Source organism: Callorhinchus milii, unplaced genomic scaffold (genome assembly GCF_018977255.1).
Source record: "Callorhinchus milii isolate IMCB2004 unplaced genomic scaffold, IMCB_Cmil_1.0 Scaffold5, whole genome shotgun sequence".
Lineage (NCBI taxonomy): Eukaryota > Metazoa > Chordata > Chondrichthyes > Chimaeriformes > Callorhinchidae > Callorhinchus > Callorhinchus milii.
In genome coordinates, this window is record NW_024704746.1 from 44,330,691 (window position 1) to 44,619,048 (window position 288,358).

General features: G+C 40.3%; 3 protein-coding genes across 4 annotated transcripts in view; 1 reads left to right on the forward strand and 2 right to left on the reverse strand.

The window, feature by feature from the left end:
* Positions 1–6,516, reverse strand: part of zcrb1 (zinc finger CCHC-type and RNA binding motif 1) — an 8,425-nt gene extending 1,909 nt beyond the window's left edge. The window contains exons 1-7 of one of the 2 annotated variants that reach the window (XM_007894640.2): positions 6,314–6,516; positions 3,826–3,943; positions 3,135–3,163; positions 2,644–2,755; positions 2,421–2,528; positions 1,479–1,588; positions 1,314–1,392 (exon numbers count right to left, since the gene is read on the reverse strand). In XM_007894640.2, the coding sequence (XP_007892831.2) occupies positions 1,314–1,392; positions 1,479–1,588; positions 2,421–2,528; positions 2,644–2,755; positions 3,135–3,163; positions 3,826–3,909 (522 nt within the window). In that variant the 5' untranslated portion in view covers positions 3,910–3,943; positions 6,314–6,516. Of the gene's footprint in view, positions 1–1,313; positions 1,393–1,478; positions 1,589–2,420; positions 2,529–2,643; positions 2,756–3,134; positions 3,164–3,825; positions 3,944–6,308 lie in introns of both variants that reach the window. The other variant, XM_007894639.2, reaches the window with a different exon arrangement.
* Positions 6,517–7,665: 1,149 nt separating this feature from the next.
* pphln1 (periphilin 1) lies at positions 7,666–70,355 on the forward strand. Its single transcript, XM_007894638.2, has 9 exons — positions 7,666–7,719; positions 9,869–9,954; positions 11,283–11,498; positions 18,104–18,165; positions 32,529–32,731; positions 52,831–52,907; positions 55,699–55,818; positions 56,096–56,233; positions 66,990–70,355. The coding sequence occupies exons 2-9, from the start codon at positions 9,877–9,879 to the stop codon at positions 67,182–67,184; spliced, it is 1,089 nt and encodes a 362-aa protein (XP_007892829.1). The 5' UTR covers positions 7,666–7,719; positions 9,869–9,876; the 3' UTR covers positions 67,185–70,355.
* Positions 70,356–82,689: 12,334 nt separating this feature from the next.
* On the reverse strand, positions 82,690–176,794 carry prickle1b (prickle homolog 1b). The gene is given in 10 exon segments (XM_007894642.2): positions 82,690–83,383; positions 83,386–83,961; positions 87,297–88,157; positions 88,945–89,131; positions 91,251–91,454; positions 93,182–93,319; positions 94,948–95,061; positions 99,801–99,985; positions 163,667–163,831; positions 176,438–176,794. Coding segments are annotated over 8 exon segments (2,496 nt in total). The 5' UTR covers positions 99,933–99,985; positions 163,667–163,831; positions 176,438–176,794; the 3' UTR covers positions 82,690–83,099.
* Positions 176,795–288,358: the final 111,564 nt, after the last annotated feature.

The window sequence follows — 288,358 nt, forward strand, 5'->3', positions numbered from 1 at the left end:
AATTATTGTTTTTGGTTTTTTTTTTGGAGGGATTATTATTAGGCGTGTGGAGTAAGGAAACTTGCCCAAGGTTTCGCCCTCTGCCTGGAATTGAACTCAGGTCTCTCACTTGCAAAGCGAGTGCTCTAACCACTGAGCTACAGGACTCCACAACATGATAAGGTGTTGTATGAAATGTAAGGATTATTATTATATTATTAAGTGACTTCACATTATTCAACCATGAGGGTGATGTAAATCATGCACAGATTCTTTTCTCTCCAAAGAAAACATTTTTATCATACATTGTTATGAAAGTAAAATGCAAAATACTGCAGATGCTGGAAATCTGAAAACAAAAACAAGTTGCTGGGAACACCTCAGCAGGTCAAGCAGCATCTATGGAGAAAGGAAAGTGAGTCAATGTTTCGGGTCCACAATCCTTCGTCAGAACTTGGGGAGCTTCCTCCCACAGCATCCAACTTCATAGCCCCACCTGCCATGCACAGCCCGCCTCTACCTCCTCCCCAAGATCCATAAACAGGACTGTTATGAAAGTTATGGATTAGTATTTTGATGAGGCTTTTAACAAAATAAAATGTAATCTTCAGGGAAGATCCAAAGCTGCTCAACCCCATGAAATCACAGTGCAATCTGGTTATTCCTTCACATTTAACCGTGCTTTTCTGGTTTTGGATCAACTCCAAGCCTTGGAGTTGATTCACTCCACTGTAGTGAAGGCTACAGCCTCCCACAGTTGGCTATGGAACAGAACATTGCAGCAAAGGAGGTTCTTAAGCTATGAAGATTTCTGTTAGTACAGTCACTTCGCGTAACAGTTATTACAGTGAAATGCTTTGAGACATTTCAACATAATAAGGTACTGTACCAAATGCAAAGATTTTTTTTTAGGTATTTCAAACAAAAAGTAAGTTCTTTGTGAGGCAATTCAGAATTTTGTTTCTTTTATGAATTTCTGCAGCGAATTTGAAGAAAAGCAAATACAGTGAAGAAAGTGGTTAATATCCCCATCATGTTTCCAAAGTATCTTGTAATGTATTCTCAAGCAAGGCTATAAAGTAGAAACCAATCAACCAATAAAGTATTTTGAACCATCAATCAAACAAGTACCGCCAAATAGCGAGACAAAATGTAGAACATTTGCAATATTTTTTTCAAAGCTACAGGGAAATAAAATATAAAGGTTATGCACTGCGGACTTGTACATCAATATACTGTACAGAAACCAAGATAAAGTGAAATTATAGAACAGTTGCTGTGATTTGTTTACTGCACTATAATTGAAGCTAGAGTATTTTGTTGAAATTATATACCTGGAAAGCAATAGCTTGGCTCAGGCTATCAAGGGCAGGGTCTTCTCCTTCATCTTCACTTTCCTCTTCCTCCTCTTCACTGAAAATACATAAGCATTGTTTCAGAACATTAATCAAAATGAAAACCTGGTCTGAGAACATCTGTTCACATTATGATGTACGAACATTTCCTCTGGTTCGGTCGTTTTCTTCTTTCTCTTTTTCTCTTTCTTTTTGGGAGGCTCTCGTTCTCCAAGCATGTTTTTTGGGCAAGCGTAACTTAAGTGTCCAGAATCCTATTGAGAAAAATAAAACACCTTCATCAAAATTAAAAAGACAAGGAAATCTGCCTTTTGTCATCTTTCAAAGAGTTAGGGTTGATTCATACAACTGAATGTTGAGTGAATGTTAAATTGGGAGAGCATAAATCGCCTTTTTATAAATATCATGATATATTGAACTGGCAGCAGATCCATCTTTTGTTACTCTACACATAGTGTATTGTTATCCAGCGCCTTGGGACGTCCTCCTGACGTGAAAGGCGCTTTATAAATGGAATCTTGTTGTTGTTGCTGAAATAAATTAGGTACATATGACATTCTTTCACTTGCAAAGCATCAAGGAAATATTAGCTAGATTCTCAACTATGGATCCAGCACAATAAAACAAAATTTCAAATTACAACCCATTGCCATGCATTTATAAGATATTATTGTGTGTCCAATTTTACAGATACTGCACCACTGATGTGCACCACCATGGAACGTTTGGACAATTGTATATCCAAAAAGATAACTAATAATTATGCATCTCATCCATGGTTCTGATCATTAAGACTGTTGACAGGTAATAATAGATATAACAGTTGCAATAGGGCACTTTTGATGGTTAAGTTTTAAAAAGGTATAGATTTTCTGCTATCAGTTACAGAATTGTCTTACAAAAAGCTAAATTGTATCAAGTTGTGGAATGACAATGTATCATCTGACATCTTAAAATTAAATTCAACATACACTACTGCATGAGACTACATAATCTTATAAAAAGTGTTATTCGGACTTGGTGAGAATTATTAAGTTTTCTGTGCAGTTAATGGCTGGTTTGACAAATTCATGGTTTGATACTCACTCCACATTCATAACATCTGGATTTGTCAGTGTAATTCTTTCTTCTAATAAACTCAGAAGCTCTTCCGTTGTCAACTGCAATGCTTGCCTTCACCATTCTGCCAAACAGCTGCATTTAAATTGAAATACATTACATGACAATGTTTGTTACAAAGGATCCCAAATTGTTATCTGGTTGTAAAATCTGATAAAACTAGAATTCTGATTTTGTTTTCTAAACCCACTTGCTTGTTGTTAAGTGCTCTTGTGCAGTTGTATGCTGACTCTCTGTCCAGGAAAAGTACAAATGCCACACCTTTACTTTTTCTAGTTTCCTTGTCCCTCAGCACTGTTACTCTGCAAAAAAAGACATGATCTCAGCAACTATGAGACACTCTTTAAGTCAATTTAAAGCTTCAAATCTGGTTTATTAACCGTGTTGTTTGAAACAAAAGACTAAATTGTGGAGCTTCAAAATCTCATAATGGTGCATCACATCACCAAACCAACACATGACCGATTGTATTTCAGCCATTGCCAGATTTACAAGTCAGCACTAATTTCTCCAACACAAAATGTCAGGAAATGTGCAGGGCAACCAGTTACAATAATAATTCTTGCATTTGATATTGGGCCTAAACACTAGTCGAAATGTCTCATTTTTTGTAATTCCTCCAAAAATGAAAGTCAGCTGCTCAAGAAATATAAAATTAAAAACACAAGATATTTTACTTACTTAACAACTGTGCCATACTTGGTAAAAATCTGAAATGAAAGTATTTTGCCACAAATTAATTTAAAATAAAAAATGTACAAATATTAGTTCCCAGTGTGTAATTTGGTCACTTGCTCCAATGTTCATTCATTAATGAAGATTTTCAGAAACTGGGCATTGTATAAATCAAACACCAATTGTTCTTGAAAGTGGGTGCATGTAAGGTCACTTGCCAAAGGTCACTGCACATTCATTGTGTTATTATGTTGTTCACCAGGCTGGGGAAGGGCCTTTAATGTGAACTCAACATGACAAGGATCATTTGGAGCTGAAACTGGTCACAATTTATAAAAGATCACAATAGGGAATTCTTACGAGTTTAGCACGATACATTAACTCCCTTGTGGATTGTCATTCCAGTTTAATGTCTTGTTTAACTCGAGAAATATGACAACAGACTTTTAGGCATTTTAAGACCATTCTGTAAATTTCTGAAATAGTCAGTCCCATCCCAATTCTTTGTGTGAAACTCACCTAAGTTCGAAATTTTAGTGAGAAAATCTACCCATTTGTTTGAAGCCTCAAATCCGGGAAGGTAGAAAACAAATATCTGTCACAAACCCACTGCACAAACCCAATGATTTGCCATGTTTCCTTGCTAAATCACAATGCTCCACCCTGCTTATACAATTGTTAAAAGGGATAGTTTTACCTTGTGCAGGTCACTGTTAGTTAGTGAAAATGGCAAATTGGAAACATATACTGTGCTTTTGCTTGGTGCTAATCCACCACTCATTTTTCTTCCTTATTTGATTTTTCTTCACAAGCAACTACAAAGAGAGAAAAAAATCGTAAAACAAACCTTTATCACTGTAAGAGAAACAAAGGCAAAATTCAGTTCATTTTTAATCTGATACCTATAACTACACAACCAGAGGAAAATAAAATATTATGGATATGTGTCTGAGCAAAAGTATACTGTAAAGATAGTTTGAGGCAAGGTTAATTAAGTTTTCGACAGACCTTTGGGTCAAAAGCACTTTGTGGATTGAAAATGGAAAATTGGGAGAGATAACAGCTTTCATGGCAACATCTCAATATAACAGATTAAACTCTTTATTGTTCATGAATTGTTCAAATTAGATCTGCCATCTTTCCAGATTTGCTGAACTTTGAACTGAAATAATGCTACAGAAACAAAGCAAAACAAATTAGGTGTACATAACTTAGATCACAGCACATCACTGGCAGGTTTTTCCAGAGTGTCACCTGACTGAACCCAACCTGCTGGCAATAATAAGGGACTAGTTGGTGTACACACAAGATTTAATTGGGAAGGATAATGTAAATCTCCATTTCTACAGCAAAATATTTGAAAAAGAAAAAAATAAGAGAGTGGGAGGAAATGGATAGCTATTTCAGAGAGCAGCATGGTGGCTGTTTAAATAAATTGAGCTTCTGATGGAGATTGAGCAACTCACTTCCATGCAGCGCACCATCTTGAAGTACAGTAACACTTCAGATTGCAAATCAACTGCAGGGTTCACTGGACCTGTTGCACTGCCTTTTTGGGGTGAAGGGGGGAAATTAAGTCAAGGTACTATTATTTTATTCACATCTATAATGCAAGGATTATTATTCTATAAAGGTCTGTTTTTTGATCTGTACAAAACTGATATTCTATAAAACAATTTATATTACAGCATGTTTATCAAAATAAGGACTGAAAGCTTCATAATTCTACCTATTTTCTATGGAAGCACACTAGAACATTTAATATAATAATCCTTGCATTTGATATAGCACCTTATATACGTCTTTGAGACATTTCAAAACACTTCACAGAATATACTGTAAAGTGAATAGACTGTATATTTTGTGGGTAAAACATGGCAGCCAATTGCCCAGGGCAGTGTCCCACAAACAGTCATGGATTGAGTGACCAAATTATTATTATTTATATTTATTTTTTGGAAGGAGGGATTATTATCCCCAGAAAAGCGATCCGCAAATAAACTACTTATTGCTAGGTAAACAGAGGTGTGTGGAATAAGAAAACTTGCCCAACCTTTCACCCTGCCTGTGAATTGAACCCAGGTCCTCTCACTTGTGAGGGGAGTGCTCGAACCATTAAGCTACAGGATTACACTGCAGTATACTGTTGTATACAGAGAGGTAAGAAGCCCTGCACCTCCAACTGGTGGAACTATTGCTCAATGGGTAGGGATGCGTGTCTGAACTGTGGGAAGGAAGATGGTGGCAATGGTATCAAAGCCCACCAGGAAGCTCAGAGAATTCCTAGTACCTAATGAGGGCTCAAACCTGTGCTTGTTGATTGTCAAATGAACAATCAGAGACAATTCTTTGAGGGCAAGGGGAGGTAAATGGTGTCTCCTTGAAGTTGAACTGGCTCCAAGGGAGTTATGTTTGGCATCGACACGTTGCAATCAAGTCAACCTTCTGTGATGGCCTTGGTGGTCCAGTTCTTGAGCAAGGTGGGGACATGGTAATTCTGTTGACAAACCAGCCAGCCAAGGCGTTGGACAATTTCGGAACCGAGCTGGGGGTCAGGGAGGGCGGGGGAAGCAGGGAGTTCGAAGGCACGCTCGAAGAGGAGGATCTTGAGATGCCTCTTGAAGGTGGCAAGGGAGGGGCAAGGCAGAGCGACTGCAGGATGGAATTCCAGAGGGTGGGGGCAGAGTGGCAGAAGGCCCGCCCGCCAATAGTGGGGCAAGCGAGGCGAGGGACGTGAAGCAGGCCGGAGCCCACTGAGCAGAGTGATTGAGCAGGATCGTAAGGGTTTAGGAGGTTGCAGAGATAGGGGGGAGCAAGACCATGGAGAGCTTTGAAGGTGAGGACCAGGATCTTGAACTGTATCCTCTGTGTGATGGGACAAGCGGTGAGAAGGCTTGCCAGACGGTGCTCTCAATGGCAAGCTATGTGGTTTTAGCTGGTCAGACTCCGGGAGTACCCCAACACACACTCTGGGGGTACCCAAGCCTTTGGCGCCTAATATTCTGCAGCATTAGGTAAGCAGGAAAGTGCGCATTAACCTCCCTCCTTCAACACACACAAGATGAGGCTACCACTTACTCACACCACCACAACAACAACCACCACCACCACCATCACAAAATGACATTTATAGAGCGCCTTTCAAGTCGGGAGGACGTCCCAAGGCGCCGAAACACTCACTTCACCTGTGTGGTTTTTTTTTTACATAAATCACAATTATTTCTCAGGGCTTTTTTTTTTTTTGTTCTTCGTTTTCGAGAAGCGGCTTTTATTCCACAGTCAGAAGCGGTGACTGGAGGAAGCTGCTCTGGCTGCGGCCGCCATCTTGCCCGCGGCGTCCTTCCCTCCGATCTCGTCTTCCTCCGTCTACCTCGCGCGAGATCTGCCCGCGCGGTGACGTCACGGCGCCCGACGGTCCGGGGGGAGGAGGGAGGGGGGAGCGAGGAGCTGCCGTCGGTGAGAATTCGCTCCGAGGCCTATTTCGAGCGGCCGAGTCCCACGTTCATGTGGGGTTTTTTTTTACTGTTATTATATTAAACCAAACGGTTAGTTTTAATGGTCGATATAAGAGTGGCGCCGGGCAGAGAGAGAGAGAGTGTGTGGTGAAGGTGGTGCTGCTGCTGCTCTTCCTGCGTTGTTCCAGGCTCTGGGGAGGCGGCGAGTGTCTCGCGGAGGGAGAGCGGTTGGGATTTAAAGCCACGCGGGGCGGGGGTGGAGCGCGCCGCACCAGGTGTTCGGCTGCCGCCACACAAATTCTTCTCAAAGCAGACGAGACTGTCCCTGTGTCTGTATCTGTGTGTCTGCCAGGCTGCCCCTCTTCCGTCTGTCTGTCTGTGTGTCTGCCAGGCTGCCCCTCTTCCGTCTGTCTGTCTGTGTGTCTGCCAGGCTGCCCCTCTTGTGTCTGTCTGCCAGGCTGCCCCTTTTCTGTCTGTCTGTGTGTCTGCCAGGCTGCCCCTCTTGTGTCTGTCTGTCTGTCTGTCTGTGTGTCTGCCAGGCTGCCCCTCTTGTGTCTGTCTGTCTGTGTGTCTGCCAGGCTGCCCCTCTTGTGTCTGTCTGTGTGTCTGTCTGCCAGGCTGCCCCTCTTGTGTCTGTCTGTGTGTCTGCCAGGCTGCCCCTCTTGTGTCTGTCTGTCTGTGTGTCTGCCAGGCTGCCCCTCTGTTTGCTGGTCAGACAGCCCTGGTTTGGGGCTTTTTGTTGCACTCCTTTGCTTGTCACATGTCTGGAGTGTTGAAACCGGGAATTTTCGGTTGCTTGTCTGGTGTGTTGTTGTCGGATGTCCTCCTGATGTGAAATTCGCTACATTATTTATATATTATATAGCAAGTTGTTGTTGATGTTTGGAGCTCACTGGCAATAAACAACGGCACTGACTAGTTAGACTGAATGACTTGTTTCTGTCGTGTCCAATCAATGTAAATCTAAATTAAATGAGCATATCTGTAAGTAATGCAATAGAATTTGCATTTATACAGCACCTTTCGAGTCCAGAGGATTTCTCAAAGCGCTTGGCACCGTTGACCTGGTAACCGAGGTGGGGGTCGGAGCCGAAGGGCTGGGAAGGGGGAAAATGAACAGAAGCACGGTCAAAGCGGTAGGTCTTAAAATGGACCTTTAAAAAGGGGGGGGAGGAACGAGTCAGGGGGAGTTCCAGAGAGTGAGGGCAGCATGTCTGAAAGCTTGACTGCTGATACTGGGGAGGATAAGGTGGAGGACATGGAGAAGGCCAGTGTTTGCTAAGCAAAGAGAGCAGCTCGGTTGGTTACGTTGTAGGAGGCTGCAAGCGTAGGGTAGCACCTTCCTGGGATATCCTCCCAACGTGAAAGACGCTTTACAAATGCGTTGTTGTTGTTGTTGTAGGTTAGGGTGAGCTGTGTGGGAATTTTATGGTGGAAATGAGCATTGGTGGTATTGAATTTGATCCAATGACCCGAGGGCTTGGGCTCGAGTCCTGATCGGATGTTTCTGTCTGCAGGTTTGAACTCTATTTTGGTTAACACTTCAGTTCAATACTGGGGAATGCTGTGTTGTTGGAGGTCATTCCTTCACATGAGACTTCAAATCATGATCTGATTTAAATCATGATCTAATTTACAGGTGGAGTCCTGTAGCTCAGTGATAGAGTACTTGCCTCGCAAGCGGGATACCTAAGTTCGATTCCCAGGAGTACGAAATGTTGGCCATTCTCACGTCTCAAAGCACTTCACAGAATATACTGTAAAGTGAATTGTTGTGTATTTTGTGGTTGGAACGCGTCAGCCAATTGCGTACAACAGTGTCCCACAAACAGTTGTGGATTGAAAGGACCAATTCATTATAATTTTTTTGAAGGGATTATTATCCCCAACAAGTGATCCACCAATCAACTAACAACCAGGTTCTTTTTTAACTGTAAGGGAAACAGGCGTGTGAAGTAAGGAAACTTGCCTAAAGTTTTGCCCTGCCCGGGAATCGAATCTGGGTCATCTCGCTTGCAAAGCAAGTGCTCTAACCAATCCAGCACTATTGCACACAGTAATGTACCTCAAACAGCCATAAAATGAAAGATCAATTGCATTTGGGGGATATTTTGTCAGGATTCCAGAAGAAACTCCTTTGTCTCTTCAAATAGTGCAATGGGATCTTTAACACCCCTGAACAGGCAGATGGAGCCTTGATTTAAAGTCTCATCTGAAGGACAGCATTGCAGCAAATCCCCAGCACAAAATTGGAGTGTCAGTTTAGACTGGGTTAAAGTCCCGATGTGGGACTTGAATCCACAATTTTATGACTTCGATGTGAGAGTGCTATCACTGAGCCAAGCTGATGCTCACAATTAAGTCGATTCAGATATTGTATTTTCAGTGTTGTCTGTCAGCCTAGTCAATCAATGCTCCACTCTCACTGTAATTGACCACTTGGTCAAGGCTTAATGCTCTTGACATGATTTCAACTATGCACCATTTGGTACTGGAAGTGAAGGTTCAGATTTGGGATGATTTAACTTGAAGATTTCTTGCTACTATCCAGTGTCTAACTCGGAGACTTACCAGTCTTAAGTGCTGCTCAAGGTCCTAGATCCTCGACCTATTGGAATTGTTTCAGGTTACACATGTCTCCATAGAATTAGCATGTCATCTGAGGCTGACTTATTCCACAAGATTACCATGCCATTTGTGGTTGTTCATGTACAATTTATTTTACAGGATGTTTTAAAAGGCTGAGGTGCTTTGATTAGAAGTCTTAGTTTGCTAGTTTGGTTTTGTACTTCAATATTGTTGGTATGAGTGCAATAGAAATTCATAATTTGCTTTGACTCCTCGTGATACAAGAAACTGTATATGTTTATTCAATATTTTGATGCACATTTGCAAAACGTTCAGTTTATTTCTCATAATGAATTCATAATGCATCAGAAGATAATGGGTTCCAGCCAATGCCAGGACGAGTAGTCAGCTGCATTGACACAGATTGGATGAATTTTTTAACCAGATCACATCTGCGTGACTTCATTTGCATGCTAAAAATCCCATGACACTATTTAAAGAGAAGGGGTTTTCTTTTGAGGTTCCTGCCTCCTAATCTTCTAAATCATATGTTTCTTGGATGCTGTTGGTCCTTACCGTGAGTAAAATGGCTGTCATATTTGCCGCCAGAAAGGCAAATTTCTTTCTTTCTCTCAATCTTCAAAGTGTTTATTAAATGGCTCTGCAAAGTTCCAGGACAAGCACTAATTATGATCTTTTTCACTTTGTATCATACAGAAGAGAGAATGTGGTCGGAGTCGCGATCACAGTTTGGAGAAATAAATCCACGGGGCCGTTTCCACCCAGGGAGAGGAAAACCTGTGGTAAATTTGACTGGTTTAATTTTTTTTTACAAAGAGACTCTTTTCTCTCCCACTCCCCCTGCCCCCCCCCCCCATCCCTTTTGTTGCAGTCTCTGTATAAGTAAATATTTTCACAAGTCAAATTTTCGCACTATATTTAAATATATAATCTTCATCTGGACAAATTTGCACTGTGGCCCACATTAAAAGAAATTAAAATGGGTCAAAATTGAGGACACATAAAAAAAACTCTTGTGAGAGTGGGAAGTGACTGAGCTGTATGCGCACATGCTTACAGAAATACTTACTTATACAGTATATTATACGTAGAACATGATCCAGAAGAAGTTCTTCAAATTAGTTGTTAAATTCAATATTATAGTGTGGATGTTGAGTGTTGTTGACATGAAATTCATGGGAATCCATGTTAATACCATATTGATGAAATTAAGCAGCTACAAACATTTGCATTTTCTTTAGTTATAGCAATATTTTATGAGATTTTTCAAGAGTTTCATTTTGTAGAAAAGTTTAATTAAATAAAATATTGCCTGGGGAATTGTGGCCATTTCCTGGATACAGTGTGGTCATTTTGTTTTTTATGAAAATGAATCAAATAATTTTAACTGACACAAAAAATCAAATAGCTGTAACATGTTGATCACAATTCCCACAAACCGAATCTTGAACCTTTTAGCGTCCTTTATGTAGGAGAACGACTAATAAATAGCAAAATACTTTTGAGATGCAATGGAACCACAAGCGGGTTGGGAGATGAGGGGAGAGGTGGCCAGTCCCTCTCCCGCCCCCTCCCTCTCTCTCCCCCACCCCCCTCTCTCTCTCTCTCCCCCCCCACCCCCTACTTACCCCCCCTCTCCCTCTCTTCTGCCCCGTCCCTCCCTCCCCCCTCCTCTACAGGAGCCAAGATACTGAATCTTGGTTCTCTCCCCCAACCCCCACACAACATTGAAAAAGATGATACTAAGAATTTAGTCCCTCACTCTACGACTGTTTGTAGGACAATGTTGTGCGCAATTGGTTGCTATGTTTCGCCCACATAATACACAATCACTGCACGGTATATGCTGTGAAATGCTTTGAAACGTCTTGAAGAAGTGATAAAACATTATATCAAATTCAAGGTTTATCATCATATTTTAAGACTTGTAATGGTATCACAACTTTTTGGTGCCCCTATATTTTCTATTTTTAAATCATTATGGTTGCTTGTTACACTTGTTGACTGCAAATATCGTTTAGTTTTCCATATTGTGTTTATTAAAAATTTTAAATGTTTATCTTTCACTGGGTTAACTGTTAACTCACAAACCTTTTGCCTACTTTCCTAGGGAAATGCAGAATATGAAAGACCAATTACTGTAATTCAGAGGAGACATGTTTATGACCGTGGAGGTGGTAGGGGTACCAATTGCGACTATAATTATTACCATTCAGAGGAGTACAACCATTCAGTGGACTACCAAGATTATTCTGGTTATTCTGGTGAGAACCGTGGGTCAACATATGGACGACTGAGGGGCCCACCTCCCAAAACTGGATCATGGGTAAAGAGATTTTCTGCTCTCCTTATGTTAGTGAATTTCTGCTTCTGAAAAACAGCAATGCGTGTGTAATCTCCATATTTAAATTGTTTTCTCACAGTGGGATATATAATTTTGCTTGGGCAAACTGTGTACTTCCTTGAGGAAGATTGAAGCCAAAGAGTTTCTGTTGACTTGTGTTCTTATGACTCAAATCACTGAATTCAATTATATGAATTTATAATTCATTTATTTTGAATTGAAATTCAAATGAAAAATTTGATCACAATGGACCAATTATTAAGGTGGAGTCCTGTAGCTCAGTGGTTAGAGCACTCGCTTTGCAAGCGAGAGACCTGAGTTCAATTCCAGGCAGGTCAGGGCGAAACCTTGGGCAAGTTTCCTTACTCCACACGCCTAATAATAATAATCCCTCCAAGACCAAAAACAATAATAAATTGGTCATTTTCAATCTACGACTGTTTGTGGGACATTGCTGTGCGCAATTGGCTGCCGCGTTCGCCCACAAATATACAGTCAATTCACTTTACAGTGTGTTCTGTGAAGCGCTTTGGGTCGTCCTCCCGACGTGAAAAGCGCTATATCAAATGCAAGGATTATTATTATTATTATGTATTTTTGGACACAGATAATCAAGCTCACAGAGCCAGGATATTTTGTTTAGAAACCTCTATGTAGCAATTTACATGATACAGAAAGGTATATAATATTATCTGAAGGATTTTTGGAGACCAATGGATGGTTATCTTCTAAGTTGCAAATGTTGTCATTTTATCTATGACATGAAGTGTGTAATATATATGATCTACAGTGGAAGCTGCTTTAACTCAGCCCCGATTTATTTGTATTCTTACCCATTTTAAATATGCCGGTCAATTCGTAGTACAATCCAGTAAATTTGGAAAAAGTGCCCCGCTGATCGCCACTGAATGTATTCACTCATCCCTTCTCTGTTTTGAGTGGATCCAGGATGGAGATGGGAGGAGTCAAATTGCGATTGATTGACAGCAGACTCCAGCCATTCACGAGTGGCTGGAATTGGGCTATCATACAATGAGGGGGCAGAAAAAAGGGGAAGAAACAAGGGAGGGAATGGGAGGAGTCAAATTGCGATTGATTGACATCTGGAGCCACTTGTGATTGGCTGGAGTGCCCATCCTTTCACAAGCGGCTCCAAGTCTGTCAATCACCTTGGAGCCACCGCTAATTGGTCCCCATCCTGTCCACAGCATTGGGAGGTAGGAACCACCACCGTCACTCCTCTGCTGAGTGGGAAGAGATAATGGTGTTTTGGTTAACCTCGGACGCTGCTTAAGACGGATTATTATTATTATTATAAAATGGTCACCCCCGATGTGTCTACCTTAACTGGCTTCTAGTGTGTGTGTGTGTGTGTATATGTGTCTATATATTATATATATATAGAGTTATATGCTATACAGTGGAAGCCGCTTTAACTGGGTGCCGGGTAAATTTACACCCACAAAATATATTATCACTCCACTTTGCAGTGTATTCTGCATAATTCTTTAAGACATCTTGAAGACGTGATAGGGCGCTATATCAAATGCAAGGATTATTATGTGTGTGTGTGTATGCATGTGTGTATATATATGCTTGTGCAACCAAAGGATCCAATATGGAATGTAGATTTCAGTGAAACCACTCACAAACCATTTAACATGCCATAAAGACTGTGTGTACATCTTAAGCAAAACTGTCATGCATGTGTGATGAGCTTGTTTATTTAGGTCATAGCTCATCAACGATAGGAGCCCCCCCCCACAAAAAAGAATAAATATGCCCATAACATTCCACCACGCAAGACCTTTCCGATGAGGTATCAATTGATGAGGTATAAGTGAAGTATATAACGTTAATTGTGTTATTGCGGTGTGTGAGCTGTGCTGGGATCTCTCTTGGCTTCTGGTGCGTAGTCAGTCTGAGCAGGCCTCAAGCTTCACTTTAACTCTCTCTCTCCCCTCCCTCAACTCACAGACGCACACAAGCTCATATCATCTTTCCCACTCCCTCCTCCAAAAAACCCTCTTTCACCTCCTCATTCATACCCTCGAGAGATTATGGGACTCATCATTTTTTTTGGGGGGGGGAAGAAATTTAATTTTAAAAGTGTAGCATTTAATTTTTTTCACCACTCTCTTCTCTGCTTCCCTCTCTCTCTGTCCCTTTCCTGATGTATCTCTCTAGAAGGGTGTGTGATTTCCTCTGTTGCTACTTTGTTGCAGAATACCATGCATACCTCATATTTTGGAGCTTAATTAAAGCATTTATTAATGTAGCTCATCAACGATAGGAGATTCCTGAACAAAATATGTACATGATACTTCCCCCATGCAAGACCTTTCCGATGAGGTATAAATCATTTCTCTACATCAATCGGTTATTGCATTCTTAGCAGACAGACAGACACACACACACACAGATAGACATTCCGTCTTTATTAGTATAAACAAAAGTAATAATTCTTGCATTTGATATAGTGCCTTATCGTATCTTCGAGCTGTCTCAATATAAACAGTGGATCCTGGTTAATCATGGACATCAGGTAAATCGGACAAAATGTCTGACCCCGATTCATTTATGTTTTTACCTGTTTAAATATGCCTGCTATTTCGGCCAAAAATCCGATTGCTTCTGGCAAAATGCCGATCTGGTCGCCGCTCAATGTACTCACCCGGATCTTCAGTGGTGTTGAGCTCCTCCATTCAACCACGAGTGGCTCCTGGAAGTGGATGGAAGGAGTCCAGTTGTGATTGACAGTGGACTCCAGTCATTCACAATTTGTTGGGAGATGGGCTGTCAATCAGTGAGGGGGCGGAGGAACCCCAGAACAAAGGAGGGAAATCACGATCGATTGACAGGTGAGCCCCCATCCATTCACAAGAGGCTGCAGGCTATCAATCACATCAATGTTACTGCTAATTGGTCCTCTTCATGTCCAATGGGAACAGCAATGCGAGGGAGGAAGCCCTGCCTCTCTAGGAAAATGCTGAAATATAGCCAAACAAAGGTAAATAATGTTACTGAATTCTGTGAGAGTATTTTAACTTTATCTGGTTAATTAAAATTGCTTCAAGTGAAACAACAAATTACTCTTGTATAGCGCCCTTCACATCAGAAAGATGTCCCAGGGCGCTGGACAGTCCGGGGTTTTTGGACCTGAGCTGGGAGTTGGGGTCAGGAGGGTTGGATGGTGGGAGGGTGGCCGAAGGCACAGCGTTTTCAGGATGAGTGGAACAGAGCCCAAGGAGAGACACTTGTTGATCAGCAGCTGGGTGGGGAGGGGTTTGAGGCAGCAGGTGGTAAACTTCATCCGGGTGATTATGGTTGAGAGGGAGGAGGGAGAAATGGGGGCAAAGGAGTGTAAGGAGTGGCAGGAGCCGTAGCAGAGGGAGAAGGTGGTGTGGATGGTCCAGTTCAGATGGAAGGGGACATGGTGGTGAGGACAATGCAGCCAAGTGGATGTTTTCAATCTTTGAGGCAAAGAAGTCTAGGACCTCTTCGCACTTGGCATTTGATGTGAGGATAGAGAGGTTTGAGGGGCGGCACGGAGAAGATGATGGACGGTGGCAAACAGTGTCTTTGGATTGTTGTTTGTCTCCAGGATGACTTAGGAGTAAAAGTCAGTTTTATTACATGCATATTATTATACATTACATAAGAACAATATTACATATTATTACACAGGATCGGTGGCGTTCCTTTGCTGGGCAGGAATGATACTTTGGCTAAACTCGCACACCCTTGAGCCGTCAAAATGTCCGTCCCTGATCTATGTCCCTTATCCGGCTTCCACTATGTGTGTGTATTATATATAGATTATATAGATTATATATAGATTATTATTATCACTAAGCTGGAGGAGTCCTATTGCTGAGTGGTTAGAGCACTCACCTTGCAAGCCAGAAGACCTGATTTCGATTCCTGGGAAGGGCGAATGTTGGGCAAGTTTCCTTACTCCACACACCTCTGTTTTCTTAGCAGTAAGTAGGAACCCAGTTTTTAGTTGATTGTTGGATCACTTTTCTGGGGGTAATAATCCCTTCAAAATAAATAACAATAATAATTTAGTCATTTAATCCACGACTCCACAAAATATGCAGCCCATTCACTTTATTGTATATTCTGTGAAGCGCTTTGAGATGTCTCGAAGATGTGATAAGGAGCTATATTAAATGCAAGTGTATATCTATATAAAGACACAGACACACATAGTGGAATCTGGATACCCCGGTCCCGGGTAAATCAGACAAAACGACCGGCCTCGATTCATTTGTGTTCTCAGCAATTTTAAATATGTCGGTTAATCTGTTGTCCAGATTAATGCAACGCTGGACTTTGCTGCTTCAACTCGTTCAGCCACAAGCGGCTCTGGGATGGAGATGGGAGGAGTCAAATTGTGATTGATTGACAGCAGACTCCAGTCATTCACAAGCGGCTTATGGCTGTGGCTCAGTGAGTGGGAGAGAGGAATGGGAAAGGAACAAGGGAGGGAATGGGAGGAATTAAATCGGATTGATTGACAAGCCTGGAGACGCTTGTGATTGGGTGGAGTGCCCATCCATTCACAACTGCCATCAGACTGTCAATCACTTTGGAGCCGCCGCTTCTCCTGTTGGGCAGGAAGAACTTTGGTTAACCTTGGATGCCGCATAAACCGGACAATACAACGTGCACCAATGATGTGTACACCTTAAGCGTATTTCACTGTGTGTGTGTGTGACATCATCAAAAAATCCTTACCGGAGCCCATCCCTACTCTCCAGCTACTGCCCCATCTCCAACCTCCCCATCCCCTCCAAGACCCAGGAACGAGTTGTCGGGTACCAGCTTCGCTCTTTCCTCTCCTGCCATTCCAAATATGAATCCCTCCAATTGGGTTTCCATGCTACTCACAGCACAGAAACAACCCTGGTCAAAGTCACCAATGACGTTCTGTCCAACCCTGATCCACGCATTCATCACATCCAGGCTCAACAACCCAAACTCTCTGCTTTTGGCCTCCCTGACTCCTCCATCCGCAGGCTGTAGATCATCCATAACTCGACAGCCCATATCATCTCACGCACCAGGCTCCACAATCTTATCACCCCCATCTTCGCCCGATTCCACTGGCTTCCCATCACTCAGAAGATACAGTTCAAGATCCTGGTCCTCACTTTCAAAGCCCTCCATGGCCTTGCTCCTCACTATCTCTGTGACCTCTTAACTCCCTTGCAATTTATCCTCTCCCTCTGTTCAGCGGGCTACGGCCTGCTACACATCCCCACCTAACCCACTCCCCACTCCACTATTGGTGAGTGGGCCTTCAGCCTCTCTGGCCATCCTCTGGAACTCCATCCCGCAGTCCCCTGCCCACTCCTTTGCCTCCTTCAAGACCCATCTCAAGACCCTCCTCTTCTACTGTGCCTTCGATCACCCTCCTTCCCGCCCTCCATCCCTCCTGATCCCAACCACCGGCTTGGGTGTGGATCCCTGACTGTCCAGCACCTTGAGATGTTCTTCTGACGTGAAAGGCGCAAAACAAATATAATTTGTCTTTGTATTGAATATTTGAGAAGTATAGTTAAAATTAGATGGGAGTTTGAATGACGAGAGAAACACGGGATGGTGAAAATAATACAGGAGTGAACTTTTTTTCCTTTCACTATATGTGTTGGAGAAAGCATGGGGATGTATCAGAAGAAGCAGGCGACATAAGCTGTAATTAATGAACAAACATGTCAACTTAATTCAGCCTCGTTGGCAGGGTCTCCTTAGAGGTTAACTACTCCAAGGTGACGTGCTTGGCAACAGAATATTGAAAGCAATCCTCTGTTGTGGTCTTGTAGTCTGTATTTTGAACCGTGGGGTTCGCAGGAATCCAAGACATGGCTGATGGCAGACTCAGAGCAGCGATTTTTCTAACTTTGCTTTTATTAACCCTGCCAGGCAAAGCCCAGACAATTTCGAGGAACAAGTTAAACAAGCAACGAGAAGCTGCCAAACTCCTTTCAATGGCAAGCTATGTGATTTTACTTGGTTAACCTCCAGCAGTACTCCCACTACATACTCTGGGATCGTCAAGGCTTGGCTCTTGCTAGACTGTGCCCTCATATACTCTCATAATCTCCAGAATTGGATAAGCAGGCAGCGTCCTGCTGGGTGGAGACTGCACCCTCCAATTCCAGGGATTGGAATTTCCACAAGCACAGGTTTGAATTGCACTTGGGTAGATTGCATGTACCAGCAACTCCGTTTAAGCTTCCTGGTGAAAAGTATTGCTCATCATGAATTGCGAGAGCATTGCCACTATCATCCTAACACAGCTTGGACATGCATCCTTCCTGTTGAACAATGGTTCCACGAGTCTCCTCATTGGCTATTCGACAGTGGCCTCAGTGTGGTAAGAGGCTTTCCAATTGTTGGTAGTCTGGATGATTCTTTTTAAGAGGGCAACTCTTCTAGACCACTGGAGGGTGATGTTGTGCAGGTTGGATCACCAAATCTCAGGATTTAAAATGTTAAAATGTATATCACTTGCTTGAGGTTTAAGTCCTGACATTGCCTTAATGCTGAAAGTCTGTATTTTCTTTTTATGAATCTAGGATGATGAAAATGGCAGATGGTTCAGGGAAGAGCATTCAGGAAATAGACCTTTGGATTACAGGTTTGTCGTGCTTAAATGAACAAAAGTGAAAGTGACAAGGGTGAAACATTGTATTCTGCACTTTAATTTGGTTGATTTGGGTTTGGCGACGTACAATATTGTCCAAAGCAGGGGTGCTCAATTCACATATGAAGACGTAACAATAGAGACCCAATTATTAATTTATTTTGGTTAGCTGGGTATCTGAAACATGGGGGAACCCATCGCCATCCTTAAGAGTATCCAAACCAAACAGAATTTGATGCACCCCACCTACACATGGAAATTCCAGAGATTAATTTCCATGTGTTGGAATGGAATGCACACTCTCCTTCTGGAGGGATGTATCCTGCTTACCTAATTCTGGAAAGTATTAGACACAGGTTGGCAAGAGTCAAGGCTTGGGGACCCCAAAATGTGCATTGGAGTCTTAACGAGTTAAAACCGCATAGTTTGCCATTGATATCACTGTCTGGCAAGCTTTCCCACTGCTTGTCCAGCTAGGACCACCCTACCCATTAGGGCTTTGTTTGTAGGATTAACGGAAGCTGAGTGGGATAACTCCCTGCCCCCAGTGACTAGTCTGCCCTTCCAGGTGAGATGGGTCTTGATGAGCTTAGTGCTGTCATCAGTAGTGCCCTGGAATACCGCGAACCCTCCTGGTTCAGGAACCGGGCTACCGAGACTGCCGCATAGGGCTAATCCAATTCCAACACTCCGTTGCCAAGCATGTCACCTTGGAGCTAATTCAGCTCCAAAGAGACCCTGCTTATCCCCCGAAGGAGGGTATCCACAGTGATTGGGACCAGCCTCATTGGCAAGTAGAAAACGATATGGATAATTGGGCGTCAAATGAAATACAAACCCTTCCTCTGCTCAACTGATATCCCACTTCTGGTTCTGTTTGCCGTCATGTGTTTGGTTACTCTGAGTTGTTACAGGCTAGGTTTGAATGAAACCATTTGGTACAATTTTCAATTGAAGTTGAAGAATTTTAAATAAAAGGTCAACAAGAATTCATGTTATTTAAACCGTCTTTTTGGATACGTTCTATTTCTGAAGTGTGAACTCAATTCGTGATGAGGCTTAAATACCCAAACTGTCACTTTATTACAAATGTTACACTGGTTATATTACAAGCATTAGTTACACTTTAGTTGAGTGGAATAAGAAGCTAGAAATAAAACCATTTTTACAATCTAAAAAATCAAATGAATGGCATAGGTCAGCATTGTTCAACAGGCAGCCTAGCGGCCCAGCGAGTGATTTTATGCCAAACCATTTCTGACTTCAGTTTTATCTTCCGGCTGCGCCTCTCTTGTGGTTGGTCTGCACGCTGCGACAGCATGAGGCAGTGCCCAGAGTGACAAGGAGACAGGTGGAGCTCCCGGAGGACTCCTCCACCTCTGCGCCCTCAGTCTGAATCTGCTACTCTTACCTGGGGAGTTGCAGAGAGAATTTAAGTCCAGCAGGTCTGTAAGTCTCTAAAGAAAACAGAAGTTGGAAGTGGAAAATAGAGGATTTGAGTGTAAATGGCAAATTGATTATAATAATATTTGTATTTGTATAGTGCCTTTCACATTAGGAGGATTTCCAAAGACCTGGACAATCAGTGTTTCAGACCTGAGCTGGGGGTTGGGATCGGGGAGGGTGGATGGCTGGGGGTGGGGGGAAGGAGGATGACCAAAGGCACGGTCCAAGAGGAGGATCTTGAGATGGGTCTTGAAGGAGGCAAGGAAGGGGGCAAGCTGAGGAACTGCGGAATGGAGTTCCAGAGGGTGGGAGCGGAGTGGCAGAATGCCCACCCGCCAATAGTGGGGCAGGCAAGGCGGGGGATGTGAAACAGGCCAGAGCCCGCTGAGCAGAGGGAGCGTGCAGGTTGGTAGGCGATTAGGAGGTCACAGAGGTAGGGGGGAGCAAGGACATGGAGGGTCTTGAAAGTGAGGACCAAGGTCTTGTATCCTCTGTGACGGGAAGCCAGTCGAGGGTGGGGGTGATAGGGTCATGGGGTCTGGTGCAGGAGAGGACAGGGGCTGCAGACTCCTGGATGATCTGCAGCCTATGGAGGGAGGAGTTGAGGCTGACAAGCAGGGAGTTTGCGTAATCATGCCTGTATGTTTTGAATGTGTATGTGAGGATCTCAGCAGCCTGTGGCATGAGATAGTGGCGGAGCCGAGCAATGTTGCAGAGGTGGGGAAAGGCCAAGTGGGTCATGGCACGGATGTGGGGCATGATGGACAGTTGAGGGTTGAACAGGATGCTGAGGTTCCGTATTGATTCCGTGAGATGTGCATCCATGGAGGGAGATGCTGTCAGCGCCCGAGGTATGGATGTGTTGACGGGAGCCAAGCAGGAGGACCATGGTCTTGTCTCAAAGCACTTCACATAATATACTGTAAACTGAATTGACTGTATATTTTTGTGGGCTAAACAGGGCAGCCAATTGCGTACAGCAGTATCCCAAAAACAGTCATGGATTCAGTGACCAAATAATTATTAGTAGTCTTTTGTGATGTAGCACTCACAGGACATTGACTTTGTCTGTTTGTTTGGAGGGAGGAAGCAATAATGGAAAATAATAATGGCATATTAATATGAATAATAATGGAGAACCTCCGTGTCTTGTTTGCTTGCAAGTAATAATTGTGTTGGAGGACTTCAACATCAGAAAACACTACAACACCTGACAAAATAGAACAAATATACTGGCTTGTGTAAAAATGGCTGATAATTTTGAAAGCTGGGAGGCAACAGCTCTCTTTTGAAAGTGTAGCACTGTCTCACCAAACTGTGGCAAGGAGAATAAGTAACGTGAACGAACACATGCATACAAAGGGGTTGGATATTTACAAGGTTCTTACTTCACCTGACAATACAATGGATTTCAGAAATGTTTCTGCAATGTGAGAGATGGTGCAAAATCAATGACCAGCTGTAAAAATAGTTTGTTAGGTTTGCTGAAACAAAATGGAATTTAATGTACTACTGTCCACTGCATCATATACCAGGAGTCCCTTTGCGGAAAACCAGTGAAAATGAGTAATGTGATGACTAGTATCGCCAAAATGATCAATGCTATCCGCAGAGGAAATCGAGCGCAGTCACAGAAAGTTCATAAACTTCCTTGAAGAAATAGATGCAGAATATCGTAATTTACCTCTTTATTCCAAAGTGCATTGGCTGAGTGTGTGCCACTGTCTTGTGCAGTTATTTGCACTTAGGAAGGAGGTACTTTCATTTCTCAAGGAACATGTAAAGAGCAATACTGTGCAGTTTGAAGAGGAATTAGAAGATCCAACTACAGGTAGAAATCATAAGGATTCTGGTTTCTACCTTGCAGTTAAAAATTGAAAATGTTGAGATGGCTTGTTGTGGCTATTAAGAAAGCCAATGAACATAGATAAGTTGGATCTTCATGTGCTGAGTTGGTATCTTGTACTTTGACTTTAATACATTAACACAATACAAAATTACATTTGTATAGCGTCTTTCATGTCGAGAGGACACCCCAAGACAGTCCGTCAGGGATTTGGACCTGAGCTGGGGATTGGGGCGGGTAGGAGGGTGACTGAAGACTCAGTCGAAAAGGTGGGTTTTGAGATGCACCTTGAAGGAGGGAGTGAGACAAAGGGAATGTGGGACAGAATTCATAGGGAGGGGGCAGAAAGTCTGAAGGCCTGACCGCCGATGGTGAGGAGGGCAGGGAACATGGAGTAGGCCATCGCCTGATGAGCAGAGGGAGCGGACAGGTTGATATGGGGTCAACAGGTTGCAGAGGTAGGGAGGGGCAAGGCCATGGAGGGCCTTGAAGGCAAGGGTGAGGATTTTGAACTCTATCCTCTGGGGGATGGGAAGCCAATGGAGCTGAACAAGGGTGAGGGTAATGGGGTCACGGAACCTGGTGCGGACAGGACACAAGCTGCAGAGTTCTGGATGATCTGCAGCTTGTGGAGGGAAGAGTTGGGAAGGCCGACAAGCAGGGAGTTGGCATAGTCGAGCTTAGATGTGATCAGTGCAAGGATGAGAGCTTTTGGCGGTGTGAGGGGTGGAAATAAAACATTTGTTGCATTTATTCTCATTTGAGATGATCATTATTAAGTAATACAGTCACACAATTTAAAACATATGATTTCTGTATGATTCTTTATGTTTCTGGAAGGGAAAAACAAAAGCATTGCTAATGCGGCCCGCGGACGTCTCTCACATGTGAAATCGGCCCCGATACCAAAAAGGTTGGATCACACTGGCATAGGTGATAGGTGGGTATTGTTTCCATGTTGAAAGAAACTCAAATTAATTTCCCTTTCGAAAATATTATTGAAACTTCCCTTGATTATGTGTCAATTTCAATAAATCATAGAGATGATCATCTCCTTTACAGTGGACTAGCTACGCTTGCAACCAAAGGATCCAATATGGAATGTAGATTTCAGTGAAACCACTCACAAACCATTTAACATGCCATAAAGACTGTGTGTACACCTTAAGCAAAACTGCCATACATGTGTGTTGAACTTGTTAAGGTCATAACTCATCAACAATAGGAGATGCCCCCACACAAAATATGCCCATGACACTTGCCCCATGCAAGACCTTTCCGATGAGGTATAAATCATGTCTATACATCCATCGGTTATTGCGGTATTGACGGACAGACACACAGACAGACATCTTGTCTTTATTTGTGTGTGATATATATAAATAAGATCAAGGTATAATTCTATGTTTCCCTTTCCCCACCCCCCCAATGAATGAATTGGTGAACTCGTGCAGGATCTGCATGCGCCAGTAGAGGGTGTATAGACCCTGTTAAGTTGACCTTGTGCATGATTACAGTACAAAGCAAGCTGTTCCAAATTTATTAATGTGAAAACTTGATTACCATAGGAAACTTGGGTTTGAATAATAGCAGAATCCAACATATTTGCAATATTAGATGATTTGCCTTATTTTAGTTTCTTGCATTTCAGAGTGCTGTGAAACTATGAATAAGAGAAGGATCCTTAAAGTTTTGATCCAGTTTGTTGGACCACATTGTCAATGAAAACGATTGGGTCAATGGAAATAATTTTGTGTTTTAAACTTTGTTTTCTCTGCTTAATCTTTGGGCTTTCTGTGCATCATACCTGTCCTGGTTGGGTGGGGGGGGTGGAGAGTGGCATTCTACTTGCTCTGCGTCTGATGCCTTTTCAGAGGTGTTCAAAAGTATGTCATAAAAGACAAAATTAAGAATATTTAAAGACTATCCATCATTCGTAAGTACCTATATATTTCCCTTTGGAGCAATTAAATTGATGACTGATGGTCAAAGAGGAAGGTCTGTGTTTGGATCTTGAAGGAGGCAAGAGAAAGAACAAGCCAAAGGGTGGAGTTTCAGAGAATGGCTGAGAGCCTAACTGCTGATGGTGGGGTGAGCATGGTGTAGTATGTGAAGCAGGCCAGTGCCTGCCGAATAGAGGGAAAGGGCAGATTAGTAGGGTTTTAGTAGGTCACTGAGGTAGTGCGGGGCAAGACCGTGGAGGGATTTAAAACTGAGGATGAAGATCCATTATATTGTTATTTTCCATTATATTGTACATTATTTTACTTTTATCTGTTTTTAAGAAACAAGATTTTTCTAAGCGCATTGTGAATGTTTAGTAAATAATAACCAATGATAATTATATTGTACTTATTGTCGATACACCTCAAAGAGTTAAGAGGATGTTAGGTATTGTGACTGTATTCAATATCAATTTAAAATTTTGGGTCTGTTGAATATAATTGGCTATTTTTAGCTTCTGTAAAAATATCTTTATTTGGATGAGGGAGTTTCTCTCAATGTCCTGGTCAGGAATCCCCCAAATAGAATTGGTCACTCATTCCATGACTGTTTGTGGGATATTTGTGCAAACTGCCTGACAAAGTACAGTCCATCTACTTCACAGTATATCCTGTGAAGTGCTATGAGATGTCTCAACAACATGATAAGGCACTATACCAAATTCAAGGATTATTATCTCAGAATGTGACAAATCTTTGTTTAAAATTAATCTTGTAACACCTGAAACTTGGAAAGATCTTATACTCATTCAAAGATTTAATTTCTGTTTTCATATCTTGGTCAAAATCTGCTTTTCTCACCTTTGTTTAGTTTTTAGCAACAGATTCTAGAAAATATTTCAGCACATATACTATTTCATACGTATGATTATACATTTCTCGTTTTGGATTTGGAACTCTTGACTGTTTGATTCATGCTGTTTTTAAATGTATCTCACAGGACGACAGTCAAAGAGGCTTTGTATTGAAGTGTGATCAGGAGGTAGATGGCCAGTCGGCTTGTGAAATTCTGCATAAGTGGAACTCCCAGGAGTGAAGCATGATTATGTTGAAAGGATTCTTGGGCATCTACGGGACGATAACTATAGACACTAAACAAGCAGTAAAAGCTTCTTGAAATGAGCTCCTGGAGCCAGTTGACTGCTGAGGGCTTTGTCTGATCATGTACAGTTTGTAACTCTATGTCATCAGGAGCCACTGAGGCAATTTATCCTGTGGGAATTGTGGGCTTTCATTTTATTTATGCCAATTTGACTTCCAAAACCACCTTAAGTTAAAATTTCATTTTTCTTTTGGAGCTAAGGTTTGAAGGTAAATACTGAAAAAGTTAATGCTAACTTTCTAGCCAATACAGTATTTAGCCTGGGCCAATAGAAAAGCGCAGCTGCAATTTTTCTGTGGAATCCACTAGAAATGGTGTCCTCCACTATAAAACCGCTAAAAGAAATTAAGTTTCTGGTGACCGGGCCTTTGTGCTGCTGCTGGCTGTTGATCTGATGCTACTGTGGGTGGAGCGGCTCCAGACTCACATGTGCGATGCAGCGGGAAATGGGCCTTGCTCCCTCGGAGGCCCCCGCTGTTGAAATTGTCTGTGTGCCTTTTATTTTCTGTTTGTGAGTGTCTCTATGTGAGTGTCTGTGAGGACACTATTTTCAGCTATCCAGCTACCGGCCCATTTCAAACCTCCCTTTCCTATCCAAGGCCCTTGAGAGAGCCGTTGCCTCCCAGCTTCACTCTTTCCTCTTCTCCCTCCATGAAACCCTCCAATCGGGTTTCCGTACAGCATGGAAACTGCTCTGGTCAAGGTCACAAACGACATCCTGACCAAGGCTCCTTCTGTCTTCTCGTCCTCCTCGATCTCTCTGCTTCCTTTGACACCGTGGACCACTCAATCCTCCTCCACCGCCTCTCCTCCCACCTCAACCTTCAAGATTCTGACCTTGACTGATTCAGGTCCTACCATTCACACTGCTTCCACTTCGTCACAGCAAACGGCTTCTCCACCATCTCGTGTGGTGTTCTTCAGGGCTCTGTTCTCAGTCCCCTCCTCTTCACCCTCTACATGCTCCCCCTTGGTGACATCATCCGCAGACATGGGGTAAATTTCCACATGTATGCGGATGACACCCAACTATATCTCTCTGCCTCCACCCTCAACTCCAGGACTACTGGCGTCCTGACAGACATCCAGTCCTGGACTAGGGACAATTTTCTCCAACTGAACATCAGCAAGACCGAGGCCCTTCTGATTGGCTCGCACCAGTGCCTCTGCACGTCGGGCGCTGGCAGCATCAGCCTCCACGGCTGCATATTCAACCTCACTAAGCCAGTCAGGAACTTGGGTGTCTTGTTTGACCCTGAACTGTCCTTTCTCCCCCACATCCGCGCCATGACCGGGACCGCCTACCACCACCTCTGCAACATTGACAGACTCCGCCACTGCCTCATCCCTCAGACTGCCGAAACCATCACTCACGCATTTGTCACATCAAGGCTCGATTATGGAAACTCCCTCCTCATCGGCCTTCCCAACTGTTCCCTTCACAAGCTGCAGATCATCCAAAACTCTGCAGCTCGTGTACTCTCGCGCACCAGGCTCTGTGACCGCATCACTCCCACCCTCGCCTGACACCACTGGCTCCCCATCCCCGAGAGGATCAAGTTTAAGATCCTCTTCCTCCCTTTCAAGGCCATCCATGGCCTTGCCCCCTCCTACCTCTCCGATCTTCTGACTCCCTACCAACCTGCCTGCCCCCTCCGTTCAGCTGGCTCCGGTATGCTCCATGTCTCCCACCCGACCCACCCTTCCATCGGTGGCCGGGCTTTCAGCATCTCTGCCTCCACGCTCTGGAACTCAGTGCCACGGTCCCTTCGCCTCGCTTCCTCCCTTGCCTCCTTCAAGACCGGACTTAAGACCCTTCTCCACGATTGTGCCTTTGGTCATCCTCCCACCTTTCTGCCTTCCCTCATCCTTACACCCCCTCTCCCCATGCTCGGGCCCCAACACCTGACTGTTCAGCACTTTGGAACGTCCTCCCAACGTGAAAGGCCCTCTATAAATGTCATTTTGGTGTTGTTGTGTGAGTGTATGTCTGTTTGCCTCTTTCTCTCTGTGTGTTTGTGAAAGTCTGTGTGTGTGTGTGTGTGTGTCTCTCTCTGAGAATTTGTGTCTCTGTTTCTGTGAGTGTGTGTACCTCTCTCTTTGTGTGAGTGTTTGTGTGTGTCTCTTTCTCTCTGTCTGTGAGTGTGTGTCTCTCTGGGTCTCTGACTGTGCGGGGCCGGGCCCTGAGAGGCAAGAAGTGGTGAGCTCCTGTAACCTCGCAGTCAGGGCACTGAGTGTCTGTTTCTTGGTGGATCTGCGCTAATGGCCCCCAATCCCCATCATTCAAATGGGCCACCCAGTTTCGTTAAAGAACATTTTTTTTTGCAGCATTCTCGTAAGTGTTATTTCTTCATGTTTAATTTTTATCAATAAAGTGAAAAAATATAGGTTGGCAGTAAAATGTACCTCAATAGCACCAATGAACTTCCCACAAAATTTGCCAAATTGGCAAATATTTCCGCACTTTTCTATTGGCCCAGGTTATAGCTAATACATTGGGGAAGAGAGTACAAAAGGAAAGCAATACAGTAAACAGCTGACTTACACGGACTCCAGGTATCCTGAATTTAACCTAACCACTCAAAGCCCGAGACCAAAACGAAATTCTGCAGGCCCATGCACATATAGACTCTCGCTTGCTCACCTCTTGCGGACCAGAATATCAACAATGACTCCGATTGTTTGAATCCCGCGAGCATAAGATATCTTGTTCGGTATCTTCTGCTCGCGGGTTTCAAATAAGTACAATTCTGGTACCAGCATTGTAATCACATTTTGCCGGAAATTGTACAAATCATTGATTCGGCTGCAACTGGAGTTCTATGTTCAGTTTTGGACACCTCACTTCAGGAAGGATCTTGAGATTACAAGAGTTGAAACCAGGGATGAAGTCATCAGGAGAGTTTTGACAAGTAGGTTGAGAGGGGTCCTGATCGAGGTGTACAAAAGTATGATTCGTTTTGACAGGGTGAATAGGGAGAAGCTATTTCCTGTGTTGGTGATTGGAGGATATAGATATAACCACAAGAGTGAATGAAAGGAGAGCTTTGGGGATTTTTTTTTTTTCAGAGTTGTGAGCATGTGGAATGCCTTGCCAAGTCATCTGGTTGGGGCAGCGTACATGTTGAGTTTCAACAGGGAATTAGGTGGAAAATGAAGGATAGAAACATTAAGGGTAATGGAGATAGCCCCATTTACCTCTGCGATCTGCTAAAACCTTACCAACCCGCCACTTGGTAGCCATTGGCCTGATTCACATCCCCTGCCCTGCCTGCCGCACAATTGGTGGTTGGGCCTTCAGTCTTTCTACCCCCACTCCATAATAATAGTAATAATAATAATCCTTGCATTTCCTTTCATCCCGGAGTCCCTTCACTTCATCTCTTCCTTTGCCTCCTTCAAGGTCTACGTCAAGACCTTTTTGACTGTGCCTTCAGTCATCTTTCCATCCCTTTGACCCTACCCCGCTTGAATCTAGCCCTCAGCTCGGGTGCAAACTCTCGGCTGTCAGGCACCCTAGGACGTCTTCCCAATGGGAAAGACGCAATATTAATACAATCTGTTCTGGTTGAGATAAGGGAGGGCAGTGGGATTGAAAGAAGAGTGCTCTGAGAACTGGTGCAGATGCAAAGAGCTAAACGGCCTCCTGCGTTGTTAAAAAAAAAAGTTGTTATAAATATGAAAGGTTAAATCCATAGGTTAAAACTTGAGTTGCATTTTTCACTTGCAAAAAGCCAGATGTTACTTAAACTTTTAGAGCTCTGAAAGATCTTACTAACATAATGTTATTTTCATACCTTGTGCAATTTCTTTAATTTTAAATCTTCCACGATTTTTAAAGCAATTTCACAATCGCAATAAGAGTGTAGTGAAAGCACACTCTATCAATCAAGTGCCCTTATTCGTAAATCTATTTTTAGTGACTTAAGTTTGTGTTGACCATCAGCTTCAAATGAAGACAGAAGCTTTGAAGGAGTGGTCTTGTAGGAAGTTGCCCTTAGTGATGAGGTTTCCAAATGGTTCAATTGTTCACAAAACCTAACCTTGCTGTGTTTTTATATTGATGTAGAGATAATCTATCTGTACTCCTTAGGTCATCAATCAACCATGTACAAACCACCTTTGATGATTTGATTTGCAGTGAGAAATTAGGTACAAGAAACAACACCAAGATTACATTTGTATAGCACCTTTCACATTGGGAGAACGTCCCAAGGCACTGGACAATGTACAGCATTTCAGACCCGAGCTGGGGTCAGGGAGGGAGCATGATAAAATTGAGATTTAGTAACAGTAGCAGGCTTCTGAGAACAGCTGTGAATGTTTGAAATTGATCTGTTGCCAGGTTGACTGATCAAATGAACATCTTGAGTGAATGGAAAGCTATACATTATTGTATTTTAAAAACGTCTTGTGATTTGAGGGATTCTCCAAAGGTTTGTGGTGGTGTCTATGATTTTTATGGAGGCTTTTAAGTACCAAAGATATGGTAACATCTGTCCTTAAAATAGTTTATTTGCAGGAGGAACAGATTTAATATTTATACTATCATGCTTGCAGATGCCAAAATTCAATAGAATAAGTCTCACTTAAGATGTTAAGTTATCCCCCACTGAGGAATGTCTCTCAAGGGTATGTTTATTATATTCCTTTTCTGCAGATTTTTGTAGAGATCATTGGCAAGTTACGCATCTTGCAGAACAAAACATGTATATGTTCCATTCTACATTCTTTTGCCTGGTAAAATGCATGAATATGTAAATTGAAATGTCAGGAGATATAAATTGCAAATGTGTGACCTCAGTCACGTACATTTAATGAATCTTGCTGTTATCTTGCCAGGCATGGTGAGATGTACAGTTTTTATACCACCCATGACTTGTTGCCGGGTATAACCGATTTTACTGAGTAATTATCAAGCTCTTAACACAATTTGTGAATAGGAATCAGTATTGAATAAGGAATGTGCTAAAATAACGTCCTTGGCTAATGAACTGCAAATGCTTTGGGGAAAATGATTCAAATTCCACATGTGCTTGTCTTCAGAAGTGTTTTTCACTGTGGTTTCAATGTATTGATTTTCTGATGTAGAAGGCTGTATCCTTTCTACATCTGAAAAATACTAGACCATTTTGTCCAGTTTAACTTCCGTATGGTGAGTGCTAGGTTGACTTCAATATGGCAGCCCTCCTAGCGCATGTGTTTAAGAATGACTGGGGTCCAATTCTGCAGTCTTGTCTGTTCGGGGAAAAGCTGCTTCTGCATTTTAAACTGGTTATTTCTTAAAAGGTGGTTGTGGTGAGCTTTCCCTTTAAACCTATGGTTCCTGCAAGATTAACAAGTTGAAGTGCATCGATATACCCCTCAATAGCAAAGGTTTTAGTTACTTAATAATTGATTAGTCGCTTCAATCCACGACTGCTTGTGGGAAACTGCTGTGCGCAATTGGCTACCGCTTTTCTCCCACAAAATATACAGTCAATTCACTTTACAGTATATTCTGTGAAGCGCTTTGAGACGTCTTGAAGACGCGATAAAGCGCTATATCAAACGCAAGTATTATTATTATCCTCCTGGCGGTGGAAGAATTTCCATGTGTAGGTGGGATGCGTTGAAATCTCAGTTTGGTTTGGGTACTCTTAAGCATGGTGATGGGTTTCCGCATGTGTCAGACCCCTGGATGACCAAGAAAAATCTTAGCTGAATTAATTAAATGCATTTTGTGATGATATATCTGGATTAATGTGCCCTATAAATCAATCCAATTGTACTTTTCTTCAGATCCAAGAAACTCAATAAGTCTGGAGTTAAGGTGGTGAGCTTTGCTACATTTTTCAAAACCTTTTGAGAATAGAAATCGAGATTGAATAGGAAATGTGTTAAATAATTGCATCAAAAAAGGATACATTTTAAATCTGAATTCATTTTTGTGATTATCACAATTTGTGGATTTAAAAGACAAAGAACAGCTTGACCAGTTATTCTCACCTGTCAGAAGTTGTTTTTCATCACCGTACTTCAGGAAAAAGGGAGCTACAGCACTGATATAAATTCCACCCAAACTGATTGAGAGTGAAAAGCTACTAAGGGGAAGGGGAAAGTTAAGCATTCTGTGTTTCTTAAAAATAGCCTAAACTAATTGTTATAAATGACACAGCTGATTTAAACAGGCAAAATAACCTGATTAGGATATTCATTTTAGCTGTAATATTTTGAGGAATGCATTTTTATTTTGTTGTGATTAAAGTTAATGTCTCTTTGCCTATTTAGTCTCAACATTTACAGGATATCATCCAAGATTCAAAGAGAATTTGCTGACATGGCATATAAAATCCAGTATGCAGAATAATTGATGATCTTTTGGATATCCAATTGGCATTGGCTTATGAGCCTGAAGACAGATTACAAGATCGCAGGGGATAGGGATTTTACTTGTAGGAGCCGTTGCTTTCCTCTTAAAACTGATGACAGCAATGGGGAAAAAAATGCAAATTATAAGGGTGGTTAACTCTAACTTTGAAGCCAATTATTTTTTTTGTATTGTGTACAAGTGATAAGTCATAGATTTTTTTTACATCTATTAACTTATTCGAGAAAAATGAGCACTACATTCTCCACAGCATTCAAACTAACTCAAATCCAAGATTGCTGAATAACTTGCTGGTATCCATTTATTTTTTAAAGTTTGCTTTCCAGTTTTCTGCTGATCTGTGCCTAAAATCACAAGGATTCATGATTGCTTATGAATCTTGGTCAGACATGTGGAACAAGTTACAAGAGTTGACAACACTGCATCATATTAGAAAGTGCAGAATTTGCTGTTGCTTGAATAAATTCTGAGCAGCTCAGTCTAACAAATGAACGGAAATAAATGTACAAACAAGTTAAAAGAACGATTCTGCACAATGTGGTACAACTGAGAATTGGTGCCGTGAATGGGAGGTGCATTTTCCATCCAAACCTTTGCTCAGTTACTGATCTGACAAAAGCAATTTTTGTATAAAGAGTAAATATCAGACAGGGTGGTTCTGCATGGGCAGTCCTCTGTGCTGCTTTGAGATCAGCTGAGGAGAGAGAAGGGTTGCGGCCATTTTCAGAGGTCAGGGACCAGTTTACATTTGCTACCTTAGTCCTGTAGCGTAGTGGTTAGAACACTTACTTTGCAAGAGAGAGGACCCGGGTTCAATTCCTGGGCTGGGCGAAACCTTAGGCAAGTTTCCTTATTCCACATACCTCTGTACCCAGCAGTAAGGAGGAACCCGATTGTCGATTGGCGGATCGCTTTCTGGGGGTAATAATTCCTTCAAATAATTAAATAATTTGGTCATGACTGTTTGTGGGACACTGTTGTGCCTATTTGGCTGCTGTGTTTCACCCACAAAAATATACAGTCAGTTCAGTTTACAGTATATTCTATGAAGTGCTTTGAGACAAGACCATAGTCCTGCTTGGCTCCCATCAACGATTATTATTAGCAGCAAAGGGAAGCATGTAGCACAGGTGAACTGGAAAACCATGTAATTTAATTTGTTGAACTATGAATAAAAATGAAGTTAAGAAAATGTTTAATGATTTAGCCACAGCTGTTCTCTTACAACTGCCAACTTCCAGCATTTACTTGTCTTATACTTGGTTATGGTTCATGTATTGGTGTTCCTCTGAATTGTGGCCTATTTATTTGTCAAACTCATTGGCTTTTTAACAAATTGACACACTTAATCCTCGCATACTTACTGTTGAAATCAAAACTTATCGCCTTGAAGTACCCACTACAATTTCATTTTTTTGTTCTGTCACCTTTGTGCCATAGACTATGGGTTTACCAAGATTGTGACAGTGTATCAATTTATTTGAAAAAATGTTTAAACTTTGGAAATAAATTCTGTAAACAGTATACTAAAATTAGAGGAGAGAAGCTTCGCTGCAAGTATTTTGAAGGCTATCTTTGATCTTCCAACAGGGATAACTTCAAAAGGAATCACTACCATCTCTCTCAGCACGTGAGAGATCGTTCTCATAAACGAGAAAGTCCTTATTACAGGGTATGTGTAGCATCCAGGAAAGAATCTCCTCATAGTCGGTCTGGATCAAGCATCAGCAGCAGAAGTTACTCCCCAGAGAAAAGTAAAGCACCACCTTCCCATCATTCCCAGTACAGCAAAAGTAGGTACAATATTTGGCAGGAAGTAATGCTTCATATTTGTGAAGTTTTTTTTTAGGAGGCCCATATTTTGCAATCTAAGGTAAGTGCCACATATGAAATTTATCTTTGTTAATATTTGATATTTTTATTTTCTCAAATACTTTTGTCTGATCTGGTAAATCAAAAGCAATTGTTTGGGATTATGACCCGTCACCTTCATTCCTACACGGGTCCTGCCTACCCAGGAGCAGCTTTTTAACCCTCCCCCCAAGTTAGCTTGCATCACCCTAGATTCCAGGCTACAATGCTGTCAGACTTGATGTTCTGGATGACCTTTTAAGTTTTACCAGCTGAATGTTGATGAACCCAAGTCTATCTTTGGGTCCTGTTGGTGCCTCATCATCACTGTTCCAACATCCTGGTCACTTGCCTCTGAATCTACACCCGCGACTTGATTCACGTCATCCAAATGAAGGCTGTTGAATATATTTGAGTTGCAGGATGTCCATAATAATAATAGTCCTTGCATTTGATATGGCCCTTATCACATCTTCAAAATGTCTCAAAACGTTTCATAGAATATACTGTGAAGTGTAGTGACTGTACATTTTGTGGGCGAAACACAGCAACCAATTGCGTCCAGCAGTGTTTGACAAACAGTTGTGGGTTGAGTGATAAGTTTATTATTTTTTTTGAAGGAATTATTACCCCCAGAAAAGCGATCCGCCAATTGACTAACAACCGGGTTCCTACTTACTGCTAGGTAAACAGAGGCGTGTGGAGTAAGGAAACTTGCCTAATGTTTCGCCCTGCCGGGAATCGAACCAAGGTCTCTTGCTTGCGAGGCGAGTGCTCTAACCACTGAGCTTTAGGACTCCGCTACCGTTACATTTACAGGGTATGTAAATATGAAATTAAAGAATTGCATAAAAGAATTGTCTTAATAGACATGTTATTGACAGTATCCTGAACCAGAATGAAATAAAATGTTTTTAATAAAAACTCAAAGTACATGGAATTTGTAGCTGAAGTTGTGTCCCTAACTGGCCTGAAATTGTTTTTTTTATCCTCCGGTTCATTTTGATGCCATATTAGAAATCTTTTGTTATCATGTGCAGGCTGATTGAATGAAGATTTTTCTTTTGTGTAGATGGCTAATTTTATTTACCTATCCTTCCACTCCCCACCCTCTCAACTTTAAAATGTTACATTTAGAAGAATTCTCCACTACATACAACCTAATCCATCTATTATTTGGAGCAGTTTAACAATTACATCTGTGTTTTGCTATGTGTTCTAAAACTATGAATTGATAAATCAATGCACTCTGTTTCAAAAGAAAATCCAGACAAAAGGCTGAACCGTCCACGAAAGTGTAAATTAATTTTGATCACTGCCCGTATTTCTGACTTCCTCTCATACACATGTTAAAGTGCCTTCTATTATTCTTGGACCAACACATGCCAAGATACTGATGTCAGATATTTTGCCAAGATATTTCCTATGTTTTTCAGTTCGTGTTGCACAGTATTGCAGAACACTTTGCGTTGTACTAAATGAAAAATATGCTGGTTCCGAGTTTATTGCAGGCCATAAGGATTTTTGTTTGTGTATATCGCTCACATTCATCACACTGTAATGTCTGAACCAAAGGGCTAATAAGTTCATAGAATTAATATTAGTGTCAGTCTGATTCTGATGGTAGCACTCTCTCCTTTCGGTCGTAAGGTTGTGGGTTCAAGTCCTAAATTGGAATTATCATCTCATGATATTGACAATCCATTGCAGTCTTGGAGAACTGTGTTGTTCAGTCGAAGTCTCATCTGTGGATGTGACGCTATTCAATTAGAGAAGATATTTTCTCCAGGAAGCAACAGTCCCCCAGATATATAATTGGGTATTCACTCAATTCATAGCAGTTTGTGGTACAATGCTGTATTCATTGCATTGAAGAATCAAGAAACGATCACAACACTTCACGGAGAATTCTGAGATGCTTTGCGCATTTCATCCTGATAAGGCATCATATCAAATACAAGAGTTATTGTCAAATGGAACCATCATAATTTGTTATCTCTGCAAGCTAAATTTGGTCCACTTCTTTCCTATAAATATATTCATTGTTGAGCAAACACCGACAAAAACTAACCAACTTGTCATCCTCTTGCAAGTAACACTAAATAATAATAATAATCCTTGCATTTGCAAAAATGCCTTATCACGTCTTCAAGACATCTCAAATTGCTTCATAGAATATACTGTAAAATGGAGTGTGTATTTTGTAGGTGAAACGCAGCAGCCAATTGTGCACAGTAATATCCCACAAACAGTCATAGTATATAATAATAATAATGCTTACATTTCATATAGTGCTTTTCACGTCTTCTAGATGTCTCAAAGTGCTTCACAGAATATACTGTAAAGTGAATTGACTGTATATTTGTGGGTGAAATGTGGCAGCCAAGACTGTTTGTGTCCCACAAACAGTCATGGATTGATTGACCAAATAATTTTTTTGTTCGAGGGTTTATTATCCCCGAAAAAGCGATCCGCCAATCGAATGACCTACTTACTGCTAGGTAAACAAAGGCATGTGGAGTAAGGAAACTTGCCCAACATTTTGCTGTGCCGGGAATCGAACCCTGGTTAGAGCACTCTAACCACTGACCTACAGGACTCCACGTGTACAGGACATGTTGCACATATGTGCAAGAAAGTGCCTATAACTACACTTTCTGCTATCTGCAATAACAACTGTTGACTTCAATGTTTGAATATCAGCCTGCCTTTAAGGTATTTGTAGGCTTGGGGCTGATTAAGTAATGTGACACCAGGCTGCTATTTGGCTATGTGTTTGTGTTGCACAATTCCTTATTTCATTACTCTGGAATCTTTTTATAGTCTCAGCCTTGCTTTTTTGTGGGTGTTCCTGACAAATATATTTTCTCAATCTGAATAAAAATAAATTTCTATACAGCATTAGATAAATCCATTACAGTTATGCAATTAAATGCTGCAACATGATCTTAAGATTATATTTCATCAACATGGTTGATTCAATTTTGTTGCATCTTCTAACATCCCTCATGAATGCTTTTTAATGTGGAGGTTCTCACTGAGCTACAACATTTGGTTTAAAGAGTACTTCTTGTAAATGTATCAGTCACCCGGTATATAGTTTCACTATGGATCAGACAAGAAACAAATATGGTAATAACTGTAAAGGCAGCATTGGCTTTGGCTGAACAGAGGCAAGGAAGATTGCTATTGCTGGTGAAAACCTAATATACAATGCTTCTGATCCAAAAAGATGTCACGTTAAACTGGGCCATGGATTAAAAAATATAGCTGCCAATTTCATTTCAGGGTTTTGAGTTAATTGCTGATATCACTTCTAGTTTCTGTCGAGGGTTGGCCAGAAAATAGGCTGGTTAGCCAACCTCTCTTATGAGAGCTTTTTTTGCACCACAGTGCCCATCTCTTGTTCTCCATAGCGCAGTTTAACATGGTTTGTTTTCGATTTTTGGCATGCTGGTAGATAAGTCTGAAATTGCATGATTGACACTAATCCACAGCTGATCAATCAGCTTTCTCCACGCTGGGTATGTACACTGAAAAGCAGCCTTCCAAGTCAGAAGTGTACCATTGGTACCAGGAGATTCACGTAAAAAGGAATTTATACTCTTTTGAGGAGCTTAATTATGGGTTGCTCTAAATGATGCCTTAACATTTTGTAATCACTGTGCTTCCATCCACTGTACATTATAGAAAGATCTCAAACACTTTTGGGGAAGAGTTTCAAGTCACATGGTCAAGAGGTTCAATTGGTTGCTTACTTTATTCAAGTTAAAATAAATGATAAAAACTTTTTGTTTTTTATACAATATTTTATGATGATTATGTAAAAGATGCATGGGAATAAAAGAACTGAACTGTATACAGTTTTGCATTCATAAAGCGCCTTCACGTCAGGAGGATATCCCAAGGTGCTATATAATGTGCAGTATATATCTGCATGGGCTTACAGTGGAATTCTGAAATATTTGAGATAAATAAAAATTGGCTCCAAATATGTTGAGCAGTAAAACGGTCCCGAGAAGTTGAGGATGGGGTGTGGAGGAGGGTTATCTCATCTGCAACTGGACAATGTCCATCGCTTGTGCTCCCATATCATAGTTTACTTCAACATGGTTTGTTTCAAAACTTTTGCATGCCAGAAGATGGGACTGAAACTTCACTGTTGGCACCAATCCACAGTTTTTTGTCTGTGTTTGATTCAGTTTAGCTTCAGGCTGTTTCTTGAAGTACTGTTGTGCACATTATGTACTAACAATGTGATTGTCGTGTGATAGTCTGCAAAAAGGGTAAATGACGTAAAAGCTCATAAATGTAGTTGCTAGTTTGTAGACCACATCTGGCCTCTTGCAGTTCCTGGAGTATTTTATACCAATTTTGTTTTCAATTTCTGTTAGCATCTGTTAAATATTAAATGTTAATGAGATTTTGTGTTGAACTCTGTTCTGCTATATTCATGATTTACAAATGGACCCTTAGAAAGTGCATCAGGTGATAACTAAAACAGTAAGTCAGAGAGCATAACCATAACTTAAACCAGAATGGTTTTATGGAGTATTCATGCAAGTGTTGAAGAATGAATAATATTGGACCTCACACGACCTCAGATATGAAGTTAGAAAAAATGACTGGTTGGTCGTGGTGTGCAGTTTTCTCCCTGCAAAATGCATCACTGATTATTTATTTCCACTCCTCCATAATATAAAATGCTGCCTAGACAAGACCATAACTAATAATGCAATGAGACAAATCCCAGCTGGTGATTCTTTTTTCAACTTCATTGCACAGCATTAGAAGCACAATGTAGGGTAGAAACGTTAGCACACTTTGTAAGAAAGCATCTGGTTGCATCTATATAAGGCATTTATTTACTGAGGAAGTTGTTTTGTTGGAACATGTTAATTATTCCCATTCTGTCTAGAACACAAAGGATTCTTGATTTATGTGGGTGATTTTGAAACGAGTCGTGACCTTGCTATTCATTGGAACAGCGTGAAGCATAAACCTGCAGATGTCCACGGAAAGATCAAAGTGTTAAACTCTAGTTGTTTTATCGAGGAAGGGCCAGAATTAGAAGCTTGCATAGTGATAACAAAAGTTCATGAACTTTCATGTCTGTAAATTAATGTACATTTGCAAGTCTTTTCATTTAGCTCAATACAGATACATTTTAAAAATAAGAAATTGCTGCAAAGGTTGGTTTTAAAAATCTTGTATACTTGTGTCTGTATACAGGCATATTGATCGAGTAGCAAATGTGTTCAGGTTGTGTCTTATCGCTTCTCCAACATTAATTTGGCCTGGATAGCTAGGATTTTTTTTCTTGAGCAGACCCTTGAGTCTGTGGTGTGGTCCATCTATTTTGTGGGGCAGAATTTATAGCATTAGTGGTGATGCTCCCCAAAACTGCGTTGTGCATTTGCTTAAGTTCGGAAACTTAAGTATTAAGACTTATTGTGGAGTCCTGTAGCATATTGGTAAGAGCAGTTGCCTCGCAAGTGAGAGGATCTGGGTTTGATTCTCAGACAGGGTGAAATGTTAGGCAAGTTTCCTTACTCCACATGCCTCTGTTTACCTAGCAGTAAGTAGGAAACCGGTTGTTGGTCGATTGGTTCTGTTCAAATTTTTTTAAAAAATAGTGATTTGCTCACTCAACCCACAGTTGTTTGTGGGACATTGCTGTGCACAATTGGGTGCCGGATTTCACTCACAAAATATACAGTCCATTCACTTTATAGTATAATAGTATAGTATAATAATCCCTCCAAAACCAAAAACAATAATAAATTGGTCATTTTCAATCTACGACTGTTTGTGGGACATTGCTGTGCGCAATTGGCTGCTGCGTTTGCCCACAAATATACAGTCAATTCACTTTACAGTGTGTTCTGTAAAGCTCTTTGGGACATCCTCCCAACGTGAAAAGCGCTATATTAAATGCAAGGATTATTATTATTATTATTATATTCTCTGAAGTGCTTTGAGACGTCTCGAAGATGTGATAAAGGCGCTATATCGAATGCAAGGATTATTATTATTAAGACTTCATCTTCTGTCTGCGGGTTCTTTATTGCTGTTCAAGGACAGTTTATGTGGAACTGTGATACTAGTGGCTGCCTCCTTCCCTGATGTTCCCCATCACTCACTCGATATGTTATTGCCCCCACCTTAAACTCCTTTGACCCCATTTCTCCCTCCCTCTCAACCTTCATCACCCTTATGAAGCCTAAAATCTGCTGCCTCAGCCCCCTCCCTACCCAGCTGCTGGTCACCCAACTGCTGCTTTTTTGACCCCTGTTGGCAGACACAGATAACCTCCCACTCTCCTCAGGCTCCATCCCACTCCTCAGAACCGCTGTCATCACTCCCCTCCTTATAAAACCCACCCTTGAGCCTTCTAATTTTGCAAATTCCCAGACATTTGAAACCTGGCATTTCTGAAATCCTGAAACTTGTTGTCAATTTCACTTACATTTCTCGCTGCTCACCCCTCCAGTTCGGTTTCCTCCCTGCCCACAGCACTGAGACTGTGCTCATCTAAGTCACAAATGATGTCCTCTCTCGATACATCTCTTTGTCCCCTTGGACCTCTTTGCTACCTTCGAGACAGTCGATCATGCCATCCTCTTTGACTGCCTCTTCCCCCCTCATCCACCTGAGTAGGACTGCACTCTACTGGTTCGAGTCCTACTTGACCCACCGCCATCACAAGGTCTCTACAAATGTTTTTTTCCTCCCATCCCTGCCTGGTCACCTGTGGCGTACCCCAAGACTCCATCCTTGGCCCCCCACTCTGTAATGGAGTTCATGAGAGTGGGGGCAGAAAAGCTGATGGTGGGATGGGCAGGGTAGGTGAAGCAGGCGGGTGCCAACCGAGTGGAGGGACTGGACGGATTGGTAGGGTTTCAGAAAGTCAGCTTCAATCCCCAGCTGCCCTTGCTTCCCTGAGTCCCTGCTCAGGACCGTATTCCTTCTTCCTCCACCACATTGCCCACCTTTGACCGTAACTCACAACCTACACAGCTGAAGCACTTATCCATTCATTTGTCACCTCCCACTTAAATTATTCCAATGCCCCCCTTTCCATTCTGTCCAACGCCACCAACCATAGGTCATCTACTTACCTCCTTACAGCTGGAAACTCATGGTGGGCAAGGTAATAGTACTCAAATTCAAAATTGTACTAAAAAAAATTTACTCACACAGTTGAGTGCAAAGAAAAACACTGCTTCCATGGAATAATCAATATTTCTTCACTTATAGATGTACACTTTGGGAATGGTTTTAATCAACATTTTTGCATGCTCAAACGCTGGACAAAATATACTATTCAGTTGTCACAGCCATCTTTCTAAATGTGGGATGGCCAATCATTAGTTCACTTTGCAATGGTGCTTTATTGTATTTGTTGCATCATTTTGTCAGTTCTTAATGAGGTCACTAGATGGAGTGGTCCTCAAGTGGAATATTCCACTGGGGGATGTAGCATTGCTCAACTGAACTTTAGTTTCCCCCGATGGTTACAAAGAGTTACACGGAGTGATGGCTCAGAAAGAAGCCATTTGGCCTAACCAGTTGGTACTCGTGTTTGCGCTCCAATACTTCCTCTCCCCATACGCTTCAATTCCATTCCCCTAATACGTGCAGAAAGTTTTCTCTGACATTTTTTGATGCCCTTTGCTTCAACCACAGCATCTGGCACATTCTCATCACTCTCTGAGTTTGTGAATCAGTTAACAAAAGGCTTGGTGCAGGACATATTCCAGGGCATTAAAATGCTGATTGGAGGAGATGAAATCATGTTAATTCACTGAGTGAGTGCACAACAGAATGACGAGAATATAAAATCCAACCAGCCATGAATAATATTTGAGAGTAAAGGGCATTTCTCTGCACTCAGGTAGTGGATGTATAAAATAGAATCTCAGCAGAGCAGTTTTGTATTGTTGCCCACTTGAAAAATAGAGCTGGATACAGATGGAGGTGATCAAATGTTCTGTGAAAGAAAATGATTTATGGATGGGGTCCTCGGATTGTGTAACTGTTGTATTAAGGAAATGCTGAATGACGGATGGTACTCCATTCGTATTGACCTTTGCATGAATGTAGCAGGGAGAGTGAGAGAAGCTGCAGTACATTCCTTAGCAAGATGAAATGGGTTAGACACAATTCATAATTGTGAATAGAACAACCTTGTTTGGCCTTTTTATGATTAATGTTTGGTTGTATTTCAGTTCTTGCCATTTTGTAGAGAAGGGGAGAAGTTCAAGCTCCCATTTCAAACAATGCTTTAAGGTGAAAAGAACTAAAATCCTTTTAAACAGTTTTTTTGATTGTATCATAACTGGGAAGTTTAAAACTTAAAACTTTAAATGCCTTTAGATTTACATTGGTCTATCAATGAAATGCAGTTTTGCAAAGTGAGCAACTGAAATAACTTTTGCTTCAGCCTAAGATGTGGTGTTTTTTTCGTTGGCCCCTGCTCTCACAGAGCTTAATACTCTGCTGACTTCTCAGTGTAATCAAGTACAGTATATTGCATACAGTAAAGCTGTTTCTTGACTCATAAACTGTTTGACTCATAAACCTTAAATCACAAAGAGCAATAGCACAAAACATCTTGATGAACTTGAACCATTTTATGTTCCTGACTATTATTCTTGAACATGTTAAATTGATGTGGCTTGAATTAAATATGTGCAGCAATTGACAGTTAGCCAGTGTTTGTTTTTTAAAAAAAGTGTGGCAGTATTAAGTTGTTGCTCCCAAATGCGTTTCCAGGGACTGTTCAACTTGGGAAGCACAACTGGTTAATGCCCAGCAAAATGCAAAAACTTGGTGTCCAGACAAGGATTGGTAAAAATTTGATCTGAACTCTGGTATGCACATATGCTTTCATTCATGAAAATTACAGGAATGGCAAGGGTCACATAATTATCAAATAACCTAAAGGCATTGGGTGCTGAAGAGAAACAGGAAACCAAGCAAAACAACACTGCTTCACCAACCGATGAGCAAAATGCTACACTTTCAAATTTACCCCATGGTTTCAACCGCAAGCACAATTTTTTCCAGCAGTATTAATGCCTCCTTGTTTCTGCATCTCAGTGCTCAATCCACCCGTGTTGATTTTGTTTATCTTTTGTCTTTTCCAATGTTTTAATCAGTGCTGAAAGTGCACCTAATTCTGTCTGTTTTCTTCGCTGTGACCCACATGGACTTATGCAAGTTGTAGCACTCAACTGTTGCCCTGGCTGAGAAACAAACATTTTCTTTCCTGTGAATATTGTAGCTGCTAAGTAAGATTTTCTTTCCAATAAGGTCTAAAAGCGTCCTTTGCAACTTATTTTAGTTTTAAATATGCTTGTGGTAATTTTTTGTAGCCAGACTTATAACCCATTTATTGGCACTGACAGATGGTCAGGATGAAATCAATCATTTTTCTTTGGAAAAAACTTATGGTTTTTGTTTCTAAATACAGTACTGTGTGGTAAACTCATATTCAAGTGTATGAAATGTGCTGAACTGCAAAATGTAATTAGATCATTTGTAACATTGTACATTCAGTGTGGAAAATATTTCATTTGACAGTTTATTGGTCTTTATAAATCTGTTGCAGGGTCTGTTGCAGGCGTCAGCCTGACTCAGTTTGAAGCACCCCACCTATGAGGAACAAGGTTATTGGTTCAAACCCACGTCAAGTTTGAAATCACGGTTCAAGCTGACACTCCAGTGTTGAACTGGAGGTAGGGGTGGTGGTGGTGGTGGGGGGGTTGCATTGCTTGAAGTGCCATCCTTCAGCTGAGATGTTACATTGAGGTCCCGTCTGCCTGTTCAGATGACGTTTAAGATCCCATGGAACTATTCAAAAATAGAAGGGAGTTTCTCCCAGTGTCCTGGCTAATGGTTCCCAGATAAAATTAGTAATTTCATGGCTGTTGGTGGGACGTTGCTGTGTGCAAAATTGACTCTCTTGTTTCCTAACAAACAGTCACTACATTTCACAGTACAAAAACTTGTGAAGCACTTTGAGACATCTCGACAATCTGATAAGATGCCAAAGCAAATGCAACAATTATCAGATTATTATAATCAAATTGAATAAAGATGTAGAAATTAGTTCACATTTTGTGTTTTAATTTGTTAAAAAGTCAAGCAAAAAAAATGCAAGGGCATTTTGCACAAATCTGGGACGACCTTTAATTTGTAATTTAAAATTTCACCCATTGAATTGGTGGGTTTAAGAATTCTAAAATGTTGATGTGCAATGCTGATTTATCAAATGCAGGGAAAACTGTGCCAAATAAAATTATATTCTACAATAAGATATGTAGAATACAGGAATGGACTAGATCTTGTGTCCCAGAAATCAAACAGATTGGCTGAATACTGGCATCTGTGAAGGGTGTGACGAGGGAAGTAGGCCGAGTTGCAAAGTCCACTCAAGTATTTTAAATAATATAAATAATCCTTGCATTTGATATAGCGCCTTATCACATCTTCGAGACGTCTCAAAGCGCTTCACGGAATATACTGTAAAGTGAATTGACTGTTTATTTTGTGAGCAATTTTGTTTGTGAGCATTATCCTTTTTGCTTACGTGCTCCACCCTGAGAATGGGAATGTTCATGATTGTTCATCACAGTTGCAGACTTATGGAGCAGGACTACAGCGCATTTTTCCATTCCGATATTTGTGGAATTGCTTACTTTTGTCGTAATAATTTCCATGTCAAAAATCACTGAAGCCATGATGCTTTTGGAGTAGTAATGCAGCCTCAGTCCGGTTCCAAAATAGTGTGTATAACATTTTGTTCTGGTGGAATTCAGTGATATCCTCCAGCATTTGTTATTGACAGGGCAGTATTTGTTCTTGCTGATTTTGTGGCTCATCAGTGGTCTAACACAGCGGTAGTATTCTTCTGGGAGAAATAAATGCAATTGACTGTTGGGGTTTTATTTTTTGGCAAGTGTGACTTCCCCCATTTTCAACAAAATATTAACTCTTTCACAAATCATATTCTTGTCTGCCAAGACTAAATATATTCATTTTATTATATTAGTAATGATAAACAGACGTCTAGTTCATTAACAAATTCATTTTCAGTGGTCTTAACTCTTGTCTCAAATCGATTCACAGAATTTCCTATAAAGTGTACTGACTTTTAATATTTACAAGTTCCCACTCAGTGATATCATATGCAGACATGGAATTAGTTTCCACCTGTATGAGGATGATGCCCAACACTATCTGTTTGCCTCTACCCACCATTCTACTGCTGTCCTCACAGAGTGTCTGTCAGACACCAAGTCCTGGATGAGAACCAATTTTCTCCAGTTGAATGTCGACAAGACTGAGGCCCTTCTGCTTTGCTCCTTATCAGCGCCTCTTTGCTTCAGACGCTGACAGTATCACTATTCAAGGCTGCTTTCTCCACCTCATTGAGCCAGGAAGGAACTTTAGTGTCTTGTTCAATGCTCAATGTCTTTTAAACCCCACATCCCCACATTTGGGGAGGATAGGTTTGCAGGGCTATGGGGAGAGAGCAGGGAATGGGATTGATTTGGATAACTCTTTTCAAAGAGCCGGCACAGATACGATGGGCCGAATGGCCTCCTTGGTGCTGTATAATTCTATGATTCTATGATCCATCCATGACCCATTCTGCTTTCTTCCATCTCTGCAACATTGCCTGTCTCTACCACTACTTCTTCCCTCAGGCTCCCGAGACACTCATCCATGCTTTGATTTCATCCTGTCTTGACTATGCTAACTCCCTGCTCACTGGACTTCCCGACTCTTTCCTCCACAAGTTGCAGATTATTCAGAACTCTGCAGCTCGTGTCCTCTCCCGCACTAAGCTACATGTGCCAACCACTCCCATCCTCGCCTGACTTCACTGGCTCCCTGTTCCCCAGAGGATCAAGTTCAAGATCCTCATCCTCACCTTTAAAGCCATCCACATTCTTGCTCCTCCCTACCTCTGCGATCTGCTAAAACTTTACCAACCTCTCCACTCAGCGGGTACTGGCCTGCTCAATTTCCCCACCCTGCCAGCTCCACCATCGGCGGTTGTGCCTTTACCCGTTCTGCCTCTAGCCCCTGGAAGTTCATCCTGGGGCCCCTCCATCTTGCCCCGTCCTTTTCCTCTTTCAAGGTCCATCTCAAGACCTTCCTCTTCGAATGTGACTTTGGTCATCTTCCCACCTCCACCTCTCTTGACTCAAACCCCCAGCAGGCATTGTTGTTACAATACACTTGCATTGGCTGGTGTATCTGGGCCCTGAAGTGTTACTGACCTATGCTTTCACATTGTTGCCCTCAGATCATCTTTCCAACTGGTGCAAACTAAGCAACGCGTTACCAAAATCTTCTTGGTGTAGAATATTTTTATTGTGCAGTTAAGCTTTAACAGGAAAACAAGCAATAATTTGGAATGCAATTATTGAGCATAAGACTGAGAGAATTCCATTGAGTCAGTTCCTCTTTTATTTATAAGGTCTTGAATTCCTGGTCTCTGGTGATCCACATTTAACTTCTCAGCCTGGACTTGGCATAATTACAACCAAACATCTCGTACTAAATTAACCTTTTCCATCTTAAGATTAAAAGCTTTCTCTCGAGTATTGAAACAAACTTGATGTATTTTTTTCTGTCTACAGCTACTGAGATTGAAAGCAGTGACTGCAGATTTCCAAACACAATAAGAATCCGAATATTGTTGTCTGTAAAATATGAATAGTTTGCTAAATGGTCTCTGTGGATTTGTAAGGAAATGCCTTCTGATTTTGACTGCTGAAAAATTATTCAAAAAGTCAATTTCAAATGAGAGTTAAAGGTGTTTATTCTTTTATTTCAAAACATTACCTAAGATGATTGCTTAAGAGGCTAACAGAATCCTGCACTAAATGTAAGTTTCCATATTTTTTCCAAGAACTACCTCTTTGTTAAAGATCATTTTTGTTTCTGCGTGTTGCTTAAAATGTGCTAACTGATGGTTCAAGAAAATAAGATTTGTGTTACTTAAGGTTACAGTTTGTCCCAGTTGGCTAAGTTTTGGATTTGAGCTACCATCAATCATATGACAGCACATTAAAACAGTAATCGCTTCATCCATTGAAGCATTTTCAGATTTCAGTTTCTGAAAAGTTGTCCATTAGCCAGCTGCCTACCTGACATGTCTGCTGTGACAGTGCAATCAAACGGGTGCCACAAGGATATACAACAACAACAACCTGCTTTTACATAGTGCCCTCCACACAGGGTAGTGTCTCGGAGTTAGGACAGATCAATTAGTCAGCAGTCTGTGATTTAAAGCGCATCACATATTTATTCATACATCAATTCTTATCAATCAGTAAGATTACTAACTAAAAGAAAATGTTTTTAATGGACCAAAACAATGTTCTGTTTAATTCATAAGCTGTCTTCTGCTTACCCTGGAGAGGGCAAGCTGCTTGAATGTATTTATTCCTGAGTTGGAAATCTTTTCAGTTTTGATTTTCACAAGAAAGGCATTTACCTAATGTAAAGGTCCAAATGTAGTTTTCTTTGACTTTAATTTTAAATGATCCCATATTCAGTTTCTTTTACAAGGAGAAAGTATTTTGTTTTCCATTTGTAATGTTGGCTTTTTGTGAGTTTTCTGTGAAAGTGATTGGGAGCAGCAAATATAAAACAAGGAAACTCTATTTTCCATTCAATTCCAGAATCAGTCAACTGCTTGTAGCAATGTGACATTACTTTCAGCAGTCTAAACCAGGCACAAGAGAAACTTAAAGTGAATCCAAATTTTGCAACAACAGTTAACGACTGCAAATGTTAGCAATGAAATTTTGCTGTAAATGATTTGGGTATTATGGCTAAGTACCCTTTTGTAAGTGACCGTTACTAAATGCAATAAATTGAGTAATGTAGCCCCAATGCCTTCCTTCATCTGCAAGAATATTTAAACTTGTGATTCATAACTTTCTTCATGTAAAGTATGTTGTGAGTGTTTTGGTTTGATGCATAATATATTGTACTTGCTCCAGGCAACCAAAGAAATTCATGAAGGATCATATAATGAACTTTGAAGTCAGTGACATGGGTGCTGTATATTGTGTTCATTTCTTGTCTAAGATCTTCACTCTCGCATACAAATCCTTTCACGTCTGAGCATTTATCATTGAAGTCTCAGCTGAGGAGATCTCTCTAATATCTGCCTGGCCCCCACCTCTAAGTGAACTGCTGTGTGTCCCGCACTACCATCTGTGGCCAAACCTTCAGTTATTATGCGCCAACTTCTGAAACTCTCCTCTATCCCTCCACCTTGCCCTCTCTCAGTCAATCTTGAAATTCCATCTTAAAACCCGCCTCTTTGTTCATGCCTATTGCCATCTCCCCATTCTTCCTTGCTCAGAGTTCAACCCTACCACAGGTTGCGATACAAGATTAGATGTCAGCATGGTAGTAGTCTTGTCTCGTAAGTCAGAAGGTTTTTGAGTTTTCTACATCAGAACTTTTGAATTCATATTGTCTAGGCTCACACTCTAATGCACTGCTAGAGGTGTGCTGCATTGTTTCTCTACCATGTCGTGACTAACAATAATATAATGTGACCAAAAAGTTGCCATACCATTACAATATCTAACAAGTCTTAAAGAAATTATGATTTTTTGGGGGGATAATAGAGAAGATATCACAACTTTTTGGTCACCCTGTATAATACTCTTACATTTGATATGACATTGCCGCATTGTCGATGTCTCAGAAGCACTTCACAGGATATATTGTAAAGTGGTTTGTCTGTGTATTTTATGGGTGAAACACAGCAGCCATTTGCACATAGCAATGTCCCACAAACAGCTGTGGAGTGAGTGATTAATTTTATTTGGAAAATTGTTGGCCAGGACACCCGGAGAAACTCCCTTCTTTTTGAATAGTGCTGTGGGATCTGAACAGGCAGACAAGAACTCAGTTTAAGTCTCACCACACTTCCAACAATGCAGTACGTCTCCGGGACTACATTGGAGTATCAGCTTATATTGATTATTGACTTTAAACCACAACCTTCTGACCTGATGAGAGTGTTACCACTGAACAATCCTGCAGCTAAAAAAAAGGAAATTCACTTCACTTTATGATTTTTATGGGCCATTGCTGTGTGTAAATTGGCTACCACATTTGTCTGCAAAATACTCATGCATTCCACTTAACAGGACAATCCGTGAAGCGCTTTGAGATGTTCTCCTCCTGTATCAAATGCAATTATCATAATTAGCAATGTACAAATTCAGTGTCTAAAGAATGGTCCTTTGCCACACAGTTGAACTACTCTGGGAAGACAAGTTATGAAGTGAAGAGACACCTAAACTACAGAGGTATGGGAAACGGACAGATAAATGGGACTCTTAAAATACCCAGCACATATAAAATAATCCTTGCATTTGATACAGCGCTTTTCACGTCAGGAGGACATCCCAAAGCGCTTCACAGAACACACTGAAAAGTGAATTGATTGTATATTTGTGGGCGAATGCGGCAGCCAATTGTGCACAGCAATGTCCCACAAACAGTCGTAGATTGAAAATGACCAATTTTTTATTGTTTTGGGTTTTTGGAGGGATTATTATTAGGCGTGTGGAGTAAGGAAACTTGCCCAAGCTTTTGCCCTGCCTGGAATTGAACTCCGGTCTTTCGCTTGCAAAGCGAGTGCTCTAACCACTGAGCTACAGGACTCCACAGGAGTGGTGCACTGGTTGATTCAGTGAGTTTGAAAGAGGTCTTGAAGGCTGAGAATATCGTACGATGGTCCAAATGGCCTTTCTGTGCTGTTAATTTTTCTGTTTCCTTCCTAAGCAGTTCCTGATGAAGGAATGGAAAGAAAAGGGGATGCACCCAAGGTAGCTGAGCCAAGAGGATGGATAGAGGATTGAGGCAGGAGATGATTGTTGAAACAAGCAAATGCCATGGATTGTTTCATTGAGACTGAGGACCTTGAAGTTGATATGATGGGAGACAGTGAAGCCTGGCAAAAACTGCGGTTATGGGACGTCCTTTGGGTTGTCCTCCCGACATGAAGGGCGCTCTATAAATGTAATTTTGTTGTAATTTATGGCTGTGCAGTTTGGTGCAGGTGAGGATGTGAGCAGTGGAATTTTGAATGAGTTGCAGCTTGTAAATGCTGGAACTAGGGAGAAAAGTGAGGAATGTGTTCGAAAAATCTAATTGGGTTGTTACAAAGGCATGCATGAGTATTTTGGCAGGATTTAGTGTGAGATAGTGGCAGAGGTGGGTGATGTGTTAGACGTGAAGAAAAGCAATTTTGGCCAGGGTCTGAATGTGGGGGGAAAAAAAACAAAGTATCAAAGCAGATGTCAGAGTGGTGCACTGGTTGATTCAGTGAGTTTGAAAGAGGTCTTGAAGGCTGAGAATATCGTACGCGGAAGAGAGGAGATGTTAATGGGAGCCGAGGAGAATGGCTTCTGTCGTGCATATTGAATTGGACGATTTGGTACATCCCTTCCTTGATGTCTGACCAGGTAGTGGACAGTGCATCAGCGGACCTGGAATCGGACACATTTGTGGTACAGTTGATTCGTGTTTCATCATTCATACAGTAGAAGTAAACGCCATGTCTGCTGATGACATTGGCAAGAGGGAGCAGGCAGAAGAGGAAAACGAGGGGGACAGAGGGTGGACCCGAGAGGTACTTTGCAGGTATGAGGGTGGGAGGAGAAGAAGTCGGAGGAGACAAAGTGGAGGCAGTGAGTCAGGTAGAATTGAAAAGAGCACAGTGGTCCTGCAGAGGTGGATGAGTGAAGAGAGGTAATTGAAGAGGATGAAATGATCAAACATGGCTGAGATTAAGGAGTCAGGATTAGCCCTAATTGCACAGTGTGCATATATTTGGTCACTTTTGACGAGGGCTGTCTCAGTGTCATGGGCAAGAGAAATGGGGATTATGGCACAGAGTTCTTTAATGAATATTTCAATGAATCGTGCTCTAATTCCATACCAAAGTTTTACAACCATTTATGTTTGTGCTTTTCAACCTGGGAGAGGATAGGAAGAAATTTAAGGTTTAAGACACTCTATGTCAGGTCCACAAAAATAGGAATGGTCTTCCAGTGAAGTTTCAAATGCAGTTTGCTCATAGAATTCATGTTGATGAAAGCTGTGTGTTGTGAAAGTAATGTGAATGGCTCGCGGGTAATTCTGCAGTTAAACACAAGTCCTGTGTGGATTGTGCAAGTGTTCCTGGGGAGCAGTAGGGTGTGGAGAGGTCCTCTTTACTGCTTTCCTCTTTTGGAATTTTAAAAAATAACTGAACAACACAGAATCACTGCTTAGGTGAAATGCATAAGTTTCCCCCCCCGCTACAATACATCGAAAACAGTCTTTATATTTAAATCTGTTTTAAATGCCATCGTGTTTCAAATGCCTTTATATCAAAATAGTACCACCCTGGCACAGTTGGTCACACTGGTGCCCTGAGGTCAGGAGGCCGGGTATTCAAGTTTTGTATTGTGGCTTCTGAGAACATGGTCTGACTCCATTGTTGGAAGTACTATCTTTTGTATAAGACATTAAACTGAAGTCTCATCTGGCCCTTCAGGTGAATGTTGCAGAAACCATGACACAATTTGTAAAGAAAAGGGAGTTTCTCCTTGTGTCCTAGCCAACAATTCTCTAATTAAATTTGTTGTTTGCCTTCTGGCTGCTCGCGGAACACTGATGTGTCCAAATGTGCAAATTGGCTTCTACATTTGCTTATAAATAGTCTCTACACTTAACAGTAATCACTGCAAAGTGCTTGAGATTTAGAATGTGATAAGGTGCTCAATCTAATGCAAGAATGATTGTTTTAAGCTTTCCAGCAGCTCACCACCAGATGGCAATTGCAACAAGTGGAGCTAGCCCAATGTGCTGCCAGTATTTAATGAATTTTTGTTGTTGGACTAAAATGTTTTCCCCTTTCCCCCCTGGAGTTTGTTCATTGCATGACTTTTGATAATCAGCCATGCAATAAAAATAAGTCTTTGGATTTGTGGACTTTTTCTAAGCAGCAGTTAATTATGGCAAGGTGTATTGGTGCATGAGCAGCATGAGCTGGTATTAATAATTATTTCTGACCAATTAAGTTTTCCACTTAAACAAAGAAATAATTGAACATGAAAGTGAGCATTGCAGTTAATATGATGAAGAGAAAAACTATCGTGTTTGTTGAGGCAAAAGAACAAAAAGTCTCCCTGTTTGCAAAAGCTACCTTTTTGGAATGTCTTTATAAAAAACATTTTTTCAGATTAGTGCGTCCAATTAATTTTCTGATTTCTCGCCTCCCCTCCAGCTCTGTTTCTTGTTCCAAGCCTCCATGTTGTTTCATGCTGGGGTGCAGTTCCACAGGTGTTTGTTACCGTATGCTTCCTTGCCCAAATAGCCATTTTTCATGTGTGAGCTTTGCCTCGGCAGTCAGCTCCACGCTGCAGCATCACTACGAAATGTCTCCAAGAGTTTCATAGTATTTACTGTGAATAGCATTTATTCAGTTGCTCATTTAGTAGTCATTTGCAGGAGCTGTTTAGTACACTGCAAAGTCTCAGTGAGGTGAACGATCAATTTTTATAATCCCAAGCCTCCATCTTCAAATCTATGCTCCACTTGTTTCTGATCTGTAAAACCAAACATTGCATTAAAACAAACCCAATTTGCCAGCGCAAACACGATGGGCCAAATGGCCACCTCCTGTACTGTAAATTTCTATGGTTCTGTTATCTGGGACATTATTGGCCAGGGCACCAGGAGAAACTTTTTTTTCACATTGTGCCATGGAGTCTTTAATGTCTGTCCACAGTAGAAGGGACCACAGTTTAACGTCTCATCTGAAGGATTGTAACAGCAACAATGCAGCACTCCATCAGCAGTGCTTTGGAGTGATAGACCAGACTGTGATTTCAAAGTCCAAACTTGAGGCATGGCTCACAACATTCTGACTCATAGACGAGAGTACTACCAACTGAGCTAGACTGCCAATTCTATTATGTGTCAATGAAAAGTTTCTGATACATTAGTAAAGGGAGATGCAGATGTTTCCTACCAACCTCTCACAAAATCCTATTATCTTGTCCAATTTTCAGGGAGAAAAATCTACAAATACTTGCTTTTGGCTCCTATGTGGTTGCTCAGTTTCACATTCATCAAAATATACCCGAATATTTGAAAAGAAAATGGAGTTTCTCCTGGTCAACACATATTCCAGAAAAGAATAGTCATAAATATCATGACTGGGATATTGTCGCCATGTTTGCCTGCAAAATACATCGTCAGTACCCGTGTCAATAAACGAAACGCAAAATACTGCAGGTGCTGGAAATCTGAAACAAAAACAGAAGTCGCTGGGAACAATCAGTGGATCAGGCAGCATCTATGGAGAAAGGAAAATGGGTCAACGTTTTGGGTCCATGACCCTTGTCAGAACCCTTTGTCGTGTTCTGACAAAGGGTCGTGGACCCAAAACGTTGACTCACTTTCCTTTCTCCATAGATGCTGCCTGACCTGCTCAGTGTTCTCAATGACTTCTGTTTTTGTTTCCCATGTCAGTAAATCCTGTTTGAGACTTTCCATTGACATAAGATACTACTTCAAATGCAAGGATTATTATTCATCATTAATAATATAATTTAACGTAAAGATGGACGGTTCATGGAATACAATGAACACAAAAAAATATTTTTGTTGACAGAACAGTAAAAGCTTTGCTATAAGTTCAGCACCATTTTAAAAGACCAAAGATTTCCAAAGTGGGCATATGATTAATGATCAAACCTTGCTGTGCTCAAATGGCCTGCCACATTGCCTACAAATGCACCGTTGGTACACTTGACTGCAATTGTCATTGAAGTGATCTGAAAAGTTTACAGAAGTCTGTATATTATTATTATTGTAAGTTGATCCAGCAAAAAAAATGCTAGATTTCTGGGTTCTCTGCTGTATTTTTTAATAAAAGTTGATGCCTTGCTTTTCTTACAAATATGGATTTCTGATCATTTGGCTTTGTTCATAGATAAGGAAAGATCTTCTGTTTCCTCCTTGACCCCCTCTAGAGATGAGTCTCCATCTAGTTCTACGGTTGCTTCAAAGGCAAGTTATCTAAATATATTTTGTGTTTCTGGCATATTTTAATATTGTTTTGCTTCTTTGCCTTATCACTCTGGTTGATAAATTTACTTGCCAAGCCACAGAAAAATCTACCTATGTCTTTCTCCAAAACGCTTTGGTTGTTTTCAAGCATTTTTTACCTAAATGAGGTAGAGTCAAACTGACATGCTGCAATTGTTTTCCTCTCTCTATTTATCTGAGCTCTCTACTTCAGTTTGTGACTGCTTTGTGCCAGGCTGACTTATTTGGAAGCACCCTCGCCTCTGAGTCAGAAGATTACCTCTCCAGGATGTGGGCAGCAGAGATTTTTTTAAGCAGTTGGAATTTGTAAAATGGTGAGCTGGGGAGATGGATGTGGAATCAATTGAAGAAGTGGGGCAGGAGATGACAAAAGTGTGGATGAGGGTTTCAGCAGCTTTTGGTGTGAGACATTATTGGAGGCAGGCGACGTGAAGGAGAACAGTGGTCAGGGACTGGAGATGCAGTAGGAAGGACAGCTGGAGCTCAAACCTTAGATTCACTAAACCTAGGTTTGAGCTCCAGCTGTCCTTCCTACTGCACCTCCAGTCCCTGACCACTGCCCTCTACCTCCTTCGCATCCAACAATGTCTCACACCAAAAGCTGCTGAAACCCTCATCCACACTTTCGTCATCTCCTGCTCCACTTCTTCAATTGACTCCACATCCATCTTCCCAGCTCCACCATTTTACAAATTCCAACTGCTTAAAAAAACTCTGCTGCCGCATCCTCACCTGCACCCCCATTACCTCAGTCTTGCCAGTATCCATTGACTCCCTATCACAGAACGGAGCAATTTTCAAGATCCACACACTTGTCTTCAAATGATTTAATTCCCTATCATTTCCCTATCCCTCCAACCTGCTCACACCTATGCTCTTCAACCTACCCACATTATTTCGCCTGCTCAGGCTTTATGTGCGCCCCCCACTTCTCTGGTGCACGATCATTGGCCGTGCCTTCAGCCACTATGCCCCGAACCTATGGAACTCCCTGCCTCAATCTCTCCACCTTGTCCCTCTTCACCTGTGTTCAAAGCACGCTTGAAGACCTTCCTTTTCAACTACGCCTGCGGTCACCTTCCCTTTCTCCCCAACTAAATGTAAAATTTGACCATTGTTCAGCTTACCAAGCCACTATCCCGCATGAAGGGCTTTATATCAATGCAAGTTGTTGTAAATTTAACATCCACGTCAGGACTTAAGCTCGTTGTCTAGGTTGACATTCCGCAGTGCTGTCAGTTTGATGCGATTAGGCACTATATCAAATGCGAGGATTATTGTTTGTAAATGCATCAGTGGTTTGTGGTTTTATTAATGAACATCAGCTATATGCCAATTTGTTGCAAAATCTTTCACTGGAAACAATTTGCAGCACTACGCTAACCTCCAGAATTACTGTTTGTTTTATATACCAATTACTTTGCCTTTGTGACCTGTTTGTCATAATGCCAATGAAACTGTCTACCTTGTGCTCATTGGAGGTACAGCACTGCTCTGTGCTCTGATCTGCTCATCTTTTCCCAACCTCAAACATTGCCTATCTCTGCCACAATACAATACACATTTACATTTATTTTGCGCCTAATTTCAGGAGGAAATTCCAAGGCATAGCCTCTCGGACACACCGAGACTCTTAATTACACATTTATTATGTCCGGGTTTGACTACATCAACTTTCTGCTCACCAGACTCCCACCTCTTACTTACATAAGCTGCAGACTCTACTGCCAGTGTCCTTTCCCACACCAAGCTCTGCAGGCCTGTTATCTCCATCTATGTTTTGTTCCATTGTCCCAATCTCCCAGCGGATTGAGTTGAAGATTCTCATTTTAACCTTTAAATTCCTCCAAGTCTTGTCCCATACAAGTTCTGTGATCTCCACAAACCAATAACAGCCCAGCGTTCTTCAGGTACTTCACCCTTCCTACCCCACAGTCGGCGGGAGAGCTTTTCTGTCCTTACTCTCTGGATCTCCATCCTGAGTCCCACCAATTCACTTGCTCCCCTGCCTCATTCAAGGTCCATCTTAAGGCCAAGTTCTTAGACAGGGCTTTCGGTCATCTTTCCCCTCCCCATACCCTCGGCTGCCAACACCCTATTTGGTTGCCCAGTCAGTACTGTTAAACACTGCCGCACAGTGGGCAAAATATACTCCAAATAGAACACAATTTGTTTTACTGTAGAGAAGCTAGATCCTTTCGTGACAAAGGTAGACTTTCTACCCTTTTCTTCTTTTTCCCATCCCCTTCATTCAAAGGAATTCTGAGTTCCTACAATGGATGATTCCCATGTACATTTCTCACAGTCCCAGTTATTTCTTAGTACAATTCTGAACCAGAAAAATTAGTTCTGCGCCTGCCAGCATCAAAAGAGCTAAGTGCTATGGGTGCATTTTTGAATGAAGCATCACGTAGGTCCTGGGAAGAAAGCAAACTTGATAAAGAATTGGGAGGAAATTAGATATGAAGCATGGACTTGGTTTCCAACAACCCCTTTTCTGGCAAAGCAAGATAAAAATTGTCACACGGTTCAAAACTTGCAATTTCTAAATTCTTCTGCTTACCTGGAGATTATGGAACTTAATTTCATTCATAATTGGTGGAGGCAGGAGATAGATATACTTTTTCTTGTATTCTTCATTGTTTTGGGGTAAGTGAACTTATAACTTGCTAAAGGAGATTCTTTTTACAATTGGTTATACTTAACCTGACTTGGGAGACTGCCAAGTAACGTGCCCATTTATTTATTTTAGAGTGCAAGCTTTGAAAAGGCCAGCAAGAGTTCTGACAACCTGAATAAAGAAATTGTAAATGACTGGTCTGAAAAGCAGCAGATTCCAGAGTTGGAAATATCTGAGCATAGTGAAAGCTTTGTAAGTATGATGATTTATGGTGGGTTACTATTTCAGATGAAAATAGTATCTCCTTCAAATTTGTATTTTTAATATATATTTACTTTCCATGTTGGCAGTCACAATTCAATGTAGAAGACACTTTTATACAAGTGGAGGTAGCTTATTGGAGATGCTGTCAAACCTTTCTGTTTCTCAGCTATTAAGAGACATTTTAGAGCTCATAAAATAGAGATGCACGAAGCAATTCAAGAAACAATTTTAATAAAACTTAATTTTCTATTTTCTTTGGTTGCAGGATGGTGTTCAAATGCAGAATTCAGAGAAGTTGGATGGTCTGGAGACGAATGCTCGGAGCAGCATTGATCTTATTGACCTAACTCAAGCTGACAACCGCACCAGAGCAATAGCTGAAAAAACCAAGGAGATTGAAGAGGTCAGCATCTTTAATTTTTTTCTCCAATTAAGTTGAGCTTGAAACAGATTCAGACATTGACTGTGATATTACCAATTCAGAACTTTTGTACATGCTAATTTTCTTTGCAACTAGTCAGGAAATGTATGCAGTAACTACAAGTGCTATTTAAACACAGCATTGCAGAAAAACCATAAATCTGTCAGCTGTAAACAGGACTTACAGTGATTTGAAAAACATTGTTTCCCCGCTTTTGAGGAGCCTCTTTATAATACTAAGTTAAACTGGAAAACTTCACTGGGTTACATTTCATCCGAGCAACTCGCCCTATTCCTATAGCTGTTCAAAGTTGGTTTGTTTTTCCAGCATATTTTTTTTACCATCTCAAACTATAATGAAAGATATCAAATTGTTTGTTAATCACAACATAATCAGCAAATTAAATTGTTATGTATTCCTCCATAGCTTTGTTAAAGACGAAATTTAACCCAATTCAGTTCTTGGAAGAGAGTTTTATTTTTATGTATAAAATGATAAAAGGAAAAATAATTAACTAAGAAGTTGGCTTTATATCCTAAAAGCATCGGGTAAATGCTTGACTTTCATCATGGGGTTGTCAGCATGAATGGATACAGCATAAGCCTTCATTATACATTTCCTTTATACCAAGGGCTGGATAAGTAATTAATTAAAATTAATGAGATGCAGCATGGAAGGACATTAGTTTTGTTCTCCAGTCTTCTGTTTTCCCCAGTCTAAGCTGCAGACTGGATGTGGAGATCGGTTGTCAGATGTCTCCTGGTCGTCAACCAACAGCAACACCGTATAGTTGCTGAGGAAAATGCTGTTCTTTTCTTTTCCTGAGATACGAAGAAGCAAAGAATAGCAAAGGAGAAGAGAGAATTTTATAAACCCTCTAATCAATAGAGTGTGCACGGAGCAGAACTTGGGCAGCAATGATGATGGAACTCTGATAATCCAGATCTTGGAAGAGAGTTTTATTTTTATGCAACTCTGTTTCGCCCACAAATTTACAGTCAATTCACTTTGCAGTATATTCTGTGAAGCGCTTTGAGTTGTCTGGAAGACGTGAAAAGCTCTATATCAAATCCAAGGATTATTGGGAAGGTTTCTTGCTTCCGACTGCTATACAGTTGCTGGCTTATGTGTGGTTACACTGGATCAGATTACACTGTCTTGCAAAAGACTTCTTCTCAGTTGAATCATCTGGCAATGGTAAGATCCTAATAAATGGCCACTTGAGTGAATAACTAGCAGTCTGCCCATAACCCAACCCGGCAAGTCACTGTTTTAGGAGAGATGTGAAGAAAGCAAAACTTAGTTTTTCTAAAATACAAGTATTGTTTCAAATACAGTGGAATCCGCTTTCGCTGGACAACAGTTAAATCAAACAAAACTCCCAGCCCAATTTCATTTGTATTCTTAGCTGGTATTTCAGCCAACCTCGGACACCTCTTAAGCTGGACAAAATGTCTGTCCCTAATGCGTCTGGCTAATCGGCTTCCACTGTAGATGTGGAAAGATTCCAGAATCATGTAAACAATATGGTTGAAAAGAGATGACCAAACTTTGGCCTTCGGCTTTTTGAGAACTCTTAATTTCATCTCTTGATAAACATTTGAAGCAACATTGTTCCTGAGCACTATTTCTTGTAGAGAACTATTTAAAACTGTTTACTTTGTAATTACTCCATCCTCTAAGTGCTTTGCTAATGCCATTGCTAGACTGGAGGCACACCATGATTTCAGTTGGGCATGTACAGTGTTTTTTTCTTGGATGTGAAGGATTTTGTTTTTCCTAAAATGCTTGGATCACAGTTCCATATTGTGCAAAAGTAAGACATGAAAAAAATACATGTGCCCCTTTTTAACTCATATTTGAAGAAGATGAAATGCTCAAGATTGAAATCCTTTCATCAGGCACAGAACAGGAATAGTTTTTATTCTGTAGGATGAAGCAATACAATAACATTTGTATTGAGCCTTTCACTTGGGGAGGATGTCTTAAAGCACTTGACAGCGTTGGCCTGGCACTTGAGGTTTGGGTTGGAGTCGAGGAAGGGTGGAGAGGGCAAAGATGATCGAAATCGCGGTCAAATGTGTTTTGAAGCAGACATTGAACAGAAGGGGTAGGGAACGAGTTCAAGGACTCTCCGGTGGAATTCTGGAGATAAACAGCAGAATACAAAAAAGCCCATCCGCTGATGGTGGGGCAGATATGGCAGGATACAAAGAGGGCAATGTTAGCTGAGTGAAGGGAGCGGCCAGGCCAGGAATGTTGAAGCAGCTCGCAAAAGTAGGGTAGGGCAAGAGCGTGGAGGGATTTGAATCTCATCTCTGCTAACGCATCAACCCACTTATCCCTGGTGTAAACTTAGTAAATCTCCAATTTACCCTTTCTGTGACCCTGACATCTTTATTTATTTTAACTGTGGTCTAACTAACGATTTACACAAGCATCACCCATTTGGTTTTATGCTTTATGTCCACTAATTTCCAGTTGTAGTGGTGAAATTTACCATTTTAATGCAAAAAGCCCTCTCGCCCTCCGCCTTCCCCCCCCCCCCCCCTCCTCCCCAGTGCTTTAAGGGCGCCCTCGCTATGTGCAGTTGCTTTTTTTGCCACAAATTCACCTCACTGCTTGGTTCTGGACTTCCCAAATGGGCCGAAGGAAGCCTGTCTGTTGCATACCTTGGAGCTCTGATCCATGAAAGAGAACTGTAAGCAATATCCCACAATCAGCCATGAAGTGAGTGAGCAAATTTTATCTGGAGGAATATTGACTAGGACACAGAGAGGTGCTCACTATTCTTTTTCAATAGTGTCATGGAATCTTAAACGTCCACCTAAACAGGTAGACGGGACCTCATTTCAAAACATCTTATTGTTTTTAAACAAAATAACAGAAACCTTTTTTTATATACTCAGCAAACTGATGCACTGGTGTCAGAGCAGAACATTATTTATCCCAGTGTGTGAGGAGTTATTCTTGGAAAATGCTGTGCATGATTTGTTTTTCTGGTATCAGCCCACGTTAAGAGTACTAAGTCAGGAAGAAACTCGGTGACCTGTAGATTACAGGAAAAACAATGCTAAAGTCTGCCCAAAGCTGAGAATGACAATTCTCCAGGCTGGTTAGTCATCCAAAGTAGCAAATTCTCTTTCAGGTACACAGCAGAATTCCAGTGACTTGTCCACTCACCTGTGTTTTTTCATACATAAAAGCCATTATAGTTTTGAAAATTGATCTTCTATTCTGTGTGCAGCAAGCTGTCATAATAACTAAACATATTTCACATATTTCTGTTAATCCCCGAATTTTGTCGGTTCTTGGAGTAATGGTAAATGAGGATCTGGCATGGATTTGATTGCCAGTTCTTTTGAACGAACACATGCTCATGATGTTATTTTTCTCCAAAAAATATGGTCGCTCCACAGTGTATTTGTAGGTAAACACAGCAGTCCAATTGTACACAGCAGTATCCCACAAGCAGCCATGACATGAATGATCAATTTTATTTTGGAGGTGTATTGGCCAATACACTGAGAGAAACTTTTTTTTTTCTTTTCAAGTAGCAGTGTTGAATTTTGACCGTCCTCCTGAGCAGGCAGATAGGACATTGGTTTAATATCTCATCTGAAGGACTGGACCTACAACAATGCATGCATTGGAGTATCAGCCTAGACAATGCAAAATCATGTCCCAACGTAGGGTTTGTTTCCACATCTTTCTGATTCAGAGGCAAGAGTACTACCAACTAAGCCAGGCTGACACACTGATAATGTGAAGCATGTGATATGTTACTGGATAATATCTTTCAGCCAATTACAGGGTTATTGGTGGTCTGGTAGCAACAACCCCTGCCCAAGAAGGCATTGAGCTCAGAGAATTAAAAAAAATCAAGGTAAAATATATGAAAATGTTAAGCTTATTGGAATTTTTTTTAAAAATTGCAAAATTATCTGTTGAAATCATTGAGTTGGATGTTCATTTATGTAGAGTTGTGACAAGATTTAGGGTTTCTGCTATTTTTGCCATTTTATCAATAAATTAATCCGGGGATGAATTCTTCAACGCAAAATAACTTCACTTTTTAATTCTAGAAACGTATGGGTTAACATTTGCAGTCAATTCGAGTGTTGTTCTTGTCATTTTCATTTGATCTTTCAAACCTTTGGCAACATAGTAATTCTGTTGGAAATTTAATAAATGAAGTAACATTATCCTCTTCTCCCTTTTTTAGAGGCCACACACAAGTTAAACAGTACCTCAGGGTCTGTACAATGGTGTTGGAATACTTCAATAATGTGGGTTGATCATTATCTCAAAATAAGCTTGGACAGTATGATTTATCCTACTTTTAACAGTATCCTCAAGCAATGTGGTTTCAACCAAAATGTATGCTAAATATATCCTTTATGTAAATGAACCATAAATGCATATCAGCCTGGCTCAGTTGGTCGCACTCTCGTCTCTGAGTCAGAAGGTTGTGCAGTGCTGGGGTGTGTTATATTGTTGGTTGAGAAGTTAAACGGAGATCCTGTCTGCCTGTTCAGGTGGACTTTAAAGATCCCATGGCAGGTCTCCAGAGGAGTTCTCCTGGTGACCTGGCCAGTCATCCTACAAAATAAAATTGGGCATTTGTTGCATTGCTGTTTGTATACAATTGGGATATCACATTTGCCAACAAATACACTGCCATTTCACTTGAAGAAAATGCTGTGAAACGTCCTCCCGGTGTGAATGGTCTTTTCCTAAACTCCGTGATTTTTATATGAAACATTTTAATTAAGTAGAAACTTCACTGGAAGTATTCATCAAACTAAGCTATTTATTAATGATATAAAGTGATTCCCACTGTTTCTTTTAAAATTGTAATCCAACAAAAAAGCCTGGAGACGCATCTAAGGAATCATTAAAATTGTTTTTTAATACCAAAATAAACCTGTATTTTCCCTGAGGTCTATTATTTGACACAAAATTGAGTATGTGTGGGGTGGGGAAGTGTAATTTGATGCAAAAAAAAATGCAAGCCATTTCAGTAAAATTGATAAATGTTTGTTTTACTGTCCATATGAAAACTAGTCTCAGAAAATCACAAATGGTTTTGCAGCACAACTCCAACTAGCTCCGTAACTTTCACATTGCTAACAACAAATCTGAATTATTCTGGTACCAGGTAATGGTCCTGAAACAGCTTGCATACGTGCAATGATCAACCACGGTGGAATTTTGTGGGGTTCCGAGCCCACTTCTGAGCGTGTAATTTGTATGTCAATTGGCAGCACTGTGAGGGGGAAAAGCTGGGGGCTAGAATTTTTATACCAGTCAACTCACCAAATATCTGGATGCTTGGGTTGAAAAAAGGATTTTAAAAAAGATGACTGAAGATTCCTGGATGCATCGCTTGACTGTTGATAGCCTCTCATACTTGACTGAAATAAATTCTCTGTCTTCCTCCTTTTTTTCTGGGACAATGAATAAATTGTTAAATTTAAAATAGTGTATCACCCTCTCTGTTCTGTATCCAAATTTATCAAACAATTCCCTTTTAAAAATAAATTTTCTTGCCTTTTTTTAAAAAAAACATTAAATGCAGTTCTTCAAATATTGGAAAGCAGCTAAATATTTTAGAGATGTCGAGCCAAATGTAGCAGCTACATTTCTGAAAACACTTTTATGGCTAAACCAGTAAATGTTGGGATTGAACAAACTAAAATAATTAAAGCCATTTTTTGTGCTCACAAAAGTGAACTTGCCTCTTTTAACCGTAGGTCAGTTGTACTTTTTCTTCCTAGCATATTGGCACGCATGTGGAAATATAGCTCTGGTCTGAAACCACCAATCTGAACACAAATTTAAAAGCTCCCAGGTGTCACCCTGACTTTTATGTTTTATCATTGGCAAGGAGTTCACATGACACTGTCCTTGTGAAGGTGCTTGTGGGATGTAAATGGCCACAAACTTGCCAGAAACTAATGAATTATGGATGAAGTTTGGTTATTGCGCACATGATCAATAAGAACATTTGTTTGTGGATGAAATTAACTCAAGGAGTATTGGTGACTTGTATTCTGACAGTGTTGGTTTCTTTCATTTCCGTTTACAGTTCCTAATAAGAGCAACTTTGAAATCAGAATGATCACAGTCTAGCAAAAATTTCAGAAATAGACTTAACTGCTAAAAACTAAAATCGACTTCTAGTTGTTGGGGTTATCCTCTTTCCAAACTCTTAATGGCTTTGGAGCACGAGAATCACATAGGAACTGTGCAATGCAGTTGTCGTACTCATGAGGACAGGCTCAATATTGATCATATATTCCAGGTAACAGAGAGCAACATCCGCAAGGGCACTCATTAATGATTACAAATCCAGATCATTGTTCATAGACTCATTGAATTCAGACAAAATTAGACTCAGCTGTGCTCTGTCAATCCTGCCACCTTCCCCTGTTATTCATGTACTGTCTATTTGGATGAGATATCAGCAGTTGCCTGTTGAGCTTTATTTCATTGGGAGGAAGGAGAGCACTACCTTCAGGAGGGAAGGAGACTAAAGTGGCAGAGAAAAATATTAGAATGCAGCTTTTCCTTGTACAAATGAATTAAAATATTCATCAGTGTTTTTTAAGTTGTGGTTTTATTTGGAAAAAATTAAAATGCCAAACTGGATGTTGGCTAAACTTGCAGTTGGACCAGTAGTAAAAGTGAACAAATAGTATAATAATAATACTTGCATTTGATATAGCGCCTTATCACGTCTTCGAGACGCCTCAAAGCGCTTCACGGATTTTACTGTAAAGTGAATTGACTGTATATTTTGTGTGCGAAACATGGCAGCCAATTGCGCACAGAGAGATAATTTGTAGAAATTTGAACTGCAATAGTATCCATAAAGTATGGGTGAACTGTTCACACTATAAACATTGATGCGGTATAATATACTGTATGTTGGCTGCACTGGTGGTCTAATGTTCCTGAAGCTGTTAGTAAAATATTCCCAGTGCTCCTGAAACTGGTTGAGTCAAATTGATTTCCTGTAAACATGTTAATGAAGAAGAAACACAACATCAAAATTGCATTGTGTATTTTCTTTTCAGAGCAAATGATCGTCTTATGTGCTGTAATTAATTGATAAGTGTGCAATGATTCAGGCTTAACAAAATTATCCATTTCCTGAATTGGTGTAATGGGAGAGAATTGCAGTATTTTTATCTTGTGAAAGTAGTATAATTTTTATTTCTAAAAGTACTTTAGACTTGCTCATTCAATCAAGTTAATGCCAGGAATTAATTCAACCATTTACTCTCCCATAGTTAAACCAGTCATGACATCTTTTCAAGATGGGTGGTCATTGGTGAAGACTTTCTTGTTAATGTATGTGTTTGTGCACAAAACTAAAATGCAGTACGTTTTCGCTGGCCCTGAATTTAACCAGTAAAAAATAAGGTGCAGTTTGTTTCAGAAGGAATGTCCTTTTGGCATATATTAATGTTCACTTGAATACGAATGAATTCCTCTTGATCAGACTAAATTTGCTATGTTTATGTCAAACTGCAATTTTAATCTATATCAACTGTCATGTAACAAATGCTAATTTTTTCACCACTTCTAGCATCAATATTAGCAGTTAATGAAGTTGGTGAAATCTGACACTGCAGAAGGTCACAGTTTCTATAAGTAACTCTCAATTTGTATGTGGATTCATCATACTTAATCTTAACCTAAAATGCCTTTCTCAATATAGTCTCAACTGTGACATTGACTTGCAGCATAACAAAGTGCTTTCATAACAAAATGAAGCCTGTTCAGATTAAATATTTAGAGGTATTGATGTGAAATCATGAAAATATCTGCAACATCACCAAAATCATTAATCCACAAACTTCATCAAATGGAATAAGGCATTATTTTGCTGAACCACAAATAGACATGAATAGTTTACAGTAATCTCACCAAGACCTTGAATGTCATCTACAATCTGAAATGCTCTCTGAGATAACTGCATTGTAATCATTGTTTGAAATCTATTCTCTTTATTCTCTTGCTGTTGGCATCTTTCAGCATTGTCTCGGACTTGCGTGATTAATTATTTTAAGAATCGAATTTTCTTTGCAGTGTTCAGAATATGAACACTTTCTCCAGTTGGGATTTAGTGACATTTTCTTTACATTTACAAATAATTATTTCTATGCCCTAATTTATACGGAAAATAAATGTGAAATAAAAACAAATCTTATGGAAACTTGTTCTTTAACACACTGTACTATATGAAAAATTAAATGGCTTAAAAATGCTGCATCTTGCAACTAGATGGTGCCTGTCTTGGGCTGTATATGAGTGGTACTGTATATGAGCTGCATCTGCTGTCCGCAATTGGCTACCGCAGTTTGCCCACAAAATATGCAGTCAATTCACTTTACATTGTATTCTGTGAACACTTTGAGACGTCTCAAAGACGTGATAAGGCGCTATATGAAATGCGAGGATATTATTATTACAGTATTGTCTGGATTTCTCAGCAATAGGAGGAGCCCAGTTTTTTTCTTTCCAAATTAAAGAATCCATTTAACCAATGTCTCCAAAGTGTTTACTTTTTGACAGTTGAGCCTTATACTGTGTTGTTTAAACAGTGTGATTGATTGGTTACCACAGATAGAAAAATTTGACTCGCCAGACCTGACTATAAATAGCATTCTGCTAAGTATAGGATTAACCCAAGTGCTGCTACAAAATGAGATTCTGAAGATTACAGAAACAAATACCTGTAACATCAAATCTTTGCACTTGAATCATCATTCAGGTTAAGTCCCTGTTAAGAGGGTCATTTGTTACACAATGATTGCAAGTAAATTCCAGGTCACCATTCTCACTGTACTGAAAAAACCTCCAATATAATTAAACAGGTGTACTTTCCATTCATCTTATGGAAAAGTAATACTGCCATAGCAGAGTGGGACAGACCATGTACCAAGGCTTATTGAGACATTTAGCAGCACCAGCCTGAAAGGCACTTTATATTCTTCAAATTTGTGGCTAGACAGTTCAATTGGCCTCACCAGATTGTTATTGTGCTGTGTGTTTGTTTTTATTTCAATAGTTATTTTGTATTCAAAAGCTTTTCTACAAGAAAAAATGCATTTTTGTGTCTTAATAAATAATCTGTATTCACAATATGGTGGCCAATAAGTGTCCCAGTGCTCTTGGCCATCAAATTACTCATCCTACCAATCAGTGGGATATGTCTTGGGACTTGAAACTCAGGAGCATTTTAATGGCAGCTTATTACGCAAGAAACACTGGTGAAAAATTGGTCCCCAAAACACTTGAGTTTCAGAGCCACTGCGCTTTGTTAATCTGGATTTGGAACAAAATTGCTGATCATTTTTCCTATTTTTGAGAAAGAACGAAACATTAGTGATGAATTCCAGCTATAAAGAAAATCATCATAAAAAAGGTTTCAAATACTCATTATGATACTAGGTACTTTCCTTTTATGTTAGTGTGCCACTGACAATAAGCAAATAAGGAAACAAGCAGATCTTTTCTCTATTTTTGGTGCTGGGAGCTGTATTTGTTCAGGAAGCAATTGACACATGAAGGGAAAATAGTGCACTATTTAAAGTGACATTAGCAATGGTAGTCTGACATGGACCACACAGCATTTCTTGCTTGGTTCACTGGGGAAAATTAAAATTAAGAGAGTTGTTTTAAAGTCAAAGAGTTTATAATTTTCAATTATACAATACGTGTGGTCTGTGATAAAGTGGATGGTTTGCCATTGTTTGTTTTGCAATCCATACATAATGTTGTGTGACCTCAAGGTTAATTGCCTTCACCAGCATTATTAATGGAAAAACTGTGTTTTGTTGATCCACCCAAATGTCTGCTGTACATGTAACTGCTGGCTTGGGAAGAATACCGAAAACAAATTGCCCTTTTGACAACAGGAATTGTGTCAGCCTCTAGTTCTTTGGGCTCACAAGTTACACATTGGAGATGTTACTTTGAACTTCTCTTACATTTCATAATTTGCCACTGACAGGTCATAGTCAAGTTATAGTTTGCTGGTGATAGTGGTTTACAGGTCTTAATTATTACATGGAAAACTAATAAGTAATTGGTTTCTGTCGATTAATTCTGAGATAATATGTATATTTATATTTAAAAAAGTTATAAAGTGCTTCTGAATCTTGTTTTGTAGCTTGGAAGGCAGGGGATGAAATTAAATGTTTTTGTGGTGGATTTAACTTACAAATATTAATTACCCAGATGTTTGGGAAATTTATTTGCCTGATATCTTGAACGTTGGAGAAAAATTGGGGGTGGGGGGAATTCCCACTGCTAAGTTCAATGATGTTGGCAGTGTGCACTTGTAGGATTTTCTCATTTTAAGTATCAAAATCTCTGCACTTGGCACCAACTTCTCGCCATTTTGTTTTTGCCACAAGATTCTACTGTCGTCTTCTGCATGACTGGAATGAAAAATGCAGCACAGATTTGTACACAAGATATTTGCAAAAGAGAAAGTAGGTTTTATAAATAAAATAAATAAAAAACACAAAGTTAATTTTTATTTTGTTAGGCAGTGTAAAAAAAACATTGGCCAGAAGAAAATTGAGCAAGATTGTATCTCACACAAGCTGCCTAACCTAAAAGTTGTTCAGTTAAATTACTATTTCACTGAACAGAAGTTGTACGACTAAAAATTGTAATCAATCTTAAAAGACTAACAATATTGTATTTTGCTTTTCAGGTGTACAGGCAAGATTGTGAAACCTTTGGTTTGGTTGTTCAGATGCTCATTGACAAAGATCCAACACTGGAAAAGACTATGCAGTTTGCATTGAGGGAGAATCTACGTGAGATTGGTGAACGCTGCATTGAAGAACTGAGAACATTCATCACCCACTATGATATTGTTCCTGGAGAGCACACAGACAACCTATAACTATTTGCCTGCATGTTCAATGCTCAATTTAACAACTGAAGACATGTCAGGGTCACGTGAACCTGCTTGCTGTTTTGATATATTAAAAACCTAGAGAATGTAAGTTAGTTAGCAATACAATTTTGATATGTTTGCAAAACCAAGACATTGGGTACGAAAAGTGCAAAGGCAAAAGGGAGAATCTGTCACCTTTATGAACAACAATATTAACTCAAAATGTATATAACTAGATAATTTCTAAAAACGTATATTGTGATTTGTGGCCTGAGGTGACTTTGGGTTTTGTTATGGTGACAGTCATGATACTGTTGGTAGGTTTAACATAATAAATAGATAAGGATTCCTGTCCTGATCATTACTGTGCCCCTTCCTGAAGTGCATATGTGGAGACTGGACTCTTTGATGCCCTGTGGATGATCCATCAGAAGATGATTGGAGAAAATCTAGGGGTTGGGGAAGTGCAGTGTGATGATATACTATTGTGTCTTCCTACAGAATGGTAGAGCATGGGCTTATGCTGCATATTTTCCATATTCTGAATTCTGTTCGGCTTGAGCATCATAGGGAGGGAAGATATTTTCGCAGAAGTAAGGAAAAAATATCAATGGTGAGTCAACTTATGGTTAGTTATAAAGAAGATGAGATCTAAGTGTGTCAATTGTTACCCTCCCTCATCTGCCCACAGCTCAAAATAAATACAAGGCTTTTGAGTACCCATATAATCAAATCAATGAACAGAACTGCTGTCTGACCCTGCACAAGACTCCATTTCTCTTTCAAGCCAGGATATGCAGTTTGCTGCCAGGCATTTGCCATTGTTGCCACTGCCAGAATGTGCACCATAGGTGAATTGACACATGAATTTTAACATTTTTTGCTTGACTCTTATAATTTGGTCCCCAGTCACACAATTTAGCAACAGGCAGAATATCACTTCAAATATTCCTCCCCTCACTGTGATGAGAAGCTAGTTGCCCCTGTTCCTCTGGCTAGTGGAACTGGTGAAATGAGGAATTGTGTGTGAAATCATTTACCCCAAACCATACTTTGTCCTCAATGGCATAGACTTTGGAGAAATGTTAGTATGTGTGCAAATGAGGAGTACTCAAATGGTGGTTGTGTGAGTTTGTTTGCTGCTTATTTTTGTGTACAACAATAGGAATTTGTTTCACTAACATCTGTTTTACCATGTGGTTTGGTAATATCTGTTGGTTGTTACCCTGGCTCAGATGTTCACACTCGTCTCTGAGTCGGAAGATTGTTGGTCAACTCCTCTTTTGGCTGCAAATACTCCACTCCAATTTACACTAAATCCTTGGAAGCACTTTGAGAGGTTTCAACAAAATGATAAGGTGTATCAGATGCAAATATTAATATTATTATTAATGGATCAGAAAGGCAATCTATTTTTCAGAAGTTGCGAGTGATTATTTAGACCTGTCTATTTTCCATATCAAAGGTATTGGAAGATACAACTGCCTGGTATTAATGGACCTCAGGCTTTCAACTTTAATGCACCATCTGTTCTCATATAATAATCTCGACTACTTGACTCTACCAGCACCTCTGGAGGCAACATATAAGTGTCTCTTTGAGCAATACCAAAACTTTTTTTAAATTCCAGTACGACAAATCTATCATTTTGAATCATTTAACTGTGGGTAAGCGTTGGGACAAGACAATACAAACCTTGTTGTATTGTCCAGTGATATTAGAGTTTCGAATTTGGGTTTTATTGACAGGGATAGATCAATTTTTTTTATTTTGAATAACGGAATGCAGGAAAGTAACTTAAATTACCAGCATCAATGTTATATTGCTGTTCATCTGCAGCAGCGAACACCAGGTCATCTCAAGTTGTAGTACTTGGGGCAGCAAATCCTCGTGGGCTTGTAGTCCCTTCTTTATCCATAATTTGAGCTGCTCGCTCTAATTTTTAAAGCGAGTAGCTTTACAATATAATACAGATTATTTTTGAAATATGAAGGTTACAAAGCAGGCCTGAGGTGTGAATGAGTATTACACTGCAGAATTCTAGTAATGTCCTAAATGCAATAGTCCAACCTGTCTATGAACATGCTGGATCTTCTTAGTATTCATGTTTATTGAATGTGAAGTTTTTTTAAGCCCGGAATTGAAAGACAACTTTGTTCTTTCATGTTTCTTAACATAATTGATTGAATTGTAATCGGAAATGAATTTCTATAGTTGGGAAATATAGCTCCTTATAGAGGTAGGTCTGCTTCATCCCTGTTACCCTATTTGTACTCAAGATTTTGAAGTTGACCAGACAAAAAAGAATTGTTGGATCAAACACATAATCTGTAGTTAATTAATGATTATTTCGTCCTCCTACAGAAGGCAAAATAACTCAGGGATCTCTGTGGGCTCAGAAAAATCTAACCTCTATAACAAACCATGTGAACAAATTATCCCTTAATTGTAAGTTTTGGCAGATTTAATTATTATGCAAAAATTTTTAAATTCTAACTAGAAATGTACCAAAATATTTTGGGCGGGATTTATGGTCTTGATCACACAAATTCTTCCGACGTGTTATTCCATTTTGTCCTAACAAGTGAGTGAACTGAGATCGGTTAGTATACAATGAAATAAGTATTCAGAAAAATATTCTTTAAAATGTTTATTTTGATGTAAAATGTATGCACAATAAAAAGTAATAGGAATGCAATACAAAGATAATTCGGAACTAAGAAAAAAGTATTTTAGATATGTGTTTGACATATGCCAGCCATGAACATTTCTGCATTGGCATTGATATCTTTCTTTTTTTTAACAATTTAATGTCTGTAGTGTATGATACATTTTCTCCAGAAAAGAGTCCTAATCTTAAACTTACCTTATTTGAAGTCATAACTTTTGTCATGTAAAATAACAAGATTAGAAACTGATGTTACATTGTGCCATATAAAATATTAAGCTTATACATTACCCTAGAGTTTATAGAATAATATCAATGCATGATGAAGTTGTCTTCTAATTCCATTTTATATGATTTCAAAGATGTTTTTACATTTGTCTTGCAAAGCGATTGTGATTGTTTATTGACTAAGAACATATTTTCTAAACACGGTTTACTTTTGTTTGCTAGCTTTATTTTAATGTTACATGTTTGAATTAAACTGCAAATAAAACCGTTTACTTCATTTACATTCCAAATACTGCTTGCAATGTAATTAACAGAAACATAGGAACAGGAGTAGGCCATTCAGCTCTTCGAGCCTGTTCCACCATTTAATTAGATCATGGCTGATCTGTACCTCAAGTAATCCTTTCAATTCCAACCTCCCGCTTTCTCCCCATATTCCTTAATACCCTGACCTACCAAAAATCTATCAGCCTCACTCTTGAAGGTGTGGATGGATCTTTTGGGGGAGAGAATTCCAGATTTCTATCACCCTTTGAATGAAAAAATGCTTCCTGATCTCACTCTTAAATGGCTTGGTTCTAATTTTAAGACTACGCCTCCTTGTTTTGGATTTCCCCACCAGTGTAAATAGTATCTCTGTATCTATCCTGTCCTTGACTGGTTCAGCTCCTACCTTTCACACCTCCTCCACTTCGTCTCTGAAAATGGATTCTCCTCCATCCCACGCACCGTCTTGTGTGGTGTTCCTCAGGGCTGTGTCCTGAGTCCCTCCTCTTCACCCTCTACATGCTCCCATTGGTGACATGATCCGCAGACATGGGGTAAATTTCCACATGTATGCGGATGACACCCAACTCTATCTCTCTGCATCCACCCTCAACTCCAGGACTAATGGCGTCCTGACACCGACTGCCTGTTCGACATCAAGTCCTGGATGAGGGGCAACTTTCTCCAACTGAACGTTAGCAAGACCGAGGCCCTTCTGATTGGCTCGCGCCAGTGCCTCTGCACGTCGGGCGCTGGCAGCATCAGCCTCCACGGCTGCACACTCAACCTCACTAAGCCAGTCAGGAACCTGGGTGTCTTGTTTGACCCTGAACTGTCCTTCCTCCCCCACATCCGCGCCATCACCAGCAGTGCCTACCACCACCTCTGCAATATTGCCAGACTCCGCCACTGCCTCACCCCTCAGGCTGTCGAAACGCTCACCCACGCATTCGTCACATCAAGGCTCGATTATGGAAACTCCCTCCTCATTGGCCTTCCCAACTCTTTCCTTCTCTGCAGATCATCCAAAATTGTGCAGCTCGTGTACTCTCGCGCACCAGGCTCTGTGACCCCATCGCATCTTCGCCCGACTCCACTGGCTCCCCATCCCTCAGGATCGAATTCAAGATCCTCGTCCTCACTTTCAAGTCCATCCATGGCTTTGCCCCCTCCTACCTCTCTGACCTGCTGACTCCCTACCAACCTGCCCGCTCCTTCCATTCAGTGGGTTCCAGCCTGCTCCATGTCTCCCGCCCGACCCGCCCTACCATCGGTGGCCGGGATTTCAGCCTCTCTGCCCCCACACTCTGGAACTCCATCCCACAGTCCCTTCGCCTCGCTTCCTCCCTTGCCTCCTTCAAGGCCGGTCTCAAGACTCTCCTCTTCAATCGTACTTTCAGTCGCCCTCCCACCTCTCTGCCTTCCCTCACCCCTATCCCGCCCCTCCCCCATGCTTGGGTCCTGACCCCTGACTGTCCAGCGCCTTGGGACATCCTCCCAAGTTGGAAGGCACTCTATAAATGTAATTTTGTTGTTGTTGTACCCTATCGAATTGCTTTATCATCTTAAATACCTCAATCAAATCACACCTCGACCTACTAAACTCAAGGGAATACAATACTCACCACAAGTGCTCCAGATGGGGGTCTGACTAACGCTCTGTACAGCTGAAGCATCATTTCTTCCCCTTTGTATTCCAGGCCCCTTAACAACAACAAAATTACATAGATAAAGGCCAACATTCCATCGCCTTTTGATTACTTTTTGCACCTGGGAATTATTTTTTAGTGTTTTGTGGATATCTCTTTGCTCCTCCACAGTTCTTAATTTCTCCCCATTAAGAAAATATTTTACTTTTTTCGGTCCATAGAGGATGACCTCGCACTTCCCTTCATTGAACTCCCATCTGCTGCAGCTTTGCCCACTCACTTAATCTGTCTTAGTCCCTTTGTAACCTCCTGCTCCCATCTGTACAACTTTTTCAGCCTCCTGGCTTAGAGACTGAACCTCTTAATGAGCCTCCTAACTTAGCCTCCTAACAAATTGCTTGGCTTGTGCAAATAAGTATATCGGAAGTTGGTTGCAGTAAAGATGGAAATCCTCCTCTATGGATCCGAGCTCCTAGAGATGCAGTGTGGAGACTTCCTCTGACCCATTCGCAAAGTCCAGGATCAATCAATAACAACAACTTGCATTTATATTCCATCCCTCACGCAGGGTAGTGTCCCAGAGCGCTTGTAGTGGGTGTGGTGGATTTGTGGTAAATATGGGAAGTGGCTGCAGGGAGGGAGGGCTCCGACCTACACTGACCTGTCACTAAGCACCCTGGAGGTGGCTTCACAGTGGCCACATCTATTTGCCAAGGCCCCTCACATGAGGTCCTGGATTAAGCCGCTTGTGCTGAGTAAACTTTGTACACGGCATTGCCCTTGGACCTCAAGAACATCAAGCTTGTGACGTGGAATGACAGCTGCTTGAAGGTGTTACCCAGAGTCCAAGTTTGTGAATATACGTTTGTACATCCAGCGCCTGGAATCCATCTTGATTGGTTTGTAGAGAGGCAATCAGCTGCTGCTTAAACTGCACCTCCAACTGGTGGAACCATCGCTCAATGGGAAGGAACATGTACCCGATACTGCAGACAAGAAGATGGTGGGAACGCTCTCACACATTTCATACTGAGCTCTATTGCCCACTGAGAAACTTGCAGGGAGCTCCTGTACCTACCATCCACCTAGTGAGGGCTTAAACCCGCACTTGTCGAATGTCAAACGACCAACTAGTGACTATCCTTTTGGGGGGTAAGTGGGGTCTCCTTGGAGCTGAAGTGGTTCCAAGGTGAAATGTTTGGCAACGGAATGTCAGAATCCAGCCAGCTCTCTGTGGTGGTCTCATTAGTCCGGTTCCTGAGCCAGGCAGGTCCGCATTATTCCAGGGCACTGCTGATGACAGCACAACCAGCCTGGCTCATCGACAGGACTTGAAAGGGCAGGCCAGTCATTGGGGGCAGAGAATCATTCCACTCAGCTCCAGTTAAACCTGCAAGCCAAAGCTCTAACGGGTCGGATGGTCCGAGCTGAATCAGCAGCAATGAAAGCTATGTGTTTAGCTGGTTAGACTTGAGCAGCAATAATAAATAATAATAATCCTTACATTTGATATAGTGCCTCATTATGTAATTGAGACATCTCAAAGCGCTTCACAGAATATACTGTAAACTGAATTGACTATACAATTTGTGAGCGAAACGTGGCAGCCAATTGTGCACAGCAGTGTCCCACAAAAACAGTCGTAGATTGAAGTCACCAATTTTATTTTATTTTTTTTCTTGGGATTATTCTAAGGCGTGTGGAATAAGGAAACTTGCCCAAGGTCACACCCTGCCGGGAATTGAACCCATCGTCTTTTGTGCAAGTGCTCTAACCACTGAGCTACAGGACTCCACACAATAGAAATGAGAGAGCAGCATTTGTGGACCTGCTTAATCTCTAAGTCTCCTTTGATTTAGGAATGGAACACTGACATGTTGGTGTTTTAATATATTAGCATGGATTGGAGAGTGGCTAACAGGAACAAAACAGAGAGTAGGGATAAATGGGTCCTTCTCAGATTGGCAGGATGTGACTAGTGGAGTGCACAAGGATCAGTGATTGGACCTCAGTCTATATCAATGATTTAGATGAGGAAATAAAACTTAACGTATCTAAATTTGTGGACGATACAAAGCTAGATGGGAGAGTAAACTGTGAGGATGACACAAAAAGAATGCGAAGGGAAATAGACAGGCTAAGTGAGTGGGCAAGAAGGTGGCAGATGGAGTATAATGTGTGGAAGTTATTCACCTAGATAGTAAAAATAGAAAAGCGGATTATTTTCTAGAGGGGGAGAGACGAGGTAGAGGTGAGCAGTGTTCAGAGGGATTTGGGTGTCCTTGTACACCAGTCACAAAAAGTTAGTATGCAGGTACATCAAGCAACTAGGAAGGCTAAAACCATGTTGGCGTTCGTTGCAAAAGGGTCAGCCATGATCTTATTAAATGGCGGAGCAGGCTTGAGGGGCCAAATGGCCTATTCTTGCTCATACGTCTTATGGTCTTATGGATATGTGACCTTTTGGCCTACACGCAGAAGGTGGAATTTTGTGACTGAAATTGTATTCTGTCCAGTCAGTCCATCAATGAGTTGAGGAGAATGTTCTGCTCACCTCTGCACTCAAGTTAGTTGCTCATTTTTTAAGATGGAGATCAGTAGCATGTCTAAGCCAGAGTTTGGACCCACTTTGTGTAGCTCTAAGAGGAGAAGGACATTGTTTCTTGTCATTCTAAAACCAGCTCATCATTTGTCAAAAGCAATTTTCACCTCACAGCTTGACTGCTGCACAGGAACCAAATGAAGTATGTAAATTTAAAATAAAAAATGTAATAGAAACAACCAAGTGATCTTTCACAATCCAGCAGGAACATACATGTCTGATTCACCATTTACTATATTCTATGCCTTATTAAATGGTTTTGAATCCTGGCTCAGGAAACAACTTGGGATTTGGTTCCTCTGCCTGGTTTATGGTGAAAGCTATTACTGGTGTTCCCATGTGTTTTTTTTAAAGAAAAAAAGTTGCATGTGTCTTCGTCATCCTCTTTATTTCCTCCTGACTCACACAGTTATTGTATACATCAGGCAAAATGAGCATATAGCTCTTCATGAGTGGTTGACTTCAATTTATGGTTCAATATACTTTTGTGATGGTAGATCTCATGGAACGCCCCTGCTCATAATTTTGGCATTTTGTAAAAATCACTTTGGGCATTAAAAAGAATTATATGAGAATGTTTTTAACCTTGGTTTTATTTTGTGTCCTTGCATTTGGTATAGCGCCTTTCACATTGGGAGGGTGGCCCAACACAATATTTTCCCAAGCGAGAAACCGAAAGATATTAAGATATCAAGATCAACTAGCAAACATTTTCTGTTAGTGATGTTAGGTCGCATCTGAAAATATGTGAAGTTAACTCAGAAAATCACAAGATTGGTCTGGATGAAGAAGACCCTTTGGTCATCCAATCTCATCCCTCCAGAACACTCAACCCACCATCCCCACATTGCAGAATTAAGATGCTTTTTTAAGTGAGTCTAGTGTCCTGGCCTCTTCCAGTCCCTTTCCTTACAAACCGGTTGCAGTGGATGATTACCCTCTGCATAAAAAAAAGCTTCTTGGTATCTCCTGAAATTGCCCTTTACACATCTAAGCCTGTGTTCTCTTGTTCTCCTGTCTTGATGAATCCTAAAGTAGTGATCTGGGTTTACCTTTTCAATCCCATTTAAAATGTTTACATCTCCATGAGATCCCTTCTGAGTTGACTTCTCTCAAGACTGAAGAGCCCCTAGCTCATCCAATCATTGCTCATTCCTCTAATACGGGATTATTTCTTGGTCTCCTCTGCACTGCCTCTGTCCTGGACAGCCCCCGTATGTCATGGTGACCAGAACTACATGCAGTATTCAAGGTGCAGTCTGATCAGAGCATTGTACTACCAAAACATGATGGTGGGGCATCTAAACTCAAGTGATTTAGCAGAATGCAGCCCAACATCCTGAGCTGCTTAACACTTTTGACAGAGGGAGTGACGAGTCAATGATCACCCTTAAATCTCTTTCAGTTTCCCCCTTGGCAAGTTCAATCCCATCCTTGTGTTTCCTATTCAAGTGCTCTGGGATGCTACCCTGTGTGAGGACGCTATATAAATGCAAGTCGTTGTTAGATCTTATATGTAGTGCCTTGCATTTATCATTATTAATACAAGCATTCATAACATCGAGGCTTGACGATGCAAACTCCTTGCTTGTCAGCCTCCCCAACTCTTCCCTCCATAGGCTGCAGACCATCCAGAACTCTACAACCCATGTCCTCTTCTGCACAGGCTCCGTGACCCTATCACCCCCCCCATCCTCGCCCGACTCCACTGGCTTCGCATCACTCGGAGGATACAGTTCAAGATCCTGGTCCTCACCTTCAAAGCCCTCTGTGGCCTTGCTCCCCCCTACCTCTGCAACCTCCTAACCCCTTACCATCAGCCTGTTCCCTCCGCTCAGGGGCTCCGGCTTGCTTCATATCCCCCGCCTCGCTTGCCCCACCATTGGCGGGCGGGCCTTCTGCCACTCTGCCCTACCCTCTGGAACTCCATTCCGCAGTCCCTTCGCCTCGCCCCCTCCCTTGCCTCCTTCAAGTCTCATCTTAAGACCCTCCTCTTCAACCGTGCTTTCGATCACCCTGCTTCCCCCTGCTGGCCCTCCACCCTCCTCAATCCCGTTCCCAGCTCGGGTCCGAAACACTGACTATCCAGCGCCTTGAGACGTCCTCCCGACGTGAAAATCGCTATGCAGATGTAATTTTGTTGTTAAACTTTATTTGCCAGTTTTCAGCCCCCAACAAGCTATCAAGTAGGACTTTTGCTACCTCCTCTAATTCCACAGTTGGCCCCCAAGTTGGTGTCAACTGCAAATTTAATTATTGTGCAAATCCAGGTCATTAATATATCAGAGGAATAGGAAGCGTTCCAGTGCTCTGAGGCGTCCTGCTTGATCCATATTGTAATCTTTGGTAGTGGTGAAGCACTGACACTTTACTCATTTCGGTCAAAATACAATATAACCTCCAAAAGGTTATTTGCTTTTGTGACCATGAAGATATAAGTGCAACTGGATGCATTTATTTACTCATATTCAAAAAGCTTGGATAGCCACGTTTGCTATTACGATGTTTCCTTCTGAGTTGGTGAGCTCTTTTAAAAAAATCAGTTATATTGCACTGTGTGCTTTCAGTCGAGCAACCAAGTGTCCAGCTCTTCGCCCTCCCGCCCCCACTTCTCACGTTACAATGTGAGAAGTTGATATAACTGGGCATTTATTACAAATCCCCTTTCCCCCAGCTCAAGTGTCCAGCCAGCATTCCCATGCACTATGAGACAACCTTCCAAAGTGAAAGGTGCAATATAAATGCAAGTTTTGTAATATCGCTGACGCTGGATCTATAATCAGCAAGGTAACAGGAATAAGGCCCTTTTCCACAGATCCATCCCAGGTTTCTTCATTCCCTTTCTCTCCTGCAGGTGGTGACTCTCACTGTAGTTTCATGGGTGCAGGAGCCTCCAGTGCCTTATTCAAGTGGCATTCTTCATGTATGGACCAATGCAATGTGTTTTTGCTAATTGACTTTGGGTGGTTTGACACCTGAGCCTCGTCCTGTCATGTATGTTTATACTGCAGTGTAGTGTCACTGAGCAGTAATCAGAAATGGTAACTCTGGCTGACCTTTTCGTATCTTGAGAGGCACTGAAACCACGAGTGTCCCAAAAACTGTGCCAATTGATATCCATAACTCAGCACACACCAAGATATAATTGTTTTAATAAGCAAGCATATTGATTAGTTTAGCTGTCTGTTTCTCTAATCTGAGATTGGATTCCAGTCTTTCAATCATTCTGTTTCTCTGAGCAGTGTGTGTGGATGGAGGAAAAAAAGTGTAAGGGTAGGAGAAAAATATAGGTTATTAGAAAGGAATGAGAAATTAAGTGGAAGCTCTCTGTGGCAGACCTTCAAACTGTGTGAGTGAGAACTTGCCTTCCTCACTCAAGTCCTTGGCAGTAATTGCTGTTATGGGTTCCCATTGATCAGTTTTCAGATGATTTGTTTGTTTGTCACATGGTACTGTGAAAAGTACTGGTCCACGAGTCATTACTACAGATTCAAAGAATTAAAGTAATTTTAATTAAAGTTTAATAGAAAGGGCACTGTGAACTTTATTTTTATATCAGTTGTCTCCCCTTCTGAAGGCATTCCATTGGTGGAGGTAGCTATCTGATACCTTGCAGGCCATTAACCTTTGGGGGGGTTTTATAGCTAAACAAGATGGTTTTTGTTCACCTCAAGTGCACTTTCCAGCAGAAGTCACTGGACATTGAATGGGAGCAAGAACTGTAGTTGACGTTTCTCCTCTCTAAGATGGGGTGATTAAGCCAATTATTGTGGTCTTGGTTGAGATCTTGTAACTCAGCACAGTCCAAAATTCAAACCTGCAATCTGCTTGATTTGAGGTGTTGTTTTTTTGAAGGGGAGGGAGTGCACACATGGCTCCACTGGTATTTTCAGTTAAATAATTTGTTATTACAAGCCCATTGTGGCCAGCTTGTATGAGTTTTTAAAATGTTGCATAGCAGCAACACACTGAGAGGTAGCAATCATTTTCCCTTTCACTTTTATGATGCTATCCCGTTGTTATCCCCTGTTCTTGCACATGTATTCTCACCTAACCTGATGCATTTTTGATGGTTTTCATACGCAGTTCGATCTTCATGCTGCAGCAACATTTCATGCTGTGCTGTAGAACAGTATACTGTGCAATAGAACAGACCCTCAGCATAGTGCTTTCCATGGCGCAACAAAGAATTTAACATGCTGTAGTTAAGAGTTGAAATTAGTTTGTGATGAAAACCTCATGGCCTTATTCACTAATTCAATAACTACAGGATTTATGTGATGGAATTTATTACTTTGCCTTTTCTGGCACAGTTGAAGAGAGACCCCATATGTTAATAAGATTTTACTCATATATTCATAAGCAGAGAAGAAAATGATAGGATTCAAAAACATAGGATTACACAAATTTAGTAATATAATAATCAGTGTTCAACTAAATCTTAGTTTGATAGATAATAAAGATATTAACCTGTGTTAAAAACGCTTCACTCTGCACTTAGAAATTCTAGAGTACATTCTGCAACAAGTTCTACTTCTCTGAAAATGTCCACCATGAATTATTCAGTTGGTTCCATCCTTCAAAACAAAAACTAACTTGGAGAGAGAACATTTTACTTGTTGATGAAGTTTCTTACCAGTGTGTCTTTTGAAACCTTTTTTGAATGCAAAAAACCAAGGTCAGTAACTTTAATGATCATCAAATTGTACTCCCTCGATTTCACAGATTGGTTTTACAAAAATTTAAATTATAATAGATGTTTGGTAGCTAATGATATTTAAATCTTTCTCATCAACGGAAATGAATAACTCACTAATGCAATTGATTTTCCCAATGTGTGCTTTTGTCATAGGCCCTTGGCGTGGAGGTTTTTCCCTCTTCTAGTTCTGAAAGCTGAGATCATAGAATCGTACAGCACAAAAAGAGGCCATTCGGCCCATCGAGTTTGTGCCAGCTCTTTGATTAGAGCAATTAATGTCAATCCCACTCCCCAGCCTTGTCCCCATAACCCTGCAAATCCGTCGTCCTCAAATATCCGTCCACCGCGTTTTTAAAAGTAGTTATCGACCACCCTTTCAGGCAATGCGTTCCACATTCGAACAACTCGCTGCGTGAAAAAAATTCTTCTCACCTCCCCTCTGCTTCTTTTGGAGACTATTTTGAATCTGTAACCTCGAGTCACCGACACACCCACCAGTGGAAACAGTTTTTCCCTTTCTAATCTATCAAATCCCCTCATAATTTTGAAGACCTCTATTACGTCTCCTCGTAACTTTCTCTGCTCCAATGAGAATAATCCTAACTAATAACAAAATGATCCTTGCACTTGATATTCTGTCTTATCACATCGTCGAGATATCTCAAAGCACTTCACAGAACATACTGTAAAGTAGATAGACTGTAGGCAAAACTCAGCAGCCAGTTTTTGTGCACAACAATGATCCACGAACAACCATGGAATGAGTGAGTAATTTTATTTTAGAGTGTTGGCTAAGACACCAGGAGAAACCCCCTTCTCTTTTTGAATTGTTCCATAGGATCTTTAACCTTCACCTGAACAGGCAGACAGGACCTCGGTTTAACGTCCGATCCGAAGGACAGCATCTCTGACAATGAACGCTTCACAGCACTGTGGTGGACTTTCATCTTACACTATGTGATTCCAAGTCCTCATGTGGGGCTTGAATCCATAACCTTCTGACTCAAGAGACAAAAGTGCTACCACTACACCTGACTGACACAGAGGTATTCCACAAGCAATGAGGCCCTCCAGTACCTCACAAAGTGGCCATTCTTACAAGTGTGAGTGTAGACAGAAGAGAAGTTTGCGATCAACTATGATAAGTTGGTTTTATGCTGTCTTTTTACCATTGTCAAAATTACCTGGAGGAACCGTGCAAGCTCACATGGTTAAGAGCCTGTTTAAGAGAATAAGCTCCTGGCTGATCTGATGCACAATAATTAATGAAAAGAAATCGAGTGAAGGGAACTTCATTTCAATCCCTTTGATATTTTCCATGCAAATGTATAATAGTGTAAGTTGGATCTTTCAGGAGAGGAGAAACAAAACATTTAAACAGATTTGGTGGTTTAGCACAGATTTCTGTCAATCTTGAGCAGATCTCAATCTCAGTACAAATGAGTTTACGTCTGTTGTTAATCCAATGTGCAGAACTAATTCTTATGACCTTCTTATGCAATCTGTGAGGAAAGGGTTCCGTTAAATCAGATATTCGAACAAGGAGAAAACACAAATGGACTTCACACTAAGGTTCAAATTGATCCTAATGGCATCGTATGAGGATATATTACAGTACTCCAAAACTGCAAAGATGCCTTGCAATGTAAAAAGCATGTTGAGCATAACCTTTTTGGTTTTATGAACACTATCTCTAACACTGTAATGGTTGATAATGAGTGACTCATGAGGTGTTTTTTTTAAAAAGGGAGATGGTATATTCCAGACAAGGGCTACAATCATTCTTGGTTCCAGTTTCTCTGTAATTTGTATAACCCTCAAAAGAGGAACAACCCACCAGCTAAAGAGAACCATAAGGGGGGAGAGAATAATCTCACCATCTGGACAGTTTTTTAACCTCATAACATGTGAAGATGTTATTCAAACCATTGTAGCAATCTAAATTCTTTGTTCAAATGTAAACATTTTTTTCAAATAGTTGTTTATACAAATTGTTGATCAATATTTACCTCTGTTTTAGGCATCTGTTACAATGGCACAACCACCAGAAAAACAGATCTGACTGATGGATCTAACATGATTATGCTGTGTGAAAAGTATACATGTAGATCAGAAATCTATTCTGTGCTGAATTCTCAGATCTTGATGATGACTGCTATTGGGCTTGGGATGAGAAAAATAAGACAGTCTCGCTCCCATACCTGATCGCCATCTTGTGATATTGTGGAAGGACAGGATTGAGCTTGTCTACTATATCCACTACAATTGTTAGCTTGCTGTGGCTAATTCGCACAGCTCACATTTAAGAACTGCGATACTGGAAGATGGATGCTTACTGTTCTCCACATGAATCAACACCTTCAGACTAGGAGCAAGGCGTTTGGAGAATAAAATACCTATATATACAGATTTACCCTACAGCCATTATTATTGAGAATCATCATCCTTGAGTATATTTTTGTGAAATGAATTGGATATTCAAGTTACTTTACAATAATGCTTTATTATTCATCCACATGTTCCAGTTTTTACATTTTTACATCAATTTAAAATTTTGGACCAACTGACCCACAAAGAGCTCTTGTGACACAGCAAGAGCCTTGAGTGCTCTTATAGGGTTTAAGAGGAGCAGTGTTATTCCTGCTCCAGACCCCAGCCATTGAACAACAAGAGAAGCTATTTCATGTATATAGAAGACAAACACTGTATTTCCTAAACTTGTGTAAAAGTAAAATGCTGAATGCTGACTGACGAAAGGGGTCATCGTCACAAGAACATATCCAATGAGGCTGTGCTCTTATTACATCGATTTATTTTAACAAAACATAAAGGACTTCTGTCATTCAGGGATATAAAAATATCAGTTTCTTAATCTGAATTTTACAATATATACATTATTTGCACTGTTAAATTATGATTACCATTAGTTACTAAATGCGACATTATAAATACCAACTTTTTTTCTTTGAAATTAAGATTGCAGCTGCTTTAATGTCTAGAATATTAAGATTAAAAATAAGAGTACACATGCACCAATAGCTTCAGCCTCACTTTTGTTTTGCCCTTTCGTCACTCAGCCCATTTATTTTAACTTTTAATAATAATAATAATCCTTGCATTTGATATAGCGCTTTTCACGTCGGGAGGACGTCCCAAAGCGCTTCACAGAACACACTGTAAGGTGAATTGACTGTATATTTGTGGGCGAATGCGGCAGCCAATTGCGCACAGCAATGTCCCACAAACAGTCGTAGATTGAAAATGACCAATTTATTATTGTTTTGAGTTTTTTGGAGGGATTATTATGAGGCGTGTGGAGTAAGGAAACTTGCCCAAGGTTTCGCCCTGCCTGGAATTGAACTCAGGTCTCTCACTTGCAAAGTGAGTGCTCTAATCACTGAGCTACAGGACTCCACAAATTCATTGCAAATACTTTAATGTAAGTGAACATTTAAGACCATATAACATTAAGCACCATAAAACATATCAAAAGGTTACAAAGTTAAAAGCGTTAATGTCAACGGAACCACTTCTGCAAGTGTCAACCTGTCAGCGAACAGTTTATTGTTGAATTCAATGGTTGAACAACTCCAGGCTGATGGCCAAAGAAACAAGCAACAAGTGTTACCAATAAGTTCACCCACAAGTGTAGACTTTTCTGAATTTATATTGTACTTGTAGCATTGTCTGCCAAAATGTGATCTATGGGTGTTCTTGAGTTAATTTACATCTTTATCATAAGCTCCTGAATTCACAGGCTCAACCAACACAAGCAAAATTCTTTGTTGAATGGTTTGTACCAATTCTTCTACGAAATAATACAATTTTTGCTTTTGTGTCCCTTTTTCTTTGTGGGTTTGGAGGTCCTTGGTCCCACAATGGAAGTAGACAACACCGAGGAAGGCTCACTAAGATCATCTGTGTAACACTGATATCTTTGGGCCTTTGGCTGTGGGATAGGTTGTCCAAGAAAATAGCCTTCTTCCTCTGAATCTGAAGATGATGAAGAGCATGTTGAACACCAGGAATCGTCATCGTCACCATATAAACCAAGAAATTTATCTACCACTTGGTTCTGCAGTGCATAGTCTGGGTACTTGGAGTATACTGCCTGTACATTTCCTGGTTTTGAATGTACGTTTGAACTTCTTGTGAGCTTTTGGCCTGCATTAGTTTGTCATAGTCCTCTGGCGAGCAGAGACGAGGTCTTTCCCTTTGACCCCTCCTCTCCGTGGCCAGGTGTAGTGCATTGTCTGAACGGGACTTCCTGCTCCTACGGCGCCGGTGATGGTGCCTATTGCTATGTCCATCAAAATTGTATGCACGTCTGCGAGCTCGTTCACTCATTGGAGGCCGGCGAATTTCAATCTCCTCGTAATTCCTGTTGTCAATCACGTCATCAGAGAATTTAACTTGCTGTGACCTTGATTGGGATTCTGATCTCCTTAGTATAGGGAGGTAGAGAGGCTTTTGCTTTTCTTCTGGCACCACAACCTGACAGAGTTCTGAAGTCAGGCTCTTGAGGGACTCTGTGCTGCGATGACGCATTGAGGAGTTCATGGTTCCCATTGTGCTCATTTTTTCACAGTCATTCTCCATTTCTTGAAAATCTTGCAGAGCAAACATGGACGACCTCTGCTGACTTTGACTTTCCCCATCAATTGAAGCTCCTACAAAAAAAACACAGGGAGAAAGTTTTAATTGCCACTGATCATTGAACATCACAGAAGAGGTATGTCTTGAGATGAACTTTGAACGAGGAGGGAGTGGAAGACAGAGGGTCCCGGGCTAGAATTCCTGAGAACCCGGGGGCAGAATGGCTGAAAGTCTGCCCGCCAATTGTGGGGTAGATAGGGCAGGGTTCATAAAGCAGGCTTGTGCTGATTAGTGAAGGGTTGTGTTGGAATAGTTGAAGAAGGTCACACAGGTAGGGTGAGCAAGACCATAGTGGGATTTGAAGGTGAGAATGAAGATCTTGAACTTGATCTGCTGGGGGATGGGGAGCCAATGAAGCCAAGCAAGAATGGGGCTGATGGACTCCTGCAGCCTGGTGTGGGAGAGGACACATGCTGCAGAGAAGTGCATAATCTGCAGCTTGTATAGTAAAGAGCTGGGGATTCGGGAAACAGACAGTTGGCAGCAGCGTCAGGCTAGGATGTGATAATATCTTTCTTTATAAATTTATGATAATATAACTCCTTCAAATCCTGCCTCAAGACCCTCCTCTTTGACCATGCAATCGGCCAACCCCCTTCCCCTCCCTTACCCCCCCCAACCCCAGCTCGGGTTTGAAATGCTGTACTCTGTCCAGCGCCTTGGGACATCCTCCTGATATGAAAGGCACTATACAAATGTAATCTTGTTGTTGTTGATAAAAGCGTGAAGGAGGGTCTTGGCAGCCCTAGGGGAGAGGTTGTGGTGGAGGTGGGCAATGTTATAGAGGTGAGCAGAGTTTGACTGGCTCCCCAAAAGGCTCAGTATTTGTCATGTAAATTGGGAATACCAATTCTTGCTGGGTGCCAAAATGTATAAAACATCCAAGCATTTAAAAACTTTAACTCGGGCTTAAATGTAACCTCTGAATTAGGCTGCACAGGGTGTTATGCATCAGGAGCCAACCATGGTCTACTCAGGAATCATTCATCCATTCATGGTTCCTGAGCTTTCATAAATATAAACCATTCATGCTATTAGTAGATAACCTTCCTTCAAATAATAATAATAATTTGGTCACTCAATCCATGACTGTTTGTAGGACATTGCTGGTGCGCAATTGGCTGCCGTGTTTTTCCCACAAAATATACAGTCAATTCATTTTACAATATATTCTGTGAAGCGCTTTGAGATGTCTCGAAGACGTGATGATTATTATTATTATATTCACAGGGGCACCAGGGAGATTTCCCATATACCGAGCCCCTTCCTGGAGGTGAGGAGATAAGAGCATGAATATGAGCTTTGAAAACATATTTGGGAATCAAATAAGACACCATTATCTTAGCTATGTGACAATTTTTTTTTGCATTGCCTGTACCTTTTTTTTCCCCCAACACAGTCATAGAATTGGACTGAAGGATCAAAAGAGGAATGACTACGCATTGTAGATCTAAAATCATTTTTATCTCAAGTATTTCATGATGTCTGTGTACCCAGCTGTTTTTTGTCATGATGCCTTCAACTTATGTGTATACAGGAGAAGGTCCCTCTCTGCCATTGTTTCACTTAATTGATATCTTTATGTGTTCTGATTTATACGATTTTTATAAATCTTTGTCCATGTCTTAATCTGTTTTGACACGGTCAAATCACCTGTTAAGCCTCATACAAAAGTAACTGGAATCATACCTGAGTGAAGAGTCAGGGAAGACATTTGGCAAAATAAACCCCAACAATCTGGGACCTTACTAGCCTATAGGGGCACAGGGTATCGCAGGTATGCAGTTACTCACTTAGCCATTTGGGGAAGCACCACACAATTATGTTCAGAAAATAAATCAAGGAAAAACTGGGAATTCCATCAAAAAGATTTTAAATGAATGTTTCCCACTTAAACAGTTCCAAGGTCCTGGAACGAGTTTTTGCTTCTCAGCTTCGCTCCTTCCTCTCCCGCCACTCCTTTCTCGAACCCCTTGAATCAGGTTTCTGTGCCGCCCACAGCACAGAAACCCACCGGTCAAAATAACAAATGACATTCTGTCCATCTGCGACCGGGGCTCCCCCTGTCTCCTTGTCCTCCTTGACCTCTGCTGCACTGCGCTGTCCTTGATTGGTACCTCTCACACCTGCACTTCATCTCCTCAAAACAGCTTCTCCTCTAGCCCCCGGACCATCTTGTGCGACGCTCCTCAGGGTTCCTTGGTTCCTCAGACGTTCCTTGGTCCCCTCCTCTTCAATATCTATATGCTCCCTCTTGGTGACATCATCAGCAGACATGGGGTCAACTTCCACATGTATGCAGATGACACCTAACTCTATCTCTCTGCCTCCACCCTCGACTCCAAGACCACTGCTGTGCTGACAGAATGTCTGTCAGACATCAAGTCCTGGATGAGAGCTAACTTTCTTCAGTTGAACGTCAACAAGACCGAGGCCCTCCCGATTGGCTCCCGTCAGCGCCTCCTCAGGCGCTGACAGCATCATCATCCATGGTTGCACACTCCACCTTGCTAAGCCAGTCCGGAATCTTGGGGACTTGTTTGACCCTCAACCATCATTTTTGTCCCACATCTGCACCATGACCCGCTCTGCCTTCTCCCACCTCTGCAACATTGCCCGGCTCCGACACTGTCTCACACCGCAGGTCACCGAAACCCTCATACACGCCTTCATTACATCGAGGCTCGACTATGCAAACTCACTGCTTATCGGCCACCCCAACTCCTCGCTCCACAGGCTGCAGGTCATCCAGAACTCTGCAGCCCATGTCTTCTCCCGCACTAGGCTCCGTGACCCTATCATCCCCATCCTTGCCGAACTCCACTGGCTTCCCATCACACAGAGGATACAGTTCAAGATCCTGGTCCTCATCTTCAAAGCCCTCCACGGTCTTGCTCTCCCCTACCTCTGTGAGCTCCTACCCCCCACCATGCTGTTTGCTCCCTCTGCTCAGAGGGCTCCGGCCTGCTTCATTTCCTTCGCCTTGCTTGCCCCACTAACAGCGGACGGGCCTTCCGCCACTCTGCACCCACCCTCTGGAACTCCATCCCCCAGTCCCTCCGTCTCGCCCCCTCCCTTACCACCTTTAAGGCCCACCTCAAGACCCTCCTCTTCGACCGTTCCTTCGATCTCCCTGCTTCACCCCTGCCTTCCACCCTCCCCCACCCCGACCCTCAGCTCAGGTCCGTAACTCTGTCTGTCCAGCGTCTTGGGACGTCCTCCCAACGTGAAAGGTACTATACAAATGTAATTTTGTTGTTGTTTAAAATTGCTAAAATTTGATAGTTTAGTTGAGTGTTTTCTCATTTTGTTAGATATGTACAATAGGTTTATTGGAGCAGGTAAATACCTGTGATGTTGGATAGGGCCAACGAATCCACAGAATCTCTAACACTTTCTTCTGCTGGCTTCGACTGATTTGTCAGGCATTCCAAGGAACCTTCATACCATGGGTTTTGCTCATGTTTGTAACTGGTAGCACCATGTTCAATATCTAATTCTTGAATCTTTCTGCTGCTGGCAGGACCTGGATGACTTCCATAGGCTGAATCTCCCAGATTGTCCTGCGATTGTGCCCAGTACATGTTTGATTGATATTTCTTGCTGGCTAAGCCTTGATGATGGCTCTTCAGCTCAGACTTGCTTTTGACTTCACTATCTGACATCCAGGGGTCACACTGCCTATTGCCTTCATTTGACTGCTGAAAGATTCCTCGGTCTCCAAATTTAAGTAGTAGCTGGGTCATATAGTCATCGTGTTCTGCCCACTCTTCGTGTTCGGGTGCATCTGGGTCCATTCTGCCTTTCCAAAAGTGATCACTACTCAGACTTGTAGTTTGGCTGTTAAGGCTGAGGACATCCATTTGCTGGGAAAGGGGATCATCTCCCTTAATGGAGCCATCTGGACATTTGTAATTGATTGTAGGCGATAACAACAGCGACTGTCTGCATTGATCTGCAGACTTACTGCTTTTTCCCATTCGCACACTTCGGCGGGATTCTCTGGATCGTGCAGATTGGAAGGCAGAGTCAGAAGAGTCTGACGCATGTATGTCTTCTCCCAAACTGCAAGCTTTTGAACAGAATATCTGACCTTGTTTTGGAAGAAAAGGACACCCGAGTAGTGTCGTCCGACAATGGGCACAAGAAAAGCATTTATCAGTGGCATGCCAGTGTTGGCCATCATAGGTCATTTGTGCATGATCAACTCCTGTGTGAAAAAGTAACAAAACAAAATTAGAGTCAGTTCATACCAACCTAATTCGAAGGGTTTTTGTTTCACTGCTTATGTAAATGAAAGTCAGGATTTATGCCACAAGAAGTCACTGATCATTCAATGAATTGGATGCATTGTTAGTTATTGGCTTGATCCATATTGGTTGCTCTCAGCTAAGTCACCAGGAAGGATCGTTGCATTCTACCTCTATGCGTGAGACAGGAGAAAATCATCCTTGTTCTTATGGTTGATTGCTATTCGATTATCTTTGCTGGAAAGTGCGGATTAGGTTGTGTTTTTCCACTCCCTCAGTGAAACAAACTGCTGACATTTGCTGTCTGGGTTCATTCATGAAGATTCACCACAGGGACAATGCAGTAAAGGGCCCCCATTCCTAAGTCATGGCCAAAATTGGAAAGAAATGCAATGCTGAAGGCAATAAACATGTTGCACTTCATTTCTCCTGCACCAAAGTGAAATATACTTGCAGCCCACCACTAAACACTCATTTCAAATTGCTTTCCTCCAAACAAACAATAACCGCAGGGAGAGAGCAGCTTTTTTCAAAATAAATACACATGATCCTTATTTGCTGAACTAGAATCTGATTTCTAGTTATTGTCTAAGTTTGACCAACATTACTTTGGAAGAAAAATACATTTCCCTTTTTAAAAAAATCTAAACAAAAAGAATGTAAAACTCGTGTATTTACTCTTGTATTTTTCAAATGCAAGTGTAAATACAAGTTTTAATTAAGATACAATTAGGAATACCGGATTACCTATGTGATCCCCGCAGGCTTCACAATACTCTGCATAAAGGCTTTCAAAACAACTGCAGCAGTATGGGCGTCCATCCTTCATAATATATCTCTGTCCGCCAAGGATAGTTTCACACTCAAAGCAACAGAAGTGCTTCATGTGCCAGTGACGGTTTTCAGCCTCTGTGCATTCATCAGCGAAAATAATCTGAAATTCCAGAACAGTGCTTTGTTAGGCAAGTATCCAAATCTCTTAGGTGGCTTACAGAACTCCACAGTTCACATTTACACTGAATTCTAAAATAAATCTTATGCATAAATTAGTTTCTTTTGTTGGCTTTTAAACTACATTTTAAAAATCCACAATATTTTCTCCAAACTTCGTGAGGTACCCACTCTAACCTGATTAGTCAGTCATTGCGGGCGATAGAAATGCAGAATTCAGCTATAACATACACCTAACCCACTCCGAGAGCTTCAGTAATAATTAATGTCCTTATATTCTACCAACAGCCTATGTGTGAATTGGCAGTCAGCATGATTTTTTTAAGACACACTCTTGAGTAATTTTTCGGCAAAACAAATAATGGAGGCAAAAGTACACTGGCTTTCATCAAAACTAGAAACTGTTACTATAAATATAATGGAAGGCGATTGCTTGTTAAGATGCTGTTTTTAACTCCAGCTATGAATGTGTTTTATTGCAACCCACCAAATGACAGATTGTGTACAAGAGTTGTTAAATACAGTTGCAGCCACCACAATATTTCTGGGAAGATATTGCACACTACAATTACCTTTGCTATTGCCCAAAAAGACAGGAATGTATATACATTGGCTAATGTTTTCTCTTTCCCCGTCCCCACCCCCACATCATAGTCTTGGTCTTCACCACCCTTCCTGCAAAGTTATTCCAATTATAAATTACTCTCTATATGAAGAAAAGCTTTATGGTGTCAGTCATAAACTTCCTTTTAGTGACTCTGAACCATGTCCTGCTGCAGTGGCACATCTGAAAGTATTCCTCTGGGTTAATTTTCTCTATCACATCAGGTATCATATATTTCTATAGGATCTCATCTGAGGTATCTCCTTTTCAGGAAGAGGCTTATCTAGTCACCAATAGTCAGTATAAAATTGTGTAAGTAACTTCTGACATCCTTTTGAATCTGAAGTTATTAATTCAATTTCTATTGAAAACAACTGAATGTATGTGATTCTGATCGAATTTAGCCTGGAATAAACACATAACATAAAGTGCCTGCAGGCGTTTGGATTGTGGATGCCCTCACATCAATTCCTGATCCTATTTGCACCTGATGACACTTTCTAAATAGGAATAAATAGATCGCAATTGTGTTTTGGTCAGCCGGGTGTCTGACACATGTGGAAACCCATCAGCAGCGATCAATAGCAGACGAAGCCACAAAAACCCTGGCTAATTTCTTTTCCTGCTTCTCCAAAACCAAATGGCATAAAGCCCATTTGCAACACTGCAATCATTGCCCAGTTGAGATCCACTTCCTGGTTTTAGTAACGCGAACACAACAGAACTCTGCGACTTGTTGACAACAGATGTACTTCATGGCGATTCCAGATGCCCGATAGCACTTGTGCATCTCCACGTCAAATGCTTTGATTAAAATTAACAACTATTGGCTCTACATAGAAGCTTTGAAACCGGGTATAAATAAAATATATTGCATCTACTTTGCAAAACTACAATTGTGGGGCGCATATCAAATGTGTTTTATATCCTAGTACAACAAGTTGCATCGGACTATTTATTCTAAAATAACACAGTGTGTTCTGTGAAGCGCTTTGGGACGTCCTCCCGACGTGAAAAGCGCTATATCAAATGCAAGGATTATTATTATTATTATTATAATTACTGCATTGTCCTTTAAGTTTCCACATACGATATTCAGTTAAAATTGAGTGTGTGTGCCAGAAGGAAGAATGGTCTTATATTTCAGTTGTTCAAAAATTACGTTTCAAGATCTGTAGCAAGTGTGGAAATACTGTAATTATTTTCCAATGCTTCATAGAGAAATCATGAGAGGGACTCACTAAGGCACATTGCACATACAAAGCCACAAAAAGCCTTGAACCATTTTAATGCCTAAAAACAATCTTGGAATTTGAATCTGTGACCACAAGAATCTAAAGCAGTCTTTGAACTACATAATCAACTAACAGCCTACTTCAAAATGAAACCTATTTAACTCTATAATTTTGGAAGGAACACAGCTTCCAGTATGCACACCCAACAAGACCAAATATACCACTCAGTGATTAAATTGCTTCCGGCCCACGCTTGAACTTACCTCGTCACAGGCTGAGCAGCGTGGTTTCAGAAGTTCAGCATGGTGTCTGCCACAGTGGATTTTTCCATCCTGGTAAAAGTATATAAGATCGACGAGGAGCTCATGGCCAGTTGAGCAAACAAAGCAAGCTGGGTGCCAGCAAACACTCGGGCCAGCCCTCGAGGCAAATATTGCTACTTCACCTCCGTTTATCTTTTCCCCACACTGCAAAATACAATTGAGAAAATAAATTATTTAGCAATCCTAGTCCTGCAAAAGTACTGCATTGAAGAAAGGTAACCCTGTTTGCCATGCATTATTTCTGTTCTTACCAGGATGCATATTTCATCCATCTGAAAAGCTAATCGTGACGTTGTCTACTTTAAAAGTTTAAAGTAGACAAAATGAAACAGATGATTCAGTCTGCTCAGGAAATAATTTTCCAAATAATCATAGAATTATACAGCACAGAAGGAGGCCATTCGGCTCATTGTGTCTGTGTCGGCTCTTTGAAAAGAACTATCCAAATCAATCCCACTCCCCCGCTCTCTCCCCATAGCCCTGCAAACTTGTCCTCCCCAAATAATTATATACTCTCTTAAAAGTTGTTATTGAATCGGCTTCTACCACCCTTTCAGGCAATGCATTCCAGATCCAAACAACTCGCTGTGTGAAAAAAATTCTCCTCACCTCCCCTCTGTTTCTTTTAACAACTATTTTAAATCGGTGTCCTCAGGTTACCGACCCACTCACCAGTGGAAATAGTTTCTCCTTGTTTACCCTATTGAACGGTTTCAACTTGCTCCAACCAACTGACTGTGATTTTTTTGCAACAATATTGTTTCACACAAAAATCAAGATTTATTTTTAAAACAATATTTAGTCTCCATGTGGACTCAATTATTCTTTACATCTGTAGACTTGAGGTATCATTAAAATCTGCAGAATTAACTGCTATTTGAACGTATTTGGGTTCTTCAGATCTCATTTCTGCATGTAGTTCGGAGAAGATTACGAAGAGTTGCAAAAGAGAAAGAAAACAAATCCTCTCCAGACCCAATACAACAAATGTCAGCAACAGAAATGTCCATATATTCAAGCTGGTTAACCTCAAGGGCAGCATATTAGCCAATCCTAATCCCACCCTCCTGCAATGTCTGCAAATGTGTACTTTTCAGCAAGAGTTATTTGATACTCTTCAGGGACAAGAAATCTGCCTGACTTTTACCCTTTCGAGCCCTGCAATGCTAACTAAGCCCAATTCTAGCAACCAACCACTCTCCTCACATCTGCTAACTTGGCATAGATCAGAGATCTAACCTGGGTTTTTCTTGTCGGTCTCAATCACACACACTAGAAGGTGCATCTCCCCATTGAATTTTAAAGAGATGTCATTTTATGGAAATACATTCAAAGTATTTTATGGTTCTGTCTGAAACACACTTCATGACTTTGCTTCTCCTATCTATGAAATCTTCTCTAGCCCTGCATCCCTGGGTCAGAAGTGTTTGGGTTCAAGCCCCACTTTGGGACTGAAATAATCTAGGCTGACACTTCATTGCAGTGCTGCGGGTATGCTGCATTGTTGGGAGCTGAATGAAACATTAAACCAAGGTCCCTTCTGCCTGTTCAGGTGGAGGTTAATGATCCCCATGGCACTATTCAAAAAGAGGAGTTTCTCCCAGTCTCCTGACAATCACACAAATAAAATTGGCCATTCAATTAATGGCTGTTTGTGGGACATTACTGTGCCCACGGTTGCCCACAAAATACACAAACTGGCTGCCACGTTTGCCCACAAAATACACAATCACTCCACTTTACAGTATATCCTGTGAAGTGCTTCAAGATGTTCTGACATGAAAGGCACTATATCAAATGCAAAGATTATTATTATTGCAAAATATGTTGCTACAACAAATAGAATCTAGGTCTGGTGAGTTTCAATTTACCTGTTCACACACTGTATGCATAAGTGATCTTGGCAATTGTTTCATAGTTCCTCGTCCCAAGGCTTCTTTCTTACGCTGTGCACTAAACAATTGCAACTCTTTCTTTTCTTCCTCACTCAGGGACTGGCAATACCGCACCTAAAAATACACAATAAATCTTTTGTTCTTTTTCTGTAGTACCAAGAATTTACATTACTTAAAGTGCATGCAACAAAGTTTTTGTGATATGAATAAAGATCTTGGCCTCAGTTTTCTCTCTGAGAACAATTACAGAAACTAGTTGTTTTAAATTTCCTATAGTCTGTATTCTTGTGTTCTTTTTGGTTAGAGAACAGAGAAGCACGTTGATAAAAACGGACAAAGATGACTTGGCAGCTATTTTACACTTTACATGGGAACTGATGTAATTTCTCCCCTAATAAATTATATTTTGGTATCCCAATGGCTGGTGCACAAAGCCACCATCAAGTGAATTATCAATCCTTGCACATTTGATTCCTTCGTCTGTGCTGACTTAGCTGATCTTGGCCGGAGCAGTAGTTGAAGCACAGCAAATCGGTCTCAGGACCCCCTGGGTTAGGGAAGGGAAACAAATTTAGTCAGGATTCCTCCTCATAAATATCTAGTGATCCATGTAGGAAAGGTATATATGTGAACATCAGATGATAACTGTTTTGGGCTCAGCTGTGATGCATTTCAAAATTGAATAGGCTCACAGTCCAGACTCACAAATGAATCTGGGGAAATTGTCGATGTGCTATCAGTTTAATTTATATATTATTACTGTTCCCTGTACATGCTAATGACTTATTAATGTATACACCACTGTATTTAGATTATATTAAGTGAAACCATTTAATTTAATAAAGACATTTGATCAGTGGTACGAGATTGCTATGTTTACGCTGCTGCAACAAGAGCAAATGCACTGACACTCTAGTGCCACTCTTTCTGCAGTCCAGTTTGTAAATTTAAAAAATTACAGCAATTTTTTTTTAATCCTCCAGGTTAGAAACATCGGGGCTGGTGGGGTGGGGAGGAGTGGGTATTACTATAACTGTAGCAGCTATAACTGGGTTTAGATTGACTGGGTGTCATGCCATCCAAAGTGCTCAACAAATCCTTTGCTAAACCCAAACAGTGCACAACAACACCCTAAGAGGCCCAACCAAAAAGACACTTTTATGACCCAAGAAGGAAGATTTTGAAAAGAAGGATAATTGTAAACAGCACTTTACTGTTTAAGGCCGTGACAGAACACCGAGTGGATTAAAACATGAGCTACGGCTCATTTATTCAGAAAAGGCCTCTTCTTTGACAACAAGTACACAAGAGCACAATGCTCTCTTCAAATCAGAGAATTTTACTGCTGCTTAAACATCCTTTATTTTTCCTTGTTGTAAAGAAACGTTAGGAATTTCAGGCACATGATAGTTGGCGGGTGGCAGCAAACAGCACAAAAGCTACTTGTGTTCAGAAAGTGGGGACAAATACAATTAATGTAATGAGGGAAACAATGCTGCCGAACAGCACAATGAATGCTTGTTTTAGAACAAACAGTTAAATAATCCAGGATGTGCAGGTTTTACCAATTGCAGGCTTTATGAGTTGAATACCATTCCTTACGACAGTTTACACGTTTTCTTAAAAATGTAGGTAGCCATGGCAAGCGGACCTTGCTTTCTTTGCCCTGTACCATAATGAGCCCATAAACACTGAACACATGGTGTGCCTGAGTGAGGCTGTTTTTTTAATGATTTTTTTACCTCATTATCGTGTGGTGGTAGCTGGTACAGAAGTTGCTTAATTCTGTATTTCTCTCCCGCACTGTTAACGTAGGGGACTTTATCTTCTGGAAGGCATGAGAAATATAGCTGTACCTGGTGGGGGAGGTCAAAAGAGAATACATAAATGAATGGTTGAAACTGGACAGAAGAGGAAAGTCACATTACAAACAGTTTATTAAATTGTGTTATCTATGAATTTCATCATTCACTTCTGGAGGTTATTCACTGCAGCCAGACTCCAGAGAATTCTCATCAAGCAACTTCCAAATGTATCTCATTATTGAGTTTTTACAAGGATTTAAGGTTTAAGATTGGTGTGATGTTACATTGAACAGAACTCTGAAAGGATTTATGATCCCTTGATCATTACAAGGACCAGATCATTGAAGTCAGCAAAATTGTATTGCTTGAGAAATGACAAGGACCCAGCTGCTGAACTGCCATTTTGGAATGCAATTTGCAGCCGTTATTAGGGTATCATAAATTATGCACATATAATGTGGGGGTCCTCTCTCTCTCTCCCTGCTCATAACCAAATGTTAACTCACTCAGTCCTTCTTCCCACATCTTTGCTGAGTGAATTGATTTCAGAGCTTGCAGAATAGTCCAAGCACTGTGAAAGGTCTAGGATTTAAGGATTCCCATTTCTGATCATTACTGAGTTATTTAAGATGTACATTTATTTAATGGGAGAGAACAAATTTAATTAGCTTGTTGATACTTACTATATGAGCTTATACATAAAGAGTGGCGGTTTGGATGAGGCACTGGCAATTTGGTACCTTTGGAACTGCTGCAGCAAAAAGTCAGCACCTTCAGGGGTGAATGATGGGGGGGGAGGTGGGGGCGAGTGTTTTATTACCTTCCCTCATGTGTCAAAAAAAATTCCTGTCAGCAATTCTGTAAATAATGTAGTCAGTTGCACAGAAAATTACAATGCACAAACCAACCTTGTTCTGCTGCCTGTACAGATTCAATATGCTTTCTGGAAAGTTTTCCTGGTTACTACTCTCCCAAACACACAGCCGTCCAGGCCAACGCCTTCATTGCTTCCATGTGTGTTTCTGGGAACGAGTTTTCTTCCAGCCTTGGTTTGCAGCCACATTTTACTGAGACACTGCTGACTGTACAGCCACCAATTTATTACAGTACAGCCCCTTTAGCCTCTGGCGACTCTAATCAAAGATAATGGCTGGCAATTGAAAATAATTATTTGCAGGTCAAATGAGAGACTAGCCATAAAATGTTGCTCTGCTTGAACACCTCTCAACTGGGGGTCTCAAAGTGAATCTTTGCAGGAAAAATAAGGAGATACCTCCTACACAGGATCAAAAAGTCATTACATTTCTGGGAGGTGGGGAAGTTTAGAGGTTAATCTAAACAGGCTGAGGATGTCACAGTTCCAAATTCTACTTTTAAAATAGGTTTGTCCTGTTTTGGGCCCCTTTAAATGAGCTGAGGCCAATACCCTTATTTCTGGAAACTGCTGCAAAATAATCACAATCGTTGCGCCCTTTACAGGATAACCGTATAGAGCCTTATCAATGCCCTTTACAGGAATTACTGTGAAATAGAAAGACTGAATTTGTCGGCAAACCCGGCAGCACAATTGCTCACCAACACTGCATTGGATTGTCAGCTTAAGACTATGTGAGTTCAAGTACCGACATGGAATGTGTATCCTTTGACTCTAAGTATCCTGTTAAAAATTGCTGAACACTCTGATTCTTCCCCTAAATTCTGTATTGGGAGCGCAGTTGTCATTTGTTAATGGGGTCATGGTAAATGAGAAATTTCTTCCAAAGGATTTTTTCACTCAGTTCCTCCGGGAGTGTTTTTAAATCAGACAAAGGAACAAATGCAGAATGAAATCATACAACACAAAACATATATTTAGAATCATCAATTGTTGCACCCAATTACTGGGTGAAGTATCAAAACATTAGAGTGCAACTTATAAATCTTCATAACGGTTGAATACATTGAGTCAATGTGCTTAATGGGGTGATCCGATATGGGATCATTTATTTCAACCGGGTGCCTCAAATTAATAGCCTTCAGCTGTACTAATAGAGAGCACAGTATTCAATGAAGGAGGACAATGTGGATCAAGCATGTGGGAGCAAGGATGACAAATGAGACCGGAGGATGGGAGAACCACACTGGTGGGTTTCATAAAAGATTGGCAAGTCGTGTTCTTCAATGCACAATAATAGTTGCATTTAAATTTTAAATTGCTGAAAAATAATTATGCAACACTACATCTGTCCTAATGGTAAACTTTTTGGCTGTGTTCCTAAATAATACAAATTTCTATTGAGTTCTGGACCATTCTCATTAACCAACAATGCAGACCCACACAAAGTTGTTGAAATAGTTGTTGAAGGTTGATGAATATGCATTTAGCATTTAACACTAAGAGGGAATGCAGTTATGTCCTGCATAAACCCTTCAACACAAACCCATTCTCTCTCTCTGAATTATATTTGTATTTTGTGTCTATTGGGAATACAGTTGACATTTGTTAACGGGGTCGTGGTAAATGAGAAATTTCTACTGTAAGGGATTTTAGAGAATTCCTTTAGAGAATTTGAATGAGCTCCTGAATCAGGGTACAGGCTTGTCCATAGCTATGTACTTGGTGGGCGAGGAAGAAGAGAAGTGTTGAAAAATTCAGGTGGGAGCACCCATTTTCAACATATTGCAGGCAAGATAAGAGCTGACTAAAAACTAATAATCTTTACAATTGGTATTGCATCTTTTCACATCGAGAGGACATCTCAAAGCGTTTCACAGGAATATACTTTAAAGTGGATTGATTGCATTTTTGTGGGCAAAAAGTATCTTCAGCACAATTTCCAAGAAATGTAGTAATCATAAGTCAATATGAAGCGAAGGGAGGTACTAAAGTGACTATATTGACTGGGCGACCATATGAAACATAAAATCAGTTTTATGAAAAAATAGTATTCATGGGCCTCACTATGTCTCATTTGTTTCATTTCCCCTAGCAATCAATTTACATTTTTCCATTTCATTCATTTTCTTTTCTTACAAACCACGAACAGTAATGGATCATTTCCACTGGCAGTGATCCGAGATATTTCTATCAAATGAGAGAAATGGGACTTCATGAAAAGCCAGAACTCCAAGCAATGGAAGTAAATGGTGGTCCTGTCAACTGATCCCTCTGACATACACAAACCCACTTAAGTTTTCAGCTACCAGGTAGGGCAGACTTATGCAAAAAAACTCACATGGCCCATGTAGGGTGAAAAGATAATTTGTCATTCTTCCAAAAATATTTTTGCAGACCGCCCGTCAAATACTAAATTAAGAGTTGGTTGCAACCAAAAACCTTAAGCCAAATAGAAAAGTATCAATACAATTCATAATAGGATGACTGTTGAAACCTTGGATAGGTTTATTGCTTCTTCAGATTTGATAAAATAAATAATTTTACGATAACCTATGACATTATTGTTATCTTTGCGATATCGACGTGCTTTGCGACTATAGTTTTAACTCACTGATGCAGATCTGCTAATCTTGAACACCTTAAAACTAACAGCTCTGCTCAAAAGCAGCTACCTTCATTGTTGATCTTGCTAAATAAAGATCTTTGAAACGTGTGCCTAATCTTCAAACACTACATTGTTCTGCAATAGGCTTTTATCAGTGTTTGTTTGACTAAGGTTTTCAAAGAAGCTTACTCAAATGGACTGAATCCTTTTGCTGTTAGGAATACATCCATCTCACTTATGTGTTTATTATTTTATAGGAAACATTTTGTGTGATAATAACGTTTTCTTAAAAAAGAACTTCTTATAAAAACCACAATTATACAGCAGTATTTCATTACATGACAAAGCAACATGCCATACAATCTTGCGAAAAGTCTATGCGTAGTTTTAAAGCAGGCTACAGCAACCAGAAGTGCATGACAACATACATTGTTATTCCAAACCCGTCAATCAGTAAAAGGAGCCTGCATCTGAAACAATCAGCCCATTTTCAAAATCAAAGCACATTTCTCCAGGTGCACTTTTACAATACATCAAAAAGTCAAAATGTCTCATTCTTCAATGTTCACACACAATAAATTACTTTCATGAAAGAAAAAGTTAGTTGCGTGTGCCGCTTTTCAGTTTACTTCAACACCCTGTCCTCACATAGAACGTTAGTTTAAAATATTACCTTTAACAGAAATCATTTGTTACACTCAAATTAATGTCAGAAAAATCAAACAGGATGTTTAAGGCTCTAGTTTTTGTGACAGATAAAATGATGACTTTATTTTGGGGATGTAGGGAAAATCACAACTCACTGCAGCTCAAGACCAATAAGTCAGAAGTTTGAATCCTGTTGAGTTATCAGATCTCAGCTGAGGAATCGATTAGACCTACAATTTTCCTCAGCATCCCTGGGTTAGGGAGGGCAAAATTAGTCAGGATCCTGCTCCGGACTTCTGTTGGAAGATGCACAGATATGGACGCTGAGGGATAACATGATTGATTCAGCTGTGATGTCTTCACAGATGAATAGCGTCACGATTCATGAATTATAACCACTTGATGAGGTACCAGTGGGCGACCAGTTCCTGTGGAATCGTATCCCAATCAAAGGAAAAATAAATCAAAAAATGCCTTCAGGAGAGGATAAATGTGGGAGGTTGATGGCCACGCTGATATCATTTAATAATATATAATTAACAATATAAATATATTGTTAAAAGTGGCTCAGTAAAGTATGCTGATCATTGTAACATATTCCATAACACTTCTGCAAATTATATTTTATAAATACCGCAAGAGTAACCTCTTCACACCTACCTGTTCAGGCTTTAGACCTGGTGGAACCCATGCATATTCTTCCAGAACACAGCCAGAATCATCGTCCGATGCCGAGCTGCGCTGAAATCCAAACCCGAGTTTGTTGACGTTTTGCTCCAAATCTAAAGCCATGATGTCACTCAGAAGATTCAACTGGTAGCTTTATCTCAGCTTTATAATGAGTTCTGCAGAGATATAAAATATATAAAGGTTGATGGCTTCTAGTTATCAAAACAAGTAAGTAAATATAGGTTGGACTTAAACAAAATTGCATCACAACATTGGGTAGGTTAATGTTGTGTTTAAGAACAGCTTTGAATATCTGGAATCTTAACTGATTGGACATTTCAGTGCACACTCGATGCTTTAGGATGCAAAACCAAAACCTAAATTAAATATGAACACCTTGACGTTCAGTCATGCTATTCAATAATTAAATTGTTGATTTTGGTTCATAGGTTAAGTTGTATTCCAACCAGACTAACATTTTCTCTAGAAATCTCCACTGAAATGTATGCACAAATCAGTATTACGTGAGAGCAACGGTACTTTAATGAGTGCGCAGGGTCAAAAGTTGAGGAGACCAGTGAACTTGATGAGCATAAACTGCTCTGTTTCAGATTGTAGCCTAAGTTACACTGGAGCCTGTGGCCAGACTGTTGGAACCTGAATACTATGACTGGAGTTGCCAACCTGAAGTCAGACTTCTGCGTTTACGCCATGAATATATTTATTGCACCTTTATCTCCATGTTACAAATCTAAATTTCATTGCCAATTTCTCCTAGATCTGGAACCCCCGTTTGACACTGTTGTTAACATGAACAGTCACTTTTTTTACAGTGATTCAGCAGTATTTGATAAACCATGCATTTAAGTGCTTTGAGATGCAACCCCATGTGAAGGGGGCTATATGAATGTAAATTGTTGTTGTTGATGCAGCATATATTGAATGATAAAGAAATATATTATTGGCCATGTACATTTTCTTCTTGATTTGGAAGGATTTGATGCTGGTATTGGATGCCACTGGACTCCTTTTTCTTTCCACGGACCCAACCAAATTTGTGTGAAGCTTGACATTGACTATCAGCAAGCTATTTGACCGCAGATGTTCCAATCCAACATCCAAAACTCCACTCACACTTTCCAGTAAGGGGGGAGATTTGAGTGCAGGAACCCTGGCTTATTTCCTTTACTTAAACAATGACATGGAGGCCAATAATGTTGTGTCCAACCTCCTACTATGACTAACTACAGCTAATTCAGAATAGACTAGGTTTCAAACTTGCAACCATCTGCTCTGGATGATTTGGTGCTGCACTGGGTGGTGCCTTTATCTCTAAGATCTTAGATAAGTTAAAATGCTTTCCTTTGATTTAGGCTTTTATATTAAAAANTCTTTCTGAAGATGGAAGGTCCCACAAGCATGTGATATTCATTTTTTTAGCCATCCAGAGAAAGTTGTGTGACTGAAGCCAGTGACAAGCTGTCCTGGGCTCCAATCCTGCAAAATTCTGCTAAGTTAAGTACACAGTTACTTCAATTACTTTGGGAGGGAAAAGCTACATCAATGTAAGGTCAGCTGGATCTGTTTATTACAACATGTGAACACATTTTGCTGGGCGGAAAAGAAATTAAGAGTGATTTACTTTGCACAATTTAGCCTGAGAACTCTAATCAGACACTCTTAAGAACGATGCTTTTTCTTCTGGAGTGATTCCAAACCTGCTGATATGTCACAGGGTTACAACCCCCATCATATGATAACTGTTTTGATTTATAAAGACCATCTGACCTTTTGCACCAAGGCTACTGCTGAAGGCAACAAATCAACCAGCAAACCCAATTATCTAATCTCGTAAAAATCTGCGAGTTGGGGCTGCATTAGAAATGCTTGAACTCACAAAGAAACAAAATGAAAGAATCAATCGCACATGTTCCACTGGTTTCCAGCAAATAAAACCTTTTCAGAATTTAAAGAAACTGACGAGCTGTCCAGTAGAAAGCTGCCATGTCCATTTACAGTGTAATGAATGGGTCCAGAACATAAATGTTGTGGTAAAATTTGATTCAAAAACAATGAAAAGGATAGAGGGTTGCATTGTTCAAAATAGCGTTGGGGATTTTCCAATAACCTGATGGTACAGGTTCAGCATTATATGATACAGACCACACAGATTTGTGTTTTCCTACTATACTCCTTTCTCTTCCGAATTTACTCACATTCAAACGAATTGCAACTCATCCCATTATTTGTACGACATTCCTGCTATGTTTACCTATATATAGAATTACATAGAATCTGTAGCACTGAAACAGGCCACTTGGCTCAACTAGTCCGTGCCAATGTTCATTCTCCATGTGAGCCTCCCCTTAGCCCCCCACCACCATATATTCCCTTGTCTCTCTCATGTGTTCTTGGTGTTTTCTGCTCCAGCCACAACCTCTGGTAGTGAGTTCCACATTCTCACTACCTTCAACACATCAATACATTTATTCTAAATTCTCTCTGATTTCTTAGTAACTAGCTATCTTATATTGATGCCCCTTCATTAGGGACTTGCCAACACGTGAAAACTATTTATGTTCACCTTATTGAACCCCTTCATAATTTAAACATCACAATCAGGTCCCCTCTCAATTGTCTCTAGAGGAAAAAGCCCTAAATTGTCAGTCTTACCCTCTCACCTTGATAACATCTGTAATGATGTTTGCATTTATGGGATATTGATATAATCTGGGGAATATGCCCTTGAGGATGGTTAAACTTCAGGATTATTTAAGGTTTTGCACAGTCTCAATAGGGTGCATGCATGCTCTCCCCTCTTCAATGTATGACTTAAAGTGCTGCGAGTCCTATTATTATACAAAAGCAAGTTGTTGCTGTTGTAGTAAATCTATGCTACTCTCTCTCCAGTGATACAATGCTCATATCTGCACCTGCACCTGGACCCATCATCTGTCAGATTGATTTTGAGGTCTACTTCCCCACTCTTTTGCTTACCCCCTGGTTAGCTAACTTGTGCCTACTGTGCATCCCCCACACTCCATAAACAGCAATGTCCAACAAACAACAGCATCCATGAACTGAATCGCCATTTTATTTGGAGGATTGTTGGCAGGATATTGGGAAAAACTCTTTCTCTTTTCAAATAGTGGTATGGGATCTTTAACAGCCACCTGAATAATCAGATGGGATCTCAGTTTAATATCTCATCCGAAGGATGGCACTTCCAATAATGCACTTGAGAGTCAGCCTCGACGATTAGTTCAAAATCCAAACATGAGGCTTGAACCCACAACCTTCTGACTCAATGCTACCAACTGAGACTGAGCCAGATTGACATCTAATATATAGATTTGATAGATAACCTTACCTATTGAAAATTCTCAAAGCATTTCATGGAATGGTTTAGTTATTCTTTAATGTAGTGATTTTTATATAGGCAATAAAAAGCTTGTAGAATTGAGCAAATTACAAACTACTGCAGAAGTGCAAAGGTAAAACCTGCTAGGAAACAGGTTTTACCTTTAATGGTTTGGATTTTTGAGGCTGATTTCTGGTTCAGAGTTTCACAGAGAAAAAATTATAACCCCAAATGGCTGATGTGTTATATGTTTTAACTTAACTTATTGCCTGGAATTTGAATATTTGAATATTTATTCTAATGGAAAGTATGACATTTGGGCTGTATTAACAGAATCAGGGAAAGTTAAAAGTGTATCTAATAAAAGGTTTTGAAATTGTGAAAGGGGTTTGAGAAGGTAAACAGTAAAATATTATTATTGAATGCGTAAAGGGGGAGGTTCGAAGAGTTTGTTTTACACAAAGGATCATTAAGATGTAGAATGTGTTAACAAAGGGGCATTGAAGCCTGGTCAGTTGCAATGTTTACAAGAGAATTTGGCAGACACTTCGGCAGATCTATAAAATGGTATAGGGAAAGAGTGGGAAATGGGATAAGAGAAACTCCGATTGGGAACCAGTGCTGTTAAGGGACAATGGATCATATAACCTCCTTCTATATGATTGTTTTTATGAATCTACATTTTTTAATATTTCTCAGGATAATATTATCTATTTTAGCCATTAACTGTATTAGATTTGTTTTTCAGACACAGGGTGACCCTATTATAATGCGTGGTTTGAGTACATAAACACAAGACCAGGCATTATAAGGAGGCATGCATAAAAAATGCCTGCTCTGCAACACTTTCAGCATCGAAGGTTGTGTCTGACATCACATTCTACATGCTCTGTGCAGGAACCTCTACTGACATCACCTCCTTTGCTAAAACATTATTAGTGCTTCCTGTACATAGCATATATGTGGAGTGGCAGCAAATGATATCAGCAGTACACCATGTGCATAATGTACATGTAGATGCGCAAGAAGCAATATCAACAGTGACCTGACAACCCTGGAAGTGCTGAGCACTGATGTCCATTTTTTAGCATGAGGTTGCACAAGAAGTAGAAAGTGTTCCAAGGTTCTAGTATATTGCAGGTCCCTATGCCTGTGCTATAAGTAAATTCCTACTAAATCAGGGTGCATTACAATGGGGATTGCCTGTAAAATGTGCTACAGGAAGTGTTTCAATCGGATAATACCTTTTCTCAACAACTTTTCGTATAAATGGCATACAAATTCCCAGGGTAAGCAGTGGTATACTGTATATATTTTTCAAAGAATCCAGTCCAAAAAAGTCCAACATTGTACAGCTTGTTTCATTGATAATATTCCTCAAGAAAAATAGATATGTAACAATATCCTTTTTCTCAGCCTGGTGAGTCTTGACTCAGTCACTCCATAAATAAGCAACGTCCATTAGCCTCACTCAGCAGTGAGCACACAGGAGGCAACAAAAGCAGCTGAAATAACGAACTCCAACAGAACAGGGCTTTTGTTTGTTTTGAGGAACGTGAGGTAGTTAGGCACAAAATAAAAATAAAAATGGTGTTTCTGTAAGATACGCATGATTAACTTTTGCATTTAATGGTTATTGGTTTAGTTTAATTAATCTTTTCTCATCTAATAGCTTTGTATAGCTTTCCAGGTTACCTTTCAAAAAATAAGTAAATACATTATTTCACTGTTTAATTCAAATGTAATCACATGCCATAAGCCCTTTAAATGTTCACTTCATACGGGTGGAAACAGCACAATGCATTGCATGGTGTTCTAATTCTATTTTAGGCGGCTACATAATGACAAGGGATTAAGTGTAGCTTAACGTAACAACGTGCTATCCAGTTCTGAATGTGACTCTTGACCAGTAGGCCTTATTATGCAACATTAGCTCTTTTTTTGTAGATTGGCAGATCTATTAACACATTGAGAATTAGGAGGCTTAATCAAGTTTTCTCACTGAAGTTTCTCAATGAATTGAGTCATTAATATATATTTTCAATGGAGCTTTATCTTGCATATTCAGCATTAAACCATGTAATAACAGAACTCTAAGAAAATGGTATGTGATTGGTTTTGAGTTTGATTTTATATCAAAGGCTATTAAAAAATAAATGTTGAATGTACCATTGGCTATAATTTTCTGGGTTTCCTGGTATTCATTTCAGATACCAGTGGAAAAGTTAATCGGGAAACCCTGAATTAGGAAAAGGGTTCCAACATCCTAATATTAAGGATACTGGGAACAATTCCCTCGAGTTACTGCAGCTGAACTGAACTCTAAATCCTGCGGTCAGCCCGACTGGCAACAAAAGGTCAGCGGTTCTGCAGGCGGTGACACAAGCATTCCCTGTGTAACCCCTGCCGTTCGACTAAATCCTGTGGGGCAAATTGTTTAACAACTTGCCTTTGTAAAGTTCTTGTTAACACGGCTTTGGGGAATACAAGATGCATATCAGATGTATCCACCCACAGTGCACTGCGACATCCCCTAAGGGAGGAGCTGGAGGTGGCTGATTGAGCAGGTGATTGAAATGGCAGCCCGTTGTTTGAGAAGAAGGCTTGTAACAAGGTGGGCAATAACGGCACAGGAATCTGACCAGCATTGGATGTTTTACAGCAACAGACGCCTGCTGAACCCAAATTAGCCATTTCCCTCAAAGGATATGCTTCCTGAAAAATATGCTAACACAACAGAATTAGCCCAGTTAAATCGCTTTGATTTGTAACCAGCATGTCTTTGTTTCCGAGGTTTATCTTAGCAGTCGTAATTAATCAGTTGACTGCAAAAACTAGTTCCATTCTGGGTACCTGCCAAGCAGTCTTGCTCAGCCTTGTGTTGTGATCATATTACAATTCAGTATATTTTTATGAAGCAACTTTTTTTTCCAGTCGTTTCTAACTATTATCATAAAATGATTAGAAAATGTTTAAAATTTGTTTTAAAAAAAAGTGTAGTTTCTTGCGTCGTTGCTGATATATATTAAAAACGAAAAGGTTATTTCATATAAGGAAACCATTTGACAACTTTTTTTTCTATTTTTCATGTCCTCCGCAAAGCAATGGCTCATGTTGGGGTATGGTTTCACTGATTCCAGATGCCCTCTGATACCTATAGGGTCATCATTCTTTAGCAATGAGCCTGGACAGTGAATGTCAACATTCTGTTTGACGTTGGGGGAGGTATCATCACAACTGAACCTGATTCTGGTCTCTCCTGAAACTCACTTTCTACCACAAGACAGCGATCAGCAATGAGAACACTGCCAGATTTTTCCTTATCTATGGAATTTGCTTTGGTGCGTGCCAAATAGCTTGCTAGGTATTTGTCATGTTACAGTTGAGTAAAAAGTATGTTGGCATTATTGGTTTGGAAGATACTTGGATTTTCTGGAATGAAAGATCATCAAGCATGAGTTTTGTAATGTTAATGGACTGTGATGGTGTCCACTTTGCTTGTGGATTTGTATGACTGTAAGCAAAGAATTTGTATCTAGTTCACTACCTTACTCTGCATTAGAAACTGTGTGATGTAATCCATGCTGATCAGTAAAGCATTTTTTTCATTATCGTCATAACAGGATTTTCATTATAAAGACTTCACACATAAATCTGTATTTTTAACAAACAGTATAATTACACCCCATGAATGCACCTTCCAAACAAAATCATATCACCCCTAAGCCAGCTGGGGCAACAGTTTGGATGTCATGATTGCTCTCAGCGCTCCTTGGTTAGAGGATAAAAATCCTATTCCTCTTTGAGGTCTTGCCGGAAAGAATAGATGTTGAAATGCTGGCAGGATCAACTCAGCTGTGACGTATCTCATGGTCACATAGCTGGTCAACATCCATTGTCAAAGCTCACACATGAACAATGACCATTTACTTGGGCAAGATATTGCAGAGTGACCGGCACCTATGAAACTGCACTTTTAATGGAGGAAAAATTGGAATTCTTTGGGGAAAGAGATAATTGGCAAGCAAGAGTACACCATTCTTTTGAAATTTCTTTTTTAATATTTAACTAGATTTGCACTCTTGCTGAAAGAAATAAGACCAAAATTTCAGCCCTCATGACACATGAAATAAGATAGCAAAGAAAATTCAGTGAAACCAGCTAATGCCAAGTGATGCAAGTTCTTTAGTTTCGTCTGAATATGTAAGGACAAATAAGTAGGGATTTGAATGTGAGCCTGATTCAATTGCTGACACTCACCTTTGGGTCATAAGATTCTTCTAAGCCCCATTCTGTCGGAGTTCAACTCATATTCTTGCCTGACACTCCAATGGAGCAATGGGAGAGCATTATTAGAGGTGCTATCCTTCACGTGAAACATTAAACTGAGGTATGTCTACCTGTTCAGCTGTTGCGTTCCATGGGATTACAGGTCTCCCTTGAAAAAGTGAAGTGAGTTTCTCCTTGTGTCTTGAACAACGGCCCTCCAGATAAAACTAGGCATTCACTTCATGGGAATTTGTGGGATATTGCAGAAATTAGCTGCATGTTCACCTACAAATACAGCCACTACACTTTCTAGAAACATTGTGAAGTTGCTAACTTCCTGATGTTGGAATAGCTATTTGGATACAACGATTTTTGTATTATAAAAGGAGAGTTTAAACTTGTGGACCAATTAGCAGGTACACTCTTCAGAATCTGGCTATACACTATATCATAAATTCCATACATTCAATTTAAGACACAAAAGTATTGTGTCTTTTGTGTTAAGTAGAAAAAGGTAACCATACTTTTTTTAAAAAATTGTGGGAGCAAATTGCAATTATTGGCCTAAAAAGGGTTAACATTTAGAGGCAGTATTCTCCACAGATTCTGAATGCTTTCAGCTTTCCAAGAATGGCTTGACATGAGCATTGTCCCAACCTTGAATGGGAGCAATCCTCCCTGAACTGTAGGTAGCATTCGCTGGCAGCTCACCAAAATGATGCAGACACAGCCAACTGGTCAGGAAACCAAACATATCCTTTCAACCTTTCATAGTCCAGACTGCGAAAAACATTATTATTTGTAGCAACGACAATTTTTAAATGGAAAAAGTGTCATACATCATTTTAATGAGCATGAATTACCCAAAAAGCAAACCGTGCTGACATTTTGATATATCTTCTATTTCAAAAGAACTATTATGTAACCATTATATGTCTGATACCTTAATCTGAATGGCCTCATGGTGTGACAGGTCCAAATGGATAGAACAGCTTTATAACAACAAACAACAAATTGTATTTATGTAGCATCGTTCACGTTAGGAGGATATCTCAAGGCGCTGAACAGTCAAGCGCGTGCACCCGAGCTGGGGGTTGGATTGAAAAGGGGTGAGGGCCAAGGGGGAGTGTGGGTGGGAAGATATCCAAAGTCGTGGTCCAAAAAGTCTTGAGATGGACTTTGAAGGAGGCAAAAGAAGGGTCAAGTCAAAGGAACTCTGTGACGGAGTTTCAGAGAGTGGGGCAGAAAGGCTAAAAGTCTGATTACCGATGGTGGGACGGGCAGGGCAGGGCAGGGGACGTGAAGTAGTGCCTGCTGAGTGGAACAAAAGGCTGAGTTGGTAAGGTTTTAGAAGATCACAGAGGTAGGGTGGGGCAAGACCATGAAGGGCTTTAAAAGTGAGGATAAGGATCTTGAACTCGATCCTTTGGTGAATTGAGAGCCAGTGAATACAGATGAGGATGGGGGATTTACTCCCCTGATTTACATTGCTTTTTGTACCGTGGATAGTATCAACAGTAAACTTTATTCCAACGCTCACTCAGGTTACATGCTCTACCTGTTGGCTCACAAACAATAAGCTTCTTTGTTGCAGATTAGAAACTTCAATTCAAACAGATTTCAATTGGGACACTTGTTAAATATTTGAGAAGTCAGGGAGAGGGTGTGATTTTCAACAAATCCCAGATTTAACACAAATAGCATGTGTAAATCCTGGCAACGTACCACCTCTAAATGTTGTTGTCTTTAATATTTCGCTATCTTAGAGACTCAAAACTCCCTTAGAATTACCCGATATTGTTAGAATTTACCCGATATTGTTATAAAGAATAGTGTTGGTTTGGGACAGTATTAGTTGGGATTTATAATGTAAAATCACGATTACTAGTTGTTTGGTTCCAGCTCACTGAATATTCAAATCTAAACAAATGTAATCAAGTCAGTGGATTTCACACATCTCCTGACAAGCTAATATATCATAGATATGGGTGCACTGTATATAAGAATCCATGGAATAAGAAAACAGCGAATGGAGCATTAAACCCATTCTTTCCACATAACAATCTACCCTCTTGGACTCTCTCCAATCTAACTTCCTTCTAGTTATAACTGGACTAAAGAAATCAATGAAGTAGACATATCAATCCTCTTTCAGGGCAATTCTGTTAATTTCTTTAATAAATCAATTCTGAAGACATGCAGATTTAAAATTGATACCCCTCTTTTGGCTGTGACCTGATGGGCATCAGAATCTACCTATCCATCGCAATTTAAATCATAACACCCCGAACCACACTATCTGTCGAATACCTGCAATTTTCCACCTGTCTTCCATTGTCACTGCTACAAATATTCAGCAAACATATAGAACATTTATGAACTTTATTAGCATCTGCAAATTGGTTGCCGCAATCTCAAACAAATACACAGTCACTCCACTGTATAATATAGCCTGTGAAGCACTTTGGGACATCCTCCCAACGTGAAAGGCACTATATCAAATGCAAGGATTATGATTATTATTATTTATTATTATTTGCTGACTTTGGGAACAATAAAGGTAATATTTTCTGCAGCAAAGTTATGTGATTGTGAGGAAAAACTGTAACCATATGTTTAACTCGGTGAGTCACATTTGAAATTCCAAGCCTGGATTACACTGCCAGCTAGTTCTCAATATTCTCATGACATTGAGACTGTAAATGTTGCTTTTTTAAAAAAACTAACCTGTTGATTTCAATTTCACTGTCTTGAGGGGTTTGGACTCAAATCATATACAGTTCTGAGCTTAAACCCTTCAAATGTACAAGGTTAGTTTTAATTTTCTTTTCTGTCGTAATTTAGGTTCAGGACATACTCAGTCGCATCAATTATTTTTACAAGAAAAATATCTACAGTTGAGAGGCTGAAATTCCAGCAGCCCTCAACAAATTTTAAATACAGGTCCCTAAAAATCTTTAAGAAAAAGCACTATTAGAATATATAAATCTGACATTAAACTAGTTCTATTTAAATGAATACCAGATTGTTGTGCAAATCACATTGTGTAATAACAATCCTTGCATGATGATATCTGAATGCATTTCACAGGAATTACTGTAAAGTGTTGTGACTAAGTATTTGTAGGCAAATGTAGCAGTCAATTTGGGCACAAACATCCAAACTTTTATAACCAAGCAGCTTTTTCCTCCTGAAATAAAATAGTTAAAAATGTTTGACGAACACTTACTGTGACAATTCACTGCATTAAAACGTCATCTTTTGTAGTTACTTGATCCAATGGAAAAAACTTGAATTTCTTGTAGAACAAGCAGCCAGAAAATCTGTTTTGACTACACGAATGCTCCAAATTTGTGCTCTCCCTCCTGAGACTAGAAACTCAAGACATGCAGTGGAGGAGAGATGCCTGCCACTGCCAGCCATTCCTTCCTTAAAGCCATCATTTCAAGGACGAAGCTAACACAAGAGAGCAGTCTAGCCTTACATAGACCACCTGCAAATTAGCCAGATTTGCATGCCTGGGGACTCATGCAAACACTAAGGGAACGTGTATGAACTCACCAGCAGCAAGTTTGTTCAACAAAATGAAAAGGTCTCTCACCAACAGAATGTCACTTGAGCTGAAGAAGCTTGTGTGCACAGCCCAGCTGGGAAGCTGAAAGCAAGTGCTGGCCAGATTCATCTCCACTCACACTATCTCTCGATCTCCCCATCATTACCGACATGCAGTGAAGCAGTCACAGCTTTGTGAACAATTAAGGGGCTCCAAGTAACAACAAGTACATTTCCTTCCAAACACCAATACAGAACACTTGCCCGCAGTTTCAAACTACGTACAATTTCAAGGCACTCTTTTTAGAAACAAAGACTTTTCCAAAAAAATAGCAACTTTGAAAGCCAATAAGCTTCAGATAAATCCCACATACCTTTGAAGATTACAAAAGAAAATGGCAAGCATTTGTTATTTGGGAATATAGTGTCAGCTGCTTCAGGCTAAGGAAGCCAGCACTATCTTACCTTCCAGAGGAGGCAAATCTTTACTTGTGTGAGTAACTATTTACAGATGAAGGTTCCTACATAGTTGCCGGCTCCACTTTCTTCCTGTTAATTCTTGTGATTTGCTGAGTGAGTAGTCCTCACACTGAAGGGCTGGCAGCTGACTTGCCTGTTCAAGATATGACCCTCTGGTTACTATGTACGCTGGGTTAACTTGCAAGATTACACATCAACTACAGAAACATCCATATTCATGCTGTCACCCAATCTACGAACCCTTATATGAGGTGCTGGGCAAACACACTGAAAAGGATAACAAGCAAACCCAGATGGTAGCCAGCACTATCGACTTCCTGCACCTCCAGCACAGGCAGTGAACCTTGCACACTCCTGGTGAGCCACAGCAACAGAGGGAGATCCTTCCAATGCAGATCAAACACACCAGCCTAGCATTTAAAGAGAAGCTTTTCTTGTATCCATTGCAGCTGAGCATAAGGCACACATTCCCTGCGTGGGAGTTGAATAACCTCAACATAGATCCCAACAATTTAGTGCCATTCCATTCCTTTAATCTGCATTGATATTTTATGTCAACCTGCAAATTAGATGGGTTCAGCATTTTTCCTGAAATTTATGATGCTCTTTTTTTTCTGAAGCTACACCTTTGGCAAAAATAAACCCTGCTTTAAGTTTCAAGCTTTAAGGGCATATCAGTTTACAAGTATTAATACCCCTAATCCTTGCTAACCCTGTAATTCTTTTTACTCTGTAATCACATTTAAAATTCAGCACAGTCCTCTGAAACAATACTGACTCAGTGACCACAAACGACATGTATGGAAACACCAGTATACATACCACAGTAAAAAACAGACTCCTTTAACAGGATTAAAAGACTTCTCAAAATAGCTGTCCAGATCGTAGGGCTGGTCTGCCATACCCCTTTCCTTGAAGAGTGTTGTCCTTATCTAGTCCCTGGCATTAGTTGTTTAGGACTTGGGACTGTTTTATGAGATACTCTCGGAGACAAAGACTCCAGAAACTAAACTTCCTTGAGCTACTGCCTTTCCACACAGAGAAGACTGAATGAACGTCTATAGAGCAGCCCTCTGTAATCATCTTACTTCACAATTAACAATGATGTCAGCAAGTCTGTAGCATTGTGCCAGAATAATTTAACATGTCTGCATAGAATCTGAAGAGGTGATTAACATATGAATTCTTATAGCTCATTTCCTATAGCACACACCCCCCCCCACCCCCCCATTTATATACACACACACTCCCCAGCAGGATAGATGGCTATATTATTCCAGTACTCCACTGCAGAGAAATTATGCAGGTATTGTAGAAGTGTACTGCCTGGATAATGAGATGTGTTAACAGCTAATACTGTATTATGTGGATGGTAATTAAATTACTGAATATAATAGGAACCTAATTACAGACCAGCTTTGAGCAAAACGTACATTGGCTAATGAGCTTGTCATGATGTCTTTCTTGTAATGCAACAATTCCAATGAGCTGTACCCATTCTTGGTCAGAATGACCACATTGAATATGATCCCTCAGGGTTTATTAAGAGGGCTGTTCCACAGCTGGTATGTGACCAGAAGCAGCATTCTGCCCGATTCACAAATTGACATTTTTCCTTTGCTGAATCCGATGGGAGATTCACACCAGTCTGCTCGGAGCCGCTTCTGCATTTCACCAATTTCTTAGTGGTGAACTCCCGCCCTCCAGTTAGGAGCTACATGCTCATGTGCTGTGCTTATATAGGGTGACCAACAGGTCGTGAAGCTACTCTTATTATCTAAAAAAAATCATCATTTCCTTAAGACTTATTAGACATGATGGTCTCATGATGGTCACTTGTATTACACAATCATTTCAAAAAGAGGTCATTCTCAAATATGAGACTGCTGGTGCAATTTATCCCATTTGACCATGCAGTGGAATTCACAAAGCTGGGAGCAACACACAAGAAAATGAGCAAGGATAAATCACTCATGTTTTAAGTTGTGTATGTACAGATGTTTCAAAATTACTGGAGTACTAGAATTACATCTTTAAGCAGTTGATATATTTACTGCGCTTTGATAAATACATTTTGCGAGTTGTGTGTTCAAGCCCCTTGTCAAGAGGTTGAACTTGCACTCTATGTTGACATTCCAGTGCAGTGTTGGGGCAGCACTGTTTGTTGGAGGTGCTGTCCTTTGGATAAGACATTCAACCAACAGCCCATCTGCTGGTTAAGGAGGATGATAAAGATCCCATAAAAGAGAAGGGAGTTTCTGCTGGTTTGATTGTTTCTGATCAACAGAGAAAAAAAATTTGTTTGTGGGACATTGCTGTGTGCAAATAGGCTTCTGCGTTCATGGACAAATATACAGTCACTACATTTTACGGTATATTCTGTGAATCACTTTAAGACGTTGCGACAACATGATAAGGCATTCTATCAAATTCGAGTATTATCATACATTATTTCATATTATTCTAAGTGAATAAAACTTATCTGAAACTAGAGCTTGATTCCCTCAGGAGTATAATTGCTGCACATTGGTAAATATATTTTGCATTGCTGCTGCTGAAAGACTACAATTGCTGGCAGTAAAGCAAAAGCGCCATGAAATGAACAGCAAGCCTTTTAAACCCAAGGTGCATATATAAAACAACAGTAATCCTTGCATTTGATACAGCATGTACAATAGAGAATATCTCAAAGCTCTTCCTAGTTTTCATAAAGTATGATTACTGTGTATTTGTAGACCTGCATAGCAATGTCCCACAAAAAGCTATGAAGTGAATGATGTTTTCTCATTCAAAGGATGGCTCCTATGACAATGCAAAGCTTCCCCCAGCACTACTGGAATTTTAGCCAAAACTATGAGTTCAAATTTGTGATGTGGTCCTTGAATCCTCAACTCTCTGACCTTGAAACTAGAGTGATGAATTGAACCAACTTGACGCCTGTCTTATTCACAGCTCAAACATTCCCACAATTAATCTCCGCACCCCTAGGTGGCGGGGGTAAGAGAAATCAGCAGGAGTCCCTTCTCCTGATCACTATTCCCTGCTGGAATGTATGTGTTCAAGATTTGGGTGAGGACAGAGAGTTTGCCTCCAATTGAATATCGTGCATTGCCGTGAATAATAGCTACTTGGGAGAGGTTCTGGAGGGCAGCTTGTGGCTATGGAACAGCATTCCAGCAGAAGGAAAAAGAAGCAAATGGCTTCATAAGAGTAGGAGGGAGGAAACAACTTGGTAATAAACAAAATGGATGACTGTAATTGTACATAAAAAAAATTCCTATATCTGTTCCTTGATAGAGGTCGAGCTTAAAAAGTAAGAGTTTGGCATCTGGCTGCTCTCTTGAGCTTCATGCAAAAACCACCAGTTGTAATTAATCTAGGAATCTGCCAGTGTGTGTGCCAGGCAGGTAGTTTCTTGCCTTCCAATTCATGAATTGACTTAAAGAGCGAATAAATCTGAAGAGATGGCATGAGATAGGGTCATATTGACCCAAACTGATCACGATCATGCAGTGATGGACAATAAATATAGAGTAAAAATAAATAGCACACACTGTACAGATTTGTCAAGTGTTGGTGACTTTCAGTGTCAATCACTGTTCTTGTGAAAAATGTGTGCCTCACTGTAAAAGTGACCCCAGGTCCATTCATTTCAATTGATTTGAATCTAGGTTTCTCAAACAGCATGCTGGTTTCAATGATCTGATGACCATGGCAACACTGAATTTATGCTTAGTGCTTTAGAGTGTACGCGCTGCAGATGTATAGGAAATCTAAATATACAGCCGTACAGCTATGGAAGACTCGGTATAATCAGAGATTCTGTTCAGAAATTGGGGCATGTTAATTTCAACCTGTCATTATAAAATTATGGCAATAGATAGCCTTCATTTACAAGGTTAGTTTCCTGAGGAATAATGTAAATTATATGGATAATAATTCAAAACAATAATTAAACTGGTGCCATAAACCAACTTCTGCTGGCAGATGCATTGATCTGACAAAATGTGCACCAAAAATGAAAATAAAGTACAAATTCAAATAACAAGGCTTTGACAGTCTCAATGACTCTGCAGCTGGGAATTATATTTTGTTATACAGTTGCTTGGTGTGAGCTCGGTTCAGAGTACAAACTCCCACCTCTTTGTGCCAGTTCAAAGAGACATTGTTGTTCGGAATTTCTGGCTTGTAAGTCAGAAATTCCTGAATGTAAACATTGTCACAATAGAGTATAACCATTTGCAAGTAGCCAGAATTTAATTTATAATTTGTACAATCAATTTTAAGTACTATTTAAAAAAAATAGAAACTTCAAATGTTTGCCTGATGGCTCAATGGACCCAATAAACAGCTGAGCCAGGCAGCTCAGGATGACTGCATATTTGAAACTCCGGTCAGTCAATGCCAAGTTAGCTGATCTGAACCAGGGCAGCAGCTGGGAAACAACAATTACTCTAAGCACCCTTATAATAATAATAACTTCAGATGAGATGTTAAAACGAGGTCCTGTCTGCCTATTCAGGTGGATGTTAAAGATCCCATGGCACTATTTGGAAAGAGTTTATCCTGGTGTCCTGGCCAACAATCCCCCAAATAAAATTGGTCATTCACTTCATGGCTATTTGTGGGTCATGAATTGGACTATAATTTGAATTTTATATGGTGCTTCTACTGTAAAAATGAAGCTCTTTACAAAATATAATTAATTAGAAATTAAGTGAATATTGTTATATAAGAAAACATGGCAGCTAATCTATGTTTCATCTGAATTTGGGGTACATTTCAATCATAAACTGCAAGAAAGATTCTTGGGCTAAGGAGAGGAATCAGTCAGGATTCCTGCTTCTGTTTGCAAACCTTAGATTGCTCTTGATGGTGTGAATGGATGGCCATCGGATGATAGGAAAAGTGGACTCGGCTGCGAGGCTCTCTGTGGTTGAATAGCCTTTCTCAAAAATGGATGAGAATATGGAGGTAGTGGAACAGTGAGTCAAAATGCCTTGAGCAGAGGAGGGGATTGATGGAAAACAATATTCCTTGACTCTGATATGGCTCCACATCACATCATTGAAACGTCTAAGAGTCTCACAAGACTTTACGATAAAAGTGCAGCAACTGTTTATTTGCCCCCCTTTAGCACCTCAATGGAGTGAAAAAAATCAACAATGTCTCTTTGAAGCTCACAATTATAGCAATTTTAGATATTTGTTATTGAGAGTTAGATTCCAATCTCAAGACACTTTCAGCCTAGAGGAAAACCACAGCCCACATGTCAAACAGATAAGTCTGTGTCTTGTGCCCCATGATAAGGGTGAGGACAAAGATGAGTGCAAATACTGAGAGGCTACATTCAATTCAGAGCGACTGTTCTTGGCTGAACAGTGATGATTACACTGTGCCATTTGCAGCCTATGTTATATAAATAATAACACTAATAATCCTTGCATTTGGTATAGCACCTTTCTAGACGTCTCAAAGCGCTTCACAAAACATACTGTAAAGTGAATTGACTGTATATTTTGTGGGCGAAACGCGGCAACCAATTGCGCACAGCAATATCCCGCAAACAGTCGTGGATTGAGTGACCAAATTTTTTTTTTAGGGATTATTATCCCTGGAAAAGCGATGCGCTAATCGACTAACAACCGGGGTCCTACATACTGCAAGGTAAACAGAGATGTGTGGAGTAAGGAAACGTGCCCAACATTTCGCCCTGTTGGGAATCGAACCCAGGTCTCTTGCTTGTGAGGCAAGTGCTCAACCACTGAGCTACAGGACTCCACAACTTATAAACACAAATTGTCAGTGTTATAGTACTTGGAAAATCCCTGTTTCCACATTCACAAATCACTCTTAACTAACCCTTGCATTTATATTTTCTACAATTAAAATTACCTGTGACAAATCGGAAGTCATTTTTTGCATAAAACCCACTACGTGCTCCCTTGACTCCCTGTAACTCTTCTTCTATGTACTTCTTCGACTGCACTTATGTTCATCTTTCTTCTCCCTGCACTTCCGGTCTCCAAACACAGCTCGGGAGCCCAGTCGGAAGTGTAAAGCACTTTGAGATGCCCTCCCAGTGTGAAAGGTGCTTTATAAATGTAAATTATATTCTTTTGTATTTTGGCAAGCAGCAAAATAGTAATTGAATGAAAAGCCCGGCCCTTGAGCTGGGTTTGGTTAGTAATATTCGGTAACTGCAAATTAAATAAGTAACAATGTGCATCAAAGGCTGAAACATGTCCAATTTTGGAGCTGATGCTGTATAATCTGCTTCTACTTGGAATCACAGCAGTTCCTACTGCTACATTTCACTGAGAAGTGAATGTTCAATGCTCTTAAATTATGTAATTAATCTTGGATTTATATTGTATATCAGCCCTCAGACCCAACCTCTGAAACAAGATACGTGCAAAGAATTCTAGACAGCGGTGTATCGCTGTAGGTGTTTGCATCCTGAACTGTGAATGTTTCTGGCTTAGATGAGAACCACAGGCTTCACACCACTGCTGGTTCCACATATTGTTTGCTCAGGTGGAGATGTGCTGCGTTTTACATTCACATATACACAGTATGACTTTGCAGAACAAGCAGTATAATTGGTCCAGCTTCACCATATGCAGGGATTTGAATTCTGTACCCCGATCTAGTACAAGATTTCAGAAGACAAGGCATTGGGTCATTTTAAATACAAGCTTGTTGCAAATCTCCACCATCACCCCTTGCATGAAACCCTACGTGAAAGGCACTATACAACTGCAAGAAGTTGTTGTTCGGTGATACACTTTCCTCTTCCTGATTCCATGAGGTTAATTACACAGGTGCTGTGTTTAATGGTAGGAGAATTGCAAAAGTCTGTTTGCAGTAGAACGTTAAGTCATTTCCTGAAGCTTCAAATAGAGAAGTTGGAATATTTACTCAGTACATTCCCATTTACACCAGCAGCCTTCCTGGAAATTCATTAGCATCTGCAATTGACAGTGAATCTTGAATCGTCCGACCACTTCTGCAGTCCTCTCAACTCAGTAGTTGCACAACCAAAGCATGATTCTGTATCCAAGATCTGTGTACAAGCTACCTAGACATCTAGAAAAGAGAAGCAATTCCCTTCCACAGCCTCACATAAGATCACTGGGATAAAAGATGATACCTTTCCACTTGAGCAACAAGATTAGCAGAGAAACCACCAGATCACTAGGAAAGAGTCACAGTTCCCTCCTTACTGGGTCATCAGTGATTAAAAGATCCTCACCACTGGATCACCGGATAAAGCAAATATTCCCCTTCCACAAACCATTGGATCGCCAGCAAAGATGTGTTGTATTATCTTCGGGCTTGGACACATGCACTCTTTATGATAATAATAATCCTTGCATTTGGTCTGCTAGACGTCTCAAAGCGCTTCACAGATTATACTATAAAGTGAATTGACTGTATATTTTGTGGGCGAAATCTCTACTACCCTCAACTGGACAGTTTCACAAATATTTGGTGAAAAATAATTGTTAAGAAAAATCTGCTGCACCACAGATGGCGAGAGAACCTGATAAGAGGAATAGATTGTGACATTTTGTCCATCTGTCAATGCAACCCACCCCCCCCCCCCCCATTTTTATTTTAAGAACAGGAGCTCACAACCCCCAAAAGGTTCAATTGGGGTCTATGCAAACAAAGTTGAAATAATCAAATACAGATGGGGAGAGGAGCCAGTTCGGCTCAGTACAAAACCTACACACCGAAGCCGATGGTTCAAATAAATGAGTATACTTGCTAAAAATTATTCATTGTGGTATTCTGGGCTGTGATCCCAGATAAGCAGCTTGTAAAGTTGCATAAACCTATTGTGCAATAAAGTCCAAATTAGTAAAATAATCAGAGTCCAAGAATTAGAAAACATAACTATTCGTTCCCCCAACTCTTAAAACAAACATCAGTTACAAGCTGCAGACGTATTTGTAGACAGGGATGTATATTTGGTGTAAAGTGCTCGTGAAAGAGCAGGGAGATACAATGGCACAAAATCATGAATGGAAATACTGCATTAGTTCAGTGGGCACATTCAGAGAGACAGCTTATACGTATAAATCATTTCGACCAGTTTGGCTGCTGGCCAGAGATGGTGACAGCTCCCACATTTAACAAGAGAGGAACAACTTGTATTCAGTCCCCTTCCTTTCCTTGGGATCTATAAGGTGTGTCCCATCCTGCAGCTTCAAAAACAGATTCATAGTATCTTTAAAAACAATCTCGTAGCGTCTTTGAGTTCAGCTTTAAGGGCACGCCAAAGTTGCTTCCTCAGTGGAATTGAATACTTATCTGTGAACACCTAAATCCACTTCCTTTACATATAGCCAACTGTCGTATTTTGCTTCCCATGGGAAGTCATTATCAAAGATAATTTATTAGTGCAGTATCTTTAGGTCAAAAAATGCAATAGGGATTTGTTTTCAATGGAATTGTGTAGCTTTTTGTTTAGACACCAGTGTTAAATGGTCATATAATTAATGAGGAATTTAGTCACTTGTCTTGGTCACTGGCACAAACTCACATTCACACCCCTTCCCTTTTGAAGAGAGACAAAAAGCATCAGCTGAGAGAATTGTTTCACACTGTGCATATAGAACAGAATAAATTAGAATCTGATCGGTGTGAAAGCAGCCATTCTGAAAACAAAGCCAAAGTTATTTTTTTCTAATGAGCTACTTTAAGGAGACAGAAACTTTTTGTTGATCTAGGTAAGTTTCATTAAGCTAACAATTAAAACAATACACATTCTTCATTGTATTTGAGACTTGTCATAATGTTCGCTGTATTTTTAATAAGCAGCTTCGCAGAGGGGATACAAATACATAGAACGAATGTTGTATTTGTTTGCATGAACACAGGGCTGCATTTTTAGCCAGATTGAGTGTCCAAAATTTGCTGGGCCACCAATGGTGAATGCATCTTGGAGGCTCCTTGAGAATCAGTTGTGAAGTTGCCTGATGATGTCTGGATTCTGCCCCTTGTTTACACAGTGGCGCACAGTGGGAAAACCTCCTGAATTAGAAATCACTCAGACACACACAGCACCAGATGGAAGAAACTGTGTGTCTGAGTGGTTTCTAATTCAGGAGGTTTTCTCTTTTGCAGTCCCACAGTCCCACTTGAAAATCCCAGCTAAACCGCTCCAAACAAGTAAAACTAAAACATAATCAATTTGGTTCTAAAATAGTGGATCTAAACACCTCAAACCGTGCTACAGACTGAGGTGATACAGCAATAGTTTACAGGCTGTCAATGTTTCCTGCTATCAATTAGTTTGAATGAATTTGTTTGCATCTGTAGGGTACAGCAATGGATCAGCCTTCCGGAATAGCCATTGTTTCGGTCAAGGCCAGAAGCACGAGACACAGACAGGAATCAGACCTGTCGCTCTTGTGGATTTCCTTTTGTTTATGCCGGCTGTGATTTGCATTCTGAGTTGTGTCATCACTGCACAGAGAGCAAGGACCCTTACATCTAACACCTGTGTTATCAGCCAATAAAGAAAACAGTAACCATGATGAAGAAGTGCAACTAATTGCGAAGCATCACTAATCACTAGCTCTGGCAGTTTTTTAAAAAAACGTTTATTTGATTTCCACGCAAATAAATGTTACATTCAAAATTTACAGGTGCCCACTAATCTCCAGAATCTACAGACTGGACAGCTCTGAAGTTCATTTTGTTGTCCACTCAAAGCCACCTGGCACATCAGACATGATAACAGCCATTTCATTTGTCTTTTTGAAAAACTGAATGAGTGAGGTATTAGCACTGAAGCAACTACTGGTTCTGTCGTAACTTCTGAATGCTGTGATTTAGGATGTACCAAGCCATATGCAGTACTCCACTCCCCCGCCCTAACCGCCCTACCATCGGTGGCCGGGCTTTCAGCCTCTCAGCCCCCAGGCTCTGGAACTCCATCCCCAGTGCCTTCGCCTTGCTTCCTCCCTTTCCTCCTTCAAGGCCGGTCTCAAGACCTTTCTCTTCAACCGTGCCTTCAGCTCCCCTCTCGACTCTCTACCCCCTCTTCGCTCCCTCCTTCCCTTCCCTCACCCTGACCATTTCCCCCCTTCTCGGGTCCCGACCCAACTGTCCAGTGCCTTGGGACGTCCTCCCGACGTGAAAGGCGCGCTATAAATGCAATCATGTTGTTGTTGTTGTTAGCTATTAAGGGAGATTATTGGTCGTTTTTACACTTGCAACAAATCATGCACCATCATTTACTTCCATTTAAAAAAGATCTGGACTGCCCATTTACAAGGTCAAACAAATAGCATCGATAATCTTTCATCCAAGCCAGCAGCAGTGATAAAACAACTAGATGCAATGAGCTATCTGTTTTTGCAGTACAGGGTATATGGTATTTTGCTGAATGAAGCTCACCAATACAGCATTAATACTACGTTCATTGCCACTATATTGTTCGTAAACTAAATGAAGCCTACACGAGGCAACAAAGGTCCTTCTTTACAATCTGTACCGTGGTGCAACGGTGCAAACTCTGAGCTAGTGCCAAGTTTCATACTGAAGTTAAGTGGAGCGTTTGAGACAGGTCCGGGTCATCTTCATTGTCCTGGAACCCGTAGTTTTCTTCAAGCATAAGGGGCCAACTGGTCTATTGCACTCTACACTATTTTGAAACTGGATTTAGTGGAATGTAAAGGCCACCCATTTTGAAGTATAAGTGATTCATCCCCTATTCCTAGCTTAATTTGAGCCACATGAATCCTCATTGTTTTGCTTCCTTTAGACGTTCCAAAGAAAACTCAAGATTTTGAATGCTTAACTTTGCTTTGTGCCTATGTCTGATTTTTAAACTTTTGCTGCTGACTGTGAAAGATCCACTGGAGCAGAACAAATGGTCTGTTTCAGTAGAATTATTGTGTTTTTATTCATATCATCATGGGAAGGTGAGGGGTGGGAGAGGAAGGGAAGAGGTAAGCAGTCTTGTGGAGTCCTGTAGCTCAGTGGTTAAGAGCACTCGCCTCACAAGCGAGAGACTTGGGTTTGATTCCCAACAGGGCAAAATGTTGGGCAAGTTTCCTTACTCCACATGCCTCTGTTTACCTAGCAGTAAGTAGGAATCTGGTTGTTAGTCAATTGGCAGAACGCTCTTCCAGGGGTAATAATTCCTTCAAAAAAAAATTGCTCACTTCAATCAACAACTGTTTGTGGGACACTGCTGTGCGCAATTGGCTGCCACATTTCACCCACAAAATACACAAGTCAATTCACTTTACAATATATTCTGTGAAGTGCCCATTGCCTTCGCTCCGCCAGGTCTGGCCTCCTCCTTGTCCCCCAAATCCTCTGCTCCACCATCGGCGGATATACCTTCAGCCACTACGCCCCGAGGCTCTGGAACTCCCTTCCTCACTCCATTCGCCTCGCCCCCTTCCTATTTTCAGGTCTCGGCTGAAGACCTTTCTTTTCAACCGCGCCTTTGGTCACCTTCTTCCCCCTCCCCCTGGGTCAGCCTCGGGAAGCGCTCTGAGACGCCGCCCAACGTGGAGGGCGCTATATAAATCCAAGTTATTGTTGTTGTTGTTGAAGTGCTTTGAGATGTCTCGAATTGGTGGTAAGGAGCTATATCGAATGCATTAATTATTATTATTTATTATTATTTAGCAGGGGTTGAACTGGCTTCAAGGTGACATGCTAGGTTATGAAACATAAGAATCAAGTCAACCCTCTGTGATGGTCTCGGTAGTTTGGCCTGAGCCAGGAAGGTCTGCAGTACTCGAGGGCACTGAAGTATTCTAGTCAGCCTGGCTCATCGGTAGGATTTGGGAGGAACAAACCAGTCTCTGGGGATAGGGATTCTTCCCACTCAACTCCTGTTAATCCTGCAAGTCAAAGCCCTAATGGGTGGGGTAGTCTCAGCTAGACCAACAGAGAGAAACTTGCCAGACAGTGCTTTTAATGGCTATGCAGTTTCAGCTGGTTAACTCCAGCACTACCCCAACGCACACTTTGGGATCCCCAAGCCTTGGCTCTTGCTAACCTGTATCTATTATTATCCAGAATTAGGTAACCAGGATGTGTCCCCCGTAGGACTACTGAGACTGCCACATTCCATTACCAGGCATGTCACCTTGGAGCCAGTTCAACTCCAAGGAGACACCACTTATTCAGCTCGAAGGAGCTGATTACCAGGTGGCTGACCATGTGTTAACCATACTGAGCCATATAGACTGAGAAGATCTGAGGTTTGATTGCCGCTCTGTGATGAATAAGATGATAACAGGCGGGAAGCAAATCGGCTGGCCTCAGTGCCCCTGCTCTAAGGAGGGGTAAAATCAAGTTACAAAATTCAGTACCATGCACAGCAAGGTTTCAAAGCAGGTATGCAGCTACCACAGGCATGAAGATCTGAAGTGCCTCCTTTGCTGTCAATTTCTTTGGTTCCAAGAGAGAGGTGGCAGATGGACACCAACAAAGACAACTTGCACTTTATAGTGCTTTCCACGTAGGGTAGTGTCTCAGAGACAGCCAGCCGAGGGTGGGGTGGGTGGGAGGTGACTGTTGAAAAGGAAGGTTTTCAGGTGGGACTTGAAAAAGGGGAGAGAAGGGGCAAGGCAAAAGGATTGAGGGAGTGTTCCAGAGTTTCGGGGCTTGGTGACTGACCTCCAATGGTGGAGCAGAGGGTGCGAGGGACAAGCAGGAAGCCAGTGCAAATCGAGCAGAGGTGCTGGATGGTGGATTGGGGAGTGAGGAGGTGGGAGAGGTAGGGAGGTGCCAGGGAGTAAAGGGATTTGAACCCGAGTGTGAGGATCTTGAAGTCGATCCGTTCGGTGGTGGGGAGCCAGTGGAGCCTGACCAGAACTGGTGAGATGGGGGTATGGAGTTTGGTCCGGGTAAGTATGCGAGGACTATTCTGCAGAGAGAGAAGCAATGGCAGGCAAAGCACACGGGGTGTGCTTTCTCTTTCTGGCTCAGATAGAGACACTTGAACCTTTGCATTCTATAGTTTACTCTCAGTCTGTTTTTAATATCCATTTGTTTTAAAGAAATGGTTTGGGAAATCATTATGTGGTAGTTAAATGGAAATTGTTCAACCAAAGCCAAATGGTAATGGTGAACTCAAAGCACTCGGGCAGTCCAAGCTCAGCAGAAACTATATTTATACTGAAATAAATTAAGTATATTGGAACATGCATAGAAACAATCCTTTTCAGGCCATCTGACTCTCGCTGGGCTGGTTCCACGGGTGTTGAGCACCCTCCAGTCTCTTGGTCAAAGAAACATTTTCAATGTCTGTGCTTTTACAGTGAGTATTGGCAGCCCATTGAACCATGGGAACATCAAAGTCAAGCTATCTGCAATCATCAGTGGGTACCTTGGCCCTTTTTCTCTAACAGTCTTGGATATAGAGAAAATCAGCACATATTTGGTCACTTTAAACATGGTACATGTTTGCTTTCTCTCACCAAGACATTTGGTTGGAACTGGTATTCACAGATATGTATGATACAGACATTCAACCCACCAAATAACATGTGAGGTTTGAGGAAATTGAATAAAACACACTGTGGTTAATTTGTCTTCTGATTTCTGTACACAGGTGACAGAACGGTATGTGGGGATAATTAACCACCTCTGAAAATTTTTCCACCTTACCGAAGACTTTTGAAGAAATCATACATCCTCTGAAGTAAGCTCTCAGGTGTGATATCTTTTCATTCACGTCAGTGATGTCATCAACCCAAATGTTGAAATTGTTAAAAACAAGAACGAAATGTTAAAATAATAACTCTATTTCAAGTCTAAAAACTTTTAAAACTATTTAAACATATACACAAAGCATTTACTGAATGTATGCATGATGAGGAGAAAAATAGGCATTTTCCAATAAATTTATCAACTTAATCAACATCTATATTCATATATATTTCACATATATTTGAATTTCCCATTTTCAGTAATATTGGTAGAATCCCCATGCTGGTATCATGACAAGCAGCGGCAAATTAAAAAAAGCACTACAAAAAACCTTTGGGGTTCTCCGTATCCATTGGAGCCTCAATCTGTCCCTGTCAATCAGTGTCACACAGACGCTGACTGATACGGACAGACGCAGGCTCTGAAGCATAGCGAAAAGCCCACTCACTGACAGGGATAGGCTCCGATACATAGAGAGAAGCTTCTGTCGGGATATTGGAATCATTATAGACAGAGATAAAAGTTGGTGATTCAAATATAATTAAAGGTGGGTATTGGGACTTTATTTCTGAGCTTCCAATGAGCTTAGACATGATCAAAGGTCAAGAAACTCATAAAAGTTTTATGCTTTTGTAAAATGGCTTAAATTTAAAATAAATGCTTTGGTCTTGGGGAGGTGGGGTGGGGGGATGGGGGGGGGGGAGGAACCTGGGCCCCTTTTGGCCTATGGTTCCGCAACTGCTAATGTTTCAGTTGACAAATGGAATCCCAGCAAGGTTGCTGCCTTTAGCTGATCTTCAACCCACCTCTTGAGGCAACAGCACCAGAAATAAGGACACAATTTACCATATTTATCTGATTACAAATGAACATGTCATTGCCAGCCACGTACGGACACCTCACTATGGAGATTGGCTCCACAGGCAGAAAACAAATCATAGATTACAATATTCAAGCAGTCTTGACATTCTCACTTGTGCTTTGGATTCTACCCAAAATAATGGTATGGAATTCAGCACACAAGGAGCCTTGTGGGTCCTGTTTAAACCAGCATTGCAGTATTGAAATTACATTGCATCCATTCAAATATTCTTCGTCTTGTGCCTCTCATCTTTATCTTTCATTGCCTTGGAAAACACATGGTCTCCGCAAAGCAGTCCCATTGTCTCCAACACCCACTCATGTAACCAGGCTGGTATGTGCAAATAAAAGTAAAAGATTGATGACACGACTTAGGAACCTCAATACTCAACATGAAGTCACCGTGTTAGTGAGGAAGAAAATTGAGGTGGCTTTTGGAGAGTGATCAATTACTGTGTGAATGTGGGTACTTGCTCCATTTTCATTTGCTTTAAACAGCAACTGTGTGCCATTTTCTTTGGGGGTCGGCCAGGTATCTGATAAGGGGAAATCCATCACAAACCTAAAGAATATCCAAACCATATTGAGAGTTCCACATATACAAGCCACTTTTGTGTAGAAATTTCCTTTGCCTGAAATGGTGCATGCATTCTCTCCATAGAGTGACTCACACTGCTTTACAAAGTATTATTCATAATAAATAATAAATCCCAATATTTGACAATAATCCTTGCATTTGGTATAATGCCACTGGTTTCACGTCTCATCCGAAGAGCTACACCTCCAACAATGCAACACACTCACAGTATTGCATTGAGTATCGGCCTAGACTGGGTGAGTTCAAGTCCCAAATGGGCCTTGAATCCACAATCTTCTGATTCAGAGAGGCAAGAGTACATCATTAAGCCAACCTAAATTAGGAGTGGATGCCTGAAAGTGCTTCACAGGATTCACCGTGAAGTGACACATTTTGTAGACAAGCACAGCAAGTCAGTTTGCACACAGCAATGTCCCACAAACAGATGTGACATAAATAAGACAATTTTTACTGGGGTATATCTGGTCCAGGACACTGGGAAAATTCAATTTTCATTTCAAATCGTGCTGTGGGATTTTTGAAGTCCACCTCAATAACCTGACAAGCCTTCGAAGGACGGAATCTCCGACAATACAGCGTAACCCTAGCACAGTATTGGAGTGTCAGCATGTGAATTCCAAAATCCCAATCTGGGGCTGGAACCCAAAGCCTTCTGAATCAGAGACAAAAGGGCTGTCAATGAGCCAGACTGACACCTTGATGTACTGAAGTTCCAAGTCCATTGCTACAAACCACGTTTAGTCAACTTCAACTACTAAAAGCTGCCTTCGCCTACAAGGTGCTGATCAACAGGACAGGGACATCATGGGTCCTCCCTCCTGCAGCCTTACCACAAATCCACTGCACTCTTTGATCATTGACTTGGTAAATGGGCTGAAGAAAAGCCTTCTGTTATACGCCAAAACTTCAGGCTTTAATAGGAATGCCTATGTAGCAATTGCAATATAAACAAAGTGTTGCAGTTGCCTCTGGAATAATTGAATGCCGTGTACTGAAGTGGGTATTTATTCAGCCTCCACAGGCAGCAACAAGGAGACAACAGTGTAAAAGGAGTTGGCATCCTCATTTCCTGGTTCTAGGTGGGCTGCGAATGTATTCAAAGTTTGAATCATGATTGATGACTTCGGAATAACTCCACATTTGTGGGTTTGGGCACAATAAGTTGTTTCGGTTCTGTTGCTGGTGCAGTGTATTCCAGTGGAAATAAGGTGAATTCTATGGCAACACTACGTCAACAACCTTCATGATTCCAATTGGAATTAACAGGAGCACCTGACATGAAACAGGACAGTCTTTCTGTGCATGAGGTAACGTGGACATTAATACGAATTAGCATGCTGTCACAAATTTACTATTCTGAATGACTTTCAAGAGTTTTAAAAAAAAGAGCTCAATGGATTTATGAGCCGTCAGGAATCAGTGTCATGACTGTTCACCAAAACGCATCACAAAAAGTCCTTCTTTTTAATCCCTTGCTTACAAGAAGATCAATTGCCTGAGCACCATTATTCTTCCATAAATTACACTCACACCAATCTGTGAAGACATCTTACTTCCTGCTGAATAACAGCTCTTTATGCTCAAAGACCAGCTCATTTCCACGTCAATAGATGCTGACTTTGACTTTTCTGTTCAGTACATTTCAGGTTTAGGCCACCGATTCCAAAATGTAAAGAAGTGCTTTCCTCCATCAGTTGCCACACCGAGTCTACATCAAGGATGTATTTCAGCTTCTTCTGTTGCTGAACTTCCTGGTACAAAAAAAATTCCTTCATCTCAACAAAAAGCCTTGAATTTTTAATGCCCCTCATTGTTGACGTGAACATCTCATCTCAAGCTTGTTAAAGATTTTATTCTTCTTGTATTCATTTTGTACTCAACAGTACACCACTTTCACATTATTAATTTGTTACTGGACTCCCATTTCTCTCCAGAAGCAACTTGTAATGTACAACAGTTGTTTTTTTCCAACTCTAATTCCCACAAGGTCCGCCTGTGTCAGATCAGTTGTTAATGCTGGAGAGATTGACGAAAGAAATACCATGCCAGAATGAAAAGCTCTTTGCCAGCATGTCTGTCAGGCTCAGCCTTTGGGAAAACCACTTACAATGAAGGTAAAAGTCCTGAAATATGGCACTGTCTCTTTGTTTGCACCACATTTGTGGAAGAAAAAAGGGGTATCATTCCTGGAAGAATTGAACTGACAAAGTTTGAGGGGTTCCTATTTAGTTTTAAGTACAAAGTCCAGCCTGAAATAGGCCATTCTTTGAATTATGGCAATGCTATCTGTCACTGTTTTGGAATCGAATGCTGTTGATTGGATAAAGTTTGTGATGTCCCACTGGATCTGCTGGCCTGTTAGACTATGATAGCATGTTCATATCAGTTGAAACATTCTCGCTGGAGAGGTGAGACAGGAGAAGAATCTGAGATGTTGCTGAGGCAGGCGCTAAGAGTTACTGCATTAAAAACGGGTAGAGAGTCCATGACCTTTGTGCTCACATTTCACTTTGATAACAAACTAATCTTGGATTGTATTGGATTACACAAAGCCTTTTGAGGACACATGTCCATCTGAGTGTTATAAAATTACCAAGGTATACTGTAGCTTGTCGTAGCAGAATTACACTGTGAGGAACTACAGGAAAAAACAAGCCATTTTTACCAGATTCAGCTCGTGATTGCAGTATTAGAAGAAGTGAGGTGATTGATTTTAGTCAGTCTGTTCACACTAAGCCAATTACAGTGGAGTTACTGAAAATAGATGTCTGAGCCGGTGAGAATGTTTTCTCTGAAGTAGTACTAGACAAAATCCACTAGACAGAATCAGTTCACAAAAGTGAATTTTTATTTGAAAGTCGTGAAAATAAATAAATATCCCAGAGGTTCTTTTGGTTAGGATAAATGTCCCAGGGCTCTTTTTTAAATGGGCTATTTTTGGTCAGCTGTCAATCTGACACATGTGGAAATTCATCACCACGCTTAAGTGGTCTCCAAACCAAATTACTGAGAGTTCCACACAAGTATGTGGTTTGTCTTATATGGAGTGCACACTCTCTCCCCATGCTTACCTAATCCCATAAGGTTTAGGACCAAGAGCCAAAGTTTGGGGACCCTAGATTGTGCAAACTGTCGCTTCTGTAGTTCATCCAGCTAAAGTTCTTCCAAGTACTTGTCCAGATAGGATCACTCTACCTATTTGGATTTTAGCTTGCAGGGTAAACAGGTGCTAATTGAGAGGATCCCAGCCTCGATCCCCTCCACTCCCCAGTGACTGATCTGCTCCTCCAAATCCTGCTAATGACCCAGCAGCACCTTGGAGTATTGCAAACCTGTCTGTCTCAGGAACAAGACCACTGGTACAACCACAGAGGATCAACTTGATTACAGTATTCCAATGATAGGTTTGTCATCTTGATATGATTCCCCCACCCCCCACCCCCAAGCAGAGGATTATCATTCATTAATGATTAAACATCTGATTTGCACTGGTTTAATACCAGTGCTGTGGGCAGGGCAGAAAAGAGACTGGAGATTCTTGATCAAAGAGCGTAGGGAAACCTGGGAGCCAAATTTGGTAGAATTAATGCATTCCGAGAGTTTGGATAAGAAGAGCATGTTGAATAGGCTGGAAGTTGGAGAAAATCAAGGAAGTTTTTTCTGAGAAGGGACATGATGACAGTGGTTTTGAAGGGAAGGGGAGGATGCTATAGACAATCATGCTTTCTTGCAGTTTATAAATAACATGCATTGCTGCTGTATAGTTTGAACACTCCTTGAACAGGTCTGTTCAAAGCATACAATTCAAAGGTACTTAACTTTCATGCCTATTTCTAAAAAGATATTCTTAACCTTGCTGCAGAAATGATCAGGGTTCAGGGGACACATAAACTTCAAATTTCTGTTTGGATTTTGTTTTCAAAATAAATCTGAGATTTCATCTTCAAACTGGAGATTTTACACACCTGACTCAGGAGTTTTGACATCCCAGGCTTTTTGCATTTTTAGTTTTATTTTGACAACTAACCAAATCTCAGATTATTTAATAATAACAAATAATCTGAGATACAGTTCAAGATCCTGGTCCTCACCTTCAAAGCCCTCCATGGCCTTGCTCCCAACTATCTCTGCGACCTCCTAAACCCTTACCATACTGCCCGTCCACTCCGCTCAGTGGGCTCCGGCCTGCTTCAAGTCCCCTGCCCCGCCAGCCCCACCATTGGCAGATGGGCCTTCTGCCACTTTGCCCCCACCCTCTGGAACTTCATCACTCAGTCCCTCCGCCTCGCACCCTCACCTCCTTCAAGAAGCATCTCAAGACCTTCCTCTTCAACTGTGCTTTCGATCACCCTGGTTTCTGCCCTGCCCGCTACCCTCCTCAATTCCAACCCCCAGCTTGGGTCCGTAACACTGACTGTCCAGCACCTTGGGACATCCTCCCAATCTGAAAAACTCTCTACAAATGTAATTTTTTTTGTTCTCCTTGTTGTTGTATTGCACCATTTAGTGGAGTCATGTAGCTCAGTGGTTGGAGTACTTGTCTCGCAAGTGAGAGACCTGGGTTTATTTCCCAGCAGGGCGAAATGTTGGGCAAGTTTCTTTACTCCACAGGCCTCCCAGTTGTTAGTCGATTGGCGGGTCGCTTTTCTGGGATAATAAATCCTTCTAAAAAATAATAATAGATTAGTCACTTCAATCCACGACTGACTGTGACCCTGCTGTGCACAATTGGCTGCCGCGTTTCGCCCACAAAATATACAGTCAATTCACTTCACTGTATATTCTGTGAAGCGCTTTGAGACGTCTTGAAGATGTGATAAGGCGCTATCAAATGCAAGGTTTATTATTATTAGTTCTGTCTTGAATAATCTGGCAGTAAAAGACACGATGGATTGAAGGAATTTCACTCTGGAATTTCAGACAACCACAACATTTTAACTGCTCAGGTCAAATCCACTTTTATGCTTTCTCTGAAAACATCACAGATTGAATGGGAAACATTTTCACAATAGCGTTGCCATTGGCATCAAATGCTAGAAACTGTATCTGAGTCGCCATGCAAAATCTTTGTGATTTGATAAACATAATGTTACTACAATTAAAACATTTTATTTTGTAACTGTTTATTTTCTATATCCCAAAGAAGCATCAAAACCCAAAGTTCTAGAGACTAGAATCCTATGAAGTAAGTAATTAGTAACCACTTATGATTTACAAAAAATTGCAGCCAATTTGCACATACAAACAGCCAAGAAGTAAATGGCTAATTTTATCTGGAGGAATGCTGACCCAGTTACTGGGAGGAATTTCTTCTTTTTGAATAGTGCCTTGAGATCTTTAATGTACACCTGAACAAGCAGACGGGACCTGGGTTTAACATCTCATCTGAAAGATAGCATCATTACAATGTAGCACTCCCCCAGCACTTACAAAGTAAACCAATATGCTAAAAAAGTCTGACAAATACAGTTACATGATTACTAGAATAGAAAGAGATATCACGGGATAAGAAGCATGCCTCAGGCAAAAGATGAAAAAACCACTTCCCACCTTAGTATTCTGTGATCGAAACAACTTTCTTGCGCCTTATTATATAGAAATGTCTTAAAATGCTTCAAATGAATTGTCTATTTTTTTTGGCAAAGAGGATTGAAGATCCCAAGAGGGAAAGAGGAGAATCAACTTCCAGCAGGTCAGGAGCTCAGTCAAATGCTGCAGGCCAGTCAGCAGACTGCCTTGATCATCTGAGTGTCTAGATATGATTTAGGGTGTAACATAGAATGCCTGGTAAAAGTTAATTTTTATTGAGAAGAGCTGGATCCTTTCAATCTTTAGGCATTATTGTAATCAATTTTTATTATTACATGCAAGGCCAACTGTATTTAATGAATGAAGAATAGTTTGTAGGGCAATCTCGATGGCTCCTCAGCACCAAAGTTATGTTCCTGGAATTCGCTTTGACTTTGTTACTTCGGTAATAGAGCAAACAAACATATCATTTCTGCCTTTAACAATAAAGAACATAAACACTGAGAAAGCTGACATTCAAGATAAGCAAAAAGAACAGAGTTGACTGATAGTTCAGTGAGTTTACCCTGTGTGAAGCTGAGCCATACAGACTAGAAGATCTGAACTTTGTTCCCCAGTCAGTGCAGATTTAGCAGATCTGTGAAACTTCTAAAATTAGTGTCACTGGATTTGGAAAAGAACTAAAATGGCAAAACGATAGCATGTAAGATGCCATGCGCTGGAAAACATACCTTGTAACATAAAGCATGTCTCCTACAGGAAACCCCTGCACTTAACTCCAACTTGTAAGATCTCAATTCTTAATAATAATAATAGTGCTTGGATTTGATATAGCACTTTTCACGTCTTCTAGACGTCTCAAAGCGTTTCACAGAACATACTGTAAAGTGAATTGACTGTATATATGCGGGGAATTCTTATCCACGATCTCATCTACGTCAAGGTCTCACGAGTTAATTGCATGCCTGGCTTAGTTAGTAGCATTCTTGCCTCTGAGTCAGAAGATTGTGGTTTCAAGCCCCAAATTGGGACATTGAACTTACAAAGTCTAGGCTGGCATGCCAGTGCAGTGTTGGTGCTACATTGTTGGAGGTGTTGTCCCATGGGTTACGCATTAAATCAAGCTCCTTTCTGCTTGATCAGTTGGACTTTAAAGATCCCATGGCACTATTCAAAAAGTTTGGATAACAATCACCCAATAAAATTGGTCATTCACGTAATGGCTATTTACGGGACATTGCTTTCCACAAATTGGTTGCCACATTCAACAACAAATTGCATTTATAAAGGGCCTTTCACATCAGGAGGTTGTCCCAAGTCACTGGAAAGTCGAGGGTTTGCACCCGAAATGGGAGTTGGGTTCAGGAGGGTGGGGGCCAAGAGGAGTGGAGGTTGAAAGATAACTAAAAGCGCGGTCAGAGAGGAAGATCTTGATCTGAACCTTGAAGGAGACAGAGGAAGGGGCAAGGTGATGGAGTTCCACAAAGGGGGCCCGAAAGGCTGAAGGCCCGATCATCATTGCTGGGGCAGGTAGGGCAGGGGATGTGAAGCAGGAGGAGCGGGAGGGTTGGTAGGGTTGTTAGAAGATCACAGACCCTGGAGGGATTTAAAAGTGAAAGTGAGGATCTTGAACTCAATCCTTTGAGGAATAGGGAGCCAGTGGAGCTGGGCAAGGATGAAGGTGGTAGGCTCACAGACCCTAGTGCTCCTACAAAATGCACAATTACTACACTTTACTGTGTATCTCATTGTGTAAAGCCCTCTGAGACATCCTATTATGTCAAAGAAGATCACCTGCAGAAAACTTTACATCCCATGACAATTTTTTACATTACAAAACAACATCTGCGCTTTTGCTGTTCAAGTCCTTTTTCAATCCTATTGCCGAGAAGCTAGTGAGGGGAGAAATTCCTATGGCCATCACAACACAGGCCAAATTTCCTCACATTAGACAAGATATATGAAATCACCTTCAGTTTTATAATTTTGATATCTGACTCTGATGAATTTAGCACAAGGTACAATTATTTATCAGCGAAATAGAGAATGTTCTGTCAAGTCATTGTGCGATTTTACTCTGTGTATTTTCACAGTGCCCATAATGCCAAAATGTTGCAAAGCACTTGATAGGAATCTTAGTGATCATTTTTGCAGTCCACCAGAACTAAGTTCATAGTGTGCGTCCAAATTTTAATTTTATTGCTCTGTGTGGAAAGGCGATGAGAAAGCAATTAAGCACTGTGAAATCTTCTTAAATGCTTTGAGATGTCTCGATGTCCCGATTAGGCGCTATACCAAATGCAAGTAATATTATTATTAAGGAATGTTACTGTGGTTCTCTATCTGGTGCTGTGGCTGTAATAGTAGTTATGTGCCTGAGGAGGGTAGTATTAGAGAGAGATTTGCCGTTTGCTTCTTTGTTAATTATTTAACCTCAATTTCCTCAAAGCCCTAATGGGTAGGGCGGGTAGCTTGTCACTGCTGTGCAACAGCAGGCTGCAAGCTTTTAGCTGATTGAACTTGATCCGATCCTGTAGGATTTCTGTAATAAATGTGTTAAATAATATCTCAAATTATATTTGCGATGTTTATATATTTGAGACATATGATCAATCTCATGTGAGGGGAGCTGGTTGTAACTAGCTTCAAAGGAAATCCTTGCTCAAGGAGGAGAAACAAAAGACTGTTTATAAACAACAAAATGTTTTCATTCCTTATCAGTCATTTTCTCATAGAAAAATGATCTGCAGCTGGAAAGAGCAATGTTGCATTTGTTTTTACAAAGGAACCATCTTGCAAAAGACAATAAGTGAAAGGTCCCCTAATCAACAGTATAAACGGAGATCGATTCGAGAGAGAAGGAAGAAATTGGAACTCAGGAGTCGTGAACCATATTCCAGCTTCTAAAGAAAAAAGATCAAGACTACGATTTAAACAACACTTAAACGTACAATAATACCTGAATACTTTTGGGTGTTATCGAACTGCAAACCATAAAACAATACTTGGATACCTTTTGAGGACTCATATTTGGATTCAAATGGGACATTAAATTGGACATTGTTCCTCTATCTCTACCGCAGCATTTGGTTTGGTCAACTTAATCGTTGTGAACTACAGTATACGTGGATACATAAGCATAATTGGATGTATTCTTTTAATTACTTATAACCCTTATTAATCTGAATGAATAAAGCTTGATTAATTGTACAACATTTGTGTCAGTCCTTAATTCACCACAGGGTCATAAAAAAAATTAATCCTTATAGTCCCCAAAGCAAACACTGGGATTGTAACAGGACCCCAGAAAACAAGGGGCACTGAGGACAAAATTGTAGGTGAACGCAACAGCCAATTTATGGGATACAGCAATGTCTCACAAACAGCCATTAAGTAAAAGACCAATTTTTTTGGGGGGGGGAATTATTGGCTTCTCTCTCTTTTCAAATAGTACATTTGATCTTCAATATCCACCTGAGCAGGCAAATGGAGTCTTGGTTTGACATCTCACCCGAAGAATGACACCCCCGGCAATGCATACTACCCCAGCCCTGTATTGGGAGTGTCAGCTTAGACGAGGAGCTCAAACCTACAATGTGGGACTTGAACACACAATATTCTGTCTCAAAGGCAGGCAGGAGTGCTACAAACTAAGCCAGGCTGACACCTTATTTAACAGGCTTACTGTCAAAAATTACAATTGTACTTACCTTAAACCAACTCCTGGGGTGGGCTACATTGATAGACCTGCATAGATCTTCCAGCCTCCTCTTTCCTCCCCACAATTCCAAACCGCTCCTGATTTACACCAAAATCTGTGCTGATTCACTTATATCGCACCAGCACCTTACTGCACTCACTGCTTGACTTTGTAGTAGAAAATGAGAGACGAATCGTATTATAGATGTCTCCAGCTGTCTGACCTAAGCCTCATAGAGATTGTAGTGATTCTTTTTCAAAAAAAAGTACATATTAATTGGTAGATATATATTTACACGTACCTCAAAAAGAATCAAATGCTGATTGAAACCTACACATATCTGACTACCATTATTGCAAAGCAGTTGCAAATTAGCATCAGATGCAGTCAAAAAGCATAAGGATGAAAAATAGAAGAAAAGGCAGGAAAGAAATGTCACACACACTAAACTATTGAGTGAAATGCCTTGTTAATTAAGATGCAACCCCTTTTTTGGCAAAGCAATTATTCTCATAAATAGTTACAATAGTGCAATAGCATTAAAACCACAAAAAACAACCAAACGAAAAGCCACACATGAGAATGCTTAGCACTATCTATGCTGACTTCAGTCACGCTGATGGAAGTCTTTTTTTTGTTCTGAGGCAGCTGCCTCTTTCTTCAGTATCACGATCACAAAACTCTTCCACCGACACAGATAAAATTCAAATATTTGTCAAGTGTTTGTGGAACTTACCAACAATTCCGATTATCACCCTCCTGCAGTCTATCTTGTTGAACATCAAACAGAGCTGATTGTAGACTAAGATTTATAGTGCAATTCAGTTGTCAGAGAGAAGCAATCTGAGCAGCACTTTCAAGCCTGGTACTTATGCTGACCCACCCTGTAAACTCATAGCCATAGCCACTCCCATCTGTCCTGAAATGTGTTCTAACATTCTCCAGCACCCAACACATGTTAATACTCGTTTCATTACACTCTGCTTTTTTCTTTTAATTAATTCCACCTTACAAATCTGGCGATGAATCATTACAAAGAAAAGGTTTTGCAGAGTTTCAAGATAAATATATCATGTCAACGAGATGAGGTGCAGTTATACTGTGATCATCAGCACGCTATCTGGGAAAGTTAGCTTGCTCCTGCCTGGCACATCCCCCAACCCTGTGTAATTTGTACTTGAATTTGGTTTCCCCTTTGCCTTCCTTTCCTAAAGGCAGTGAGTCAGATTAGGGATGGTAGCACTGGGAATCAGCTGGGATTCTGCCCAGGTGGTCTTCTTTGCTGTGGACCTGGAGAATGAATGACTGCTGGTTGAATTGGGTGGATGGATGGGTGTGGGGAGCAGAGGAATGGCACAGAAGGGCATCTACACAATCACTTCCAGTAGAGGTCTCTGTGGTGAGGAACTCTTATTGATGTGGCCTTTCCCAGCCCAGTGATTATAGGTTTGAGATATTGATTTCACAGATGTTTGTCACTGAGTCCTGCCACCAATGTTGGGAGAAGGGAGGAAGGGGAGTTCACCACTAGTTTCTTCCTCTGATATTCTTTCCTGCTGTTGTGATGATGGTAACTCATGTAGGGGTCCAATTGCATAGACGCTCCTACTTTACCGAAGTGGCAGTTTCATTATTTTGGTTTGTTTGGTTTAGCTTTCTGCAAAGTCTCTCGAAAGCTTGTGTCAATGCATTTTCACGTGAAATGGAATTCTAGAATGTATCAGCTCAGTGTGCCTTATCAGAGCAAGTACCAGGAAACCTGGTACACATTAACTTCAGCATTATAAAACAAAAGTGTATTTTATAAGGGCAGTAAAGACGTATATGCAGTTGAGAAGAAGTAAAATATGTTATAAATGCACTCCTTTTATTTAAGCAATGCCTGATGTGGGAGTGTGGGGAGTGTTAAAATTGAGAAATGCAGCTGAATCTACGCTAACTAACTCCTCAAAGACTTGTAAATTGTAGCTTGGTAACCAATAATAATAAATAAACTCTGCTCTTTTCTCAGCTGTAGTTTTTTGTAAGCTGCAGTATTTATTCTATAAAGCGTTTCTTTGTTGTTCACATTGTAAACTTTGCAATTCATAGAATCACAGCACTTTAAACACAATATGAGGTCATTCATTCTACCGTGCTAGCTTCCCAATGGATCTATCGACTCTAATCCAATTTCCTTTAACTTTCTGCATAACCTTTTGTATCTATAAAATAAATATAATAATCCTTGCATTTGATACAAGTGCTTTTCACATCTTCTAGACATCTCAAAGCACAGAATTTATACTGCAAAGTGAATTGACTGTATATTTGTGGGCGAAACGCAGCAGCCAATTGTGCACAGCAGTGGACGCTAAAAGTTGTGGATTGAGTGACCAGATTATTTTTTTTTTTTTCTTGAGGGATTAATATCAGGCATGTGGAGTAAGGAAACTTTCCCAAGATTTCACCTGCCAGGAATCAAACCCAGGTCTCTCCCTTGCGAAGTGAGTGCTCTTAACACTGAGCTATAGGACTCCAGTATCCTTAGTGTGTATTATTGTTAAATCATGTTGTTCATTTCAGTTTGAAAATTGGTGTCAGTCTTTGCACCTTCCACCTTGCCAGCAGTGAGGGTGCACTGGAACCAATATTTATTTTACTGTTAAATATAAGTACAAAGTGTATTTACTGAACTGGTCCAAAGTAGCGTTGATGAAATGCATGAGTACCCAACATTCTTAAATACTGGCTGTGAAAAATTTGCTTTTTTTGTTTTTTTTGTTGATTCTGTAAAAAAAACAACTGGGAATGTTCTCTCTTCCCCCCACAAATTAACGGTGAAACTTTAAATATATGAATTCCCTCTCCACCAATATAAGATTGTAATAAGGGTGAACCTATTTCTACACTAATAAATCCATACCATAGTAAAACTCTCATTGTATAATACTACCTTTGTGAAAATCAGATTATTAAGAGGAATTTAGAAGTAGTTTTATATATTTCAATGATGAAGGAATCATGAACATCTTTTACCAGAGCTCAGCTTCCTAAACTCTGAAATGCTGAAGAGCAGCCTATAAATGCAAGTTGTTCTTGTTCCTGTGTGACAGATTTGCTCCCGACATCCCAAATTGTACATTGGGATCACTGGATTGGGATCAGAAGCAGAATTGCTACTTTTCAGAAACTGGCAAAGGAATGATGGGAGGAGAACTAAACACAGGACATTGACGTGTTGACCTAATCTTGACATTCCACCAATGTTACTGAATGCAGCGATTGAGTCCATTGTTTAAATCAACTGTGTACCATTCTTATTTTTGATAAAATTTGAACATTAGACCAGTTTATTTACTAGGAAATAAAAGTGTTATAACCATATATAGGAAATATGGTTCACAAAACAATAAACTTCTGATTTGCTTGGTTGTAATGTTTTTTGTATTTTAAAATGTCTTCAAATTATGCAAATATTTTCTTCCAATGGCCCAATAGGTAAAGGCACCCAGTGTAGCACTATGCCATTTTATTTGGTGAGCCGGGTGTCTGACACATGTGGAATCCTTTCACTGTGCTTAACAGTATCCAAACCAAACTGAGTTCCATGCAACCAATTTACAGATGGAAAGTCCTGTGTTTGGAATGGAGTGTGCGCTCTCTCCCAAAAGGGATGCATCCTGCTTGCCTAATTCCTAAGATTATTAGCCACAGGTTGGCAAGAGCCAAGGTTTGGGGACCCTAAGTGTGTGTTGATGTAATGGTGGAATTTATCCTGCTCGACAGCTTGTAAGGTTTGCAAAGTGTCTTGCTGATTGTCCAGTTACGACCATCCTACCTGTTAGAGCTTTGGCTTGCAGGGTTAACAATATCTGAGTGAGATGTATCTCTGCCTCCAGTGAGGCAGTCTCCGGTCTGCTCCTCCAAGTCCTACTGATGAGGCACACTGGCTGGTCTGTCATCAGCAGTGCCCTGGTATTGAAGTACCTCCTGAAAGCTTTGGCCCTCTTAACGTCCCTCTCTGCGTTGCCTTTCACAAGCATGTATGCGGCAGCTTGGAAAGGGATGGGAAGAGAGCCGGAGATGGAGGTTGCCCTCCCACACCCCCTGTTAACTTTGCCACAAAGGGTTAGAGTATCTCCTGAAAGTAGAGAACCATATTGAGAACTGAGCTCCTAAGTTCTGCATCCCTGTGGTCCTTGAATATATTTGTTGGCCAAACCTTCAGATTTAAGTAAATGCTGTTGAACAGGAGGACAGTTGTTCTGCAGAAAATCACTGCTTTGCTTATTCACTTAAGGGTCGAAAAAATGACTGTAAATCATGGAAGTGACATCTTATTTTCAACAACCCTTAAGCGCAGCCTATCTAAGCTCATACTGTGTCCTTGAAACATTGCCAGTCGCCAAAGCCAAAGATCAAAAGTTGCATTTTTTTAAAGTATAAACTCTCTAAGAACCAGACAATTTAATTTGTTTGAAAAAAAAGCCCCGAGTTTTGTGAGGTGAGAAAAAATGCAAAGTCTCTTTGTGCAGATTTGAAATGTTCTATTTTCATTTCTGTTAAAAGCTGGTGGTAATGGTTCTCAAGACATTTGCGGATACTTAGTGGCTCCCGGGAGCAGAGGGTTGCTTCCATCTGGTGCAGCAATGAAATCACAGACAAGAACAATCACCTCTGATACCTCATTGTTTTACAACATTCCACATAGCAACATTTTATTCAGCGAGAGTAGCTTAAACATACACGGCTTTGTTAAATTAGCAGTTCTCAGATGTGGTCGTTGGTGTGCCGGGTAAGGGTAGGATTGAGCTGTGCTGTAGAAGCCGAACGACACTCATTGTCAAAGTCTTACTTCCTGAAGAGAAATTGTGTTATATTTTTCCATTTTCCTCAATCCAGATTCACAAACCTTCCTTTCAACATGAGGGAATATTTACCTAAAATTTGATTCCGTCAAATAAAAATGGGCTGCTATCTGTAACTGGATCCTGAATCCCTCCATGTACAAGCATTTGCTTTCTTATCTTCCAAAACAGGCTGGATGCCAATGGCAACTGGAATAATATAATAAAATTATACTTGGATTTGATATAGCGCCTTATCATGTCTTCGAGATGTCTCAAAGCCCTTCACGGAATATACTGTAAAATTAATTGAATGTATACTTTGTGGGCAATATACAGCAGCCAATTGCACACAGTAACGTCCCACAAACAATTGTGGATTGAGTAACCAATTTTTTTTGAAGGAATTATTACCCCCAGAAAAGTGATCCGCCGATCAATTAATAACCGTGTTCCTACTTACTGCTAGGTAAACAGAGGTTTGTGGAGTAAGGAAACTTGTCTTTGGCTTTGTTCTGCCTGGAGCTTGTGAGGTGAGTTCTCTAACCAATACGCTACAGGATTCCACAATAAAGCGACCACAATGGTGCCCACTCTTTGAAACACTGCAGTTTTATTTTCTTTTTCTCATTAAAGCTTTGTTATTGGAAACAAGCCAAAACATCGGTTGAATAGTAGCTTTTCAGCACTGAGCGGTACCTTTCTTGTGTACCAGGCTACTTACACTAAATCAGAAACAAGGACTTGGGTCTGATTTTGTCAACCACAGAAACAGAATTTTAGGTTTGAACAAAACGACAACAGCTCTGGATTATTTTTATCTATGAATATCTGATCTTATTGTTTCACTTGAAGATTTGTGACATCGTAAATTAGAAGCAATGCATAACAGATACAGTTAGTGGCATTTGAAGCCTTATCCTGCAGAATACACAGGAACGTCACACTGTTCAGACAGCTAATGGTGTGGCTTAATTTAGGGTTCACGCTTTCCAATTCCTTTCAAGTGATGCTAAGTATACTTTCTGTTTTCTAAAGATGCGATTGGTAAGAGGGTGAGGTTTCACATTAAGAAGCAGTGAGTAAAAAAAAAGTTACTGATCATGATTTTGCATGTTCAGAATGGGATTTCCTGACTAATGTAACCCTCTTACTTTTCCCCCAGTGTTTAAGGCATAGAATTACACCACATGGCATTGGAGGCGAATTGGAGGAGCTCAGCCAACAAATTGATGTAACTATTATTGTGCCAATTTATCTGTGCTTACAGATTTCATTCCCAATCTGTAGAATTGAGATTATGGCAAGATATAGAGCAATAACACAGCAAAACATGCCCCAAAACTATGATTATTTAGTTTAGATTTTAAAATCATTACATTTACTATCTTCTGTACAAAAATTACCAGTTAATTTTACCGACCTTTAATAGAAGTTTCATTCTGAGCACACAGATTGATAAAGTTACTGACAAGCACAGAATATTCTCCAACATAATAAAGATTCTTAAACAAATTTATTGAAAACAATGATTTTTCAACACAGAAGAGTAGACAATTGGAAATAAAACATCATTTCCAATGGTTGGTGTCTACATTATTATTCAGTCATGTTATAAAAATGGACTGAGTGTGTGACTATCGCATCCTTGTTTTAAAAACAATCAAAGATCACATTTTAGAAGATTACTCCTCAGCTGAATTAACATTTAGTTGACATTTATCGCTGGGGTGTGAGAGCCAAGTATTTCCTCCTCAGCAACACTCTGGTGTAAAAATATCTAGCAAAATTAGCCCAATTAATTTAAACATTATGAAATGTGAATAAATCAGTTAGGGACTTTTGTCTCCATGTAATTAAGATAAACCCGTAGAATTGTACCTTAATGGGATAGAGTAGGAACTGGCCCAGAAGTGTATTACTACCCAATTAGCTCATAATTAGTTGCTAATTCTGTCTTGCAGCTCTGTGTGGACATTGAGTCAAAGGTATGACACTTTTTTTTCAGGTGAAATTTTGCTCTCATCTCAGACACTGCAGGAAATTATTAAATTATTATGATCAATGTAATTACTATATACATATATACTATATATCGTCCAGGGTTTTAACCATCCTGTAATTATTTAATTATTTGGGGAGGGCAAGTTTTCAGGGCTATGTGGAGAGAGCAGGGCAGTGGGATTGATTTGGATAGTTCTTTTCAAAGAGACGGCACAGACATGATGGGCCGAATGGCCTCCTTATGTGCTGTATAATTCTAAGTTTCTAATTCTACTTTGAAATACAAATTAGTTCCCTTTTACATGACCTATGTGGAATACATGATGGTTGTTATACTGCTGTTCTTTGATTCCAATATGTAATTGATTAATATTGCTTGAAATGAAAAACAACAGATTAAAGGAATAATGCAAATCCTGGAAATCTGAAATAATTGTGATATCCCCAGTGCTTAAATAGCCTGACAGTATGCACCGTCTCGTCTGGCACATGGAAAATGGCTTCTTGATTAAGAGTGACTGAAGAGTGATTAAAACTATACCCCAGAAAGAGTCAGCACCTTTGCGAGATGAAGAAGGAAAAAATTATAAAGAAAAATTAGAATAAATTAGATACTGCAAAGTAAGGTTAAGAATACATGATGTCTTGTACGCATTAACATAAGACTTTGTATGAGTAACTGGGAAGTATTTTAATGTCAGGCTACAGATTAGTTATATAATCCGCTTAAGATGTTTTTTGCTTTTAATATTATTTGCCACACCCCAAGATTCATTTGTTTGCCTCTGCCTTATTGTCATCCCTGAATTATTTCCACAGAAAACTGGTCTTACCAGTTAGCAACATTGACCCCAAGGGCAGAATATTACTTCCAAAATAGACTAGTTGGATTGCACCACAAAAGAACCTGCCTTTTTTNCCAGCACCTGATATTGGAATCAAGACTGTTAACCCGTAGAGGAGATGAATGCCAGATATTTTCTGTAGTCCTGAGGCAGATCACAATTCTGTCGCCATCCAGATCAATTTCACCTTAACTCAGAGGAGTTCATTAATTGTACCCCTTTAGAAGAGATCACAAATCAAACTTATTAAAAAAGAGATATGATCAGGCGTTGTCATGTTGCATTACATCTAAAGTTCATGAGCCTTTATTGCTCTATCAAGTCGGATGTAATGTACTTCATTGCTCCAATCAGAAGAGAAGCCCTGTAGAGGCAGACGCCTGGTGGCTAAGGTGAATGTTTAATCAGGTCATATTGCACTTCAGATCATGGTTCACTCATTTTGACTCAAGCACCTTATTATTATTAAATAGTCACAGCACTTATATTATCAAAAGCAGTCGCAAGATAGAGTTTTTCAAACAGCTCTTGGTTTGGACCTGGAGCTTACCAATCTTGATAAAGAAGTGTAGGTAATGTACTGTTGGATGCAGAAAGAAGGTGATATATTGTTAACCAGCCCAATGAGTTCTCCACTATGTCTGTTCCTTAATGAAGAGCGAATGATGCTCATAACTGGTTATTATTAAGGAAAAGATGTGAAGCAAGTTCTGTCATGGTAACACTCAGTTCAGTCTCGTCTTTGCATGAAATAAGTCTTTAAGAGCTCAGCTTTTTGATGTTAAACAAAAATACGAGGTGTGAAGTTGAAATAAACAATTTATTTGCTTTAGACTTTTGATTTATTATCCATTCAACCTAACTCATGCTTGAACCAAACCCAGATCCTATTCAGGATGAACAAACTGCTGCAAAATATCCAAGGAACAAAATCACTGCCTTGGGAATATCTTCAAAAGCCATGTGTTCTCATAAAATTCTGGTAGCTTACAAGATGCTATTTTGAAGCATCAGAGAGAGTATCAATGGGATGATAATTGAAATGCATTTTTTTTGTGGAAGTTTTGCAATGAGGGGTCAAGACCTGTTCAAATTTTAAGGACAGAGTTTTGAAAATGTCCTGAAAACAACTGTGAAACACAAGAGCCAAGGCTGAATCAGATTTGTGGACAAGTTTAAATCCACAGGCACAATGACAAAGAGCCTTTCAGGTTGCAAAAGGCACAGACCAGCTCTAAATTTAGTCTGTACTGCAGTGATTAACAAGATTAACTTCTACTTCCCAGGGAGGTTTGACTCCCATTCTGATGGACACGGCGGATAAATCAAGGAGAACAAGGAGGCAGAGCAAGCCCTGGTCCCAGAGAGAGAGGATATCACTTGTTACTTTGACGAGTGTTGTCTCTGTGCTGTGGGCAGGGCCAAAACTTTACTGGAGAGGTTTGATGAGGCAGTGGAGGGAGAGGTGTGAGCGAAGTTGACTGGAAACCATTCGTTCCAAAACTTTGGCCAGGAAGGGCCATGGATTGGGCCACAATTGGTCACAATGTACTGTGGAAAATGAATTACCCAGAGTAACCTGCCATCCTGAACCTAACAGGGGTTCATTAAAATTAAACTTGGTATCACTTCATTTTAAGTGGATATGTTATGATAAGTGGAACTTAATAATACTCTAAAATGTCTTTATGCATATCTATGGATTATACTTCTATTACGAAAACATTTTGTCTCATCTGAACTTATTTTCAATCAAATAAAGTAATCACATTCCCGACTGGGTTTTGCTATTGCTTACGGTTTCAAGCTTCAAGGTTTGGAATTGTGACAATGGTAGAAAAGAGTATGATTATAGGAATAGTTGAAATAAAACAAACTGGATTAAGACCATCCAAATTTGTTTCAAATTAGTCTTTTCCAACTGTCAGAAAGACCAAACTTTCAGTTTCAGTATCCAGTAACATGAAAAGGGAAGCTAAGAAAAATAATTCTCCTGGATATTGAAACATTGAATTAATTGCTACGTGCAACTGTTGGAACAGAGTGGATTGGGAATTAGAAACATAATTAAACAAGCACATGGAAAAGAAGGATATGAAAATGTATGGGATAAAGAGTATGGAATTGAGATAAGGATAGGTAGAATACAATTAAGTTTTATTTAGCATCTTTCACATCGGGAGGCTGTTTCAAAGCACTTCACAATACTGGATGGCACCCGAGCGGGGGTGGGGAAGGGAAAGATGACCAAAAGCATGTTCAAAATGGTATGTTTTAAGATAATAATAATATAATAATAATAATCCTTGCATTTGATATAGCGCTTTTCACGTCTTCTAGATGTCTTCCAGCGCCTTGGGACGTCCTCCCGACGTGAAAGTCGCTCAATAAATGGAATCTTGTTGTTGTTGTTGTCCCAAAGCGCTTCACAAAATATACTGTAAAGTGAATTGACTGTATATTTGTGGGCGAACGCGGCAGCCAATTGCGCACAGCAATGTCCCACAAACAGTCATAGATTGAAAATTACCAATTTATTATTGTTTTTGGTTTTGGAGGGATTATAAGCTTGAAAGAAGGGAGGGAGCAAGCTGGAGGGACGCTGGGATGGAGTTCCAGAGAGCAGGGGCAGACTGGGTTGAAAGCTCAACCCCTGAGGACCAAATAGGGCAGGGGACATGAAGTAGGTTAGTGTTTGTTGAATGAAGGGAGTGGTCCGGAGGGTGTGGTTGAGGAGGTTGCGGTGGTAGAGTGGAGGATTTGAATTCGAGTGCAAGGTTTATGAATTCGATCAGCTGGGGGTTAATGTTTAGATTGTTTGGGAGTCCGACGAGCAGAGTATTGCTGTAATCAACTCTGGACATGATAAACCTGGCTTCTTTGGAGTAGCAAACACCAACATTAATATAACAGGTTGAATGAACTCCTTCTATGTCAAAGATTGGGAATTCTTAGGAATCAGGAGAAATGGAATGGAAGGGAGAAAATTGGAGGCAAAAGATAAATCATTCTAAAAACTATGCAAAGTGTCTTGTGTGGAATCTGGGCTATAATAAAACACTATATTTTCACTTCTGAGATCCGGGTTGTAACCCAGACTGGAATTGTGAGATCACAATCTCTCACAATCCACAATTTCCCTCACCCGAGAGCTCACAAGGATGGGTCAGGAAATGGAAATGACGTATGATCATAAAATAAAAATCCTTGCATTTGTTGTAGCTCATATAACACTGACGTGTCTCACAACATTATCAAGTGTACTGTCTGTGTATTTGTTAGCAACACGGCAGCCACATGAGGTCCCACAAACAGCCCGGAAATGAATGATCAATTTAACTGGAAGATCATTGGATGGAATGTCAGGAGAAAAATCCCTTCTCTTTTTAGAAGTATCATGGGATCTTTTAAAGTCCATCTGAAGGATAGGCAGATGGGACCTGTTCAGCATCTCTTCTGAAGGAATGGCACCTCCAATAATGTAATGCTCTGCCACTATGAGCTCAAGTACCGATGTGAGGGCAAGGAATTCACAGCCCTCGTTTAATTTATTTAAAATGGCGATTCCCACATTAACCAGTTCATTGTTTTATTCTTTCACCTCACTGTGCTTTCTACATTCACAGAGATGAAGGAAACTGCCCACATGTCCAGGGAGAGACAGTAGCTTGAATATGAAATGATAATACCAACAAACAGGTATTAACTGTTGAAGCCAAATACCATAATCTGGAGTGATATATTAAATATGTAAATATTGTAGTTTATCAGGTTTGGATTCAGAGTCTGAGATTGAAGATTTGGAAGCAATCGCAAGCCAGGAATTATCACAGAGGAAAGATCTTTGAAAGAGAACCGTGCGTAATAGGTGCTGACTGAAAGTTAAAAGCAAATATCATTTGTAATTTGAGGGAAAGAGTACATGTGGGTGCTTGTGAAAGTGTGGCCTGATGCTTGAGGGGATATAGGGTGAGGGAAAGAAGAGGAACATGCATGTTCACCCAATAATTTTGCTGCTTTATAGACATTGCTCAGAGGACAGAATTATTTTTGAATCACTAGTTTCTTTCTTGAAATTGCACTATCCCTCCCCCTGGGCTTTTCAAAGTCTAATATTAATGTCTATGAATAGATAAAACATGTAATCTCGTGGTTGAATTTCTGTAATTGACTATTCATATAATTTTCCTTTGATTTCAAACAGCATTCTCGCATAAATGTTCTACCATTCACTAAAATGACTATGATAATAATTTCAAATAGTTGGATGAGCACATTTCAGAAGCCCTTTTTTAAAAATGACTTCTCTTTGTTTTCCCCTTCTGAAGACCCGTCTGCTGCTGAGATATGGAGCAACAGATTGACAATCCTCAAGTTCCTTGTCCCCTTGACCTCTTTTCATGTGAGAGTTGTATGGTGAGTGTTGGCAGGCTATTCCACAGCGAGGCGGACGGCATTCAAGGACAAGCCCGATCCTGTCCTCACTCCAAGTTCACATGAGAACACTGCTCAACGAAAGTCATTGGATTATGATAAAGACTCTTGACATATTTCCCCCTCCCAGCAAAGAGTTCTAAGGCCATTTTAGCAGCCCACCGTAGCTTAAACTAAGATTTATGCTGCCAGGTTTGTTCCAGAGTGAAGTCCAGATGTTTCCAATTACTTTGGAATTTCATTCTAATGTTCTGACTTAATAACCAGCTTGAAACTGTTGTATTGAGATCACTAAACAGTGGAGTAACACATTTTCACTGGTGTCCATTCTAAGCTGAAACCTAAAAGTAGTTTCTACAGTATAACAACAACAACAACAACTTGGATTTACATACTGCCTTCCACGCCGGATGGCGTCTCAGAGCGCTTCACAGTAACGGATCCCGGGGCCAAGCCAGGGGGAGAAGGAGGAAGGTGACCAAAGGCGCGTCGAAAATAAAGGTCTTGAGCCGAGACCTGAAAATAGGAAGAGAGGGAGCGAGGCGAAGGGAGTGAGGAAGGGAGTTCCAGAGACTCGGGGCATAGTGGCTGAAGGTACGGCCGCCAATGGTGGAGCGGAGGGTTCGGAGGACAAGAAGGAGGCCAGACCCGGCAGAGCGAAGGCAACGGACACTGTTGTGAAGAGAGAGGAGGTCAGAGAGGTAGGGGGGTGCAGAGGAGTGGAGGGATTTGAAGACAAGAGTGAGGATCTTGAAATCGATCCTCTCTGGGACAGACAGCCAGTGCAGTTTGGCAAGGACTGGGGTAATCGGTGAGCAGAGTTTGGTGCGGGTAAGAATGCGGGCAGCAGAGTTCTGGATGACCTGGATTTTATGAATGGTGGTGGAGGGGAGACCGGCGAGGAGGGCATTTGAATAGTCCAGCCGAGAGGTGACAAAGGCATGGACCAGTGTTTTGGCGGCTTTTGGGGTGAGGTATTGGCGGAGACAGGCGTGGAAGGTGGAAGGGAAGGAAGTGGTGCTGGCGAGGGACCGGATGTGGGGGAGAAAGGATAATTGGGGGTCGAACCTGACGCCGAGATTGCGTATGGGTTCGGAGAGTTTTAGGGGGAGGTTGGGTAGATGGAGGAGGTGAGAATCATGCGATTTTAAGACATTGACGATTTTCAGCATGGAATATAAAAAAAGCATCACTCTTCAAGGAATGTTCCCTGTCTAATGTGCTCCAAACATTTTGCTAAACAAAGTAAGATTAGCACCTGCAGTGATGTACAATAAGCAAATCAACTGGATTGTGACTTGGAAAGAAATGCTTTGTGTTGTCACTCAAATGATGCAGTCATGTTCTCCTCCAAGATTGCCACCAAAAAAATTCTGTCATTGGAACAGAGATAATCGACCAATATCATAATCATACATATGTCTTTGTTTTCCCGGAGCTTATGTGGGCTTCAGAGATTGAATTGATCAGAATGAAGTTGATGAGTTTCAGATTGTGGACAGCTGCTTTCACCAATCCAGCCACACGCACTTGGTTTGCAAAGCGCCATGGCTGAGCTCTCTCGACAGCTTAGCAGGTAAATGCTGGTACTGTCTCATAGATCAGAAGGTTGAACTGTCTATTCGTGATCTGGATCGTGTTACATTGAATGGCCTTTTGGACAAAGTAGCAGAGGGTGGTGGTCACTGTACCCAGCAGGGCCTTCAGGAGAGGACAGGAGGGAGGAGATGGAGAAAACAATTCCTTGTATATGTAATCATGTTTCTATTAAGAAATTAAGGGTGATACACATAGCTCGGGATATATAACAGCCACTTGCATTGCTGTTTAATGTCCACCTCAAGCCACCCTGTTTGAATTTTAAGAGCATACCTCCTTTGTCTGCAAACATTCCCAGCTGATTTTCAGCATTGAATTTAAATATAGCATCACTCTTCAAAGAATGTTCGCTGTCTAATGTGCTCCAAACATTTTGGTAAAAAAAATAAGATTAGCTCCTGCAGTGATGTACAAGAACTACATGGGACAGCTTTCATCCTTTGTCAAAAATAGAAACACTTATCTTCATTCCAGATTAACTTTGAGCAAATGAGACAGTAAATAATCACTGCGTGGTGTAACCAGCTTCCAGAAGACGAAAGCAAGAGACTGGAAATCTAATTTGGCTGACGTGCAGTGGTCAGATAATCAGAACACTTTATCATCTGAATATTGATCTGTGATCAAGATAGAATTCCATGCAGTGTTTTTAGAAATAAAACAGAAATTCACATCATCGAGCTTGAGCTGGACAACACTGGTTAATATTGAAATTTAAGAATCCACAATATTATTCTTCATCTTACAATTGGGACAATCCTGTTTTACTTTTTCCTTTCCTCTTCTCTTCTAAACGTTCTTACGTGCTGAGGTACAATTCCACAAGTGCAATTTAAAACAATTTACCTTTATTACAGCACAGAGCGATTCCCATAACTGACTGGGAATTCAAGATGGAAGGGTCGGGGAGGGGAACCGATGACAGCAAGAAAAAGGAGGGCGAAACACGGAAGCATGGGCTTCAGGTTAGTGTTGAAAGTAGGGAGGAAGGGAGCAAGGTGAAGGAATTATTCCAGGAGACGGAGACAAAGTGTCTCAAAGCATTGGTGATAGAGCAGATCAAGTGGGGAACATGTAGCTGGTGCAGTTGGGTCAGAGAGATCACAGAGGTAAGATGGAACGAGACCATGGAGGATTTGAAAATTAGGATAAGGATCTTGAATTTGGTCTGCTGGGGGAACGGGAGTCAGTTGAGCTGAGCGTAGATGAGGGTGATGGGCTTGCAGAGCCAGACATGGGAGAGGACATGACGGTAGCGTTCTGGATGCTCTACAGTTTGTGGGGAAGAACTGGAGTGTTCAATGAGCATGTCGGTGGAGTAATTAAACCTGGAGGTGATGCAGGGTTGGTTGAGAATCTTAGCAGATTGTGGGAGAGGGAGTGGCGGTGAATAGTGGCAGAAAGCAGAGTTCATGAGAGCCCAGGTGAAAGGTTTGAATGATTGTTGGGGTAGAAACCAAATTTGTGCACCTGCTCTATGAGGTTGAATGAATACCTGGGAAAGTTGATGTGCTCAGTGCCTGAAGTGAGAAAGTACTGACAGTAGCTAAGCAGGAGTGCCAACCCCAAGTCTTGTCAACCCTGAGCTGCAGAAAGACTTTAGGTGAGAAAGAATTCATAGCACCTTATCACGTTAAAACATCGTAAAGTGCTACACACTGAATACTGGCATTACTTTTTTGTAGGTAAAACGCAGCAGCCATTTTGTGCACAGTAAATTCCCACAAACAGCCAAAAGATGAATTAATGTGGAGAATTGTTGACCATAAAACCAGAAGAAATTTATTTTTGTTTTTGCATAGTACCATCGTGGAGTCCTGTAGCTTAGTGGTTAGAGAACTAGCTTCGCAAACGAGAGGACCGGGTTTGATTCCCAGGTAGGGCGAAACGTTGGGCAAGTTTACTTACTCCACCCGCCTGTTTATAGAGCAGTAACTAGAAACCTGGGTGTTAGCCGATTGGCAGATTGCTTTTCTGAGGTTAATAATCCCTTTTTTAAAAAACAATTAGGTCACTCAATCTGCAACTGTTCGTGGCACACTACTGTGCATAATTGGCTGCCGCGTTTCGCCCACAAAATATACAGTAAATTCACTGTACTTTGAGACGTCTCGAATACATGATAAAGCACAATATCAAATGCAATGATTATTATTATCATAGTTTTCTTTACATCTATCTGAATAGACAGATGGTGTCTCAGTTTAACATGTCATCTGAAGCACAGCACCTCTGACAATGCAATGTTTCCCCAGTTCTGCATTTGAATGTCAGCCTGGACTGTGAGCTCAGCACAAGGCTCTCACTATCTCCCTCTTCAAGTGAACATTAAAGATCCCATGACACTATCTGAAAAACAGAAGACATTTTTCCATTGGTTATTTACCCAATGGCTGTTTGTGGGCTTTGCTGCCACAAATGTTTGCTTCAGAAACAGATGTGATAAGGCACTATACAAATGTAAGTTATTTCTTATATCATAAGCAAGCAGGTAATAAAGCTTCTGAGTACCATACAATGTATTCAATATTTATTGCAACAAAAATATTGGGCTTTCAGAGCCCAGTTTCACATACCAGCATAACATTTAAGTGCTGTAGTTTTTCTGAATTTGGTTGTAAGATTATCTTGATTGTTACCTTTCTTCTTGCTCTTGACTCTTAAGCAGGAAAGGGGCTGTGGGTTGTGCCAAACAAATTGACAGTGGTCCCTTTGAAATTAGTTTATCAAAGGGCTGAGGGCAGCGTTTGGTCTCCAACAAACAGTTCAGCTTTGTTATTGTTCAACCTCATTGTGTACACTACTTGTTGAATGGACCATTTCCTCTGAAGCATTGTCATTGATAAACCACCTGAAAGCATTATGTCATCTGTTATCAAGTGTGGGCCTTGCATTGCTTTCAATATTGATCCAAGACAGAATTTTTTTTCAGTGAGCTGGGTGTCTTGAAATATGGGATGCATGTGCATCCTCCATAGGTTGCAAAGTATCTACTGAGATAACACCAACTTCATGAACATAAATCAGGTAAGAACAGTGAGTTCTTCCCGATGTGAAAGGTGCGATATGAATGCAATTTTTGTTGTTACTGTTCCTCTTGACAAATGCATTGTCATTGTCATCGAGTCTAACATTTAGATCAATGGAAACTAAATCTGAGTTCTCGGTATTTAAAACGCCCCATAAGAAAATGCTTGTCAATCTTGGAATTATGTTGCTAAGCCCTACACAGCATGCTTTTGCCATTGTTAGATTAGCAACTTGATACCAAATCCATGGTTTTGATGTTAATCCACAGTTAAATTGGAAAATACTTGTTGGTGAAGATAAGATGTAATATCGCACAGTGTTGGAATTGGGTCAGCACTGTGGGTTTTGGGCCCACGTCGAGACCTTGACATTTTCGGCTAACATTCCAATTCATTGGTGGGGATGCTACGCATTGTTGGAGATGCTATCCTTCCTGAGACATTAAAATGCAGGTCCCGTCTGCATTTTCAGGTGGATTTTAAAAATCCCATGGCACTATTCAAAAAAAGAGAGTTTCTCCCAGCATCGTGGCCAACAATTCCCCAATTAAAACTAGTTATTCACTTCACATCAGTTTGTGGGATATTGTAGTGTACAAATTGGCTGCTACGTTTGCCTTAAAAACACACAGTGATAACATTTTACAGTATATCCTATGAAGCACTTTGAGACATCCTTGTGACTTGTAAGGCACTGTATTAAATTCAAGGATGATTAATATCATAAACTGTAGTATTTTTCATTCAGCTGTGAACAACATTTATGCACGTTGTATAAGAGCTCCTTTGCCCAATGAATTGTAGCCCAGCAAGACTCAGTGCCTTAAAGAGGGAGAAAACTGTATGGAAAATAAAGCTCATTTGGTACATGATCTGTGCCTTATGGTATGTAATAAAAGTACAGAAAATGGACAGGAAAAGCGATTGTAATCACTGTGTTTCAGCCAGCATTAGGTGCACTAGGTTAAAAGAAATGCATTGCTTGATACCAAATTGTTTTAATTAATTTTAATGCCAGCTATAAAGTTATTGGTTGCAAAGGCTACCAATTGCATGGTGATGGATTGCTCAAAATCTTTGCTTCGTTACAACATTCAAGTAAAATTTGTTGAATTTATGGAACAGAGAAGGTGGTTAAAATAATATGTGATAATGCCTGGGGTAAATTCCTTCAGTGTTTCCATTGCAAAGAAAACACAAATGAAGAGGAACGTACCAGCTTCTCCTTGACAGGCTTCAACTTGTTTGATTATAGAGTTGATTTTATTTAACACAATGTAACTTGCCCTCTTTACATCTGTTGCTATTTGCTTGAGTTAACTTCATAATTGGTGGGGTGTTGCCTTTTTTTGGCCTCTCCCTCCTATCTTTTCCCAACTTCCCACCCTGTGAGCATTCAAATCCCAATGGTGTACATATCTATAAGCAGTTGGTGCCCAGGAGTATGTTCACCCAGAAAAACAATGTTGGCAGGCTATTTGATCGTGGGAAAATGATCCAATCCAATTTGAAGCCTCTGTGCATGCATGCAGAATTTCAAGTAGGGATAACTGATAGCACGTTGAAGATCCTATGTCATTGATAAAAAAAGACACAGATTTCTCGGGGTATGCTAGCTAAAACATACCCCAGATAAAAGGTTATTCATTCCCCGCATAGCTGTCTGTGGACACTTCACAGAAAACTTTGCAAAATGCTTTGAGGTATTTAGATAGGATCAGGCACAATATAAAATGCAAGAATTATGCTCTTCTTATTATTGTATCCACTCTGCATTTTGGAGATCAAGAAAAGATGAACTGCCTTAATGCCTTTACCTGTATAGCAGTGGATCAATCGTTACCAAGCATTAATGTGGGATTAAACTTAAAGGTAATGTGCCTAAGAGGTGTCCTTAAAAATCAGATGAAATAAATAAGGGCATCTGACATTCTCATATTGTGAGAATATCTATGAACTGAAGTAAGACTTTGTGAAAAAAAATTGTAAAGTTGAACACTGTTTCACCGTGTGCTGAAAAGCAATCCAAGAAAGGTCACAAATCTATCTGAGATCTGTACCAAATAACTTCACAGAATGAGGCCTGAAGGCAGACTCGTATCCTACTCAGGTCAAGGGTCAAATAACAGAACTAAACGGCTTTGCCAAGTTTTCTTCTACTTTTAGCAACCACCAGGGTCAAATTATTGAGGCATCTGACTAGTTAAAGTTCTTTCCAATTTTACCCTGATATAATGTCATTTAATGCATGAAATAAAAAAAACAGGCCTGTTTGCAGTTGAGCACATGCCAGTTTGTGTTCAAGAGGTTGATAGCTCCACATAGTTCCATGTTCTGTTCAATTTTCTCCCTTTACCCTTTCTTTGCTGAAGTCAGTGAATAATGCAGTTTTAAAGAAATTCTTGTCATTAAGCTAACTGACCATTTGGTTCACCAGAACGCTCAGTTGATAGCATTTTTGCCTCTGAGTCAGATGATTATGTGTTTGAGTCGCACATAGGGACTTGAAGGCCATAACTGTCTATGCTGACACTCGAATGCAGTGCTGCATTGTTGGTGGTACCATCCTTTAGATGAGCTGTGAAACCAAGGTCCAACTCGTCTTTCCGGTGAGGCGAGTTCTGCCTCAATAAGAGAAATATGGCGAGAAATTCTACCCAGGTCAAAACTCACTCTGTTTAAGTAACATTTTATAGTGTCCAGAATTGGGCAAAATATTGAACTAAGTCTAAACTTGTCAGTGAGTGTTGGCAGGTTATTCCATTTAGGATAACCACTGACATTAATCCAGGTCACCCCACTACTCCCATGCCAACATTGATGCGCCTTTCAGCAAGAGTTTCGGAAGCAACCAGTGCCTTCTACCCAAGGGACTGGGAGCTCTTACAGATGTAAACATAAATAAATCACAAGATTTACTTTGTACAGTTTGTGGAACTGAGAAACTGGATTTTCACAGATTTAAAAACTGGTGATCTCTGTGCAAAGTAACAGTTTCTCAGTGAGCATTCCCAATGGGAGAAACAGAAGCGATCCTGGTGTCCAGCAGCATTTCTTACAATGGGTTTCATTCACTAATGTTTGCTTGGACACTACTTTGGAGTGGAAGCAACCATTGATCTATTCTGCAGTGGAACCTTGTGTGTAAATGAAGCTTAAATAAAGAGATTAGAATTGACCTGACCAAACATGTTTGTGGCTGTCTGTCAGAAATAACTAACAAACATACAGACATCTGAAGTGGAGAATTGGTGGGGGGGGGCAACAAAGGTGGTGTGTTATAACCCCTGCTGAGTGAGAACATCTGAGCGTGCCAAAGGTTAAACTGTTGGTGCATCTTTCAGCTTCTCCACACGATGATCTGTTCCAGTCTGGAATGCAAGCATTGCATCAATTCCTGAACCAGCACTTCCACTTATCTCTCATTATCTGCAACCATAGCTGGCTGCTGAGCCTGTTGAAGTGGCAGGGTTTTCGCACACTACAGTTCAAAGGTCATTTTCTATAAATTTCAGGTCCTGTAAGTGTAGTTTTGGGGATAGAGATATGTTTCGTTGGGGACTGTTTCTGATTAAGAATGTTCGGACTGCTGCCCTGGATGAGATCAGCTAACTCAGCAAAAACATAGATTCAAACCTGCTTCCTCAGTGGCCTGCCCACTGGGTAAAAGCACTTTCCAATGTAGCACTCAATCATTCAAACCAGAAGGTCTGTGCCAATTTAGCTGATCTCAACTGGCACTTCTTGGGTGTCAGTCTGGCTTTGTTGATTTGCCTTTGAGCTGATGAGATGATGAGATGTTAAACTAAGATCCTATCTGCCAATTCAGGGTGGCATTAAAGATCCCATGGCATTATTCAAAAACAGAAAGGGGTATCTCCCAGTGTCCTGGTCAACAATCTTCCAAAATATAATTGGTCATGACTGTGAGACATTGCTGTGCCTAAATTGACTGCCTTACACTGAACAGAAATCCTGTGAAATGCTTGATAAGATCTGCTGTCACGAGAGACACAAAATCAAATGCAATGATTTACTGTTGTTATTATTAATAATAGGTAAGGTCATTTGTAAAAGACCATCCAGATTATGTTCAAAATATTCTGATTAATGCATGATTGTATATTAGAGAAAACAAAGAGCATCAGAATGGTGTGCATCAGTGTGCTGCCACGAATAGGAAATAACTGTTTGGAAATACAATGAAGTAGATTGTAAAGTCATTGAAATAAATACTTTGTTGTCTTTGCAGAGGAGTAGGAGAAAAAAAGATCATTTCAGATCTGTGAAAGAAATCTGGCAGGTATGTAGTGGGAAACAAACAATTTCTCCTACAGATTTACACTAGCTATAATATTCCTGGGCAGGGTGAAACAATAGGCAAGTTTCCTTATTCCACACACCTCCGTTTACAGTTGTTAGTCGATTAGCGGCTCGCTTTTCCAGGGTTAATAATCCCTTCAAAAACATTTTTTTAATTTGGTCACTCAATCCACGACTGTTTGTGGGACACCGCTGTGTGCAATTGGCTGCCACATTTCGACCAAAAATATACATTCAATTCACTTTACAGTATAATCTGTGAAGCTCCTTGAGACGTCTTGAAGACACAATTAGGCCCTATACCAAATGCAAGGATTACTATTACTACTATTATTATAATATGAAACTGATTTTTGTAAGCCTAGACATGATGAGGGCATAATTAGTATGATGTCCACTCTGCACCCCACCCCCTCCAAAAAAACCTTCAATAAATTCAACACAGATAAATGAGTTGAACCAGGGATCTTCCTGGTCTGTGTATCTCAGTGACCTTGGTTGCACATTCTTCCATAGAGGTATAGTTGCGACACTTGGAAGTGAATTGCCTTAGTGAAGCTGGTAATGTTATATTCCACACAATTAAAATGTTACCATCCTCCTCTCACCATAACTCGTCACAAGTCCACAGAATTAAAACCTGCAGAGATCTGTAATGTTCCCAAGGTATTTGAGAAGGTGGTATCTCCAGTTAACCATTGCTAATACAGCAATGCCTCATTTTTAAAAGATTGCCTCCAACTTATAATTTTGGGGGGATTTGCTGGCAAAGGCAAAAATGTTTGAAAATCAGGGTTTTTAAATCCCTTGGATTTTGATAGGTTGTTTCAGTGCCTTGGGACATCCTCTCGACGTGAAAGGCACTATACAAATATAATTTGTTGTTGTTTGACTAAATTGGTGATGCTTGGTGCTCTCTCCTTATGGGAATAGTCTGAGCATGTCTTTTACATTTTACACACCAAACTGATTCGTATTATTCAAGCTGCTGTCCCACAAAGCTACACCCTCATTTTATTTCCCTTGTTATGGAACCTGTCCCAATACTAATGTACATGTTGGTAGATAAGTATTCTGCTATGAGGAGCAATGAATTTCCAGTTTCTGGACCTAATTATACTTGATTACATGGTTTGGTAGAAGGGGAATTATACCAATGTCTATGGAAGTATTCTCTAGATGATGGTATGTGTATTTTATCCATATCCACAATTCCTCCACTTGGTTGAACAATTTCACCAGCTCTGCAGGCAAGTTTTTTTTAATATTAACTCGATTTGCCATTTCTCATGTGTGTCAAAATAATTCTGGCAAATCCAAGAATTAAAATGCAGTTTACTAAAGTTCTTGACAGGCATAAAACAGAGGGGAAAATGCGTAATCCGGATCTTTTGAAAGGTTAAATAAATTGACATCTGGTAAAAAAGGGAAATCGATTTGAGACAGATCACAATCTCCAATCACAATTACTAGTTTCAGGGAGTGGAAAGTAAATGCTATGTTCAGATACAACATATTGTATTGCTATGCTCTCCATAAAGTTTGTGCTGATTAACTCACTCACTGTGTTTGTATGACAGTCTGCTGTGTATGTTGTCCCTTTGCACATTATTTTTTTCTCTGTGTATTTTTTGATTTGCTCCTCTCCTTAATACAGTTACTTGCAGATGTGCGTATGATCTGGTTCGAGAGTCAATTCTTTATGTTTAAGCTTAGACACTGCCAGCAATGCGCTTTCCAGTAGGAGTCACTGGAATCAATCATACTGGATAGCAATCAAGAATGGGGATCCTGCCTAGTTTCCTTTCTCTCCACCCCCCCCCAAACTCAGGATGCCAAGACCAATTTTAGCATCCTGGTCGTGATCAAGTTTAAGATAAGCTATTTCAATTAAAACCATGGATTGAATATGGAAGAAGCTGTACAGTATATTTACGAGCTAAGCTTTTACTTTACAGTGAGTCCTACATAGCACTTTAAGACCTTCTGATGTGAAAGGCACCATATCAAATGCAGGGATTATTTTATTGCACACGTTTTTAAATAAGGAATACACCTTTCCACCTATACAATTTACACATTTATGCGACTGAAATGTCAACAGATGAATAATTTATATGCATACAATTTATAATTTGGATTTCATTAGGATTTCATGCAAATGTTGCAAATTTAAGCCTGTCACTTTACTGTTGTGTTGCTGTAGAAGACCGTGGTGATGTGCCTGACAATGGAATAATGAAATTAGGTTGATCCTCTGTGGTACTCTTGACATCTGGTTCCTGAACCAGGCAGTTCTGCAGTAGGACATTGTTATAACAGATCAGCTAGTCTGGCTTGGCAGTAATTGGAGGAACAGATAAGTCACTGGGTACAGGCGTTATTTCCACTTGGTTCCGTTAATGCTGCAACTCAAAGTCCTAACTGGCTGGATGATCATAGCTAGTTAAGTAGCAGGAAGCTTGCCTGAAAGAGCCCGCATTGGCAATCTACACATACTTAGTTGGTTAAATTCTAGCAGTATGCTATGGCTCATTTTGGGGTTAATGAAATTTCCATGTGTAGATATAATGCAGATGTGGAATACTCAGTTTAGTTTGGATACTCTCAAGCACGGTCATGGGTTTCTTCATGTGTCAAGACACCCGGTTGACCAAAAAATCATGCAATAAGACAGACTTTTGGCAGTTGTCTGCAAAACGTTATTTGGCACTGGCTGTTAACTAATGTAAGATGACAGTTTTGGAGTTGGTATAAACAGGTGGAGCAGTTAAGATTGCCGGATAGAGGCAAAAACCTGAGCTTTGATTTGTTTCTGCTTCGATGTGGCAAAACAAAAAATTGGAGCCAAGTCATATATTTGTTGTCTGCACTCATAAAAAAGTTGAACCATGGTGGTCTGGCACCTCCAGCAATCCCAACACATCTTTAGTTTGTTAAAACATTTTGTTATTTAATTTAAACAGTGGCTGATTATTGCCAATGTACTTCCTCTACACTAACTCCTACACCATAATAATAATTGTTGTATTTGATGTATCGCTTTTCATGTCAGGAAGATGTCTCAAAGCGCTTCACAGGATAGACTGTAAAGTGTAGTGAATGTGTATTGCAAATGAATCTGTAAGTCGAGCTGTAGGAAAGAGGCATTTAAGTCTCAGTTCAGATCTGAAAGTAGCCTGTTGTCCCTACTTTAGAATGGATATATTTATGGGACACTGGCTGCTGCATTTGCCAACAAATCCAAGCATCTGCAGTTTACAGTAATGTCTTTGAAGCATTTTGAGACATTTCAACGACATGGTAAGATTCTTTACCAAATGCAAGGATTATAATCATAAGATAGATTTGTTGGCTGATGGAATTGAAAAGGAATTCAATATTGCATGGCTTGAAATTGGCTATATAAGAAATGTAATACAAGTATTTTTTATTTCAACTCTCTGGGTAGACTTGGAAGTGAAATGAGCTGCATTATCAGATTGAAATAACATTCTCTCTCTCTCCCTTAAGATTGTTGATGAAGAACAATTTTGACAAAACAATGTGTTTGAACCAGCATACATTTACATTTAGAACTTTGCCACAATTTTTGCCATCAATATAATTAGGCAAAAGTGTCGAGTCACATACTTAGAAGGGTTAGAACACTAATAAGATATTTATTATTTGGAACAATTTAGTCTTTTTCCCCACTTCTCCAGAAAGGCTCCAACTCCCTTTGAAGTGTTCCATTGGTCCCTCTGGTAACCATGTGAGCCTGCATAGTGAGCTATTTGACAAAAATGGCTTCACTGTCAAGACCAATCTTCCCTTCAGAAGAGATCCACACATACACTATTTCCCTCCGGGATTACCAGACAACAATCTGATTTTATTCCTCTCCCTAACCCAGAGCCGACGAGGCCAGTTATAGTGCACAAATTGGTGCCCTGGCTGAGATCAGCTAACATAGCACAGATGTGCAAGATTTGCACTGTAGGGCTTAGTGTTGCACTAAACAGTGCCTTTATCCATGAGATAATTGGGGGAAGTGAGATCCAAGAAAAGTTAAGACTGAAATTTTCTTCCACCATCTTTTGCTCGATAGTAAGTAATTGTTTTTGTGCCATGGTTGATACTGCACATTTTTATGGCAACTGGTTTGGACGATGAGCATTGTTTATGAAGATACTTTGTGTTTATCTCGATCTCCACTGTGGCATGAAAGAGCTTTCTCAAAAAAAAGCCCCTTTGAAAATCATCCAGCATTTGATGCAGTGACCAGATATGATATTGTACAATGTTGGGCTATACACTCAAACCCATGCAGTTGTTTGGAATTCATCAGCAGTGAATTTTCATTTAGCTGGCTCACAGTGCTGAAACCATGTTGTTGGCCTGTTTGGGGAAGAATGATTCACCCTCCTGGTCAGAAAACATGTCCAGGATATCTCTCGCCAGTCATTCACCTTCCTTTACTATATAAGGACAACTTTATGAGGCAACGTTGTTGTGATTGCAGTGCTGCAACAGAAACTACCATTTTGAGCTAAAAGGAGCCATTAGCTTTTCCAGTATAAATGAGAAAAATAGTGACTCGGATAACTCTTTCTCCAGCACTCTGGTTGAACTCTTGTCTCTTTGTTAAGGGTGCCCCCTGCTGCCTGCAACCACTCCTCCAAGGGTAGTAATTAAATATTCAGGTACAAGTACATTACCTCAGCTAACTCAGTTTGTGGTAGCTGATTACCATCCCGTCTCCTCCCCTGCTGAAACTGACTCTGACTGCAGTCTTCATGGTTACGCTCTGAAACAAAATGCAACTATCTCTCTTCAATCAATCACACTTAAATCTAACTCCCCTGACAAAAAGGGAAACCCATCAGAGTGGAGCAGGCTGGAAGAAAAGACCAACAAGATGTTTGAAGTCATTCCTGTGGAAAGCAATAATTTATTACCCTCCGTTGAACTATGCAATTAAATCTGGCCCCACCAGCCACCTCATGCTGGCAACTTTTAAAATGACCTCACTATTTGCAAGTAATTTATAGCTTTGGATCCAGCTGCTTCTTATCTGGATTCAAGAGCAATATTCCCCATAGCACAAAGAATGAATGGATAAAAGATCAGCAAAGTCTAACTCTCACCACCTCCCCTGCCCACACACAAAATGTTCAAATAATAAAGAAATAAAATGAACACCAATATTTGAGTCACATCCTCTTATTTGCTTTCAAGTGGCCTTTGCTGTTTTACATTACTAAAGCCATCTGAGAAGATCATTTGGCCCTGTCTTTCAAGATCTAAATCAGTACTTCACCTTCTTACATTATAAGCGTGCATCAGCTTTGTAAGCAGAGTGAAGAGAGAGCGAGAGAGAAAGAAAGAAATACAGGGACTGAGTGCAACTGTGATTTCTGATAACTTCACCCATGGTTAAACCTGATTTTTCAAAAACAGCTCATGTGCTGCAATGAATAGCCTGACTTTCTTTTCATAGATTCTGCATCTATTGGAAACTCCTATCTATTGGAGTCCTGTAGCTCAGTGGTTAGAGCACTCGCCTTGCAAGCAAGACACCTGGGCTCAATTCCAGGCAGAGCGAAACCTTGGGCAAGCTTCCTTACTCCACACGCCTAATAATAATCCCTCAAAACAAAACAATAATAAATTGGTCATTTTCAATCCACAACTGTTTGTGGGACACTGCTGTGCGCGATTGGCTGCTACATTTCACCCACAAATATACAGTCAATTCACTTTACAGTATATTCTGTGAAGTGCTTTGAGATGTCTAGAAGATGTGAAAAGCGCTATATCAAATGCAAGGATTATTATATTATTATTTTAAAGAAAATATCTCAAAGTAAGCAGGAAGACAGAAAATGATATGGAGCAGTTGGTCTTCCTTCTCTAAATGATAAATGTTCCTTTCCTTCACTGGATGGAAGAATATTAAAAGCATAAATGCCTGTCCAAACATCAATTCATTTGATCGCATGTCATTGAATGTATAATGTTCTGCCAAGCTTCTTAAAAACATAGTACTGTAGCTCCCATTTTTCGTCTGGCCTGTGGGACACACAGAAGGTATATTTCCAAAGGTTGATTCCACTTGCTCAGTCGCTCAGCAAAAAGTTCACTCAGAACTTCTTGCTTTTACCAATTCCTATTCATTGAGACATATGCTTGCAAACTAAGGAAAAGACATTGACATTGCTCTAGTTTGGTCTCGTCTCAATTCCCACCCCCCATATCATATATATAATATTGTGTGCATATAAATATATGTATAGCATTATTCTGATACTTTCAAGAGCCTTCTCATGCCCAGCATCATTATCCCCACCAAGATTTTGTTTTGTCAATCGGTTGTCTGATATACAGTAAAACCCATAATCAGACTTAAGAATATTCAAACAACAACAACAACTTACATTTAAATACCACCCTTCACATAGGATAATGCTTTACAGTGATTGAGACAAACCAAACTACATAGGAGTTCCACTCCTGCATTGAAATTTCCATTTCTCTGCAATGGAATGTGCAGTCTCTCCCCAGAGGGACACACCCTGCTCTCCCAAACCCAGAAAGATTTGCCACAGGTTGACAAGAGCAAAAGACAATCAATGAACTACGATCAAATGAATTGATGGCTGGAGAGGCATGAATTACCTAGGATCCCAGAGTATGTATTGAGGTACCTCAGGAATTTAACAAGCCAAGCAGCTTTCAATTGTGGACATTGTTCAGCTACGACACCCTACCTTTGGGTTTTCAGGCTTTAGTTTGCAGGGAGAACAAAAGCTGATTGGAAAGAATCTCTGCCCCTCTAGTGATTGGCCTCCTCCTCCAAATTCTGCTGACGTGCCAGGCTGTCTTATATGTCATCAACGATGCCTTGGGAGTACGATTGACCTGGACTACAGGGCCTGCCACGGAAGATAAATTCACCTATAAATAATAATAATCCTTGCATTTGATATAGCGCTTTTCACGTCGGAAGGACGTCCCAAAGCGCTTCACAGAACACACTGTAAAGTGAATTGACTGTATATTTGTGGGCGAACGCGGTGGCCAATTGCGCACGGCAATAATAATAATAATAATCCTTGCATTTGATATAGCGCTTTTCACGTCGGGAGGACGTCCCAAAGCGCTTCACAGAACACACTGTAAAGTGAATTGACTATATTTGTGGGCGAACGCGGTGGCCAATTGCGCACGGCAATGTCCCACAAACAGTCCTAGATTGAAAATGACCAATTTTTTTTATTATTGCTTTTGGTTTTGGGGTGGATTATTATTAGGCGTGTGGAGTAAGGAAACTTGCCCAAGGTTTCGCCCTGCCTGGAATTGAACTCGGGTCTCTCACTTGCAAAGCGAGTGCTCTAACCACTGAGCTACAGGACTCCACAATACCCAGTCACAGTACTTTCAGTTAATCCTGTAAAGCACTTTATGAGACTTTCTCTTGATATTAAAGGTGCTATACCAAATGGAAGGATTAGTTTTACTAATAATGTCATCTTGGAGTGAGCTCAGCCCCAAGAGGATGATCATGCCAGCCAAGATTATTATTTCTATGACCATCAATGAAGTCAGTCATCAGCTTTCAGTAATACAATTTACATATTTCAGTAAGAATAACACAGGAATGCACAAAGCCACAATACCAGAAAAGACAATTGGTATCCATCTGGCTTATCCCATTATCTAAAATCCCATTCCATTCTTGCTCTAGTTTCCATTACCATCATATAATCATGCAATTGCTTCTTGAAATTGTCAACGCTCCAACTTCATTGCTAACTGAAGCAATATGTTCTACATATTCGCCATCCTTTGTCAAGTTGTCTGTTCACCTTTCCACTTGTGATGTTCAGATCATGACCCCTTGTTACAAGATTGCTGACTATAATGAAACATACCATTAAAGTCCAGCTTAGTTACAACCTTTCAAAACCTTTTTTTTCTTAAATTTTCCACAATTTAACCTTGCTAATTTTTGTCATATGTTCCCAAAGGGTATAGATACAGTTGGATGCTGACCAATGCAATAAATCTTTTTATTGCTTAATACCAAGTGAAGAACAAGTTCAATTTTTACTAGTTTGACATAGTAATTGTGATATGCTATAGTTCACAACAGTATATTCTCGTTATTACTCATTAATTCCATCAGCATGGCTGGTGGCATTTGTAGGTTTAATCCCACTGGTGACATTCTAAGAAAGCAACTGGTTGCTTTGGTTGGAGAGGAACATTAGCCTCTGTCCTTACTGGAAGTAAACGTGTTTTGATTGCGCAAGGAGAGGATCAAGCTCAACTCTAATGATCTTCCAGGAATCAAGTAACCTTTGAGATACCAGAGACTACTGAAATATGTGGAACCATAGTGTAGCATGGATCAAGTGAGGAAGAAAGGAAAAAAATAGGAGCAAAATTCAAAAGCAGACAATTATAAATACAATGATACTGTGATGTATCTGTGCCTCGGTTATGGTCATGGAAAAGTTAATAAAAAATGCTTTGGAACAACACAATATCACAATCACAATTAGGAACAACAAAAATTGTATCAAATAATTGTTCCACTACTGATTTGTTACCTACACGAAAGTATCCATAAACAGGCAACATATGAGGTTTGGGCTCAGCTGTGATGCTTGCTTCTCACTATCAATGCTTGCTATCTTACCCCACACATGATGAACGACCACTTAGACAAAGTACTGACGGGTCACTGATGCCCCAGAGACCACTCCCCATCAAAACCAAATCTCAGCATTGTAGCAGCTTAAGTTGTGAAAGTTAAGATCCACACTTCATTATTCAAACCACTGAGATTCAAGCTCTGTACTATTGTGATATTGTATTGTTCCAAACCATGTTTTATTAACTTTAGCACGACCATAACCGAAGCACAGTTACATTACAGTGTAATTGTATTGGTAATTGGATGCTTTTGAATTCCTCATTTATACTGAAGTACAAACCTGCATCTTTTGTACAATTTCGGAATGAATATGAAGCTGATGCATTATAAACTTAGATTTGAGTATCATCTTGGAATTTGGATTTCAAGCACACATCTATCGTATCAATCGGGGAAGGAGGGGAGGATTTGGAGTGGAGACAGAATGTTGATGTGATATCTGCACATTGATGTACTTCATGTGTGCCTGCGTAGGTCAGAGCTTTACAATCTAAGATCTCTTGCAGAGCTCGAAATCCGCAGTGAAATTCATGTGGAGTGGTTCAACTTTACTGGGTAAAGTCGGTTTTAGATATGCCTTGGGAGAGATGTACACCTTCTGCCAGCTGGTTTTGCAGTGACAGATGTTATGTTTGTTACTGTGATGTTCGTGCTTTGAGAGAGAAAGAAACAAAAGCAAACAAAAAAGGAAAGAAAATCTCACCAAAGTGTGCTTTGCCAAGATCTGTGTTATCACAACTTATATTGTTTGTTAAAAGAAAAGCATGAAATGTTTATTTATTAATAACAAAACACAATGGAATAAAAGACAAACAAGTCACTATTGCTGGAGGTGTGCATGTGTAGTTGAAATGTTAATGCAGTTTGAAATTGTGGTGTTGAAATGGATTTCATAATACCTGTACCGAGTTTGATGATTTCTTTAGACTTGATTCTGATTGTTTATTTAATGAGACTACAACATTGTGCTAACTCTCATTCCAAGATTATCGTATTGAATCTGGTTTGAACACTGACATTTAAGTCGATAATGCGGATTGGTTTTGGGTTTGAATCCCCTTGTCTTGACTTGAGCATTTTTGTTCATGTGAGGGGCTGCAATTGTTGTTTTGGATTACAGAGAATGGCATTTCACTGCTTCATCACAGAATATTGGCCTGTACCCCTTTAATGGGCACCGTGCTCTCTGTGATCAGCAACTGCAACGACGTTTCTGAAATCAGACCAAATCAACAACAACAACAAGATTACATTTGTATAGCGCCTTTCACGTTGGGAGGATGTCCCAAGGCACAAGACCAACAGCGTTTCGGACCCGAGCTGGGGGTTGGAATTGGGGAGGGTGGAGGGCAGGTGGGGGAAGGAGGGTGACCGAAGGTACGGTCGAAGAGGAGGGGCTTGGGACGGGTCTTGAAGGAGGCAAGGAAGGGGGTGAGGTGGAGAGACTGCAGGGTGGAGTTCCAGAGGGTGGGGCAGAGTGGCTGAAGGCCTGGCCGCCAATGGTGGGGTGGGCAGGGCAGGGGACATGAAGCAGACCGGAGCCCGCTGAGCGGAGGAAGTGGGCAGGTTGGTAGAGTTTAGGAGATCGCAGACGTAGGAGGGAGCAAGACCATGGAGGGCTTTGAAGGTGAGGACCAGGACCTTGAACTGTATCCTCTGCGTGATGGGAAACCAGTGGAGTCGGGTGAGGTTGGGGGTGATAGGTTCACGGAGCCTGGTGAGGGAGAGGTCATGGGCTGCAGAGTTCTGGATGATCTGCAGCCTATGCAGGGAGGAGATGAGGAGGCCAACAAGCAGGGAGTTTGCATAGTCAAGTCTGGAGGTTATGAATACATGTGAGGTTATGAGGGTCTCAGCGGTCCGCAATGTGAGACAGTGGCGGAGCCGGGCATTGTTGCAGAGGTGGGGGAAGGCAGAGCGGGTCAGGCCCATATGTAGGGTAGAAAGGAAAGGTGAGGGTCAAATAAGCATGATGGTTGGGCCAAACATTGGTCATCTTTTCTGGTCTAGAGCGACGTGTTTCATTGGTTGTTAACTACATAATTTAAGGGCACTGGTAATTCTTTGTACATTTACGGGATATAAAAGAGAAATAGGAGGAACTATTTCACACAGAAGGTCGTGGATCCTGCAGCAGTGGTTGAAGCAAATAGTGTAGATGTATTTAAGAGGATGCTCGACCTTGACACGAAGGAGAGGAGAATATAAAGGTATGGGAGGGAGTAAGGAAAGGATAAAAACTCATGTAGAGAACAAACACTGTCACAGATTGGTTAGGCTGAGTGGCCTGTTTCCATGTTGCACATTTTTTGTGTAAGCACAACTCACAAATTAGTCCCCAGTTGTAATGCAACCAGATATCAACCCTCTTATATCTCTTAGTAGGACAAGTAATGCTATTTTTAAGGTCTGTGACATTGAGAAATTTTGGCCCGCTTAAAGCCAACAACATTTCACTGGATATTATCCTTCCAAAATGTTTAAGATGCATTGACAGAACAAAGAAAACTCATGTGATTGATTCCATTAAAACTATAAACTTGCAGTTTGTGCAACAAACTCTATTGCAATGTAAGACCAACTCAGCTTATGCCGTTCATCATTTATTGCTCTGGATCATTTCAAAATCTGATGTAAACATTGTTCTGGGTATGAAAATCAATCTCTTCATGTAATCAGATGCTTTGCTATGTTGCTATGGATCAGAAACCAAGGTATGCAATGACGCATATATACACACACGACATATAAAAGCAATCCTCTTGTACTGCTGGAAAACCATTGCACCATTAATTGCATTATAGTGAAAAGCTAATAGTTGATATGTCACTCAAAAATACCGTACTTGATATTGATCAATTTTCTTTACAATTGCGGGTCAATTTGCTAAATTCAAAGTAATGCAACCAATATATTTTGTGCCATCTGCCCAAGAAGGAAGAAACAAGATTATTGGAACATTCTTGTCATTTAAAGTGTTCTGTCACCCTTGAAATAGGACTTCCATTAACTTTTTATTTTTTTTGGCAATGCATCATGTGCATTGCGAAGGTGTCACACAGGCAACTTGTGGCGAAAATTAATTGAAAAAAAATTCAGACTGGTCTGCAACAATATTTGAACTACAGAACAAACTTGTTTGATGGCTTTTGAGAACACTGAGCCTATTACAGTGTAGCTTTGTTATACATTGCTGGTTGCATGGATCCTATTTACCTGTTTGCTTGCAGCAAGCCAACTCAATTCCTATGGGCCAACTCACCCCTGGTCTAAAAATGGTAGACCTCCAGGTTGTCTGGTTGTGCCATGTCATTTCCTGTGTGTTGCACAAATGCAAAACACAAGAAGTGATGACAGTGGCTACCAAATAACCTGGAGGTTATTTTTAGTGAGGGGAGGGTTACAGGAAGCAGGCCTGCTGGCTGAGTGCGTGCTCAATGAAACCAGCAATCCCAGACTCTTTGTATTAATAATAATTATTATTAGGTGGGTTGGGATTTTTTGGACTCCAACTGGCTTACATCATGGCTCTATTGTTCTCAGAGCCACGCTGTTTGAAATCTCCAATGAAATGACAACAATGCCCTTTTATAATTAAAAAATCAAAAAATTCCAGCTGGAATTTCTTTTAATCATGGATATTCAAAGTTTAGGTGAAGAATATTATAGAAATTAAAAAAAGCTATCCTGTTTGTCCAGTATATAAAGGCACCACCTAATGGGAAATCCTGTAGTTTTATTATTTCTTAAATTCAACCTTAAAATGGAAGCCAATTTTCTGCATCTCTTTAACTAAATTCTACCTTAAAACATTTAGATAAGAATCTTAAGGTAAAAATCATTTGCACCTTCAGTTCTCTGATGTCTGCTTGGACAACAGTCGAGACCAATTAGCATCCCACCACTGCTTCAGCTGAAGTAAGTTAGTTCAGCACAGACCAGAGGTTGAACCTTGTGACCAATGTTTTGTGCCAAGTATACATTTATCACTTAACAGAAACTGTCAGTCTTCATTTAGAATCTGCACACAGCACACATCAGAGTAGTCTCATTGAGTAGAAACACGAAACCCACCACAAAATATTGACAGGCCCTCCCAGTATTAAAGACTGCCTCACATACAGAAAAAAACACAGCCCCATTTTCAAATGGATAATTGAATATAGTCCAATATTTTCATATGTGGGTTATATAGGAAGTAATGCTTCTCTTCAGTGTAAGGCACTGATTGAAATGCTCCTAGTTTAATGTATGCAAGGCATGCAGTCTTCAACAGACTTCTTAACAAAATCTGCAATCAGAAAATTAAGATCATTAAAGAGCATTTTTACACATGTTTGTACTGCCTGAGCTCCAGACTGGAATTATCCTTAATATACAGTAATTACATCAGTTGATATATGATTTTCCTGTTTCTTGTTGAATTGGGATTTCACCTCTGGGATCCTTTTTGTCTGGATTCCTAACTGGTCAACACTTAAAAATCAGAAATGTTTTTTTGCTTACCTCTGTCTGCAACCAGTTTTATGCTGTGGATTTTATGCTCATGTGGAACTGCCAATTTCACTTTATTTAGGATCTTCAAAAGAGTGAGACCGAATTTTCATCTCAATTATCTAGGCAGTAGATAAAAGGGCACAAGATCACTCCAACTGGCCACACTGAGGCCCTGCTGGATTAGAAACATGTCATTGTTTTCTTATGACTTGCACTGGAGCACAGTCACATTGATCCTAATTTAGGAATCTGAGTGTTGAAGTGAGAAAATTTTTAAATTAATGCTCTCAACTTCCTGGGTGCTTTCTTGACTCGACACAGAAATGTCGAGGGCAACCCTTGCCGTGAATTGACAGGTGGCAATGCCCTCTATTTAAATACTGCGTATGGAATGGATTTCATTTTCAAAAAGTGGGTCACACAGAAAGAGATGTCAGGATGCAATTACAATGTTGGCAGACGGGCTGCTTGGAAACACTAACCTCTCCAGTACTGAGGTCAATGATAGTTCTCAACCTCAACAAAAGGAATCCTGCAATTGTCTAAAAGGGGAAACTTTAAAATCAAAGTGGTAACTTTTCTTCCAGGACTGTAGGTTAATGTTAGCATTAAATTCATCTGGTTTACAATTACAAGACATATATATATATATGAAAGTACTGTGACATTTTCTGTTTTCTTCTATTTACCCCTAGTCCTCTCCTGAAGTGGCAGAATTCTTAAGGTTCTGACTTGTTCGGGTGCAGTGGGCTCTGACAGCCCTTTGGTTATGCCCATTATTTGTGTGAGCCCAGACAATGAATACTGGTAGGTGATTTGAATCTCATAGCTGAGCCCAATCATTTCCTCACCCAATGTCCAACATTCACACTTGTGAACAAGTGTGGAATGTTTGGCTGATTTTTCACCTCCTAGGATCCAAAGGCACTGCTCGTTGTTGCATTAGCTTACATCAGCCTCTGCCATTTTCAATTCCACTTCTCCAACTCTTACTCATCCGCCCTGCACACATGCTGAAGTATCTTGTTTATATTGATTACTATAATACTGTAAACTCCGAGGGATGAAGAGCAAGATCATAAACACAATTATTCTATCGCATCCTTTCCAGGATATTCTAAAATAATGAATACCATGAAGAACATCAAGAACAATAAATCTATGACAACTGTTTTCCAACTTCACTCAGTGGGGACTTTGTTCTTTTTGTCACTTTTTCCATTTTTTGGGGGTAGAATTGCACTTTCAATAGCTTGTTTAGGGCAGTGTAATGTTTGATTTTTAAAAGTGGCACCAAACAGGCAGTAATTTAAAAAAGCTATAGGTAACTTAGAAACAGCTCAGACCCTGTGTGATGATTGTGGAGAAATTTACTTTGTTTTTTTCCATTAGTAATGTCTAGAAAACTTGTTTGAACGAAAATTTCCCACTGGACTAATCACAGACAAGTTGAGAATTTTCTTGTACAATTAAAAGCTATTTTTCAAGTGGCTGGAATTTTTTTTAAAAAATCCAATGTAATTGCAACCACTTGAAAGATGAGAACAGTCAGAGTCGAGCAAGGATTAGAAAGTCACATGAAACTAAATAGCCTCATTTACATCAAGTGAAATGTCCAGTCTCGTTCTTGGCAAGCATTCGGAAATTTTTTCTGGCGCACGCTTGTCTTGGCATTGCCAATAATTCATCTAATTGGAAACATTATGAATAAATGTTAAGCAAAGTCAAAAATTATAATTACTAGTGGAGGGACTTGGGTCTCAAGATAAGAAGATAGGTCCAGAATAAAACTGTTCCACATTGAGAAATTTTGTATTGGAGGCTGATATCATCAGATTTACAATCCTTTGCCAAAAACTACAAAAAAAAGCACTTATGGTCAGACACTGGACCAGACGTGGGAGAGCCTACCCCTCCAGGTGCTGTAAATCAGCAAACTAGACATGATTTGTGAGACAAGACTGCGACACATAAATGCTAAAGCAACTGAAACAACAGAATCCCATTTCTGCACAACAGTGACTTACAGATCCATAATCTACATTGAGTGCCAAGTAAGTCTGGGTTATTGTCCAACAAGGTGCGGGGGTGACAAAACAATTTGTAACAATTTAAAAAGGCTTTGTGCTTTTTTGGTGTGCTTGGTGATTAAGGCGTAGACATGGCTGCCTTTAGATCCTGGGGCCCTTTCCAGGCAACCCCTTCAGTAAGAGATGTGGCCATCAGTATCGCATTTTCCCTGACAATTTTAAACCTGATTTATTTTTATACCCTCAGGCTACAGAAACTCTGCACATCTACAAAAAGCTTTAAAACGGTAAAGAAAAGGTAGCAGCTGCCAGGTAAAGCATTCATCTTGTTCTAAACATAGACTGTGACTCCCAATTCTGTTGTGTAGGAAGAAAGTGTCACTTTCTTTATTCAATTGTTCAAGAATTATTGATAAACAAAAATACCCTGAAGCATGTTATGATTACCCCAAAACTTCCTTCCCAATTAGTTTCCGAATTAAAACTATTTTCCATTTCAATTCAGCCTCCAGACTGATAGTCATGCTTAAGATCAAGTCAACTTCACAAATACATTAGGTTGCATCTCAGTCCATAAAATTGATTGACTGGCTGGTCGGTGAAGCAGTAAAGTGTGTCGCGCTCATGTAAATACTGTATATCTAACATTTTTTTATTCCTCTGCTCTGCCTGCAGTTACCCATTGTCCTGTACAATCTTTTGTTAGGTTTTGTGTGCTCAAGCAAAGAACATGGCACAAAGCATGACCCCCACCCCCATCAAATTTTTTTTGTTGCTTTGCAGCCAGTTGTTAAAAGTAAGGAATGCAAACCAGCTAGGAGTCGGGTAAATCATTCAATTTCCAGTCAATTTAATCTGCGACATGCAAGACAGACACATGCAGAATGGTTAATGTTAAAGCTGGGTTTCTGTCACAGCTCCAAAAGCAAAGATAAGTAACCATGGCCATGTGAAGCATTTGCATTTTACATGGTTTTCTCCAATCTCCTCTTTCAGCTTTCAGATCTGTTGAAGGTCAAATCTACAGCACTGCTTTATAAAAGGGGGAGAGATGACAGTTTGGACCAAAGCAGAAAATGACATTTGATCGGGGGGGGGGGGGGGGGGGGGAATCATAAAAAGGACATCCTCTTGAAATTAATACTTTGTGGAGCTGACACTTCTTTCAGCATGTTTCCAAATTTTCAAATCAGAGCCAGCTTCACACCAACCTTTAAGCGCATTCTCAACTGCCCAATTATTATTCAATACAAGTTCAATACAATACATCGGCCACTAAGCTTAAAGAACGGATTGTCGAACACGGTTGAAGTTAACAGTAGAATGAGTTGAATGAAATAGTGACGAGTGCATTTTGAAAGCTGCGTCCATCTTCTGTGTATTTTCCCAGCTGTCATTTATAAGCAGGTGACGTGAAAGAGGTTGCACCACGTGCAGTGTTTCTTTTAATGCAGTCCCTTTAAATACCCAACGCATGCTGTGCATATGATTGTTGTACATAACCAGAATGGCCACACTTGGTTTCAATTTGGTTGACATCTGAGCTGCAGTTCAATGCAGGAATTGGAGAAATTCTAACTTTGCAATGTTTGATTTTGCATGAAAGCATTCCATATTTTTATATGCACAACAGATTGAACACTCTAGCCAAAAAATATCTCCAGGGATGATTAATTCAAACAATATTCAGAAAGTTGTTTTTATATCATACATTTTACAACAGATTAAAAACATATATTCCTCTAGCATTATTGTTAAATAATAAAATACCATGGATGGAAAGTTTTAACCTTAGGCATGCGAGGAACATGTTTTGTGCAACATCTTGTTAATTGTTTTTGCTGTTAAATCCCGATTTGATTTAATTTACTCTTCCACAAAAATACAGATGGAAAATTAGTCTGGACTGGAGAACGCTGAATATGCTTTCACTATTCTTTTTTTCAGGATGCATCCTACAACAGATCAATATATCCTTGTCTCCTCTTTGCTCAACTGCCCTTTGAGATAGTCTGGAGAATTAAACTCTTTTGCACTTTCCCCAACAGCTGCCATTAATTGGAACAGTTTATTTATTAACCCTGTAATGTCTTTTCACTTGACAAGTTAAATTTTATGCAGAAATGTGCCAAGTTGACCTAAGGAAACTTCTGACAGACTGTTCGTTATGAAGATAAATTGTTTCTTTGAGAACACTTGATTATAAAATGATTTACTCTCCAACATCTCTACATTACCAGCAGTGATCATTAGTGCAGACATTGCAGAGGGATCCATTTGTCATTTTTTACTTGAAAGAGGGGTTTTGTCTTATCAGATATTTTTTATTAGAAAAATTGTAATTACCCGTCCATAAATTTAATTACAGAATTAACCTCATACACTGCAAGTAGTACTCATCCATATCTCTTTTTAAAACTATCTGTCCTCTTTCTTTTTTTCTTTGAGACACTGGGGTACATTTCCAAACTGCCCTTGTGGTATTTAATTTGTAAGCCCAGACAGTGAGGATAAGCAGGCCATGAGGGGCTTGGCAGTAAACTTATGCTGTCCTCATCTGAAATTCCTCACACAAAGACACTACAGCAGGAGAACTGGTAAGCAATCAGGAGTTCAAGGGATTTTTCTCCTCCTTGGCACTGAAACCAATTGTAGCGCCTCCTTTGTTGGCCGTGCTGATTTCAGCTGACTCAGCACAGACAGGAATCAAAGCTGACCGATCTCAAACTATGCTGATTTAATTGATCTCATTTGTGACAGTAGTTGAGGTGCTACAATTAGTCACAATATCCTGAATGAGGGAGAGGAAATTTATTAAAGTAGGACCAGGTTCTCTTTCTCATCCCCCAACAATCCAATTGCCTGATCTTTACTGTCTGGGCTCACAGTGACTAATAATAATAATCATTGCATTTGCATTAGACTAATGGTCACTTGGGCGAGAATCCTTGCACCAATATGAATCAGCAGAACAAAAAAGGAAGCAAATTCGCAAAACAAACTAAAGATATTACACTTTTTACATTTTAAAAGCATTAATATTGTCAAAGAATCCTTGGAATTGGACATTCTTATCACTCGAAACACTCTTTGAAAAACATAATATGCTGAAACAGAAACTGCATAATTTTAATAAAAGCCTCATTGATTCCAAGGCTGACTTGAAGCAATATTTTCATTCGAGATACTTTGGAGGTTTTTCTTAGCCAGAATTATCTTGTACAAAAGATACAGTCAATTCACTTTACAGTATATTCTGTGAAGCGCTTTGAGACGTCTCGAGGACGTGGTAAGGCACCATATCAAATGCATGGATCATTATTATTCTAAAAGGGCTGTTTTAGCATGTTGGCATTTAATACAAGACCTATATGCTTGCTGGGTATTGACGGATCTGTCTTGATTCTTTATGGAAGCCTCGACTTTCTGTTTGTCTTTGTGATTGTTGTCAGCCATCAGTTCAAAATACCAAATGATGCTGCTGCAACGATTAATGCACTGTCAGAATGTGAAATTAATCCTTCAGGCCTTTTTGATAGTATATCTCCCTTAAATAGAAAGTAGAATCTTTTGCTGTCAATTCAAACTACTGTATTGAACTAAGGAGTCCTGTAGCTCAGTGTTTAGAGCACTCGCCTCGCAAGCGAGAAACCTGGGTTCAGTTCCCAGCAGGGCAAAATCTGGGCAAGTTTCCTTACTCCACACGCCTGATAATAACCCCTCAAGGAAAAAAGCACAATAATGATTTGGTCACTCAATTCACAGCTGTTTGTGGGACACTGCTGTGCGCAATTGGCTGCCACGTTTCACCCACAAAGTATACAGTTAATTAATTTTACAATATATCCTATGAAGCGCTTTGAGATGTCTAGCAGACATGAAAAGCACTGTATCAAATGCAAAGATTATTATTATTATTATTACTGCAGTAAAATTACATTTATCTTTCTTTCCTCATGGTATTTGCATTGAGAAACACAAGAAGAAAATGTAACTGGAATTGGAAGTATCTTGTCGAAACATATTTGTTCAAAGAAACCAGGATTTCACACTGATCTTAAAACCTTAAGCACAAACATAACATTTTGATTTACACTGCCCACCCGGCTCTGGTACAATGACAGATTTCTCACCCAAACCCAGTCCTGGACACTGAACTGAAAAGAGATCATGCTGAATTGAAGCTCGGGACAGACGGCTTGATAAATAAATGGTCACTGTTCCTAAGTTAACAATCCCCTGGTGGGAGTAAACAGTGTTAGAGAGAAAGGGTTTGACAATTATTGCATCACCTTTTCAGACTTCTTTTAATTCAGGGAGCATCAGCCTGTTACTCCAGGTCAAGACGACTGCTTAATTCCAAATACTATATTCCTACTCGCTTGTCACTGAAATAGAAAGGCAAATCAGACTTGAGACAGATGTTTGTGTGTGAGGGCAGAGAGGATTGCTGGACCTGCCTGGACCGTCTCATGGCAATGGCTAAGAATTGCAGTGATGATCACAGGGCACAGAGGGATTGCAACATTGACACTTTGCTGCAGAAAATGGAAAAGACCAGTTGTCATTCAAGTGAGAGGCAACAGCTGAGCTCACACATCTGGAGTCTGGTGCAGGCAAACAGCCAAACCCTGAGAGACCCCCACCCCCCACCCCCCCACACCCCCCCCCCCACCCCCCCCCCACACACACACACACACCACCACCACCACAGGCTTCAGACTTAAGAAATTAGTGCAAACACCTCTTTGCAAAAATCCTTTTCAAATCGTGTTGGGCTTAAACAGGTCAATTACTCCCCAAAGTCATCCCATCCCATCCCATCCCATCCCATCCCACCCACCACCCGGAAAAAAAAACACACACTAACTGCGGACACTAATAACGTGGAGCAACTCAAGAATTCTTCATCTGAGATTCCACGTGTTCCGAAATGCAGTCGAACCAAACACCCCAAAAAAAATCCATCCTTTCGAAGTTGCGACAAGTTTTAAATAACGTGTTCCCCACCGCAGACAACTGGGAGCAACAGATCCCGGGATCAGTGCCCACTCGGTGGCATCAAACCCCCCCCTCAGGAGACTGACACACCACATTCTCTGCTGTGATGTGGATACGAACCCCCCCACCACGACCACGACCACGACCACCACGACGATGTGATCAGAACCCGATCACCTCCTTCAACCCTCCGGAGTTACCCGAACATACACAGCCATCGGGAAAAGAGGCGTCGGGAGGCGAAACGAGCGGGAATGGGTGCGTGCACTTACCTCGGTCCAAGTCGGCATGAGGAGCAGAGAAGGGAGATGGAGAAATATCGCAGCGAAGTTACCCCCTTCCCCCGGACCCCCCCACCCCCACCCCACCCCACCCCGGGGATCAACAGCGATCACATTCACTCCGTTGGCTTCGATGCTCCACACGGTTGGCTTTGCTTTGCTTTGCTTTGCTCTTGGAAAGGGGTCTCGAAGCGTTTCAGTGCAAAGAAGCACTGGAGACCCTCTTTTGGGGGTGAGTCAGATGAAGGGCAAAGGAAGTACTGAGCGGAGTGGTGCCGGAGACTGACTGTCTGACTGACTGGACTGACTGACTGACTGAGCTCCGGGACTGGAGAAGGCGAACTCCTCTCCCGACTCTCTCCCCAATGATCTCGAGCTTTCACGAACGCCAACGTTTACATTCCGGTTCCCGTCAGGTTATTGGCCACAGCGGCGAACCCCCTCCAATCCGGGACAGCCCCGGAGGAGAGAAAACCCGGGACAGGATCCCTGGAACGGGTTTAAAGTTCCTCCGCGTTTGGCGCTCTCTCGGGAGAGTCGCGCTTCATTGGGGGGCGAAAAAAAACCAATACCCCCCAACAAGATTATTTCCTACCACAGCGGAAGGCATTTCTGATGGAGTGTCCCAACACAGCAGGAATTTGACCTCCTGTCTGAATTTCGGATCTGCATGAAAACTCCCTCTTGCAAAGTGCCTCCAATGACTGATTGTCGTTTAGTAATAATAATAATAATAATAATCCTCGCATTTGATATAGCGCTTTTCACGTCGGGAGGACGTCCCAAAGCGCTTCACAGAACACACTGTAAAGTGAATTGACTGTATGTTTGTGGGCGAACGCGGCAGCCAATTGCACACAGCAATGTCCCACGAACAGTCGTAGATTGAATATGACCAATTTATTATTGTTTTGGGTTTTGGAGGGATTATTATTAGGCTCTGTGTGGAGTAAGGAAACTTGCCCAAGGTTTCGCCCTCTGCCTGGAATTGAACTCAGGTCTCTCACTTGCAAAGCGAGTGCTCTAACCACTGAGCTCCAGGACTCCCACTCATGTACAGCACCTGAATGCTCACACACCAGGTTGCCAAGTTACAATTGCGCACTCACAAGGAAACGTAACTAATCTGCAGATAAGATAAACGCTGGTACTTCTTTTCTTTTTTTAAAAAAACAACCTGAAACAAAACTCTAAAATGCTGGAAACGTACAGCACCTGAAGGATAACGAATAGGTTGGCAGTTAACAGTTCCAATGGAAGGTCAAATGCAACACTTTTCAAACGTTGATCGACCTGAAGTCTAATTTAAGTATGTTCTGCTTTTATTACGAACAGCTGTTTTGATACAGGAACGCAGCAACTGTGTACATTATACAGGAATACACATTATGCAGAAACAACAGCATCGATTTACATTTATTCAGCTCCTTTTGCAGCTGGAGGTCCTCTCAAAGCTCTCCACATAGCTGATTGGGGAGGAGGGCATGGGGGAAGAAGGTTGAGGAAGGGTGAGGAGTGGAGAGAAAGGTGATCAAAGATGTGGTTGAGAAGATTGAAAATATCATAAGATGGGTTTTGAAGGCAGGGAGAAAGGGGGTTAAGGCAGATGGGCTCCAGGACAGAGTTCCCTCAGAGCAGGGGTAGAATACTTCAAAACAAGCATGAGTGAGAGAGCAATTTATTTTGGTCAGACAGGTATCTGGCACACGTGGAAACTATGCTGAATAGTATCCAAACCAGACTGAGAGTTCCATATATATCTGTAACCTACACCTTGGAAATTCTCTGTGCCTGGAATGGAATGCACTCTCTCTCTCTCTGGAGGGACTATCCTGCTTTCTTAATTCTGTAGAGAATCAGGTGCAGGTTGGCAAGAGCAAAGGCATGGGGACCCCAGTGTGTGTGTTCTGGTACTGCTGAGGTTTAACCAACTAAAACCCCATAACTTGCCATGAAAAATCACTTTCTGGCATCCTTTTTGCTGCTTGTCGAGTTAAGAGCACTCTAGCTATTTTGACTTTGGCTTGCAAGGTTAACTGGAGCAGAGTGGGAAGAATCCCTGCTCCCACTGACAAGTCTGTCCCTTCAAATCCTGCCAACGAGCCAGACTGGCCTATCATCATCAGATCTCTGAAGTTCTGCAGGTCTACCTGGCTCAGGAATTGGACGACCAAGACCGCCACAGAGGATTGTCATGATTCCAACAATCCATTGACAAGCATGTTACCTTGGAGATAGTCAACTGGTTGGTCATTTGACATTCAATAAACTTATGTTTGAACCCTCACTAGATGGATAACAGGTACCAGGAACTCACTGCAAGCTCCCCAGTGAGAAGTACAGCTCAGCATGAAATGCATGTCAGGGCTGCCGTCATCTTTCTGCCCACACTTGGGTACACATCGCTTCCCATCGAGCAATGGCTCCACCAGTTGGAGGTGCAAAAGCTTCAGCAGCAGTTGCTTAGCTCTCTGCATATCAGTCAAAATGGAAAGCAAGCCCTGGATATGTGAATGTGTGGCCATGAACTAGGTTTCCAGGTGGTGACTTCCCAAGCCTCGTCCCAAGCCTCAAAGTTTCCTCATCAACTATTTGATGGACATTTACCTTCAGCGAAGTGGGAGGACCAAGGCAAGGCAGCTTGTAAAGTACCAGCCACCTTGGTGTTCTGGAGGTAAGGATCATACACAGGTCATTCATTACTTGTACCTCAGCCAGAATGAACTTGGCTTCAAACTAAACTGCCGTTTACATGTGGCTATAACTCCTCTTCTAGACCCTTCCACTTTCTCCACCCTGCCATAGGGCTCTGAATTGTCCCATGTGGGAGGGGTGCTTCTCAGGGCTAGCAGATGGCTCTGTGGCTGCAGGTTGCTGATGTTTCTTTACCCTCCAGCCGCTATAATTTTCAGAACTGTCTGAGAATTGGGATTGTTCTGTTTATGGCAGTCTTGGGCCAGCACAGCTATGCCATTTTTTGTGCTGGTCTCAGAGTACCTGTATGGAGTACCTAGCTGAACTTCTGACCCCCACCCCACCATGGCAATATGTTTGTAACTTTCTGTTATAAAGCAATACTGGTATAAAGTCATGATGGTCGGGGACATAGATTTTTGGTAATTAAGTTCAACATGAGTTGGGAAGTTTGATTTTACTTGTAAATGCATGGTATGGGTTCTGAAAGACTAAAACTATTTCAAGCTGGAGGCCTTACAATTTTCTTTTTGTCCTTTATTCTCACTTCCTCTCCTGCAGGCAGTGTCTCATGCTGAGGTATAGTTCCACAACCATGGTAAGGCTCCACTACCTCTTGCAAAGCTGCTTCTTATGTGACAGTCTGGGCAGTGAGTACCGGAAAAACTATTTATGTAGGGTCATCATTAGTTTAGTTTGATCCTGATGTCTCCAGAAGTACACGTTCCAGCAGGGCTCAATGAAGAGTGATTTCTGTAAGAGGGAATATTGCTAAAGAACATAAGGATAAGTTACTGTCTTTCAGAAAGGACCGGAGGAAAGGAAATTAAAAGAAAAATCCTGGCCAAAAATTGAGCAATTTCTAGGCTGCAGATGACTGTTTCTGAAATTTGCTTTGGCAGTTGATATCATCAAAATGTTTGTGGGTCACTGCTGTGCATAATTGGCTGCCCACAAAACATAGAGTCAATTCCCTTTACAGTGAAACTGCCACATTTCGCCCACAAAACCTACAGTCAATTCATTTACTGTGAAGCACTTTGAGAGTCTAGAAGATGTGATAGGCCCTATATCAAATGCAAGGATTATTATTATATATTATTATTATATATATAAAATGATTCAATAAGATCAGTGGCTTTCATCACCTGTGGGAGTATTTTATTTTATAGTTTGTTGTGTCCATACTTCATAGATGCAATAATAATAATTTTTGCATTTGATATAGCGCCTTATTACGTTGTTGAAACATCTCAACACACTTCCCAGGTTTTTCACTTTAAAATATAGTGACTGTGCATTCATAGGCAAATGCATCAACCAATTTATGCAGAACAATGTTCCACAAACAGCCATGAAGTGAATGACCAATTATATCTTGGCCAGTACCTCCAACAATGCAACCCAATGTGAACAGCTGACTTGTACCTCTTTGTGCTCCACTTGATATTGCAATCCATTGACATGTTATGTTTAGCCCATGTATAAAGAATAAGACAAAGTACTCACAAGATCACAAGATGAAAAAGACAAAGAAACGTAGGAAAAGGAGTAGGCCATTGAGCCCCTTGAGCCTGTTTCGCCATTCTAATAGATACTCTTTGGTCCATCTGATATCATCCTTCCAGAATACCCACCCTACTGTTTCCCCATCACTGCATCAAGCTGTTTTTTAAATGAGTCTACTGAAGAGTGTCAGGGTCCTGTGGAACCATACATCAGCAAGGGTCATTGCCTTAGGGAGAAGACGAAGGGAAAAACTTGGCAACTCCACTTACCCCTGCAGCGAAATAAAGAAACTGTAAAAAAAATTATAGGGTTGTCATCTAACCTTCTGTGACTTGGTACAGTTCTCCAGATTTAAGGCCAATGAATGTTTTCCAAGATTGAGCTCACGTTTGCTTACTTATTTGCCTTTTTTTTAACATAGAAGGCAAACTTGACATTGAGCTGGCAAGGTAATTGCAGTTTTGGATTAGCAGAAATTTGGCTCTAATGCAACCCAGATTTGGTTTGAATTCCGAGGGAGGGACTGATCCTCAGTTTTAAACAAGAGATATAAAATGTCATGAAGCAGGAGCCTACAGATTAAAACCACTAGTCAGGACAGCTCAGTTCTCCAGCGCATGCTGTTCATTTCTGGGATTGTTGTGTATTTGCAGCCTCCAGGCTAAGTGACTACTGAGCCCCATTTTTTCTCCTGTACTGTTTTTCTGGCCAATTAATCTGTCAGGAGACCCTATGGCCTACGGTCGTGTCTCACAAATCTTTCCCTTCCATCTTCCAATGGCAGTTTTGTTTAGAGAAACCTGATAACTTAGTGCTTCCACCCCTCTGCAGAGCTTGTCAGGCCTCCAAGGGAGGGAAATAAATGCTATTTTTTTCATCTTTCACGCTCTAATCTCATGCAGACATCATATTGAACAAACTGCAAACAGCTAAATATTTAATTTGAATTACACTCATTAAAATTTGATGACTAACTTAGGAAATATGTTTTATGATATGAGTAAAAGTATATTTACAAGAACGTTTATGGCTTTAAACCTCATCTACTGAACAAGGTTCAGTGCTTCTGTAACTTTCCCAGTGATAGCTTGACAAATTAAAACATTCACAAACTAGATCTGTGGAATTCACCTTCATAATTGGGGAAGAAGCCATACATTGTGAAGACTTGTTCACATTTCTTATACATTACCAACACTGCAAGCAATATATTGGAATGAGTGCTTTTCTACCAGGATTCAACTTTTAAGCTTCAAAATGAAATTTCCTGTGAAATCCAAGCTAAAGATAAATAATAATAATAATACATGCAATTGATATAGCACCTTATCGTGTTGTTAAGACGTCTCAAAGCGCATCACAGGATATATCATAAAATGGATTGACTGTGTATTTTGTCGGCGAAATGTGGCAGCTGATTTAGATTTAGATGCATATCTTCATTCTGCATGGCTGAAATGCAGATGGGTACCAATACAAATTCATCCCACTGCTCTGCAATACCAGTTATTGCCTCAATCCTTCACGAGACTTCGAATTACCAATGATAACAGTGAATAAAAGACCCATCCTTCATCAGAAAACCAGGTCAAAGCATGTTCCCGAATCCAGTGACTAGGAATTGAAGAAGGCCTTCTTTCTTCCATTCCTTTTTTAATGTTATTCAATGGATAATCAAAGAGGGAGATCTGTGGAAACCAGAAAGCCATGGTTTTTTATGGTGCAATTATTCCACATTCAATTGGGTAACAATTCCAAACATTTGCTGGATCAACTCACTAGGACACCTTTTGTAATTTTAACTCACCTTTAGCTGAAGGTTTGAACAAGTCTTCAAAGAAAGAAAGCTCTGAGAATCAATCAATTATCCAAAACCTTAACATTCATTCAATGAGGCTTCTTCATACCAGCCAGTTATTTAATCTTTCCAACAGTTTTCTGCATATATGATGTAGAAATACTCAACACAAGACACTTCTCCTGCCTCTGTGCTCTGATATTTGTGCTTGCACTTGCTCCAGATGGCACTGTGCTATGTGATGGAATCATCAAAGTTACCTATATTGCAAGTAATGTTCAGAATAGTGTACAGGAAACAATTCTGCCTTTTTTTTGGATTCTGTTTGTGTTTTGTTTTAAGCTAGTTCCAAATACCTTTACAACTTAACTGTTTAGTGTATTTTATTGAGTTGGCAATTGCTGTTTATCATCAATGATTCAGCTACCAAACAACATGAAGCAAACTGCATTGCTTGGACCAAAATTTTTAAAATGATAGTTTTAAGAATGAGGTTACAGCAAAGATGATCAGTGTCAGCCATTGAAATAATGAGTTAGGTAGCAAAAGTTCAGAGTCTGACTCCAGAATAGGATACAACCAGAATGGATATACTTGTACTGGCTAAGTCAGGAATTTACGAGGAATTTGCTTATATTCTGTCAGATTTGTATACAAGTGTATTTGACTGAATATTTATTTTCAGAGCTCCGACGTATTTACTGATTGCTCTAAGTGTGCTGGGTTTGCTGCTGCAAAAAATCAACATTACCTTTTAAGTTGATTTCTAAGAGTGCTTTGTCTAGCTAGTCACATTTGAAAAAAAATTCTTGGACACTTTCATGATTATGCACTACAAAATCAGGCCTTATGGAGTATGATGTATTCTGAGCCGTATTCAGACCTGAATTATCTCATCTTTTTCATTGAACAGACACTGCTGTTAATCTCTCAGTTTTCCTGTCGTTTGGCAGTTAGTGACTTTGAAGACAAACTTTCTTTCTTTCTTGCTTTTTGCAAAAGACCTCTTGCCGCAAGATCCTTGCAATACCCAGAAAACATATAATGGAGATAACAACAACAACAACTTTCATTTATATTGCACCCCTCATGTGGGGTAGCATCCTGAGCACTTAACAGTGGTGGAGTCTGACAACGAGCCGGGGAGAGGGAGGGAGGAGGTGACCATAAGGTTGATCAAAAAGGAAGGTCTTTAGGCGGGAGTTGAAAGTGGGGAGAGAGGGGACAAAGCGGACGGACTGAGAGAGAGTGTTTGGGGAGTAGTGGCTGAAGGCTTGGCTAATGATGGTGGAGTGGAAGAGACGAGGGACAAATAGGAGGCCAAAGCTGTCTGGAGTTGGCCAAGCAATGGTAGCGGGTGGTGGAGTGGGGGGTAAGCAGATTGGAGAGGTAATTCGTGGAGGGATTTAAAAACTAATGAGAGGATCTTGGAAATCGATCCGTTCAGTAATTGAGAGCCAGTGGAGCCTGGCACGGACTGGTGTGATGGGGGTACAGAGTTTTGTGCGGGTGAGTATCTGGGCGGCGGAGTTATGAATTAATTGGATTTTGGTTTCAGCCACGACAGACGGTAGCTGAACGTGACTCGAACTTCGTGCCTTTTAAAAGAAGAAACAATGCAGAACGTGGGCTGGATTTGAGCTACGTGCATTTGACAGCACAGACCTGGAATTTGATAGAGATAGATGGCTGTTATACCAGGGGATTTGCGGGGTATTTGCTGGGAGTGAGGATGCTGAGAATCCTGGAGAGGGGTTGAGGAGGTAAGGTCATAGGGGCAGAAGTTCAGAAGACTTGAGGTCTGTTGAGAGGGAGTGGAAGATTATTTTTTCCAGAACTGGAGAAAGTGAGTTCCATCTAAGGCATAAGGTGGAGAGGACAGATCAGATCATCCTGTAAAGGCAGTTCAGGAGCATTTTCACCAGAATGATATCTCAACAAAGACTTTATCCACTCATTTTCTTTAATTCAATAGTATGAAATAATGCCCAGGATCAAAAATCACTTCTGAAAGTATGTCAGGAATATTCAGTTTTAACACATGGACAAAAATGAAACAAACAATTTAAACTTTATTTCAAATAACAACTTTCCCAGTTGTGAGCTTAATGTTGTTGTACTTTAGCTATCGGAAAAGGTCTCTGTTAAATTTTCTCCACTCCTCTCTTGAAGTCATTTGGCCCACTTTTCTTTCCATTGGGTTATGATTCTGGAACCTCACCCAAAGTGGCAATTATTAATGCGAGACTTGGCAGTAAGTGTCAGCAAGCTGTTTTAACACGGGACTATCACAGCAATGCCTTGAAACTTGCCTCACAAGATCACAAAATAGGTTAGGTCGAAGAAGACCCTTCGGCCCATTTGATCCCATCCTTCCAGAATACGGTTCCTGCTGTCGTCTCATCACTGCATCATGCTGTGTTTAAAATAAATCTAGGTTCTGGCCTCAACCACCCTTCCTGCAACCCGTTCCAGTCATTAATTACCCTCTGGGTCAGGAATACTTCCTGAAATTGCCCTTTGCAACTCCAAACCTATATCCTCTTGTTTTACTGCCTTGGTGCATCTAAAGTAATGTTCTGGGTTTATTTTTTTATCCCCTTTAAAATTTCATATAACTCTATAAGTTCCCAGCTGAGACATATCCTTACAAGGCTGAAGAGCCCTAGCTTATCCAATGTTTGTTCATAGTTCTTTTGATCCTTGTTGGAAAAGTGACTCCAATACCTTTCTACCCGTAAGGGCTATTTGCTTATAACTGAAACAATTGTGTTAGTTAGGAAACACTCTCCCTTAACAGCTTAATCAGTCTTTTTAAAAAAAACTAACGTATCCCCACCGTATCAAATATTTATTTACCTGCTGTCAGAGAAGAGTGCACTTTGATAAATGAATGATTGCACAAAGGGCAGGACACACAGCCTCTGGCAACAGCACAAACACAGCTCCACTCTGTGAAATTGTATGACAGCTTCGATCCTAGCAATTTAATATGTTTCTTCATTTCAATCAAATGACCTGCTACAAAGATCAAAGTGATGTCATTCATCATACAGGAAATCAAACTGCACTTTGATAACTGTTTTGATATTATTATATGTTATTTTGCTGGAGAATCTCACCGGAGCTTGGTTTCTAACTGCACTGTTTGCATCACTGCAAATTCTGCCAGTAAATTACTTTCATTTCCTATTTAGCTCTGTAATTATCCACTGTGCTCTTCCTCTACCACATGAAAAGAGCTACATTATTTCCATAGAACTCCTCTTCATCCTTTCTTTGTTGTTGATGGTAAATAGATGGGCAGATCTACACTGATGAAAGGCAGGATAAATGAATAATGAAGAGAAGAAAAAACTTTGCGCAGACTGCTGTAGTAAGTGTCAACATTTCACTCTCAGACACGGAAAGAAATTCTTTCCTCATTGTCTTTTCTTTGTATTGTTCGCCCACATAACACAGTTACTCCACTTTACAGTGTATCTGTGGAGCAATTTGAAACTTCCTCTCGACATGAAAGGTGCTAAACCAAATGCAAGGATTATCATTATTTAATAAAGGGCAGAAAGGAACACTGGTGAAAGGTAGTTAAAGGAAATTAAGAGGAAAATACCAGAATGGCAGTGACATGCAATAGCACTAAAGTTCTGCTTTGATCAAAGGCCAAAGAATCAGTGTTGAATTATTCTGTTGTGTTCATGCACATCAAAACGTCCACGATGAGAAGTAGCGAAGGGCACTCTGGTCAAGTTCATCCCCCTTCAAGGACAGCAAGGTCCTGATGTAGGTCAAGCTTGCAGTATATAAGGCCCTGGGTGGAAACAGACCTGCTTTATGGATCCAAGCTCCTGGGTATGCAATGGAATGGCTTGCTCTGGCCCATTTGCGAAGTCCAGGATCAAGCATTGAGGTGGATTTGTGGCAAACACAGGAAGCTGCTGCAGGGAGGGTGGGCTGTTTTACACTGACCTGTTGCTAAACACCTGGATTAAGCAGCTGATGCTGAGTCAGCCTGGTACCCGGCATTGGACTTGACTTCTAGAACATTAAAGTGGCTAGCACATCACAAGCTGTCCGGTAAACAACACAACAACAACAACAAGATTCCATTTATAGAGCGCCTTTCACGTCGGGAGGACGTCCCAAGGTGCTGGACAGTTGGGTCAGGACCCAAGCGGGGGGGTGAAATGGTCAGGGTGAGGGGAGGGAAGAGAGAGAGCGAGGAGGGGGTAGAGAGTCGAGAGGGGAGCTGAAGGCACGGTCAAAGAGAAAGGTCTTGAGACCGGCCTTGAAGGAGGAGAGGGAGGAAGCAAGGCGAAGGCACTGGGGGATGGAGTTCCAGAGCCTAGGGGCTGAGAGGCTGAAGGCCCGGCCACTGATGGTAGGGTGGTTGGGGCGGGGGATGTGGAGCAGAACAGAGCCAGAGGAACGGAGGGTACTGGCAGGTAAGTAGTGGTGGGATAGTAGGTCGGAGAGGTAGGAAGGAGCAAGGCCATGAATGGCCTTGTAGGTGAGGATGAGGATCTTGAAATCAATCCTCTGGGGGATGGGGAGCCAGTGGAGGCGAGCGAGGGTGGGAGTGATGTGGTCGCGAAGCCTGGTGCGGGACAGTACACGAGCTGCAGATTCTGAATGACCTGCAGCTTGTGGAGGGAGGTTCCGGGAAGGCCGGCGAGGAGAGAGTTCCCATAGTCCAGCCTTGAGGTGATAAAGGCGTGGACCAGAGTTTCAGCAGCGTGAGGGGTGAGGTAGTGTGTAGTCTGGCGATGTTTCGGAGGTGATGGAAGACAGTGCGAGTTGTGGCGCAGATATGAGGAAGAAAGGACAGCTCAGGTCCTGGAGTGGTCCTCCCATCACACTGAAGGCAGATGTCCACCAGATAGTTGATGAGGAACCTCTGAGGCTTGGGGTGACAGCAAGGTGTTACCTGGAGTTCATGAACACGTTTGTACATCCAGCGCTTGGAATCCACCTTGAGTGGCTTGCAGAGAGGCAAGCAGCTGCTGCTTAAACTCTCCTGCTCCAACTAATGGAACCATCGCTCAATGGAAAGGGACATGTGCCCGAGCAGCTCATGCTGAGCTGTGTTGCCCACCGGGAAACTCGCAAGGAGCTCCTGTTATCTACATCCACCCAGTGAGGGCTCAAACCCGTGCTTGTAGGATGTGAAACAACCAACTAGTGACTATTCTGCTTGGGGGGAAGGAAGCAGCGTCTCCTCAAAGCTGAAGTGTCTCCAAGGTGACATGTTTGGCAACAGAATGTCAGAATCGAGCCAGCCCTCTTTGATGGTCTTGATAGTCCAGTTCCTGAGACAAGCAGGTCTGCAGTACTCCAAGGTGCTGCTGATGACAGCACTGCCAGCCTGGCTCATCGTCGGGACTTGGAAGGGCCGACCAGTCACAGGGAATCTTCGTACTCAAATTGTGTTAACCCCACAATCCAAAGCCCTAACAGGTAGAATGGCCCTAGCTGGACAGGCAGCGGGAAAGCTTGCCAGACAGTGCTGTCAATGGCAAGCTATGTGCTTTTAGCTGGTTAGATTCCAGCAGTACACCAATGTGTCTCCAAGCCTTAGCTTTTGCCAACCTGGTCCTTATATTTTCCGAATTAGATAAGCAGGATGTGTCTCTCCAGGCAGAGAGAGTGCATTCCATTCCAATAAATATCTCTGGAATTTCCATGTGTAAATGTGATGCACGGAATTCTAAGTTGGTTTGGATAATCTTAAAAATGGGGAAGCGTTTCCGCAAGTGTTACCCTGCTGACCAAAATCAAAGCATATCAGTGGGCATCCTCAGCTTAAAGTGAAACATTCTTTTGGTAGCGTCCTTGCCTCTGAGTCAGAAGGTTGAGGGTGCAAATTCCACGTCGGGACTTGAACTCACATGGTCTAATAAGCTGACACTCCAATGTGGTGCTGCGGATGCGCTGCATTGTCAAAGTGCTTAGGATAAAACGGTTCTGTCTGACTGTTTATGTGGATGTTAGAGTTCCCATAACTCTATTTGAAAAGAGAAGGAAGTTTGTCCTGGTGTTGTAGAATCATAGAATCGTAGAATATTGCAACACGGAGGGAGGCCATTGGGCCCATTGTACTTGAGTTGGCTCTTTGGAAGAGCTACCCAATCAGTCCCACTCGCTCAAAGAAATGTTTTGGCCAACAGTCACTCTGTGGCTGCTTGTGGAATATTGGTGTACGCAATTGTGCTGTTGCGTTTGCCTACAAATACACAGTCACTCCATTTCACAGTAAATCTTGTGCAGCACTTTGAGTCGTCCCATATATAAATGCTAATTGTGTTGTGAGCTGTGCACTCTTTTGAGGGATTGTGCTTGTATCTTCAATTTGTTTCTGAGTATATGATATTTTACAGAGGAATTTCTCACATGTGACTATTTTATACCCACAGAAATTCATGGCAATAGACAACTGTTTATGGAAATGAATCATAGGGATTCATCACACTTTCTCCAGACACATCTGTGATTAATTCATCTGGGAATTCCAAGTTTGTGCCAATGAAAGATTTGGGAGTGCAACAGCACTTAATCTAATGTATGCACATTGCTTTATTCAAATAGACTCATAGCTGTCTGGTCAGGTCTCTTGCACTCTGTCACTGTAATTATTAGATGGCACTCCCTGTTTTGGGATTGTATCTGATTGATTATTTGACAGCACCATTACTGGACTCATACTGGTGCAAACTGAACAAACTGCTGTACTCCCAAATGCATTGTCTGATAAATTATTCAGGCTAGTCTCCTCATTACTTTTATCACATGGCCTTTCCAAGTAGTTGAATAAAAGATGTGACAGAATACTGGATGTAGACACTGGGATGTAGACACCTTCAGGTTTGGCTGAGACGCCAGGTGATTGAATAGCGTCCAACATTCACTGCCAAAACTTGCAAAAAAAGAAATGCCTCATTTGGACACAGGACTTGTGGAGAGGAGCAAGGAGTCAGCAGGAAAGGGAGGTGGGGGGGATGAGAAAAACTGGCAGGAGAAAAGAACAATTATAGTTTTTCAGATATCAGCATTCTTAAAATGATCGTCTGTCTAACATCAAATCGCAAGGGTGGAAGAATGAAATAAGCAACCAGTCTTAATGCAGCAGGACATAACCTGACAGTGACCTACTCACAAAATATTGTGCCTCATCAGTCAAATTTAAAAGCACTGGGATCTTTAGAAAAAGTGTACGCGTACATATTCTATTCAATATTTAATTCTGTAAAGATTTTAGCGGTTAGAGGTATCAAAGGCGTCCAGACAGATTAAGGTTAAAAAAAACTTTTTATGATGACCTTTCATAACACCATGCTTGTGGAGGTCAGGGCTGAAGTCTCATTGGTTGGCATGATGTACATAGGTTTCCATGCTGGATTTCAAAATCTACACAGAAACAAAGTTTATGTCACAAGGAATTTTTTCAACAGTGAAGCTCTAGCACCTCTTTCCTGAGGATCATTTTTCAACGACAGTGACATATATTATTATAGCAAGGATGATAGTGCATTTACTTAGTGAGAATGACTGTCTCTCACACAAATAAATGACTGCTGGTCGGCATGTACATTCTATGTGTTAGTATCGTCTATTCTCATACATTGAGGCAGTTATGCATTAGTGAATCACTTTGAAAAAAGCTCCTATCAGAACAAGAATAAACCTGTGTGAGATGAAACAGTGCAAATTCAAAGTTAAATCCATCACAATGTTATAAACATAGCATATACAGTTGAAAGTCTGTCTTTTTGCCCCAAGTACCCAAACTGGGAAATTCTAGTAAAGATGCTACAGTGAATGCTGTTGGTATCTAAGTTCTTAGCTCAGAGCAGTATGACGTTATGAAAAGAAATATTGTCATGCTGGTTGAACAAGTTCCCTTTTTTCACGTTTTACACCCTGTGGTGTTTTCTGAAATTGTCCACAGACTTCTTGTAATATTTACTGCTCAAACAATTGATGACATGAAACTGCTGTCAAGTTCCATTCTCTGAGATAATGCGTTTGCCAGCCAATATACTGCTGGAGTCAGCTGATAGGAGGCCTGTGACTTTCTGGGTCAATCATTCATTTAATTTCTGTGGTCCACATGCTCGGTCACTGGTACGCAGCAGGGTTCAAGGCATTATTCACCAGAAGGCCTTCTGTTTTTCCAGCTTGAGAGGTTCTCTTTCCTTTTCTATTCATTCATGTTTTAACAAGACATTGCATTATTCGCAACTTTCCCTTGGCATCCGTTTCTTCTGCACTTTTAGAAAGCACAATGGCCAAAAAGAAGAAAGAAAAGCCGTATTAAAACAGCTGATATAAAGTTAATGGAAGTCTGATAAAATGCAGCAAATAACACCGCAAAGCCTGGCAGAAGAAAGCTTCAGAGACATTCTAATAATAGATGTAAAACTCAGATTTTTTAACTGAGTTAAAGGTGGAGTCCTGTAGCTCAGTGGTTAGAGCATTCGCTTTGCAAGCGAGAGACCTGGGTTCATTTTCCCAGCAGGGCGAAATGTTGGACAAGTTTCCTTACTCCACAAACCTCTGTTTACCTAGCAGTAAGTAGGAACCGGTTGTTAGTTGATTGGCGGATTGTTTTTCCGGGGGGAATAATTCCTTTTAAAAAAAAAAGAATAATAAATTGGTCACTTCAATCCACCACTGTTTGTAGGACACTGCTATGTACAATTGGCTACCTCGATGCTGGAATTGCAGCTGTTTTGATATTGTAATTGGAGGTTGTTAGGGGATGTCTTTTGAAAATGGGCCAAAGCACATTCCTCATCCATATCTACCTTGTGAACTACATAATCTGTTCATTGAAACCGTTAAGGAAGGATCCAGCAAAATAAAACACCTGTTCACGTGAGGCTTTTGAGTGACTGACATAGAAACATTGCTGTGGATAATAACCTGTATAAAGTATCTCACAAACATGATGCTGAAGATGCACTAGTTGTACCAAAATCAAAGTTTACCTTCACATACACACACACGCGGAAAAATGCAGACATTTACTAAGTACAGTAGCTGGAAGTGTCACTTCCTAATGTCATTCACCATTGCTATCGAGAGGTTTACAAAACCATGCACCTCTTCAATATTTACCTGTTAAGCAGATGCAGAGTTACACTATGAAACTATTTTGTCAACACGCTTTTTTACTGTTGCATAAAAACTTCAAAATGAAACACTTCTTATGTCGTGGTTTCATTTTATTGTCAAATTTGCTTAATTTAAAGACTGCTGGACAGAACCTTGGGTTATATCCACTGTTGAGATATTTGGTAAGATGTGCACAACTGCTTTAAATGTACCATACTGCATTAAAGGCCAAGTTGATTCTCACATAGAGTACTAACTACAATACTCTTTCATTTGAGAGCATAATTAAATTTTTCTTGCTACTGCAAAATCTATATTTTTCATCAATTTTCCCCAATTATTATTAATTCCTTAATAGAGATTCTCTGACTTTATTTCAGATTTCCAAATTTTCTTCTTTTTCCTTTTCTTCTTCTTTTTCCCTTCAAAATCTCTCTCATCCCCATTCTGCTCATGATAATTTTTGCCTTTTTTCGTTCTGTTTGGACACCTTTCCACAGGCCATGGTCACTTCAGATCTCTTCATGTAATCATTATTCACGTGTGAACCGTGACTGTGCGTGTCTACCATGTAGGTTGTTAAATAGTTGTCATTTCATAACGTTTTCTTCTGGTTTTCTCACAATGAGCCTCGGCAGCTATTCGGCCATAGGCAAATCTGATCCCATCCTCACTAAACATTCACTGATGTGGCAAATAGTGGAAGCGACTGGAGGGAAGGAAGGCTCCGGCCTACAATGATCCGCTGCTGAACACGATGGAGGCAGAGTCAACTTCCCGGGAGGCATGTCTGTTTTCCAAAGCTCTTCACATGAGGACCTGGATTAAACAGTTAGTTCTGAGAGCAAACTTCCACCAGTTGAATGTCAACAAGATCAATGGCCTCCTGTTGAGCTCCCTCAGCTCCCCCATACCTCGGGCCCTGACAGTACCTCCCTCCATGGATGTACTATACACCTCACGGAACCAATACAGAACCTTGGCGTCCTGTTTGACCCTCAACTGTCCTTCATTCCTCACATCCGTGCTATGACCTACTTGGCCTTGCTCCACCCCCGCATCATTGCCTGGCTCCGCTACTGTCTCTCACCGCAGGCCGCTGAGACCCTCATCCACGCATTCATCACATCCAGACTTGACGTAAACTCCCTGCTTGTCGGCCTCCCCACTCCTCCTTCCGCAGGCTGCAGATCATCCAGAACTCTGCAGCGCCTGTCCACTCCTGCACCAGGCCCCACAACCCTATCTCCTCCATCCTCGCACAGCTCCACTGGCTCCCTATCACTCAGAGGATAAAGTTCAAGATCCTGGTTCTAACCTTCAAAGCCCCCATGACTTGCTCCCCCCTACCTCTGTGACCTCCTAACCAACTACCAACCACTCCGCTCAGCGGGCTCCAGCCTACTTCACGTCCCCTGCCTTGCCTGCTCCACCATTGGCAGGCAGGCCTTCAGCCTCTCTGCCCCCACCCTCTGGAACTCCATTCCATGGTTCCTCCACCTTGCCCCTTCTCTTATCTCCTTCAAGACACATCTCAAGACCCACCTCTTCGACCATGCCTTCGGCTATACTCCTACCCCTACTCTCACTCATTTCATGCTGAGCTGAGGTGCTCAGCAAGAAGCTTGCAGGGAGTCCCTGGTACCTGCCGTCCACCTGGTCAATCCAGTCAATCCTCTGTGACAATATCAATAACCAAAGTCAGTAATCTGAGGCAGGCGACCTGTAGTATTCCAGGGCACTGCTGATGACAGACCAGCCAATCTGGTAGAAGAGATTCTTACAACTCCACTACTGTTAACCCTGCAAGGCAAAGCCTTAATGGATAAATTGGACAAGCACGGGAAGCTTGGTTGACAGTGCGCTCAATGGCAAGCTATACAGTTTTAGCTGCATGAACTAGCAGTACCCAAACGTAAGTTCTGGGACCCCAAATCTTGTGCCTAATTCTTTCCAGAATTAGGGATGCAGGGTGTTCCTTTAGGGAGAGGGAGTGTGTATTCCATTCCGGACACAGGAAAAGTTCCATGTGTAGGTGGATCTCAGTCTTGCTTGGATTTTCTTAAGCTTAGTGATGGGTTTCCATATGTGTCAGATACCTGTCTGTCCAACAATAATTCTCGTACAATACCCAATTTGTATAAAGATTAATCCAAACTTTCAATACATTCTGAAATAAAAGTAAAGATCTTTTGAATTATTTTACTATTGTCACTCAGTCAATACGTGTGCCCATGTTTAAAGCTATAATTTTGTGGAGTATATTGTTCTACAAAGGATTATTGCTGAGGAGACATTGTGCCATATTATCGTGATATTTGATGATATTTGGAATATGCAGCCTTTCTTTGAACTTGGGTTAAAAATGATGTTTGCACTTCTGGAATGTGGCCAAAATTGGTATATCTATTCACTCCAGCTCGATTCTGGCAATTGAAGGACTTTAACATTGGTTTAGTTTTTAATTTTGTTTTGTACTCATGCTGAGCAGGATAATGTTAGCTTCAAACTAATCCTAATAAGAAGGTCAAGCTAAACTGGTTTAAATATGAAATTAACAAACAAAGCCAATTTAGGTTTCTACAGATATTAAGTCATTCAATGCCAGGCTCAGCACATAGCTTCCAGAACAAGGTGGAGAGAACAATAATAAGCGCCCATACGTCACAAAAATATAACCAACTTTGGGAATGAAAAAAGGCGGTTTAGTGATTGAGCTCATCATTGAAAAGTGCCTTGGGACGTCCTTTCAACATGAAATACGATATATAAATGCAATTTTGTAGTGGTTGTACCTGCCTCGTTATATTAACTCTTCCATCATGGAACGTAAATTTATTTGAGTAACTCCAATTTGCATAAGGGTTAATACTACCTGAAATCAGAGCAAAGACTTTACAAATTATTTTGCTGCGATCATTCACTCTATGTGCAGTTGCTGCCTTAAAGACCAGGAAAAAAATTTAAAGAAACAAATGTATATTTGCCAGCAATTGTATCTTGGACTTGTGGCTTAATATTTCAAAAATGCTTTATTAAATCTGAACAAGAAAGGCACACATAGATTTTGAAGGAAAAAAAGATATATTGCCAGCTACTCATTTCTGCTAAGCATTTGAATTAGGATTTATCAGCATCATTGCTCACCACATGTAGCTCCCTCTGTAAAACAGATGTTATAATTCTTATGTTCCTTCTGACTTTTCTGCAGTTGCAGCAAAGATGAGTATGCTTGTCAGTAAAATAACACAAGTGAGCACAAAGAAACAAGTCTAGAATAGACTTCTAATGCTCAGAGGTTATTGATGTCGAAAATCTTGACCAGTAAATCTTTACTCCTTTCTGCCATTGCCGTTTTCACATGATATATTAAGTTCCTTAACTTTCAAGCGTAGTTGATGAATCACAGAAATTTGGTAGTCGCAATGGAATGTTAATATGAGAAAACAACTTCCATGTGTGTATGGTGACGAATCAATATGTGCAATTACTGAAACTTTTACATTCAGTTTTACTGAATGTAAAACTGAATGACAAAAAAAAATCATGCATTTGTATGAGATGGTGCCACAGGACATTTATGATATTGAACGTTCTTACATGCCAAAAATCAACATCTGGACTAGCAGGCACAGGGAAATGACTACCTTCTTCGTCCAGCTACTTTCGTGAGCTTTCAGCTTGTGTGCTGACACTTAAATAAACATTGATATTAGGAAAATTGAGCAAACTCAAATTTCAGAACTAACTTTGTTCCAGTAATATTAATAATAATAATAACTCTAAACTATAAAATCAGCACTTGGAAAATATTTCAACTAAAACTTTTATTCTTGAAACCACAAATACATTTACGCTGTGTATGCATTTACGCCCAAATAGCTGCTCTTGAAGTTCAAAATTCACATGGTCTTACCTTAACAGCATTGGCAATAAAATTGTAAGATCATGCAGAATTTTGTAAAGCTTATAAACCCATCGTAATTTGTAGTTTTCAGCATAAGGTACTTTCTACGTTTTGCTGAAATCTCACATTATTATTATTAGTAGTAGCATTATGGTTTCCACGGGAAAAGGATGAGTAAATAGCGAATCCAATATGTGCCATGGCATCCGTTTGGAGTTGCACATCTGAGATTCCTATTTATTAATCGTTTGCCAATCTCCTGAATTACACCCCACAATCACTGCTTTAAAGTTGAAGATGAATGATTGTAACTTTGACTTCAAATTGACTTGGTGCATAAATTGGACCAAGTGAAACCGAATGAGTCAAACAAGGTTACCATGTGAAGCAAATATTTGAAAATATTTGAACACTTCCTTACCACACACTGTTGAAATGTGTATTTGTTGCAAAAAGATTACAGTAATGTATAAAGTACTTTGCATTAAACAAAATCAATCACTAGTTAAATCTTAAAAGCAGGTGGAGACTTGGTCATAAGTCTCAACAAGCAGAAACACAATGGCCCTTGCTTTACTCTCTCTATCTGTCAGTTGAACAGTTCTTTCCTCGTCAAAGTTCATTTCAAAAGAAACTTGAAGATATTTTCCCTGTTGCAGCTTTGGTGGGCAAAAACCTTACATTTTGGCCTTCAAATTGTCAGTGGTTCCAGTAACGACAAAAACAATAATACATTTTACGTAATTTTCATATGAAACCAGGCTGGCTAAATTGGAGCTTTTTACACTGTAGCAGAAGGGGTTTAGAGGATATATTTTAGTGGTCTTAAAGATTTTGAAGTGACATGACAAGGTAAATAGGAAAAAGATTTACTTCAGTTGGGGAATTGGTAGTGACAGGGCATAGTTGAAGGATTGTAAGCAAAAGGAGAGGTCAGAAAATATTTCTTCACTCAAAGCCTGTGGGTTTCATTACTATAAGTGGCTGTTGAGATTGGATCAATAGAATCATTGAAAAGGGAACTGACTAACTACTTGAACAGTAAAAATATTAACAGATGTGGAGAAAGGAGCTGGAAAGTAGGATCAATATTAATGGACGATAATATACATGGTTGAATGGCTTCTGTTTGTGGAACAAAATTAGGCTTTTCAGTTCTTTTTTCTGTGAATAGTCTTGCCTTGTTATGACTGTACAAAATTTTGAAGAAATACCAATCTCTGTTGCATGATTTACCCTTCAGTTTAAGTTGTAATTAATTCAGATTCACATGCACTAACTCCGTACTGTCATCACACCAGTTCTAGCCAGGGTCTACTGGCTCTCTGTCACCGAGTGAATCGATTTCAAGATCCTCACACTCATCTTCATATCTCTTCATGCCCTGGCACCTTCCTACCTCTCCGACCTTCTTATTCTCTAACCCACTACCATTGCCTCCATTCGACTGGCTCAGCCTCCTGCTTGTTGTCATGCCCTCCATTCCACCATCAGTGGATGCACTTTCAGCTACTGTGTCCCAAAACATTATCCCTCAATCCCTCTGCCTTGCCCTTCCTATCGCATCTTCAGGTCACTCTTAAAGACCTTCCTCTTTGACCGTGGCTACGGTCACTCCCCATGGGTTGGCGCCGTGCTCCACCACTGTCAAGCGCTCTGGGACGCTACCCTGTGTGAGGGGCACTATATAAATGCAGGTTGTTGTCGTATTTAAAAAGCATGAGTTAAATTTCAAGCACTGCTCCTGAAACCACATCAAGAAGCATTTTTTGTGGAATCAAATTGATGCATTGGCTTCAGTCTCATGCTGTTGAACATTACTTTAAGTAACTCACTTTAAGCTTTTTAATGTTATTCGTGTGCCTTGTTCCCTGATGGTACGGCAGATTTATGCTGTGAGAACATTGCTTGGTTGCAATGTTCCTCACACTCAAATAGACGGCTGACAATCACTATCCAGGCTGAAAACATGAATAATTATCACTTGGACAAGGTATTAGCAGAAGGGAAAAGGAGTCAAACTCTATCATTAGAGGAGTGTGAGGGACAAACTCACTGTGCTATTTAGGAAACCTGTTTGGTTTCATGAGCTCCATTTTTGTGTGGCGGCTTGTCTGAGCATACATAGGCAGCGCTAAACAGTTTTGTTGCATGGTCTTATCCACTTGAATAAAGTAACTTGAAGATGCCCAACCCAAAAGGCTGCAGTGCAATTAACCCTTTCATTACTGTTCTAAATTGCCAGAAGGTTCCACTCCTCCAGAAAAATGCACTTTCTATGGTGGTCTTAGGAGCAAGCTGGTTTCAACCAGAAAAAGCTCAGTCTGATCTGCAAAGTGCCTATGGAGCATGCCTATGTTTATGTAAATTCAAAACATTCCATTTCAAAAAGTTCCATTTCATTAAAACTGGCCAAAATATTAAAGCAATATTTCAATAACCAATGCACAATCTGCATTCCTTCTGCTTTCACTGTAATAGCAAAAGATGAATAAATATTTTATATTGAATTAAAGGCAATTCTAAAGTCTCACTTCCAAACACCACAAAAAAGGCATTGTCTTGATTAGCTTATGCCTCTGTATTTCAAAGATGGTTCCAATTCAATCTGTGCAGTATATGTCATATTAATTAGCAGTTCCTGTACTTGAAATAGCTGACCAGACTAATGGGAATTCTTGCAATCTTTTGTTCACACACCATTGCTTCTTTAATAAAAGGACAATTATTACTCAAGACAATGACCACACAATGTTGACTACAAGATATACGTGAAACAGGAACATTCTGTCCACAGCAGGTATCCCTTGGATTTCACTATTTTGAAAGCCAGTTGGTCTTTGTTAACAGTTTTATGGCCAAGATCCCATGATACCATAGGAGAAAGCCAGTTAACACTTGGCACATTGAAAACCCAGACTCATTTTACCATTGTACAAATGTGCCCAGGTGCAGGTAGAGACCTGATATAATTGCTTCTACAAATCTGCTTAACCATGTGGCCTTTGTTAAGGCATTGGCCCAGGATTGGCATTGGATTCATGCATTGGCACAGCTGGGAACTGCCAGTAGAGCTATTTGTACAAGCTTGAGGTCCATCCCAATACAAAATTCGGGAAGGACACCAGCAGACAAGGCATCAGATCCAATGGACTTACAGACTTTCAGACCTGTCATCATGTTGATTTGTGCTAAGCACAGAAGCTCAAAACATCCAGATCTTCAGGCAATCCCGGGTGTGTCGTAGGGGTGCCTCTGGCGTCTAAGTGGTGGGGGTGGGGTCGGGATTAGTGGGGAGTCAAATACATTCAAGAAAGGAGGTTAAGATGGCTGGCTCTCCTGCATCCAGCTACAGACAAAACTATGTTTTGTGAACATATCTTGCAAGATAACAGTTTACAATTATCAAAAACAAATGCATTTTTTCCTTTGATTTGGGCTGTGAGGCAGTTTTCACTCTTGTTCCGGTTCCAACCCTGTCAATGAGTGTCCTAGGTCTGTCTCCCAGGCTGTTCTTGATGCTTAGTATTATGATTAGGACACTTTGCCGATAGGGAGGGGAGCTCTTTTATATGAACAATTGATATGCAATGTGACGATTTAATTTCTTGATTAATTTGATTTTTTTTGATGATATTCCTGTTATTGTCCTTATTTTCTTTTCTCTTCTAACTTTCAGTGCAGTTCTAGTAATTTGTAATCTGGTCCTAATCAATGACTGGAACAGTTTGCCAGGAAATATGCTTGAGGCCAGGATACTGGATTCATTTTAAAAGCAATTTGGTGCTATGTTAGGAGCATGGTAAGGGTGGGTATTCTGGAGGGATGAGATCAGGTGGACAGATGGGTTTCTTCACCCAAACAAATCTTGTCATCTTGTCAACTTTGGGGAGTTCAAGTCGGGATATTCAGGTTGTGTTCGGTGAGTTATAATAAGTAGCCTCAATAAATGAGAAACACATTTGAAGAATTCAGTATTGGATGGCAGGGATGTGAAGACAGTGGAGAGATTTTATTTATTAGTTTTAGAGTCATTTACAACCTATTTCCTGATTTAAAAAAATGAGGAATGAATCACTGTGCTTAAAGTTTGCCCACTCCTCTCTTTCAGATATCCAGCAGAGCCTTTTGGAACATTTATGTTCATATCAGTTCATATCAGCAGGACAGTCTATTGGTGCAGACAGACCAACTCCTGCTTCTGATATATACATATTCGTTTGAGATTGAGCCTCCAACAAATATGAATTATTGTCCCTCAGGTGTACTTCAAACAGCAGGGAGGAGCCAAGTGGAATCAATTCAGAACATCTGAATCACAACCATATAGCATAATAAAATTGGAGTCGGCTCAATAAATCGAGCAAGTACCTTCAATGGATGATGTGCTGATGTGCTGGATACGTCCTTCAATGGATGATGTGCTGATGTGCTGGATACAGTCGGGGGTGTGATGTCATTCTGGCTGAAGTAATGACCGACGAGATAATTGAGTTAACTGAAACAGTGAATTTCAGTCCCTCAAATTCTGATTCAGTTGGATTTATTGTGTTCAGTTTGGTCATGGTTCCGGTGAAAGGAATTTTCTTTTAACAGTAGATTTCTGGAATTGTAGCAAAGATTTTCTTTAAAGTACAGATACAGCTGGCTTTAGGATATCATTCCTCTTGTACTTATGAAACATGTTAAAATATCTTGTAAGACAACAATTTACAGTTATAAAACGCAGATCCATTTCTTGCTGCAGCAGAAAGCAATGCCTCCTGTGATTTGGGTTTGAAATGTATTATATTATTAATAATAATAATAATCCTTACATTTGTTATAACGTCTTTCACACTGGGAGGATGTCTCAAAGTCCTTCATGGCAATTTACTCTAAAATGGATTGACTGTTTGTTATTTGTTTATTAAAATATTTAGTTAAAATTATATATTGGTCATTTGCTGAAGAATGGAATGGCATAAATATGGAAAATTCACAAATAATGAAATGTCAATGGGAGCTATATATATTGTCTTTTGTTACTTAGTTGAACCTTATATATTGGATGATGCTGGTGAAAAGGTTAAGAATTTAAATTCAAATGCATTTATAATTTGTTACCGCTATCAGCTGAGTTACAAGTTTAGGAGCACTACAATGGGGAGTATTCATTTCAGACATGATGTCTGATTAAGCGCTTAGATTCTTTAACCAATGAACAAGGAATTGTACTGAGGAAATGCTTAACCAGCTATCAATCAAAATGCTATCGCACAAGCCCATGGAGCCACACTGCTAGTTTAAATTAAACATCCTGGCATCTATCATCCTGATATCATACATGTGTCCACAAAGTAATGGAATGCTCAAAGCACTTCAACAAAATGTAATTCAAATTGGTCCAACTTAAATCATTTAACAGGCAATTGCAGACATAATACTTCCCTCTCCTCGTTCCACCAGAACTACCTTTCCGATGCAATTTCAAAATGGAAAGGAAGTTAGTGGCTTGGGTTTTCTGTGTGCAAACGCTTTCATACCCAAACTGCTGGTACAATTGCATTACAACATTTTGATAGACAATATTTAGGGTAGAAAGATATCACATATTTTTCGATATGTGTGTGAAAATATGGAATCTAACTACAATTATGCATCTTGCAAACAGTGAGATTCATTCACTTACCGTATATAAGGAGGGAAGTGATGCATGCTGATGTGTAAAGGGGCAGAGGCGGTGGTGGGGAGACAGCACAGAAGTTATCCTGCTTCACAGGATTTATTGCAAAGTGTAGTGACTGTGTGTTTGTGGGTAAATTAGCAGCACACTTGAGCACAACATTGTTCCACAAACAGCCACAAAGTGAAGTCAATTTTATCTTGGGGATATTGGCCAAGAGAAGTTCCCTCCTCTTTTCGTATTGAATAAATTGATATATTGAGAGACAGGAATTTTTCCTGGTATCCTACCTGACAATCCCCCAAATAAAATTGGTCACAATTGATAACACGGCTATTTGTGGGACATTACTGTGCACAAATTGCTGCCATGTTCACCCACAAATACAGTCACACCACTTTACAATACAACCTGCAAAGGATTGTGAGATGTTTCAATAGCATTATGAGGTGTTATATCAAAAGCAAAGATTATCATATTATTTATTATGATTGAACAAAACCAAAAAAAGTGTGGTTATATAATTGTGTCAGAATTTTACATTTTAAAGCAGCCATTTCTTTAATCGCAAGTACTTGACAAACATTTTATCTCTATTTTCATCAAACACATCAAATGATACAATTTTCATTCAAAAGACACATAATCAGGGCTGGAAGAGAGCAGTGCATTGAAATTGTCCAATCAGCTTTTTAACAAACAGTCTTGCTTGTTGGGTAGCCCGAGAGATTTTAGCAAGTCTGGTGAGCTACTTGTCTGCTGTGTTTATAATGTACAAGGTTGAATCCACACTGCTTCTGAAAAAAATCTTCTCCAGATTGTCTTACGTAGACCAGTTTCAGGTGATTCTCAGTGCCTGAACCTTAATCATACTTTACATTTTGGGAAGAATTATTGCTACAATTGCGTTAATTTGTCCAAATACATATCACGTCATTTTTGTGTGCTGTAAAAAATGCAACTTAAGTCTTGTGCCTGCAGCCAATGTATGGAAATGAAGTACGTGAGCACACTATACTTACATTAGAATATAATTATTATACTGTGCTTTTTTCTGCCCCTGACTGCAATCACATAACTGTGCATCTAGCTGGTATCTACCTTCAAATTATAGTTGCAGCTCAGCAATGTCCACTTTTTCTCAATATGAAATAATTTCCATAAATCAATGCAGTTGTTCATGATCATGACATCCGTCTCCAGTTAAGTATTGTCCCATGGTGTTAAGTAATAGGATCATGGGACTTTCAAAGCTTTGTGTCAAAGAATGAATCAATGGATGGATGGATGGGCAGTCAAATGAATTGAAATTTACTCCAAATCAGACAGCTATTTATCCAGAAAAAGCATACATCATTTTAATTGACTGAAACGGAACCTGGTGCAGCGCTAATCACAGTTTAGCAGCTTAGTTATGAATTTTTATTGAAATCACCATCGTATGATTTTCACATGCAAAAATGCAAAAAAATTCAAACTACTTTTCTCTCCTGTCTTACTGTATTCCATTCGCATTGGATCATCATCTAAGTTTCTCATTTGTTTTAAAAAAAATGTTTCCAATTTCTTTCAGTTTAATTTTAGGATCGCATCAAGCTCTATTAATTGAGACTTTTCTCATAATTTTAGATGTATGCAGCAGTGATTTTTAATTTCCACCAGAATTGAATCGTTCAAGCCCCCTCCAATATCTCATATGATTAGAAGGCTTTTTGTATCAGCTGAAAGCTGAAAGCTAAGGAACTTAGCTGATAAAAAAAAGTATGGACCGACTGAACGACAAGAATAAATAAATTGTTCACAAGAGTCAAACTGCTGTTACAAGGCTGAATGAAAGTAATGTATCAAAACGAGCCACAATAAACAAATCTTATGATTAAAAATTTCATAGAAAATGTGTTGATTTGTTTGAGCTCACAGACGAGGTTCAAATCAACTTTCTTTGTATTATTTTTTAACCTTAACATGTTTGCTACTCGTGGTGCTGCCAATTGGCCACAGAGGACTCCAGCACTTTGGGATGTCCTCCCGATGTGAAAGGCGCCCTATAAATGTAATTTTGTTGTTGTTGTTGTTGCACTGTGTGGAGAGATAAACATGTAAATATCCATCTATATGTAAGATTAATCTACCACGTCACTGCTAATCTGTTCAGGCTACAACGTATACCTTAACCAATACCTACACCACTCACCAGCTAGTATTTGTGTAATGAAGACTAAATCCTGAACGTGTTCGTATTTTATGACTTGCAGTGAGTTGTATATACCAGAAACATTTTATCCTTAAAAGGTTCCATTGAGTCAGGATCAGAAATCGATGAATTTGGACTCTGAGGTTTCTGAAGACATATTTTCAGCTAGATATAATATGAACGCATAGGTCTGTGAATTGGTCTTCATGTTATTCTTTTTTTGTAGACTATACCATCCTGAAATGCCCTACAGAACAGGATACTACATTTCCTACCCCTGTTTTGGATGTTTGAATAAAGTACTTTCGTTGATAGGATTGTGTTTAAACATTTCAGGATGCTCTTCAATTTTTGCTAATGATGATTATTTCACTTTCTGAGCAAAAATCAAAATATTGCGGTTCCCTTGTGGCCTAGCGGGTAAAATGCTTAACCAGGTGGATTACTAAGCCATAGAGATGAGAAGGTCACACATTTGATTTCTGGCCTGTGTTGACTTAGCTGGTCTCAGCTGGGGCAACACGTGGAGCACTACAATTGGCTGCAATGTCTCTTAGTTAGAGAGGAGCAAATTGCTACAGTTTTTTTCCAGCAGGCTGACACATGTGGAGTTTTTAAGAGTCTCCAGCTGCTGAAAACTCACATTGTCTTTTTGGCCAGTTATAAAGTACACAAAATCTCTCTGTTTCTTTCCTGTGCCCTTATTTCACATGTCAAAACCCTAAAGCGTGTGTGTGTGGGTATGTGTGTGTGGATGGGTGTGGGTGTGTGTAGGTGGGGGGGTAGGGGGGCTTTCTGCTGTGTGTTCGCTTTGACTAACCTAATTGTTGAGATACTGCATTTGTAGTGTAATCGTTCATTAAATTGGCCCCATCAAAATCTGCATAGAGTAGATTGTCTCAAAATGTTATGATAGCAGTTCCATACAATAGGAGCAGAAAAGAAAAGTTGAGGTTTTCAACACTTAAAAATTGAATGAGATCTTGTTCTCCTGCAACAGCACCACTGAGGAAATGTGTTTCAATGTGATTGTAAACAGACTGAGAAATGAGGAGATTTCCATTTAACATCTCATCTGAAGCATGGCACCTCAGCCAATGCTGCACTGGAATGTCAACCTGGACTTCACTCTATGTCCTGATGTGGGGCTCAATCTCATAAGCAAGAGTGCAACCAACTGAGTCAATTATCTTCAAATGATGTGCAATAGTCCTTATTTGCAGAAGAAGCTGGAAAAAGTTAAAAAGGAGAATTTTAGTGATCTGATCATAGAATTTATAATTACATTTTCAAGTTATGCATTAATATTAAGAACTGCTGCCTGCTTTACTTTTATAAATTATAGTATTAATATTAAGTACTTTTATCTTATTATAGTATTAATATTAAGAACTACTGCCTGTTTTACTTCTATCATTCAAAAGTGTTATGTTATTTATAAAAGAACCACCTGAGGCACCAGCACAAATCATTAGTCTTCCTTTTTGCCTGATATCTGATCTCTGTACCACATCTTTTTCAAATATTTGAAATGTTATGAGAAACAAAAGTCTTGGGTTTCTCCATCTTTGTTTTGTGGTTATTTTATTATTTTCTTTCCGACCTCCCCCTGCCCCCTCCCACCCCCCCCACCTTCTTTACATTGCATCTGCTTTTGGTGTCTGAACTCCATTGAATGGCATTCTGGTATCACCTGTTACAAAAGGATTCTGCATTTGAAAGTGGGAAAATTCAAGGAGTGCGCTAAGTATTGTAGCTAACCTAAATTGATACAGTTTATATATTTGTACTTAACATTTTAAAAGCTATTTGCTGCTTAACGATCGTATAGGAAAATGATAATCAATATCTGCATTGAGGAGCAATATTTTTAATAGTTGAATAACTTGACCATGGGTTTTCCTGCCTTGCCTTCGCTCATGGAAATCAAAAATGTACTTTACGGGGAAAGCATATGATCTCTTGGGAACTTATTCAATAAATTGCAACTCCTCTAGGTTTTTAGGATTCAGTTTGAACCCTGATCTGCTTAATAGAACTTGCCATTTATGGGTTAACTGACAGAAAACAAACTGACTTTACTCCTATGTAATACCATTACACAGACATGTGTCTGTAAAATGCTTCTTCTGAGCATCCCTGAAGTGTTTAGAAAGCAACAAAGCTCAGATTATTAACACACTATTGATTCACAATGAAGCTAATGCGATGCAGGCACCCTTTGAGAAGAGATCCCATCAGATAATTTTACATTCATGCTCCAAGACCGCAATTAAAAGCTCAGACAACATCAATTGGACGTCCAACGTACCACATGCTACTGTCCCAGGTGGCTGTGGTGCATTGCTGTGATTGAAAGATAAAATTATGCACAAATAAAGTACAAGTGTAGTATTTTAACATAATTGATTGCTTCTGTCGAACCATTAAGCTCCTTTTTTTTCTCCTGAATGGTTATTTAATTTGATTTCAACATGCTAATTTTGGTATAAGCTTGAACAGGGAGTTTCACTCAGCTACTATTTGTACCCATCACCGAGATCTCATTTTTAGAATTTGGATAGTTGAGGTTCTGTCTCCAAGACTGGGGTCCGATGACCATTTTTACAGATTTTCGCCCACAAAATATACAGTCAATTCACTTCACAGTATATTCTGTGAAGCGCTTTGAGAAGTCTCAACGTCTTGATAAGGCACTATATCAAATGCAAGGATTATTATTATTATTATTATTTTGTCTGGTGTTTTCAGCCATTCCAAACCCAAAGCAAAGTAACGTGTAGCAGGTATCATATTGATCCACAATTGCGGAGAAAAGTATAGACCATTTTGCATCACCTGATCCTCAATTCAATGGTCACCGCATTTGCTTCTTTGGTGTCATTCAGTGCACTCTGGTATTCTTTGCACTATGAATTGTATGGTCCCTGGCATTTTTGGACTGGATGAGATTTTTTCCCTCTCTGAATGACACTGACCCATATTAAGGTATGGTATCAGAGATGCTGGGTTACCCTCAGGAATCTTGGCCAAGTGGCCATTTTTCATGTTTGCGCTAAGTCGGTGGGTGTTGACAGACTATTTTACTGTGAAGATTATCCACCATGCAAACTTCCCAGTGGGGTCACCAGATGGTGATTAGGTGCAGGAACCTTGGCTGAATTACCCCTCCTTAAAGCTCAAGGAAATCAAGGCCAATTGCGGAATTCCAAGTGAGATAATAATAATAATCATAATAATAATCCTTGTATTTGATATAGCGCCTTATCACGTCGTCAAGACGTCTCAAAACACTTCACAGAATATACTGTAAAGTGAAGTGACTGTATATTTTGTGGGTGAAACGCAGCAATCAATTGCGCGGAGCAGTGTTACACAAAAAATCATGATGGTGTGACCAAATTATAATTATTAATTTACATTTTTTTTAAAGGGATTATTAACCCCGGAAAAGCGATCCGCCAATCGACGACTAATTGGGTTCCTACTTACTACTAGGTAAACAGAGGTGTGTGGAGTAAGGAAACATGCCCAATGTTTGAGATCAACTAACTCATTACTGACTAGTTCTGTTTTGGGCACTGCCTTTATTTTCTGGAAGTTAAAAGCTTGCTGCTTTATGTTTTAATCAAAGTGGCCACTTACCAAAATTCAGTGGCATATGTTTGCCTACAACATACAATAACTACACTTTCTGGTAAACCTTTGGAGTGCTTGGAGATGTCCGCCCAATGTAAAAAGGCCTATATAAAACGCAAACATTATTATTATTTATTCAAGGCAGAGATTCGATGAATCAAATGAATCCCAGGTGAAAATGTCTATAATATTTATACTGACCAGATCCAAGTACCTGGGGTGAGTAATCACAATGAAAACAACTGGGGAGCACAATTACTGCAAAAATTTCACACATTGAACAAACCAGTGTAATTATTTTGCACTGAACAGGAGACTAAATGATGGGTGGTCGTGGGAGGGAGGGTCATTTGTTTAACAGCAATATCCGTTTCGGTGGAGTTCAGCAGAATAATAAAAACAAAACTAATCATGGTATATATCCTGTGGCAGCAAATTCGAGAAGGAATCAGATAGGCATCTGGCAAAGAAAATTAACTGAGGGGTATCAGAGAGCAGTGGTATTTGTGGTATTTCTTGGTGGGTTTTCTAAGTAAACAATCCTAGTTGTACAAATTAGGTAATCAGAAGCATTGAACACCAACCCATGAGACCTCTGTTCCAAAACAATATAGCAGTACTTCTGAATCCCTAAATTCATCTCCCTTGCCCTGTCCTTCACCATTTTCAGGTCATGCTTGAAGACGTTCCTCTTTGACTGTGCTTAAGGTCATCATTCGTGTAGTCCTGTAGCTCAGTGGTTAGAGCACTCGCTTTGCAAGCGAGAGACCTGAGTTCAATTCCAGGCAGGTCAGGGCGAAACCAGAGCCTAATAATAATCCCTCCAAAAACCAAAAACAATAATAAATTGGTCATTTTCAATCTACGACTGTTTGTAACACATTGCTGTGCGCAATTGGCTGCCGCGTTCGCCAACAAATATGCACTCAATTCACTTTACAGTGTGTTCTGTGAAGCGCTTTGAGACGTCCTCCCAACGTGAAAAGCGCTATATCAAATGCAAGGATTATTATTATTATTATTATCCCCCCCCTACTTGGTGTCATGCTTCGTCACTGTCAAGTGCTCTGGAATTAAGGATATGGTAGTGCGGTATTTAGGGGAGCACAATATAATTAGGCCAAGTCAACATGGCTTTACAAAAGGGAAGTCATGTTTGACAAATCTCATAGAGTTTTTTGAGGGTATTTCCAGTAAAGTAGATAAGGGTGAATTGACTGTATATTTGTGGGCGAACGCGGCAGCCAATTGCGCAAAGCAATGTCCCACAAACAGTCGTAGATTGAAAATGACCAATTTATTATTGCTTTGTTTTGGAGGGATTATTATTAGTGGGTGAGGTCTCTCATTGCAAAGCGAGTGCTCTAACCACTGAGCTACAGGACTTCACGAGAAGGCATTCAATAAGGTCAGTGGATGTGGTCTATTTGGACTGGCAGAAGGCATATAAAAGGTTAGTCCAAAAGATAAGGGCCCATGGAATTGGGGGGAGCATATTAACGTGGATTGGGGAATAGTTAACAGGTAGGAAACAAGGAGTAGGGATAAACGGGTCCTTTTCAGATTGGCGGGATGTGACTAGTGGAGTGCCACAAGGATCAGTCCTTGGGCCTCAACTATTTACCACCTACATCAACGATCTAGATGAGGACATCGAAGTTAATATATCTAAATTCGCGGATGACACAAAACTAGGAGGAAGTGTCAACACAGAGGACGACATTAAAAAAATGCAGTGAGACATAGATAGGTTAGGTGATTGGGCAGATAGGTGGCAGATGAAGTATAATGTAGGGAAGTGCGAAGTCATCCACCAAGGTAGCAAAAACAGTAGAGCGGGTTATTTTTTAGAAGGGGAGAGATTGGAATGTGTTAGCGTCCAGAGGGACTTGGGTGTCCTTGTACACCAATCACAGAAAGTTAGTCTGCAGGTGCAGCAAGCAATTACGAAGGCAAATGCTATGTTAGCATTCATTATGAAAGGATTAGAGTATAAGAGTAGGGAAGTCTTGCTGCAACTGTGTAGGGCCCTGGTGAGACCACATCTGGAATACTGTGTCCAGTTTTGGTCTCCTCATTTAAGAAGGATGTACTTGCCTTGGAGGGCGTGCAGCGTAGATTTACTAGGTTAATACCAAGGATGAAAGGGTTGAGTTACGAGGATAGGCTGACCAATTTGGGCCTATATTCTCTAGAATATAGAAGAATTAGAGGGGATCTTATAGAAACCTATAAGGTCATCAAAGGGTATGATAGAGTAGATAGTGGGAGATTGTTTCCCGTGGTTGGAGAAACTAAAACCAGGAGTCACAACCTTAAAATCAGAGGCCAGCCCTTTCGCACTGAGTTGAGGAAGAACTTCTTCACTCAAAGGGTGGTGAATGTATGGAACGCACTACCCCAAAGGGTTGTTGACGCTCAGTCCTTGAACATATTCAAGACTGAGATAGGTAGATTTCTTATTGCAAAAGGGATTAAGGGATATGGGGATAAGGCAGGGTTAGGTTATTAGCTGGAGTTAGAATAGAAGATCAGCCATGATTAAATGGCGGGGCAGGCTCGAAGGGCCGAATGGCTTACTCCTGCTCCTACATGTTATGTTATGTTATGAATGCTACCCTGTGTGAGATGCGCTGTATAAATATAAGTTGTTGTTGTTGTTAAATCAACGTTCCTTGTGGAGTCCTGTAGCTCAGTGGTTAGAGCACTCGCTTTGCAAGCGAGAGACCTGAGTTCAATTCCAGGCAGGGCGAAACCTTGGGCAAGTTTCCTTACTCCACACGCCTAATAATAATCCCTCCAAAACCAAAACCAATAATAAATTGGTCATTTTCAATCTACGACTGTTCGTGGGACATTGCTGTGCGCAATTGTCTGCTGCGTTCGCCCACAAATATACAGTCAATTCACTTTACAGTGAAAGTGGTTAAATCACTCGCCTTACGAGGCGAGTGATTTAACCACTGAGTTACAGGACTTCACTCGCAAGTTAGATCCTATCGAGTATATGTATTTTGTTTACTTTGCCAGATGGACCAGAATAGTCTTTTCCAGTTCCATACATTCTTTTGTTCCTTGAACCTTCAAAATAATTGTACTGTCAAAGAGAGGTAAAATCAAGTTAAGTGCAGTTTGAAGCAGGAAAATTGTGTGCTCTGAAGCTTCAGCACAAACAAGGGATTCTTGTGAGACCATAAACACATAGAAGTGATTGTGGTATATTGAACAAACATTTTGAAAAATGTTAAGAAAATATACATTTCATGGAGCGTAATGATAGCTTGGGGGAATTAGAAGGTAAAAATGCAATATTTGGTTTGTGAGGTTGTGAGGTAAGGCAGGGTTGCTTTTGGTAGTGAATTTCAAGAAAACTCAATATCTTGAACATGTTTACACTGAAAAGAATTCTTCATTTAACGTGATCGCTTGCCAACGATGTCTTCAGCCCAGGGGGTCTGGCATCACTGATGAAGATTTGAGACATGTGGCATAGCTGCATTTGATATTGACTGCAGTTCCTTTGGATAGCGTGACAGAAAACCTGGATTTTGCAAGAACTGGGATACTGGACCTGGTTTGTGTCAGCATCATGTGACAGGAAGAGATTGTTTGACTGAAGAATAACACATTGTGCTTTATGGGGATATGCATTGCCCTGTAGATAGATATCATATGAAGGATAACAGATGACTGACTGGCAGAGAGTTACAAGGCAGAAATTCAATCAAGCAATTCTGATCACGCCTGAGACTGTGAGTTCAAAGTTCGACTACTTTATGAATACCAGGAGAAGTTGTATTGAGTTACTGCCTTACACTGACTGCCAGTTGTTTGCTGCTTCTCTTGAGAGATATTATATGCTGCATAACATTTAAATAAATTCCCCTTTCTTATTTGTTTATTTTCCATTTCCTCCCCCTCTCTTCAGATAGTGAATCATGCTGAAATACAGTTTTGCAGACTCTAGCATCTGGTACCTCGTCCAAGAAGCCATTTTTCATGCGTGAGTCTAGACAGTGAGTGCCAGCAGACCATTCAACCGTAGAGGTAATATCACTCAATCCATTCTCTTCTCAACCAATGTTCATACCAAGCATTTTACACTTGAGCATTGCAGGGAGGAAAAGTGACAGTGATCAGCAGTGCGAGCCCTGGCTAATGTCCCTCTCTCCTCTTTCTCTTGCCAAAAGCAGCTGAGGCCAACTGTAATATTCCCAACATTGGCTAAAATGAAATCAGCACAGACCAGGGATCAGACTCTAACTTTCTTTTTGAGCTTTGTTGGTATTGTTTGGCTGTATTAGTACTTGATGTCAGTAAAAATGTATGCAGAATGCTACGGGATCAGAAGGTACATATACTGTACTGGTATAGTACTAGTACTGGTACTGTAGCATTACAAGGCCATGTTTGACAGCTGTATTAAAAAAAATCCACTAAATTTTACTAAGATAATTCTTAATATGTTGTCCATTTCTATAACTATCATTTTTATTTTGTGCCTTATAACTCTGGCATTTGCAGGCCTGTCTGTTGTGCATGGTCACTTTTTTGTCCTCTCTCTTTGTGTGACTTTGATATTCTTTCGAGTCAATCTACACGTTAATGCTGTCTTGCAAGGATCGCGACAACCATTTCCCAAGTTCTCGTCAGAGACTTGCATTTAAAAGCAGCTGCTTCTGCCCCACTTTACGGAGCAGGTGTTAGACCACCTACCGGCAGTGAATGCACTGCGCTTTTATAAATATCATGCAGGTTTGGTGCAGACACCATGGAGTCTTGGCAGGTGCTGAGCAGGAGTGATAATGTACTTGCATAGTCTTTCACACTTGATCTTTGGTATGATGTCAAGATGATTTATTTGCCAAACCTTTCTATTAAATACTTGGCAAAGGATTAAAATAATTATGTACAAAGATCAACCAGTGAGAAACTCCTAGACACAACAGCTTACAATAATTTAAAAATAATTACATTGACAACGACAGCACACAACTGTCATGCTGTAGCCTCTTCATGTGTTAACTATTTTTTTTAATATGTAGCATAAGATTTATTATGAATAAATTAAGCCAAACAGATCAACCCTTAGTTTTCTTTCATGAGCTTTTACTGAGAGAGAAAACAAAAGACAACATCAATAAGAGGGAAGGACAGGAAACACACTGTGAAGTGATATGATCACATGGACAGTTCAAAAACAACAGAATAGTCTTTGTAGTGTATGAAAGATTATGCAAATGGTCAGGTTGTGGATCTACAGGACAAAGAGGGAAAATTTACAAGGATTACTAAAAGAGAAACAAAAACCTAGATAGCACTGTAATTCTACAGTAGAATGTTGTTTTTCACTCTTCCCAACACAGATTAAATGTTAAGGTATTATGGAGGGTGCAGGAAAATACTACATTTCATGTGTCTTTTTTGGAAGTTGAGTGTATGCAAGAGTCATCTCCAAAATACCATGGACTGGAATGATATTATCTTGTTTCAACTTTTGGTATTAAGTATGAGGAGCAATAATTACAAATCAAACAAGACTGATATTGCTTGAGTCTGAGTTGGCAAGGCAATGATGATAGAAACACTGAGAACCTATTGGAAGTTTCCATTTTAGCTCAGTTTGTAACACTGAGCCAGTAGTTATGTCTTTAAGACCCACGTAAGGATTTGAGTGCATAACAGATTCTGTGCAAACACTTAAGTGCAGAATCGGGGAATGTCATTGTTCTAGTTGCTGTCTTTTGACATGATACATGAATCCGAGATCCCGTCTGCCTGCTTTTCAGGTGGCGTTAAAAATTCCCATTGCGTTATTCGATGAGACAAAGGTATTTCTCCATGTATCATGTCCAAGAATCCCTGAATGAGGTGAATTAATTGATTATTCTCCTGATGACTGTTTGTGGGACTTGGATGCATTGCTATCTTTGTTATGCACAAAGTGGCTGCTAGATAGAATATTGCTACAAAAAGATCCCCACAATTATTGTGAAGTGTTTGAAAAATGTTGGCATTACATTCATTATAAAATGTAACAATTTATATTGGACAAGCTAGCATACATACATCATCAAAGATCAAAATTACATCCTGCAAAGAAAGATATTTTCTACAGAGGCCATTCTATACAAGACAAATGCTTTATCTACATTTATATTTGGGCTGTTATGCAGTTGCCGGGCAAATGCCCACAGCTGAATGTTATTCTTTAAGCAGGAGCTCTAAGTTACAGTGTAAGAATCATCATTATGTTCAACATGAATATTTGACATTCTATGGCTGCAGGGTGAGTGCTCTCCTTTACATCTGACATTGAAGGTTTCCTCACATTTTGATGCCAACTGAATCATTCTTCTGGATGCAATGTAAATAGACTCATCACCTTGAAAGAAACGACATTCTAAACATTTATATTACAGTATAACATGTACATTGATTCTGAACTATATCATGAAGTGCTTTTGCTGTTATATATTGGTCCTGTTTGTTGCTGTTATTTTTGGATCAAATATATCAGATAAGCAACTCTTAAATGCTGACTCCTAGTTCTCGAGTTGTTTAAAATGAGATTTTAACTAAAGCAGTAAGAACTGAGATGAGTAAGCATTTCTTCAAACAGAGAGTTGTAGAAATGTGGAATGCTCTATCCCAGGAAGATGTAGAGGGAGAAGCCACAGCGATGTTTAAGCGAGATAGACAGAAATTTGAGAAGTGGAGATATTGAGTGGTGTGGCAAAAGAGTGGTTTTGCATTGTGGTTAAAATGTAACACCCCACCATTGGCAGTCAGACTTTCAACATTATCTGCTCTGGCAGCTGGTAAGATCAAAGAGGAAAGTCTTCAGGTGTGATCTGAAGATGGCAAAGAGGGAGCAAAATAAAGGGATTGAGGTAAGGATTTTCAGAGATTGGGGACATAGTGGCTGAAAGCACAGCTGCCATTTGTGGAGGGGAGTGGACAAAGGATGTGCAGAAAACCACAGCCAACTCAGTGAAGGTGGCGGGTAGAGGAGTGGGGTATGAGTGGATTGGAGAGGTAGGGAGGTTGCAGGGTATGAAGAGATTTGAGAGTGAGAATGAGAAAATCAATTTGTTCTGCAACGGGGAATCGGTGGAATTTGGCAAGAACAGGGGTGATGGGTGTGAGGGGCTGGGTATGGATGAGGACACAGTGGCAGAATTTTGAATCATTTGACCTAATACTGGAGCTGGGTAGTCCAGAGAGGAGTGTGGTGGAAAAAACAAGGTGGGAGATGATAAATAACAACAACAACTTGCATTTATATAGCGCACTTCATGCGGGGTAGTGTTCTGGAGCATGAATGAGAGTTTTAGCAGAATTTGAGGTAAGATGGAGCAAAGGAGGATGGTGTGGTGGAGGAAGGCAGTTCTAGTCAAGAACAGGATGTGGTGTAGAAAATATAATAATAATAACAATCCTTACATTTGGTATAATACTTTATCACGTTATCGAGACGTCTCAAAGTGCTTCACAGGATACATTGCAAAGTGTATTTTGTGGGCAAAATGTGGCAGCAGTTGCGCACAGTGATGCCCCACAAACAGTGAACAATTTTATTTGGCTAGGACACCAAGAGTAACTCCATTCTCTTTTCGAATAGTGGCATGGGAAACATCCATCTGAATAGGCAAATGGGACTTCGATTTAACGTCTCATTTGAAGGACGGCACCTCTGACAATGTAACATACCCCCAGCATTGCAATGGAGTGCATAAGCACTGCAAATCTTAGATTACGCTAAGTGAGGCCGGAGGCTGTAGAATTTTGTATTTTCAGCTCAGCAGCATGCTTTAATTTTGATATTCTCTTTCTCCAATGGCATGGCAGTTCAATGTTTACATAATGGCAGGGACCTGAAAGAGCATTATTTGCCAAGTTCTTTCCCTGCCTTTTTGTGCAGTAATAAAAATGATCTGGATATAGAGGAGGTGAAACACTCTAACCCACCACACCCACAGCACGTTCCTGAAATTGACATCCATGAAACCTGATTGGAAATTTGAGTCCCGCTCGTGGCTTATGGTTAAGCTTGTACTGTACAATTGGCTGCGTTTGCCTACAAAATATACAGTCAATTCGCTTTACAGTATATTCTGTGAAGAGCTTTGAGATGGCTTGAAGACGTGATAAAGAGCTATATCAAAAGCAAGGGTCATTATCATTACAAAATGTTTGAATATATCCATGAACCCACATACTGGCAGTCAAATATAGGAGTTTGACTGCCTACCTTCCGATTTGATACATTACAAATTTCTAAATCTAAACCTCATGTTAGGCATCAATGTAAATTGATCTTTAGAAAACGAACAGTTACATTGCTCTGAAGAGAAACTGAAATAGCTAATTGTTGCAGAACTAACATTACTTCATTTATTAAGATGAAGCTTATTAATTATAAATGGTCCCGTTATTCCAATATGCTTGAACTGACAAAATGAACTTATTTCAGTACAGAGCCTGGGATCTTGCATGGGGAATACATGGAGAGATGGAGGAACTTAAAAGACAAGACCTCAAAGTATTGAGTGGAATATTGGCTGAAAGGTGCTGTAGGACAGAAGGGTTTATGTTTCTAGATTATTGAGATCTTTTCTGGGACAGAGGATGGCTGCAAAAGTGGGACAGACTCCATCTGAACGGCTAGGAGGGGCAACTGCCTCAGTGAAAAAAACAGATAGGGCCTTGTGAGAGGTTTTATTCACGACAAGCCTGGTGATGGGAGCACTTGAATATTGTATGGAGGGTGGGGTGGAGTGATTCTCCTGGAGTAGACTTGCTGGGCTTTCTTTTTGCTCCTTCTTGTCTGTGAAACTCTTACGTAACAAATTCCTCCAGATTAAAAAAATACAGAAATTGTGTGACAATGAAGCATGTACCTCTAACAATTTGGGTGCATTGCAGGTGCTTTTGATTTGGTAGATTGAGGACATAAATGCATGGAGCGTTCATGTTTAACAGCCATCAAGCTACCTCTTATTTAAATAAGTAAAACAGACCTAGGCTGGGACAGGTTATCTACTTAGCAGACAAATGATCAGTGTTGTTCTCAGATTCAATGCACGAAAGATAAATCTGGTTTCATTTACTAAGTAAAGAAAAAAACACTGAAATAAAATGCATGACAAATAATTGAAAGATTCTATGTACAGTATTAAGGTCTTGATTGAATGCACACATATATATTGTATTGTATTTTATTTGTTTAGACATGTCAAGAATGAACTTCATATAGCTGTTTAAACATCATCGGTCACATATGATTGAAAATATGAATTTAATTTCTCTTTAATATTAATGGGTATAATATTGAGCTAATTTTATTCAGAGTTCTGCTAATTTATTCACCTTTTGAGTTGAACGCATGATTTGAACACTAAATCATGCTATTTAGAAATGAGGCCACCATTGAATTTAGGAAAATAAAATAAGGTAATAACACTCACTGTTACCCTGAAGGAGAGTGAAAAACTGAAGCCTATTTGCATCGAATAGCCACATCTGATTATAGGTCAGAACACACTTCAGGCTCTTGGCAGTGTAAAACCCTTACATTAGTTGTGCTGGAGGGGAATCTAAACATAAACCACATGAAACAGTGGACAGCTGCATTTTGATTGAAAGTAGATGGATATATCAACAACAAGAAATGTTTAATTGTATTTGCAATGTCTTCACTTTGTGTTGCATTCAAAAGGCATTCAAATGGAGCAATGGCACGTTCATTTGTGCATATGTTCAGGTCTGCTTTTTTTTGTCTATGGCAATAACAATAGGGCTGGGTAATTATTTTCTCTGCTTCCAGGCCTCTGATATTGTCACTTACAAAGTCTCAACAGTAAGACTGTAAGAGCAACTGATGTAACACTGTTACCTCTGTTTTGCTTCCCTCTTCGCCTTGTGTTGAGCACCTCACCGTGGCAATCTAGTGAGTGATGTGGAGCACTGGAATATTCTATTCTTGAGGTGATAACCACAAATAATGGTTTCAGTCATGTGCAGATGTGATAAGAGAGTAAGCAGGGAATTTTTTTGAGCTGCAATGAGAGGGGTCTTGGTTCGGGAAGGTTGTGGGGTTTACCTCAAGCAGAACAACAACAACAACAAGATTGCATTTATAGAGCGCCTTTCACATCGAGAGGACGTCCCAAGGCGCTGGACAGTTGGGTCGGGACCTGAGCAGGGGGGAAATGGTCAGGGTGAGGGAAGGGAGGGAGCGAGGAGGGGTTAGAGAGTCGAGAGGGGAGCTGAAGGCACGGTTGAAGAGAAAGGTCTTGAGACCGGCCTTGAAGGAGGAAAGGGAGGAAGCAAGGCGAAGGCACTGGGGGATGGAGTTCCAGAGCCTAGGGGCTGAGAGGCTGAAAGCCTGGCCACCGGTTGTTAGGGTGGGAGGTGTGGAGCCAGAGAAACGGAGGGTAAGGGCAGGTAAGTAGAATTCTTGTCTATTGAGTAAAATGGAAAATATTCTCTTTCCTTCTGAAGCTTTTTCTTTTCAGACACTGCAGTTATTTTTCAAATCAAAGTGTGTGACGAAACTTGCAGGAAATAACATCCATGATGACTTGCAACATTCTTGTTGTTCAAAATATGATAAATATGTATAAGAAAATGTCTTTTGATGGGAATTAATAACAAATACCGATTTTTATCAATTAAAACCAGAAACCGTAAAGCTTATCAATATACCACATTCAATCCACTTTACACACTGTGCCCTTTTTGTGCAACACAATGTGTAAAAGGAAAAGTATTGCTTATCTATGCACATTGATCAAGTGTAATGTATAACATTTAATGTGTGTGTTTAAGAAATATATGGATATTTGAGTTTTGTTGAGTGCAGAAACACTCCATATGATCATGTGCATTTATGAACTGAGTCTTATTTCAGATAGCGATATTGAATGAAATAGTATTCTTGACACTCCAAGAGTGTCTCTTTGTTCTGAGATGTACCGCCTCAAATGAATCATTAACGTAAAGCTGTTAAAAAAGCATATGGTATAGGCTTTATAAATGGGGGCATAGGATACAAAAGTCAGGAAGTTATGATCAATTTATAAAACACTGCTTAGGCCTCCGCTAGTGTTCAGTTCTGGGCACCACACTTTAGGAAGGATATCAAAGCATTGGAGAGGGTGCAAAGGAGATTTACCAGGATGGTACCAGACTTCAGTTATGAGGAGAAGCTAGAGAAACTAGGATTATTCTCCTTGGAGCAGAGAAGGTTAAGAGGAGACTTAATAGAAGTTTTCAAAATTGTGAGGGTATTCGATAGGGTGAACAAGGACAAACTATTTCCACTGACGGGTGGTTCGGTAACCCGAGGAAACTGATTTAAAATAGCTGTTAAAAGAGAGGGGAGGTGAGGAGAAATGTTTTCACAAAACGAGTAGTTTGGATCTGGAATGCATTGTTTGAAAGGGTGGTGGAAGCCGATTCGATAACAGCTTTTAAGAGAGAAGTAGATAATTATTTGGGGAGGAACAGTTTGCGGGGCTATGGGGAGAGAACGGGGGAGTGGGATTGATTTGGATAGCTCTTTTCAAAGTGCCGTCACAAACACGATGGGCTGAATATCCTCTTTCTGTGCTGTATGATTCTATGATTCTATGATTCTAAGGTGCTGAATGTCTGTTGGGTGATGTTAAAGATTCTTTGACATTATTTTGAATTATTTTGAACTAATTTACTTAAATCTAATTGTTCAAAAGCAGCTGAAGGTAGCTGACATAATTCTTATTGCACGAATGAGATGGTAGAATCCAGATATTCTAACCCTCATTCAAAAATCACCAAAACATGATGTCAAACAGTGATGTTTGTGGGATTTTGTTAGTGTAGATTAGCTGCTGTATTTGCCACCCTGACATACATTTCATACATTTCATAATAAATCTTTGTGTGATGCTCTTATAGATATTTCAATGTGGTAAGATTCTGAAGCATTTTTAAATATCTTTTGTTAACAGTACAATGATTTATTCAATAGTAAGAGAGGTTTCCTTGAAGCAGTGTTGGAGAAATGTGCAGGCTGAATGCTATTTTCTTCTATTATTGATACTTTATTTAGGAATAACAGAGTACTTTTCATTAATTTAGCTTTTCAAGTTTAAATTGTAAATATACTTTGGATGATTGTGTGCAATAGTTTTATGGGTAAGCAGCTGAAGATGGTAGCAAATATAATTCTTGATGAACCCAACGAAGCAGACAAACACTTTAGTGCTGAATAAAAAGGGGTTCTTAGTGTAGAAAACACATTTCCAGCCTTGTAAGTTAAGGGTTAAGTAAAAATGTACATGAAATTTCTATATATTGAGTTACTGTATCCCATGGAGTACCTACAGCAATTATGTACAGACCAGTGTTTGGCTAGTCAAGATCAACCAGTGTGACATTCCTTGTTGGGCAGGGCTTGACAGTCTGATTGTGACAGCACTATATTTTTCTGACAATATGGTGTAAATGCTCATGATAGATATTTCGCCCCAAGCTGTCCCATTAAATGATTTTCACTGAGCTAATCGGTTATGGCGTTTACAGCAGGACTCTACCTGGGGAATCAATGTGCTGGGTATGAATATTTGCCTGGGTTCTTCATAGAAGTTAAAGAAGATTGCAGCAGTGTCTTAAATTCTTGACAATTAGCCAATTGGTTGTAAGTGTAAGTGATGGTATAATCATGGGATTAACTTGTGCTCCAATCTGTTCTTGACAAGAAAAGCAAAGTGGAAATCTTTCATGGAGACATCCAGGCACCAGATTGTCCTAACTCCCTGGCTAAGGAATCCTGCAATGTTGAAAGTAACCTGAAAAGGAATATGTAAAAGGATTTGCATGTTTGTTTCTTTTTATATAAAAAAAAGCTCAGTGTGGAGCAGGAGGTCAGTGAGCCGATGTCCTTTGCCATTGAGTGGTCAGGTGCAGACTTGCAGCCATAATAACCCAAACGAATCTGTTAATGATGGATTGATTTTTCAAGCACATCTCCGTGAGGAGCTTAAATTTTTATTGAGAAAAAGATGAGATTGCATAAGTGGCTAAGTACTGGTAAAGGTTCCACAAGCCCGGAAACGAGCAGACATGGGGTCTCCAGGGAAACATCATTACTTGCCGGATGACCTGGTCGGCAAAAGCACTTTTTCCTGTACCACTAGACCATACAGACCAAAAGATCCCAGAAATCTGGTTAAGGGCCAGGTCATTTCACTGGTTAAAAATAAGCAATGTGAGGGGCTATTATTGTGTGCATGTTAATGTGGTGTGTTCACTGTGTGGCTGACATTTCCCAGCACTTTCTTGCCCTGCTGAGATTGTTCTTGTGTGACAAGAACAATAAGTAACAGCCTCCATGGATTTCAAAAGGGGGATGTCATGTCCACAGATTTCCTTGAGACTCTTTCAAAATGTTAGCCTAAAAAATACACAGTCACTCCACTCTATAGGATATCCCGTGAAGCACTTTGACACATCCTCTCAAAATGAAAGGCACTATATCAAATAAAATGATTATTTACGATTATCACTTCTACTACAATGGCAGAATTACAGAATAATGGAACTCCTTTTGTGGAGTTTTTGTTAAGTCAGGGTATCAAGGGATATGGGGTAAAGGTGAATAACTGGAGTTGAGGTGCATATCAGTCATGATCTTATAGAATGATGGAACAGGCTTGAGGGACTGAATGGCCTAGTTCTTTTCCTATATTCCTATGATCCTATAGATCATTTAAGACTTTAATCAAACTTCTTATTATAAAATTCTCTGCAAGAGTCTTACCAATTAAAGTCAAATTGGGATGAGAACATTTTATTTTAAAAATAAGCAACGTGAGGGGCTAATTTCGAAATTGCTGCCGTGTTTCGCTCACAAAATATACAGTCATTTCACTTAAGAGTATCTTCTGTGAAGCACTTTGAGCCATCTCGAGGACGTGATAAGGCCCTATATCAAATGCAAGGATTATTTATGTGTTATAAATTGCAATGGTCCACAATTTGTCATGCCCATGGGGTTTGGTGTCTCATTGCAGTCAGGTTGTTAAAAGTGACAGTATTTAATGATAAAACATTCTAATAATAAAGAGCCATTGTTCTGATCCAGGTGAATGGATACTTCCCAACTGAGGCTGAGTGGCTTAATATATAAATATTCTCCTTGGTTGGCAAGCAAAGTTTCATAGCTGGAAAACAATAAAAAGGGTGTGCTTTGTGTGGGACATCCAGTGCTTTACAGTCTACTAGTTTTATCTTCCACAATCAGTGCACCCCGTGACTGTGACTGATAATTCAAGACATTTACTACATATAAATCATTTTTGTGACTAACTGGTCTATTTGAATGTGTTCAGTGAAATTGCTTGAATTCCGATTTTAAAGACATCAATTTTCACGTGGGAAAATGTCTCGAAGTGCTTCATAGAGACTGACTGGGAGAGACTGAGCAAGGTAGGAGATGGAGGAAATAAGAGTAAGGTGCCTAACCAAAGAGTGTTGTTTTAGATGGGCTTGTACAAAAATGTTTTGAAAAAAAATTAGGAAGCTGCAAATTTTATCAACCAACTTAGAGTAGCTGTAACTTGTTTCTGAAGGAAATGTTAAAATGACATTTTATTTCCATGCACAAGCATGAGCAATAGCATTTATTACCTCATTTCCTTCCTCCCCAAATTGCATGAAACTCAGACAGTTGAAGACCAGACAATTTTATAGCTAACAACTAAGCCATAAATAGCAACAGAAACTGCTAGAAATCCACTACCAGTCAATCAGCGCTTTGGGCTAGACACTTTGTCAGAATAATTAAATGTTATATCTCAAACATTTACTTAACTGTCTCCTCCAGCATCCTTTTTTTTGTTTCCAGCGAGCAGGTTTCTTTTTAAATAAACAACAGATAGACAAATGACCAATATAACTGATGCACAGAAAACTGGTAAAATAGAAAATGAATGAAGAATGAAGCTAATAGAGATTTGATAATGTTAGGAAATCGCATCACAATGAAATACAATATGTAAGATAATTATTACAATAGGAGTTTCTTATGTCCTGTCTATTTTCGTAATGTGTAATTAATGACTAATAATGCTAAAATATTTTACAACCTGTGGTTTTGTTTATGTTGTTCTGCTCCCTGTTTTCCCCTCCTCTCCCTTTTTTTCTTGGTGTTGGTTTTTGCAGGAATTCCACTGACTGCCTCACCTGATGGGCTAGACAAATTGCTGGACCAATCTTGTTTTTGTTCATTGTCCATAAGCATGCCATTTTCAGATGGTGATGTGGAACAGAAATTTTTGCTGATTTGTTTTCCCCCCCTCTCCCTAGCCCAGAATTGCTGAGGGCAATTGTTGTAATCGAACTGCTGGCCAAAGATGAGATCAGCTACTTCAGCACAGATTGGATTTTAACGTTTTTCATAATGGATTCCTCTCCTGAAAGTGGTAAATAATGCTGGGGTAAGCCTCCTTGCATGTTACCAGTTTTCTACTACTTTACTAAGACAGTCATGATTGATGCATTAGTGTGTAGGAAATAATCGAGTGAACTGAGAGCAGACTTTCTTGAGCTTGCCGGTTAGCACAGGGAGATTGGAACACAAGAATCATTTTTTCCCCCTTTCCCTCATTGGGACTGCTGAAACCAGTTGTAAACCTCTTCTGTTGCGATCAGCAATCTTAGGATAAAAGCATAACATTGCCCTGTTCTGTGGCAGAAGTGTTCTCTTGCATTTTATCCTCCTCCTATAAAACAAGCTAGTTATTAGGCCAACATCCATTGCAGCAGCAAGTAAATAACTGGTAAAAAAAACCTGTTACTTCTGGTTTGCTTCTGACTTTGGAATCATTGATATCAAACAGTCTGGTACGTTTAACGTGTATGTAATGAATGTTTTGATTGAACAGCAATTAATTAACTTTCTGTTGCCCAACACTACACTCATTGGCTTATGAGTTTTTCTGCACGAATGATTCCCCATTTCTCCTAAACAGTGGGGTCTAATTCAATGGGTTGTATTTTTAAAAAATCAAGATTGCTCAATAAAGAATTAGGCCTGTAAAGGGATCTCCTTACATCAAATGAAAATATATCTCTCCCTGATTCGTGGGAACTTAGTTCTGACCTGATCGACTTGAGTGGCAATCCTGCAGGTCAATAGGAATTGTAATTGCTTTCCAGTTGAAAAAAATGATAATTTTTAGACTCTAATTGATAGTTAAAATTATGTGCTTTAACATTTTTTTGAAAACGTCAAATTTGGCATTTTTTTTAGCACACTCTAGACTATCTTGCTTTTAGGTTCTCTGCTTTTGTTTCATGTGTTAGAATATGTAGTATATGTTTGCTTTGAGAATTTCATAATAAACAATGGCTGTAATTTAATCCTACTCGTGCAACTAATTTAAGGATATCTTCTTTGATTATAATTAATGGCACAAACAATTGGGGTGAATATATAATGAAATAAGATGAGCATGAGATGAGTCTAAAAACTGTACGCTTGCTTGCAGCTACGGTGGAATGAACCAGGAGGTATCCAGCGGCGAACCTGGGAGTGAAAACTGTAAAATGATTTTTTTTCATTTTGCTTAATCGGTTGAAGGTCACAAAAGTCTGACTTTGGCAGATTTGTACAGAGAACAGTAGCTGTACTGTGGGAATCCAGGTTTATCTGTGTTTTTTTATATAGTATTGGTGCAGGTTAAAGCTGTATTAGCACAAGCTAGTTTCTACATGAATGAAAATAGTTCAAATTCCCCACTAAAATGCCCACTTCACACAGACCATATTTGTTTATTTCCAGTGTTTGCTTGCTCTGACAATCTTAATCGGTGTTTTAGTCAGGCACCTGCACAAACTGCATGGGGTTTAAAAATGTAATTGCGGTTACTGTAGGGGAGAATGTTCTGGATGTGACGTACAGGACAGGACAATCTGTTGTCAAAAAGTATTTGCAAGGCCATTTGTTTCTGTCTGTGTGAATGGTTTCTCTTTTTATCACAGAACCTGCCAAATATGAGGTATAAAAAGAATCTCCAATTCAGACATTATGTATTGGCTGCCAGAATGCAAAACCCAAAGAAATATAGCTAATGGCAATGGGTTATGCATTTATTAAAGTTTTGTTAAGGCAGAATATTAAACAGGCTCAGGAGGTGTGGGAGATAGATGGAGGTGAAATGTTTATATGTGCTTTTAGACCCGGACTTGGTTGATTCTCCATCTGGCTGCCAAAAATGTACAAATTACATTTGTATTGCGCCTTTTACATCGGGAGGACATCCCAAAGCACTGGACAGTCGAGGTCCTGGACACCAGGAGAAAATCCCTTCTCTTTTCAAATAGAGCCAGGGGATCTTTAATAGACAGACTTGGCTTAACATCTCATCCATCTCATCCACTGTGGAGTCCTGTAGCTCAGTGGTTAGAGCACTCGCTTTGCAAGCGAGAGACCTGAGTTCAATTCCAGGCAGGGCGAAACCTTGGGCATGTTTCCTTACTCCACACGCCTAATAATAATCCCTCCAAAACCAAAAACAATAATAAATTGGTCATTTTCAATCTACGACTGTTTGTGGGACATTGCTGTGCGCAATTGGCTGCCGCGTTCGCCCTCAAATATACAGTCAATTCACTTTACAGTATATTCTGTGAAGCGCTTTGGGACGTCCTCCCGACGTGAAAAGCGCTATATCAAATGCAAGGATTATTATTATTATTATTATATCCAAAGGATGGCACCTCCGACAATGCAACAATCCCTAGCACTGAATTTGAGTGTTAGCTTAGACTGTGTGATTCCAAATCCCGATGTGGGACTTGAACCCACAACCTTCTGACTCAGAAGTGAGAAGGTGGACTGTACCAGACTGACTCACAATGCATTTTCTTCATGATCAGGAAAATAAACTTGTGTGCTATTTGCTATTTACTAAGGCAATTGACAGTAGTCCAGGGAGGATACTGGAAGAGCCTTGCTTATTCATAGATTCATAGAATGTTACGGCACAGAAGGAGGCCATTCGGTCTATCGAGTCTGCGCCAGCTCTTTGACAGAGCAAGCCACTTTCACTAACCCCAATCACCAGCTTTCTCACCATAACCCTGCAAACCCGTCTTCCCCAGATACCTATCCAGGTCCTTTTAAAAGCTGTTATCGAATCGGACTTCACTACGCTTTCAGGCAGATCATTCCAAATTCGAACAACTCGCTGAGTGAAAAAATTTCTTCAAACCTCCCCTCTGCTTCTTTTGGTAGATATCTTAAGACTGTGACCATGGGTCACAGACACACCTACCAGCGGAAACAGCTTTTTCTTATCTAGCCCCCAGTGCCTTCGCCTTGCCTCCTCCCTTTCCTCCTTCAAGGCCGGTCTCAAGACCTTTCTCTTTGACCGTGCCTTCAGCTCCCCTCTCAACTCTCTACCCCCTTCTCGCTCCCTCCCTTCCCTCCTCTCACCCTGACCATTTCCTCCCTGCTCGGGTCCTGACCCAACTGTACAGCGCCTTGGGACGTCCTCCCGACGTGAAAGGCGCTCTATAAATGGAATCTTGTTGTTGTTGTTGTTGTTGTAGCCTGTCGAAACCTTTCATGATCTTGAAGACCTCTATCAGGTCCCCGCGTAACCTTCTCTGCTCTAATGGGAAAAGTCCTAACTTCTCCAGCCTGTCCTCATAGCTAAGGTTCCCCATTCCTGGTATCATTCTCATGAATCTCCTCTGCACCCTTTCCAGTGCCTTAATGTCCTTCCTGAAGTAAGGTGCCCAGAACTGGACGCAGTACTCCAGCTGAGGCCTAACCAGTGTTTTGTATAGATTAACCATAACCTCCCTACTCTTATACTCTATGCTACTACTAATAAAACTCAGTACACCAAATGCCTTTTTTTATCTACCTGCCCCGCTACCTTTAATGATTTGCTTACTTGAACACCCAGATCTCTCTGTACGTTCACCCGCCTTAAGATTGAGCTACCAAGTCTATATTGCCTCCCTTCATTTTTCCTACCTAAGTGTATCACCTCACACGTATCCACATTGAAATCCATCTGCCACATGTCAGCCCATTCCACCATTCTGTGTATGTCTGCTTGCAGTTGGTTACAGTCCTCCTCACTATTTACTACCCTACCTAACTTTGTATCATCTGCAAACTTGGAAATAGTGCTCTCTATACCCAAGTCCAGATCATTAATATATATTAGAAAGAGCAGTGGTCCCAATACCGATCCCTGGGGGACACCGCTGCACACCTCCTTCCATTTCGAGAAACACCCATTAACCACCACCCTCTGCTTTCTGTCACTCAGCCAGTTCTTAATCCAAACTGCCACTGTCCCCTTAATACTGTGGGCCTCTAATTTTTTTATTAATCTCTTATGCGGTACTGTGTCAAAAGCCTTTTTGAAATCCATGTAAATAACGTCCACCGCATTTCCCTCATCAACCCTCGCAGTCACCTCTTCAAAAAATTCTATTAGATTTGTTAGGCAAGATTTGCCTTTAACAAATCCATGTTGGCTGTCTCTAATTACCTCATGTTCCTCTAAGTAGAGATTTATTCTGTCCCGGATTATGGTCTCCAGTAGTTTTCCTATTACCGAAGTTAGGCTGACTGGCCTGTAATTTTCGGGTTTGTCTTTCTGCCCCTTTTTGTAGAGGGGGTAACATTAGCCACTCTCCAGTCTCTTGGCACCACTCCTGTGTCCAATGAAGATTGAAATATAATGGCCAAAGCCTCCGCTATTTGAACCCGTATCTCCCACAGCAACCTTGGGTGAAACCCATCTGGTCCTGGTGACTTATCAATTTTGAGCCCAGTCAATCTTTTCAGAACTTCTTCTCTCTCTATAGTAATCTGATCTATTTCCTCTACCCTCTCATCCAATACTGCGGCATTTGGGGCATCCATTTCCGTTGTGAAGACATATGCAAAGTACTCGTTCAGTACATCAGCCATGCCCTCAGCCTCCACAACAAGATTGCCGTCATTGTCTTTGATTGGCCCCACCCTACCTTTAACTAACCTTTTTCCTTTATGTGCTTGTAAAATATTTTAGGATTCCCCTTTATGTTACCCGCTAATCTCTTCTCATGCAATCTTTTAGCCTGTCTTATCACTCTTTTAAGAACACTCCTGCATTCTCCATAATGCGCTTTGCTATCCTCAGTATCTTGCCTCTTCCAATTGTCGTACGCTGTCTTCTTCTTTTTCATCCTAGAGGAACATAATAGTTTGACAGTGTGTCTAATGTGGTGGTGCTAAAAAATGAAATAAGTTCTGAAAGAAGAGAATCCTCCAACCACTTGAGCTGCATTTAGTACTTATTGTATTTGTCCAATGGAGTGAGAAAGTGTCCGTTAAAATACATCTTCCGATTCACTGATGGTTGTTAATCTTGTCAAGCTGCTTTTCATTCTAGATCCTTATCAGATGTTTTATGTTTCTAAATTCAACGAACCTTGAGTAAAATGAGACCTTCAATGGAAGATGGGCTGTACGACTATAGGGACCTCGGGCTGATTAGTGTTATGTGATGCTTTTCTTTGATGAGAGTTAGCTACCCCTAGTTACTTTTCATCTCTTGTGTCTGATAGCAGAGATGCAATGGATGTTTTCTGCTTGTTATGAGTTGGTCATTGTGGACATTAGCTCAGATTGGTCACTGAAACGTAAAAGGAGATAAGATTTTTCATGCAGAAACTGACATCATTCAACAATATAAAGAGTATGACGAATGCCCCTTTCCCCCCCATCCCCCCACTGCAATTTGTTTTTCAGATTCTATTAATATTCTGGAAAATATTTGTTCATTATTTTTCTGAAAGCCTTGAGAAAGAACTCCATTTGTCGAGGAGCCCTCGAGATATTTCCTCCGTGAAGGGTGTGGCATAAATACAAACATAAATATAATGGTATCATGACTATTATGGAATGAGATGTTTAAAGCAAGGAAAATGTTTTAATTCAAACACATTATTCATTCATTTCTATTTTTCACATTTGTGGTCTATGTTGTCATGTCTTAGGATATATATATTTCTAACAAAAATTTGGAGTCAATGTAGTGAGCTAGAGTCCCATATCAGTCTGTCCGCTCCCTCCGCTCGACTGCTTTGATCGTTGTAGTGGAGTAGGGCGGCTGAGCAGATTCCATTGAAAAGTGTGGCTGTACTTTTCTATTGACTGTGACTTTGTGGAATGTATATGTCCTTTGACATGATCAAAACAATAGAAGTTTTAGGATTAATATTTCAGCTTTAGGTGACCTTTTATAAATGGGGTGTGTAAGCTATTTTCTTCCTTTTCAGTTTCTTTTAAATGTCATCCACAGAAAGGGTACGAAAATGCTTTATGCTGTGAGGTGCGACAGAGTAATTAAGATTATTCTTTCCTTTCTCATGGAAATTGGCATTGAATGCATTTTTCCGGAAGAAAGGCTGAGAAATTCTCAAAAGTACTCAAATAAATGGTGAACTATATTTTTTTNAGCAAATTCTTCTCATATTTCTCCCGCCTTTTAAATTTTGACTTTTGTTGTGACATCCCTCTACTATCTGACCTGTGTGCATTTCTCAAGTGTTAACTTCAACTGTACAACCATCGCTTTCTTCCCTCCACAGAATGCTCTCCCAAGTCTTAGGAGCTCAGAAACCATTGTCCCTTGGAGGATTTGTTCATTTCAATCTCTGTTTACCTCTGAATCCAATATCTTGTCACTGTCCAAATGTCAATTTGTCTACTCGTTGCTTTAGCAACATCCTTTCAATGCATTGGAATATCCAGTTGCTGATAATATTCAATTGAATGATTCCCTTTGTAATGTTCAGCGACGGCTCTGTGAGGTCCAATCACTGCCTTGAGTAATATTTAACTGCTGCTTTTGTGGCAGATAGCCCCTGCTCCTCTAAAGTCAATTTATTCTTTCTAACAGAAATGTTAATTAATTTAAATGGTTGCAAAAATTTTGATTCTGCTTTCAAATGTATCTAATGGTTTATTTTACCCTTTGCTAACTGAAAAACAAATGCCTAGCAGTGAACTCTATCACCTCAGTTTTCATATATAATAATGTGATTTTATTTTAAAAAGCAGGTGGGGCGGTGGGGGGGTGGGGGGGGGGGGGGTGGGTGGTAAACAAATAAAGATCAAGTGGACCACAAGTTAAAATAACATTCTGTAAAGTGTGTCATGCCCCAATGGATCCCATGACACTGATTTACATTTTAATCCATGATGGATGGATTTAATTCCCCGAAGGAGTAAGAACCGATTCATACATATTTATGGCAAAGTTTTTCCAATTAAAGTGCATACCAGATCTGATTCTATCAGCTCACTTTGTGCTTTTCTGAACAATAAAATTACTGTTTGAGGGCATCAGGAGATGGTTAAATCTCAGTGATGATGCTTTGGGTTGTACAGCTAACTGCAATAGAAACTGATTTATTCAAATTGCCCTCAGGTTTGGGTATATCTAGGACATATTAATTTTAGATATTTGAAATTGCTCAGTATATTACTGCTATTTAATTTTACTTACTCAATCGAAGTTTTTGGTAACATTGGTACCTTGGTACTGTTCAGTGAACTTTAGTAGTGAATATTCTCTGTGCCAGGTTGAGCAGTTCATGTGCAAGTCAAGTGGAAATATAATTTCCAATGTGCCACATTCATTCTTACAAATTTTACTTTTGTTTGGAACTCTCATATTTGGCTTTGGAAATTATTGAATATACCATGAGGGCTTTCTGTCGATGCGCTTTTCTGAGAATGGAAATGAAGGCCAGATTTACTGACAGTGGGAAGAAAATCTTTCTTGTTTATAATCACTGCGAAAATAACTGCTGGAGCTAAGCGGCATAAATGTTCAGTTTCACGCTGGCTGCTTAGTTAATTTTTTAGTCAAAGCTTATGTCATTTGGCTTCATCACTGTTGCTATTGGCCAAACCTGGCCAGTGAATTTTCAAGTGGAATGTTTAATGGACTATCTATTTTTGATTATTATAATTAAATTGAGTTTCTCTTTGCACATCACTGTATGAGTAACATCAGGGAACTTTCCTGTTTTTCACATCTTAAATGTAGCGTTAACATTCCAACTTGTGTAATTTGTATGATCAATCCATGATTGAATCCAACTCATAATGGAGCGACTAATGCAAGTAGATTATTTTCACTGAAGAGTTTTTGTATCACTGAACTGCTTATGTGACTCATTATGAACTCGGCTCTTAAAGAATTCAAACACAATGCTCAGAACCTAAATCCTTCCAATTATAGTAATAAAAAAACTTGCATTTGACATTACATCTTTCACGTCAGGAGGACACATGGAAATGTTTCATAGGATTACTGTAATGTGTAGTGACTGCATTTTGTAGGTGAATGTGGCAGCTAATGTATACCAGCAATGTCCCACAAACAGCCATTTAATGAATTACCATTTTTATCGGGTAAATTGTTGGAAGGGACACTGGGAAAACACCCTTCGCTTTTTAATTAGTGCAATGCGATCTTTAATGTCAACTACAATAAGCAGATGGGACCTTGATTTTACAACTCATCCAAAGAAGTGAATCTCCAAACAAAGCAGAATACCGTTAGAACTGGAGTGTCATTTGAGTTAAAAGTCCTGGCATAGAATTTGAACCTTCTGACTCGAAAGCAAGAGTGTTACCAACTCAGCCAGTTTAATGTCTTATCTGTTCTCCATGTTCAAGGTACTTTCTCCCCTCATTCTGCAGTAAACTATCTCTCTTGTTTGTGTCTTGCATCTTGACTTAAATTCAACTTGCCAACCACACTGATTTTGCGATTGCTAATGAAAATGATATTGACTTAGTAAACATGTGTATATGTCAATATGCATATTGTAACTTAAATGTTCTTAGTCTCACCTATGTAGGTGTTTTGCTTGTTTTTTAGATATTCTAGTTTTGACAAATACATCGTCAGTTGATAACATGATCATTGCTTTCATTGTGTCTCAAAATAATAGAATTGTTATCTTGCCTCATACAGTATTTTCATTATCTTACCAAGGCATTGCACAAAAACGTTGGTCTATCTTTTAGTAGTTAAGTGGTGAAACCTAAAATGCTAGCCATATTTTGCCTTGTAATTCAGTCCGTAGAAGTGTTTGAAACATGATGTAATTTTTGTGTGGGCCTGTATGAAGGTAAGTATTATAATTTGTGAGGTAATTATTTGCCACATGCTGAGATTTTTCATTCCTAAGAGTCAGTAATGCGACATACTATTTATTAGGGTGTCCCTAGTTAATTGCTCATGATACATTTGAGAAGATTTAATTTGACCTCTGGATAGGTCATTTCCGGCCAACCATCAGCAAAACAAAGCAATGATCTATCAATTTTGGAAATAAGCCATTGTATCTCTGGGTCTGAATGAGATCTGTTTAGTTCCCATTTTGTGAACTAATATTAACATTTGATTTGGATTCATGTTTTCTTCTGTATACTTATGGGATTCAGTGAAATTACCATTTTAAATCTCATAATTACACATGGTATGTTTCGAAGGGGGAGGGTTATTTACCTTCCTGAATCCTAGATTTAATAATAATCCTTGCATTTATTACAGCTCTTTTCCCTTTGGGAAGATGCCTTTAAAAACTGCTTCATAGAATTAACTGTAACATGTCGCTGTGTATTTTGGTGTATATTTCAACAGCAACTGAGTGCACTACAGTTCAAAACTTAAGTTTAATTAGAAATGTATGATTCACTTAATTGGTAATGATTTAAAATTCACTATTAAGCAAAATCAATATTGATTTTCTCCAGAAATGATCATTAAAAAAATTGACCAGTACTAACACTTAATTATTTGCATTACAGGTATGCTTTTTAAAAACTTTTTAATTTCATCAAGCCCCAGTGAGCTGTTGAATGGTACATATCATATTGCTTGTTAGAAAAAGAAAGCAATAATTCTAGCCTGCGGATATCAGAAGATCACAAGAGGTTTGGAGGAAGAAGGCTTTTTGGCCCATTTTTTATTTCCGAAACATGGCCTACTGACTAAAAATCAAAGCTGAATACTATGATGGATAACCAGTTCTCAACCACCCTTGCTGGTAACTTGTTCCAATGTTGATTCCCCTCGTTTTTAAGAAATACCTTGTGTCTGTCCTAAAATGTCCCTTTGCAATCCCAAACCTATGTACCGTTCTGCTGTATTGATACATCTGAAAATATGGGTTAACTTTCTCAATCACAATTAACATCTCATACACCTCTATAAGATCCCCTCTGAGATGTCTCTAAGTCTGAGAAGGCTGAGCTTGTCTAATCATTCTTCAAACCTGTAAATGTTCTCACTGTTCCCTGTATTTCTTCTGGTGAGAGAGCATGGGCAACCCACTCTGTATGTTGCACTGAGCAGAACTGTATGCAGTACTTTAGCAGCTGACTGATGAAAATACTTTTAAGTTTGAGTTTGACTTAGCAATCTGAACTCAATGGATTTGGCCATATACCCAAAATTCCATTTGCCTTGTTTACTGCAGTTTCACACTGTTTTGAAATGACAAACAATGAGTCATGTTCCTTATGTTTCTTTCAGTTTGTCCCTTAATAAGTTTTATTTCATCCATGGGACAAGTACCTCATTTTCTTAATTTCTATATGCAGTGTACTGCATTTATTTATTGCTGATCTACAGTTGTCCAAGAAGAAGAGTTTAAGTGAGGTAAGCTTGTTTGTTTTTCGTCCAGAGATGGAAAATCCTGCTTTCACATGATGCTGCACCTTGACTGAAAACTCACAAATATCAGTGGATTCAGTTGAGCAATTTTGAATGGAACTTGCAATTGTACCCTTCTGGTCAAGCATCTTCACTTCACCAACTTCACTTTGCCTTCAGATTCATAATTCTTTGGTAATGTTTGAACATTAAATTAGTGTTTGAATTTACCTCAAGTGGCCAAGTCCATTGCCCAAATCTGTTTAGAGCTGAGCAGAAAAATCACATGCAAGGTGTTCTGTATTTGCACTTCAAAATTAAATTAAATGTCAGCTCCTTTGTATATGTCAGACATCCCCTTTCACCATGCACTGCTGTACATGTGTGCTTTGGCTTCTTATACATGCACTATGCAGTTTAGGTTTGTTTCAAGACTTGAATAAAGGAACTGCTTTTCATTTTGTAGCATTTGTGAGCTTTGTAATGGTTCAGCAAGAATTCATAATGTGGGATTTGGATTTGACAAATGATTCTGCAATGCCACAATGTAGACATAACACATCATGAAAGTATTTAAAATGAATGAATTGCCACAAACAGTGATGTGAATATCATTGTAGTATCCATTCACTTTCTGCTGTTGTCTTCATCCACTTCCTGAAGAAGGTTGATTTCTTTTTGTTTGCTGATGGGTGGGGGGTTCCAAAACACTTCCTGATCCACACAGACAGTTAACTCATCTTAACCATCTGTAAATATCAGCTGACCCCCATAGAAAGGTGATGGTCTGGGTCCTGAAAATCAGACCCTGCATTTCTTAATCAATGTGCCAAAACATAGCTACAACTTGGTGCTTCTACACAACAGGTCCCTGTTTATCTTTCCTGTGGATTAATGTGAAGGAAGTCGTACTAATTGTGATTCATTACTGGTGACTCAATTGTGAAGGGAAGTCCTGACAGTAACGGGCAGAGTCAAAGCTTAAAGTCTCAGTTCTGAAGCACCACTGATGAATGATGGGATGGTTATATGTATTGATGTTTATTGGCAAGGTTCCCTGTTAGCAGCTATTACTATGAGTGACTCCGATTGTGAACTTTTTTGACCCTATATGCAGTCTATTTATTATACTGTTTTGGTTAACTGTTGTCAGCTATAAAATAATGAATTTGTGTTGCCTGGTTTGAATGGTTTATCAGACAAACAAGTTATGTATCTGAATATAAAAGATCAATGTTGGGCATCCACTATTTCTATTACATAAACTGACCGAATAATCTTGAGTAATTTGTAACATAAAGCAATAGGTTCAAAAACATGAGAATGAAGTGTAGCTTCACGTACCTTACAGACCAGAAATACCTCAATATGGGTCATGTTTAGGCTAGTAGGCTAATTGGCTCCAACAAACTCTTACTTGTGCTTCCTCATCTGAAATAAGCTAACTATCTGTTTTTGGCCCAAAGTACCACTTTGGAACTTGACGTCAGCCATTCTAAGTTTTATGCTATCTCAATCCTGCACATTTTGATTCGCCACCAAACTTAAGCAGAATACTGGTGTTTTCACGGAGCCTGGGAGACTTTAAATCAATCCTAAACTGATGAATGGGCATCAAATTGCATATCAGGTACACAAATCTTGGAGTAAATCCCTTGATTACAGCAATGAGGTTCTTGAATAGTGGTCATTAGTGTAAATGCCCACATATTATATTTGACCTTTCAGGTAATTTACTTTCTTTAGCTACCTTTTCTGTAGCTGATTACGTTCAGTTATTCAGATCTATACAGCTTGAATATATATTAAAATTCCAAGAGTTCTGATGAGATATTGGCTGGAAAATACATGGTGAAAACTGCATTTTGAGTCTGCAAACACAATTAGTAGGGAACATATTTGAAGCCACAGGAGTGAATATTGAGCTTTGGTTATCTGGACCTGACAGTGTGTTTCACTCCTGAAAATATACTCCAGTGACTTTTGTATGGAGCATTTTCAGCGTGTTGGAAATCCTTTTTTTAAAAAAAAGTGATGCAGTGAAGTGACGGCTATATTGTCAAAGTAACTGCTAGAATTCAAAATTAACAGAATAATCCCAAAAGGATCCATCGAACAGAATACGGCGATTTAGAAGTTAGAAAGGCTTCCCACATTCTGTGACATTGGGAATTCTTGGTTAGGAATTTCTTTCATTTTATTTTTTAGTTAACTTTTTGGTGCTTAACAAGATGAGAATTTCAGTTCTGGGGAACACTGCCAATATGAGGTAATTCCAGGTCCTGAGCACATTTCAAAATTCAATTTTATATAACAGATTTAAAACGCTTATGCAGAAAATATCTGCGTTAGCTTATCCATTCTGTTTAAGTAAATTCCTTTAATTACTGAAAATGTGATATATGAAGAAACAAAGTGGTTCTTGCAATTGGCAGGTCAAAACATTTGTGTGTAGTTTGCGTGTGTTGTACGTATGTATATATATACATATATATATATCAGGAGAGGGAAATGCAGCCAGAAAGAAAGCAAACAGCTAAAGCGTTCTTCCCATTTCCCCCACAACCCGCACCAGGCAATTGCTTCCAGGTGTGGACTCTGTTTTTGGAGTGCTGATTACCAATGAGAAAGCACCAGTGAACTGAATGTACTTTATTCTTCTCCAAAGAAATCGCTGGGGGCAGGGTAAAGCAGCAAGTTACAACTCCGCTGCTGACCTGCGACTGTCAGTAAGTCTGTGACCTGCTTCATGGCACCACTCTGCAGGTAAACTCATTGTCTGGTATGTAAGGAATGTTTGACGGGGTGACAGCATAAACACGTGCCTCAGAATTTATGGGCCATGGACGTCAGGTTTAAAAGTTCAAACTTTATTTTTGGTTAAGCATTTCTGCACAGATCAAAGTTGCTTAGTTTGGGGCGGGGGGGGGGAAAGAACCATTCAGAGCATACTGTGTGGCCAAGGAAAGGAATGTCTTTTAATTGAAAAAAGATTACAGGCACTTGTGTCTTGGATATTATTATTGTTTTTTCTCACTTTTCTCCCCTCTGCTCTTACTGGTACTGACTCTTGTTGGAGTGCAGTTCTACAGGTTTCGTACATGGCCTTAAATTGGCATTTTTTTTTGTGTGTGAACAAAGATGGTGACAATTGGTATGCTTGCTATTTGATCATGGGAGCCAAGCCCAATCCTTGCCTTATCAGATATCCATACATGCATTTTCTCGCAGGAGTCACATAATATTGATTAGGAGTCTGAATCACATTGTTAAATAAACATCAAAACTGTTTTGAGTTTTCCTTTGGCTTTCAAATGATTAAAAACTCTGGATAACTCGCCACTCCAAGGGAAAGAGCCCAGTGAGTAATTGTCCAACGTGATGAGTTAGCCACAGATTCTTACCTTATCTTCCCAAGCCTCTCGGCACTGTTCTCTCTCTCACTCGTTTGCTCAACCAGTACCCACTCGCTGGGGACACTGGGTCTGAGCATGCACACCCAAGCTCTGCCAAACTCCTGAATCTCGGAATCTGATGGGAAGCCTCTGTAATGCATCTGCCGAGAACCTACACTAGTCACTGGACAGGACAGGAGACCTGTGTGATGTCACCTTGTAGGACTAGTTATTCAATCAATTTTATATTCTAAGTTTTTATAAGAATTTCTAGAATGCAAAGAATTGTGTGTTAAGTGGAATGACAAGTATAGCTAGGTCCCTTATTAATATTTTAATGAAATATGAAATGGCCAGGATATTGATGGCACGACAACTTGAGTGATAGTGACTAGTTAGTCAGGGTTGACTTATCCACAGTTTACTGGAGTGATTTTTCTTTTTCTCAATATAATTTAAGTATACGGTATTGAAACATTTTAGAACATTCAATGATATCATAATCACCAGTTAACTGAGTGGTGTGGCCTAAAGCAATAAAATGCTTGAATTAATTGGCCAAAAGTAATAACAATGTTCCTTGCATTTGATATAGCGCGTTTCACATTATCTCGACGTCTCAAACCGCGTCACGGAATGTATAATAAAGTGAATTGATTGTATATTTGTGGGCAAAACACGATAGCCAATTGCGCACTGCAGGTATTTAACAAAGTACCACATGTGGTCATTGGGTATTGAAATGGAGGGCAAGAAATGGACGTTGATTCAGAATTTACTGAAGCTCAAGAAACAGTGGGTCTTTATGAGGGGAGCTAGGCCAAAATGAGGAGAAATATTAAGTGGGGGAAGCTCGGGTGTCTGTAACGGGACCCTTCCTGTTCAACAACAACAACAATAACAAAATTACATTTATAGAGTGCCTTTCACGTCGGGAGGATGTCCCAAAGCGCTGAACAGTCAGGTGTCGGGGCCCGAGCATGGGGGAGGGGTGGGGGAAGGCAGAGAGATGGAAGGGAAACCAAAGGCATGGTTGAAGAGAAGGGTCTTGAGACCGGACTTGAAGGAGGCAAGGGAGGAAGTGAGGCGAAGGGACCATGGGATGGATGTTCCTCGTGTTCGCCCACAAAATATACAGTCACAGGAAGAAACTGTTTCCACTGGCACGTGGGTCAGTAGCCAGTGGACATAGATAAAATATAATTGGCAAAAGAACCAGAGGGGAGATGATGAGAATTTTTTTTTCCAAATGCACTGCCTGAAAGGGTGGCGGAAACAATTGAATAACAACTTTCAAAAGAGAACTGGATAGGTACTTGAAAAGGAAAAATTTGCAAGGATATGGGAAGAGAATGGGGAGTGGGGCTGATTAAGTAGGTCTTCCAAACAGCAGGCACGATGGGCCGAATGGCCTCCTTCTGTGCTGTAATATTCTATGTTTCTATTATTCTAATGCACTTTACAATATATTCTGTGAAAGGCTTTGAGACAACAGCAAAATTACATTTGTACAGAGCCTTTCATGTCGGGACAACGTCCCAAGGTGCTGGACAATCAATGTTTCGGACCCGAGCTTGTGGTCAGAATCTGGGAAGGTGGAGGGTAGCGGGGGGAGTGTGGGGGGAAAGAGGGTCTTCAAAGGCGTGGTGAAAGAGGAGGGTTTTGAGACTGGTTTTGAAGGAAGCAAGGGAGGGGGCAAGGTGATGAGACTGCGGGCTGGAGTTCCACAGGGTGGGGGCAGATTGGCTGAAGGCCCACCCGCCAATGTTGGGGTGGGTGAGGGACGTGAAGCAGGCCGGAGCCCGTTGAGCGGAGGGAGCGGACAGGTTGGCAGGGGTTAGGAGGTTGCAGAGGTAGGGGGAGCAAGGCCATGGAGGGCTTTGAAGGTGAGGACCAGGATCTTGAAATGTATCCTCTGTGTGATGGGAAGCCACTGGAGTCGGGCGAGGATGGGGGTGATAGGGTCACAGAACCTGGTGCAGGAGAGGACATGGGCTGCAGAGTTCTGGATGATCTGCAGCCTATGGAGGGAGGAGTTGGGGAGACCGACAAGCAGGGAGTTTGCATAGTCAAGCCTGGATATTATAAATGTGTGTATGAGGGTTTCAGCGGCATGCAGTGTGACACAGTGGCGGAGCCAGGCGATGTGGGGGAAGGTAGAACTGGGTCATGGCACAGATGTGGGGTAGAAAGGATAGTCAAGGGTCAAACAAGATGCCAAGGTTCCGGACTGGCTCAGTGAGATGGAGTGTGCATCCTTGGATGGTGATGCTGTCAGCGCCTGAGGTGTGGAGGTGTCTCGAATAATAATAATAATCCTTGCATTTGATATAGAGCCTTATCACGTTTTCTGGACATCTCAAATCGCTTCATCTAATATACTCTAAACTATATTTGACTATTTTGTGGATGAAATGTGGCAGTCAATTGCGCACAGCAGTGTCCCACAAAATTTGCAAATTAGACTAAATTGAGAGTTAACTGTGAAATAATAGGAAGCGGGAAAAGTCCTACAAAGAGAGCTTGATAAAGTGTACACATAGGCTGATAAGTGGCAAGTGAAGTTTAATACAGATAAATTCAAGGTACTACATATAGGATGTAAGAATAGGAAATGGATGGATAGGATGGAACTTGCTAAGGTTGAATCTGCAAGGTATCCAGGGGTGTCAGTTGACTCATTAACAATGCCAAAATGGAGTGAGGGAACAATAAGACAAATGGGATAATGGCTATAATTGCTAAATCAGTTGAATTTAGATCCCGAGATATCCTGGGGTTCTGCTGTGTTCCTCTAGAGTCTTGCATACAGTTTTGGTCCACGCTACATATGGGACAGTGCAGAGGATAGCAATGAGGATGATCTCCAATGTTGGAGGAATGATTTGGGATTAGCAATTAGACAAACTCAGAAAACTCTGAAGCTCTTCCGTCTTCAGAAAAGACAACCGAGAAGAGCCTTGCAGAGAAGTTCCTACGTGGTACACAGGATTTACTGTTATGAATATTTTTACAGTAAGGTGGCAGCCATTTTGTGCATAGCAATGTCCCACGAACAGCCATAACATGAATGACCAATTTTTTGGAGGACAAAGCTCCCTTCTCTTCAAATGGTGCTATTGAATCCGAACTTCCAGTTGAGAACAGACAGGTGGCACCTCATTTCAACATCGCATCTGAATGACAGCAACTCTGACAATACAGTGCTTCCCCTGCACCAGACTGGAATATCTGCATAAACTGAACTCAGTTTTAAGGTGGGACTTGAACCTTCTGAGTTGGAGTGTTATCATGTGGACTGGTACTGCTGCGTGAGATGTGCTTTTATATTTAAAAAATGCAGTGAGTAATATCTACACCTATGTATCCTGTCTTATTTTCTAAACCAAAATATGAAATGTTGAAAGCAGTAACCCATTTGTATTGAAAAATAGAAACAGCAAATTATAAATACAGTAGACAGTCACCAAATATACCAGAAGAAAAATCTGTGTCATTCACTCCTTTCATTGAAAAAGCAGAAAATCAGCTTGTTCTTCAACTTTGCCAAATGCTGGTCAAGATTTCCATGAGTTAAATGTAGAAGGGTAACTTGCAGTAGCTCTCTCCCTTACTTTTCATCTTCCCACTTTTAGGGGAAAGCATTTGTGCCATTTGTTACCTTTTCTGATGGTATTGCTAAGACAAGTAACTGCCAATGTGAGAAATCACAGTAGCCATAATGTCACTCTGCAGCTTTTAGATACATAATGTACTTAATAACAATTCTGCATATATTATTTGCACTGAACATTTGTGAAGTTCATTTTGAGAAACACACATACCTCTTTACTAACTCGTCTCTGAATAAAGTGCACAGTGTAAATCTTATGGATCTGAGGGGAAATCCATGAATGTAGGCCTTTAGGGAGAGAAAATGTATGCTGACGCATAAGTAATGAATGCTTTAAAAAGAATTTATGAAGGTAATAAATGTACAAGGAAGTGAGCAGTCAAGTGTTTAACCTTCTCTTTCCCTTACCTCCACCTCACAAAGTTGTTGAGTGTTAAAGTTTTATTGCTTGGGCCAATGAAATCAGTGGCTGACCCCATGCAGACTGATCTATCACGTTGTCCTCCCTCCCGCACTGCTGTCTTCTGTCACCTTGACCTTTTACTAGCTCAGGCTTTCAGCTGCATTAAACAAGAACAAGCATTTTCCTTCACCGGTTTCTACCTCTTGATCTTTGCTGAGGTTGGGTGCTGCAGGCAATGTTACTTCGCCTAAGTGGCCAATCTTGATGGCTGAGCCGATGCAGTTAGTATCAGCAAGCTATGTGACCAAATGAGATGACTTGATATGAAATCCACAAACGTACATACAGTTTCTTGATTGCAAGTGGGCGATTCCCGCCTCCCCCCCCACCCCAACATAATGAAGCATTAGTTTGGCATTCCTTCTTCTATCATGTCTTTGATCGTTCTGAGACGTTGCCACATGTGAAGGATGCTCTACTGGGTCCGGCCTCCTCCGCGTCCCCCGAATCCTCCACTCCCGCCTTGGTGGCAGTGCCTTCAGCCACTATGCCCTGAAACTTTGGAACTCCCTCCCTCAACCCCTTGGCCTCGCCCCCTCTTTCCCTATCTTCAGGTTGTGCCTGAAGACCTTCCTTTTCGACCGCGCCTACTGTCACTTTCCCCCTCCTCCTGGCTCGGCCTTGGGCGCCACCATTGTTAAGCGCTCTGAGAAGCCGCCCGGCATGGAGGGCGCTAGATAATGCATTGTTGTTGTTGGACCATCCATCAACTTTAGAAAGAAGAGATAAAATATTTTGAGGAAACAAATCAATGTAGAAAATCATAAGATATATCTTTGCCCAGTGCCATGGAGTTAATGATCTATTTATCCAGAGGATGGTTAGTCTTGACAAGAGAAACTCCATTCACTTTCAAATAGTGTTATGCGATCTTTAATGTGTTGTTAAAACAGTAGAATAAGTTTTACAATTCAACCCTTCTCCAGTACTGGCGTGGTGTGTCAGCTTTGATTGGGAGCTCAAGGGCCGACATACGGCTTGAATTCACAACCTTCAAACCTCAAAGCAACAGTGCTGTCGACTAAGCCATGCTGACACCTTTGTCATTAAGCCTAGCATTTTTCAAACCTCCTACATAGCACAATAGCTGTCCAAGGTATATGTTTTGCATATATCCTAGAGCTTGTTTTTACTACCAATTTTTCCTCCTACAGTTTCCTCCCTTTCCTTTAGAAATTTGACTCTTTAGAATAGGAGCTTGTTTGCTATTTTGTTTAGAATCATAGCAGACTTTTAATCCATTTTCCCACCTCTTCACCCTGTCGCTCACTACCTTTCCTTCCCTTGTGTTTCTCTCCCTTTTGAACATCCCAATTGATTTTGCACCTGGACCACTTTTTATTCTACTGGGTTCTACAGCAGCAGGTTAGGTGTCAGTTAAGCTAAGTTGGTAACACTCTTGCCTCCGAGTCAGAAGGCTATGGGTTCAAGCTACATATTAGGGCTTTGAACTCGCATAGAATTTGCATAAAAGGATCTGTGTATGGATTATTATTATTATCATCCACTATTTTGTTTCAGTTGCTGTTCTTATATAAGCATTGGCAGTATGCATTGACAGATTATTTGGCCTTGGTGGTATTATAGCCAAATCTGACCCTGTCCTCAGGAGACATTTGCACAAACACACCTGCCAGCACAGGCTGGACAGCTGTTTGGAATAGGTAGCTGACTCCCCCCCAGCCCCACACACCCCAAAAAACCGAGGGGCATACAGGTCAATTAAAATGTTGTGTACTAAATGCTACTCTGTCTGAGAATTTTAAAATCAGGACAGATTTAGGATGAAAAATGGTTGGGTTTGGATGCCTGTAGCATAGTGATTACTGTGCCTTTGTCCACTGAGCCATATTGTGCTGTATTTATTCTGCTGCGTACAAACCATGTAAGGTTTACGGCAGTATTTTGTTTCTGTCACTACAAATATTTCAAACTGGAGAAGAAATTTGTTTTCCTCTCCTTTGCACTTCAATTTCTCCATGGAACTGATATTAACAGGGTTTTATAAATGCTATCTTGGATTGAAAGACATGTCAGAAGAGCAGAATGGTGACACTGCAAACATAAATACCCAGAGATCAAACAGCAACAACAATAACAACGACACTTGCATTTATATAACGTCCCTCACACAGGATAGGGTCCCATAGCGCTTGACAGTAGTGGAGCACTTCTGACATTAGATATGCTCCACCTTTGAAAGGACATCAATACAAGTAAGCCTACTCCTGGCGATATAAACCAAGCCATGGGCGTATAAACTGTAAAGATGCTGTGTGCACGCGCATTTGTAGTAGGCATTTGTGACACCTTAGCATAATGTAAGATAGTGTATCAATCTAAATAAACACTCAGTTACAACGGAATTAACACAGATTCAGTGCTAATACATGGCAATTGGTGCATATCTGTAATTGGTCAGAATATTTTTATTTTCTGGGTCATTTTTCATTGTTAAAGCAATTACATTGCTAGTAATATTAAGTTAGTTCAAATACAATTTAAGGAGCATGTAAATTAGAAAAGGATACAAATAGGAATCATTTTACTTAGCACCAACACGATAAGACCTGAAAGTCTGCGAATGTGGCACAAAGTTTAATTAGTCCCAGTAATATCGAGTTGTGCTGGCAACAAGCACGTGTTTCCAATTTGCAAGTTTACAAGATGACTGGATTAGTGGTCCGTGAAGGTTGTTTATACAACATGGAAACCTGAGTTTAAGGGATGGAGGAAACACTCCACTGCATCAGCAATGTGTTGTAAGTTTCTCCAAATAGTCACAGTTCCTTTTTGGTGGACTTTTGTTTATAGAATCATAGAATAGAACTTTACAATGCCAAAGGAGGCAATTCGGCCCTTTGAGTCTTCACAAGCTCTCAGAGCAAGTTGTTCTTTCAATCCTGCTGCCCCGTCCCAGCCTCATACCCCTTCCAGCCTCTATTTGAAGCGCTCTGAGAAGCCGTCCAGCATGAAGGCCGCTATATAAATGGAAGCTGTTGTTGTTGTTATTTATCTATACACCTATCTAAGCTCCACTTGTAACCCACAATGAATTCTGCCTCTACCACCTTACTTGGCAGGGCATTCAACAAGACTGAGACTCCCCTGTTTGGCTCCTGACAGCACCTTATCACCTTAGGTGCTGACTATATCAACTGTTGATCTCTCTAGCTATGGAGCTGGTGCAGGGCTTAGTGTCTTGTTCAACCCCAGCTATCCTTAAAATTCTACATCTCTCACTTAGAGTCAGCTTTCCCTCACTTCTGTAACATTGCCTGCCTCTGCCATTACCTTTCTCGCCTGGCTGCCAAGATCCTGCCTCATGCCTTCATTTGAATGCCCTACTGGCCAGACTCCCCAGCTCCTTCTTACACAAGCTGCAGACCATCCAGAATTGTTAGCCAGTGTCATCTCTTGCACCATGCTCCGTAAGCCCATCCTCGGTAATGAGTTCATGGAGCATCATGCAAGAGAGGACACAGGCTCTACTTGCTCCCCTTCCCTCAAAGGATTGGAGTCAAGATCTTCATCCTCATGCTAAAATCATTTCATGGCCTTGCTCCAGTCCACCTCTGCAACCTTCAGCAACCTCCTCCTCAACCCGCACCTCCCCACTCCCCCCAGCTTATAGTTAGCCTTGCTTTGAGATGGCTTCTCAAAGTGAAACATGCTATATAACTGTACATTTTGTTGGTAAGTTGTGCAGTTATCTTTGCCAAAAGAAAAATCCTGCTCAATATAACAATTTTTTTCTATGATTCCCCTTGTTAGAAAATGCCTCTCTGGATATTGGCTCCCATTCAAAAAAAACTTTATGGATTTGAAAAACTATTACCGTGAACTTTTGGACATGACCCAAACCTTCTGGAAACTTTCCATTCCAAAATAACTTTAAAAAATCAGAACCTGCTACAGAGAGAGCAAAAACGATCAAATCTCCCGCATAGAAAGCAGAAATTTCAGAAACCACTTGATTATAGTGCTGTTTGCTTGTGGGGTCAATAATTTCTTGCAGTTTAACTATTCGACAGGTGGTATCTCAATGGAGGAACCATTTCACAGATTAAAGAATTGAGCAAAGCAGCACTGCTCCTCCTTCTTGAAAATAATACTCTGAAGGCAGCCTTGTTTCTTTGTTAATTTTGGTTGAATTTTTATTGTCGCACATGGTGTGCTTGGCATTTGGTTTTGCACCCCATGAAAATTGTTTGATCTTGCAAAAAAGGTGAAAAGGCCAAGTGATCTCAAGATTTCCTTTTTGTTAATGAAACATACTGTCTTACATGTTGTATCCCCATTTGCACTTTTATGTTCAACTTGTATTCTGAAGAATATTATTTCCACCAAAAGATGTTTAATCAAAATTCTGCAGAGAGCAATGATACAATACATGGAATTTTAGAAAAGAAAGTGTCACTGGATGCTTGGAGTAGCTATCTGATGAGTGATTTAGTTTGATCCTTTTTGGATATCATGAATATTTATTATTTTCAGTTTTACTGTCACAGTACTTCAATCAAATTATTCCTCATCAGTCATCGGCAGTGCGGATCTTACGTCTGCAACTAAGAAGTGGCGGTGGAAGCCAATATTTAAAAATAATAATGCAAATTGATGTAGACAGAATTGAACCAGTGAAACAAAGCTTACCCACCTCCACCTCTGCCTAAGATAAAAGTAGACAGTTCCAATTATGCCCATGTTGAAATGACTTTCTCATGGCTGTGGTGATAAATTTAGAGTTTGTGGAATTGATTGCTTCAGTGAAAATAGATGTTATTTTTTCAGGCAGTTTATGTTTAGAATTAGACAGCGATTAGAATTGTTTTGCATGCCAATGGATTAAGATAATTGACAACCTGATCAACATGATGTCTACGTGAATGATCATCAAATAGATTCTTACACTAAACATATATTCCTTGCATTTGAAGCAGCACCTTTTGCATCAGGAGGACATTTAAAAGCGCTTCACAGGATTCACTGTAAAATGTGGTGACTGTATATTTTGTAGGCCAACAATTGTTATTGTACGTCCAAATAAAAAAATCCAATTGCACATTGGCAAAAACTAGAATGTATGTAACTAATTAAGCACTTCCTTTAAGCATAATTATTCAGACTATCTTAATGGAATATTTTTTGGGGGAAAATGTCTGGGGAAGGGAGGGGCAGGGATTTTGAGACCGATGAGCTTTCAGCGGGTAAAGCTGTCATGCATGAGTAAGCTCATCTCAGAATCAAGAATCTTAAATTGATTTGAGGTCCTCATGTGGATACATTCCAGAAATCTGACAGATTTAAAGTGCATCCAGCTCTAAATCTTAAAGCATTTCAAGCAAACTCAAATCCTATCATTTTCGCATCCTGTTATAAAATGGATGAACATCATGCCTAAAGCAATGTGAAAGACAGTTTGTATTCAGGTTTCCTGGGAATTGGCCATACAGTTCTACATATCTAGTGGGATCACTGGTCCTTTTTTCAACCTATCAATCACTAAATCAGTCAATCGATCAATCAATCCTATTACAATTTTTCCTCTCCACTCATGGTTTTCGCTTCTTTGAGCCTATCTATGCTACATTTGTTTCTTATTTTTAGGAATTCATTTGTTTATTTTGTACCATTAATCCAGTACTTGCCAAGAATACCAACTGTGGGCATTTTGTAAAAATGTTTGAAGTGGAAGGCAAATTTAAGCAGTGAAGGTTGATCGAACATATTTTGTTAGACTTAATGAATAAGTGGTTCTGTTTTTGTTTTATAACACAGTTCAGGCTGCACACATGGAAAAAGAGTTGATAGAGAAGAGGTTAATAGTGGAAGATTATGGTAGTTATTCAGTTTCATGATGTAATATAACCTGTAGTAGGTTACGATCTCAAAGACAATGTCCTGTAAACTTTGAGGATCAGTAACTAATACACAGGAGCTTTACCGCTAATGAAAATAAACTCAACCTTTGATAGCATTAACTGATTTTCATTGCATTTGTTTACATTAAAAAAGGTTAAGAGAAATTATGAAGAGAAGAGGAGATTGACGTGAATCATTAAATTGTATTTTTGTTTCTCGTTTCACCCTCTTTTAAAATTCATTGTTAGTTAATCATTTTCGAAGCTCAGCACAACCCCAAACTCTTCTTTTCTACCATAAAAAACAACTCCTCTGTCCACCCTCCCATGCCTCTGCCATCCTCTCCTCCAACACCAAATGCAAGGAGATGATGGATTTCCTCGAGTCCAAAGTCGAGGGGATCTGATCTGCTGCCTCTGGCCCCTCTACCGTCACCCCATCCCCACCTCCCGCTCCCATTTCAGCCACCCTCATCCCTCCCTCCACACTTTTTACCATCTCTCCCTCTTCGCTCATCTCCATCATCTCCCATATGAAACCTACCACCTGCTTCCTTTGCCCCCATCCCTTCCCCTCTACTCACCTCCCAGCTCCACCTCCTTGCCCCCCCCTAACAGACCTTGTTAACCTTTACCTTTCCACCGACACCGTACCATCCCCTTAAAGACAGCCTTCGTCACTCCTACTCTCAAAAAACCTTCCCTTGACCCATCTCTGCTCTCCAACTGCCGCCCCATTTCAAACCTTTTTCTATTAAAGATCATGGAACGAGTCGTCGCTTCGCTCTTTCTGCTCCCAGCATTCCCTCCATGAACCCCTCTAATCTGGGTTACATGCTGCTCACAGCACAGAGACATTCCTGGTCAAAGTGACAAATGACATTCTGTCCACCTGCGACCAGGGCTCTCTATGTCTCCTTGTTCTTCTTGACCTCTCAGCCGCTTTCGATACTGTTGCCCACTCGATTCTTCTCCAACGCCTCTCCTCAATGGTTCTGTTCTTGCCTGGTTCCAATCCTACCTTTTCCACCGTCTGCACTTCATAGCCAACCGATGACATCTCCTCTACCCCACGCACTGTCACGTGTAGAGTCCCTCAGGACTCTGTTCTTGGTCCCCTCCTCTTCAATCTGTACATACTCCCACTCGGTGATGTCAACACAGTCATATCTCTATCTCGCTGTGTCCACCCTAGACTCTAGGACCATTGATGGCCTGGCTAATTGTCTATCTGACATCAAGTTCTGGACGAGAGCCAACTTCCTCCATCTCAGGCAAGACAGAGGCTCTCCTGCTTGGCTCCCGGCTGCACCTCCTCACCTCAGCCACTGACACTGTCACCATTCATGGCTGCAGTCTTCACCTCACTGAGTCAATACGAAACCTGGGTGTCCTTTTCGACCCTCAGTTATTCTTCAAACCCCACATTTGTGATGTGACCAGTTCCACCTTTCCACACCTCCGCAACATTGCCCGCCTCCACCACTGCCTCTCACCGCAGGCTGCTGAGACACTGATCTACACTTTCATTACCTCCCGGCTTGATTACGCCAACTGCCTGCTCACTGCGCTTCCCAACTCTTCCCTCCATAAGCTGTAGACTATTCAGAACTCTGCAGCTCGTGTCCTTTCCCGCACCAGGCTCCAGGAACCTATCGCTCCCGTTCTTGCCCGGCTTCGCTAGCTCCCCATTCCTCAGACAATTGAGTACACAACCCTCATTCTTACTTCAAGGCTCTCCACGGTTTTGCTCCCCCTGCCTCACTGACCTCATAGCCCCATATCAGCATGTCCGCTCTCTCCGCTCGCCGGACACCGGCCTGCTTCAGGTTCCCCCGCACTTCCTGCTCCACTATTGGCGGTTGGGCATTTAGCATCTCTGCCGCCACACTCTGGAACTCTATCCCACAATCCTTCCACCTCACCCCCTCTCTTGCCTCCTTCAAGTCCCGTCTGACGAGCTTCCTCTTGGACTGTGCCTTCGGCCACCCTCCCAGCCCCACCCCCATTGCATCCTCCCCTTCTGACCCTAACTCCCAGCTCGGGTCCCAAATCCCTGATTGTCCAGCGCCCTGGGATGTCTTTCCGACCTGAAGGGCGGTTATGCAAGTGTAATTTGTTGTTGTTGTTGGTGGTAAATGAAGTAAAAATGCAGGATTAGTTTCTCTATGCTAGATTTGATAGTTATTCTTTTAGTAGTAAATTTCACCTTATTTTCAAATCATACAACTGCCATTTAAAAACAGTGGAAGGCATATAATGTAAGTATAATATAGTAGATTTGTGGATCTCGACTGGAACCGTTTTTCTCCTGGCGGTAGGATTTTTACTAAACATTTAAAGGGAGAAGCAAATCTTTAGGCGTGAAATCCCATTTATAATAATAATAACAATCCTTGCATTTGATATAGCGCTTTGCACGTCTTCTAGCCGTCTCAAAGCGCTTTACAGAATAGACTGTGAAGTGAATTGACTGTATGTTTGTGGGCGCAATGCATCAGCCAATTGCACACAGCAGTGTCCCACAAACAATCATGGATTGAAATGACCAATTTAAGGAAACTTGCCCAGGGTTTCATTCTGCTAGGAATCAAACCCAGGTCTCTCGCTTGCAAAGAGATACTGCTTGGGAATACTGATGGGGAAGGAATGAATAACAAAGTTCTGTATGAATAAGGTGCTAGTTTGTGTGTACCTCAGACTCCCATGGCCTGAAATTCCACGTGCGGCCTAAAAGACTGTATTGTCTTTGAATTTAATATTGTACAGAATTGTACAAAATGCCTCACACATTTTGCACAATTCTGTAGGATATTAAATTCTGTACAATTGCGCAATCAGATACTTGCAGGTGAACAAATTGAGAAAAAGATAGCTTTAATCCTTTTTCAATGCCTTTACACTTAATGATTTTAAAAATGCTGAACAGTATTCTTGTTTGGAAGGATGAGTGAAGATCAATTCCAAAGATATCCTAAAATTGAGATATGTCGTCCAAAATCTTTGTTTCTATTTCTCAGTGACAGTTCAGCCCATTCCATGCGTGACCTAAGAAAATATAATTACTTTGTTATAATTTAAATCTGGAACTTGCATTAATGTTATTTTTAGCCCTTCAGTGAATTTGTGTTGAAGTCATTGCCTTTTTATTGAATAAGCACTTCAATCAAGGTAAGTAAATGTACAATTCAAATATTTGGGGTCCAGTCACATTGACCTTAATTTTTGGTAAGAGTAAAGAGTTTCTAAGTGTACATTTTAAAACAGTGTGAAGACTTAAGATTCTCAGAGCACTGGTATCCAAATAGTTAAATAATTTGGTTAAAAATATTGATTCCCCCACCCCAGAATCAAAGCAGTATTTTTGTCATTTTAATCTCTGTGGTGATGTTTTCAAATTCATTAAATAAATGGTCAGTGTATCAACATTCAAGTTGTGACATATACAAACACACTTTTTAATCGTAAAATCAATGTTCCTAAAAGCTTTTTTGTTCTTTAAGATCAATAACAACGAGGTTAATTGATACCTTCAGTTCCAGACATGAGTGGAACATAAAAATCCATTGTGGCAAGTTATAAATCACATAAACAATGTGATAAGATACTGAATCAATGCCCAGATTTTCACCAACCGACGCAGTATTGTTTTTTATTGCACCTGCTGGTAATTTCATGTTAATAGTCTATTCTTAACAGAGTGTTCCAGCTTAAAGCAAACATTTCCTTCTCATCTACCTCACGGAAGAGTTACGTGCATGTTAAGGCGCTATACAAATGTAATTTGTTATTGTTGTTGTTAGTCTCGCATGATGTCTGGTCTGAGTCAGCAACCCTGCATAGGTGTATTACAGTTTTTACCAGTATCTCGCCATACCACGTCCATCTTCTGCATAGGAGGCATGTGCCATAAAACAGCCATGGAGTTAATTGGTGCACCCATAAACAACACTACTGTATTCATTTAGAGTGCATCGTGTTTTTGTTGCTTGGACAACTAATTTGCCACATGTTTTCAACATTCTCTATTCTTACTTTTAAAGGCTCATTGCTGATTCTAATTGGTCACTGAAGCTTCCATTTGTTTTTCATCAGATTTTTTATTTCAGTTTAGTTGATCATGTCAGGAGAAACATTAGATGATCTTCCAATTCCGGTTCCATTTGCATGTACTTTTGCATGAAGTCCTATAGCTCAGTGGTTAGAGCACTCGCTTCGCATGCGAGAGACCTTGGTTCAATTCTCAGCAGGGTGAAACGTTGGAACCCAGTTGTTAGTCGATTGGCGGATCGCTTTTCCAGGGTTAATAATTCCTTAAAAAAAATTGGTCACTCTATCCATGACTGTTCGTGTGACACTACTGTGCTCAAATGGCTGCTGCGTTTCGTCCACAAAATATGGAATCAATTCACTTCACAATATATTCTGTGAAGCGCTTTGAGATGTCTTGAAGACGTGATAAGGTGCTATATCAAATCCAAGGATTATTATTATTATTACTTCTGCCTTGAATGATCTGGCAGTAAAAGACACGATGGATTGAAGGAATTTCATTCTGTGATTGATTAAATAAGGAGGCATAAAATATAATGTTTTCCTATAGGATGCCTCAAAGACAACACATTGGAAACACCTTGTGATTATGTCAGATAGTGTCGCATTTTAAGCCTTTGATTTTGGATGAGAGTGCAACAAAGAAAAGATTGCACAGATACTTTTGTTGCTATTTTGTTTCTGTCATTCCTTTGATAAGCCCTGAAGTTTCAGTAGAAAATGGCAATATATGTACCCGGTAAACCTGACCATTATAGCATGTTAATGAAAAGATAAGTAAGTATGAGAGTGGACATGACATATCTGATCATGAATATTTTGGTAGCAGTGATTCTGGTGCTTTTTTTGCTCTTCATTTCATGGTCAAAATAATATTGACTATCCACAGTGTTGACTTTAAAGATTGAGTCTAGGGATTTTGAACTCCGGAAAATCGAGCTCACATTGAAGACACGGTTAACTTATTTATTTTCCGCACAGCAAAGATACAGAGAAAACATAGTTACCTAATCTGGAGAACAAAGGTATCGTGATTTAGGCATGCAATCTTCTCAAGTCTGTTCCAACAGCTTCTCTAGACAATTTAGACATGACTTCCTCAATACATTGGTGATCCAACCTTACTCCAACTATAACCACAAAATCTTCAGGTTATCACACACATATATATTGTTTTCTTGTCTTTCTTCTGCATATAAAGACCATTTGGTTACTACTGTCCTTTCTACACAGTTGTAACAGAAAGGACACTAGATAATTGCAAGGATGTCAGATAATGTCAAACCAGACATTAATTTTTCAAAGGAAAGCTGTCATTCACATTTAACAACAGCAAGCGCTACAGAGGTGAGCACATTGAGGAATTTTCCATTAACATCAGCATAATGGTTGACTTAACCAAGTTTCATCAGTCTACAGGAGGAATGAATAAAACATAAGATGCAGGGTACTCACACAATTTGTTCTCTGACGAAAAATGCTCCAGGGAGAAACTAAATCTTTGAAGTCCATTATTTCCACTCCAACTCACAACTAATTAGGTTTTCCATTTAAAGCGCTTGCTATAGTTTTGCTAACATTAACGCTTGCTTCTGGGGATTTACATTTTCAGATTATCTTTTAAAATCCAAGAATAGACCTCATACTTTTCCTTCCTTTCTTTGCTAAGCATTTTGCCCCAAAGATAATAACAATCCTTGCATTTAATACAGTGCCTTATCAAGTCATTGAGATGTCTCAAAGCGCTCCACAGACTACACTGTAAAGTGAATTGACTGTATATTTTGTGGGTGAAAACTGGCAGCCAATTGCACACAGTAGTGCCCCACAAATAGTTGTGGATTGAGTGAACAAATTATTATTATTATTTTTTCATGGGATTATTAACCCTGGAAAAGCAATCCGCCAATTGACTAACAACCGGGCCCCTACTTACTGCTAGGTGAATAGAGGCATGTGGAGGAACGAAACTTGCCCAAAGTTTTGCCCTGCCCAGGAATTGAACCAGGGTCCTCATGTTTGTAATGTGAGTGCTCTAACCACTAAGGTACAGGACTTGACAGAAGTATTGGGTTGGGTGGGCAGGGTGGAGCAGATGGGGGGAGCAGGAGAGAAAGGGTAGAGGGTTTCAGGGGGCTCTGAGAGATGACCCCCCCCATTTCTCCCCCAGTTGCCCCCAATCTCAGGTCCCAAACCCTTCCAATTTGACAATTCTGCAAGGCAATGACCCTGATAGCCTGACTGATCACAATGGCTTACAAAAGGCCAGCCTTCACTACAATAATGTTGCATGTTGATTGGTTAGTTGTGGTGTGGTTTCGAACATTTCACTTAACCATTATATTTGTGGGATCCTTAACCCTTGCATTTGATTTGATATAGTACCTAATCACGTTGTCAAGATCCTTCAAAGCGCTTCACAGGATATCCTGTAAAGTGATGTGACTGTGTGGATTTTGTTGGCAAATCAAGCAGCCAATTTGAACACAGCAACACCCAACAAATAATGTGGGAGTGAGTGTCCAATTTTATTTGGGAGATCTTTGGCCAAGCCACAACTGACTTGTAATTGTCGTTGAACCTTCAATGTTGATGGTGTACAAAATCTTTCCCAGTGTTTTACGTAATATAAACAAATGAAAGTTTACCCCACCCACCACAAAATGTTAACTTTCTGTTCAGATTCACAACTGACTTCAATAAAAATAAAAAAGACCCTTGGCAACATTCTCTTCTGGGCAATGACTTGAACAGAGTAACCCAATCTAGTCTTTTGGCCTCAGGTGATAAAATAGATCTCCATGAATTTCCTCGTCTATCATTCACAATTCCAGTAGTTGTGCTGGAGGGCGAGATTTAGTTTGGACATCTGACTTATCTTTGTCCTATTGTGCTTCAATCTCTAAATATTCTGCAGTCTCTAAGGTGGTATCCCTTGAAAACATCCTTTTACTTCTTTAAAAAAAAATTGCCTTTGGAGACAGTGTCAGATTTTTTCAAACTTTACATTTTTCTCCTTAATGCTTTTCACTGCATTTTCAAGTTTTAAAAGATTAATAAAAAGGTTGGCTTGATAGTTTTGTTTCTCTGATAAATGCTACAGGATGTGTTTCCAACTTCCGCCAAGAAATGTTATAAGTGGCCCACGTACCAAATTGTTAAACAAGTCTTGCCTATTAAACATTGTATGGCATCCAGATGAGCCCTTTTTCCTTTGAAAGAATGAATCAATTGTGTGGTGTTGTGCCACATCTGTAAAGGCAGAACATTGGTGTCAAGAGGGAAGAAGTCGTTTCTTGCCTGTTGCTTCACTGTTCAAGAACGACCAATTCTTCCAATAGGTCATTTGTACCTTTCCATAGGCAGATTTTGCATTTTGTATTCTGTGAGCGGAACTGAAGGATATTGGAATGCACATTTCAAGTCTTTATGGTTGCTTTCTGCCACTGATTCACGATTTTGTAAATGAATGACAGGTTTCATTTTTGCAATTTCTTACAGTTCTTTAAATTTAATATGAATTTGATGTTTCATCCTGGAAGAAGAGACATTTCTATCATGGTCAATAAGAGTACAAAAACCAATAGGATATTTTAGTTGTAAGGCCACTAATTTTACTCAAATGATCAACATTGCAAACATTAAATTGATGGAAGATTTTGGACTGTGGTGTTTGCATATGAATGATTTATTTATTGTGAACACAGGAAGATTATTATTATAGTATTGATTAAGTAATACTGGAAAACTCACATGCAACCTTTCTAAGCATTTAATCATCTTTCTCTTTCCTTTCATATTTCTCTTGACTTATGATATTTGCAATGGTTCAGAGATCAGCTGAAAGAAAGTCTGCTGGTTGGTGACATATTGGATTGTGTATCCTATGCCCAATTCACTGGCAAAGCTATGTAAATGCACAGTTGAATGCAGCTGTAAAGCAGGGGACATGAAAAATGTTGGGCATTTAACATTAATTATAGCTGTAGGGGTTTTCAACGATTTAAATTACCAATCAAAAAGAGCAGGTTTTTCATACAATAACCCAGGTTGCAATCAAGACTTTGGTAATATTCTGATTGGTTCCAGTCCATAGGTGAGAACTCCTTTGACATTCATGCAATACAATGAATGGAATTATTGCTAACTGTCAACTAACTTTGCTAAATAAATACAATCATAGCATTTTATTACTTCAGGAAAAAGACTAAAAGGTCATTCTTAGAGATTTGACTGATTACAGTTAGCAACAATCTAGCAGTAACATGGCTTTTGTCACACGGGGATGATTTATTACCATGATCTGAAGACAGCCTAACTGTACCGAATGGGAAACAGGTGATGGAGTTCCTGAAGCCATCGGCAGAAAGGTGATTTTGAGTTTATTCACTGCGGCAGCCTGTTATTCTGTATAGTTCACACTCGTTCCTTGATACAAATCATTAATAATCGGAAATTTTAAAACAAAGTGTCACTGGATGCTTGGAGTAGTTATCTAAGGAGTGAAATTGGGTGTGATGCTTTTTGGATCCAATTTAATATTTCATGGTATAACTTCCGATTTTGCTCTCGTGGTCAGCAAAAGGATATGCATGAAACACAAACCTTTTTAACGTTTCAAATGCTTACTCATATACTTTAACTGCACCTGTAACATTATAGCCTGTCCAAGAACAATAATGTTCAAAGTAAAATCTACTGATGAGAATTCAAGGGAGTTATTATAATTTACAAACATTTTGTGTTTTCGACCAGCTCCCGGCCCATCACTTCCAAGCTCCCTCCCAACTCGGGCTTCTGCTCAATCTTTTTAAAGTGCTTCGAGAAGTTCTTCCAGGATGAAAGACTCCATTTAAGTGAGAATTGCTGTTTGTTGTGCCAGAAGCTAGAAAGTTTTGAAGGGTTGAAGATGGAATTTTTGAGGGAGAGAGGCAGCGGGAGATGATGGCAGTTTCAAAGGGAGGTTGAAGTTGAAGTGCCGGAAGTTAGGGAAAACTTTACTACATCCATAAGAAAGGGACAGAGGAGGTGAGTTATGTGATCTTAGTTGAGGTGACAACAGGGTCCCACAGCGGTTTTTCATATCTCTAGGTTAATATCTCCGCAACATTGCCTGACTCCACCACTGCCTCACCCCTCAGGCTGCCGAAACCCTCACCCACGCATTCATCACATCAAGGCTCGATTATAGAAATTCCCTCCTCTTCGGCCTTCCCAACTGTTCCCTTCGCAAGCTGCAGATCATCCAAAACTCTGCAGCTCATGTACTCTCATGCACCAGGCTCCGTGACCCCATCACTCCCACCCTCGCCCGACTCCACTGGCTCCCCATCCCTCAGACGATCGAGTTCAAGATCCTCGTCCTCACTTTCAAGGCCATTAATGGCCTTGCCCCCTCCTACCTCTCTGACCTGCTGACTCCCTACCAACCTTCCCGCTCCCTCCATTCAGCGGGCTCTGACCTGCTCCATGTCTCCTGCCCCACCCGCCCTACAATCGGTGGCTGAGCTTTCAACCTCTCTGCCTCCATACTCTGGAACTCCATCGCACAGTCCCTTTGCCTGGCTTCCTCCCTAGCCTCCTTCAAGGCCGGTCTCAAGACCCCCCTCTTCAATCGTGTCTTCGGTCGCCCTCCCATCTCTCTACCTTCCCTCACCCCTCCTCCTCCCCCATGCTCGAGTCCTGACCCCTGTCTGTCCAGTACCTTGGGACATCCTCCCAACATGAAAGGCCCTCTATAAATGTAATTTTGTTGTTGTTGTTGTTAATAACGAGAAAAAGCAATGAGGTTTCTCTATTCTGATTGCTATCTACTGTCTGTCAGTGGGAAATAGTGATGTTGGGGTGAGGTGTGATTTCCCATTCCTTTCTTTGAGTTAAATAGCCTCCTGGCAACATGAATAAAGATTATCTGGATGAGACATTCCTGGTGCCTGTGGAACAATGCTCAGAGTAAATCAGCACTTTCAAGAAAGGAAGGAAAAATAGGTCGATGGAAAACTACTATGAATCAAAGTTAATAAAGTTTCCTATGAGTGTACTATATAATCCTTAATAATAATAATCCTTGTATTTGATATAACCCCTCATCACGTCTTTGAGATGTCTCAAAACACTTCACAGAATATACTGTAAAGTGAATTGACTGTATATTTTGCGGGCAAACGCAGCAGCCAATTGAGCACAGCAGTGTCCCACAAACGTGGATTGAGTAACCAATTTCTTTTTGAAGGAATTATTACCCCCGGAAAAGTGATCTGCCAATCAATTAACAACTGGGTTCCTACTTACTGCTATGTAAAAGAGGCGTGTGAAGTAAGGAAACTTGCTAAACATTTTGCCCTGACATGAATTGAACCTCGGTCTCTCGCTTGCGAGGCGAGTGCTCTAACCACTGAGCTACAGGACTTTGCAAATATAATAAATGCAAGTTGTTGTTGTAATGCTGTACTCTGTCCAGCGCCTTGGGACGTCCTCCCGACATGAAAGGCGCTACACAAATGTAATCTTGTTGTTGTTGTTGTTGTTGTCCCCAAGTGCTAACATTCTTTCAATTCATCTACCTCCACCTTCCCCAATCCCAACCCCCAGCTCGGGCCCGAAACACTGATTGCCTAGCACCTTGGGACGTCCTCCTGACGTGAAAGGCACTATGCAAATGTAATTTTGTTGTTGTTGTTGATGGGAGGAAAGGAAATAGCATTCTTGGTGCCACAACTTTAAAATCAAGGTACTGCGAAATGATATCTCTCCTTTGGGATATAAGGAATGAAAGCACCCAGTAAATTCAGGCCAGTCAGAAAATTACCTTCCAGCCATACCCCTCCTCCAACCTTCAGAGAGGGTATTATTCCCTTCAAATTATTTTGCATTCAAGAGATCAAAAAGATTAAAAGGGAAAAAGAGAGCACTTCTACGTCAGATAACCTAACATATTAAATTGTGAAAAATGATCTTGCGAAGGGTAGGGCTCACGTCAATTATTGTTAGTCCCAGAAGTTTATTGTGAAACAATCCTATTATATTCCTCACATTGATAAAATGATATGGTTTTTAACTTCTAACAATGTAGGATCATTTTCAGGTTTAATAGAATTAGACTACATTTAGTCTGCAGTAACTAAAAGCATCTAAACCCAAATTTGCTCCAGTGGTTGACACAATGAAATTGAATTCTGTGTACTTGATTGATAACTTTACTGCCCACATGATTGATATATGACACATCTGCAAATCCAGAATGATAATTCACTTATGTGACAGCAGTGCTGAGTCTCTGGAAATTGATCACAATTAGATTCAGGGAACTATCCAAAACACGAAGTGGAGGTTAGCCCTTGGTTTGTGCTGAATTACTCGTGCTCGAAACATTAGATTGGCCTCACCACTCCTGGGCTACGTACAGGAAAATCATTTCAGGTTCCCTCACCCCATACTATATTTTGCCCTTTTGGAAGCACATTTGTGTGAACATAAGTTGAAGACAGGCTTCTGAAAGACTAAAAAGGTCGCTATGATTAAATTGTCGGCCTATATGCTCACTGACCAGAATTCCATGTAAAATATGTCCATTTGAGAAAGATACTGGAGAATTGCACCATACAAGGAACTGTGGCTCAGAATAATAGCCACTGTTTTTAGGAAAGAAAAGACAAGAAAATTAGCAAATATAATTTAGGTTTAATACTAAGTTTATATTACTGAAAGCAAACCAATTTATTCACTTTAAGTAGAACAATTTAGAGCATGGAACCTGACATTACATTGCTTCCCTTTTGGGGCAACAAAGACCTGCAACTCTATACCTGTGCTGCAACAAAAAGAATATTCCACTTGTGAGTGTATAGGTATTTAGGCGCTGTCGATCACATGCTTTGAACTGTCAAAGCCTCAGCACCTTAGCACCAAGTTTGCAGGTTTTTCGTGCTCAGTCACCAGAGGGTTGTCTTCTACCACTCCTATCCTCTCATCTAATTATAACGTTATTGCATAAATACACACCACTGGTTTCTGAATGTTGATTGCTGCCTTGGTAGAATACGTAAAGAACAACAAATCCACCAAATTAGGAAATAGTGTGGAGCACCTTCACTTTTTCCAAATCACTTTTTCCAATTCACTTTTCGTAAATTGAGCATCTCAAATGCTTGCCTGCTGGTCCAGAGCAAACTTGGAAGAAAGCTTTCAAAGAGTGCCCAGCCTAAACCATTTTCACTTGCAGAACTTTCTCCACACAATGATGCCCTGCTGAACTTTGCTTATAATAATATACTAATTGCATTTGACATAGAGTCTTATCATGTCATCAAAACATCTTAAAGTGCTTCACGAGATTTACTGTACAATGTAGTGACTGCATTTTCTGTAGGTGAACACAGAAACTCACTATCCCCAAAACAGCCATTAAGCGGTTTACCAAATTTTTTGTGTGGGGGATTGTTGGTCAGGACACTGGGAGAAACTCTTTTCAAATTGTGCCATAGGATCTTTAACATCCAGACCTTGGTTAAACATCTCATTGGAAGGATGGTATCTGCAGCAATGCAGTACACCCTGAGCACTGCACTGAATCACCCTAAACAATACAAATTCAAAGTCCTAACATGGGGTTTGAACCCATACCTTTACCTTCTGACTCGGAGGAGAAAGTGCTATCAATTGAACCAAACTGATACCTGATACTTCAGCATTTGTTGCCTTCGAGATGTAACAAATAAGGGAACCCATAATGCGTGCCCTGGAGTAAACATGCTTAAGCTTTGCTGATTTACAACGGGTATGTGGTTATGCTGTGTACACAAGTACACAAAGCCATGTAACTATTTACTGTTGCTGGTATACTGTGTAATTGCATCATATTTCCAGGACAAAAAAAATGTACGCTGGCCTTCACTTTCCAAACATCCAGCCAATTGTACTTTGATGCATTATAGTGTTTGTTTTAATGTGATGAACTTTATGTCACTTTGTTTGTAAAAATCAGGAGTGTAAAACAAATGAATACTACATTCGTGCAGCCTAGAAATTAATTTTAGACCTGAAGAGTCTTTGCTATTTTGCATGAGAAACAAATGATAAAGTTGGCACTTTGACTCATAAACTTAAGCCTGATTATTTTTTAATAGTCATGGAAAACTGCTGTTTCTGTTGTAAAGAACATTCAACTTCCCCATGTGGTAATAATGTATGCTTTGTCAAAGACTAATACTTTAGGATGCAGGCAAGGAGAGTTACATAATGCATTCAGTTGCTGAAATGCATGGGACAATAAACAGAGATGTGAAATATTTGTCTGTTCTAGACTTTGTATTTTCATGTGGGTAAAAGCACATATATATTTTTTTTTGCCTTGTTTGACCTCAGTGAGCAATTATTTTGTTTCTACAGCTGCATCATATTGTAAATTGTGTTTTGGAAACAGGCGACATTCACCCAAAAAAGACCCAAATTAAAATATTAAATATTAATGTTGAAATTGGCAGTTCTTCCCCTCCTCCCATTCCCACCAACCCCCCTGCCCCCCACCCCTCCCCACACACACACACATGAACACTGCCCCTGGCAGCTTGCTCCCATATTTCTGTAATTTGCTTTCCTCTGCCACTAATCGGCTGCTTTGGGGTACATAAGAGCAGGCAAATGTGACATTTTCGCTCTGATGGAAGAACTTGTCTACTACCACTCATTTCTTTCCTCAATATCACAAGGAAGAAAAACTGCCCGGAGGGTCAGTGCCTCAAACCCTAAAAAAAATCCTGGTTAGAAAACTGAAGAGTTTTTTTATTTCATTTTTTGTATGACCAGGACTGAATAGCGTTTGTACATATGTCTTCTTTGTGAGGGCAGCAAAAACATAGATTCCCACCTGCAAATTGCTGCCTATATGCACACAATAAAACAAAATTGAAGGCAAAACTGCTACAGAGCTCATCTTGTAACACAAAGATCTCTTGCATATTTGCACACTCAAAGTAACTAAAGAATATACATTTCTTGCTTGCTCAAGAAGAGTTTCACATTTTAAAATTTCTTTCAAAAATTATTTTCAAAGGATTTTGGGTTGACTTCAAAGGAGTTTTTATAGAAGCTGTTTGGGTCCTGCACAATCTCAATTTTGTTTCGAGTGAGCATAAGTCCATAACACAATATAATAGATAAGTCAAGACCACTTTGCACTGATTTGGGACATAATTGGGCTATTGTGGAAAATATAAATGTTTTACAGCTGCAGGAAACAATATTTCCACGGAGGAGTCTGGAGGACTCTCATGTTTAGCTAACCTATAAAGGACCCTTAATGTTCAGCTAACTTATAAATTGGCCATGCTCTATGCTGTCATGAGGGCAAGACAAACGTTAAAAAGACACAGTCAATTTATTTTACAGTATATTTTGTGAAGCACTTTGAGACGTCTCAACAACACGATAAGGCGCTTTATCCAATGCAAGGATTATAATTATCATTTTTAGAATATCAAATACAAGGATTGAGGACCTAGGTTCGATTCCCGGGCAGGGCAAAACATTGGGCAAGTTTCCTTAATCCACATGTCTTTGTTTACCTAGAAGTAAGTAGGAACCCGGTTGTTAGTCGATTGGCAGGTCGCTTTTCCAGGGTAATAATCCCGCCAAAAAAATAAAAATAATAATTTGGTGACTCAAACCACAACTGTTTGACGCAATTGGCTGCTGGGATTCGCCCACAAACTATACAGACAATTCACTTTACAGTATAATCTGTGAAGCGCTTTGAGTCGTCTCGAAGATGTGATAAGGCACGGTGTCAAATCAAAGGATTATTATTATTTTAAAAATGCAATGATTATTATAAAAATCTTCAACACTGGTGGCCTTTTGGTTATAAGCAAAATATCACAAGTATTTTTTTACTGATCAATTGTAAAGGTTCCTGATTGTGAAACTTCAGCATGAATCAATGCAACCATGAAATCAGCACACAGAGCTCTCGATTTCAGACTAGATAATGATTGTACATGGGGACTTTGAAAAACAAATGGTTAGTTGATGTGAATCTGCAACCAGACATCGCATCAGAAGAATGAGCAACATGTCAAACTAAAAAATGGATAAATGGTAAAACCTACAGAAAAAGTATTTCTATGCATCTATATTGCATTCACTGGTTAACTCATGTACAGCACATTAAAGTAACATAGATTTTCCCATCTCCAAAGATTGCCACGACAAGCTAATTTTCTAAAATCAAGCTGTGGGCTCGGTCTTTGAATATTTAACCTGTTGTAGATTTGCTGTGTGCCTATAAATAAATAATTAGAGTAAAATCAGAGACATCATAGAAAGCTGGGAGTAATTGAATAGAAAGGTTCAGATGATGCCCTATACTCTTAAAAGCAAAGTGCAAGTGGTTTATGAGAGTCTGCAGCATTCAATTAAGCTGCAGCCATAAGCATACTGTCTCCTACATGTTGTATTAATATATTTGGTTTCCCAGTGCTTGGTGAAATTCTCTGCAGCGATCTGATCCACTGCATCTTCTATCCCATAATTGTTCATGTCCCGTATCACAAAGCAAGAAAATATAATAATGCAACAAAAACAAACATTTGTTGCTGACTTGTTAAGGTTTACCGTTTTGGGATTAATCTAGGACAGTAATCCAATTTTACCTCTTTGTGGCATCACAGAACTGTAGAAAATAATTGATCAGGGGAGGGGGGTACAGATGGTAATCCATCATCCTCTCTATCATTTCGTGTGACAGATGTGAGAAGAGTAAATTTGCTCTAAAAATCCTGACTGACTTAGTTTATTGATTGATATGACTGCTGGAACTCACAGCCTGAACTGTTTATGACAAGAGTCACAAGAAATGAATGCCATTGATTGTGCTATGACTTCCATCAGGCTCATTGCAAACAATGCTATGGTTATTAAATAAATAATCCTTGCATTTGATATATTGTCTTTCACCAAGGGAGCATGTCCTGAAGCACTTAACAGGGTATATTGTAACAACAACAACAAATTACATTTGTAAAGCGTGTTTCACCTCGGGAGGATATCCCAAGACATTGGATAGTCAGAGATTTAGACCCAAGCTGGGGGTTCAGAATCAGGAGGGATGGAGGGCAATAGGACCACTGATGGTGGGGCAGGCCGGACAGGGGACATGAAGTCGACCTGAGCCCACTGAGTAGAGGGAGCAGACAGGTTGATATGGCGTTAGCAGGTCACAGAGATTGGGAGGAGCAAGGCCATGGAGGGTTTTGAAGAGGTAAGTGTAGTGTCTGTGTCATCTTGTTGGAGAACGTGGCTCTTTTATAATCAGTGTTTGCTTTAATGAAATGTTTTGTCAGCTGCTTAGATCCCAACACAGGAAAACACTGGGAGCTGGGTTGAAGAAATTTAGTTATTGCTTTTATCTGTTTTTGTGGCGTTTAGAATCTTAGACTTTACAGTACAAAGCAGCAGCAGAGCCAGGTTTTGTAATTGGGGGTGGGGGGGGGCGTGGAGGGGATGGGTCATTAGTGGCCCCCCATTTAGGCACTTCACGCCAAGGCTTGAAACTGCAGGCGGAAACAATCAAGCTTACTTTTACACACACCAAGCGATCACCAGCACACATGCAATTGACAATAGGACAATATGATTGAAAAGGCGCCATACAAACAACTCAAGGCCTCCCCTGCACCTCTTACCTCCGCCACTGGTGCACAGGAAGCCACTTGGCCCACGTGCCTATTTCACCTCTCTAAAAGAACTTCATTTAACTCCACTTCCCTGGTTAATCCCTTTACCCGCTAATATTTCTCTTTTTGAACCATTTATCCAATTTACGTTTAAAGGTATGATGTATTCTACTTCAACCGTAGAGTTTGGTGAGACGTTCTTACTTGCTCTTATAACCTTATGTGGGATAAAAAAAAATTTACCCTCTTCCTTAGTTTTTTTTTGATGATCTTAAATTTTGTCCCTCTGGATCCCAACTCACAGCAAAGGTTATTACTTAATTCAATGCAGGTGAGTGTCACTGCAGGGAATGTGCGAAAACACTAAGAGTTCAATGCACTACGAGGTAACCCATGCTGCATTTGTACTGCATACCAGGTGGTGAATTATAGTTCAGATCATTAAATGTACAGTATAAATCAAGCCAGCATGAATGTTGTTAAAGCCCTACTCCCAACTGAAATTTCAAGACCAGTGCAATTCATGTCCTCTGCAGTTTATTTGAGGTCGGTGAAAATTGCACTAGACTTCTCCCTTATGGTCTGTTGAAAAGTCTCAGGTAGACCACTGAATTGCCAGGAACTGCACTTGTATATTATTAAAGACTTGATCGTATGACCATTTCTTTTAAAATGTTAAAACTAAAAACAAACAACTCGATGTCAGTTCTGTGTTATGCCCCAAGCATAAGAAGTGAAATTTCAACCATTTCCTGCACATGTGTTAACAAAAGGGGCCTAGATCAACGTGAAAGCTTGCTTGCTTTAAAAAGGTATTTATTCCTGGGGAGGGAGTCCCCCTGGACGGGCACATATGCTTTTACCACAACAACATGCTCAATTCAAATGACTCTTGTAACTCTGTCGTGTGTTTTGACACAAATTGTATAATTGCAGCTGTGTCTTTGACACATTAAGAACATTTCATTAAACACTTTGGATAAAGATTCTTCTTCTTCAAATCCTACACTGGTCCAATAAAAGGGATTAAACTATTTATTTTGGCTGTGACTGGTATAGCTGTTATGAATCGTTTATATTTATTCAGGGAATACTTTACAGTGGAACTTACATAGTGGCATTTCTCTTGAGTGTTCTGAAGGATAAATAGAAGGTTACACAGTGCTGCTACTCAACAAAATGCAACACTTGCTCAGTAAGGATGACTGTTCCAAGTTGATTGCAAGTACGGTGATATTAAAATAAGGAGGATTGAGGGAGACAGCCATCAAGTCTGCTTATAGATATTTATCACTGAATCTTCCTGGTCCAACTAAAAATTCGATTTGACATGATCAAAATCAGCATTGACAGTGCAAAAGTCAACATTGTTTTACTTGTGACAGTGGAGAAGGTAGACTGAATCTAGATATAGAAATTGAGTGAGTGGATTGTGCAATCCTCGTTTTGTCAAGTTTTCAAGTGCATGATTTTTAAAAAATATATGTACAGAATATATAATATATACACTGTAATTGGGAGTAATTTGTTCAATACCCACTCACTGCATCTTAAAATAAGCTCTGTGAAGCACTGTGAAATGAATGTTTCACCATGATGACAACTTATATTTATTCATATAGGATAACTTCTTGGACCGCTTCACAAAAGCTGGGTCAGAGACTGTTCAAGGGAGGAGAGAAGGGTGGGGGCATGACTCTTGGCATGATTGAAGGGGTAGGTTATGAGGCAAGAATTAAAGACAGATGAAGACGGGAGGGGAATAAGGTTCTATTTCAAATGTAAGCATTATTATGTTATGATGTTCTTTACATAGGCTATCTCGGGTGATCTTCGAATGCAGTGCTCGTGGAGTGCAACATTGTTGAAGGTCCCATCCTTTGGATGAAATGTTGAACTGAGGATACTTTGTTCGTTGATAAGATTTGATGCAGTAAAGTGCTCCATCAAATGCTATTATTATTGTTATTATTATTAATATTAATGTGGCAGTATCAGAATAGGACACATAGGCAGTAATCTGCAAGTACGTCCAAGAGTATGCTTAATTCAGTTAATAAGAAGACATTTCACTGGTTTGTAAGCTCAGTCAAATAAAAGGCGTGATTAATCATTAGTCGTGTCAGCGGGATTAATTTGCTACTTTGAATTTTGACGGTAGAAAGAAATTGCTGTGTGCCTTCGCAGTGCAAATGTGCTCGGCAAACTTTGATCCAAGTTGTCAAGGTAGACTGTTCTTAAGATGTTGCAGGAGATTGGCATTCTTGATAACTGACTAAATAGAGAACATTGCTCTTTTAATGGGTTTGTAATACTGCTGAGATCCTGCTGGAGGTTTCACTGGTCAATCGTGCAGCATTTAAACTATAAATTCCAAACCAAAATAGTGTTCTCAGAAAAATATTTTTAGAATACACTTTTGGGCAGGAATTATTACCCCCCGGTCATCCAATTTAAACATATTGCATTGATAACTAGAATGTGTGCAATTCTGATGAAGGGAACCCTGTTTGCAGTGCTAACAAATATCATCGAAACTCACTAAAATGGCATACATATCTGATGAATGTAAGTAAAGAGAGCCCAATGCCTTGACTGTTTGTTTCCTTCAATGTCTCACCCTTTCTCAAGAGAAAAACTATATTTACATTTCAATAGCACAACTCCTGGAAGGAACAGGCCTAAGGTTAAATGTGAGCAAACTGCCTCCTGGATAGCAAAAGCCTCTACTTTGATCTGCATTGTTGGCTTCTTTAGTTTGGAGTCATCGGTGAATTACTGAATGTGTGTGGTATTTCGTAAAGGAACTTCACAGAATATCAGGGCAATAGATTTTTTTAACTTCTTAACAGAACAACATTGGCACAAATGGTGAACAGGTTTCATCCAGCTCCAAAATGCATGCTGCTCAATGAAACACGGGGTGCCACATGTGTCAGAATTGACAAGTAGCCAATTGTTGTCAGCCTGGCTCAGTTGGTAGCACTCTCACTTCTGAGTCATAAGGTTATTGTTTCCGTCCCCATGTTGGATATAATATATACTCATATAATCATTCCAAACATTCCAAAACAGTGCTGGGGGTTGGCTACATTGCCAGAGGTTCTGTGCTTCAAATGAGATGTTAAACTGTGTCCCAGTTTAGCTTTTCAGATGAACGTTAAAGATCCCATGGCACTATTCGAAAAGAGAAGGGAGTTCAACAATCCCCCGAATAAAATTGGTCATGGATTTCATGGTTATTTGTGCGACATTCCTGTGTGTAAATTGGCTGCGTGTATGCTCACAAAATACACAAGTTACTATACAGTAAATCCTATGAAGTGCTCTGCGACATCCTCTTCGAATGAAAGGGGCTCTACTAAGTGCAACAATTGTTATTGTAATATGGTGTTGTGTCTCCGTCACCAAACAAAGTTGCTGTATAACAGGCAGGAAGTGTTGCTGAATGAATGAGGGTAAACAAAGTTTTTCCAAGCCAGGTCCTGGACTCATTTAAAAGCGGTTTAATGTTGTGATTGGTAGGTGCTTCTTTATCCGATCCTCTCTTGTGATCTTTTGTAATCTTGTGACAAGAAAAGTGAACAGTTATAGACTGACAACATAAACTACAAGGGGAAATGGTTATTTTATTTCCTCCTTGAGGGGGAGGTAAGCTGGGTCTCGTTGCAGCTGCAGTGGCGTCAACATGACATGTTTGGCAACAGGATGTCAGAATTGAGTTAACCCTCTGAGACAGAGTCTGTAGCCCAGTTCCCGAGTCAGGCAGGTCTGCAGGTCTCCTGGACACAGCTGATGATAGCCCGGCCAACCTGGCATATCAGCAAGCTTTGGAAGGACAAACCAGTCACTGAGGGCCGGGATTCTTCCCACTTAACACTGCAAGCCAAAGCCCTAATGCCCCGGCTGTTCCCTTTGCCCAGCAAACATTGACTTCCTTCATGACCCGCCACCACATCTGCCCTATCATCATCATTTTAACCCCGCTCTCTGAAGCTCCATTCCCAGAGTCCCTCCGACTCCCTCCCCACTTTCAAGGTACGTCAGGACCTAACTATTTATTAGGTCATCTAGGTCACGCTTTCTTTTCTCCTTTTCTCCTCCCCATCCCACCTCCCTTGTCTCCCATCCCTAGCTGGCAGTGTCAAATGCTTTGAGACATCCTTCCAACATGAAAAAGATGAAAGGGAAACACAGAAATATTGTTTATGCGGCCCACAGACATTTCTCAAATAGGGCATCTGGCCCACAGCAGCCAAAAGGCTGGATCACTCTGGGTTAAATGGTCATTTCTTATCCATGTTCTTATTGGATCAATTGTTGTCTAAATAAGTATTATCCTTATGAAATAGTTCTGTCAATCGACTGCTATTAAATGGATTGCTTGCACAACATTAAAAAAAAGTAACAAGCAAAGTACATTGCGATGGAAACAGCCAGGTGAAATAGGGATCTCAGTCAGCTGAACAGTGAACATGTGGTTGTCAAAGATTAGGTGGCAAAATGCAAATCTACTGTGACGTCACAGGAGGTTTTAACATCAAACTTTATTTCACCATGATTCACATAAGAAGTGCAATACAGCCATCAATCATATCGAAAATGGACACAATCATGTTTGGGTTTCAGGAGCATCAACAAAGGAAATCTGTGTGTTTGGAAGAGGGGGAAGGTCAGTGCGATTTTGCCAACTCAGCCCATTGAGGTAGAATTTAGATCTCAATTACTGAGTTGTTAGATCAGAATCTATAAAATGCATGAAATCTTGGCTTAGCAACAAGTTCTTCCTTAACTGTGGGCTCACAGTTCTTGAGAAACACTGAAACTTGTGTTTCTTGCAAGAAATTTGATCCGAGCTAATTGAAACCTTGCTTAAACTGACTGAATTTGGCACTCCAGTGGACACATAGTTTTCACAAACGTTTAGGGCACGTTTGGGCCAAAGGCTTAATTTCTTCAAACATTATCAGTACAGTAAAAAAGCTTTTGTCGTTTGGAATGATTGTTACAGAGGTAAATGGACAAATTGTGATAAAGAGAACAGAAAGGAAACACATACTTCATTGGAGGTGAATGTTGTGCGACAGGCTACAGGAATCCAATTCAAATTGTTTGGAAGATCTTGTGTTGGCTATTTCAGATTACTCCAATTGCTCTGAGACTATTTTGCCTGTGTTTGGTTGAAAAGCACTTGAAACATTTGAGCAGCATTGTTCTAATACGAGATAAAATATATTCTGGATTCAAACAATTTTAATTGTTCAGCCTTTAAATATTACATTACTCCAACTCCTCAGCTAAAATGAGAACATTTTAACACGTTTCGCCCACAAATATACAGTCAATTCACTTTGCAGGATAATCTGTGAAGCGCTTTGAGATGTCTAGAAGACGTGAAAAGCGCTATATCAAATGCAAGGATTATTATTATTATTATGGGGCAGCCATTTAAGCCATTTTAAAAAAAAAAATTCAAGTCCTTTTTTTATGTATTTTGTGGAGGTGGTGTTTTACATGTACTGTGCTGTCATGTGAATTGAATGAGTGGAGGCAGCATGAATTAATGTAGCTGTGGACAATCCTTATAATCTCTGATCTGAGAAGGATTTACGCTTAATCCATGGATTATAGTATTTCACGCCCCAAATAACATTGCTTGACAGGTATATAATGAATTCTCTTCAGCATAACTGCTTTCTCATTTTCCAGGTTGTTTTCATTTCTTATCTGTTAAGGGTCTGGATATTTTGTCATACATATCCACATTCCAACCATAAAATGCTAGAATTTGGGATAAATCTGGGGTGAGAAGGGATTAATGTAATAGTAGTGTGAGGTGGAGTACAGCATTTCATTTCTGTGAACCCTACTTTTTTGAATATCCTTTGCAGCGATAGTATACTGTTCATTATATATGATCATAAGTGCTGGTCCCTGTGACACTGAACTTCAGAAATCCTCAGAATGAATGCAATTTAACTGTTATAAGGGGGAAATCTCATTGTAAGGTCACACTGGCTAGATTAATAAATTGACCAGACAATGGAGAATTAAAAGGCATTTCCTGCTGAGGTTAGAAAATGTACTAACTGCTGTAGAATTATCTTTCTAAAGGGAACAAAATATAATAAAATAAGCACTGAAAAATATTTTGTTTTACAAAAATTACTAATTCAATAAAACACCAAAATACATTCATCATAAATGGCATTTATGATGAATGTATTTTGCTTACAATGGTTCAAGCAGCCTAAGACTTTATTTATCGTATCAATTATTGAATGTCAGACTCTAATATGCTACAGGCTTCTGGACAAAATCCTTTTCCTCTCAGATTTGTTAGTTGTGGTGTGGTAATTCTCCAACAGCAGCTCAGTTCTAAAGGAGAGGTATAAAAATAAACTTCAATTAATGAATGCAGCAGCCAGGAACAAATGAGCCGTAACATTTTAACTTATGTCATCTTCAGTTTGTCAAGTCTTTGCATGACTGCTGTTAAAGTTAAGACACTTTTAGGTTTAAGGTTATTCAACGTCTGAAGAACTGGAAGTGACACAATCAGTGGATGTTGGACATCATTTGTCTTGATCTTCTTTTAATCTGGTTTGATTTAGTCTTGATGGGCTGGATTTTCCACGAGGTGGAAGTGTCATAGATGTCACTTCCTTTACAAAGTGAGGTCAGTAGTGCTTCTTGTGCATCCCTGACACTTCCTGTGAACTTACACCTGTCCCATACTTCAGCACTAAAACTGTAAAGGCAAAATTACATGAATGTGATCATTTATTCTGGGCTTGGAATCTACCTTAATTGGTATGGAGAGAGGTAAGCATTTGCTGCTTAAGCTCTGCATCTTCAGCTGGTGGAACCATCGCTCAATGGGGATGTGGGTCTGAGCTGTGGGTAGGAAGATGGTTATGCTCTTATGCATTTTAAGCTGAGCTGTGCTGCTCACCAGGTAGCTCACACGGCACATGGAGCTTACCTAGTCATCCATGTCGTAAGGGCTCAAACATATGCTTGTTGGATGTCAAATGATCAACTTGTGGCTGTCCTCCTTAGGGAGAGTTTAGTGGGGTCTCCTTGAAGCTGAATTGGTTTGGCATTGGAATGTTGGAATTGAGTTGATTCACTGTGGTGATCTCAGAAATCCGGTTCCTGCGCCAGCTGAGCCCTCAGTACTCCAGTGCTCTGCAATGCCTTATGACAGGGCTTGGCAGGGATTCTTCCACTCAGCTCCTGTAAACTGTGCAAGCCAAGGCCCTTGTGGTGGGGTGATCCCGCTGTACAAGCAGTGCAAGCTTGTCAGACAATGCTTTCAATGGCAATATACCCAGTTTTAGCTGGTTAAACTCCAACAGTATCCTAACGCACACTCTCGGGTCCCCAGGTCTTGGCTCTTGCAAACCTGAACTTAAAACGCTCCAGAATTTGGTAAGCAGGGTGTGTCCCTCCAGGAAAGAGTACGCATTCCATTTCAGACATGGAAATTTCAGTGACATACATATATAGGACGTCCTCCTGACATGAAAGGCACTATACAAATATAATTTGTTGCAACTCTCAGTTTGGTTTGGATACTTTAAGCATGGTATTGTGTTTTGTGCATGTATCAGACACTGGTTGATAAAAAAAAATCTGCCCCATCCCATTGTACACATGTTTCCTATTTATGGCACATTGCATTCATCTGTATTGAACTTCCTTTGCATCTTTATTGGACCTCAAGGAGGGATACAAAAACAGATTTCTAAGGCACTTCATTTCATACCTCTCCTGCCCCATTTTGACAAAGCTCCTCTGACAACGATCCTCTCCTTCATTCTCTTCAGCCAATTTTTAATTAATTTACCTGTCTTGTCCTCGATACCCAGTGACTTCAGTTTCTGAGGGAATGTTTCATACAGTGCTTTTGTCAACAGTTTTCTTTGGAAGTTTAGATGCACATGTATCTTCCCATTCTTATCAGTAGTTGAATTCTAAATATAGCATAATACACAATCTGTAGTGAGCTATAAGACAGTGGCCCATTTGAAAGGTGTGGAGGTGACATAAATTTAAAGAACAAAGCTTGAGTGATTTACCAATGTTTCCCTGTCTAGTGTATTTTTGCCATTGAGAACACTGCAGGGCACATAGAAGCTAGCCATTGTATTCTATTCATTTATTTTTGTTTTGCTGATGTCAAGTGGAGAATGACAGGCATGAGGCAACCACATTTGAAACAGTAGAATTTGACAAAAAGAGATACTGCATTACGTGGGATTCTATAGGACTGTCTTATAGGATTTTGTGATTTAATGAGAATTGTTTTGGATATGATGATCAATTAAATCATATGCAACATATGAGGTTTGTAATTGGGGAACGGGGTCTAATATTTAATAGATTTGACAGCAGGCAAGGGACAGGCTTTTTAACTCTGCAAGTGTATTTTTTGAAAAAGAATAAAATTATTCATGCACTGTTGTCTGAATACAGTGGGATGATGGTTTATCTGAACAGTTTAGGAAGCATGCCTGTTTGAATTAACTGGCTCAGTAGAAAAAAAAGTATTTTAATTCCAATATAATAAGAATTCAGCAGAGAAATTGATGTATGGTAGGTTGAAATGGATTGCCATTCAAAAGGTGGGTTATTGCTTCATCAGAAACTGAGTAATAATTCCAGTCCAGATGAAGGTTCTCCGCCGAATCGTACACTTTCTGCTTCAGATGGTGACGGTCTTGCTGTACCTTACCATAATTATCTGCTTACTTCAGATTTTCAGCATTTTCCTTTATCTCTCCTGGAAGATATCTTTAAAATAATAGCATGATGTTCGGATGTCTTCTGTCTGCAGCATCCTTTTCCTTTGACATTTTATACGTTTATAACACAGATGCAAGCACATAGCGTGCCATGAACATTGCTCCATAAATACTTGACTGTGGCACGACATAGCATATTTCTGCATCATTAACTGATTAATTATCTTAAATAACTTGTGTTATAAACCTAATGCAATACGTGCATGAATAATGTTTTTGCAATCTATGGCAGTTTGGGTGTGGCTCCCACAGCCTTAGGTGGGGGGTGTGCCCTAATCCACCATTGAACCATGTTAATTGCACAGTTTGATGGAGCTGGCTGGAGTTGAATCAGATTCCAGTGTGTTAGCATTTAATTTCTGTCTCAGTTAAGCTTGGTTATGTGTCTGTGTTCCGGGAATAGTAATTCCTTGACTTTTAAAGCTTTGTGTTCAGCAATTCTTGATTATAAGGTTTTCACTTTCAAGTTCACAACCCAGGTATCTGGAATACATTGCCTTTTGAATTCAACAAAATTGACCTGATTTGAGAAGAAGACTGCAACTTAAAATCTCTGCCATTGTATTTCTTTCTGCTACACATATGTTGGAAGAAGAGGAATGTTTTTAATTTCAGCAAATAACTTTATTGTTGCTGGACCTACCTTTGATCTGATGTGCCTCCAGCCTGTACCCGGTAATGTGCTTTCTTCTCCCATTAAGCTCAATTTTCTTAAATTGGAAAATTTGTGGCTTCATTTGCAACTTCTAAAACTTTCTCGTAATGAAAAGCAGATTAAAATTGGTACATCTCTTAATCTAATTTCTGAATTATACACTCGCTGTGAAAATCTACAGTTAAAGGAAATTTCTTAATGCCAGCAAGAATGATGAAGGGATGTAAACTCAATTAATGCTATAGCTTCTCCAGCTTTCATCAGGACTACCTGAAATGAATTGACACAAGTGTTTATCTTGAGGATTTTCCAAGCTCAGATCATATACTAAATGCTGAGATGTAAACTGAATTTACAAGAGAATTGGATTATGCAAGTGAGTTGTACTGCAGCACTGCTATTTCATCTCTGTTGTGTCACAGCTGACATAACCTTTTTACAAAACTTGGTACAACAGATATAAATTGCACAATTGATTGCAGACTCTTATTTCACAATTGCTATCAGTACTTGGGTCTCCCTTGGGTTAAACAAGTATTGTGCTACCCATTACCGTTGTGAGTATGATGAATTTATGTCTGTAATTTAATTTATGTTTAAAGTTCCTCCTAACTGCAACAGCTGTCTTTCTTCAGAGCAAAATGGAGTCTTGTAGCTTACTGGTTAGAGCACTCACCTCGCAAGCGAGAAATCTGTAATCATACCTGAAGCTGATTAATCATATTAAACCTTTGTCTACTACTGAACTGCATAAGTCCTTATTTCACATCCATCAGATGGCAAGGTCATTGTAGTACTGTAGTGTGGAGTCCTGGAGCTTAGTGGTTAGAGTACTCGCCTCGCAAGTGAGAGGATCTGGGTTCGATCCCCGGGCAGGGCGAAACACTAAGCAAGTTTCCTTACTCCACACACCTTTGTTTACTTAGCAGTAAGTAGGAACCCAGTTATTAGTCGATTGACGGATCACTTTTCTGGGGCTAATAAACCCTTCAAATTAAAACAAATAATAATTTGGTCACTCAATCCATAGCTGTTTGGGGGAAACTGCTGTGCGCAATTGGCTGCTGTGTTTCACCCACAAAATATACATTCAAATAACTTTACAATATATTCTGTGAAGCGCTTTGGCACATCTCAAAGGCACTATACCAAACGTAAGCATTATTATTATTGAGATAATGATGAAAATACTGCTTTTGCCAATGTAACAATATCACCAGGGACAATTTCAAAGCTATTCTGATCATCATCTTTTAATTCCTTAACGGCCTCACCCCACCCAAGCTTTGCGACCTCCTCAAGTTGTACCGACCCACTCTCACTCTTCTGTCAATGAATACCGGCTTCACGTTCCACTCTCCTATCTGCCCTACTATTGGCAGGTAACCCTTCAACTATTCCATAACCATTTTCTGGAACTCCAACCTGGAATCCCATCGACTTGTTCGTTCTCTCCCTCCACACATTCTATGCCCACCTCAAGACTTGTCTCTTTGATCATACCTTTTGCCATCTCACCTCCATCTCGATTGCTCAGCTAGCTATGCAAAGAGTTTTGAGGTGTCCTCCCAAGTGAAAGGCGTAATATAAATGCAAATTCTATTGTATTGTCTTGTCTCTCCAAATCCTCTGGGGTATAATTAATATATCCTGAGGGATTTATTGGTTTTCAAACCCTTGAAACTTTCTACAACATGAGTTTCAAAGTCAAAGTCACTTACTAGAAATATATCAAGAAGGAAACTGGTCTGATGTGGGCTCTTTGACAAAGTAAATATTTTGGAACTTCCATACTTGGAGCATGGAATCTAGAAAAATTTAAATATTGTGGCCATTTTTACGCAGTTAATTTTAATGTTGAAAAACATCTTACTTGGTTATAATAAAAACAATAACCTTTATGCAGTTAAAATATAAGTTTTCCATATAGTGATACAGATGTTATTAATAATAATAATAATAATAATCCTTGCATTTGATATAGCGCTTTTCACGTCGGGAGGACGTCCCAAAGCGCTTCACAGAACACACTGTAAAGTGAATTGACTGTATATCTGTGGGCAAACGCGGCAGCCAATTGCGCACAGCAATGTCCCACAAACAGTCGTAGATTGAAAATGACCAATTTTATTATTGTTTTTGGTTTTGGAGGGATTATTATTAGGCGTGTGGAGTAAGGAAACTTGCCCAAGGTTTCCCCCTCTGCCTGGAATTGAACCCAGGTCTCTCACTTACAAAGCGAGTGCTCTAACCACTGAGCTACAGGACTCCACTCACCTGTTAATAATCCTGTTTCTTTTCATTATTTAGGGAGCATCCTTACAAGTCTTTTCAGTGTTATTCAACCGAAACTCAGGATGTTCAACCAATTCAATGTGACCAACAGCCTTAACAAAGATATGGAAAAGTCAAGAGGATTATTTTATACCAGGCGTTGCTGGACATTGACTAAATTGTATATTGAGTAGGATCAACTTTAAGATTCTCGTCACCTTTGAATGCCTCCATGCCTTTCCCCACTGTGCGATCTTCAGCAATCCTCCTCTCACACCCATCCCCTCCAATCCACTAACCCCGACCTGCTTCATGTCGTTGTCTGCTCTGCCCATCTTTGACAGGTGAGCTCTCGGCCACTTTGTCCCCACCCTCTGAAACTCTCTTTCCAAATTTCTGCCCTTCGCCCCCTCCCTCTTGGCCTTCAAAACCCATCTTAAAAACCTGTCTGACTGTGCCTTCTGCCACGACCCCTCAGCCTTGGTCAGCCTCCTTCCGGGAAGCGCATTTCTTCATAATAGTCTTGTGTATTGCTTTACAAAAATGTAAAAGATCAAAAAGATTGAAAAAGTGAAAGCAGGACATTTCATATCGAGCTCATTTCGATAATAATCAATAATTGATTATCAATCGTTCAAAAAAACTCACCATCACAATCCTCCATTTGAAAAGGATCACTTTCTTCACTGTTTCCTGGTTGGTTTAAAATACAAACAATCCCTGACCCAATCCCGGGCCCAATCTCGGGCCCAATCCCGGGCCCAACCCCGGGCCCAATCTCGGGCACGGGGGATGGGTGTGAGGCGGCGGTTTTTACGATCGTCCTCTCCAGCCACGGCCTGCATTATTGTACACTCGCTGCCTGTAGTGGAGTTCTGTAGCTCAGTGGTTAGAGCATTCGCTTTGCAAGTGAGCGACCTGGGTTCGATTCTCGGCAGTGTGAAACCTTGGGCAAGTTTCCTTATTTCACACCCTGACAATAATCCCTCAGGAATACCAAATAATAAATTGGTCACTTCAATCCATGACTGTTTGTGGGACACTACTGTGCACAGTTGGCTGCCGAATTTCTCCCACAAATATACAGTCAATTCGCCTTGCTTCCTCCCTTTCCTCCTTCAAGGCCGGTCTCAAGACCTTTCTCTTCGACCGTGCCTTCAGCTCCCCTCTCGACTCTCTACCTCCTCCTCGCTCCCTCCCTTCCCTCCCCTCATCCTGACCATTTCCCCCCTGCTCAGGTCCCAACCCAACTGTCCAGCGCCTTGGGACGTCCTCCCGACATGAAAGGCTCTCTATAAATGAAATCTTGTTGTTGTTGTTTACAGTCTATTGTGTGAAGCAATTTGAGACGTCTAAAAGATGTGAAAAGCGCTATATCAAATGCAAGGATTATTATTATTTTTATTATTACACTGCTCTGCCTGTAATGTATATAGCACAAATACTGCCTGTAGTGTATATAGCACACACACTACCTGTAGTGTATATAGCACACACACTGCCTGTAGTGCATATAGCACACACACTGCCTGTAGTATATATAGCACACACACTGCCTGTAGTGTATATAGCACACACAATGCCTGTACTGTGTATAGCACACACACTGCCTATATTGTGTATAGCACAACACTGCCTGTAGTGTATATTGCACACATTCTGCCTATAGTATATATTGCACACACACTACCTACAGTGTATATAGCACACACACTGTCTGTAGTTTATATAGCACACACACTGTCTGTACTGTGTATAGCACAACACTGCCTGTAGTGTGTTTAGTACACGCACTGCCTGTAGTGTGCATAGCACACACTGTTGTACCCTTCATTAGTGCGCTTTCCAATGCTGAATTAAACAGGACGCTGTGAGTAAAAGATACACTGGTTCACAACACCATACATTTATGTGAAGACAAATCTTTGGATAATATAGCAACGAAGCTCTTTAGGAACAGCAGAATGTACAGAACCAGAAAAAGCCATTAAAAGCCACTTTGTCCAATTTCATTTTCAAATACTATCTCACATTCACACACCTTTGTCGTCAATTAGCCCTGTAGCTCAGTGGTTAGAGCACTCGCTTTGCAAGCGGGAGACCTGAGTTCAATTCCAGGCAGAGGGCGAAACCTTGGGCAAATTTCCTTACTCCACACAGAGCCTAATAATAATCCCTCCAAAACCAAAACAATAATAAATTGGTCATTTTCAATCTACGACTGTTTGTGGGACATTGCTGTGCGCAATTGGCTGCCGCGTTCGCCCACAAATATACAGTCAATTCACTTTACAGTGTGTTCTGTGAAGCGCTTTGGGACGTCCTCCCGACGTGAAAAGCGCTATATCAAATGCAAGGATTATAATTACGTCCAGAAAGCGCCCACGTTATCTGTCTCAAACTGTTCCACATATTAATATAAATAATAATAATCCTTGTGTTTGATAATAGCACCTTATCAAATTGTCTCAAAGCTTTTCTTGGGAGTTACTGTAATTTGTGTAGGTAAATATTGACTACGTATTTTGTAGGTAAACGTGACACCGGATTTGCACATAGAAATGTCCCACAAAGCGCAATGTATGACCAATTTTATCTGGGTGATCCTGACACAGGGAAAATGTCTTTTGGAATAGTGTTGTGGAATCTTTAAAAGTTTATCTGAACAAGTAGAACAGGGCCTTAGATTAAAGTCTTGTGTATTCACTCTCTTCCATGGATGCAATAAATAGCGTTCAACTGTCAGTCTAGCAAGTAGTGTTGACAAGGTCAGAGTGGACTGAATTTCCAATTTGCAGGTATCTCCGAATTGATATCCAGGACATCTCATTGCCACTGACCCTTATGTCACTGACAGACATGGTTCCAATGGTGTTACTGAATGTTTGAGACTCCAAAGCGGGTGTCCAAGCAGGAATGATGCTGAACATCACATTGTTCTATTGGGTTTTAGAAGAATGGCTCAGGTCTTGGTGGGAGAGAAAGAAAAATACACACTCACATAATCCTCTGTAAAATCATAGTCCAGCTCTTTTATTATTCCGATAATCGGCTAATTGTACATTTTTATCTGTTTAGGGACCCCAACACCATCTTCAGAGGAAACTCTTTGACCTCGAAGTGCATTGATGAGACTATGAAACTAGCAGGGATGCATTATTTACAAGTTACATTAAAGCCAGTCATCGATGAGGTAAACCATACTGCTTTGAATTAACCACTTAGTTTAATCCTCTGTTGTACCTGTTTGTAAGTAAAGGTAATTTCAGGAAGCATTTGTAACTATCTGGGTGCAGACTGTTGTTTCCTCCCCCCCACTAATTTTTAAAGAAATTTACAAAGGATACAAATAAAACAAGAAAATGTTTTATTTCATTTCAAAGGCAATATAGACAGACAGTTAAATAATAAAGGTATGAGGACATTGAATCACAATAAGTGGCACAGGCACAATGGGCAAATAGCCTCCTTTGTTGACATTTCTAATAACCTAGCTGAGATCTTAGTAAACCTGACCGTCTGAAAGGTAAGATTTTCTATTTGAGTTTGTCCTGAAGTTGCCCCATGCTTTCTAGGTCTTGTTTATATTGCAGGATACACTAGAAGTAGCTCTCAAATGCCTGTTAGCTAGCTGCTCACTAGCTGTCCTGTTTACTGGGCCGGTGATATCCAAAATCAGTGACATGGAAACAACTGCAGATGTGTGAACTAGCTCATACGTAGTTGTTTCCAAATACAAACTTTGTTTTATGTCCCCAATGCCTGGGAGATTTAATAAAACTCATTGTTATCTGAGAGGTCACACATAGCCATTCCCCCCACCACTGGCATCTCCCACTATATAAAAAAAACATTAGCAGCGAAGATAGTTTACTCTGCAATCCAGGAGTCTGTGATGTCCACTTCCAGAAGCACTATTGATCGACTTGGTCCTGCTGAGGCAGCATTGTCACTGGTGGCTTTATTGCAGTTTAAATGGAGCCAGTTTTACCAACTCTCAGTTCAGACAGAATCCATGGATAGTTTCTGGATAAAGAAAGCGCCATGAAAATACAGTATTGCTTTATTGGGTAGGGACTGGGCAAAGCTGTTTTTCACCCCTTAACCTAATTAGGGAAAGCATTTATTCGCTTTCTTTTACAGATATGTGAAGTTCACAAGCTCTGTGAAATTGACCCTGAATGATGGTGAAAATCTGGAATCCAATATGGTAAAGATTTACTTTTATTCAGTGTATTTCTATTAGAACATTATATTTTGAATTCAATTTTTGTGCACAGTAATGTAAGTAAATTTAAACTTATTTAAACACACTACCCATTAATTACAACAACGACTTTCATTTATAGTGCACTCTTCACACGGGGTAGCATCTCAGAAGTTTGGTTTATAACTTTTAGAATAATTATTTGGAAATGATCATGACTCAATCTTGATTTTATTTCAGGAAAACCTCAGACAATATGTTGAAAGATTTTTCAATGTTATCACAAAGTCCGGTATGAACTGCCCCACAATCATGTGTGACATTTTCTTCTCACTGAGAGAATCTGCTGCTGTACATTTCCAACCTGGCGTCTCTGGAACTCATGTTTAGTTGTGGGCACAGGCAGACTCCATATCTTTACATAGATATCTTTATATTATTGTAAAAGTTGCGTTGTGTAACATCAAAAGCTATACTGTATTCTATCTTCCTGCGTGAGGAGCTGTATTCGGCATGTTCTAGTGAGGCATATCTTGGAGAGGGAGCCTTACACAAAGTGAGTTCTATCAGTGATGACAGCAACTTATGTTTCATGTTGGACCTGTCACATTAAAAGAAAGTCTTGGAGAGTTTTACATAATGCACTTAATTAGAAATGAAATAAATGCTTTTATAATAATAATCCTTGTATTTGATATAGCGCCTTACCACATCAGCGAGATGTTTCAATATGCTTCACAGAATATACTGTAAAGTTAATTGACTGTGTATTTTGTAGGTGAAATACAGCAACCCATTGTACACATCATTGTCCCACAAACAGTCGTGGATTGAATGACCAAATTCTTCTTTTTTTTTAGGCTAATTTGCATCAGCAATGTCCTACAAGCAACAACTGAAATTAACGTCCAATCAATTAGAGCTTTTGAATTAACTTTAGCTGATCGAGAGTGAATCTTAGATAACATTTCTATTTGTAGCAAAGTGAGCAGTGTCGAGCAATCTTATCCTGTAGTTTTTCACAAATATATTTTAATTCTACATATCGATTGATTCCATTGTTCACTGTAGCTGTCACTTCCATTCCTTTCCCCCTATGATTTCAGTCCTTTTACCGTTCTTTCTTCATATTACTGTTATGTTGTAATTTATTTGACATAGTCCCAAATTGAAACGTGCCTACTTCCTATGATGTGCCAGTTTGAGTAGATTTGTTTGTTCTTGCATGTTCATATCTTGGCCAAGTGAATGTGACTTTTATGCTTACAAGCATTAATAGGCCCTAGCAACCATCTTTTATGGGCCTTCAGCTTTCATAACATACTCTAAACCACATTGACAGCTAAATAATGTATTCAACCATCTGGGAATGGATTTGTGTGATGGTTGAGCATGTCTTTGATCTTGAATAAGTCAATGCCAAGCAAACATGTTTGTATTGTTTTTGATAATTCAGCAGATTTAGGCTTTTTTTAATGGGCAAAATTCGAGTGCATTTTCATTTGTAGTCTTCAGTTTCCTGTATGCTGTGCTTTTCACTGTTTATTTTCAATTTACTTATTCTGCATATTTCTCTTTCTGCTTGCACAAGTTCCAACACAGAGACAAGTTAATGAAAAAGGATAACTATACCAAAGAATTTTATCAAAGATCTGTGGTCACTTTAGTTTTCTTCTTTATCTCATAGCTTTTGTTTTCTTCATTATTTGTGAATTATATGTTTCTGTTCTGCCACTCGCTATTCTCACTTTTGTCACTGTTCCTTTCTCATATGCTCTACAGAAGCCTCAGAGATAATCACCAATAGTTTGAAATTACCTATGTAACGTTGTCACCACAAGTAATGTTTGGCACGGAATTTGGGGAATGCATGTAAATGCGTCATCTAAATAAACAAGGCACATTCTTTTTGTATATTTTGTTCCATTACTAGTGCAAACACAGTCATCAACTTTGTCAGGAATTTAGGTGTTTTATTTGACCCTCAACTGTCTTTTCTTCCCCACACCCAAGCCATGACATGCTCTGCCTTCCCTCACCTCCGTAACATCGCCCGACTCCGCCACTACCTCACCCCTCAGGCCGCTGAAACTCTTGTTCATGCCTTCATCACCTCCAGGCTCAACTATGCAAATGCTCTGCTTGTCAGCCATCCCAACTACTCCCTCCACAGGCTGCAGATAATCCAGAACTCTGCAGCCCGTGTCCTCTCCCGCACCAAACTCCGTGACCCCATCTCCTCCATTCTCGCCCGGCTCCATTGGCTCCCTGTCCTTCAGAGGATCCAGTTCAAGATCCTGGTCCTCACCTACAAAGCCCTCCTTGGCCTCGCCCCACTCTAAGTCTGTGATCTCCTAATCTCCTACCAACCCGCCCGCTCCCTCCGCTCAGCCGGTTCTGGCCTGCTCCACATCCCCCGACCCACCCGTTCCACCATTGGCGGGAGAGCCTTCAGCCACTCTGCCCCCAATCTCTGGAATTCCATCCCCCAATCACTCCGCCTCGGCCCCTTCCTTAGCCTCCTTCAAGTTCCGCCTCAAAACCCTCCTTTTCGACCATGCCATCAGTCAACCCCCTTCTCCTCCCCTCCCTTCTCCCACCCTGACCCCAGCTCAGGTCTGAAATGCTGTACCCTGTCCAGCACCTTGGGACATCCTCCCGACGTGAAAGGCGCTATACAAATGTAATCTCCTTGTTGTTGTTGAAAATTGAGTTTGCAAAAATAAAAGCCAAGTAATCCTACTTCTGGGTTGTCAGGTCACTGCTGACGTAATTTCTATCATAGAATATGTGCAGGAAGCTTCCTGGTCAGCCGTGACCACTCTCATGCATGTTGCCACGACTAGAAACTACTTCCAGTTACTGTGGTTCCACAAGACACCCACAGAATAAGCAGATTTGGGTTCTAATGGGGCATGTAAAAGGAGTTGCCCTTTAGATCATTAGATCCAAAGAGAAAATACATAAGCACGGATGAATGATGTTGGGAATTCTTCACAATAATTTTGTGAATTGATCCTGTGAAATAAAAAAAATTGAAGAAATTGCATTAAGATTGGAGCAATATGATTTTGAGATAAAAGACTGTGTAAATAGTATTTCTTTGAAAATATACCTCTCCACACACTATTTATTTTAAATATAGAGCAGAAGTTAATGTGAGATTGTTCGAATACTTCCAATGTCACCTGCAGTTTGAACAACAATTGCATTTGTATAGCACCTTTCACATTGGGAGCATGTCCCAAGGCGCTGAACAAAATAAACCTGACAGAACCAAAAATGGAAATAGAGGCCCTTATATGGAGAATAACATGGTGGAGCATGTTTTACTGATATGATGCATGTTGATGTTGGAGATGCACTGATTTGGAGTATCAGCTGAATTCAAAGTGCAGATAAGGGGCTCAAACCCACAACCTCCTGACTTGAACAATGGTTATACCGATTGAGCAAGCTGACTCTAGATATTTTCTTCCCTTTCATTGCACTTTAGCCCTAAATGTTTCCCTGAATATTACTTCTACCCATTCCCCCTATGCCTCGGTGGAGCCACCGAGTCCCAGATGTGAGTCTCGTTTTGCACCAAGTTGCATGATGAATACTACAATTTGTCAGAGAAGAAAGACTGCAGAAAGAAACAGGAAATTAAGTCAGGTTTCTGCTCCCTCCCTGCCCCCCTCAATTCTGGTCTGCGCACAGACATAAAACCTGATCTGGCCTGGAATGACTTGGAAGAGCAACTGGCACCTGTGGAACTGTAAACTTGCATGCCTCTGTCATTTCAAGGGAGATAAATGGGAGAGAAATGGAAGAAAATTGGCAAATCCCAGTGTTCCTCTTTCAAATAAAACCAGTGATTTGCTTCCATTTGTTTCTCAGACTAGTAACTGACTAATATGGACTAGCAGTGCTGTAATTGCTTCCTTCCTGGAGACTTTATGGCTTTGAGAGCAAATTGATATGGAGTCTCTTGAGTGACATCCTGTGTTGTCCGCAGAATTGCTGGTTTATTGTATTTGGGCACTGCTCTGCCCTCAGCCGATTGAGTCATATGATATGAAAATGGTCCTGTATCATGAGAGAATGCTCTCTGGTTTGTCGATTGGTTTGCTAAAACCATAATATCATTGACTTGACTTGCATAAAATTCAATATAAAATATGACAGTGCTTTGGCACCTAAAGTGACAAAATCATTCCTAAAATAGCAACTGAATCCACCTAAGAGCATACTCAAAGAAACTGCCACCTCCAGTATAGTTGACTACATTTTGTGGGCAAAAAAGTATGTCAGTATTCTTTGACAAAAGAATCATCAGCATACACGGTTGGTCTTGCCAACTTCAGTGGGATTTGGGATTTAGGGCCCAGTCTTATCAGAAAAGAGTATTGACTAAAGAATGGCTGAACCCCATAGCACAACAAATTATTTTAAATCTAGTAACTCTTCTACATTTTTTAATTAAATGGAAAACATAGTAAATTGTGCCTCCCACAAGGGCTTAGCGGGGAAAAAGCACCACCTGATATGGTACTTTACCTCGAGGTCGGAAAGGTTGAGGCTTCAGCTTATAGTCAGTGGTGACATTCCATTGCAGTACTGGTGGATTGCAAAATTGCCAGACATACTGTCCTTTAGCTGAGAAGTTAAACAAAGGTTATATCTGCCTGTTCAGGTAGACGTTGATTCTAAAATAGGAGTTTCTCCTGGTGTCCTGGCTGACAATGACTGTCAATAATATGACAATAATTGGTCATCCAACTTATGGTTTTTTGTAGACTCAGGACTATGAGGTAAAAATAAACATGGGATGTTAAAACAAACCAAGCTGAGCAGTTTTAGTATCAGTTGCAAGGATGACTCATACCTGCTGGCTCACAACCACAATCTCCCCGGCCAAATCCTATTCCTCTAGTTGCAAAAAGATTATTTTAAAAAATTAATAAATGCTTGAGCAGTGATACTTTAGTAAGGACTTTCTTCCCAACATCACAGAATACTTATTTGGCCAAGATTCTTATCTTGGGAACATTTATTTGCTGGGTTTCTTCTTATGGCGCATAGCTTAATGGAAGATTTACTTCCCGGGTTAATATAATTTCTTGGATTGTTGGAGTGCTGCTCTTTTAGTTGTTTGCAAAGGTATGATTCCTTGATTGTTGCTGTTGCTGTCGTGGAGAGTAAACTGCATAGAGGCCTTTGCCTCTGTTTACAATAATATTTCTGAAACACTGACTTTTAATGTGGTTGGAAAGTTGTTTCTTGGGAAATGTATTGGAGAGCCTTTCAGCAGCCAGCCAATGTTTATGCATCCAGTGGCTGCTTTGCTGGATTGGAATTGGATACATTTATTTTTGCACAACCGCTAAGGATTGGGCTTGTCTATATATCCCACATATTGAAGGAAAGCTTTTATTTATTTTTTATGGCCCATTTATTTCCACATAAAGATTCCTAGCCTGAATTTAGCAAATTAAATAGGCCATAAAAATATTGGTTATAAAGTAACTTTCTACTACAAAACTGGGAGAACATTTTAAGAAAATTTTTTGTTTGGGCGAGGTTAGGAGAAAAGGATTTATGTGATTGGGGATTCTTTGCTTCCATTTGATTAGTCATTGTTAAAAGGGAACAGATAAATTAACTATTTTATAATTTGAAAATAGCATCAATATCTGTTTCCAACTCATCTCAATCTTTTATCTCTCTTTTCCTGATTGCCATCATACTTTACGTTCTGTCTTCCTTTTGTAATAGCAACTTATGTGACCTTAAGCTCTACTCATGTTCCAGCACCTTGGGGCATCCTCCCAATGTGAAAGGCACTATACAAATGTAATTTGTATTGTATTGTACAGTGCTTACAGAGAGGTTTCACTGTTATGCTCTGATAAGGCTGAACCTAGACTATTGAAAACAATTCTGGTGACTTAGGTCGATAGAAGGGGGAAAGAAAAGGACAAAGGTGAAAAAGGTAGAACCGTTATAGAGTGTTGTCCAACTTCACTCTTCCCTGCATGAAGAGCACAATGTAAACGTAAGTTGTTGTTAACTGCATACTATGTTGTTTCTTCCCTTCACTATCAACATTTTCTTCAAAGTCAGACAAATAAGTGGAATCAGGCATGCAGTTCTGTTGAAATGAAATTGTAAAGATATCAGATCTACTAAATAAGCCAAGTGCATTGCCCAGAGGGGACAGAAAGAATGATCTGCATTATAATAATAATAATAATAATAATAATCCTTGTATTTGATTACTATTACTATTACTCGCATTACTATGTCTTCGAGAAGTCTCAAAGCACTTCACAGAATATACTGTAAAGTGAAATGACTGTACATTTTGTGGGTGAAACGCGGCAGTCAATTGCCTTACACAGCAGTGTCCCACAAAAAGTCGTGGATTGAGTGACCAAGTTAATATTTAATTTTTTAAAAATTTATTATTACCCCGGAAAAACGATCCACCAATCGACTAAAAAAAAAGGTTGCTGCTTACTGCTAGGAAAACAGATGCATGTGGAGTAAGGACACTTGCCTAACATTTCACCCCGCCCGGGAATCAAACCCAGGTTCTCTTGCTTGCTAGTAGAGTATTCTAACCACTAAGCTACGGGACTCCAATACAATAATTTGCCGATCTACAACTGCATTTTTTTCTTGAGTGCGGAGTCCAGTACTTAATGTTAATGTTAATGTTACTTAATGTACTTACTGTTGGATGATATATTTACATGGTCAAATACTGTTATCAAATTATGTACCAAAAATTAGTTTGTTCTTTGACATATCAAAAAATCTCAAAGACATTGACTTTATGAAATGCACAGGATAAATATCAGTTACAATGTCATGTAAAATAAATAAAAAATATCTGAATTCACTTCAAGCACAGTTAGGCAAACAAGCTATGTTTCAAAGCAGCATTGCATGAACATTTGATGAACGATTATCAATTCTAATGTCATACATTTGATATGTTTTCCAATTCCATATTCAGGAGAGTCAGATATGCAATTCATTTCAATCAAAGGTGACTAGGACCTGGCCAACTATGAACAATTGAAATTGGTGAACCACAGATTTGTGAGTTCAATGTTTCAACACTATTTCAGCCTTATTAAATATGGTGGGAAAAATATCTTCAGCATTTGAAATATTTGATATTCTGCTGCTTTCTTATTGGGCTTATTTAAGTTTACATGACTGGAACTATCAAGTATTGTAATGGTTAAATTTATCAAGTGATTGTGCATTTCACTGAGTAGAATATTTGTATACACTTTTAAAACTTTTAAAAAATTAATTTAACATATATATTTCAAACCATGTACAACAACAACAACAACAACAACAAGATTCCATTTATAGAGCGCCTTTCACGTCGGGAGAGCGTCCCATGTAATCAAGGTAGTACAGTGAGGTATCACATTTTGTTAGCTTTGGGGAAGTAGGAAGTAGGAAACGGGAAGTTTCTTGGGCTAGGAATTGCTTGACATTGAAATCAGGTTATCGTTTATTCTTTCCACTTGGGGTTGCTACATTATTAGGATCTTAATTTTGGGGGTGTAAATTGGCAAGATCTTGTTTTAATGACTCTGAAGCTCTGTGATACTCGCAATGGCCTTGATAACAATGCACATCATTCAACAGCACCATGCTTAGGTTGTTGATGATTGGTGAAGTTGAAATGCAGAACCATGTGGGAAAGCAGAGAGAACACCGCCAACTGAGCAAACTTACAGCACCTCAAAGTGTCAGTTTTGTTCAAAACTGTGAGGTGTGTATCAGTTTTATGATGTTTGCTTTAGAATTTGACCATGTGTTTTGAGCAGACATTGCATGAAATGAGCATGCTGATATGTTAACTGCAGGGACTGAGTGATAGTATTTATTTTTTGTTTGCTGATTTGTTTTCTCCACTGCTCATCAAGATAAGAGGTGTCGGTGCCGGGAATAGAATGTTTTCCTCAACTCTTAACACCCAGTGTCAATGCAAAGTAGTCCCAGATGAGCAATATTTATGGATCAGATGGAGATTTGACCCATTTCCCTGTCCCGACAATGTTATTTAATTCCAACCTTTGAAAAGCACCTCTACATGTTACTGTAAAATTTTCACACCATCTTTGTGGATTTTCTGAGACTGTCAACTTTGTGTCAATTAATGGTGAATTGTGTGAAATGTTGTAGTTGGCACAGTGTTTCCACTGGTTTTGACTGAAAGTCATGTCCCAGAAAAGAACAATCAAACAAAAACATCATATAATACATACAAAATAAGAGTTGTACTCTGGGTGTAACACATTCAAGGCTTGTATTTGCTGATTATATGTTTTTCAGTTGCTTGCTCTTGTTAGATTATATTTATAGCCTTAACTAAAGCTGCCGGGTTCTCACGCATTGTGATTATAAGATTTACACCTGGCAAATGTATTGTAGTTATTAGGTATGAAAGAACAAAACTGTGAAGAAAATTAGTAGTTTCTATTTTTGCTCGTTTAAAGCTGTTCTAGCTGCTTGAAGTTTATTTTGGAAATAACTGGCCTCCAAATGTCAAATGCTTTTGTTAAAAATCAGCGGTGACGTGTATAAAATAAAAATAATGTGTTTTAGTGCATTGATATCCTGACATTTGTCTGGCCTCTTCATCAGATCACACGA

Excerpts from the sequence above, each read along its gene's own strand:
- pphln1 (XM_007894638.2), top strand. The coding sequence starts at position 9,877 with ATGTGGTCGGAGTCGCGATCACAGTTTGGAGAAATAAATCCACGGGGC. Across the intron at positions 18,166-32,528 it reads AATAGACCTTTGGATTACAG|GGATAACTTCAAAAGGAATC; the intron begins GTTTGTCGTGCT and ends ATCTTCCAACAG. Across the intron at positions 55,819-56,095 it reads CTGAGCATAGTGAAAGCTTT|GATGGTGTTCAAATGCAGAA; the intron begins GTAAGTATGATG and ends CTTTGGTTGCAG.